Source organism: Anser cygnoides, chromosome 10 (assembly GCF_040182565.1).
Source record: "Anser cygnoides isolate HZ-2024a breed goose chromosome 10, Taihu_goose_T2T_genome, whole genome shotgun sequence".
Taxonomy (NCBI): domain Eukaryota; kingdom Metazoa; phylum Chordata; class Aves; order Anseriformes; family Anatidae; genus Anser; species Anser cygnoides.
The window spans coordinates 22,702,341-22,922,681 of record NC_089882.1 but is presented as its reverse complement, the minus strand read 5'-3'; the positions used below and the strand labels follow the sequence as shown (position 1 = coordinate 22,922,681).

At 42.3% G+C, this 220,341-nt stretch overlaps 3 protein-coding genes across 21 annotated transcripts; 2 read left to right on the top strand and 1 right to left on the bottom strand.

Moving 5' to 3' along the window:
• Positions 1–5,652: 5,652 nt before the first annotated feature.
• On the top strand, positions 5,653–31,131 carry CARD19 (caspase recruitment domain family member 19). Of its 9 annotated transcripts, none has more exons than XM_013187700.3 (7): positions 5,665–5,816; positions 14,125–14,205; positions 15,506–15,648; positions 17,406–17,559; positions 22,189–22,248; positions 24,440–24,511; positions 26,165–31,131. In XM_013187700.3, the coding sequence occupies exons 2-7, from the start codon at positions 14,184–14,186 to the stop codon at positions 26,275–26,277; spliced, it is 564 nt and encodes a 187-aa protein (XP_013043154.1). In that variant the 5' UTR covers positions 5,665–5,816; positions 14,125–14,183; the 3' UTR covers positions 26,278–31,131. The 9 variants fall into 9 exon arrangements, with proteins under 9 accessions (XP_047917363.1, XP_013043156.1, XP_047917364.1 ...); XM_048061408.2 differs by lacking the exon at positions 5,665–5,816 and adding an exon at positions 9,451–9,548; XM_013187697.3 differs by lacking the exon at positions 5,665–5,816 and adding an exon at positions 10,484–10,631.
• Positions 31,132–38,425: 7,294 nt separating this feature from the next.
• NINJ1 (ninjurin 1) lies at positions 38,426–55,531 on the bottom strand. Its single transcript, XM_013187705.3, has 4 exons — positions 55,084–55,531; positions 46,206–46,440; positions 42,798–42,959; positions 38,426–41,507 (listed from the first exon to the last, which is right to left on the bottom strand). Exons 1-3 carry the CDS (start codon positions 55,150–55,152, stop codon positions 42,805–42,807), a joined length of 459 nt encoding a protein of 152 aa, XP_013043159.1. The 5' UTR covers positions 55,153–55,531; the 3' UTR covers positions 38,426–41,507; positions 42,798–42,804.
• A 46,657-nt stretch (positions 55,532–102,188) lies between these two features.
• On the top strand, positions 102,189–220,122 carry WNK2 (WNK lysine deficient protein kinase 2). Of its 11 annotated transcripts, XM_067003263.1 has the most exons (30): positions 102,190–102,568; positions 102,853–103,558; positions 143,450–143,622; positions 144,600–144,820; positions 148,618–148,775; positions 158,150–158,238; positions 159,022–159,241; positions 161,996–162,284; positions 165,382–165,578; positions 168,273–168,425; positions 171,797–171,985; positions 172,974–173,513; positions 176,046–176,360; positions 179,474–179,523; positions 182,108–182,273; positions 182,354–182,470; positions 182,631–182,798; positions 183,026–183,071; positions 184,265–184,381; positions 185,555–186,645; positions 188,492–188,564; positions 190,252–190,292; positions 190,370–191,052; positions 192,257–192,471; positions 194,525–194,740; positions 195,662–195,760; positions 200,965–201,009; positions 202,557–202,810; positions 211,052–211,163; positions 218,929–220,122. In XM_067003263.1, exons 2-30 carry the CDS (start codon positions 102,941–102,943, stop codon positions 218,955–218,957), a joined length of 6,684 nt encoding a protein of 2,227 aa, XP_066859364.1. In that variant the 5' UTR covers positions 102,190–102,568; positions 102,853–102,940; the 3' UTR covers positions 218,958–220,122. The 11 variants fall into 11 exon arrangements, with proteins under 11 accessions (XP_066859360.1, XP_066859364.1, XP_066859361.1 ...); XM_067003259.1 differs by lacking the exon at positions 218,929–220,122 and having other exon boundaries at positions 102,189–102,568; positions 176,049–176,360; positions 211,052–213,239; XM_067003260.1 differs by lacking the exon at positions 218,929–220,122 and having other exon boundaries at positions 188,492–188,543; positions 211,052–213,239.
• Positions 220,123–220,341: the final 219 nt, after the last annotated feature.

The following is a 220,341-nucleotide window of genomic DNA, read 5'->3' as shown; positions in this document are numbered from 1 at the left end:
TTATTATGACTCAGGCATCCCCTTAGGACTTTCAGTTCTGAGGTTTCAGTTTTGAAATTCAAATTATTGTAGCTGCTGGCAGGCCTAGCAATGCCCCATCCCATCCTGGCCATACTCAGCGAGGGTCAGAAACATGTGCTTACCCTCAGCTGTGTGGAAGTTGCAGCGAAGGAGCCTTGGTTTTGTTCATAGTAAGCTCAGTTCTGTACATTAATCATGCAATGCACTTCTTCATGCATGCTGCAGAAAGGATACGGGACGCACTTCTCGGTGCCTGGGAGGAAGCCGCGAGGTCTGGAAGCCTTGGGATGTGCCACGGCAAGTCTGGGTGCGAGGCAGTTGCTGGTGGGGATGGCTGGGGACCCTCGCAGGGTGCCCTCCGGTGGAAAATGAGATGTGAGGAGGTGAGGTACATCCATGTCCTGTGCTCTGCTCAGCCTTGCTGCTGGTGTGGGGCTTTCAGGGGTTGTGAGAGGCTGGACCCCAGCCGTAGGGAAACACTCCTGGGCCCTCCTTGAGCATGAAGGCTGGGTGGGATCAGCCCACAGGAGGAGGAGAACAAAAACAAAACACGGGAAAGGAATGCAGAGAGGAACTTCTTCTTCTGGGAAAACCAGCCAAACATGAGATGCTCCTATACAAAGGGCAGGTACCTTAGAATTAAATGCAAAGCAGGTAAAGACTTTCCATCTAACAAAAGGTGCGACTTAGTGGAGTTACAAGTGCTTGTGGGACAAACAATAGGACTAGGATCTTGTTAGAGTAAATGATAGCTTGTCCAAGCTGGGATGTGGTAGAACAAAAAGGTCGACGTGTTGGCTGAAGTTCAGAACGAGGTGAGAGGCTCGTTAATGGAAGTCTTCATTTGGAGAGCAAAGGAGCGGGGCTGCTGGGCACTACTGCAGCTAGGAGGAGGTGGCAGAAGGGAGGTTACAGAACCATCCCGATCAGCAGGTGACCTTATTTGTCTCATTCTCTGCTGGAGAAGTGTACAACCGCCAGGATTTAACATGTGTCTCGGTGACCGTTTTATTTCAGAACGTGGTGGGAAGGAGGGCGGCAGGGGAAAATGTGTTAAAAATCAAAAATGACATTTGGCTGAATGTGAAAATAAGTGCTATCATGTTTTTAAGGGAAAGAAGGAGGAAGAACAGCTGCATAAGGAAAATGGACTTCAAAAAGGGAAATTTCAGCATACTTAAATAACAAGTGTAGAGGATCTATGCAGGTTGGATGGATGGAGAACAGGAGATCTGGCAGGCACTAGCAGGGACATGCTAAAGGGACATGCCAAACAAACCCAGTGCAGAGGACAGCAAAAACCTGATACATCTGCCTGAGGAACTCTGAGGACATGAAAATGAGAGAGGAAAAACTACAGAAGAAAATGGAAATGTGGCAAATGACTGAGGAGTAGCATAAAGTGAGGTGAGCAAAGTGTCAAATCAGAAAGGTAGGAGGTAACAGGAGTAACAGCGAGCAGGGGAAATAAAAGGCAAGAAGTAAAAAACACCCTGGCAGGAACAGAGTAAAACTACAGGTAAGTTATTTCAAGTGAAAAGCAGAAATGGACCCAGAGGTGACAACCACTTAATGTCTGCTTTGGTTCAGGCCTCACTGAAAAGCCTGACTTTAACAGGGGAGAGCAGAGAACCTTCATCAGTACTAGAAGGAAGGTGCCTCTCTCATACCCCGATACAGCATAGGACAAATGTTTGAAGAATCGATTGGCAAAGAAGGCAAATCTCAACCTAGGTTTAAACAGAGCTGTGGGTGTGGGAGGGAAATGTTCTGGTCTGCTGGTAACATGCCTAATTTTCTGCACCATCATGATGGAAGATAAACAAACAAATAGTATCCAGGAGAAACCAACAACAATAAAAGGCTTAGGAAGCAGGGCTTCTGAGGAGAGTCTAGAGGAACCCTGTGTGTGTAATACAGGAACAAGAAGACCAAGGTGGGATGTGGTATTTCCAGCACATTAAAAAAAAACCTTCTTATAAAGAGGATGGAGATAATTTGTTCTGTGTATGCATTGTGGGTGAGATAGTAAAAAAAAATTCCCCTGCAATTTGCAACAAAGCAAACCTTTGAACTGAGGGAGGGTGATGAGGTAGATGACCCAGGAAGGCTGGAGGGTCATAAGGAGGTGAGGTTTTAAAAGCAGGTAAGGTACACATGTGAAGGTGCTGCCTCCCTGCAGGTATTTTGAATTTCCTCCCTATTCTACATCTCTGTGATTATGTTAATTGGATTTCAACAATAAGGGGATTAAAGAGGATTTAGCTCCCCATTGTTTTAATGTTACCATATGACTTTAAACACTACAATATGATTGCAAGCTGCTGGGTGAAATAAACTGCCCTGGGATGTCTGGGTGAACACGCTGCGTAAGAAGGGAGCCCAGTTATCCTGCCCTACAGACAGGGCCAATCTGAGCAATGTGTAATGGGGGAAAGTAAAACATTGAGATTATGGGGACATGGATGGCCGTGGGAAACAACGACACAGGTGGGTAAATTTACTGTCTCTGTGCTGGAGCATTGGATCACTGTCATTTATTAAGGCCTCTAATACAAGAGGCAGCAAAGTTGCAACAAGATACGGAAACAACACCCATGCTGTTTTTGTAAAATTTGTGGCTCTGTTCCCTCTGGGACTGTGCTTAGTTTATGACAGTTGCACCCCCTGGAGTTGGCTTTATTGCTCATGTAAACATTATTTATTGTCAGGAGGAAAATGAGTGCTGTGCAGGAAGGAAATGAAAGTCGCTGGGAATCTAAAATAGACACTTAAAAACTCACATTTATTAAGTTAACCCTTAAATGTTTGCTACCAGTGATTTCAAAAGAATTCAGGTTCCCATTTCTGCTACAGAGGATGTGTATTTCTTTGTGCATGTTATGGAACCGGTGGCTTGCAGTTAAGGACCAAGTTAAACGCTGCAAGCTGCATAAACAAGCACAAGGCAGCCCCCTTCCTGCATAGGTGCTTTTAAGTTAATTGATGTACATTAGCATATGATAGGATAATTCTTCACAGATTAAAAAAATGCCAACAGTGTTTACCAGAGCAGTCACTCATTTGCATTCCCTCACCCTGTGTTTTAAAGGAGCTTTCCCAGAGCAGGCAGCTCCGCTGAGGCTGTTGCGCTGGTCTCTTGTTAAGCTCTGACTGCTTGCAGGAAACCAAAAGACAATTTTTAAGATCTTATGCTAAATACTAAACAGGGAATGTTTTTTAAGCCAGCTGACATGATATTTGCTATAGGAAAGTATCTGATCCTTACTGCCTTTTAAATGAAAATTCAGACTTTGAAAGAAATGAAAGAGAATGCATTTGCCATGCTCGAATCACGAAGGGCCTGAGCCTCAATGTACCAGCTGCTCCACGAGGGAAAGCAGCACCTCCAGCCCCGGCAGAAACACCTCCCCGGGGGGCACCTGCTTCATCTGTGGGATAGCACAGGACACAGCGTTGCTGGATCCTGTGATTTTTGTCACAAGTCTCATGATATTTTCTTAAGCTACAAGTATAAGTTGGGTGAATATGTGAAAATCACAGCTTCCATTTATAAATAAGTGGGTGTCTCACCCTTGTACTTGAAGGGAGACGTTTCAGACCTGAAGTGTCAAACAGCAGAAGTAAACCACAAGACTCTTGCTTTTCTCTGATGATAATGACATGACTTGGAGGTGGCCTGACTCCTGATTGATGAGCACCTGGAGCTGTCAAATGTGTGCGTGACCTTGAAATGTCCAATATGTCTGAAAAAGGGGGAAGAATACATTTTGATGTGGCCAGAGCAAGGAAGCTTGGGATGGATATCGGAGTGCCTACTGCAGAATGAACATTGCTTTCATGGAGCTTTCCACAAGGATTTTTGGAGAGGCCAGCTTTCACTTGGGCACCTGCCCCTTGGGAAGTATTTAAGGTGCTGTTTTCCTCTGCATGCTCTGCTGCCATGAATCTAGTTTTTTGTTATGGCCTAGTATTGTTCAAAGTTTCCATGCACCTGAGAAGTCCTGGATCTGGAGAAGAGACAGGACTGTGACACTGCTGGGGCATGAAGCCTGCAGGAGGTGGCCGACACCGCAGAGCGGGGCTGGCAGGGCTGGCGGGCTGCCCTCTGGCCGCAGCACACCCTGCAGTAAGGGCAGGACAGAGGTGGCTGATGGCCCAGATCTCCAACCATCTGCTTCCCAAACCTCCCAGTCAGCAGTGATGCCCGAGTAACTAAATGAATCAGCTATAACTTATTGTCAGATTTAAATGGCTTGTGCAACTATTTTAGTTTTTACATTTTGGTTTTAAATGTCATGCAGCACAACTTCTTAATAACTAATTGAATGGTAGATGTAATTGAATCTTCTGCGTGGAAGGACCAAGCAGAAAACCTGTCACCATGCCAGCTGGTAGCTTCTGAGATGACTCTGTGCAAATTCTCACCAAATCATGTTCCCCTAAAAGCGATACAAGGAGCCTCGTTTGTTTCTTCCTTCAGTAACAGGAGGAGGGGATCTTTTTTACTGTTTATTTTTTTTAAGGACTGTTATGAAGAAGGCTGATTTACAGCGTTGGTATTGAAAGGCTCTTGTATAACCATTCCACAACAACTAGCCATGTCTATTGTCACTGCAACCAGAAGATATTAACTGATGGAAACGCTGTACAGTTTCCAGCTCTCTGCACGACAAGACATTTCAAAAGCCAGTCTCCATTCCTGGTAGCTGGTGCTAATGCAAATGCAATGATGGAAATGTGAAACTCCTCTGGCAGAGCAGCAAGCAAGGGAATGAAACTTCATCTGGTGTAAAGTAGAATTGAAGCAGCTTGTTCCCTGGATTCCTGGTGCTATACTTAAGCACGCGTGTGTTCAGACTGTCCGTGTGTTTCAAGGTCAGGGTTGTATGGAAATGCTAACAGTAGTGTTTCCCACAGGAGGTATGTTGCATCTATGAGCTGGAGTCTGCAATAGCTTCAAATCCACACCCAGATGCTGGCCTTGAATTCATAAAGCCCGTGGGCTGCGCGCTGGCTGCACAACGTCCTTTTTGTCCTTCCTGGACAGTGGCGGTCAGGTGAGGCACTGGGGCTAGCAGGGTGGTCATTTCCCTGTGAGGATGCTACACATACGGTGGCTTTGTTCTCTCCTGGAGCTGGGCTGAATCTCAGCTTACCAGCTCTGCCAACTGTTTATTTATGCACCTATGTTAAGGGGAGGATGCTCAGTTGGCTTTATTTGCTTCCTGCCTTCACAGAATTTCAATGTTTAGGGGTTTTCAGAAAAACAAACAAACAAAAAACACATAATGGGTCGAGTATTTTACTCCTTTATATAATTTTTTTTTTTTTTAAAAGGGATCAGATATCGAGCCGCGTGGTTTTGAACACGTATGTGAAGCTCTTTGTCACCCCACGTACAACCCCACAGCACCGTCTGTAGTGCTTCCGACGTGAGTTACGGCCGATATATGAGGGCTTATTCTACATGCCGACCTCTACGGTGTGCCAGGAGCAAGGGGTGCTCCGTTTTTGTGCTGTCTGCACAACCTTTGCGTTCTGCCAACGCTGCCAACATTCCCAAGGACACAGTGGGTGGCTCCCTGCTGTCACAGCCGCCAGAAGCGAAACCTGCCCGGCCCCCCCCCCCCCCCCCCCCCGAGGCTGGGCCACTGGGGAGCGAAGCTCTGTGGTGGAGCTTCCGCCCTGGCGTCTGGAGCCTGGAGGAAAAAAAAAAAAAAAAAAGAAAAAAACCACCACCACAAGCGGGGGGAGCAGCCCCACCGCCGCCCGGACCATGCTCTACAGGACATGTAAGTGAGGGGGGCTCAGGCAGTCCCAGCACGTCTCCTCCTCGAACGCAGGGTGAGACTAGGTTGAGACCCGGGTTTCGTTCGTCCCTGGAGGGCTCTGGTCCTGTTCAGCTGGGGGAAAGTGGGGAGTCACGTTGTGATTTAACAGTTAACGGATAGAATGAGGAAGCGCGGCATGCTGACGCCGCCATGGCAAGGGAAAGGCTTAGTAAATGAAGTAACTTGATAAATAAAGAAATCAGGCGGTGTGCAGGGGGAAGCAGCAATTGCGTTGGAGATCAGCTACCCAGGAAATGCATCTGCTGCCCTTGTACGAGCTGGGAAATGAAACTCGGTCAGGTTGCTTCAGCTGGCTGCTAGGCTGGGGGGGAAAGCCTGAGAGAAATCCCAGAGGTTGAGAAGCCAGACCAGCCCCGCGGTCCAGCTTGGCCGGCAGCAGGGAGAGAGGGCCTGGCCCAGGGCTGCTCTGCCTGTGAACATTTTGAAAATAAAGCACAATTTGCCTCACAGAGCACAAGGGTTTCATTTAGCCCTTTGTGCCCAGCTTGTCCCAGCTGCTGGTCCTGAAAGCTGTGCTCCATTTCTGGCTGTGCTCTTTGAATGTCATGGGCCTGGCTGTGGGAGGGGACTCGGTGGCTGGATCCTGCCAAGGCCAGGCCCCAGCACGGGTTGTGTGTGTGTGGGGGACATGGCCGTGTCCCCCTCCAGCACCTGTGTCCCCCACCAGCACCCTGCTGGCTGCCTCCCGTACCTGCCTTCGCGAAGCAACCTTCGTGGCAGTAAAGTTACAGAAGGCAGACGTGCCACGGGCATGAGGAGAAGCTTTTTTTAACCCTTGATGCTTGCATCATTATCTGAGCCTGCGGGACAAAAATATCTTCAGGCAATGTGTCAGTGTATGCTGCGGCACTCCTGAGCGGTTGCTTTGCACTTCCATTCCACAGCGCTCAGAAACACTGTCTGCTAAATATCATTTGTGTCAGAGGTTTCAGTCTGTGTCACAGTAAGGCTACCAGGTTTTCAGGTCTGTGGTTTAGTTGCTGGTAGTGACTCCAGGGTCATTTTTGAGAAGAGCACAAACTGCAGTGAACTCACAGCTGTATAACACAGTCATAAAAGCAAACTTTCAGCATGCCATATGCCACTGCTTCTCAGTGCTCAGCAACATCTATTGCTGTAATATTCTAATATACAGATGAAATTCTCTTAAAAATACGATGAGAGGAGCTATAAAAATGACAATTTCCTTTCCACAAGGTGCCTGTTTCTATTACTACAACAGGTTGCCACAAATGACTTTGATATGGGTATGATCAAGGTCTCTGTGTGCAATAATAATAAGTTAAAAACCTGTTTTCATGCTGTTCAGAAAATCTGGATTTCTGAGGGTGAACGGAATAAACTCAGGATGCTTATACTCTATTCATCTTCCCAAGGGCAGGCACCATAACCGTGTCACATTATTTTGTAATACTAAAACTATTCCAAGGAGGTGTTTTTTATTTTTATTTTTATTTTATTTTTATTTTTATTTTTTTTCTCCTATATTATTACATTTTTTATAGATAAGGAAGCTGCTTCAATTTGCAGTATGGAGATATAGACCAAGACATTTTCAGGAGTACATGTGGGGTCTTGGGTATCTCATTTGTTAATTAAGGTGGTTATAACAGGCTGGCTTGCAAAAGCTCAGGGTTGCTGGGCTGGGGGATGTCCTGTGTTAGCCTCACGGAGACGAGGCTCGGAGGGTGCAGGTGTTGGATATGATGCTAGGTGAGACAAGGCTCAGAGGTGCGGGTGTTGGATGTAATGCTGGGTGAGACGAGGCTCAGGGGTGTGGGTGTTGGATGTAATGCTGGGTGAGACGAGGCTCAGGGGTGTGGGTGTTGGATGTAATGCTGGGTGAGACGAGGCTCAGGGGTGTGGGTGTTGGATGTGACGCCCGGTGGGAGCCTCTCCCCCGGAGTGCTCCACCAGGGTGGAAATGCCAACCTGGCAGGGAAGGCCAGGCGCTGAGAGCAAAGGCGAGAATACTGCAGAGCTCAGAGGTCTGGAGGAAGACTTGAGGACTGTGTCTGACCCTGCTGGGAACAGCCCGGTATCCATCCCCACGCAGCTTCTCAGGGCTGGTGCCGGGTATGGCCCTTCCTCCCGGACACCGCCAAGTGGCAGCACTCGCAAACTTCCAGCAAAGGCTCGGGTTTACTCCACCTCTGCCCCTCCATGGCCAGGCCTAGGCTTAGCTGAGCTGTCTCATGCAGGGATGTGCAGCCGGCTGTGAGGAAAGTCCTCCCCGGTTCCTTTCGCAGCCCCTGCCTGCCCTGTAGGTCTGTGCAGGCCTGGCGTCAGGCTTCAGCGCTGCAAGCTCGGTGGCAGAGCTGGGCCAAAACCTCACTGAAGGAGCTGCGATCTGAACCCACAGAGGTCTCCAACGGGAAGAACCCAGCACTGTTACGGGCTCAGGGCTGACCCCTGCTCGCAGCCAGCACCGTGTGAGTGCAGCTCTCCTGACCCTGCCGCGGTCGCAGCTGGGATCTGCAGGCCCATGCACTGCACTGGCCTCGTTTTTATACTTCACCCAGCAAGTTAAAAGCTGCTGGTGACACACGCACCAAATACAGCTTCCAGTCAGTCTGGGAGTCATGTAAAACTATGTATACGTATATAAACCCAGACTTTCCGTAGAGCATGCAGCCAAGCACTTCTGGAAGAGGCAAGGGACCAGCAGGCTGTGGACGAGCAATGCAGGAAAGATCTGGATTCTTCCTGGGTCCCATCTAAATGTTCAGATGTCTGCTCCCAAGACACTGCATCACCAAAAGCAAGGGCTGTATGTTTTATCATCTGTCTTCTAACTAATCCCAGTACACTGGTATAACTTCCTCACCCATTAGGCACGGACACACAACTTCTTATGGGCTAACCCTTCAGCTATTTTTGTTGTCTCTGTGGCCATCCACGCAAAGGTTTTGTTTCCAGTGCAAGGGTATGCTGTTGTGCTTGGGAACTTGCTGTGTAACAGAACCAAGTTGTTTTAGTGAAAAGTGTCTCCTTAAGTCGGTTCCTGAAGATGCCCGGGGCTGTGCGGGGCAGCAGTGTGTTAGCTGGGTGCCATGTTTTCAATGTGAGTCATAATTATAAATCATGCTGTATCTTTGCCATAGGAGACAACAAATTTTTCCGTTACAAAAATACCAGATTTCACAGTTAAAAAACAAAACAAAACAAAACAAAAAACAGTAGTAATATATTCCTTAATCACAATTCACAAACCTAAGGTTCAGCCTTGCTTCTCCGCAGCATTTATATCTGGGAATATCATTTTGCCTCCATACCTGCTGGGTAATTAAACGTTTATGAAATTTTATGCTGATGGGAGCTTTTAAAGTACACAGAGTTCCTTGCACTTCCTTCCTCGGAAGCAAACACATCCGAACTAATCAGATGCTTCGCTGCGAGTTTCTCTGCCACCGAGGGGAGCCGAGGGTCTCCTGGGACGGGGATAAGGGCCCCCGGGCTGGGCTCACCCCTCGCGGCTGCACCGCAGGAAGGCGGGCTGTCCTTGCACACGACTGTCACACGGCTGGTACACGGCTGTCACACACACACACAGAGGGCTGTCAGGGCCGCCCGGGGGCGGAACGGGGCGGGCGGCGCTGCCCGGCCCCGGGGCGGCCCCGCCGCGCTCGGCAGCAGCAGGAAGGGCCGGGCCGGGCCGGGCCGCTATGGCCGGTGAGGAACGGGAGGGAAGGGAAGGGGCTGGGGCTTCGGCCGGGCGGTGCACGGGGTGGGGGGCGCCGCCGTTCGTAGTGCAGCCCCGGGCCGGGCTGTACTGGGTCATACTGGGCTGTACTAGGCGCCCTGCGGCGGCACCCCGTTTTTCCCCTATATCTTTCCGTGCCGCCGTGCTTCTGGGGTGCGCGTTTGTTTACCTGCCGCCGCGCGTTCGTTCCCCGGCGCTGTCGGGTCCTAAAAACTTGAGATCCCAACACCGAGCCGTCCCCGGATTTAATTTAATTCCGTGAGCCATAACCAGCTCGTGAGTCACCAGGACGTGTACGGCTGCTAGGCAAGGGGCGGTCTGTGAGTGGCTGCGCTGCACAGGCTCGAGGCCTCGGGAAGTGTTCGCTGAACGCCGCCTAGCCTGAACGATGCTGCCTGTTGTCCGAGCTCCATTTTAAGGTTTTGCTCCAGCACTTAGAGGAGGGAGCTTGCACTCCAGTGCTTGCATGCATTCTGCAGGTTTTACTGAGGGATGCATGAGTTGTGCTGAGGGTTAGAGTCAGCAAATGCGATCAGGCGTGTATGTGGAGTTAAGCATATGTGTTTCTCCACCAAAAGCAGCGGGGCTGTAATGTATGTGGGCAAAAGAATTCCTCGGGGCAGGGTCACTTCCATACCAGATTTCACACTTGAGCAGGCCAGCTGCGCAGTGTGATGGCTGAAAGAAATCTGTCACTTACACCTGGTCCCAGTCTTCTGTTCAGTAAGACTGTGCCTCTGCACCTATAGGACAAGCTCTCCTGGTTACTTAAGAGCCCAATTACTTGATTTTTTATATGAAGGTTGAAGGAACACATAAAATAATGTCATGTTCAAGTATCAAGAGCGTTTTAACACTTCTTTGTTTTGTTTTATTTTCTATTTTTAAAGACGTTCAGATAAAGATAAGTTGTTGAAGTTGCTGTCAAAGGCACTTACCTTGTAGCAGTGGTGGCCTTGTGTAAGTGAAGCTTGGGAGAGAGGCAAGCTGTCTTCCACCTCAATATCACCGCTTCCAGACCAGAGGAGCAGACTAGTCCCTCCTCATCACGGGTACATTTGGTAACCAGTGTGATTTAATAATCTGGGTCCACTTCTCTGCAGCCAGATTCCCTCTTAAATCCTCAGCATGCCTTTCTTAGGCTCTTGAAAGGGGAAAGCCAACAACTAAATTAGAGTAAAAACTAACATTTTGTTGAGAGAGATTTTTTCAGCTCTTTGCTGAGATGCTTTAACAGGGAGTTTGCACAGATATATGCAAATGATTGGACCCACGCCTTGAGGTTTTAATTGTCAGATTGCCTTTGTGAGGTTCATGAAAATGATTAAGTTTTACAGGAAGTTGCAACTCGTGTTTACATTACCTAGCAGATACCATTAAGTTTCTAGAACTGATGTTCACAAATTATGTGTTGTTATGAAGAACAGGAGAGATGTATTGGGGTTTTGCGTCTGTTGTATTTAAATCTTTCTGCTTTATCTTGTCTGTTTGCTTGGTAAATTGAAGGAGGCTTTAAATGGGAAACCAAACAGAAGACAGTACCATAATAAAGATATAGTGGTGTAAGAGACAGTATCGTGAGTCCTTATGTAAATATTGATGGAGGTGTTCATTAGAAATGCCTACCTGCCTGGCTTCAGGCAGCTGGCAGTGTTCAGTCTCCCTGGGCCCAGGCATGGATTAGAGCACAGTTAAGTGGCACATTGCCGTGAGGAATGACTGACCACTGGCATACAAATTTGGAATTCAGCTGTGGGTTTTTTGTTGTTCTTTTTTTGTTGTTGTTGTTTCTTTTTTTTTTTTTTTATGGTGTTAAACATAGGTGGCAATCCAAAATGCAAGTGGCATGGCCACTGGGCCATGTGGTTTTTATCTGAAAGGGCAGCAAATGTAGGTCATGAAAGAGAGTACACAAGAGGGATGGCAACAAAAATCCAGTTTGCTCCGTCCCATTTGTTGTTCCTTATGTAGAAAACAATGTGGAGTCTTCTAAGGAAAGAATAATTAAGCAGAATGAAAATTACAAAGCAGTTTTTGACAGTCACTACAACCTGATAGCAACATGTTTGTGTTGTCAGTGCCAGCAGCTAGCGACCCCATTTGGGGGGGGGGGGGGGGGGGGGGGGGGGGGTTAAAATGTCTGTCCATGCCGTGGCATTATAGCTGTGGTCGAGTCCCCTGGTCTCACAGTTTTGCTGCTTTGGGCTTCTAGGCAAGCACCAGCCAATAATGAGATGGTCCTTGCAATGTTGGGGTGGCTTCTGCTTAAAAACAAAGTCACCTTAGCATAGAGATTTAAGCTTTTCTTTCCAATAGCTGTTGCCTCTTTGAGGCAGCGAGATAAAGGGTGGGTATGTGAAATGTCTCAGACCACCAGCTCCTAGATTCACAGAGCCTGAAAATGTGTTGGTAGTTTCACTGCAGGTGTGAAGCTAGCTGCTTTGGGCTTCTTTTATTTAAAAATGTAAGTGAAGGGTGCGTTCAGTACTGACAAGTGTTGGTGAGGCAGCTGTAGAGCATTGACATGTTGGGGCAGAAAATGGCGGGTCACTGGGCCTCTGCTCTACAGCCCCAGGCAGGCCCCAGCAGGGCCCAGCGGCCTGGGGACATCCTGCCACTGGTGTCTGCTGGTGGCACTGTTGGGGACAGGAGGTGGCTGGGACAGGAGGTGGCTGGGACAGGCCTGGGCACACTGGGCCACGGAGCAGCACGTGGGGTTTGGAATGCGTGTGTGCTTTCCAGATACCCTTATCACCTCAGGGCAGGGTGCTGCGTCCCAGCCACTAGCATCGGTGGGGTTTTGGTGGTGTGGAATTTATTATTGTATTTAACTTAGCAGCTGGAGCACAGTTCTGCACTGGTGGGTGGCCTCCATGGGCATTTTCTCTTTCCTGGTCTACCAGGAGCATGAACACTGCCATTGCTCCTGTGGGCTGAGCAGAGAATTCTTGGGGTCCCAGGAAAGCTGGGGGGCTTCAGAAGAAGCAAGGGAGATGCTGGAGGTTACTTCTTGGTGTTGAACTGGTGGTGAGCTCGATAACATCTCTCCAAAACATTTTAAACCTTGCACCCAGTCCTACATCCTGAAGTGAGGTGGTTTGGAGGAGATGATGGTACAGGTGGGTGAAGCATCTTTGTGGGGCAAGAAGCAGGCCACTTCAGAGGTAACTCTTGAAAATTGAGCAGCCCATGGGACTGGAAAAACATCCTGCAGACACCTGAGCCAGACCTAGGGTTTGTCCTTGGCAGGCACAGATAGCAATGTCTGCTAAGAGGGTTGTCTCGCTCTTTCCTCGAGCGTTTTGTCTTAGACTGGAGGAAAATGGAGCCACTCCTGAAATCTCAGTGAGGCTTACGCTGTGTAATGTAATCTGCGGTGCACAAGTGTGCAGGTTTCAGATGGCAGCAAAAAGCCTTTGATAAGACTGATGATGGTTCAGTGAGTATGTATAAATGAAAAGCACTGTGAAGACATGGAGTGCACCTGAATGCTCAGAAAATGATCTCAGCTTAAATGTGATCATCAGCTGGTCACAATTAACTTCACTGGTGTAATTGCTTCTGATAGACTTCCTTGTGCTGCCTGCATGGTAATCGGTGATGATGAGGCAGCAATGGAGCATGTGGAAACCAGAGGAGATGACACTTCAGTGCTGCTTTTATTTTACTAACTAATATACATCCTGTTTGTTGGATCTTTGCCTTGCTTTTAGCACTTGTTGTCATTTGTTATTGAATGTCAAGGTGTTATTTGAAGTTTAATTGCTCTGCTAGCTTGTAAGCTGCTGGTTCAAAATGTGGTTTTGTAATCGTGCAGAATGTACAGAGTTGTTTGTGACACTCAGAGTCACTTCAGATCATGTAACTGAGGCAGAGGAAGGAGGAGGAATCTGTCCCCACTGGGTGGCAGGGAGGAAGCAGGTGACATGGCACCTTGTTCCCCAAAACCTATTGACACGGACAGACAACTTGACGGTACCCTGCTGCCCTGGTTTGTGTTATCTCCCAGTCCTCCCTGAGCCTGTCGCGCATCCAGATGAGTGGATTTGAAGAGAAGTTTGATTTCAGTCCTTTTGTTGAACTTAGTGCAACAAAACAGATTTGCTCAGCAAATATGTCAGTGCACCGTGTTTCTAACAGCACACTGTAAGGCTGCCATGAAAGAGAGAAGTGGGAAGGCTAGGAATTAGAAACATATGAAAATAATGTGTTTGTAATAAAAAGTAAGAATGTAACTCCAGTTGTGTTTTGCCTGTGGAATGCCGCTCTGTGCAGTATCAATAGCTGTGTTTTTGTTTGAGCAGGAGTGGCGCTGGCAGCAGAGAAGTTGTTACTGCACAGTGATCACACTGGGAGGTTTTCCTGAGCTCTTTCCTGCAAATGCTGTTAGTACTATACAAACACAGGAAAAGGACAGTGTAATTAAAAAAAAAAAAAAAAGACAACTTCTATGGAAGAGCAAGGGCTGTGCATAGGCACAGTGCATCATGCATTAGTTTTCTGGCTTTCTCCTTAATTTTTCTGTTTGTCTTCTCTAAATCACAGGGCACAGAGAAGTGATGGTGGTGTGTTTTCTGGTAGCCAAAATACCATAAAACCTGTGCATGTGCTTTAAGCAGGGGGAAGGTACTGTGCTTTTTTTTCCTTTTCTTTCCTTTTTTTTTTCTTCCTGTGCTGCTCGGGTGTGATGTGCTCAACTTTAGCGGTTTACATTGACCAGTGGACTTGGTAGAGCACACTTGTTTAGGTCAGACATGTTAACACTTCAAACATTGTCACGGATGTTCTGTTTCTAAATCTGATAAGGGCGCAGTAACCTGTGGAACCTGCCTGAACCTGTGTTTGTATTTTAGTAGGGGCAATACACACTAATAGCTATAGGGAAAGCTATGCTCTAAGAGGGAAACTCCTGCAAAATCCATTGGTGTCAAATTGGAAAAGGTGCCTAAAACAACAGCAAGTGTGGATTTGTGTATTTGCAGAGGTCTGGATTAATATAAAAAGGTGTTTTATTGGAATGAGTATTCGAGTGTACTGTCACAGTAAAAAAATAAAATAAAGTTACTGCTTTTTGAATTCTCTTTCTCCCCTCTCCTGGGTGAGGTGGAATGCAAGGATTCCTTCTTTAAAAAAATTCATGGCCCTTTAACAGAGATTTGCTCCTAATGTTCCAGTTTTGTTTCAGTCTGGGCAGTTTATGCTGGGCACATGGCTGGATTCTCCTGTTAGACAAAAGGCAGCACTAAACTCTTGGCGGGTTGGGTGACATTGGTGCCAAGTCATCTCAGCCCTGTTGTGACTGGCTGGGCGAGCTTCCCTGCTTCCCGTCCTGTACCGCCAGCCGCTGTCATCATCAGGTCTTAAGCAGCAGGCAAAGACCAGCACTGCTCTATGTATTGTTATCAGCTGCGTACGTCCTTTGAAGCCTATTTGGGCTGTCCTTTTACTGTGCTATGTAAGAGAGAACATCTATGAAACACATTTACGTAAAAGTTCTTTTAAGATGTTATTTTTAAACTCTGCAATCTGACTCTGTATTTATAAATGGCAGAAAATGTTCAGTGATTTAACAATATTAGGACTGGATGAATGCTCTCAATTTGATTAGATATCCGTCAGTGCTTGACATCCAAATAATTCAGAGCCTTCTCCCTTTGGAAAGAGAGGTCAGTACCAGTGAGCAGCCAGGGGGTCAGGCTTGTGTGATTTTAATGGACAGGTCTTTGAAAGCATGTGGCTGTGTTACATATCCCTAATAGACAGTTTGGCTTTCAAAAATTATGTGATGGTAATAATTCTATTTTACGCATTTAACCACTGTTAGGAAAGTGAAATGTACAGGACTTAAAAACAGTTTGCTTACTGTGATTTTGCTTACTGTGATATTACTTACTGTGTCTTGTTCTTTGTGTTATTTTATTCTTAGATCAGTCGTATTGTCAGCGGCTGCAACATGACATGTATTTTCTTACAAGCAATAGCCGACTGAATGAGCAAGTGGTTGATAAAATTATCCTTCAGCTTAACAGAGTCTACCCCCAAATTCTCACCAATACAGAAGCAGAAAAGGTAACTTAATGAATTTTACTATATCTCTGAATGTTGTATTGTTTTTCTGAGTGCTGTCTAGTGAGCCTTTCACACTAAAAAGCCCGCATTCTTCAGTATCTGCCTAGGCATTCTTTCTCATCTTAATTTGCACTCATATTAGCAGTTCTTTCTGTAGTATTTCAGCACTTCAGGGATTAGCAAATGTATCTTCACACAGTGAAGAGTTAAGAAAATTTCTGTGTTAAGAAAATTCTATCCCTATTTTTCTCAATATAATACCCTCTGTTTTCTGTTGATAGCAGCTCAAAGACTAGGTCTGGTACATGTGAGCTGAGTTGCTTCTTCACCTCATTGCTGTTTTCTCCCACCTATAATTGTGAGGGCTGAGAAATGGATGGAGTTAGTAACATCTTCAGGAGGTGTAGCTGTACGTGGAGGAAGGCCTCCTTCAGCTTTCCAAAACGGGTAGCTGTTTTTAGGGAGAAAGATCTTTTAAACCTGTGTAGACTGAAAGGCAGTTAAAAGCTGCCCAGATCCTCATTGTAACAGCTTGTACTTGCCCTCTACTGATTGCATTGTCTGCACAAAGCTCAGAGTTTTGGCACATGAGTAGTTCTGCATTAAGAAAGCATAGATCTAATTCTTTCTCAGTCAAACTCTATGGGGATAAATAGTGATTTGGTGGTGGAGAACAGCGCTACGTCATCAGCTGAGCCAATCCAACCACCAAGTTACGACAATCAGTGTCATGTGCACAATTAAAGATGGTCTCATTTCCTCAAGATCTTCAGAATAAATGCAAAAGGAATTTATGAAATGTTTTTTTGTTGATTTCTACACTTAGCAAATAATAACGAGCTACTTTCATATAGGTCCAGGCAAGTTTCTGTCAACTCTGAGTGTTTAGGAAGCTTACCATTCCTGATGTATCTATTTGACCTTGTGGAAATTTTGCCAGAATAAGGAGTGTTATATCAGATGCATTGTATTCCCGTCCCCCTAGAGAATGAATTGATCCTAACTACATGTACTGCAAATATTATCTACTGTACTGGTATGAAATCTAATGCTTTGCTGAGAGTGGCTTTGGACACTTTCCAAATAAGCTGAGATCAGTCTGATGTGTGTAAGGTACACATTTTCATTTTTCTTTGTAAGGTCTTCTAATATTCATCACATTTTAGAGTACAGAAAAAAGAGCTTTCTTCTGCAGCTGCTTGCCATTGTGCCTGAGTAATGAGAATTCATAAATGCTGCACAGGGTATGCAGCAGTTCTGGAAGCAATGAGATGTGTAATCTTGGGATGATGAACACTCCAATATTGGGACTAATATAAGTAGTATAAAATACCTTTTTGGGTAATCACTGCTAGGTATCTAAGGGAAAACCTGAAAACATAAAAATTTCTTATGGCATTTGTTGGTATTTCCTATTTGCTGTCAGAATCCAATTGTGGAGTGGCAAGTACATTAGTTTGAATACAGAGGAAACATCAAATGTGAAGTAGCTGTCACTTTACTGAGACGGGAAAAAAAAAGAGGGAAGGCAGAGGCAATATGCTCTCCAACAAGCAGTGCTGTCCAGATGGAGCTCAGTGCCTTGAAGAGTCCCGAGCAATGCACATCCTTTTTAGGTTCCCATAATTTTCTGGCCCATTGTTTTATCAAATGTAACATGAGTTCAATATCTTTATTTCCTGGCATATTGTAAAGTGATATAAGATTGTTCTCTAGCTGTTGTAGTCTCTCCTCTGATGACTGCTTTTCTCTTACAGTTCAGGAATCCAAAGGCATCACTCCATACCAGGCTCTCGTATCTGATAAAGCACCTTCAAAAGAAAGGAGACAGACACTGTCAAGAATTTTACAGAGCTCTACAGATCAATGCTGAACAGCTGTATAATGACCTGCCAAGCAGGAAAATCTTGAGTAAGTTGATTTGTAGGTTGAATGAGTTGTGGATTTCCTTATCAATGTATTATGAAATCTCATTTCAGATGATCTGTTCAGATTATTTACATGTGTATATATATATATATATATATATTAACGTAAGGATTCCGTCTGACTGGAATTTCAAAAAGCAGTAAGGGATTTTGACTGCATAGCTCTTCTTGTTGATGAGTTTGGGGTGTCAAAAAATAATTGATAGCCTTGAAATATGAGTGCGTGTGTTTGAAACATTTTAAGTGCTACATGTAAGACAGCAATATAACTCATATGAGGGACAATTTCTCTCTTTGTAACATTGGCTCTTCATGGCTTTTTTATTTCATCAGTGTTTACTCTTCTTTGCAACAAGTCAGAGTATTAGAATAAAAAAAACCTTCAATTTGTTAAGCTAAAAAACCCAGTGGCTAAGAAACTTGCATTTCCCTCAATCTGTAAATCACCCAGTTGTGTCTACTTCAAGATGAAGCAAACACTTTAAATCATGTTTCATCCATGTACCTTTGCAATGCTGAACTACGATATTAGTCACTTAGGGCTCATTTTATGCATCTGGCATGCCTGACTGATGTCCATAAAACTGCCTACCAAAAATACCTATATGTATACATGTACATACTCCAGAAGGACTGAAGCCCAAACTTCAGATTTGACTCTACACTGCAAAGAAGCTAAGTTCTTTAAGGAAAAGTATCAAGCCTGAATTACTGTATGTTGATTTTTCTTTTTTTCCCTGCCTAGTGAACTGGAGAAAAGAACAATATTCAAAATGGATGGGAAATATGTTTAGGCCTCCAGCATGCTGAAATGACTTGAGCAGCTTGAGGGAAAGCTCCTGCATATAGGTTAGTGAAGGTGCAAAGGGACTGCAGTTTAAGAGTTCCTTAAGAAATATCTAACAGTACTAATGCTTCACCAGTCAGTTGATTCCAGTTATAAAAACTCCACAGTTATCTGCCAGAGGAAGTTTTAGTAACGTGGGTCAAACACCATTTAGATTCAAACTGTTTCATCAAAAGTTCGTAGGTCTAAAGAAACAAAACACCAACAAATAAATCCACTCTTTCTCTTATTTCTGGAGTATGGCATGCAACTGGCAGAAAAAAAGCTTGCAAAGTTGTAATTACCTTTTAAGATACAGCATTGTCTAGCTTTGTTCAGCCTTCCTTTTTTGAAGGAAAAGGTTTGTGTCTGCCCAGCACAAATAGACAACGTCTGGAAGACTGCGCCACTTCACTGCCTGCACAGGAAGGCTGCAAAGTTCCCCCAACTCTCCAAATCCTACACCCAAACCCCCTTGAACAGGCCCATCCCTGCCTCAGAATCTCAGCTGAACATGAATCTCTACTGATTCAGCCTTGCAGCAGATCTAAGGCAGTGCTTTTGATCTGCTATTCACCGTGCAGCTGCCATGCCCTTTCAGAGAACAGGCTCTTGAATCAAATAGTCTTGGATCTATCACTTTTATCTGAGGTAGAGGTGAAGGGCGACAGGTTTTCCTGCCAGGCTGACTAGAAGGCAGCAGACAGCCTTTAGTAATTAAGAGCAACTTAAGAAGTCTTAGTGTAGTCACTAAGAATATAATTTCAAGCATGTATTGATGTTTTAAGAATTTAAACTGTTAGCGTTCAATAGCTCTTATTTCTACAAGCCCTTTCTGAACATGGCTCTTACCTTATCTGTACACGTTAGCTGAGGTCTGACTACATCCCCTATAGATGGTCTCAATTCAGCTAGGTACTAGAAATTGCACAGCTGTGCACAGGTTCATCGGTACCCATAAAACTCACATCGGTAGGTGTGCAGATGTTGAGCAGACGGCCCCTCACACTGTGTTGTGCTGTTGTCACACCTGGACAGACTAGCAGAGAGGAAACTTGCATGGGGCCTCTGAGCAACTTTTTGACTGTTAGCTAGAGCATGAACATGCTCATCCCTGTCCCTTGGTTAATTCAGAGAGCTTTATTCGAGGAGCGATGCGAGTAGGCAGGGTGAGGGCCTTCTCATGTTCAGACAGCACATAATAAGTACATGTGCTAGGGCTGCCTCAAAGCAAAAATAGATGTTCATGGTTCTCCCAAGCTGTTTATCTGCAGTTGCGTTATGTAGAGGGGCTCCCAGTAACAGTCGTAAGTCATTAATACTCTGTGTCTTGGTACAATCTTATGTCACCAGCCTCAGAGCGATGATAACAATTCAAATAACTGAGTTAAAACAGTACTACATGGTGAGATTGTGCAATTTCCTTGTATTGACCCAAGGAGGAAGTAAGGTGATGAGAGTGTTTGCATTAATGTGTTTGCTGCTTCTTACGAGTTCTGTAACTAAAACAAATGTCTGCATTCTGGATTGAATGGCTGATAAACATTTGTGCAGTATATTGAGCTAAAGCCACAAATGATTTAATTCTTCATAAAAAGCTACTTTTTCAGTATAAGCTATTATTTCTCATTTCTGTGAACGTGAATCATTTTGAATATTACAGGCATTATCCTTCAGACCTCCAACATGTACAACTTTTATGTTACTCATAGGAGTAGTCAGAAACATATTCTACAAAGGAGAACCTTTCAAAGATTTCTCTTTCATTGCAAAAGCAACTTCAGTATTTGTGCTAGAACAAGATTCCTTTTCTTTGCCTCAAGTATAATATTGCAAATGAAATGTGTAGCAATGTCTCCTAATTCCCACTAGAGGGTGGAGAAGGCACACAACATGGACAAAGCTGTTGAAGCCAAACAGGATTTCCATGTGAATCAGAAAATGGTTTTATTTCTCTCAAAGCTGACATGGATTAGAAAGATAAAGGATCAGCTCAGTTCTATGCAATGATAGCTTGGCAAAAGTTCAGGGTTGGCTGTGCTCTCCTGTGAAGTGCGGGGATTTCTTTACTAGAGTATCTAGAGAGGATATCCCTCAAAACAGGCAGGCTACGTAAGAGTGTCATCGATGCAGAGCGCACCATGGAGGCTCTGCAGCAATCCTTTCTCCCTCGGTGTGACTCAAGCTCTGCAGCAAAGTGGTTCAGATGTTTCTGTTCTGCTTGAGTACCGTGCTGTCACCCACCCGAGAGGGATGTTTGTAACGTGGGTTATGGGCATTTGCTGTCTGACTGAGGGCAGGTGTACAGGGCAGCTTTCCAGGACACCTCACATAGCACCAAATTGTTGTGCAGAACATCAGCTTAAACCATTCTCAAATTCTGTCCTATCGACCATCAAATTTGAAACTCTGACTTTGTGCTTTTTTTAAAATAAAACAAAACAAAACAAAAACCCTCTCTTGTCTACCAAGAAGTTTAGATGAAAAACTTGTTTTGAAGATTCATGAAGTATTAAAGGAAAGTCCCTCCTCTGCCACTTAAGGTGACAGCAGCATTCCCTTGTGATGCCCACACCTTCAGTGGGCAGTGCTATCTCCACATCCATATGGTGAAGGTGCCTCTAAAGAAACATCCCCCCCCCCAAAAAAAAAGCAGCTGCAGATCTCTCTGCCCAAAACAGAGGTGGAGGCTCTACTTCACCTCGTCTGTGTGCATGAACATGCAAGAAATGGGAAGAGAATCAGTCTGGACCTGTTCTAGTGAAACAAAGGTGCTGCTTAGATATTTTACTCCACAGCTGCTTTCTTAGTGTCCTCTCACCCATCCTGTTATGCTTTCAGACCATGTTTTTAGGAGAGCCTAAATGCCTATTCTTTCTCAAGCCCTTCCAAAAGCTGTTCTGTGGTTATCCCTGTATCTTATATGTGCAGAGAGCTAACTTGGAGTAAACCTGCATGGGATGTCTCTAAATAAAGGAAAAAAATAACAACACCACAACTTTCTTGTATTGCAGAAAAATAGTTTTATAGCTGCTAACTCTTGAAAATCTTGTGTTAAGGTCAACGTCCTTTTCTACTTGATTTTGCAAAAAAAATGCTACCTAGAGGCAAAAATTATTTGTGCCAGATGTTAGCTCATAGCACCTACAGATTTCAAAAGAAGCTGTACAAATATTTAGCTGAAAGCAGAATTTGGATAAATAATCTGTGCCAAGCAGTTTGTTCTGAGTGATTCATCTGCCAGATATAATCAAGCATGGAGATTTAGTCAAGAACAGAACAGAAAGGATAGTACTACATTAAATCAGAAGGTTGTTTTCAGATTAGCACATACGTTGGCTCACAAATATTTTGTATTTAGCACAATGAAAGTTTCTGGCATTATGGAAGGATTAGCTCTGGCTTTTCTCACTTGCGAAACAATTTGAGTGCTCTAAAGTACTCGTGTGCCAGTGGTTGTCGGTAGTTGTCCCTCATGTCTGAATGCCAGCACTGCTATGTGTGATGTTACTTATGTGGTTAGAGCCTAACCAGATCAGAGGTGTTGCTGCAACCATTTATAGCTATTTATAGTGCATTCAAATGATGGTGTGACTCTGTCTTTTGATCAAAATATATCCAGGTTTAACAGTAACAACGATTTATTTTGGGAGGAGCTAATATTTCATGTCAAAAATTGATATTTTTCTGAAATGTGGTATTTCGCAGAATTTTGCATGTGCTGATTATGTTTGTGTGTTTGCTTGAGCTGAGTACTAACTTGTGATGTGTTGCTTTTATTTCTAGAAACCACAGATTCCACAGAGATAGACACTGACATGGAGAAATGTATGCTAAATGACAGGGGTAAATAAACGCATACAGTGTCACTTTATGGAATGGCTTTTCAGATTATGATGCAATTTATTTTATCATGTAACTTGCATTTCATGTAACAAATTGTTTGTTTTATGATACCTTTACTGTCACCGTTTAAGTGGAATTAATGGAGGAAAGCATACTGAGCTGCTGTTGAGGAAACCAGTGCCAGGAAATTCAAGAGACTGTAGAGTTTAATCAATATTCACAATGGTATTTTACTTGCTTTGTTTTAGCTAAACTCTTCATTTCCTATGATTTGTTCAGGGCTTGAATAGGAAGGGCTATTCAGCTGCTGCTGCTGTGACTTTGCGCAAGGCCATCAATTTTTCTGTATAGCTTTCAAATTTTTTGATTTTTTAAAGCTTTCAATTTAAGTGCAAATCATTTAACAACAAAGACAGGAAAATAAGCAAGGATGAACTTAAATATATTTTCCTTAGGGAAACATGTTTTTTTTTTCCTCTTGCTTTTTTTAATGTCCAGATTACAGAGAGGCATATATTTTTTATTCACTGAAAAATATTTTGAAAATAAATTGAAGAGCTGAAGAAACTAAAAGAAAGATGAAGAATGTTTTGAAATTCGTAATGAACTCATATCATTTAAGTTTTAGTTGATGTTTTATATAGAAATTTGCATTCAATTATGGGATACTAAAAGCACCTTATATGAAATGTGCTTTTTTGGCATTTTCCCTCCTAAGAGAAGACTGAAACGAAGGGCAGAAACACAGTGTAGCTCAACGTATATTTTTGTGTCACTTCTTTGAATATTTAACCAAGTTGCCGTTCAGGTTTTTGTTCACACTGCTATTGCTGATTGCAGCATAACAGGAAGATCAGACAAGGTTCTCAGAAATAAGAAAATGAAATAATTTGTTCTTTCTCATGCTGATGAAAGAGCCACCATCGGACTGGAGGTTGTTCAGCTGCTAGTGACCCTCTTAGGGAGGTTACATCTGAAAGAGCAACCAAGTTGTTGCTCCGCTGCTGTTTCTTTAATGTCCACATCCATGTGATTGGCTCCACTGATTTGTTAGTCTGGCGTACGTTTTTCCTTAAACTGACAGGTGCAGTTTAATTCATAGTGAAGTCATAAATATAAATAGAATATTAGATGCTAAAGAAGCTGATATAAATCTTTGTGAGGCTTTTGTATATGGATAAGTATGAATTAGAAAGGTTTTATTGAACATCAGCATTAAGCTGCATGTAATTCCAGGCAGGCGCATTAAAGCAGTGTTTCCAGTGAGGGGTTTGAGGTATGCGTGTGGCTCTGCATTTCAGAATTGTAAACAGGAACAAGAATATTTGCTTTTGTTATGAAAGCATAATTTGTGAACACCTGTATATGTAATTATATGCAGTCCCTTCCTGCTCCATTTTATATGAATGTGTGCATAGATGCTATTAAAATAAGTGAGACATATAGCTACAGGAATAAAGTAAGTCCTGTGTACTAGTTGCAATCAAGGAAACTGAACTGATGGCTGGCACTGAATGGGCTTCTGGCATTGGTTCTGTTTTCCTTCTTTGGCATTAGTTATTTTTATGGGGCCTGATCCTGCATGCTTTTTACAAAAAGATGACTTTGCGTGATTGAAGCCAGTGGAACTTGAGCATGCTGCCTCCACAGCAGGATTCAGGGACAGTAGCAATTTCCTTAGGGAAAAAGGAGATAGGCACAAGGCAAAAAAGGGGATAAAGCAAAACCCTAAAGCCCTGCTTGTGAGGGACTGCAGTCTCATGTGATGTATTTTCTCAGTACTCTTACCCCATGGGCAGTACATTGACCCAATGGAGTAAAAAACCTACATTATGTGGGTGAGGTCCCAGTAATCTGGTTAGCATTGTGTTGTAGTGTTTAAAGGTGTTTTTGCTCAAAGTTTCATACTAAGAAAACATCTAAGGAAGCTCTCGCTTCAGTTTAGTAGAATACAGTTAGGTGAACATAAGCGAACAGTGAATGGTGTCAAAGCAACTAGAAGAAATTAATTATGGTGTAGTAGATGTACTTCATAGTATGTTAGGTACAGCACATACATAATGGTGAATGTGCTAGCTTCATTTGAATACACTTAGTTATGCATATTAAAAGCAACTGATGATTTAGGAACTGAGATAAACTTCCACTGCTCTGCTCTGTCCTAATGGGTTCCCTATTTCGTTTTCTCTAGGTCCGGTGTTTTTCCTCGCTTGTTTTAGTGTGGCTGCAGGATTTGCATTGTTCTGGTATTGCTCTCACTCAGGTAATGTACCCTGGTGTTTTTTCTCTCTTTTGCCTTACTTCAGCGTGTGACTAGGGAGAGCGGTGTGCTTCTTGATCTAACATGGCTTACTTAATAGAGCGGGTCAAGGTGTCATCATTCATTAATGAGGTTAGGATACAAATTGCACTTCAGACATGCCGAGGTATAAATAATGGATAGTTTGCCTACAGAAGATGCCACAAATAGGGGCTCTTTTTAAAGGCAGTAGCCATGTGAGCTCCTGTTGCTATAGCAATGGGTCATGATTCCCAGCAGCCATGAGGCAGAGGCAGGAAAGCATCCCCAAACCTCCTGGCTCCCACACCTTCTGGAGCTGTTGAAGCACAAGCGGTTCCAGGGCTGCGGGTCTCAGCTCAATTGCTGGGCCTGAACAGCTACAGCATTACCTCTGTTGCTGGCAGTGCAGGGCAGGTACCTGCTCGGCTTCCCAGCCCTGCCTCTGCTCTCCCAGCGGAGAGGGTGCTGTGAGGGTGGCGACCCGTAGCAGGAAGGGCACTGGCGTGTCCCCGTGGGTCAGCTGCAGGGAACCAGTGAGTCAGCACCAGCAGGAGTGGGCAGCTGGCTCAGCAAGATCGCTTCCTCTTGGCCTTCACGCGCTGCGGGAAGTGCCATCTCTACAGGGTAGGTGGGGAGCAGAGCCCAAACTTCATTTTGGATTAGTGCCTTCTGGTCCTTATACCCTGGTCACAGCAGTCATATTTGGGCATTGTCATTTTCCCTTTTTTTTTTTTTTTTTCTGGAGCTGTGGGCTGCTGTCCCTGATCTGTAGCACAGGCTCTTGGATGTTTTGGGTGCTGTCTGGGCTGTTACACTTCGCTCCCAGATCAGTCCCTTGGGTGGGCTTTCCACAGAGTCGGGGTTTAAGATTGACAGGGAACCATTAGACCTTTGAGGTTAACTCTTGTGCTTCCTTAGCTGCCATCACCTTCCTTCATCGGGTTCAGTCACCAGCATTTAACAGATGCATTTTCAGAAAAGCATTCATGGACCAGTCAAAAAAACCCAAACAGGATCCATCACGTCCCTTGATCCCAGTTAATTGTCCATAGTATTAGAAGTGTATATCTTACAAACTTGTTTTCAGCTCCAGCTAAAAATGTATTATGCCTTTCTCTACCAGATTAGAGCCCTTAATCCCATGTTTCTGTGCCAATTGACACTTCATGTTGTCTCCCTGTGGAGGTGCTGGTGCCTCGATGACTTGAGTGAGTCTGTAAAATAAGCAGCTCAAGCTCTCCAAGTCTTCTGTTCCAAGGCTCTTTTATCCAGTTTTTGTTACTCTTTTGTGTATCTGTGCAGTGTCTCAATGCCCCCTGTGTAACTGGACCACCAGACCTGGATGTGACATTCCACGCTCACACCACTCTCACATCCAAGGCCATGCTCAAGTGCAAAACTGCCTCCTTACCTAGCTCAGTAACCTCCTGTTTGTGTGTCTGGGACTGCAGCAGTCCTCACATTCGTCATTATCCTGTCTTGGCTGTTGAGGCATACAGTATTGAAGGAAACAGGCTTTCCTCTAGGGTAATTTTCGTATTGATTTTTATTTTTCCTAGATGCTGCTCACTAGCTAGAATGAAATTTAACCGTGTTCATGTTCTCTCTTTCCTCCCATCTTCATTTCTGTTTTAGATACGAAAGTCATAGGAAGAGCCAGGAGGATCTTGGGCTTTTCTCCTATTATCATAGGAAGACATGTTAGAAATATTTGTATGTTGTATTTGGAAGACATATCAAGAAATTAAGGAAAAGCTGCCTCTTCACTTAGACATCTGTACAGTGTATCTGCCAAGGGAAGACAACGGTGCATGAATATTAATGTACTATACTCTCATACCAAAGATTTTATTAACTAGCTTCATCAATAATTGTGTTGCCTCAAGATGTATTCAGAATTTCAGCTATATATGTCCTTCCTTATGGGAATGGACCATTTATTTTTGTAAATGCTTATTTTAAAGTATTTATCATTTGGATAAAAGTATTTTTAATACAAGCTATAAAATTATATCCTAACTGATCATGGGTCTTAAGCCATGTTTTGCATATATGTATTTTGTACTGGAATGAAGGAACATAACTGTTTAAGGAATGCTAGACTGTCTTTTATGATAATTAATTTAAGAAAAGCACTTAAAAACACACCACACACACTCAAAGCCTTACTAAGAAATGGATTTCCATCTCCAGATTGTCTGTTTTGTCTAGATCCTTTATCCTTACTACCTGAGCTCAGGTGGGCACTGGTACCTACAGAGCTTTTCAGTGCCAGTTACCTGTGTGTATGCCTAGTCCTTGCCATGTTTTCTAATCCTCTTTGTGCCTCACCACACCTGCCTTGTTTGTGCTCATGTTGAGCTGTTCGTCATGGTTTGAATGCACTGGAACTCCTGCAGGCTAGTGCCCAGCCCGTGGAGGGTCCTGGGGATTTGAATGTCTGATCTGAAGCACTTGAAACTACCAAGAAGATTTTTTAGAGTTAGCTTTGTCTTTACCAGTGAGGTGTTTTGGGGACTGTACATCCAAGAAACTGGAGTAATCCACAGTATTTTGCAGGGAGTTAGTATTGTGACTTTTTTAATGGCCAAAAATATGTATATGTACTTGAAGAGCCTGAGATTGTTCATAATGTTATTTGATGATATGTTTTTCATCTAGAAGTTGAAACCTGAAAAACCTGCAGAAACCATTTTCAACATACAAACAGAGTAAAACGAAAATTCTTGAGGGAGGTTCAGGGAGTCAGGGCTGCAAATGAAGTATCTGGGTTTTCTTAGCTTTGGGAACCTAACCAAGCTCCTGCCTAGCTCAGTACAAATGGTTGTGGGAAGTGACATTATCAGTGGGTAGTTCTTCAATGGCCTGTTCAAGAACGAGGAACCTGGGGTGACTGTTTCCCTGTACTTGGTGAGAAAGATGTTTTGTGGCTCCTCTTTCACTGGAATGCAACTTGCAAATCAAATTGAAAGCCATTAGAATTTCGCATGGGGATCCTTCAGTGCATGGTAACTTGTGATGTTGCTGCAACTTATTCAGGTGACTGAGCTTTTGGAGAAATGAAGTCATTTGAAGTGGATTTCTCAAAACATCCAGACCAAAGATTGTCTTCCAGCTTTAAACTTTATGCTATAAAAATGCCATCATTTTCTCCAGAGCAAATTATCTTGCAGTAACTGTATTTCTTTCCAGCACAACACTCACTAGATATTGTAGCAGGGGTGTACTCCAGAGGAGGAATTGGGTACAGGGCCAAATTTCTAAATAAAAGACCCATGGAGTATTTTCAGGAAGTGTGAAAGAGTGATGAAAAAGGGCTCAAAGCCTCCCAGTTTTTACTGTTGTGACAGAATGTTTTAACCTACTGCTTTGCAGTGACTGAGGCAAGAGCCAACCTCAAGTAAAAGTAGCCACAGTCTGCAGCAGGCAAAATCTTGACAGTGCATCCTGACAGTCATCACTGCCATGACTGCAGCTCACCTGAAACACCCAAGTGAAATGAAATGAGCTGCAGCCTGGTTGTGGTACTGCTGGAAGCACGCTGTAAGTCAGCACCAGCTACCTGGCTAAGCATTCCTTCTGACCCTCTGGGGACAGGTGAGCCAAGCTGAGCTCTTGGCTGCGGGGTTTCTGCTGCTGCTGGCACCTGAAGCAGCTGCTCTTGAGCTGGCCTGGCTATTTTTACACAGCTGCAGCCACTCCTTTGCAGAGCTGGCGTTTCAGTAACAGCTCCCCTGGGGTAACTGTGCGGCTCTCAGCAGAGCAGTGGTTTGTGTAGACAGACATACCCTGAGATCAGCAGCGGGCCACGGGATATTATAAACACTTAATAGCCTGATTGGTGCAGTGTAAAATCTGAAATGATACAAATACTAGGCAAACAAAATAACACCCAGCAGAGCAGTTTATTTAGACTTCTTTTCCCCTGCCTCCATCCCACCATCTCTTGTGTCTGCTCAATCTAATCTCCATGGGGAATCTTATCAGGGAGAGAACTGTGACAGAGCTGAGAGCGTTTCCTATAGCGTTGCTGAACAGCTTTGCTTTGGGCACGCCGCGAGGCTCTGCTGCCCGTGTTGCACCACAAGCTGCTGCTGTGCTGCCTTCCATCTTGGGAAAGGCTTTATTAAGTTCTGTTGTTTTCACTGTGCCTTGGCTTTTGTTAAAAGTGACAACAGGTGGATTTTCTCCAGCAAACTATCTCTGGTTTATAGCACTTGGAATGAATTGTTACTCTCCCCACTCCTGCTTAAATCCTATATCAACCCCTTTTTAAGGGACTAGAAAAAATACTTCTGACCTCCAAGGAGGTTTTAAATCCTTGCCTTGAAGCCAACTTTGAAACCTCATTAGAAGAGTATTCCATTTTACATGAAAAACGTTATTCAAAATAATGTCAACAGTCACACCTCATTTTAAAGCAAAACTAGAGGTCTCATTGCTGCTAGGCAGATTCCTTCTGCTTAGGTCATTCACCACGTTACCCTTTGAATAAGAGGTTGTAAATTGTTGTGAGCTGTTACTGAAACGTGCAGAAGCTGTCAGTGCCTTGCTTAACCTGAAGGTGAGACCCTGTTGTACTTGCTGGTTCGAGGATGCCCAGCAGTGCCAGGAGCCATCCCAAATCCACACTGCCCCAGGAGCACAGCAGCTGCGCAGCAGCACATGGTCCTCCCAGTTAATTATACCAAGGGGCTTTCTTGAGCCTCTAAAACCATAGGGAGTAGGAAGGCTTACTGAAGGCTCTGGCTGTATTTCTTTCCGAGGTTGCTTGAGATGAAGATGCCTCTCAGGAAAAAAATTCCAGGACAAGCTATCCCCAGGGCTAGGGCTGGGAGGAGGGAGGAAAAACAAGCTCAGATTCATCCCATTGTTGTTGGTGACAGGACCTGACAGCAAAGAATGGAAAATAATCTGTTCCTTTATCAGCGCTAGTTTTGAATTTAAAAAGTGAGGGTAGCTATAAAGCTGTCGTGTGCAGAGGTTTGTGCAATATGCAGTCTCCAGAGAAAGCAATGACTCCTTTCCTTCCCTTTCCCTGCACTGTCATAGTCCTTAAAAAGGCTTAAAGATGTCGGGCAGAACTTCAGTGGGTGTTTTGTATTCTCTGGGGTAGAACAGAGCATTGCAGGCGAGCCTGTTGGGAGACATTCTTTTTCTCTGAAAATTTTTCTTTCAGGAACAAATGCCAAGGTTTAACACACTTCTCCACAAATGTGTCTGTGCAGCAAATGCAGACAGATGAAGTGATAATTCTGTATTTGGTTCCTGGAGGAAGCACGTATATACCTGCTTGGGAGTCAGGTCCTTCTAGGCAGGCAGTGTTATTTACTTCAAAATAAATTCGGTAGGGTTCTGGATGAGCCTGCCAGCTGCAAATTTTCAGCTTCCCTGTCAAGTTGAGAACAGCTTGGCGTTTATGGCTGAAGATGCGCTGGTGTTGAGGAACACACCTAGCTGCCTGTGCAGGGAACTTGTCCTGGCTGTGTGCAATTCAGTAGGTGGCTGCGCGTGCAGAGGCTGGAGGCCATTCTTGTCAACACCGTGATAAACATACACTAGACATAGAGGAGCTAATAAAAAGCAGCCATATTTTTCACTTACCCTGTCTCACCTTGTGCTACTCTGGTTGGAGCAGAAAAATGTTTGCATTAGCAGCATCAAGGGCTAAGGAGCCAAGCAGCTATGAAGTCAGCGATCCTCATCTGGAGGGCTGAACATAGCACTCAGGAAAGCGATGGTCAAGGCAAACTGTGGCCACCGATGTGTGGGAGCATGCAGGATATCAAGCAGCACCAGCACATGCTCTGCTGTGCGGCCCTGCCTCCTGCAAGGCTGATACCTAGCCAAAAGTCATCATCCTTCCCTGCTTTTTCACATGAAGGGGCTTTCTGATTAAGTAAGTAAAAGTAAAGCTGAACTCTGATTGTCCTGTATATAGTGCCTGGGGTCCCTAGGTTCCAGCAGGAGAGCTAGGCGGTGTTGCAGCCCCCGAGCAGCGAGCAGACTGCTGGCCCCAGCCCCCTGAATGGCTGCAGCAGGCTGGCTGGGCCGCCTGCTTCCGAAGGGCTGGGAAGCAAAGTGACAGATCATACTGTGAATTTGCACAACTCCATTTAAAGACAGCCTGCTATTTAAAGTACTTCAGTGGAGGATGGTGTGCCTGCAAGTGAGAGCTATAATGAAGTGATGATTCACTCCGGGGCATGCAGGGCTACTTGATAGCTGCTGCCTGCAGTGTTCAAAGCTGCTGAGGCAAAGTTACCTTTCTTCCTTCTTTCATTTGTGATTTTTTTTTCTCATACTGTAATAAATTAAAAACATTAAAACATTTGGTCAATGACTGCCGTTGTGGATGCTTTTCACTGCTGTTCTGCATACACAAACGTTAGCCCAGAAAAATGCCTTGCCTTAACTGTGTAATCAGTGTTGCTGTTACACAAAGTAATGAAAACAGTTTGCTGCACTTCACAGGGTCTGTCTTTGTAATCATTTATCCTCACATATGTCTTCTTTAATTCTATACAAAATAATGGCATTTTTTTGTAATGGGATGAAGCTGGTACTTAAATTGTAATAAAATCTGTACTGAGAGAAAAGTGCTGCTGTGTATGGTGTGTGATACTCTTTGCTCCCCTCTCAGAAGTGCTCCTTGACACCTTGCCCTCATGGCAGCTGTCTGCCGAATCCTGCTCTCTGATGGCTAATATTTGCTCTTGGCCATTTGCGGCAAGATTTTTAATATTACCAGCTGGTTTCAAAGTTCTTTGTCTAACCTGCTGTGCGATCTGAAATCAAACTCGATACATGTCCAAAACCTGGTGTCTCTTGGTGAGGACCTGGCTTGGTGTCATTTGGACAGCCCCATGAATCCTCCTCACCCGCAGGGGCCTGTGTGGGGCCTACAGCCGCTCTGCAGAAAGTGACTCAGACACACACTGAATGTGAGGGTTGTCTTCACCCCACAAAAAGGGACTTGAGGTGGCATGAACATGCACACTGATATGTTACTGGCCTGTTCTGTTGTGTGAGCTTTAAAGAGGATCTTGGTCAAGGTAAGCGATGATGGGCCAGAGTGATCCAGTTGAGCATTTTCCCTCCCTTGGAAAGGTCTCCTCCCCCCATTCAACATGAAGCTCTTCTGTGTAAGAGGAAGAGGAGCAGCTTTGTGGCCAGAGGGCGTCCTTGTGGTTGTGCTGAGCAGGCACGTGGTGTCCAGACCCCTACAAGGGAGGCCTTGTGCCCAGCATGAGGAGAAGGGAGCGTCACCAAGCTTTTCTCATGGGCATCACCATGGCTTGGATGTGTGTGAGAAACCATCATGGCCACCTGCTGCAGGGGGCGGCCCACTGCACCGGGGTCTGCAGCTCTGCAGCAGCTGTGGTGCTGAAGGAGCCAGCAGCATTTGCACTGTGGGCTGGTGTGATTTTATGGGAGGGAAGGACAGAACGGGGCCCTGCCTCGCTGCGTGTGCAGAAGAGCATTTCAGTTGAGTCCTGAGCTGCCCTTTCTACTTCAGAGCACAGGCCGTGTTAGGCTGTGGTTGCAAGAAAAAGCTTTCTTACATTTTGGTGCTGATAAATGTTTAATACCATCGTGCCCAGTAAAGCAAAAACCTCTCAGTGCTGGGCTGCGCCTCGCCAGCTGCTGATGAGGGAGGCAGCTGTGAGCTGCTGCAGGCATGGCACCCCAGCGGCCTCCAGCCCCTGGGCACAGCATGGCTGTGCGTGTGCACGCGGGTTGGGCATACCAAGTGTGAGTCTTCACATTCATCTTCAGCAGGAAAATATCCTGACACTCTCGGATGTCGTTTATCTTTAAACACCAGGTCCCACAGCCTGTGGCCCCAGCTCCAGCTGTCCTGTTCCTTCCCTGCAGCCACTGGTGGCCCAACTCTCACTGACAGAAGGGGAGAGCCCTAAGATGAGTCTTTCCGCTGTCTGTGCTGAGATAATTCACTTAAAGGTCTTTTAGCAGAGGTCGAAAACATGATGCCTGAACTGCTCAGCTACTCGTGACGAGTGATGGGTGCAGACAGCTGGGTCATGCTGCTCCTCTCTGTGGAGGAAAAAATAAAATCCCACTGGGGCTGAGATCTGCAAGCCCACTAGGAGCTGAGCAGCACGCTGTCCGGGGAGCTTTGAAAGGCGCCTGCGCTCCCACGGCTGCCGGGGGTCCAAGCCCTGTGGCGCCGCTCACCCTCCTGTCCTGCAGCTGCTCCCCGGGTGCAGGGGGTGTTTCTGCCTCCACTTCTCTTCTCTTGGTCGCCTGTTGCTGCCCAGTGCTGCCACCCCAGCCCTCTGCTGCCCACAGGGCTGCAAGCTGTCCCACTGCGGCATGAAGCAAGCATCTTTCCTGGTGCAGGTGTCTCACAGCTAACAGAGATCTGTTAAGAAGGTTCCCAACGTCAAAGTGGGCTCTGGATGCTTTCAGGGAGGGAGTGGAGGCAAAACTCTGCTACAGGGAACAGTGATCCATGTCCTGTACCAGTGCCCAGGCTGCTGGCACAGGAAACGGGGGCACAAGCGAGGCTGGGGCTGCAACGAGCAGCAGGGACGAGGGCCAGTGCTGCTCTCACACTTATTCCTGCACACACAGAAAGGAAAACCTGGCATCCACTGGCCACCAAACACTTTAGTTTGAGGTTGTTCTGTGGGTAAGCAGTGAGGTGCAGTTGCAGCCTCTGGAGGCTGGGAGAGGCTCATCTTCACTTGTAGGCGCCAGCTGTGTCCTGGAGCTGGCTTGGGCTCACTCCAGTCTATCATGATCTCATCCTGCCAAGAAGCAGGAAGGGACAAAGATGCTTTATGGCAGCTAGGATCCAAATTCAAAGTCCAGTCATAACAGGCAAACTGACTGGCTAAAGCATTTTAAAGATCACCGTTGTTTCACAGGAAAGACTTGCAAACCCATGTCTCACTGTGTCCCCAGGCTGAAAGGCAGGGAGCTCTGTGGGGCACACATGAAGCCTGTCTGGACTAGCACACAGTTGTTACAAGAAGCAGACAAGTAGGAAGGAAGTTTCTCATATGGAGCTGAGAGACATTCCACCCTTGGACGAGCATAGACCAGTCCTGATCCTGAAACAGCAACAAGACTTGCTCTTCCATTGCACCCTGCATCTGGAAACAAATGGCATGTACACATCAGGCAAAACAGTGACACCAGGCGTAAAGCTGCCAGCATCTTGATTCGATAACCACGGTCCTGACGACCAGTGATGTTCTCCAGAGACGGTGTGTGATGAGACCTGCTGCTGGGCTCTCCTACCTGATCTGTATCAGCATGGGAAAAAAAAAGAGTTTTTACAGAGCATGAAGACACCTGGTAAAGCAGACTATGGAACAACACAGGCCTGTCATAGCTTGCTCTCACACTGATCCATGTAGTGCATTTGACACAACTTGATTTTGTTACAGTCACATTCCCAGAGTTTGACTCTCCAAGACTGGCAGAGGCCAGTGACTAAACACAGCCTCCTGGCTCACACGCCCTGACATGGGAAAATCCATAAATCCTGCTCCAGGGTAAGGGTGAGCTGCTTTCACAGTTCCGGCACAAATCTGAAACTTAAGTCCTTTCCAACAGTTTAAATTATTTTCATCCTTGATGCCAAACAATTGGGGTAATAGTGGCTAGCGATGAAACCAATTTACTCTCACATATTTTTGGCATCAGGGCAAATGGCTGGCAATGTTTCAGGAGTTCTGGTTGGGCTCTTTGCTTCATGGCCTCAGAGTTACAACTCTTCTCCTAAATAATTAAAACTCTGCTTGCTGATAAAGCCCAGCTTGCCTTTTGCGGGCTGTGCAGCACCCATACCCACTGGGTAGCTGTGCTGCAGCATGCTGCTCTGGTGCCAGTGCCGAGCCTCTGCCAGCACCGGGGCGTTTCAGGGCGCTGGGCCCAGCTGGCAGCAGTGGCATCGGCAGGGCTGGAAGTCGCCCTGCTTGTTTGGGTGCTGCGCTGCTCCTGTGGAGCTGTGAGAGCAGCCAGGCTGCTGCACAGTGTGCATTACGAAGTAATGCCCGGGGAGAAATAGCCACGGAAACAGATCTTTACTTCAGTGGTCTGTGGAGAAGGAAGAAAGTGAGTTCGGATGAATCTGCTGCATCCCACAGCAGGGAAGGTAATTTTTTTTGTCATTCCCACACAGCACCGTGTGAGGAGGTTGGACCATAACTTGTTAAGTATTCCTCTTTAAAAGGTTGTGTTCCATGTCAGCCACTGTTTACCACAGCGCTTGCCGCAGTGACTTGTGGCTCCCCCTCCTGACACACATGTGATAGCCAGGAGCCATTAGAAATGGCAGCTTGAGGCTGTGTGTGTGTTTTTGGCACAGAACAAAGACTCCAAGCAGCCGGAAAACATGAATTCCCCCAGGAAGAGCAGCCTTTCAACACCACACGCACCATTCCCGCCCCGGGGACCCAGCTCTGGCACCTGCTCTCTGCCCGTGACAGGGAGCAACCTGAGGGTGGAACCGGGGACACAGTGACACACCACCCAGCCTCGGCCAAAAGCCTTCTCTGAGATTCTGCTGTGCCCATGCCACAATTTATCTCCACCTCAAGCACTTTTTGTTATTTGTATTAAACTATTTCTGGCCCTCATAGTTTCTTTTCTGAGCTGTGGCCTCTGAGCCTGGCCCTTTGATCACCTATGAGCACCAAGGGGCACAGCAGGGCCCTCTCATAAAGCCACGGCGGGGGCTTCCCCTGAAGGTGCTGGGATTGGCTCCCCCCTGCCCTGCTCGTTATATAGCGCAGCTGCCGGGCAGGGCTCTCTTCTTTCTCACCTGAGGTGATGTGTCGTGTGGGCCCCCTGGGGGATGGCTGGAGGGCAAAAGCCAAGGGCAGGGGAGATGGGAGGTAGGCAACAGTGGAAGGAAGCAGCTGGGGGGAAGAAAAAGGACGCTGGAGTCTCTTGTTGGAGAAAGATCTGACTGTGCTTTTCCCCCTTGAGGTGGGGGATGAAGTTCTGGTTTGAGTTTGGATGCCCTGCAAGAAGCGAAGCTGCGACCAGATGCTGCTAATGGGAGCACGCAGAGGATGCGCCAGAAGCCCACAGGTGAGTCCCGCAGGGGGGTGATGTGCTTCTGCGCTCAGTGTGGTAACCAGTGGGTGAGGTGCCAGGCCCTGGGGTGGGCTGCTGAGCCATGCTGCCCATGGTCCCTGGCCCAGCAGCACGGAGTGTGTGCCCCCTGACACCAGTGCTGCTCCCAGCCTGTGCATCCCATGCCATGCAGCCCATAGGCTGGGCAGGCACCTGTCTTCATCATTGTTCTTCCTTGGCACGCGGGACCTAGCTGTGTGCGTGGAAAGTGGCGTGTAAAGATGGTATGGGTGGCACTGTCTCTGCTGGGGGTGTCACTTGGCTGGGCTGGGCCATCCTGCCTTGCTGCTGGCCCTGGGCCTTCCCTCCCTGTCTGTGCCTGCAGGGACATGACACTCAAAGTCCGAGTGCTTTGGGACACAGGGAGCTTTTCTACCTTTTTTGGGCTTCAAAGTGGTTATTTAGCTCATTAGTAGCCCTGAGATGGGAGTGTTTGTTGAGACTTTTGGCCGTGGTGCTTAGCAGTGTTGTGTGTGAAAACTGGAATTGAAATGAAGTGCTGAGATGTTATTTCATAAATGAGGACTTATTCTTGTTTTCCATCACTGAATAAGCTGTCTGTCAGAATACACACACTGTCCTCTGGGGTAGCTCCTTGAGGCAATATCTGCGCCTGGGCACATGGCTGTTTTGCTCTTTGCAACGCGTGGGCTTCCACGGCAGCAAGGAGAAGGCCAGATAATGTCTGGAGGGTTGGAAGCTGTAATAAACACAGTCCTGACTGAGAGCGCTTTGTGGTTGCAGGGTTATAGTTTTAGAAATTGTATGGGAAATGCTGAGCATGCGTTGACAGCACTCCTCCAGGCCTGCACTCATAACATTTTGTGTGGATTTCAGAGACAGACACTGCTCAGCATCAGGCAGGGGCTGAGGGGAGAATGCCACGTGTGAGCACCCCTGTTGTCCATGCACCGCGTGGCTGGGAGGGTGCCTTGGTGCCGGGTATTTCAAGGCACAGCTGCAGCAGTGAAGGAAGGTCAATACATTTGTGTGTATTCAAGTGATGCAAGTCACAACTATTTCTACTAAAGAAGAATAACTCATAAATAATTACCATCTGCTGGTATCCGGGGTACCAGTTGTTTCCCGATGTTGTTCAGTAGGAAATGCACTATCTATGCTATTTTTCCTCTCCTGGATGCTGGTTTAATAGTGATAATACTCGTGTCTGAAGAACTAGACAGTGCTGTGTCTGCTCTGCTAGACAACTTCTCTGTAGACAGTGCAGCAGCACTGCTGGGAGTGTTCCAAAGCTCGTGGTTTATTATTGATTTCTAACTTCTTTATGGAAGTGTAAGATTTGTGGTCTTGGCTTTGCAAAGATGGGAGACTCCACCATTCACGTTTTGATAGTATGTTTACCTGTGTAACCTGCAAATAGCTTACTTAAAAGCAAAACGGTGTCATTTAGCAGTAGAGTGGTTTTCCCTGTATGCAACCAACGAGGGCGGAAGGTGGGGAGACAAAGCTCCTTTTAGTCTCGGTGCTCCTGATATGCCCTACTCTGCCTCTAACCTGATGGGAGTCCTGACATCTTATTTTCAAGGAGTGGTGCTTTTATGTGTGCAGATTATCAGAGATGAGCTGTATGTATCAAAATGTACCCTCCGTTTTCTTCTTGCCACTGGCCTGCAGTGAGGAAGTGCGCTTCCAGAGGAGCCTGCTCTCCTGCAGTTTGACAGAATTATACTCTAGGAGGAGCTTTCCACACTGGATTTTTTCTTTTTTTTGGAAACATGTTGTAAAACACTGCATAAATTGGTACCACATGTAGCACTTGCTGAAGCAGATAAAATTTGCAGTAGCAATACCTTTTGTAAGCTAGTAAATAAGGAAAACTTGCATAGCTTTGGGATTCTGCTACTCCTTGCTGATAACTCTGTTGTAAATATTTGAATGATTGTGATTGTTTTTTTAGAGCTGTTAACAACAAAAGAGCATCCAAGCTTTTACTGTAATGTGTAGTAAGTGTGCCCTGGCCCACGGTGAGTGCAGAACAATGACCACCACTGTCAGAGGGCTGTGCATCCTGTTTGGCAGGACTCAGTATGGCTTGCAGGAAGACATGGCAGAAACAGGATAAAAACACTTAGAAGGGTTTGGCCACTCCTTATAATTTCATATGAATGATGATTGAGGGGAAAACAGTAACCAGGACTATACTTTATTGTTCAGCCCATTTTACCTACTGTTCATCTGCAGAATAAGCTTCAGCTGCTGACCTGTTTCAGAAGACAAATACTTACAGGTCACTTCCAGTAAATAATTGTTGTCAACCCTGTTAGTAAATAACACTACATTTAAAATTTCAGCATTGTCAGGCTTTGATGCTGAAGGAACTAATGAAAACAACTAGAGCAGCATGTGTAATTCTTACTCTGCCCAGCAGCTTATGAAACAGAAGTAAATGGATGACCTGGTATGAACTGCTTCCTGAGAGAGCCAGTGAAAATTCATCTTGTTTCATTATTGATGACCTCTTTTTAAGTGAAATGCTTGCCTACAACCAAGAACTCCAGAGAAGCATGGCAAACCCAAGACCCATTTAAACTGATGTATTTGTTTGCCACCCCTAGAAAATACTCACTAGGATTTTAAATAAGCACCTGATTTAAAAGAATAATTATCATGTGATTAAATTATTTATACTTGAAATCAACTTGCAGATGCTTTTGTCTGATAAAAAATACATGACCTCTGAAGGCTTCAGACTTAAAACACAGATTGCATGTCTGAAGACATTTTGCAAATATTGCTTGATCACAACAAAACACACAGTAATAAACCAGCATATTTTTTATTAAAAAAAAAGACATTCAGTTGCAAGTAGAATACTGTTGATGTCCAGCACAGGCTCATAGTCAGATGGATGGCTTTACGAACAGGTTTTCATGTGTCTAGAACCAGAATAAGAGACCAGGCCTTCTGAAGTTGCAGACATCCCTGTTGTGATGCTGCAGTCATGCTTCCAGCAGCTCAGGAGGATGCAAGGCTTTTGTGTTGTTCTAAGGCTGGCTCCGGCAGATGCCAAGTGAGCAGACTTCTACCACCTTAATGCAGGTCTGTGTGTTCAGCCCCGGGCACTCAACAATGTTTTCAAGCTTGAGCATTTTTCTTTCCCTCCTGTATGGCCCAAAATTTGTCTTGCAGAGTCCATTGGAATCAGTAGTCGACACATCCATCACCTGGTGAATGCTTCACACTCCAGCGCTACATCTATAGTTATTTTTTCTCTGCTATGGTATAAGCAGCTGGGAGATGGGGTATACAAGCCTTGCTAGTTTCTGTTGGACGGCAGCTTAGTTGTGAGATGCTATAAGAACAGCTACTACTTTTTTCAGGGGAAACCTATTGTAATGGCTTCATTACTTGAATGACCTGAAATATTACAGACCAATAATGAGGGGAATAAAGTGGGGAAAGGAGCTGAGAGAGGATCTACAAAGCACTGAAACAAATGGAGGAGACGTGAAACAAATTCTAAATCTGGAGTTAATGAAAATCAGAGCTATGTGGGCAGTAGGGAGGTGAGTCTTGTCTTCCTGGTACATCTGTGCTGCAGCCCCATCTGACTGCTTTCAGGTGCTTCAGTGCTTATGAGAGAGGGCTGTGGCAACAAGTAGCACAGGTATAGAAAGCTACATTCAAAACTGGGCCAAATCATTACCAAATATAAATAGGGTAAGCAACAACAGAGCCTTTGTCTGCTTGTATCTGCCTTTAGGGTAGTAAGGACAAGTCAAAAATCAGGATTAACTAAGTGCCAGTAAAACATTTCTTCCTATTTTTCTCTTGCTTAAAAAATCCACATAAACAACAACAACAAAAAAACACATGAAGATACAGATCTGGCAACAAAAAATATCTGATTCATACCTAAATTAAAAGCAGAGCACGTCAGAAATTATCCTTTTGGAGGGGCTATGTTATACCATGAAAGGGGTTGCGTTACAACACAAAGCAATGACTTCAGACATCCAACTGAAGTACAAAATTTCCTGTACAGTAAGACAGGTTGATGCCTCCGAAGAGCCAATCCAGACTGAATCAGGTGCACAGACTGGCAAACACCCCAATGAATAAAAAGGTGGAAAGTAACAGGAATACATTCAAGGATCCTACTGAAATTACTGCCCAGTGTTGAACCATACACAAATTTCATGCTTGGAAGGGCTCTGCCTACAGTCACGTATTTTCAAAAAGGAAATGTTTTTAAGGTTTTCTGCACCACTGTTTGGCCAGTCAGTTCACTACAATAGAGCACCGACACTGCTGTAACACAAGGATGTATGAACAGTCCTGCAACAGTTTGCTGGTTTGTAAAAATAAATAAGGAAAATTGTCCTGAGTACCTCTTTCAGTACTTGTTCTGAGCTATGTTTAAATTTGTACAATACACACAATTAAAACCATTGTTTGCCAGATATTGATTAAATACATGTTAAGTTAGAAATAAAGCAACCAAAAAATCAAAAAGAATGTCTATTCTCTTACTAATTGACAAGCTTCTGATTTGTTTTCTGTCAATAATTCCTATAGAACGTGTAAATAAAGATATGGTACATCAATTGCCCTTGAGATATAACTAAAGAGAAATGCTACCAATAAAAATTGTAAAGGAGATGAGATGCTTACACAGAAGTCAAACTTCTATAATTATGTGCAAGGAAGCATTTAAAAATTCATAGTAAGAAAAAGCATTAGTACAAATCTGCATCCACAAGTAAGCATGCTCTAGAAAACTAGGACTTTCCTGATTGCAGATGTAATACTTTGAAAATTTTAAAAAAGACTGAAAAGTTTTTGTTGTAGAAATTCTTATAACATACACCATTACTAGCAATGGTGTATTTAGAAAAAGTATCAGTCCCTGAGCCAGCAGGTAAGAACCTAAAAGATATTTTTATATATATATATATATATAAAAAGTGATTTTAGCCATAAACTCATAAGAGTGACATAACTGCAGCAATGCATATCTTGCAAAGAGGAAAAGTAAGGGTTAAACATCTTTCAACTTACTCCTAGAATTGCTGACAGGCTCTCAGTACCAGTTTAGCAGGTGAAGATCACCTGTATCCTCTAGTCTTCCAGCTGGGCATAGAAAAGGTATCTGTTTTATCAGACTTTGCAGAAATATGTATAATGCACAGAATATGGAGTATCATGGTTAATAACAAAAAACGGAGCACTGAGGTTATCTGTGTATCTGTACACAGAGAAGGAAGCTTGAACGGTGGTCCACAGAAACATGACACATGACTATCTGTGAGAACAAAAACTGGCCAAAAGATAGTCAGCCATTTCTAGTTGTCTTATCATTGCTGTAGTTAAATAAAGGAACTGGGATGAGGGGGAGAAAACAAGACACAGCTACCTTTGAACACTGCAAGGGAAAAGCACTGTGCTATGGAAAACCATAGGTCTGGTGCAAAGTGAGTGAAATGAAGGACGATGGGGCCATGCTAGAACTGAAGGCCTGCAGTTTATCACTGTGAAAATGTCAACTTGCTGCGAAAGCAAAAGGCATGGAAAATGGGAAGTTCTGGAACCAGTGAAGTTCCACCAGTTGATATTACCTGTTTGAGTTTATGCCACTTTTCTGATTAACAATTAATCTACAAATTGAAATGACAATATCCAGAGAAGCAATGTCCTTGGGTCAAAATCATCCATTCCTTAGATGCCAAAAAATATAAATATTAACATATTGGAAAATTCTAGGTACACAGATGTGTTGCTTGTTGGAAACCTGAGAAAGCTGCCTCTGTAGGTCGTCATCCTCAGATATTTTTTTCTTGTGTCCAAGTATAACTGGCTCAAGTGCAAATGGCATCTATGGAAGAATGAATGCTTCATATCTCTGAAATGAGAAATGGATATTGGGATGTTAGTAATGCAGGAATTACAGTAAATGGCAACCCCCATCCATTCTGTTTAGAGTCCTGACAGATTTTTCTCTGGTTCCCATTCTTGTTAACTTTTTCTGTGTCATTCCTCTTCAGACTAGGAGTTTAAATGCCTTGTATTTTTTTTTTTCTGTGGAGTAAATTTATATAAAAATCAAATTGCCCTAAATTTCTAGCAGTGCTAATATAAGCAGAATGGGGTTTGAAAGTCTCTCAGTGTAAGGCCTTGAGTTAGTTCTTCCTAACAGGCAGTTTTCTGAGAGGACTTCATCTGGAAGTTCACTCAAACAGATGTTACAGGAATGGGTTGTGTGGTAGCCAGGGTACTGTGTCTTGCCAGGAAAATCAAGTAACTCCTTCAGTAGGTCTTATGAAGGTGATTTGAGATTTGGAAGATAAAAAGCCAGAGTAATGCTGGCCCACACAGACTTAGCACTGCTATTTTCAAGGCAGGCGTTGTTGGCCATAGTGCATCTTAGGTTGCAAGCCTGCAATTTAGGTTTTTCTTCTTAAATTGCTCATTATAGTTGACATTTATTTTGATTCTCACAATTTCTATATTTGTTTCTGTACAATCAGGTAATTTTTAAAATGCAGGTGGAAATAAACTTGTTCTAAATGACCATGTGTATCAAATAGTGATAGCGTATCAAACAGCGTTAGCACATGTCTTTGTGGGTTTAATGTCCCATAAAGTGAAAACCCTGCAACTTGGGAGGACAAAAAACACACTATCTGCACAGGAACTAAAGGGCTCCAATGATGTGTGGTGTGACATGTTGTTGGACTCGTTAGCTCTAGCAGTTCCCTGGCTAAAGATTTAAAAAATCAGTGGTAATAACAGACTGGATACAGTATGTTGCAGACCTTTCTTACAAAAACAAGACATTTAGAGGAAGCAGAGCATTATTTCCCTTCTTGGCTTCATCAGCAATGAGAAGGATTGGCTAAGCCAGAAGGAAGATCTTTACACTTCCTGTTTGTCAGGGACCCCTTGCATGTGTCACAAGGTAAGGTGCTGCCATCAACTTTCGAACTCCGTGTTTACAAATACACTGGAACAACATTAATAGTTCCTAGTAGCTTCAGCTTTTGCAAGTCTGAAGTAAACTTATTTATCTGTAAAGCCTAGAACTGTATAGAGAAGCTCACTTAGAGATAAGCTGTTTTTCAAGTTACACAACAGTGGGCACTGTTCTTTTGCACTATCTCCCCCTGTCTTACGGTGCAGAGCCCACACTCACCTTGCAGTTACTGCTTCGACGCCAACTCCACCATTGGCTTCTGCACTCCAAAGGCAGTGATAAAAATATTCACAACTACTATAATGAATACTAGTCCAGTTGTAAGGTTGTTGAGGAAATCCAGCTTATCATGTTTTGCAGGGTTGTTCAGGTCATATTTTACTTCAAAGAGAAAGGGGAAAAAAGTTTTAAGCATATGAATATTTCAAAATCCAGAATAAGTCTTCATTATTCATGTGGTTCAAGAATTTCTTCCACTGAGCTATTTGTACCAGTCATACTTAAAAGGGAAGTACAATTTTGCACCCTCAGTAAAAGTGCTGAGGAGAAGATCTTTAATCACAAGGTGCCTAACAGCCTCCCGTCATTAGCATCTAATCTCTGTGGATGCACAAAGGGAAGTAACGGTACACAGCATTACTGGGAACCTTCTGAGTTCTTGATCTCTTGAAATCTAGTTTTGTTGCAGACTTTAAGCATTTAAAAATAATTTCAGGCATGAATACATGAAGCCTGAAGTCCTTACAGGATGGAACGAAATTAAAGTTCCTACAGTGAAAATGCCACAGCCCTATATTTGGGTATGGTGCCCTTCCCTAGCTGTACAGTTTTTTCCCGATAGGTACAGCTTTTGCACCAATTCTGTTTTCAGAAAACAAGGGCATTATCTGTTAAACAAAGGAAGGTTTCAAAGCAGTGTAGCTGCAGTTCTTTTTACAGACAGCATCAGCTGTGTAAACATGTTCTTCTATTTCTTGCAGTTCTTTGATTAAACTGCTAATAGGAGTTAGGGAGGACCACACAAGGGAGATACTGTCTACTTTAAACTTTGATTCCAGGCTTTGTGAAAACCTTTGAGTTACATTGGACTGATAATAGACTTGATGATAGACTCAAACAAGTGCTTGTATAGGGCAGTAAGAAAGGGGGGGTGTGTGCTTGGCTGTCAATGTGGAAAAATTATGTGGAAAAACAGGATTTTTCTCTGCTGTTTTCCGGCAGTTAACAGTGTTGCAGCTCAGAGCCTCTGCTAAATTGCTTTGCTGGTCGGATGAATGCTGATGAATTTTGGAGCATGGTCTGAGATTGATTTCTGCGTATTTTTTTTAAGATGCTTAATTCTTAGGTGCATATAGTTCACTGGAACTTGTGAGTGCATGTGCAAGAAATGAGGGGGGAAAGTTTATACCTGACAAGTTTTCAGTAACATAAATAAAACTTTGAGCTCCTTCTGAAAGGCACATACGTAGACATGTAGGTTCTGGCTCTGCTGCAGGAGGTAAACTTTGTTTTTAACATAAAGCCCCTGTCAGCACTGCAGAATTTAATCACAGAACCAAGGCTTGCTGGCTCTTGGAATCAGTTAAGTAAAGGGGTGGCAAACATGTTCGTGATGCTGAAGTACTAAAAGCCAGGTACAGTTGGTGTTCTAATTAGGAAGTCTAATGCTGTTTTGGTTTCTGGGAAATCTGGGTGCCTGTTCAAGTCCTGTTTGCTGAAGCAGTGCAATCAAACATCACAGGGCAGTCAGAGCACTGAGGAGCAGTGTGGGGGAACTACCTGAACAGCTTAAGCTACTGCACACCTGTGTTGACACGAAATAACTTAAGCTCAGCAGTGCTTATCCCTGAAAATGAGTTGACACGTGTCTGTAAGGCATGTGGAGGCTAGCATTGTATCAGTACTAGGAAGGACTCCAGTACTTTCACCTGAATGAGGCAGAATAAATGAAATGCAACATTAATCCTTCAGTATGTAAGAAAAGCATTTCAGACAGCTGGCTGGTTTTAAAACAAAACCAAAGGGCAATAATGGCCTAACGTGTTTTGTGAGTTACGAAGAAATCATGCTGGAAGGAGAATTGACACTTTGAGAGCTGTCACTTTGACCACATAAAGATTAGAGGAAAAAATGTACTGCTCGTCAGTTTAGGTGGGGCTCTAAATTTTGAAGTAGAACTGCAGTAATCCTATCTTTGTTACTACAGTACTTCAAGTGACACTTTGTGGACATGTTCTTAAATTATTCTCTAAGTATTATAGTAGGATTAGATTACTACAGTTTCATGCTAACTGAACTATTTCAACACATTCTTTACTTCCAAAAGGTTAGGACTACCAAATGACTTTCAAGGACAAGTTTGCTGAACACTTCTCAAAATACTTGATTTTCGGAAAACCGCTTACGCTTTTTTTTTTTAAACTACCTATTCTGAATGTGTGATTATGGCAGGACAGGGCAGTACTTCAGGTGAGTTAAAGCCTCAACGCTGCTTTACTCCAAGAGGAAACACCTTCCCCAATATCATCAACTTGCTTTTTCCAATTCTCTTCTGGAATCTCTTCTGTGTCAGGACCTGGATTTTTGCCCTTGTGCCAACTTTACCAAATGCAGACACAGCTGTATTCAATCTCTTTCGTAAGAAAGAAAAAAAAAAGCTATGTCAGCTGTTTATCAGTATTACAAGCCAGATGCATCCTTGTTTCCTGGGAACTTCCTTCTTGAATGCAAGGCTGCTGTTTTCAGTTGTGCTAAAAACTGGAACACAGAGCAAAAGAAAGCCAAAGGTGGTACCTATAATTTCACAAAAGCCATCTGTGAACGCTGGCTATCACCTTGTAGCATTGGTAGGCCCAGGAAGCTGCTCAGAGTGTTTTTTGATATTGTATGTCACTTCATATTTTTGACTAAAGCTATGGTATGTTCTTAGGGTGAAATTTTGCTCCAGCTAGCCTTTCTTTCTTTGTAGCTTTAATTTCAGTTTAACATCGGTTTGAAAAATGAGCAATAAGTATATTCCTATCATTCAGTGCCTATAGATTTAGGATGCTTTGAATAATTTCCTAAATTTAAAACTAAGATTTTTAACTGGTGCTAAATCAAACCTTTGATTTGATTGCAGATGCACAAACTAAAGACAATATGCAACACCAACATGAAGATGCACAATTCTGTCTTCACTTTTTTCCAAAGTTTCATGTTCACAATATCATAAGTGATATAAGAATATGACTGATACAGAAAAAATATATTTTGGTCATAAGATTAAGTAACAAGTCTTGCCAGAAACAGTATTATGCAACTAGGCAAAGTGCATGATCACGTCTGACCTACTAATGTTTCTTTTATGATATTTCATCACATTCCTTCCTCCTTCAGGCCTTCTGAAAAAAATATTCATGCTCTTGACAAATGAATATGAGGAAGCTGATCAAAACTGAAGATTCCATGTAAAGCTGCCTCTACTGGTTTTGTTGCAATATTTCTATGGCCTTAAAGGAAAATTTAATCAATTCTGAGGTAAAGACTTTCAAATACAATGGTCTATTTTTACCAATAGGGAATCTATATACACAGGTTGCATCCTATTAAAGAAATACCTCTGTGGTTCTTGCTGTTGCTACATACCAAGGAATATCAGAAGTATTCCCACCATAACTTGCAGTGTGAGTGACAGGCTGATGAGAACAATAAGCGGGATGTAGAATGAGAAAGAAGGTCCTTGCTCCATCACAGCTTTCAGCTGGGATGCATTGGCCATCAGCAGGGCAACATCCAGCATGCTCTCTGCAGCACTCTTCTTGTTTGCGTAGTGGTTGATATTCATAGGTCTATTTCTCTGGAACCACTGTGATGGTCTGTGCTAAAATTGGGAGAGGAAGAAAGGTTATTCACATCTACTTTAATTGGCGTAGCGCGTCAGAGACGGCTTAGCCCATCAACTGATTTCTGTAGTGATACTGATAGAGTAACAACAGAGTAACAACACCGAGAATGTCGGTGCTTCTTTCACTGTTACCACTGACCTCCATCTGATAACAACCCAGTAAACTGTGCTTGTGCTAGGCTTCGGTAGCTACACTTTCTCCAGCTTGCTTCTAAATAGTCCCTGTTTCTACCCTGAGAAAAGGAAAGTCTGGAAAATCTGAGAAGTTTGCACTGAGAAAAGTTGGGAGGAAAAAACCCAACAAATTGCTGTAAATAACTTACTTCCAAAGGCATACTCAAAACTACAAATACTTATTAAATTCACTCTCTGCAGACATCATCATCCATTTACATAATTCTTTAATTACTCATGAGTCCTATTTTGAGGATTTATGTGGGAGTTGGCCTCTCTAAGAGCTTTGGTTGACCTCTTTTCCTTGAGCTTCTTATTCTGCCACACTACCTTCCAGGTCCATACACAGAGAACTGTTTTTCTGTTGAAATATCATACGACTGGTGGTTACCAAGCACTACCCAACTAACAGGGTAGCTTTTCTTTCCATTTTCTCATCAGCAGACTTATTCTGAATTCCCCAGCAAACAAACAGGGAAAGAAACACCTACTGCAGGGCAAAACCAGAGCTGCTAAGCCTGGAGGGATGGATAAAATGAGCGCTTCTTGATGATGATTCAGGTGACCTAACCTGGAATTCAACAGCATGTCTCCAGGGGATCCTACTTCTCTACAGGTTAGATGCAGCTTTGAGTACCTAGGCTAGACCTGGATGCATAACTCTTCGATGAAGGAAAATGAGGTGTGATGCCCTTCTGAAGTCTCTGAGCAGGTTAGGGACATCCTTCTTACTGATCTTGCTCCTAGACTTTATTTGTATATTAGTTTTAAAAATATAAGAGTACTCTTATTCTAGCTGACTTCTTCAAACCTGCTTCTTAGAGATTTTGTTACTGCACAAATATGTTCACACTTGCCAGAAAATACTGTGGAGAAAGTCTCTCTTAAAGGAGAAATGCAGAAAACACCCTCTAATAGCTTTCTTCAGCAGCTCTAATTACCATCAAATTTCCAACTTCAAAGCCAGGCTTGCCGCTGTCCAGACCTAAAAGCATTCTTTGGAATAGGACACACATTGATGCATAGAGCAAACATTCCCAGTTTTCCAGGGCATTCAAATGCCCTGCTTGACCTGTTTTCACCAGACACTCTGTAACCAACCTCAGTCTAAATATTTCACTGAGAGAAAAATACCATGGGGCAGCAGCAGGATTTTTCTGCAAGGGGAATGAAACCACGTAACTGTAGCTTCGTGCAGACAGCTTGTTTACTCAGACCTTGCTCAGGGAAGAGAATGGCTCTGAAACAGATAACAGCTTCGGGAAGGAAGAACTAGACACGCGTTTGGTTTTGTCTGTATCCCACAACCTAAAAATGAAATTTGCCTGGCTCAGGGGTCTGTCCCCACTTTGTCACCATTCCTCTCCCCAAGGAGTCTCCTGTTCCCACCCCCGGCTCCATTAAACTGCTCTAACGTTTGGATACTTACGAACAAATACTGTAATTCCAGTATAGCATCCACCACAAGCACCACAACAGCTGTGGGTGCTTTCTTCCTCACAAAGAGCAGCATGAAATATGCTGGTAGTAGTCAGGAGAAAAATCTAGGCTCAGATTTCTTTACTGTTTATCATATAGTTTAAAAAAAAAAAAAAACGCACTTTACTCTTGCCTACACAATATGTAAAAGGGTAGGGAATTGCATGTAACAGTAGAACTTAATTTCTGGGCATGAATTTAAAAAACTCTTCTTGGTAGACTGCAGAAGTAATATGATCTACTCTGTTGTACGTTCCTGTTAGAGGACGGATTTTTCCTATGCCTAGTAGCTACTTACTTACTGCCTGCCAAAAATAGTGACTCTAAGATATCCAAGTTTACTGGGGTGCAATATGTATGTAACACAGGCAAGCACTGCACAGGTAGCTGTGGCTCTGGCCTTAATCCCAAGGGAAGGGGACTACAGTGAAGACCCGATGACCGTTTTCACTCAATGCAGAAATGTGATGGTAAGGTTGACTTGGCTCTCTTCGTTTGGTGATATAGAAGAGCAAGCAGTCTGAGCTGCATCTTCCTTTGTTACATCTCTGGCTGCAACATAAGACTGTGTAAACAACAGAACACAATCGCTTCTGGGGCAGATACACTGCTGCATAGTCAGGACCTTGCTGTTTGCTAATCCTCAGTTTCTGCATGGCTGGGTTGCGCACAGTAGCCCACAGCGTTTGAACTGTTGTGGAAGCAAAAGTTGAGTCACTTCTGAACTCTGATAAAATGAGAAGGCTTCCATGCTAAGGCAAAACTTCTTATTCCAGCACCACAACGCAGTTATTTACTAGGCTTAGATTCCCAAACCCGGCATTTTACTCTGCTAGGAGGCTTTCAACCAGTGCTCCTGACAGCAGAGCAGTTCTCAGTCGGAACGGGGTGCACAGAGGACTGAGACCTCGGTTCTACTGCACAGAGGGTTTTCTCAGCCTCCTGCCAGGAAAAAGGATGTGCAATCATGGAAGCCCCAGAAATGATCATTTCCTGTTTCTTAAGAAATGGAGCCTCCTGTCTCGCGATGGAAAACCATAAAACCCAACAAAATGCAAATTAGCATTGACTTCTGGAAGAACTTGAAGGCAACTGCCCCAAGTACTAGAACACATACAGTCAGTACTCTGCCAGCAGCTCTTAACAACAGACTACATGTTGGACAGCAAAATATAGACAGGCAATGAAAGGAGAGCTGTTGCCTTAACCCCAGGTTAATGACAGTTCTGTACAACAGAAATTACATGGGGACTTTGTTACGTGGCGTTATGGTTTCAGGGAGATCCCAGGCGTGCGGCCACACGTGCAGTCTGCAGTACCGAGCTGTGCTATTATCACCCAGGGGGATGCAGGCAGGGGGCGTGAAGCTTCTGGAGACTTCCTGTGGTGCATGCAAGGTACAGCTTTCCTGCAGGCGCCACTTGGCAAGAGATCAGCATGTGTGCCATGCAAAGGGAGCCCTGCGACCTGCCTCAGTCGTGATGCAATCACAGCACCTGACCTGGCTCTCAGCAGTCAAGACTGCCTGCTACAGACCGAGCTGATCCCTGCAGCTGGTGTTACCAAGGGAGGCTGAGGAAAACCAGCATGTGTTCATAGGTGCCAGCACCTGAGCTGTATGTGGCTGGAGCTGCTGTATCCTGCTACTGTCAGCAACAGCCTGATCTCGGGTCCTGTCCCCCTGGAGTACAGCAATCTTGGAAGAGCTTGATCTCACGCAGCTCAGCACCTCTAAGGCAGCAGGCTCCGTCTGCTTGCCTGGCACACTGCAGTTTGCAAGGGTGAAGCTAGGATGCTGCATCAGAAGTTGGCATGTTTTTGCTTCTAAAAGATCAAACCTGATGTTTCTTCCTTCATGCCAGCATTGAGTGTTACTGGACAGGTAGTCCTAGTGACAACCGCTTTGGTCCAGGCTTTGCCTCTGCTTTGCTTTACTACTTGTCTTAACAGTACACCCGGAATAACTGAGTCCCTACAGAACACAGAAAGGATTTATTCATTACTTTTATTTAAAAATAAATAAAAAGGGCATGAGGTAGATGTCCTTAGATGCTGAGTTTGATGAATCACTTCTAAGGTGCACCTGATGATTCAACAGGAAGGGAACAGTGCTGAAAATGGAAACATCTGAAAACAAATAATGAAGTATCTTTGCTAAATACAGTGGCTTGTTATAGTAAGGATTTCTGCTTCTATTACAGCAGTAAATCATTACTAGTGACAAAATTTATATGGCTGTTTGCTGAACAGGATATTTATCAAACACTAGTGACTGCTGAAGTAGTCAAATTAAGGTGTTGGGAGTCTGACAAAAAAGGAAACTCAGACAAACAATTTGTTTTCTTGTTCAACTTGAATTCTGAGTTCCCCAAAATGGTACCAGTTAGTCTGCCAGGAGCAGACACGTGGAGTTTTTTACATGCCAGTCATCTGGAATTCACAGAGGAAAAAAAGCAGTAATGAAAATGAAGACTATTTTGCACTTGTATTTTAAAACTTTTAAACTGCAAATTTTTAGGATTCATTCCTCTTCTGGGATGTTCCTAGGTACTCCACTGAGCTTCTTGATTTTTTTCTAATATATATATTTTTTTCTAAATGTACTACTTTAAGTGTCAAAAAAATAATAATCTGAGACAAATATTGCCTGAGCTAATAGGACCTTGAAGTTTCCAAGTTAAGAGCCAGATCAGTTATGAACGCTGAACTGAGTGTGACTGCTCTTGTGAATGGAATTACCAGGTATCTGCAGTAGCGCAGGATTGTTTACTGTTTTCTAAATGAATCACCTAGAATAATGGTATTTTGCAGTTAGCAATGTCCAACTTCCCAAAATTATACCTAGAATGAGAAACTGCAAGGCATACATCAGAAGTATACCCTGACTTCCTTGAATCTTGATTTGCCATTGTCATTGCAGCTACTTAGTATCCGTTGGGACTGCAGGACCCAGAGCTCAACTGTTTTGCATGTCAGGTCTGGCAGGTCATATCTGGGTTCCTAAAATATACAAATACTTATTTTAATATACAGATACAGGTGTTTGCACTAAATATTTTCATGGTATTCTAATTTTAAAATATTTTGTAGTAGAATGCCTTTATTAAACACAGGAGACCCACAGTTTTGTATGGGATGATCGGGAAAACAATCCTAATTAATTATTGTTTATGCATTCAGGACAAGGTTTCCAAGACCTGTGCTTCTGATTAATGACACCTGCCTTACACTGTCAGAAGGTTCCTCACCTTCAAGTATACCTACTCTGAAATAGTCTTAAATCTTTGCCTTGCTCTAATTCTGCATTCTGTTTTCTTTCTAGTTAAGGTTAGTGACTGCTGCAATTGTAGAGCAGTTTTTAGGCACTTAGTAGTCAAACAGGCTTGATTCAAAGTGAGATGGGATGATCTTTTGGTCTGGTTATTGATTGGTATAACCTCTGGGTTTGTAATGGCACTGAGCACTGAGCACCTTAAACCCTTGCATTTAGGGACAATCCTAATTTTAAAATAATGGAAACATGCTAAGTAACAACAAGTGCAAATATAAGGCTGTGTCACGCTGACCTCAGTGAACTGTTCTTTGTGTTTTGCAAGTCTTCCTCATTAAAGATACTAAAAACCTCTCGCCTAAAAATTATTTTTTTTAATTTTTTTTTAAGTATTCATCTTTAAGAAAACACTGTTTGGCAAACTTTTCCAGACCTTTTCCAGCACAAAATTCCAGTAATGTCATGAAAAGGATCAGGCACAAAAGAAATTATGCAGAACTAAAATGGAACACAATTTCAGAACTTTTATTTTTTCTAAGGTTAACCCTAAACTTGTAGAATTGAACTACTAACTTCATATAGTTATTTACTAATAACGACAGACGTAGAATTTGTCTACATCTCCATCACCTGTGTAGTAGAAATGTAATGGGTCAATATGTAGCCACTGAAGTCAGACTTCCCCTGTTTCGGAGAATTTTATTATCCAGAAAATTTGAGAAAATATTCTACAAAGAAATGAAATGTTCTTCCAAGAAAAATATTTGAAGCTATACCAGTTGTACACTGGATGATTAGATACTTTGTACCCCTACTTGGAAAGATGTGAATTCTTCTCCCAGTAAAACTTTAGAGCACTTGTTCAACTGAGCACTGACTCATAAAAAAAATCCCTAAATCTGGCACTGAATCATCAGTTACATTTCCTGTAGGAATTCCATCCGGGGGAGGGAGGGATATCTGTCCATTCAAGTACTAACCTAGCATAACACTACCTAGCTTGTGAGACTGCTGGAAGCACATGTTGACACGGTGTGTTTGCAGGTAATGGAAAAACACAAACCCACCTCAGCCTGTGTTCATAGACAGCATTGATCGTCTAGCATCTTTAAAAGCCTGCACTTAAGAAGAACCATGCTGTATATGGAAAAACAGAAAATGCAAGTATGACTTAAAAAAGTGGTAGCCGTGCTGATTGCTAAACACCTAGTATGAAAAAGAGAAAAGTACAGTCATGTTAGCTCAGGGCAGAGCACTGTTTTCCTAAAGCTATACACGTTCCAGGACCAAGTCAGAATATTTTACTCATTTAATGACTTGAATAATCAGCACACCTGATGACTTTATGAAATGAAGTTATAAACTAAACTCATCTGTACGGCTATTTAAATAGAAGATGTCTTTAGTACTAATTTGTGTTGCATTACTACTGCTTATTCCAGTGATTGGGTCTTATAACACCGCTGCCTGTCTTGTGCTGCTAAATCACTGTTTGTCCTAGCTACTTAAATACAAATAATTATCATTGATACGGGAGTTTAAATTTGTAATACACACTGCTTTGGCACAGGCAATTTCATTCTATATGCAGTAGAACTAGGTTACTACAAATCTCAAGTTTGTTCCTTGCACTATAATGCCAAGAAACTGCCATGTCCCAAAATTACTTATGAATTAACATATAATCTTGAATACATTTTTAGCAACAACTTGATAATACAAGCCAAATACTTCACAGATATTCTCTTCTACTACCCAATTCTTGTTCACCTTTTTCATAGTTCTTGAACTATTTCAGCTGGCATTTGTCACTATCATGGAAACACTAAACTAGCTTTCACAGCATGGCAGCTCTAGACTGTTTCAATATGGAGCATGAATAAAGAAAGCAAACACAGGAACATGAAAAAACTGTTACTATCTGCATTTGTATGAACAGACCCTTTGCACAAAAGGCCAAGCACTTCTGCCAACTGTAATTATTCCCATTACACAACAAGATGTGCCAGGCCGAGCCAGTACTAGAAGCCGTGAGTTTCTTGCTCCTAAAAGTGTGACAGCTGGTGAGAAAAAATTATCTGAATTAATGACTGAGTTAAAATAAACCACATCTAGAATGTGTGACAACTCATTCAGAATAACAGTGGGCTCAACTTATTTTTTCCTAAAATTCACGCGCTTCTACAATGTTTTGAAGGTAAGACAGCCATACCTGCATCTTGTATCAGTTAGCCTAAAAGGTATTCAGCAAGAGAATGATGCTCAAGAGAATGTATTTAGCAGAGAAGACAGATGCTAGGAAGGGCAGTGAGCACTCCAGGCCTGCCAAAGATACGCTGCAGCATTCCTAAGAGCAGGCACCTATGCTCGTTTGACTCCAGTAACTGCAGGTTGAGGACCCATGGCTTTGTAGCCTCCCCAGGATCAGCTGGCTACAGAGTTGGGGCATTCTTTTCTTTGTGTGAATTGCAGACTTGATCAGATCTACTATTCAAAACGTGTTTTTCAAGAATTCCGTCCCTGTTTGTTTCACCTTGTATATCCTCCTTTGAATGTCTTTTAGAACATGAAAAAAGTGTCATTGCAATATGGGAATGTCTCCCTGCTTAGTCTTTACGTGATACTTCCAGTTTTTATTGGAAAGATATAATGATGGTTGCTTGCAACTGGAGATGAAGCAAGACAGGAAAGTCACAAAAATTCTTAGAGCAGACCAAGACAAAAAAAAAAGTCCCTATTACTTGTATTTGTGATGCAATCACAACTGTTTAAAAATTAATTGCTAGGAATTCAGGGGCTTGAAGGAAATCTCTTCAGCCTGTCAGTTTCACATTCATGTCCCAGCACTGATTCTCTTTAGGTACTTTCCAGGATTCATTAAAACCAGATATTTTTTTCTGGTCTGGCATTCGTGGCTGCAGGGGGTTGTGGGGAAGGGAAGGAAGGACAGAGCTGCTGCACAGTCCCTGCTGTCTGCCTCTAACCAGAAAGTTTTACTAGTGACATAGATGGTGGTTTCGTGTAACTGCTTCTATGTGGCAGTCCTAGGCTGGAATAAAAGCTGCTTTTTAGAGTTTAGTCCCTTCCAAAACAACATGAAAGATGCTCTTTTACCAGTTTGGCTTTTCAAAAAAGTGGCATACTTGGAAAACATCCTCTGTGTGTAAACAGAATATGGGATAAAATGCTTTCCAGTGAACATCTCTAGGCATGTTTTGACTACATGGAGTAGTAAAAAGCTGTGCTCTTCTCTTGGTTTTATTTGGGTTTTGTTTGGATATATGGAAACACCAGCACGCAGCCCCTGCCCTGAGGCAGTTCCTCCCGTATCTCCTGTGTGGACATCTCTGATCTTCTCCATCCCCTCCCACATCACCTGTATGAAAAAACCCTCCCCAGGAAGAAATCCGTCTCCATACAGGGATTTTGTGCGGGGAGGCCGCCTGACAATTTAGGAACGAAGCAGTCACCGGGGCTCAAAAGGATTCGCTCAGTCTTTTGCTAGCCTGTCTTTGAATCAAAACAAAATGGGAGGCTGGCAGCGGCACCCCCACTCCGAGAAGGGGCCGAGCTGGAGGAGAAGGGTTAAAGAAACGTGAAGGGCGCCCTTTATGCCTTGCTGACGGCACCGAGCCCCCCGCAAGCCCCTGCGCGCTCCCCCCGGACCCCTCCCCGGCCCCGCTGCCCGGCCCTACCCGCTCGGCCGCCGGCTCCGCGCCCTCCGCCTGCCCGTTGAGCTCGACGGTCTCGCCGCCGGAGTCCATCGCGGCTCCCCCGAGCGGCCCAGGGGAGGCCGCTGCCGCCCGCTGAGGGAGCCCCTTTTGTCCCGGCCGCCCAGGGGAAAGTTTCCACTGAGGGAGGGAGGGAAGGAGCAGGCGCGGCGGCCGCCGCCCCTCACACACAACACACCGCCCCGGGGCCGGGTTTCCAGGCCGCTGCCGGCCCGCCCGGGGCAGCGAAGGCAGCCAGGCGGGCTGAAAACTCGCTAAATCCGATCTGTAGGCTGCTCCGAGTGAGGCTGGAGGAAGCAGTGAGGAGCCCCCGAGGCCCTCCTGCCGAGTGAGGGACCTGGCGGCACCGGGCCGCGGCTGCCCCTCACGGACAGCCTGGTCTTACACCAGCACCTCGGCCTTACCAGCGGTGTTGGCCACGAACCCTAGCGCATGTTACTCTGGGGACGATTGCAGATAAAACGTATTTTAGAAAGCTCTTAACTAATATTATTGACAAAATTAAAAGCTAGGTGTTTTTGTTACGTTTTCTTGGGTTTGGTTTTGTTGGTTGGTTTTGGAGAGTTCTGTCATCATCAGTGTGTTCAGGTTTTCAATCTCACTGCACTGTTTTTTCTCTCTAGACTCATCTCCCACCTGTACCGCTGCAAAGAGTGCACGCGAAAACAATTAACGTGCAGATCTGAGGTAGAGGGACATGCACAGAAAACAACATAACCAACAATTACTGCAGTCCAGTAAAGTAAGCCTAAAGTAAGAAACAAAGAAAAACAATATAAATTACATTTTAAAATGTTATTTTTATAAGCAACCCTTTTTGCTATTTAAATTTAACAGTGTCCAGTATATAGACAGTGTAGAATATAAACACACACAGAATACAAAGCATAAAGGTCTTTTGCCAGACCTTACTCATGTAAAGAGGTGATGCAGAAGCATTGGTACCTATCCCTTTATCACCTAGATTGGTAGGATTTTTGCATAAGCAAGCCCTGTGAAGGGAAAGCTGCAGTTGTGTTGCTTAGTGCAATAAATGCAAAGCTGTTGGACCTATGCTTGTGAACAGATTGCAGTTGTGAAAGCAGGTCTAGACACTTTGCTGTTCTCGCTTTACAGCAGGTGTGCTTGGGAATTTGGCCTTAGTCTAAGTCTCACAAATGAGGACCAAAACCATGCCCTATCTGCAAGGAGGGAAGGAAAATCAGTTGTGCAGGAAGGATGTGCAGTTCACTTCAAGAGGTACTCTAGATGGATTTGGGCAGAAGATATATATGAGGTCTTGGACTGCAGAATGGGTCTGTCTGAAAATGTAGACTTAGACTTTAAGTACTTTGACACATCAAATAAAATTCGCTATCGTATACCATATCACTGCAGCTTTTTTTCATGCAGTGGATGTTAAAAGGTTACTGAGTGGATATAAGAGTGGAACTGTGGTGATCATTGTAAAAATGTATGAATCTTTGTGATTTTTTTAAAGTCCTTTGAACAGTCTTCAGTGGAATTTGGTGAAAATTCATACTGTTCTCAGCATTAATCTGCACTGACTCTTCATTGATAACTTTTGGTTTTGAGTTCACAATTATTTTATTTTTTATTAAAGCAGACATAATTGGTGACTGAATCCATTTTTAGTTTCCATGGAAAAGCATATGGACAACCAGATGTGGGTAGTCACAAATTAAGCACAAGTTAGGCTTCCAGTCTTAATGCTAAAGGTCACTGAATTTTGCATTTGACTGTACTTAGGAACATATTGAATTGATAATTAACTTTTGTCTTATGAAATCCCGTTGACACTGTGTACGCTTTCAAGTTAATTGTCTTGACACACCACACACCAAACATTTAATTGGACTTTATAGGAATTCCTCGTCCATCTTGTTTCCTAGTCGCCTTCTCTGCCTCATTTTAGAGTGGTGGGCTGGAAAACACTTTGAGAGAAAAATAAAGTTTTGTTATTATAGTCCTTGGAAAATGGAAGAAACGATGTATTATGAGAGCAAAGATATATTTGTATCTCTTCTTACCCTGAGGAGAATCTACAACAAAAGCAGAAGAATGAACATAAACTGAAAAAACATTCCTTGAATCTTTTTTTGAATGTTGAAACCTTACCTGCAGTGTTTCTAGTGGATGGGCATACCACAGTAATTGTTCAGGGGGTGTTACAGCATGCCAGGGTAGGCACAATTATTTTGTCCAAGTATAAGCGTGGTTAAGAGGTGACACTGGGGCAACTTTGAAGCAAAGCTATAAATATACCATGTTGTCAGTTCCTAGCAAGTCCAAGGCTTGAAAAAGCATTTTACTTTCCTTAGTTGTAGGGTTTGTAGTAGCTGAATTTGGGTAATGTACTCAACTAGGCTATCATTTATCAGACATGTTAGCAGTTAATTTTACAGTAATTAAATATGCTTGCCCATAATTGCTGTTGTATTATTGACAAGAAAAGCTGGTTGGAATCCTCTCCAGCCCCAACTGTCTAGTGACATTTTCAGAGATACTGAATAATTTTAACTGCCCCTTTTTAATCTTCTGTAGCTCTTAAGCCTAAAAATTAGAGATCTGCTCTCTGTAGGTGACACTTAGAAGTGGGAGTGTTGAGTTATTCCTTCTCTATACTATCTCACTTTTGTATTGCACAGTCATGTACCAAAGAGATTTATGAAAAATAGAACCTGTTGTTATTAGTCTTATGGGAAATGGGTGTAATCTCACCGGAACCGAGAAACAGCTTAATCTGAGTCTGTGAAATTACCTGTGAAGCAGTATTCACATATGGTCTGAAGCAGTCAATTCTGCACTGCATCTTTATATTGCAGTGCTCCTCAACTCAGTGGCAATTTTTGACATTTTTTTTCTGTTATCGAACCCTTGAGAACCTAGTTCTGCTGGTTAAATAATAATAATAAAGATTATATTTTGCTGCATACAAAAAGGACTCTGTGCTCCCCATAGAAAAATAGTTGAGGTCTCAAGGTGGTGGCTAAAGAAGTAAGAGACTGGTGATGTGATCAGTCTGCAGCCATGTAAATGAAGCAGCAAGACAATACTGTGTGGGAGGTCATTCTTGTTTGTGTGTGAATTTGAGCATAGTCATTATAAAATGAGAACTCTGCAAATGTTATCACATGAGGATGAGTCAGGATTTTTCGTGAGCATCATGCAGAGCAGATTCTGGAGGGTGCAGAATGTGTCCTCGGGACCGCTGTCAGAATGGCTGTTGAAACCTGGATGGCAATTTTCAAGAGAAAAGATGTAATGCTCTTAATCCTTGTACCTTGGCCATGAAATTAATTAGTAGTCTGTATTAGACTCCAGACCTTGGTCATGGTTAAATGTTTTTATTTTTTTAATTATTTTTTCAAAATTACTGTGACGACTGTGACAGGCACAGAATGACACTAGAACACTAATGAAACCTAACTGGAATAATAGAATGGCTATGATTCATATGTTTCTCATAATAGCTAGAAAGGATATGTATTTCCATTAAAATTCCATTATTTTTTTCTTTTTGTAACTAGGATTCATGTCCTCTGAGTGCTATTAACACAGAATCATAAAGGTTGGAAAAGACCTCCAAGATCGTCTGTTCCAACCATCCCCCTACCACCAATGTCACCCACTAAACCATGTCCCTAAGCATCACGTCCAACCTTTCCTTGAACATCCCCAGGGACGGTGATGCCAACACCCCTGAGCAACCCGTCCCAATGCCTGACTGCTCTTTTTGAGGAGAAATGTCTCCTCATTTCCAACCTGAGCCTCCCCTGGTGCAACTTGAGGCCATTCCCTCTTGTTCTTTCACTAGTTATCTGCGAGAAGAGGCCGACCCCCAGCTCTTCACACCCTCCTTTCAGGTAGCTGTAGAGAGCAATAGGGTGTCCCTTGAACCTTCTCTTCTCCAGTCTTCTCCAGACTAAACAACCCCAGATCCCTCAGCCGCTCTTCATAAGACTTGTGTTCCAGGCCAAAGAGACAATCTGAAGAAGCCCAAAATAAAAAGTACATGGTACTACCTGATATTTGTGGTCACTATAAAAACAAGTCTTTATGCAAAGTGGTACTTTTGAACTAGAACACAAGTTTAAGTAAACAAAGTGGCATTTGGTATAATCTCTCTATGGGAGAAACAGACTAGTAATTCAAAAATGTAAAATCAGGGAAGGGTCTGAGAAGAAGGGTGCTGGTAATGAAAAAATGAGACTGCTTGAGCTATTTGACATGAATATAGAGGTTGCAATTTCAAAAATGGTGTTTGATATCAGTTACAACTGCATCACCCTCTATATTCTCCCACCTCCCTCAGCACTCCCTACTTTATTTTACTGGCTTGTAAATTTATTATGTTCACGAAATTTTATTTCCTTGTTGTGGTAGCTATCCTTAGCAAAAAAAAAAAAAAAAAAAAAAAAAAAAGCCTTTCTCTACACTGGAAATCCTGTAGTTTGTTTATTTCTTTTGGGAATGGGTGAATGTGTGTTCTACCATTGCAATCACCACTTGGGATGAAAGCACTGCACATTAGTTTGTGCTTTTTCTTCCTTTTTTGGTTTCCTGTTATTCTTCCAAGGCTTGCATTATACCCTCCAAAAACTGTGGTGTTTTAGAAATAATTTCAAAAATAAATACTTAATCCAAGCAGTTCTTGCTACAAATGCCTGACCTTTTGTGAGCTGAAAATGACAGTACAAAAATCGCTAGTTACTCATAGTATTTTATCTCTTAGTTCATGACTCCTGGTAGGTGTGAAGTCTGGGAAACAAACTAATTTTTTTAATTATTATTTTCACCTGAATTATTCATTTAGTTGTTTTCTTGTGGTCTCCTGTTCTACCTCCCTGCCTGATCCTTGCTCTTTGTGCTTATGTGAGCTACCTAGGAGTTGGGAGAAGATAGACAAAATGGAGTTTCCATGTTGCTGTCTGTAAATGACAAGATGTAGTAGAGATACTCTCTGCCTAAGGGCAAAGATCTCTCCCACTTTCCATTTTCACAGAATAAATGAAGTTGGATGGATTTAAAAACAAAACAAAACAATTTAACTTGAAGACAAAGCAAAGGACGGTTGCAGGGCCTGTCAAATACCTAGTCTTGCAGCAGAACTGCAAAATTCCCTGCATATTCCATTCATCTCTCAGAAATCAGTCTCTGCTTCTTGTGCTTCTGTCTGCTAGTTCCCAGCAAGGCAATCTTTAAGTTTAAAATAACTTTAAAATGTATTTGAAAATGGTGCTTTTTTCCATTCTGAATGGTGCCTTTATGGAATTATTTCTCTGCAGTTGGATGTATCCAGTGATGTAACAGACACTGCAAGCTAATATTCTGTAGTCTATTTTGTGTCCAGGGGTCATGATACATAATTTAGATCTGACCTGTTGCATACCCTTTCTCTTTAATAGATCTATATTTAAATGAACTATTAATTCTGTCAAACCATAAGGTGTTTTGCAGTATTTGTGTTACAAGACATAAAAACTGTACCTTACTCTGGAGCAACATTGGGCAGATGGAATGTCTGGTGTGATTATGGCTATTAAGCAGATACAGACTGCAAAAAAAAGTTTAAATTAATGGTCTGGTCAAGGCTCCATATTGGAGAGAAAGAGGAAGAAGCCGACTTAGAACTAGTTTGGGTCATGGCTACAGCCACCTCTAATATTAGAGACAGCTGTGGATGCTGGAGTTGGTCAGACACATGTGAAAACATTTAGATAAGCTGAAAATTGTCAAAGAAATTTTTTGATTTGAGATTTCAGTTGTAGCAATACAGCTACTGTGGCTATGCAGTCAGAGAAGCAGGCTATTAGAAGATTTTAAGGGTCCATAAAAATGACCGGGGAAGATGGGGATACATTTGTGGGTGTCTAACACTGGCATGCCAGAAAAGCTTTCTGTATTGTAGGCAGATAACTAATTCTTTGCCACTTAAAAACAAACAAACAAATACATCCCCCAGAAAAACCCAACAACAAAATGACCACAACATCAAAACAAACAAAACCAAAACCGAATCAACCAAAAAAAGCCAAACAAACAAACAAAAAAAACAACTAGTGGTCAATGACCTTTACATAAAACAGTGGTAAGGAGGTTTATTGAATCCTTTTCTCTCAGGTCTGCTAAATAACAGGCTACTTAGATGGCAAGTTGCTGAAAGTGCTCCCAAGTAGTTTAAATTTTAGAATTCTGCCTGGCTGTCCCCAGGAACCAGGATACATGGATAGTTATGAAAATGTCAAGGTTTTGAAAGTGACCTGGGTATTTTGAATTACTAAGAGATTTCATGAAAAGCCAATGATCAAGGCATGTGATACTAGGTGGCATCCTTCACTTGTAGTCAGCAGGTTCTGGAATGACTTCAGGCTTTTTTGCTTATCGCATAGAATTGGTTGTGGGCTTAATGCATGAATCCCCAGGGAAATCTCTGGCCATTGTTATTCAGAAGGTCAGATTTGGCAATTACCGTTGTTCATTTTGGATTTAAAATCTGTGAAACTAATGATGAAAAATATTTTTTCACTTAAGATCTGCTGGCTTGCTTGGCACGCACATACTTGAAAAAGGCTTTTTGGGAAAGAGAAGGTTTCAAGCAGCGCTGGACTCATGCCAAGAGGAAATGAGTAAGCTCCTACCTAGAAATATACAGAAGAATCTACGCAATTGCTTTAGCATGAAAATATAGATGTCTGGAGTTTGTGAAAATGTTCTGACCCAGGATATGCAAGTCAACAATACTCTTTTGGACTCCTTTTTGATACATTTAGAAATGTAAGGCAGTGCAGTCTCCCAGTGAAGAGCAAATGCCATCCCTTATGTAATCAGCTCTTCCATACTGTAGTGCATACTTCCTTCAAGTGCTGGCACATTTCTGAGCAGGGCATTGTATTCACAGCACACATAAAATTAGCTGTACACTCAAATAAATCTTAACTGCTCCATTCTGCTTTGTGCAAACAGATGTGCACGTAGTATAAAATGCTCTGTGTTGTTTGTTTAAGCAGCTGTTGCAGATGTCCTCCAGATGTTAGCGAGGCTGTGCCTGACGGGATTGGTGTTAGAAGGAGTGGCAGGGGAGTGGCTGTGGTACGGAGCTGCACTGATGGGGGGTCCCATCCGAACACAGAGTCCCAAGCGGTGGCACTGTCACACATCATCTGGGACTGGAAGAAACCTGTATGTGGTTAATGTTGCATTATTAATTACAAACCCTGTGTGGTTGCCCAGCCTGACCAGTGGAGCAAAAATCTGTGCTTTATAAAAATTATTGACATTCTTCCCTGGAGAGTCTGTTGATTTTTTTTTTTTTTTAAATTTTTGGATGACTACAGTCACCTAGGTTTTTGGGGGCAGTGGTTCTGGTGCACGCTTCCTGAGGAGGTCTGGCAGTACTGGCCTAAGCCTTCCATTAACTCCATCCTGTGAGCACTGCTTCAATGTGTGTCTACATCTGGCTTTACTATAAGGTGATGGTACTCACTCTTCAAGAAGTGTTACCATACAACACTATCTGAGAAATTAGTTTCAGACCTTTATTCCTATTTTGTATTTTAATTAGGAAATAAAGGTTGAATCTGGATAGAAGAGTAACGAGGAGGAAGTAAAGCTCCAAATTTTTACCCTCAGTCGTAACACCTTCATAATTTCTATGTTTTCAGGCTGAAATATCTTATCTTGGTCTATTGCTATATCTTAATTTCGTCTTTTTAAAGTTCCATTAAATCACTGCACCTTTTTTAACCCCGATATGTGTTTGTGTGTATACACAGTTCTATGATTAGAAAACACATCTTTTTGCAAAATTTGGCACAAAAAAATTTACAGCTAAAATGAGATGAGATGTGAAGTTGCAGCTGTGGCATTGTGAGGCTACTCCAAGAGTTCTGATGAGCTTGTACACTGTCTTTATGAAAACTGCTTGTGAAAATGTACTGCAATGTGCATTAATGCTTTAGTGTGGCTGGGAAAGTACCTAGCTAAGAAAAGCACACGTGTGAAGCTATGAGGATTACCTGCCTGCTGCAAAGTACACAAATAATGTGACTTGAGGTGGCACTGTGATTTTAGAAGCATAAACACGTAATTAACCTAAGAGCTGCTGAATCTATATCTAGGTAAGGAATGTGAGAGATCGAGAATCCGTTACATCTAAATTTTCAAGCTGTTGTCATAGTTTTATCCTGGCCAACAGAATCTTCTTATCATGAAATTCTTTTTATATATCTTATTATATTAAATAGATGGAGAATTATTTAAAAACCTTGACGTGCAAACTCTGGGAATGTTTATTTTTTAAAGGCTGATTTTAATTTTTTTCATCAAAATATGTTCAGTGATGGGTCAGAGATGACACACTATCAGTAATACATTATAGAACAATGAGTTTCAAGAAGGAAGCCTGCTGTATTTTCCAGATGTTGTCAGCAGAGGTGCTGCAGTGCTCTAAAAGAGAGGGTGGCAGGAGGTTATCTGTAAATGTGAGTAGAGAATGCATCTCTCTGCAATGCCAGCTCTTTGTACAGGTATGAATCTGAATGTCTTTACTGGGGCAGGTATGCTCTACTCCTGCACTGGACATAAGTCTTGCTCAGGCTTACCAGCCACAGTAGGCCTCGATGTGACTGTTCCTTGGTCATGACCACGAACAAAGGAGGGGGCTGCCTTAAAGCAGGTACCCACTGAAATCCCTTATGGGGAAATGATGGATCACCTCGGAGGCCAGGGACTGGATTACTGGTAGGGACTGGACTGCGTGGTAGGGAGTCTGAATTTGACTACGAGTCAATCACTTTGTCTTAAAAATACAGCAGCCAGAGAAACGTGAGGTAGCTTTTCCCCCAGCTCAGCTGTGGTTCAGGACCACAACTGCAGTTACATCAGTCCTCCATTATCAATGGGCAGCAGGCGTAATGGGGGAGTACGAACAGCACTCCCTGGTGGTCTCTCAGACCCTGCAGCCGAGGCTCTGGGTACTGTACTTTCTGGGAGGTACCAGAATGATAGGCCTGGTGGAAAATACTGCCTTGTCTGACCCGTAACCAGGATGGAAATGTGCTAACAGTCAATCCTCTCATGGTCCTATAGACAGCAGTCCTATAAACAGCAGAACCCTGCAGTAAGTTTCGGGTGAACCTTGCCATTCCTGAACCTTTAACGAAGTTGCTGTTTCTACTGTAGCAAATCCTGTTGAAATTGTTGTGTTAAATTGGTTGATGATCGAATGCTGATTAAGTGCTGTTAAAAATCATACAATCTAACCTTGCTATTTATCATAAAGGTATAAAGTAAATCCTGAATTGCTGCTACATTAAAGTTTTGTAAAAGCAATTCCATAACACTTACATAGCCTGTCAACCATAGGGTAAACAAGAGAAGAATCAGACCCCAAAACTGCTTCTGATAAAGTATGAATCAATGAAAGGAATAATCTGGTTAAATGAAAAGGTCTCTTTATTTTGAGTCACTCCAAAATGTAATTCATAGAACAATGTACACTATTGAAATGTATTTAAAAAAAAAAAAAAAGGAAAACAAAAAGAGCTGTTCAAAGGGCTGTTTTGTATCATGGACTCATGGTTTTAGGAGTAGTTTCCAGCTCACAGATTTACAGGGAGGGGAGGGACAGGAAAAAGGAAAGATTTCCTCCCACAGTCGAGCAGCTCTAGGGCTGCTATAGCAGTGGTGAGGTTCCTGAGGTCTTGAGGCACCTGTTGTGCAATGGGCGAGAGGAAAGAAGTGAGGATCAGAAAAATAGACTCTATCATTGAAGTCCATCCAGAATGTATTTTACTAATTTTACTGTCTTTAAAAAAAAAAAAAAGTGAGCCTTGCTAAATGTCACAGTCCTACAGCCGTCAGCTTCAGCCTTCGAGCTCTTTGTTGCAGTAGGGCTGTGACTATAAGCAGGGCTGTGCAGGGTGTAAGGACTGAACCTGTGTTTTTGCTTGGACTGTCCCAAGACTGGCTTCATGTTCCACTGTGTGCAATGGGATGTTTGTGCATTCACATGTGAACATAAATACTGCAAAATAAGCTTCTTAGTGTGACTGCTGTATGCAATAAGGGAGACCACGCTCCTTTAGTGTGCAAACGGTGACACTGTTTTCTTTGTTGAATGAAAATGGGTAATTATGGTTGGTTTTCCCAGTATTTCTGGAAGTCATATGTTTCTAGATTCATAGGATAATACAGGTCGAGAGGGACCTCAGGAGGTCATCTAGTCTAATCTCTTGCTCAAAGTGGGATCAGCTGTAAGGTCAGACCACATTACTTAGGGCCTTACCCAGCCTCATTTTAGAAACCTCTGCAGTTGGAGACCTTCTGGGCGACCTGTTCCATTGCTTGTCTGCTCCCGTGGTGAAACAGTTACTGCTGCTGTCTAGTCTGAATCTTTCTCATTTCCACTATTGTCTATTGTTTCTTGTCCTCCCACGGCGCACCACAGTGAAGTGCCTGGCTCTGTCTTCTTGGTGAGCTCTTTGTAGGCACCGGGAGGCCACTCCGAGGTTCTCTCCAAGCCTTCATGTTGAACAAGCCCGGTTTGCTCGGCGTTCCTCTCACAGGGCAAGTGCTTCGGTCCCCTGACCATCCTGGTGGCACTATGTTGGACTCACTCAGGTTTACCGTTATCTGTGAACTGGGAACCCAAACCTGGGTGCAAGTTGTTAAAGATGTGCTAATGAGTGCTGAGTGCTCGGGGGATAATCACTTCCCACCATCTCTGGCCATGCTCCTGTTAATACAGGCCAGGATGTTGCTGGCCTTCTTTGCTGCCACAGCACACTGCTGGCTCCTGCTCATCAACATTTAGTACTTTTCATAGTTTCTTTGTAATGACGATATTCCAACATACAAATTTACAAATATTAATTTACATCCCTTTCACATTGTCTTTCTGCCAGGTTCGTAGACAGAAGTTTTTTGGTAAGCTGGGAATTGACAGTATAATAATGATTTATTTATTTTTTTGGTTGGAGGAAGCTGAGAAATCTTTCTGTCTGTATCACTTAATAAGATATCTGCATTGCTCTTCTTGTGCCTTTATCACTGAGACACAGTTTAAGGTAGCAGCCGGAAATCCCATCTCAAATGTACATTTCAAGGCAAGAATTCACTACGGAGGTCATTTTGCTTGACTTTCACTCAGCACCACTTAGTTTGCCCAGTAGCTTGTGTCTGAACCAAAGCATATATATAAGAAAAACTGTTTGTTTTGTTTAAGTCCTTGGCATTGCTTTTAAAACTGGCAATGAAGATACTCAACAGCTTTGGGAAGTCATAAACAATCAGCCTATAGCCTAGACTGGACTGCAGCTATAAAATATGATACATAAGGAATTTTTTTAATCTACTTGGACCTGAAAGTGCTGATTGCCTTCTGCAGAACCTGTAGATGCTTTCCCTCCACTGGTGATCTTCAATCACTCATTCCCCTCTGCAGTTACACTGAGTGTTATTGGCTGTCTGTAGAAACCGATTTATGTTGGTGTTTTACTGGCAGCCTATCAGAAATACATTACAAATGTTTCTTTTCTTTTGGTTCCTATTTCCAATAATATATGTACATGTAAACCATTTGCCCTTCAGCGACCTGTTGCCTAAAGAAAGCAGCGCCATCTGGCTTTTTGTTTCTTCTACTGACTGAGTATTTGATGCAATAGATCAAAAAAATTCTAATATAGCCAGTTTACTAGTTCTGTTTTCACTTCATTAGGTGTTTGTGTTTGCAATTATTTCTCGCTGTTGGCTTTTCTTGTTTTATTTGCTGACTGACTTTTATATTCATCTTAAATCTTGATGGTTGCACAAGATGTGAGTAATCTTCCATGATTTAGAATATAATAATCAGGGAATTAAACCATAAGTCATTAACAGGTCATAAAATGAAGAAAAAAAATATCAAGAATATCATAATGTCAGTTACATAGCCCACGGATATAAAAACTTATTTGAGTTTACAAGGAATTTGTCATAATTCGTTCATATTTGCTTTTCCTGTAAGCTTTGCGAGGCGCATAGGGAATGTGTCTTTAGGGTAACTGCCCTATTAAGATGCATATTCTAATTTTAAAGCCTGAGTCACCTGGGACTCTTGAAAATTTTGTCTGCTTTTTTTTTTCTGTGTGTGTGTGTCAGTTTCTGCCATCTGCTCAGTTGCACTGTGAGCATCTCAGTTTAATGCTTGCATTACTCCCATGAAGGAGCTAAGTATCAGTCCAGTGTTGCAAACTGAAATACTGGTGTGCGGAGGGAGTGAACCAGAACTGATCAATAATGTTTTAAGTGCAGCAAAACATTTTAAATCCAAACCTGTGAATTTTAAAGGCTGTCAGCTGGAGATTAAAATCACTAGTTGAGCTTCTACCTAAAGTCAAGAACTGCTCATGCTGTGCAGCTTGATGCAGAAGCCTGCCTGATATCTAAGGGCTGGTTAATTCATCTCCCTGAAGGCTCAGGGGCTGGAACCCTGTTCACCATGCACCCAGCTGCATGTGCAGCTTGCACTGGCATGACTGGGGTCCACTTCACTTCAGAACGTGGTCCTTAGAGGAGGTAAGGTGGCAGTTCTAGAGCTAAATTTGGAGTTATTCTGAGAACTGGGAGAAACAAGGTCTAAGCCCAGCAAGGAGCTGTTCACCGGGTGCTTTGGCAAGTATAGGGAAACCCAACCCAAATCCCGTTTTCTCTGATCCAGCAAATTCTTCCGGGAGTGGTGGCATGGCTTTATCATGAGAGGTGCTGAGCACCCCGACTAGCACAGTGTGAAACCCGTCATTGCAGTCTGTGGGGCACAGGTTTGAACACAGCTAAGTATGCTAACAACTGCACTGCTGCAACGTGGGAGAGGAACACCTTTGCTTCTTTATTTTATAATGAAGCATTTCAGTCATCTCTGTGAAAGAAAAGAGTCGCTCTGGTGTCTAGGTAATGGATCTTAAATAAAATGGAGTGAATTCTTGCTCCATCTGAGAGTGGAAGGAGAAAATGTGCTAGTTCAAAACATGTGCAAGTCGGGCATACTGATGGAAGTGGGTCCCAAAACGAAGCCTAGCATGCTGGCTACTTAGGTTGTCATTTTGATAGAGGAGCTGGGTACCAAGCACAGACTCCCCAGATTTGCTTTGGGATCAGGTGGTTCAGGATGAAGTGTTTCAGTATGTAACAGAGTGAATTGCATCTGGTTCCTAGGGGACCTTCATGTGACTCTAAGCACAGCCTACATCCACACTGGGAACAGAATCCAGGTGTCCTCATTTACAGGCCTGTGCCAATCTCTGTGGTGCAAGGAGAGCTGCTTTAAGGGCATGGATGCAGGCACATTTTAATCCTTTGGACTAGAACTGTCTCTTGTAGGACTGGATGTGAATCCGGTCTGCGGTGCAGCTGGTTGCCAGGAGGTTTATCTGTGAAGCCCTAAATCTACCAGTCAGCGTGATGGATTGTAAAAGGGTTACAATAAAAGGGGAAGTTATTAGTCCCTTCTGAGGATTTCATTCTTGAGTACCACCAAATCATTTTTTCCGGCTTCCTAAGCAGGCAGAAGGGGTGAGATATGAATTTATCTTTCTCTCTGGCACTCCTTTTCTGCAGGATTGATACACAAACAAGAAGTAATCGATGACTGAGAGACAGGAAACATCCTAATGCTGGGGCCAGGGCAACCGTGGCTCAGATATTGCTGCGTGCTGCACTTCTAGAGACTTGGTTTTTATTTCAGAAGAGAAACTCTAATGGTAGTGTGTAAGAATAGTGGATGCTTGCACCAACACGCTGGGCGATCTCAGAACCTTTTCAAAGGCATGGCTGCTAGAGACTCAATGAACAGAACAGCAATTGGAAATGGTTAAAAAGAAATGTTTGACCAAGTAGGGGTTTCTGGATGAAGGCAAAAATAACCACCTTCACATTTTTAGGAAAATAAAACCTACAGTTTCAGCCTAGCTTAAAAACACTGCATTGTTTCATATCTGTGGTTTGTAATGATGAATTAGGGTGGTGAGTAGGAAAGCTCTGTTCTGGACTCTCAGTCTGCCTATACTGTGTACTAGTCTCTGTGTTCTACAGCCCCAGTTTGTAGTATTGTCTAAATATTTAAGCGGTTGTCAGCAATTAGGGTTAATCACTTTCTTGGTGTGTAACATTGTAAGGTTGTTCAGCAAATGCTTCTGCAGTGGTGCTGGCTATATGGAAGTGAAACATTTATTACTCTGAATATACAGCTTCTTAAACAGCTGCTATCAGGATAAATAAAAATATGAAAAATTAAAACTGCTCTGAAGTACTTAATTGCTGCTGATCTGTCAGCTACCTGCCTAAAAAACACATTATGCTAAAACCTAGCAAACCTAGCATGAGGATAAAATACGAGTGTTTAAAACAGGTGCTGTTTTCCAAACCAAGCAGCTCAAGTTATTGTATGGAAACCAAGGATTCAAATTTACCTCCATTTGAGGTACATTTCTTTGTTTTGGTGGTGAAGGCTTAAAAGGGACTATATAATTGGGTAAAATGTAAGAGAGATGTGTATGAGTTAGCTTCTAAAGAGGCGGAAGAACAACAGGGTTGTTAGCAAACCGAGCTCTTGACGTCCATTCGCACTGAGAGGTGGGAGCGGTGTGCTGTCAAAGTGGCCTTCCAGGAACTGGTCATTCTCTGGTAACCGTAGGGCAAGCCTGGAGCTGAATTCACAATTCTAGTCCTTAAAACACTCTCCACACTGCTGCCTGTTGATATTTAATCCATCTCATAAGAAAAGCGATGCAGAATAGAAATTACCACTAGTGCATCTGATGAGTTATTGGAAACCAGCTTTGAGGATTTTATTGTCATTATTGAAAATGCTCTATTTCGTTAAATGAAATTTAATCCAGTAATTATATACAAAGCTTGCCTTTTGTTTTACCTGACTATCTATCCCACAATGTTTCTCTGTTTTTTATCTTTCTTTCCTTATAAACCTGTCATAAGCAGAAATGAAAGGGCGTCTTTGGTCGTTGGTCTGAGTAAGTTTGTCCTGATGCTGTTCAGGATAGAAAATACATATTTACATTACCTTGCTGTAGTAACAAACCCAAGAAATAACTTCCTTTACTTTTAAGTGGCATACCTGACTGTAGATATTATGACTTTCCATTCAGGAAATTAATTGAATTTATAATTAAGGATAGTTACACAAGGCTTGCAAAAATATAACCCAACGGAGCCCAAATAACACAACTTAACCCAGAGTGTGTTGCAGTTCTTTGGCCTGTTTTGATTCTTCGAAAGGATTTGGGAATGGCTGATAAAGGTGATTTGTTTGTTTAACTCTCACTTTCCACAAAGCTTTGAAAAAAGATGCCTCTCGAGTAGTTGGAGGAAGCAGTAGGATTGTGTTGTGAGTTAAACCCTGGCTAAGTAGCTGGAAACAAAGGAAGCCATAAAACTGTTTCTACAAGTAATACTGCGTCAGCGCTGAGGTCCAGGGTACGGGCAGTTTAGGGGAGGGCATGGAGGAAGCTGCTGCCTTGCTGCCAGCAGAGCTGCCCCAGGAGCACGGGTGCAGCAGGGTGTGCAAGGCTTGTCCTGCTGCAGCACCAGCTGTGCCATCACGTCAGGTGGGCTGTGGATAGCAAGCACAATGCACTGTTTGTATGCGGGGGCCATCTGATACCCTGATATTCCTGCCCTTGCTGGTGTCTGCACCGAAACAGGGACGCTCTGAGTTCCCAGTGTGAGTTAAGAGCCAGAAATCAAGAGTATGTTGAAACCTGCCTTCAAAAATTATTCAAAGGGTTCAAAAGGCTTCTTATTAAAGGTAAATTGGGGCTGTAGACAGTGCATTTAAGGATGCTTTGGGTTAGTCTCTCGAAGTATGAATATGGCACACAATTGTAGGCTTTAGAACAGGTTTTCTCGTGCAGCTGCAGAGACAGCAACTGAATTCAAAAAAGGAGAGTAAGATTAAAAAAGTCTTCTATCTGTATATATGTTCAGGTTAAGAGATGGTCTTTGTTTTAGAAGTTTCATGGTATCTAGAGCCATTCTGTTCAAATAAAATTCAGAATAAAGTTGCTGTGGAAAGCAACTAGCCATTAGTGAAAAGTCCAACAGCCAGGCTATGGAAAAAGCTCTGAGTAAGTGCAGACATGCCTAACTCTGCTAACGCTGCTTCCCACTTTGCTATACAGTTTTATGGTGCCAGTGACTTAAGAAGCAGCCAGGCACATGACTGTGTCTTATCCCACTGGTATTTATACCAAGGCTTACCAAGGAGAGAGACAAATTGTCTCTCCCACCCAATATTTATATTCTAGTTAGGTAATACTGTAATATAGAAAATGGTTGTGTGTCTGGCTGCCAGACAATATTCCTGGACCTGCTAATGCAATCCCACTGAAGCGGAGCGATCATTCCGATGCATCTTTAAAGAGACTTCTGATTTTTAAAGTGAAATAGCTCATGGGGATGGAGCTGCTTCCAACATGACTTCCAAGCAGTAGATGTATGGGTGAGCATCTTGCTTATATTGCCTATGTACTGTGCATCTTTTATGATATGGGGAAGAGCACCTGTATTTTCATGAGCTGATCCAAACCTTGCTGAACTTGAACAAAATCCTGCAGTGAGCTTTTGCTGAATGCATTCAACATGAACCAAGACAGCAGTAAAGGCTATAAAATGATTTTTGACTGTTTTAAAAAGGACATTTGTTACCTGCTGCATAATTTGCCTGTTTTATCTCTTTTGCCAGACCTCTTAATAGGCTTTAGGTTCTTAGGTTCCTTCTTCAGGTTTTCTGGGTGTCACTGTTTTAGTTTATGTAGTCTGGGTTTCTCTTCTTAGCTAGTAGTCCTTTGTAGAAATAAAAATACACTAGCAGGAAGGAGAACCTGGCCGTTTCCAGAAGAAAAATATACTGCCTATGTCATACATCCCATCCACCTTCACGGCCTGAAAAAAAAAAAGTCTGTATTGATTTATTTTTTTTAAGGCTGATAGTACTTAAGTAAAATATGTGTCTTGATATCTGCATCTTCCTCCTTGCCACTCACTGCTTTTCTGCTCTGTCTTCCTGTGATCTCTTTTCTATCCCCAGTGTTTTAACTACTCTTTAATCCTCTGGAGCATATTCAGCAGTTTCTTTATGTGCATAGAGTGAACAATTCCTTTTTGTAGGCTCCGTGCAAATGTTTCCACCACAGCTTTTTGAGCACGTGGTAGCTCACCATGGAGGGCAGAATTCTGTATTCCTTACAAAGTATTTGCTGTGTTAAGATGAGAGAGCTGCAGATTAAAGTAGCAAATCTATGCTTCCGTGACATACAGTGACTGTGGCATAGCCCTGCATGAGGGCTTGGTTATTTTTGGCCCATCTGAATTCCAGAGTAATGATTTTATAACTTTATCACATGGCCTATTTCATAGCAGCACCAGTGATGACTTTTTTTTTAATCAACAGCCCTGTGAAAAAAAGATTCATTGTATTGAAATAGGGTGTAAAGATGCTTACTGTGGGAAAAGCTCAAATGCTGCAGCCAGCATGTGTATCATATTCTCTCTGCAGTTTTTAATATAAGCTTATTTTAATATTCAGATGAAAAATGGAAGTGCATAAGCACAACCTGAAGTTACATTATAACTCTCTGCAATCTTCCTTATTTATTTACAGCATTTATCATGTAAACAACTGTGTTGTCATAATTTCCTATGCTAGCGTTTGTACAAATTAAATTTTAATTACCCAAGTATATCCTGAAATAGGAATGCACTGTGGAAGACATGCATACTGTGGGTGGCGGGTGAAAAATGAATACTCCGTCTTCAGTTCTGAAACAGCGCTTGCAGTCTGTGGCTGGATCCGTGCTGACACGGATATATTTACCCACTTAGTCGCCAGAGTGCATTCTAAGATCATAATGGCCTCTTCTGTTAACTGTTTGTGGGTTTTGTCTGACAACGTGTTTAGTATTGGTGTGTGGAGATAGTGCTTCGAGGTGGAAATGCGCAGTCCTAGGCAACGTCCTGAGGGTCACACGGACAGCTGTGGAAGTGGTGGAGTTTGTGGAGATAGAGCTGAGCAAACACCGACAGGGCCAAAGGCCTGGTGTGTGCCCTCCTCTGCAGGCTCCTTCCCCCCTTTGGTGGGGGATGCCCCATAGGTTCCAGCCCCAGCAGCACAAGTGACAGCCAGTTCTAGTGGTGGGGCCCTTTCGGCTGACACTTGGGCTGGAAGGGTAAAGTCCTCCCCTTGCAGAGCTTTCCAAAACCTGGCTGCTGGAGGACGAGCTTCATGACCAGTGAGGGATTGATTCTCTGTGTTCAGACTGGAGCTGTAGGAAGCATTGGTGCAAGAGCTCGGTGGGTTCCTGGGAACCCTGCCCATGGGGAATGAACACCATCCACCTCAGGTATTCTGTTCCATCATATAAAAATGATTTTGCCTTTGATTCAGGCAAAGGTTAGGTGTGTTCTTCATCGTTGTAGAACTGGGGTTTGAATTGAGCTTGGCAAAAATCCTAGTGCTCATGTGAGTGCTTCTCATCTCTGGGTGAGTACAGGCAAGGTCCAGGGGACAAGACCGTGCAAGTCCTTGGAAGAGATGAGGGCATATCTCTTGGGGATAGATTCAGGTTGTCAATTAAAATTTAATGATAGCCTTTGGCAATATGAGAGCAAGGGTTGGATCTAAAGCTTTTGTTCGGTTCTATAAATAAATTAAAGCCAGAAGGCGCATTGGTCATCATCTGAAAGACAGCTTTTGCAAGTAAACATAGTCACACCGTATATTAGATTATGGAATTATGAACACTGCTGTACAATGACAGAAAATTAAAACCTGGCTTTCAGTGCAGGTTTCATGTGGCTAATCTGCATAGCAGCTGAATGAACCCGAGTGAGAAGGCTGAACGTAATCGGCAGGAGCTGACTACCTGCGCTGCCACTGTTCTGCGTGGCAGGGGGTGAGGTGAGAGACGGCGCAGGGCTCTTTCCGGATCTCGGTAAGAAAGGCCTGACAACAAATAGCTTAATAAGCTAACTCCTTTAATAAGGCAGAATAAGAAGAGGAGTATAGGAAGCTAATAAGTCTAAGGTCCCCTGAGATGCCAGGCACCCTGCGTTCGTGCAGCACTGGACAGAGCCCAGATGGATTTTCCCCCAGCACACCATGCAGAGCAGTGCAGCCCCTGCCTGTGGAGAGAAGCTCTCTTGGGCATTCTAGCCAGTATATGATTTCTGTACAATAAAACAGCTCTATTCCTACAGGATGTTCTCATGAGAACTTCTTGTAGCACTTTTAGGTGAGGGCGAGGCCAGACAAGTGTGTAATTAGCAGCAGCATGTGGCAGCAGCTGGCAGGCTCCTCTGCTACGAAGAGTGGGGCTGAGTTTATCCCGAATCCAAGGGATTTGTGCAGCACAGCACTGCCTGCACCCACTCAGGTTAAACCCATGTACATCACTAACTCCTGAACCTGCAATGGTCTCTCGGTCAGGATCAATGCTTTACACCCCTTGATCCACTCACAGTTTATCTTTCCCAAAGCTATGGTAAATTACAGATTACATTAACTGCATATAGGCTTCTCAAGCTCAAAGTATGAGGCCCAGCAGAGCAAACTCGGCCTGTTCAAGATCGTTGACTCCTCCATACAATGTCTTTCTTCTGAAAGGCTCCAATACAGTTACAGTGTGACACTGCAAGTGAAAAATCCATCTTAACATCTTTCGCTTAACGTCAGCTGCACAGAGCTCCATAGCCTACCTGCCTTACTCATCATTTCACACAGAACAAGCATGGAGAAATCCTGCAATAGGGCTGCCCCCCATCTGCTGCCCCCCCAACTCAACGAAACCAAACAAACACACACACACACAAAAACAATAAAATGTAAAGATGTGGTATGGCTTGGTAATCAGAGTGCCACTCCTGAGAGTATCCAGCACCAGCAGGCTTGTTGCTAGGCAAAAGCACAAAGGACTGCTGTAATAACGCTCCGAAGAGGAGCCTGTAGATTCAATTTTAAGAAAGCAGTTGAATTTCAGTAGAGACATTTACATATTTTGTTTGTAGGGCTGCTGTTTGATATTAATTTTGAAAGAGATCTATAATTTGCCTTGCCTGACTCTGGTGTTTTAACTATTGCCTGGCATTACATTTTTCCCCACAGCAATTAACATACATAACATTTCCCGTTTCTTTGGATTTTATGAAGATGATTGCTTTCAATATGATTACTGTGCCGTGTTTTTTCACAGTGAATATGTTCATCATCTTACAGAGTTAAACATGTGTTATTAAAATGTAATAACAGTAACATCATGGAGTTATAATTACATTATAAAACCATTATCTGCACAAAATAATGGTACTTGAGGGACATGGTGAAGTGTACAGGTTTTTGCATCTTGAGGTTGTTTTACCACCACAACTGTGTCTTTCTTTCTAGGAATGTCATGAGAGTTTTGCAGTGCTTAAATAGTGATGTGTAATAATAAGAAATCTTGAAAGGTAGAACCTTATTAAACTCTGAGTGACTTAATTTGAGCAATTTGACCACCTTTTCTCAGTTATTGCTGGTGGCTGGAACCTCTTAACTGTTGAAGGAGTTAACCAGTAAATGAATCTATGTTTGTACCCTGTACATGCATGCATATATAGACAACATGTATGTATATGTGGGTGTAAATCCACCTGCAATACAGCCCTGTTAAGTGACTGGATGTCACCAGATTTTTTTGTTTCATTTTTCTCAGTGAGAGAGACACATGGTAAAATCCTAATGCTGTCCCCTTACTAGCTGACCTTACTAGAGCTGGAATTTCAAACCAGGGATTTTAGCCCCCAGGCCAAAAGAAATATATTTTTTTAAATAAATAAATAAAAATCCCAACATTAGAAATTTAAGTAAGAATATATTTTTAAGATTGTTTATATATATTTTATATATATATATGTTTATATGTTTATATTGTTTATATATATTTTTAAGATTATTTTTAAGTGTGTGTGTGTGTGTTCAAAGTCTGTCTAGCTGAGTTGTACAAAAGTTGTATAGCAAGAAGAGGATAAAACTTTGATATTCTTTGTTGAAATTTGTCTCTTTTTTATAGAAGATCTGAAATGTGGATGATGTGCTGGCACATGCTGCATGCTCTACAGACACCGAGCAGTGTCTTATTTCCTTGGTAGTGGCTGGTCCATTACTTGCCGTAGTACATCCTGATATCCCATATAAATAGGCAGAATGAAAGGTATTTCATTTACATAGAGAATTAACGGCAGTAATTAGGAAATCAATGTATAAACTTCTTTATGTGAAAAGAAAAAAGTAACTGAAGACAAAATTAACTGCACATAATAGCATGAGTCAGATATCTCTAGGCAATTCCATAAGGATGGCTTCAGCATTTATATCACTTACCTCTGTGATGTCTCAGCCAGTTCTGGCATGCAGCTGAGGAAAGAATAGATTATTTTGCAACAAAATGAAGTTATTTGAAGAAATGTGGTCATTTAGTCATCTTTTTGTGTAGAGCTGGCTCAAAACTGATCTCAGCTGCTAGGCAAAGCTGGGCCTCAGGGAAGCTTCTGACAAAGGGGCTTGGGAGCGAGTCTGTGCCTTGCAATGGCCTGGGGACTGGGAATGCTGGGGCTGCTGCTGCTTTTCCTGCTTTACGAGCCTTCCTTGAGGGTGTCTGAAGACTTGATTAGCATCTCAGTCTGCTCTTCCCACAGCTCTTCCTCTGCAGCTGCTTCCCCTTCACATCCATATCCTTCATGCACCAGGCTAGCCTTAGGTGTGGGCAAACCCCTCAAAGGGAACGAAGGCTGCGCCGCTTTGTAGTGCGGTGCCTCAGTAACTGCCTTCACTTAGAGCTGAGGCCGCTCCAACGCCTGAGTATTTATACAAAAATGTACGTTTGTGGCCTATTATCTTCACCATACTTAGACAGGAGTTGCCCACAGCCATTGGTACCATGGAGCCTTGCTGCAAGGCTTGTAGGATAGCTTTCAGGCCATGATGCAAGTTTGCAACAGATTGCATCAGCCAGCATTACACATCGATATAACCCCGGCAGAAGCCATCAGCAGAGAGAAGGAAGCAATCTGGCAGCAACTGAGTTAGCACGGAGTGAAACGTGGGTATCAGGCCAACTTGGAGGGCTGGAGTAACACACTGACATAACATGAGTTCATCTCTTCTGCAGTTTGTAAGGAAAGGAGAGAAAAAATGGTGGCCAAAGTATCCAGAGAGGCAAAAGCAAATGAGGAAAGACCAGTTTCTGCCATTCAACATGATGTCAGTGGTACTGCCTTGCAGAAAATCCTGTGTAAGACTTGAACAAACTGGGTGCACGTGAACATCCCAAATCTTTTAACTGCTTTGCAATGTACAGCATTCAAAGTCACCGCTGCACCGAGTAGTTGTAAGGCAAAATGTCTTCCTTTTTGTTACGAGCAGTGTCTTTCAGAAGAACAAACTCTTGCTCCTTGTCACACGAAGTGTTTGTAGGCTTGTCGTGTTTCTTCTTGCCTGTGGCTTTGAGCTGTGACGCAGCAACGTACGGCACAAGGCAGGAGTGCTGCACTGGGGTTTCGCTCAATAGCTAGCAGCATATAAATTACTTGTGCAAAAGTGTTGATGCAGGCAGTTTTTTCAGACATCTATTTACTTTAGCCTCAAGCTTTCTGACCTTACTTCCACCTTCCAACACATAATATCATTTTTTGTTCATTCTTTCCCATTGGTAGGAGCTGGGCAAAAAAATCTAAACTATGCCACTGTTCTGTGTGTGTACTATTTCTTGCATGTCTGAAAGAATACTCCTTGCAATCTTCACAAAATCTAACTGATATCTGAGGCTAAAACCACTCCCGTTGTTGAAAATATGATGTATTATGACATACAGAGCTTACGATGATCTCATCTAGGCACAGACAAGTGTACTGTGCTTAAAAATGGCCTCTTATTCGGTGGGAAGCACCAGAAGGTGACTGCTGCTGAAGGTGAACACCCACCAGACATGGCCGGGCTGTGAGGCTGTCCGCGGGCCCAGCTCAGTGCGCCAGGTGCCCCGCTCCCATGCGAGCCTCGTGCCCGGTGCACTCGCCTTCGCACCGCTTGGTCTGCTGCTCTGTGCCCTCAGGGCTCTGTGCTCCCTGCAGGCATGGCAGCAGGCTCACAGCCGGTGCGAGGCGGCACGCTCTGCTGCACTGCTTGAGGATGTGGCCTTGTATTTGTATTTCTGATTTAGAAATTGGAGGTGTTTGAGGAGGCCAGCCCCAGACTGTTTGGGCTTGTTTTTTTTTTTTCCTTACAGTTATTATCAGCTGAACGTATGCAAGTTTAAAGCATTTTTTTCTTCTCCAGTGACTCACACTCTGTGAAACATGGTCTGTAATTATGTTCTCCCTTGGTTTTCACAGTGTCTAAGCATTCCTATTACATTTGTCTAATGCTTGTACTATTTCTTCCGCCTCTTTTTAATTTTTATTTTAAGCCTATGACTAAGGGAAACAATTTAAAAACCCATTACAGTGTTGTCCTTGATGATGTGTTCATCAGAGAACGGCTCATAATGCTCTCCTAGGACTGAAATTATTGGGTATCTTCAAAGCTCAGCTGACAGAAACCAACCAAGCGAGGGAATTAGCCTGATCTATGAGATAGAACAAATTCCTTTCTGCATTTGCCAAAACATAATAGAAAGGACCATTGTTAGTGTGAGGGAATCATCTTCTGCTAAGGCCCTGGCCATTGGCCTGCATTGTGAAACGTGGATTATCCACCACCGGAGGTCTTTTAAGAACAGGCTGGAACAACGTGTAACTTGGCAGGAGCATGATATGCCTTGAGGAGCCTGCCTCAGAGCACCGGGCTGGAGAGATGACCTCCCTTAAAGTGCTTTTTTTCCCTACCACTCCAATATAGTTGTCTTTTTTTTCGTACTTGACAGGCAATACAGATGTGAATGTCTGGGTAGCTAAGCAACATGTCTTCAACTACACCTCAAGGTTTGCCTCCAAAAGTCACTTTTTCCATTTTTGTCTCAGAAAACATAGAACTTGAGGCTGGCTCAGAACCTGGAGGAATGCTGCAGAATGGGCAAGGACTGCGCAGTTCCTATGGGAGTGTGGAGGAAAATGAAGAGCATGTGCTGTTCTCATGAAGGTATACTCCTGAGGCCCCCAAATCCCTGTTTCAAAGCTTAGTCACAGACACCAGTTGAGCAGGTCAGTCAGGAGGCCTTGGCTTGCAGAGAACACAAAGGGAGCACAGAGCGATCTAGCTAGGTTCCAGGTGGATGCTCTGGCATCCATTTCAATTTCTTTTGAATCTGTGGTTTACAAACCTTGAAAGAGTTGGTCCAGATCAAGAAAATTAATCTGAATTCAGGTTTCTAGTAAAACCTGGTGCAATTCTTCAAATCTATTACATGCCTCCATAATCTTTTGAGTTCACACTAAAAATGGAATGTATTTGCTTTGAAAAAAATTAGGAGAAACTTTTATTAAAATCTGTTCTAATTCAATTTAAAGCCTTTTAGATTCTTAAAATAACATATTGACCTAAAGTTGGATGGGGCCTCATTTTGCTTGGGAATTGCAACATCTGAAGTGGTTGATGTTGTGCTGTTACTGTAGTGCTTTGCTTGAATACGTTCTGTCTGACACGGACAAACCCTACTAAGCTGTGATGCATCAGAAGTTATGATGCAAAAGCTTTCTCTTTTCTTTTTTTTTGCATTGTTAATCACAGTCCAAACAAGCATAGCTATCAAATCCCTCTTCGTTTTGTTTCTCTTTTTGTTTGGGAAGCAAGAATCTGTCAGCAGCAAAGTGATATAATTGATACTAACACAAAGGAATGCTCAGCCATGAAGCTTCACTTGTGCTCTCTGTGTGGCCTCTCGAGGGTCAGAGATTTAGCATGAAAGGAGAGCCCAGTCTCTAAAAACAGGAATTGCTGGTCAGGGTATAGGTGTCTAACCAAAGAATATCTAGAGCAGCATCAGGCATTGCCGGGCTCATAGTGTGTTAACTTAGAGTAAATATGGCTTTTTATCTGTTTCTTCTTCTGTTATCTTTTAGTGCAGATGGCCAGTCTGTAACCCTTGCTCTGTAGCATGCCTGAGCAGAACAGCTAGGACAGAGGGGTTCCCCTGCCACTTAGCCCAAATGCATGAGATCTTCCTTCCCTTTCAAGGCAAAACCCAAAGGGTTTTTCTCTTAAGCAATTTGTAGTTAGTAGTTGCACAAAGCTGTTTTATCCAGAAGTGATTACATTCTTTGATTTCTTGAATCATTTGGAGTACTCTAGAAATGTCATAGCATTCAGTGAAAACTGCTGACAGCCCTTCATATCCTTAATGGGGTATCCCATTGTTGTTAAAAATGTATTCAGGGTAAAATAATGAAATGAAAATAGGCAGAATGTCTCTCTAGTCTAAATGTAACCAAAAATCCTTGCATATTTTTAAATCAAAACAGCTTTGCTGTCTTGTGTATACTAATACAATCTTAATAACAATAAATAAGAGAGCATTCTTAAAATTCAATTTATCAGCAGTTATTTGGTTACTTGGCTTGATATGATTGATAATGGTTGTGATGAAAGAAATCTTAAAGTTTCCAGCCCAAAAGTAACAGAACTGGGCAGTCAGTGCCATTAGACTTTTCTTCCTCCATGTTTGTATGAAGATATTTTTATCCTATCATGGTTTTGAATAACATTTTTCAGGTCTATCTGAAATCCTGTATGAGTAGTGCAGCTCCCAGAAAAGGCAATGGACCAGGTTAAGCACTGATGTCATTTCACACATACAGCAACCTCATCGAACTGGCACATATGTTATTCAGCTATTTTATAAATTGAATTCAGAAAATGTTGAAGGGAGTATCCAGGCAGAGGAAGCCTAGCTAACAAATTCCCTCAAACAAAACTTACCTCACAACTCAGCTGTAATATATGATGGAGATTGCTCTCTGATAATCTTATCTGTTAAGTCTTGCCATTGGGTTGCAATGTGAAATGAAGGAAGAATCTCTTACTGCAGAAAAAAGGTGTGAAGAATGTTAATATGAGTTATGAATAAAGCTGCACACCATTATAAGCCACAATGAAAATATACAACGAAGTGGAAACTGGCTGAAAGCAGAACAGTGTTAAAAACTGGTGCCTTGTATACTTAATTTATATTATTTACATCCTAATGTGTTTTTTGAACAGTGTGAATTGTTCTCCAGCTCTAGCAGAAAACAACAGCTGTCTGTGCTAGCACTCGGACTGTCTATTAGCTAAGGTACATCCTTTTTGCTAGTGGAAATAGTGTCCCAGTGTAAAGCTTGAGCAAAGGTTTTATTGCTCCACATGTGTTTCCCTGCTGGATTTCCTTATTTTACTGGATCTGAAGCTGTTCTTTCCTGCCATTATGTTCATTAACTTCACTTCCAGAACAAGTAGCTGGAACCATGTTTCCCTATAAAATGACAATACTTGGCAAAAAGGTTGCAAGACCATGCTGTATCTTCCTTTAGCTGTTGGCTCACGGTTATTTTACATGATAGTGAAGAACAGCCAGCCAACTAATGATCTAAAATCAATGCATGCTTTAAACGGGCCACATCCTATGCTCTGGTGTAATAAGTATAGATCAGTGAAGAATAAACCCATTGCATGAGTGACAGAAGTCTGTATAACATTCTCTTTCTGTTGTTTCATGATAGGCAGCTTTGCAAATGATTTCAGAAGTGCAGAGATATGACAGTGTTTGTTGTCATGCTCGATTTTATTATAGATATTAAGGTCTTGGATGCCTTGAAATATTATGTGCTTTAGCAAGGAAAATGCCTCTGCTATGCTGCTGAAAGCTTGCTCTGTGCAATATGTTTCCACCAGAGAAGATGTTTGAACCACCCAAGTGGAACAAGTGAAGAAAAAAAGAAAAAAACTCTAACAGAAAGAGCAGGTGCCTTTGCAGAGTTTAGGCTGGCAGCCTGGATTGTAGGATGTGGGCAGGAGGGAATCCTGGGCCCAGCCTAGGAGGGTCTGTCCCAGGGCGAGTGTGAGGTGGTGTCTGCCCTTCTCTCTGCCCCAAAGAGACCACTCAGCTCTGCTACCCTGTGGGGTGCCCAGTCTGTGCGATATGTGAAGGGATGCGTGCCTGCTGCACCACATTTACTCATTAGGGCCGTTCGTGGTGGGGCATTCCTTACAGACTCGGGTCCCAGGAGGTTCTGCAACCGGGAGCCAGTTCCTGTAGGTTATTTGCCAGGTGGCAGCCTTATGCAGGAATCGACCAGGCCCTGCATCTGAAACCGGCTGTGCGATTTGGAGTCACAGGAGTCAACTAGGCTAGAGGAGATGAACTGCTAAGCCTCTCCCAGAGCTAGCATCCGAAATGTGTGTAATAGGACTTCCAGAGACTAGTTAGTTACAAATGATGCCTGCTTCCAATTTTCCTCCAGTGAGCACATGCTTCTCAGAGTGCTCAATTAATTTTCATCACAGCAATCCATTGGCTTTGGGAGGCTGGATTACATCCATATAGAGATTAACTTTAGGCTGCTGTATTTGTTTTAACCAATTTTCCTAATGAAACTGCAAGCTCACTGATGTTCATTTATGTTGTAATTAGTAACAGCTAAATATTAGATACATAGAAAAGCTCTGCTCAAATTCCAGGCATGATAACTTGCAGAAGTCTCCCCAAAACAGAGCCTGCACTATCTGGAGCAAGTCCTTGGCATTTAATCAGTTTAAAGAAGGTGGTTTGTGCAGTTGTTGTTAATTATTTCTGCTTCTCTTGGGGGTCAAAATCTGATAGAATGCAGAACTTCCAAAATGAATGAGAAGGAGAGAATTCACTTCTTGAATATCGAAGTATATCTTTGACCTTTTTTTTGTAGGAACTTTCAGTTGTTAATTTCTTCAAACCAATTCACCCATCTCCATCTGTCTTAAAATGCCTTCAGAAGAATGGGCATATTCATTTTAGCAACAATAGTAGTTTCCAAATTTATAAAATCTCTTAAGAATGGTTGCTAATGATCATTGTCTGGAATAGTAGAAATTATAGAAGCCACTAAAACACTGAGGGCAAGGAAATAAAAGTTGAATATCTCACATTTAAGAGTTTTTAAGAAGAAATTTAGTTTAAAAGATAAGGATCCTACCTGCAGATTTAGAAAGACTGAAAACCCAAGTATTTCAGATAATGCTAAACAACCTAGGCACCTTGTTGATGTGATTTAGGGGTGTTAAAAATAAGCAACAGTGGAAAAGAAACTTGAAGTACCTATAGACATTGCCAGGATGAAAGTTAGAGAAGCTGATCAGAAGGTGGTGGTAGCCATCTCATAAAGTGTTAGAGCATGGCTACTGATCTAGATAAATAACACCGCAAATGTAAGCATGTGATGTTTGAAATCAACATCACACCCTCAACTGAAGCACAACATTCAGTTCTGGTGGCAAAAGGATTTTAGAAATGAAAATCACTGAGAAAAGTATTGAAGAGATGAGTCAGAAGAATGATAGGCATGGAGAATATGAGTAAGAGAGGATGTAATAAATATGCTTAGGTAAATAATGAGAAATCTTGCACCTCTATGTACTTTTATTGCAAGAGCAAGCATTTTAAATCAAAAGGCGTAAAATCTGATGTATTGGGCAATGTTTCACTGAGGAGCCACTTGTCTTGGGACTCTGCTTATTTTCTGGGTAAATGTATTGAGCACTAGAAAAAAGGGAAAAAGTCCTCTAAAATTTGTTTGCGCTGGCGTGAATGATTGTCATCCTCAGGAATTTATTTCTTAAATCTGGAGCAGGCCCTGGGGAACTGCAAATATCTGAAAGGTTTTCTAGGCACCATATGGTGGTTATGAAAGGATCCAACACAGGCCTAGTTTTGAGTCAGAAGAATGGAAATGAGGAGGGCTAGATCTTGGAAGGCAGCATGTTCCTGATTATGAAACCAAATGTGGTAGACAGACTTAAGCCCTCTACACTTCAGCAACACTTGCCCTATGTCTATTTATAATTCATTTTGCTAGAGGGACGTTATTTGAGTGAGAAAATACTCTTCCGCTCCAGCTTGGGAGTGAAGAAACTGTTATGACAAAAGAAAAGCAAACAGGACTATTTCAGGTGTCTGTAAGAGGCCCTGAATACAGCCGTATACTTGCAAGAGATCCTTGCCTTGGCTGTTTTGTTCCCCGTGCTCTGAGAGTGGTGTCTGTTACCCAGCTTCTTCCCAAACAGGCAGCTCTGCAAAGCTTGCATTGTGTTGTTCCTTGATAAAACAAAGCTTGATAGTGTGTGAACACCTACGCAAATGCAGGTAAAGCATTTTAGAGGTTGTTGTTTAAAGCAGAGCAAGTTCTTTTTGGACATCTGCCTTGCGCTGGAGGATTAATTTCTCCGTGATCTCCTCCCACCCTGTGTTGGAGAGACGCTGCAATAATGTTTTGCTTGTCCTGGCAGGGTCCCTCTCATGGCATTCCCAGCACCTCATTTCCCTTTGTTGCTGTTCCAGCTCTAGGAGTCCCCCTAGTCAGTGCTGTTGTGTTTGGGAAGGATCTGTTTTAACTGTCCACATCCCTCATCGCAGGTCAGAACCTGCTGGGGCTTTTGTTTTATGATAACAATAGAAGTGCTGCAAAGCATCAGTTGTTTGTCCGTGACATTCCTCCGATAAGCTTGTGCCCTCTCCCCTGTCAAGCAAAACAGGAATATGAGGGAGTGAGAGCCGTAATCTCAGCTGTGCCTGCACAGCCAGGGGTCCTGGAGAGCCCCCCAGCCCCTTGCTCCCAGCAGCAGCCTGGCTCCACTGAGGTTGCTGACGACCTCCTTGGGCACCTTGCAGCACAAAGGTTTCATCCTGCTCTTCACAGGGACCAAAGCTTCCTCCTGAGTACCGCTGGTGGCTCCTGGCTCTTTGTAATGTCCTCCAACCGTGTAGAGCAAGAGCAAGGCCTGCAGCTCTGGGAATTCTTTGTACAAAAGCAAACGTCCAGGAATGTTTTCAGGTTGGCTTTGCCTCCTTTGCACCAGCAGCAGGCTTCAAAGAGGACCCCAGGAAGAGGCTCTTCCAGGAAAGTGGCGTACAGCACACCGCTGTGGGCTGGCAAGTGGTGAGCATGTGGCTCCGCGAGCTCAGCCTGCTTCTTTCAGGCTACCGGTGCCTGTGTGAGGGAGCCAAGGGGAGGGAGGAAGAGTGCTCATTCATTCTCAGTGTTGTTTAGCAAAAAAAAAATACTTGTCTGGCACATTGGGAAAATGCATGTCCAAGCAGAGGTGATTTTCTTGCTGCGAGAGAGTCCCTGATGTCTATTGCATTAACTCATTTATTTCCTTGGTACAAATAATCTTCAGGGCAACCAGGTATATTTAAATAGATATCACTGGAATCATTTATTTTTCCAGTGATCCTATTTAGTAATTAATCCAAATGGATCTGTACCCGATAGCAGGATTTGGTACAGAATAGCTAATCCCACTGGAAAAACTGGGAAATCAGCAGGAAGAGGTGACTTGAACTGCCAGGATTTCAGTGCAGGGAACAGAGGTGTGTTTTTGTTCCCCTGTGGTGCAGATCAGGGATGTCCATTCACTGAGCACAGATACTGTTTCAATTACTTATTGAAGTTGGACTCCATTGCTAGAACTAGAATAACATTTTAGAAAATATAAATGCTTAAACAAAAGAGCTTGAAGAATTCCCTGCTGAGGTATTACTTTACTGCCTTCTATAGAGCAATTCTGCCTCATGAAATGAAATCACAAAGATCCAGCAGTAGCTGGAGAGCATGCAAAAGGGAAGAATGAGGATTTTGCTTTAAAATTAAAAAAAAAAAAAAGGACAAAACCCCCTATATTTTTGTAACTGGTTTTCATTAGATTTTTTAGCAAATAATATTTGGAAGTCTGAAAATAACTTTGATGTAAATTGAATTAATTTATATAACAACATAAGTGAAAAGTTGTACAAAGTATTTTATTTTTCAAGTTTGTTCAAACTTGTAAAAAATGCACTAAAGATCTCCATGTTCAGTTGTCCAAAGCTGCCAAAAATTAACTGCAGGGCCCCTCTGATCCACTGATGTGTAGTCAGAAAGTCTTATGTTTTAGCTACTTTTCCAGCTTATAATATGGACTTTGGTTTTGTTGCACCATGCCCTTGTTTACAGCAGCATGTAAAAAACCAAAAATGGTATTAAAATACTATATTTGAAAATGAAGCAGATCGTTTTTAAAGTGGAAGTAAGTTATTGAAAAGCCATTTGCACACAGGAATAGCAGAAGCATGAATTCTCCTGCCCGCTGTAAATGTCAGGCAGTAATGCCTCCTGAAGGCCCTGTCAGGAAGGAGGGAAGGCCAGCTGAAAACCAGGCGTCCTCGTGCAGCCCCACTGCTGCTTCCCGTGGTGGTTTCCACCATTCAACACGATGCCAGGCTTTAACTTATGCCCTTTGGAAGTTAACACTCCTGGCAGTTTAGGCTGTATGTTCTAAATTTCCTGAGCTGGTTGTCCAAGAGGGTATTTCACCCGTAGGAGAGAGCAGGACTAGTGGCTTGGGTGGAAGCTGGAGCGAAACGCGGGCTCGGTTCAGCCGAGTGCTGAGCCACCTTCAGCTCCGGTTTGTCACAGAGCTGCTTGTTTGCTCTGTAGAAATTACCGCCCCGTTTACTGTTATTACATATCAATGCAATGAAAATCAGAGATTAACCTTTTTAGTATGCGCAGAAATACACCAGCCTCCCATTAATTTCCAGGGACATGCTAGCAGTTTCCTGAACCTTAAAAACCTGCTGCTAGGGCATTTCATCAAGAGAGCTACACACTACTTATTTTCCCTGTCTAATACAAATAAGCTTTGCCCAGTAAAAAAGGTGATTTTCAGGTGATGTCGATTGCTATAGCTAAGGACTGTGTTTGCAGTGTGTTGTCAGGCGGTACTGTCGGAAAACGCGACGCTCACTTTGGTCTCCACTAGCAACATGGATTTCTCCCTATCTAGTCATATTCTGACAGAAGCCCTAAAAGGTTATATATTGTCTTAGATGAAAATCTGGTAAGGACAACAATACTTACAGTTATGGAAGTAGCATAGATGCTGAAGTCTTTGAAGACCTGGCATCCTTTTCAGGAGGGTAATGAAGAAATTAACAAGACTGCCTTAAAGGCAGCCATTCTTGTGCTCAGGACAGAACATGCAATGCACACCACTTGAAATAATCAGTGACTCAGCAGCTGGGCTTGCCTGTCCCAGGGTGGTGGACTCACAAGCCATTGATCTACCATCATTCATCTACCTCCCTCTTCCTCTGTCCCTGGGGTTGCACCCAAGATGAATATGTCCTGGTATACACTGGTTCTGTATGTACTAGCTCTGTACCACTGTGGAGATTTGCCCTACACATATTTCTATACGTGTGGGGGATACGTGTTATTTACCAAGTTTCTCAGAGCTTGGATGTTAGCCTCTAAGGGAAAGCATCTTTCACAGGGAATGGACACGGAGGGTCCAGGTGAGGACCAACTGAATCCTGCTGAGGCTTTTCCTAACTCGGCTTCATTCTCAGGTAATGGAATGTCATTAAGCCCTCCAGTGAAAGGATGGTAATGGTCATGTAATTTAGCCTGTATCAGGAAAAGAATTTAGGGTGTTGGAAAAAAACGTATTTAAAACTGTTCTAATTTCCAAATCCACTGATTCTTGAATTAAACATTCTGTGCTATTTTTTTTTCATGTTGATATTATCTTGTAGTTGGGAAGCTATTATTGGAATTCCACTCTAATCTGTCCATTCAATTATTTTGGCTTTGTGTACTCCTTATGACCTTTTTAATATTCTGTCATTTGACTGACTGCCTATTCTCATTCTTTTTACTATTTACGGTTTTACAGCCCCATGGGGAAGGAATAACTACACTGACTATTAATGAAAATGTAGAATGCTGAAATGAGCAGAATGATGTCTCAAAATGCTACAGTGCAGTACGTTCATGAAGCCTACCAAGAACAGTAGCCTTGTTGCGATGGTAGCCCTCAGCCCTCCTCCCACTGAAGTTGCTGGGTGTTTTACCCTTGTCTCATGAATCTGCAGAGAGCAGAGGCAGCATTGAAGAGCTGTTCCAACAAAAAATCTAACATGATCATGTCAAATTGTTAAAAAAAAAAAAAAGGGGGGGGGGGAAATTATGAATCTGTGTTGCTGATTTTTTTTTTCCTTCAAGTTCACAGGTTTTTTAGAGCAACACAGAGTGCAAGCAATAAGAAATGGAGAGTTAAGGTGTGAAAGTAAGTAAGAACAAGAATCTCTGCAAAAAACAGGATCAGGGAACTAAGTGTATGTGCCTGGTCAGCAACACTGAGCTCAAAAGATACACTTGGACTTTCAGTGTGATTTTTGTATTATGGCAGAGCAGTATCAAGTATAGGGCACAGTAGGAAGGAAAAGTGGCAGAGCCCTTTGGCCTGTCTCTCACAGGCTCACAATAGCATTAAGGCTGTAAGTTGTATAGGGCTGAAGCAGCCCACGGGCTGCTGAGGATAAAATAGTCCGTCAGGAACAGCTACAGGGACTCCATGGTACTGAAAGACTGCAAAGTGCCAGAGACACCTCGCCCAGCTCCTGTGGGCTGGCTGGTGGAGCTTCAAGTTCTGTCCTATTTTGAATAGTTTATTTTAGAAGAGCCAAATGTTACCAGAATTTGGAAGAAGACATGTAATGGCAATGTTGTATACGTAATGGTAATGTAATGGTAATGTTGTATACACAGCCGAAATCCAGGTGATGGATTTAAAGCAGAGAATTAATAGTATGTATGATAGCAGACAATTGTGAATTTATGAAGCTAAGGTTTATGAAGAATGTCCTTTAAGCCTGTCTGAATGAAATAGGGCAGATACTTGCATACTTAAGGAAGCAGAGAATGAACTTGAGCTTATAGTAGAGCGTGATTTTTTTTTTTCTAGCTGTTGCATTACAGTAGCTTTGATAAGATGCGCAGGGCTATTTTTCATTTGATTGTTTTGCATGTGGCAAAGAATAGAAGCTATAACACGCATAGTTAACATCTGAAAAGCATGTACAGAGGAACCAAATACTGGAGAAAATGTGGGCTTCAGCCAAAGGGAGAAACTGATCTTATACCATGAGCTATCTCCATTGTTTTTAGACTCTGATTTTCTCACACGTGCACTTGCATAGTGTACCTTGTTAAGTATATGTTTGAAGGTTACTTTTGCACACTTGCGTGCTTCGTATCCTGGTAAAGATAGTATGGTAGGCAACAGGATGAACCATGTAAAATCACAGGCCAGAATTAAAACAGGGTCCTCCAGTGCTTAGTGCTGTTGTTGTATTGTGTGCCATGGAGCAAGCGACTACTGGGCATGACGTAGCACGAGATGAAAAAGGCATGCTTTTGATTGACTTTGTAAAGAGTATGGGAAGCAGTGCTGAAAGAAGGCCTCTACGCTTGTAATGGGAAATTTGTGATCAGAAATGGCATGGTTTATATCCTTCTTCTGTATTTCTAATTGTATTGTTGTCTGATCTAATTGAAAGCCTAAAGGCTTCTTGCTGGGTGAAAATTGCATGGGGAAATAGAATCTAGATAAGATGCCTGTCATCTTAATATCAAAGCACTTGAGTCCGGGGTAAAAATGGCAGATTTTTGTTTTAGGAGAAGAAAGACCTTTTCCTTCTGCTGGATTCCGTGAACAACGTGATTCAAAATATCCTGTATCATTGGACTGCAGAGAATCAGAGTCAATTAGGTTTCAAAAACATGGCCATCGTGAGGTGTAACTATTTAACTGACTGAGACAAATCCCATATCTCAGCAATATAAATCTGCCCACCATTTCTTACTGTTTTCATCCCACAAAGGAAAAGCATGAAGTAACTGCAAGCATTGTTCTCCAGCACCTTTTTTGTATTTACCTGGAGTTCACGGAGACAGTTGGAAATAACTGGTTCCAGGTATTTCTGCCACAACTCTTGACTTTCTGGCAAAGCTGCTGGATAATCGGCACGAAACTGAAAGTGCCTTGTTGCAAAGATTTTTGATTGAGAAGTATCATATTTTAAATTTGTTTTACCCAAATTAATTAACACCATATATCAGAGCATTTTAAATGGTAACAAGTAAAGTCACTGGGACCTCTTAATTGGACAGGCGAAGTGGAAGTCTAATGCAGCACATAGCCATGGGTAAAATGTTTAGACTACAAACCTCTCTGATTAATCTTTAGATTCAAGGCAAAAATAAATGTGTTTAGTAGCAGTCATCTTGGGATTGTCTTTGTGGATCACTGGAAAGAGAAGTGTGATGATAGATAGGTGAAATATATGACCAATGAAGTTAAGTGACAGATAGCAGTACAGAAGCCTGGTTAGGGCTGAAGCTCCTGAAGTATGAGGAAAGGCAGATATCTATAAATAAAGTACATAAGATGTGGAAGCTGATAAGGAGAGAGGACAGCGTGAAAAAATAAGCTCTGTAAGCCGAATGAAAACATATGGCTTAAGCTTTGGTTGTGTTCACTGCAGTCATCACTGTGAAAGTTATCTGAATATTTTCTTTGCCTAGCAAGAAGCAAAAATATCACTTTTATCCCCAAATTAACAGAATCGAGAAAACCACAGAATCTGCAGGAGTCCTTCTACAGCCCATTCCCCTGGGAGAGAAAGGGAGAGGGTGAGACACCCCTGACATTCAGCAAAGGAATCCAAGTTATGCCTGCTGTGTGCCAAGTCCAAATCTGTCTTGTGAGAATGTTACTGGATTGGTAACATTGAGCACCAAGGAATTTATGCTCTGAGAGCCACTGCCTCCCAAATGGTGGTGCCTGAGGGCAGATTGCAGGGGTCAGAGGGAAATGCATAGCCTCTCTCTCCTCCACCAGCCCCCAGAGCACAAGGACGACCCTTTTGCAAAGTTATTTGTGCTTTAAATGTCCCAATCAAAGAAAAAGAACTTGCGTCTTTATTAGCCAGTGGAACGAATCCCTTTTCTTCTGTAGGTGCTTGAATTCTCAAAGCAGTTGGATTGGGTTCACGTATCTTCTCACAGTGTGTGCTGGATTTTTTCTAAGCAATTTTCACTCCCACACAATGAGATAACATGAATGAGTCTGACTGCGGTGGTTGCTGATGAAGTCAGGTTAGTGTATGGAGTATATTCCCTCCTTCTGCAGCTCCTCCAGCATTGAGACCCCTTGGTTAGCAGACAGACCCAGACAAATTTTCCTATCTGTCAAGCACCTGTATTAGGGTGACTCCAGATCCTATCTAGACTCCTGCGGAGAGCTCTGTGCTGGGGGGTGATCCACCGCTGGTCTTACATTGCTCAGAGCAGCACCTGACAGACTCCAGAGTGCAGTTAACGTTAGGCACGTTCATTTAAAGGAGTGGGCTACTTTTTCTGTTGAAGTAAAGCAATTAAGAGGTATTCTGTGATATTACAGATTTATTTCTCAACACAGGAAGTTAAAAAAAATATGTGTAATGTTCTTTAGAGCATCTATAACTCAGTCTTGTGGCCTTCTGCTGAGGGATGTATTAAAGCAAATACCATATTTCAAAAATACTGACACTGTATTGTGTCAGCTGCGTAAGCTGTGCTTTTGCAGAGCTTTGTGGTTTTGCTTCACTAGTATGTTTTTACAGTAAATAAGTCAGACGGGCATCCCGAAAGAGCTCAGGTCTTACTCCCATACACTGCTCTGTGGAGTGTTTCCTAGCAATTTGCCTCCTGGTTAAGCCTGGCTAGAGGTTTCCTATAGCTATTAAATGGGATTAAAACCAAGCAAAGAGCAAATTGCACATTTTCTTCCCATAAAAGTGACTGCTATAAAAGATTGGTTTGGCAAGAAGCTGTCCCGAATCACACTGCCCTCATGTTCCACAAAGGCCACACATTAATGCATCCCAAGTGCCTGGAACAAGTTGATTTCCCTTTGTGATCTCCAGTGCTTGGCCTTGCATGTTCTAGAGAGCCGAGTGCCCCACGTCCTTGCGTGGCCTGGGAGGACTGAACATCCCTTTGAAGCTCCACAAGTCCCCTGCTCCCTAAGGATCAGCCGTATCAGGCCGTGAGGCACAGTGCCCTGTTAGGAGGCTGTGTGATTTCTCCTTTTGATCCCTAAGCATCAATTTCTGCTCTCCTGTCACAGTGGAGGATCAGTTTGTGCTGCTTTTCTTCCGGGTGCCTTTCCTGGTTGCCAAGGAGACAGTGGCCTGCCTTTGCCTTACCAGCCAGGCTCTTGGGCCTGATTCTTCAAAGCAGCAGCCGGGGGATGTGTTTTCTCTCGAGCATGAAGTAATTCTCCAGGAGCAGGCCTCTCTACTTGCGCTGCCCTCTGACATTTCCCTCAGCATTAGAAAGCCCTGCCTGTGAGAGGGGGAATGGCCTGGGACAGAGACTGTGATGGCCCACATCTGGCCCTTCCTGGGGGAAGGAATCATTTGTCACCAGCTCCTGTCCATGCACCCATCAGCCCAAAGATTTTTTGCCAAGACTCAGTGACCTAGCACAACCTTTTCTATTACATTTTCCTTGGAAAAGAGATAAAGGAAAATATGGAAGGACGTGGCACAATAAACAAGATAGCATTGCATCTTCACTCTGACACAGAGTGGAGAAAGAGTGACAGATGGATGTGTGGCTGATACCTTTCTGCTTTTTGTGTCGTCCTTGGCCATCATCAAGTTCTCTGTCATTTCGTGGTCATGACGAAATTGTGTTCTAGGAAATTCTGCCCATCCCATCTTCCTTTCCTTCCTGCTTCCCCAAGCATATAAAAATCTGCTTTGATGAAAGTTTCTCTGTGTTTATTTCTGTGTGCAAGATGCAGTTCCTATTGTAGAAGGTGCTCTTGCTTGTTTGTACTGCTAGCCAGAGAAATGGTGGTGCTGTCCATAGCCCTACAAACACAGATGAAATAGCTCCATAGTTTGGAGAGTTTACACCTAAATGACATGAGATCCAGAAATGTTCAGGAGACAGATAATCTCCACAACAGTGAGCAAAAAGGAGATGCTTCTGCAGAGTTATGGAAGAACGCAGAGAATACGTATTACTAGACAAGGGTGGGTAGGTATTTTCGTATGTGAGACCAAAGTGGGAGACAGAAGCTGAACCTGGGAAAAGAAGATTGCTTTCTGTGCTACAATGGGTTGTGAAGGCAAGGGTGAAAACAGAGCTCAGCGACTAGTTTCAACAGAGAAACAGATACAATGCTGAAAGCATCACCACTTTTGGAATACATCCTAGACTAAGGACACATGTTGCTAGGAAACTTTTATATTAAAAGACATTCATCTTTAAACCTTGGGAACACAGTAACAGCTTTTCCTCTGTGCTAGGGAAGTTCTTTTAATGTCAGTCCTGACGTTACTTAGACAAGTAGTATGCAAAAGGAAGAAAAATACTGTGAATTGTCTTGGGCAAAGATTAAAAACTAAGATTATTTTTAGATAGCTTGCAGGGTTTAACTGAGCCTTAGTCATTCTGGTCTGACTAAAAAGAGACTGATAAACAGACATGATTGTGCTTTGTTTGATAAGATGTTTTATGGAATGAGAATCAAAATATGTGTGGAAAAAGTTTGTTAGCCCAACCCAAGTTGGTTTTGGTTAGCCCAACCCAGAAGATAACTTGGCTTGTGGCAAGATTTGATGGGCTACCATCTGGAGAGGAGGAGAGCTAACAAAATTCCTTCAGGTTATGGCATTCTCATCCACAGGCTTTCTGGCATTGCTTCCTCACTTCATAAAGGTTCTGTATACAAGTCTTGATAGCTTGTGTAAACTCTTTTAAAAAATCCCCAAGCAACAAATCTCTTGAGGCCAGTTTCTAATAATTTTGCTGATGTTAAAAACCTGCTTCCTGAGCAGAGAAATCCTGAGAACAGAGTGGAGCTATTTGTGGGGCTCTCTGCTGGAATGAGACATTCAAGTCTGGTTCTAGCAGTTCTTAGCCCTGATACTTTAAGGTTACCTATTTTTCTCATGTACTTTACCTGACATTTTATTCACTCTTTTTTCCCCACCTTTTTTTTTTAAAATCAGTTTTTCCTTCTCCCCTAGCCTGAGGAAGCTACCTCCGAGCACCGTGTGACTGATCCGATTACAAGCCAGCATCCTGAGATGCCTGATGGTTGCAGTGGCAACTTCAGCACCTCCCTCCCCCTGCTGCCATGCTCTCCGTTGTGCGGGCTCAGCTGCCTGGGGAATTGCATGGTAAACAAAAGTTACTGCTTTTGTTCTCATACTGTACTCTCTACTCTCTCCCTCTATGCCCTGATCACACTGAAGGTCTGACCTGTTTGCCATACCAAGGTCAGAGTTTAAAACATAAGTTATAAAACATATAATGGTTCACTTAAAAAAAATAAAATAAAAATCACTACTGATAAGAATATTAGGAGTAGTTTTAATAGGCTTTTCTTAGTAGTATCCCTATGTGACTTGCCCTAGTGTGTCAGGAGCTTTTCCATAGTATGTTCATCCTCAAGTTCTTCATGTGTGTTAATGGCAACAGAGTGCTCTTCCCTTCTGCCTGGCACCTCCAGAAGGCACAAGTATTGTTCTGGGAGAATCCTGCAATTCTGAATGGATTCACTGAGAGGGGAAAATGATCTCTGGGGACTGATGTTAAACATGTTTTCAAGTGAACCTAAAAGTAACATCCTTTGTGTCTTCATGAGGGAGAAAAGAGTTCTGTGCAATGAAGTTTGCGTTCTGGGTAGAGATGCTAGCCTTTAGCACATCAGCTGTCACACCTGGAAAAAGCAGACAAGCTTTAGGGCTCAACCTATTCATAACTTAAGACTTGCCTACTAAACCAGAGTAGAAAAGTAAATTTGAGCTGTTGGAACAGAGGAGTGCTTCTGAAGGTGTTAAGTAGCTCTCCCTTGAGGAAGAGGACCAAAGAGTGAGTTGGTGCCTGTGGAATTCCCTTGGCTCTGTTAGCGTGTGTCACACACAGTCTACTTTTTCTAATGTTTTCGTTCTGGGGTATGGATTGATTTAACAGTTGGAAACCTTTCAAGGCAGGAGCCATCTTTGTTTTCTGTGCTGGTAACACCATTCATTTTGTGCCTGATGCTATTTAGGCACTGATGGAATATAAATGAGTAACAGCAGATGTTTGTGTCCCTAGCATGTATGTTCATACAGGCAGTACTTCTGCAACCGCTCCTGCAAAACACACAGGAGTGTGACACTTGGGCAATTAACCTCGTAACCAGTGGGGTGGATGGGGAAACCTGTACTGCAGCATCATGAGCTGAGTGTTATATAAATAATAATTATATTGCAGGGAGTCTTTCTGCCAGTGCCCTATTCATCTTCCTTGTAGGAGTTAGAAAACAAAAGTAGCTGAATACTTAATTATGGCAGGCTAAGTGGTTTCAAAGGCTAATCACCTTTGAAACGGTTCCAAAGCACAGACTTCCATCTTTATGGTAACACGTTCTCCGTTGTGCCACTTGGTGGAGCTTAGTGATTTTGCCTATCACATACATTGTTTTGCAAACTCACTCTTTGATTACACAATCAATTGACAGTGTACCCTGAGAACTGAGAAAATCCCTACTGAGGAAGTAGAAGCAGAAGTTTACCAAAGTCCTAAAGAAGAAGATACTGATTCCTAGCTGCTGCTGAAATTGGTCTTCATCCTTTCTCATCTAGAAATCAGTAATATAAACAGTGCTTGATTTTTTTAAATAAAAAGTTAAAATGCAAGCTTAAGAGTTTGGTATTTCTGATATACAGGAGGAGAGGTGCGTAGAATTATGTCATGTTTGGTATATTTTTAAGATTTAAATTAACGTTAGGATATTTTCCTTTTAAATTTAAACTTTATAGAATTTTGTGCAATAAGGGCAAAGGGTGCATGCACCTGTGTGAAAGAGGTCAATTGTGTTTGAATGGGTGCTTTTCCCCAGCAAACATGTGAACTGTGAGCAGATCAATGGTTAAACAGGGAAATGATTATATCACATGCTGAGTCTGCCTTCATTTAAACCAAGAGCTACTCAGTTCAATAAGAACAGAACAGGGACGTGGGCTAAACATGTGCTCAGCTAAAACACTTGTGCTCAGAGCCTATCTGGAAATCAAGGATATTATACCAATTTGACTCTGTCTGAACTATCTGTTGTTACATATAAACTAATTACTCTACAAATCTCACTAAGTCCCCATTTTTAATGTTTACCTAATACTTTATTCTACATTAAAAGACTTCAGACCTTGGAATGGGGTTCCCAATGTGAGATCTGTCACTTTTATTTTTGCACGTATGCTGTAACTCCCAGGCCTTGATGATTCTTCCCAAATCCTTCCTAATGCTGGATGCCTACTGTCTACTAAGCAGTCTTGAGAAATACAGGTTTCATGTGCAGTCTCTTTGCTGTTGTCAGGGATGAAAAGGTAAAAGAGAAACAAAGAAGAGAGAACCCAGCTCTGAAATGTGTTGTCTGTGGTCTTAGGTGCCTTCCTATGTAGACGGCTCAGGACTGTTGGTGGTTTTTCTGGCTTCCTCATAGGAACTGGAAGCAGTAAGTGTAGATTCTTTTTAATGTAGTATTTTCCAGATACTTTTTTTGTTGTGTTGTACTGACAGGTGAGAAGGAACTGTTAACATAGCAATGTACCATTTGGATTTATTAAATGCTGAAAACTGACAGTATGTCGATGCTCTTCTGGTGTGGCATTTGACAAGGGATGAGCAGATTTTGTTAGGAGCTCTAAAAGCAGTCCAGAGCTGGTTGTAATTATCTCCAACACATATGCACCATTGGCTAATGTTTGGTGTCTAGCCATTAGTACTTCTTACACAAAAAAAGAGCAGTGCAAGTAATTCTGCCCAGAAGGAGGACAGAGCTTAAAGTGACTTTTTCAGGCGTTTGCAGGGGATCTTGCAGAGAGAAGAGCAAGATTATACCAAGCAACCGCATATGACTGTGTGTGACAAGACTCGTCGTGCACATGGCATTTTCTTGTATAGTCAATACTCCTCATCCACACCTTCTTGCACCGATGGATCTCTTTTGTCCAGGTCATTGTCTGTTTTCTAATGGTCTACAAGCACAGCAGTAGGCCAGTCCATGCTGAAAGGCCACAAGTCACGTACCGCAGTCACCTCAGGAATGCAGAAAGCTCCTTGGCCTTCTTGCGAATCCTCTCAGGACATTAATGGCATACTCTACTTGCTGTAATTCCTTACCATAAAAGTGAAGTGCCAGCGTGCTAATTGTACGAGACTTGTAATGAAGAGGGTGGAGCGTGAGGCTGTTTGCAGCCTAGGTGTTGACTCTTATTTGTTTTGTTTTCATCCATGTGTGCCATGGTCTCTGCGTTACTTATGTTGTTTACCTTGTGTATATTGTTTGTAGTTCAACTTACTGCCACAGCAGAAGTACTTCAGGATTTTAACTTTATCGTAGCAGTGTGTTGAGAGTCACTGCAGCCAGCCAGATGAATGGGTGCATTCCTCCCACCACACTGCTGGTTCTTACTCTTCTTTGGGAAACGAAACCATTCACTGGGATGTGTGTTGCATGAAGGGGAGTTCTTTGTGTGGTCAGGTTATACGCTCTCATCGTTTCTTCAATTTGTAAGAAAAAACAGGATCAAAGACATAAGTACAGCAAGCAGCATTGCACAGAGACAAGATGAACAGGTGTTCTTATTAAACTTAGAAGAACTTACGCCTCATCCTTTACGTTATAAGGAATACTGGCATTGTCATTCTGTCTTTAAACATGTGTATTTTGCAACACACAATGTGTTTGATGTGCTGTTTGATAAAATACAGCTCCATACAGCTAAAAAAAATATAATCAGAAGTAAAGGCTATTCACTTTCTCAACATGCACATTTTTTGGAGTCCTGTGTCATGTAGTGCCACATTGGACTCATTGATTCAGCCTATTTTGCTCTACTCCTTAAGTTTATCTAGTCCTTATTTAGCTCTATCCATCTATTTTATTTTTATGATAAAGGTACTGCAGGGATCATGACACAAAATGGCACAAGAAGAGGGAGAGAGGTTTTAAGAAATACCAGTGTGCTATTTGAACTCTTGCAATCCTCGTGGCCACACAGAAGCATTTGGAAATTAATTGGGTAGTTCATTTGAGTTTACTGCAGGCTCAAAGCCATCATTTCCTGGCAAATAAAAGCAGATAAATAATTAAATACAAACTTTTGAATCACACAGGAATCCTTAAACTATTAATCATCACTGGTCAGTTTTGGGGTGGGAAAGGTGATAGCCTGCCTGTCTGAAAAACAAACTTCACCTTCATGCATTGGTACGGAGAGATAACGCTCCATGGAGATCACACAGAAATGAAGGATACCTGTGTTACATAATAATGATATATCACAATGTAATGTATAATATTAATAATATATAATTAATAATAATAGTATATAATATATAATTATAATATATATATAATAATACATATATATATACATATATAATGTATAATAAGGTTACACCTTCCAGAGGCCAGAGCACAGCTCCTGGGACAGGGATCAGGGAATACATATCAGCGACACCACGAGGCAGTGCAGATGCTCTCAGTGCATTTCTTTGCAGCACCACTAAGTTTTTAAGATTTTTAAGATTTTAAGGAATCCAAGAGGGACAGTTGTGGCATCTTGTTAAAGGGTGTATAAAATACTACTAAAATCTGTAGGAATTAAAACCAAAACTTCTTTGGAGTTGAAGTTGTCACACATGCTGGAGTGATAAATTGTACCAGTGTCACACGTGAGAGCAAAGACAAATGGCATTTATCCACTTGTGATTGGGGTGATGCATGCTTTCCTCGCTTGTTGCTGCCAGCCTGCTCTACCTGCCCGGTGAGTTTGCCGGCAGCATCCATGATTTTGCTGTGCAGAGATTCTTCTTTACACGTTTGCAATAAAAGTTTATATTAACTCGACGACTTGAACTATTGTATCTATAAACAAATGGCTAGAACAGAACACAGATGACCTAACTGAGGCTATATTGTGAGACCAGGATTTTCAGTTATTCTTATTCTTTTAAAGAAAACACAATTATTATATAACCCTGCAGTAGGGCCAGTAGCAGATGTGCAGTTGTAAGAGCACACCCGCCGTGCAACTGAAAGCAGCTCCCAACAAGTATGTGACCCATTTTTAATCAAGCTATAGATTATATAAAAAACAAGTTAATAGAAAACTGAAGGCCAATATAAATGTTTCTCCAGTCCACAGCAAACATTTATTTTAAACAAATAAAAATTTTCTGAGTATCTGAGAACCTGAAAGTCAAGTTGTTCATACGGGGAACTGGACTTCGCTTTCTCCCTTCAAACTAACAAATACAGAAAGAAAATACTGTCTGTTATGAGGTGAAAAAGGCTATTTTTCTCCTTTTTAAGAGTAACACCAGCCATTAACTTTCTCTCTGGCAGAGGCTGACTGTTCCTTACATTGGTCAGTGGAGCATCCTTGGATGTTTGGCGTTATATGCTTTTCTAGTGGAAATGTCCACGTGTGCTTGGGGGGATGTGTGGCTGTTTGCATGGAGAGCAAATTCGGGCTTTCAGCTGTACAAAGAACAGGTCTTGAACGCAAAGGCTTGGTTAAGGTCGCTGTGCCGGAGGTAGCATATTCACTACCTTATTGTTGGGAAGCACTGCAATCTCCGATGCCACCTGCATGCCAGCTGGCTCCAGTGGTGCATCTATTTCAAGCTTGCTCTTAGGTTGCTCTAAGAATCAGGAAAACCGTAGATGTTGACCTTTTTCTATGCTCTTTGGTAATAAAGCATACCCTTATCTACCTGTCTGTCTACTCTCACAGGGCTGAAGTCAGGATAGCAGAAGAATCAGCAGCTTTTCCTTCTGGGTGAGTGAAGGCAGGCAGAGCAAACCCATTGAAGCAGCTGGTGGAGGTGTAGCTGGTGGGACCCTGTTCCCATGAGCTAGGCAGTCCTTGATTAGGTTGTGGAAAGGCTGTGTCAGTCTTTACCTGTAGGTTTCCTTCAAGAGTCCACCCTATGCATCTGTCAAGCTCTCCTTGACAATGAGGGATCTGTGTTTGAATGGCAGGGCTTTGGGGAGACTGCTGGAAACAAGAGCCCAGGTGACTGCATGGCTGAGTGCTGAATGTGTCTCCAGGTGCTGCATCTGTTCTGGCTGTTAACACCCAGGAAGGTCTGGATGGGCACTTCCTGAAGGCCACTATTAAAAATCATCCACGTAAACAGATTCTGAGCATTTGATAGTGGGTCGCTATTGAGTTTGTGATGTGCAAATTGTGTTAATTTTTCAGGCGCCAAAGGGACACCAGAAGAGCAGTGGGCACATGTGCCCTCACGACGCTGGACACCACAGCAAGCACCAGTGGATGCTCAGCAGTGAGAGAGCTGGGATGAGGACGGCTCCTGCTTCACTTAACCGAGCACTGGGTCTGGTAAGGAGCTCACCTGCAGCTCAGCAGGGTTTGTGTTCTTGGCCTGTGTCTTAGGAGGCTGCGGCTGTGCTCGTAGGCTGATTCCTACAGGTCGGAAGGAACAGAGTTGTTTTCCTTTGTTAACACATGTTGGTTTGGTTAATAGTGTTTCTACACTGAGGAAACAGCCTGGTAAGAGCCCTGGGAGGGGGGGAATCCTTTCAAATTTGGATGACCTAATGCTGTAATAGGGAGACAACATTCAATCCTCCATAATTGCAGGGCATTTTGCAGTTTTCCCCCAGGTTAAAGAGTAATTCCAAGGGATAATGATATCCTTTCCTTTGTTTCCTGGTTTTTGATGTAGTTCTCATCTGAATGCATAGGTATGTCTTCCTCCAAGAAGGCCTGGCAGTGAAAGACAAATGGGTGCATCGAGTCTTTCTTCCCCTCCATATTTTTCTTGATTGTGGATTTGTGGTTTTGATATTTGTTCAGCTCTAGAATACTCCCCTTTTTCTTTTGTCTAACTGCCGAGTGAAATGTTGGCTGCTACTTTTAGTTTCATTAGCCTGAATCTTGTCCTTTCATCTACATGGTGGTGGGAATTTCTCTAGCTGGGATGAGAGTTCAAGGTCAAGTTTATCAAATAACTGGGAGGTGTCAGGGCTCTTAACCTTCCCTGCTTTTCTCTTGGTAATATTACGCTGCTTTCTGTTAATTAAATATCTTGTCCATGGAGTAAGAAGAGCCCAAGGTACAGAACTAGCAGTAGGTTGTTCTGTAGTTTCATGCATCTTGCAAACCTGTGTTCTAGGCCACAGATGCAAGTCCTAGAACTAATAATTGTATTATGCTGTATTCAAACACTTCAAAACGCAAACCACTGAAAGATCAAATGTTTCCAAACCCTGAATTACTAGTCATCAACTGCAATTTTAAAATAAAAACTGGAGCTTCTATAACAAAAAATAAAAAATACAAAGATGGGCAGCAGTATTCTTATTTTAAAAGGTTTTACAATCCCATATGAAAATGAATAATGAAAAACTGATGGTGGTTGCTTAGCAGTCAAGAAACCTCAGGAATTCTGAATTCAGGTAACAACTACTGGTAAATCTGGAGGGTTTGGGTTTTCTTTTTCAGACGTATTGATTTAGTTAAATCCTCGTTACCCAAAGGCGCGTGTTCGTCGGAACGCGACGCCCCAGAGGGCGGCAGCGCCCCCGCTGCCGGCAGGTAGGGCCCTTGGGCAGGGCCAGCCCCGCGGCTCGGAGCCGGCCGGGGGAAGGGGCTCGCTGCGGGGGGCTCCGGGCACAGCGCCCCTCGGCTGCCGCCCCGCGGGGCCCGGACAAAGGAGAAATCGCTCGCCCGCCGCGCTCAGCTCCGGAGGCACCGAGGAGGAGACCCGAGGGGGGGCTCCGGGGACGCCCCCGCGGCACCTGGGGGGGCCCGGCCATTGTCTCCGGCGGCCGGGGGCGGCGCGGGCTGGCCGGGGTGCCGCCCCCCCCGCCCCATGGGCGGCCCGGCAGCGGCGGGGCGTTAAATGGGGCGGGCGGCGGGGGGCGCTTCCCATTGACAAAAGCGGGGCGGGGGCGGAGGAGCGGAGGGAAGGGAAGGAAAGGGGGGGGCCGGGAGGGAGGGGGGCGGCCGCCGCTGCTGCTGCTGTCGTCGTCGCCCATCCTCGCGTCGCCCATGGGGGCGCGGCGGGGGCTGCCGCAGGGCTGGCCGCGGGCAGGGGCGCACCCCGCGCCCTGAGCCCCGCCGGGAGCCGAGCGGAGGGAGCCGGGGGGGGGGCCGGGCACTGCGGGCAGGGCGTGCTGCAGGGGCGGGCCGAGGGGCTCCCTGCACACCCCCCGCACGCACACGCACACACACACACACACACACACCCGCATCCACACTCGCGCACACACACGGCGGCACCCGCCCCGCCTCCCCGCCGCCCTTCTCATCCCCGTCCATGGCGCTGGGCACGGCAGCCCCCCGCTCCGCACGTAAGTAAAAGGGGCCCCCGCCCACCCCCGCTTTGTGCTCGGAGCTCCCTATGGGAGGAGATAAGGGGGCACGGGGGGGGGGGCTAAGGGGGTGCGGCTGGGCCCCGCAGCCCGGCTGGCAGCCGCTGCAAGCCCCCCCATGGCTCGGTGCGGGGGGCGCGGCTGCGGGGAGGGGGGGGACCGGGGAAAAGGGGGGACCGGGGAAGGGCGGGGGGGGGGTAGGGAAGGGGGGACCGGGTCCGAGCGGCGCATCAGGGCTGTGCGCTCTGCGTTGCCCCTGGCAGGTGGCGGAGGGGCGGCCCGGAGCGGGCCCGCGGCGCGGTGACTCCCCCCCGGCCCGGGGGCGGCGGCGGCGGCAGGAGCTGAGAGCCGATGGAAAGCGGGGGCGATGGCCGAGCGGCCCCCCGGCGGGGAGGAGGCGGCCGCGGGCGGCTTCCAGCCGCTGCCGAGCCCGGCATGAACGTGGATGGGGCCGCCGCTGCCCCGCCGCTCCGCCCGCACGGCTCCAGGGACCCCAAGCTGGTCCACCAGAGGTTCCTGCGCAGGAGCGTGGTGGACTCGGACCAGGAGGAGCCCGCTTTCGACCTTCCCGAGTCGGAGCATCAGCGGAAAATTATCCTGCTCCCGAAAACCCGGAGGATAATCGCGGAGAGGGCGAAGGCGGGGCAGGGGCAGGAGAAGGGGTGCCTGGGGACAGAGCCCCCCGGGCAGCTGAAGCCGGGGCCAGCCCCCGGCGGTGCCCCGGGGGCGGAGGAGCAGAAGGAAGCCGGCAAGGATGCGGAGAGGAAGGAGGCGGCGGATGCTTCCAAGGACCACGGCAAGGCAAAGAAAGAGGAGCCGGAGGAGGAGGCTGACATGAAAGCCGTTGCCACCTCGCTGGACGGCAGGTTCCTCAAGTTTGATATTGAACTCGGGAGGGGATCCTTCAAAACGGTCTACAAGGGGCTGGACACAGAGACGTGGGTGGAAGTTGCTTGGTGTGAACTTCAGGTAAGCCCGGCTGATCCACCTGTGTTTTATTTCTGCTTTGTAAGCCTAGGAGCTAAGGGCAAGGTGCCGGTGGCATCCACAGAAGCTCAGCTTTGAGCAGCCTTTATAGTCACCATTGCTTAGTATCCAGTGTCTAACTATAGCGCAATATCCTCATTGGCTCCGCATCTACCACCTTATGTACACTCCTCCCAGGCTTAACCCTCACAGCTCTGCACCCGGCTGCCGAGCTAGCTGTGGTAATATAGGAGCTGTCATATTGCATAAAAAGGTCACGAGTCGCTCTCTGAATGCGCAGAGCATGCTGAAGAGAGCTCAGCACAGCTCCTCTTCCCCTCCCTACCCCCCAGCCACTTCAGACTGACACTTCACAAGCAGTAGCTGGATTTAGCAGGAGCCGAGCGGCAGGTCTAGGTTAAAGAAACACACGCAGCGTATAAATTAACGTAAATGCGTTTCCAGGAGCGCGCTTCCCTTCTCCCACAAATATAGATGCGCTGTGCTTTTTATACAGACTGGAACGTGCGCTGTCGCTTACCTTGCCTCTTCTGAAATTGTGCCTGTCACCAGCTTCTGAATTGAACCTCAGAAAGCACTTGAGTGCTTTCCGTTTTTTAATGCTTTGTGCACTAGAGCTTCAGTCAGGTCAAAGACCTGTGTATCCAAATACCTTTGAACAGTGAGGTTTGAAATGATGGGCCTGTTTTAGCTTCTAGATCTTTAGACTGAAGTCACCCAGTAATGCCCAAAGAGAGAAGATACAGATACTGTCATTTTGCTGTTGTGGGACATGGTTATTGCCTTTATTTATTTATTTTACAGTGCATATAATCTCATTTGGAGATCATATGCTTCTGTATGTATGCATATATTCCTGCTCTTGTAAAAATGTCAGTAGAATGTTTCATTTTTTTCTTTGTGAAGCTTTTAGTATCTATTATGTACATCCCTTCTGTTAACATCTATCCTAATAAGACCTGATTTGAAAGGAGAAACCTAAGACAGATTTATTTATTTTTTCCCTTGAGCTGTTGTTCAGTCTGAGTTTGCTCCGTGATTTCAGTGGGAACTAACGATGCAGCTCTTGGTTCCAGTCCCAGGTCCCTAAACTCCCCCTGGATGATCGAGCCTCATGGACTGTGAGGGTGTGAGAACAGCACGGAAATATTGTGCTGCACGAAGCTCGAGTTATTTATTTATTTACCCTTGGCATGAACTGCTTGTGAATTACTCCCGGCCTGGTGGGGTAGGCAGGGATGGATGTGCAGCCGCATCTTTATTCCCCGGCGGTTTCGTTGCACAATAGGGTTGCAATTCACCGCAGCGCTACTTCCCTCATAAGAGGTACGGGCAGCGCTCCCCGGCCCTCACCGTCTCTCGCCTCAGCGGTTTCCATGAGGCAGAGCTGCGAAATGTGCAGGCCGGGCACGTTGAGGCTGCGCAGCTGAGGGCAGGGTGTGCTGGCGCAGGAGGAGGCTCAGCCCCAGCTCGTGCCCTACAGCCATGGGGCTGGGGGGGCTCCGGCTCTGGCCTCTGGGGGTTCTGGGGGGCAGTGGTGGGGGCTGCCGGGGGGCTCTGAAGGAGAGCTCAGCCCCGCGGCGGTGCCGGGAGCAGAGCACACCAGGCAGGCCTCGTCGCTGTTTGGCGGCTGCTGGAAACCGAATCGTGAACCTGTAAAGGCTCATACTGCAGTCTCCTGAAATTCATTTAGGGCAGTAATTCAGGTCCCCTCTGAGGGAACGTGTGTGTATGGGCACGGGCTGGGGTGGTTTAGCTGTCTGACAGAGCTCGTGTGCACCGGCCAGAATGCAACAGAGCAATCACAGGGAGCAGGAATTCATTTTGTTGCCAAATTTTTGCAGTATGCTCTAGCAGGGGACTGGGAAAATATCTGTTTTCAAGATATTTTCTGTAACAGAATAGCTTTAGCTACAAAAGACTGCCAGATGTATTGGAGAATCCATTCTATTGGTATTCCAGTGTTTGGGTCATTTAAATTGAAGAAGGAGATTGGGAAGGGAAGTTTGCAGTATAAAGTTTAACTGGTGATTGCTTTTCTTATTCCATATACTTGTTTAGGAATTCCTGAACTGACTGTTTGTAAAGAAATAATCTGTAGTAATTCCATAATTCCCACTGGTTTCTGTTGTCAGCTGTATGTGCTTCAATTTAAATCAGGTCTTGCTGCTAGATGTTTTAAATGCAATATATGCAAATTGGTTTAGGCCTCTAACTGTAGCAAGAGTGCTTGTTATTAAGCTACTTTAGCAAAAATGATGTAAATCCACAAAAGTGTTTATGGCTGCTGTTTCTCTTTAAACATTGATGTCCCTTAGCCGTGCGGATGTCAAGGTAATGCCAGAATGAGAGTGTATGGGAATTTTGAGAGACAGTGCTTGGGCCTGGAGTGAGAAAGTAGAGCTGAATGGCACAGGTCTCCAACGCCACATGAGGTCTTTGCTTTTAGGATTAGTTTGCAAGAAAGAAGCAATGGAAAGTGCAAGTAGCTGCGTACTGTCTTGTGCTTTTTGACTTGGGCAGGACTTTCGTGCTTCAGCAAGGGATTTTCATTATGAAAACAAGTCAGAGTGCTGTGAAGGAATCACTTTATTCACAATATTTTGGAAACTCTTATGTGTGCTCTGCCATTTGGGTACGCTCCTTTTTGTAGAAATGTAATGTTCAGATACACATAGCAATGGCTGAGGGGAAGCCATGACTGCCATGCTGCTGAAGACAAAATGCCTTCCTTTGCAATCTCACACCATCAAAAACAATGGGAGAGCCTTTTTGCAGGAAAATGGCAACGCGTTGTACTTTGTCTCTCTTCTAGAGATGCGCTTGGCTTGTTACTTTTAGAGTCTGAGAGCTAAAAGCTAACAGTGTTGAGGTTCCACACAGGCATTAATCCCCTCTCCTTGCTCAGCAGTTTTCTCAGCCCAGTTGTACTGTTGCCTGGGTGTCTGTCTCTTTCTGTTCATCTATACAAAGACCCTGCAAGCCAGTCTTATTCAGTGCTTTTATTTCATTGAAAAGATGGCTTTAGGGTTCAGAACCAAAATCATGGGTAGGATTAGAGTAGGACCCAAATGGTAACCAAGCTAGATGTGGGCTTTAGACCCCTCTGTGAAGACATTAAAGCTTTAGTCAAATTCTCTCTAGAAAATAAGTTTATTGTTCCTTCCTGAAACTGAAGTGTTGGAATGGGATTAGTGTGCCCTTGCAGTTTGGAAGGGTTTGCATTCTAAGGTTTTCAACAGCTATAATTAATTTTAATTGCTGGCATACAATTGCTGTGTGGTGAGGCTTCAGTAACAGTATTTCAAGCATTGTGCTCGTAAGTAAAATGTTAGGTCATGAATAAGGAATATAGGCTTTTGCCAACCTGCTGGCAAGCCAAATAATGTTTTTAGTTGGATGAATAGTTTCCAAAATCCCCATCCTGTTCTCCTTAGGGAACGCGTAGGGAAACTGCAGAAGAGCCTAACACTGTACTGTCTCAAACGCAAAGACCTCACTGTACCTCTTGGTTCTTGCTTTGATGCCGAATACTACAGTTTCTGTTCAGTTGTAATTCATTTGGGTTTTATTTGCTGAAAACGTGGAAAAGATACGCTGTCTCCTGCTGTTGCTGTACCTATAGTGGAGAGGTGAGAAACGTGTTGGTGAACGCTGCAGGGCAGCTGTGCCTTTTCCACCAGTTGCACAAGACTTGCTCTGTGCTTATAGGTGGACATGACCTCCAGGTGCTCTGTGTGAACACTTAGTTCATGTGTTGGATGCTAGAGGTGTCTGGGGAGCTATGGAAGAGCAAGGGATGGACAGAGGTAAATTTACCCCCTTCCCCATTTGAAACAAGAAATCAAGAGTGCTGAAATAGCTCTGACTGCATTTTCCAAATAGCTACCAAATAAAGAACGCTGTAAAGGACTCCAGTGGTCAAACAAACAAACAGAAATGGCACAGTAGGGTGGCAAGAAATTACCCCTTTGTCCCCCTGCAGCTTTTTTGTCGAGCTTCTGGTAGTATAGTTCTGTAGGGAGAGACTTCATCATCTTTACAAGGTGAGTGTCGTGCTTGGTACTTTCATAGCACTTTTTCTTTTGCTATGACACGAAAGGTCCGTGGCGTGGATGTTTTTGTGTAAGCAGGAATGTTTGCATTGTTAGAAGTGGGCGCCCATAAAATGGGCAGTGTTAAAGCAAGTTCACTTGACACCGACTAACAAGCAGCTTCTGGCAGTGGAAGGAAGATGTCCTGAGCTCCTGTGTGAATTCAGGTGGTTTCTTTATGGAAAAGTCAAAATTTCAGGATTTTCACTGGTGCTGTAGTTTGGCTTTTATGGTGTCCTTGTTGGTGACAGCATTCATCTGATGTCAAAAGAGCAGATTGTTACTATCTGTGTTGTTAATTTATTGGCTTGGTAAACTTTGTAGTGTAAATGAACAGAATAATTTAGCAAATTCCTTTGGAAGAAGAAAGGAGGGAAAATGTATCTGAAAGCTTGAATCTGATATTGCTATGTGCTTATATTAAATTAACTCCCAGAGACTAATTCTGTCTGTTTCATGTCAATTTTTGAGATAGTGATTTCTGTTTCAGTTTAAGCAGTTGGTTTAGCTCTGCTCTACAGTGTCAATATGAAGACACGTGCCTGTATCGCTGGTGTTTGTTAGGAGCGCTGTCTCCATGACACGGAGAAACGGGATAGGAATATGGTAGTGAACTATTAATAGACTGCTTCTCAAATTCAGTAAATGAAATACAGCTGGGTCAGACTTCACATTGTTCCTTTGAATCAAACGAGACTCCTTTCTTTTGCTTTTGAGTATGTTTCCGTAAAGGTCGATTGTACACCTTTGGTTCTAGTTGAGCTGTTCCCTGTTACACACGTGTGGTCCTGTTGCAGTAAAAGGAAGTGACTGAAAATAAAATCAGATCTCGATGTAAAGGATATTCCTGGTCCCTTTGGTCATCTCTTGTCTGCAGCTGATGGGGGCGGGTGGGGAAGGGGCGTTGATTTTTGGAACTGTCATCTTAATAATGTTTGCACTTGGCACGCTGTCTGGCTGGTGTGTGTGTAACATGCTTACATTTTGGTCTGATTGCTGCCTTGTTTTGTGGCCAGGGTGTAACAGAGCTCTGAAGAAAACCCAGGGGTGCTGGTAATCATGTGCTAAAAGAAGGATGGCAACAGCAGTTCAGCTACTGGAGGTGTCAGGATTTTTGCATGCCCAGAGATACTAGAGGTGCTGCAGAGATCAGGAAGAGCGATGCTGGGCTGGGCGGGTGGAGGGTAGAGCGCCTGCTGTAAGGGCCAGGTAGGAAGGGACTGTTGAGGAGGTATTGACGCATCTCCTGCATTTTGGGAGCCCAGCTGTACTGGCAGGTTTGGGTGTGAGCGTTGAGAAGAGCTTGGTACAGCTGTCTGATCAGAGGAAGGGCGGGTTTTAGACTTGCCACTTCATAGCCATTCACTGCCAGCAGCAAGGCACTTACTGCATCTTTGGGAGGTTCTCTGGGAGGTTTGGCCTGCAAACACAAGTGTAAGCTAAGCACTGATGTGTGGTACCCAGAGAGCCTGTAAGAAAAGGGCAGCCAAACACATGTCATGGGAGTGCATGATGCTTGGCACCGTTGTTGGAAGAGAGATCTTTGTTTCTCTGAAATACGAGTGATTTATGCAAGTAATGTTTGGAGGAGATCTGAAATAGTCATGCAGCAGCAGAACTGGCTTTCCAATTGATTGAGTTCGTGTATGTGAAATTCAGGTTACATCTAGAAATGCATTATTTCCCTGAAGTGATTCTGGCATATTAGAAAATATGGATGCTATCTTAATGAGACTTGATTTCAATGTGCCTGAAGCCTGGCTTAGTGAGGGAGGGGGAAGTAGTGTTGGTTTTGTTTTTTCCCATGAAGCCGAGAAATCTGACAGCTAGAAACAACCTTCATCTGATGTCACGCTATTTCTCTGTAGCCTGAAATGGAGGAACCAAGCCCCTTCTTTTCTGCAGCTCTTCTGCCTGCTCTAAAGTGAGAAACCTGCCTTACTGCCAGACGCCGGCTTGACAGTGAGGCTTTTGCAGGGTCTTAATGAATGTCTGGAGCCTCTGCTGTGGCAGAGGTGGGAGCCTGGACCAGCTGCTAAAACTGCAGGGTGACAGATGCAGGTCTGTCCTGCACCCCGTTGGTGGGTGGGTGTGTACCTAGACATGGATGTGTGGAAGTGGCACAGGTGATCACGGGACGTCACTGAGCCGTGGGAGGTGTGTCGGAAGGAAGTGGGGTCTGTCCTTTTTGGAAGGCATGTTTCTCCCATTTGTTAATCCTGGAAGCCATATGGCAGGGAAGCCTCTCAGTTGCCAGCCAGGCCTCTACAGGGTTTGATCAATTTAGATTGAGTTCTAAATCAGCTGCTGCTAAGTTTCTACCAAAAACTTTCTAGAGTGACTGTTTTGTTTGTTAGCACTGACTTGACTTTCTCTGAATGTGTACAACTGGGAGGTCGGTGCATGTTGGCATCCATCCTGCTCAGTCCCTGAAAGAACAAATAAGTGAACACATGCAATTGTACTTGCCTCAAGTTTCTTTTGGAAGATGCTCCGTTTTACGCTCGAATGGACTTACCTGGGTTTTCAGTTCACCAACCTCCCAACAGTTCTTTCTGAAAAAACAGTTATTCACCTCTACCAAACGTGCCAAGTCCTGCATGCCCCTGTCATGGCTGTAGCATTGTCACAAATAAGCAGATGTATGGAGCTGGTGGATCTTGTTCCCCCTTACTCCAGAATCTTCCTCATAAGTGCATATACATTTTAATTCATACCAAGTGTTAGTGTACACGATCTGACCATAGTAAGTGATTTACTGGAACATAACTTTGCTGCATTGTGTGAATTCAACGTAACTAATAAGTAATGTGGTGGTTAAGCACACAATGGGAGTATGGGTGAACTGAAATGCTATAGTATGGGAACGTACATGTCGATTAAGCACCGAGGAAAGAGTAACATAAGACCTAGTGCCATCTGTTCTTCAGTTGTTTGCTCCAGAGGGATACAAAACGCTTATTCATGAACTCTCAGGAAAACAGATAGGAGAATACAGGCTCAAGTAACATTTGCATTTTTTTTCCTTTGGCCTTTTCTGTAAATTCAATTTGATCTTCATTCCAAACTTCTTAAAGGAAAATTAAATGTACTTTTAGTAGTATTTGATCCTATTAGGAATCTCTGCAGCACTTTACCAAAGTTAGTTTGAATTTTAATGCAATTTTTGGTTAGGCAAGTAAACTTAAACCAGCATTGATTACTAGCTTATAAGGAAATGATTAGGTAACACCCCAAATGGATGTTTTTCTGTTGCATTCAAGTCTTTTTCTAATGCCTTTTTAGTGGAAAAGCTGTAATGTAGTTAGTTACTAAAGCTACCAGTTCTTTCAGAGGTTCCAAAAGCCCTGCTGCAGTCCAGCTCTCCAGAAAACTACTTAAAAGGCTTTTTGTTTCATCATAATCCAGAGAAGTTATATTTGAATCGATATGGATGGTGGCTGCCTTTTAGAGTTATTGGGTAACTGTCTTGCTAGAAAGTGAATGAAAAAAGCAAAATATGGGCCTTAATAAACGGTGGCTCTGTACAGAGCACAGTAACGTTGTAGTCCCTGCAGGTATTAGCTGAACTTGTCCAAATACCATGGTCAGTTTGTTTCGAGTGTTTAAAACTTTTTAAAACCTAGCAAGACCGAACAGATGGAGGAAGGTTTTTTTTTTCTTTAGGAAAATAATAAAAAGTTGTCTATACATTGTGAAATGCATTTTTTATTAAAAGAATAAATAGCATTTGGCTGCTTGCTACATTGACAACTGAATTGTTATTTTACAAAATAAATATAAAGTAGGTATTGCCTAAGTCTGCTTCTGAAATGGATGTTTCTCTGGTGCATAGTTTGGGGATTAAATTTATGGTGTTTGTTCCAGGTTTTTGTACAATAAGCAGCTTTTTAACATTGCTCTCCTGATGCTGTCTGGGTTTTTTAAGTTGGAGCAACGTTTAGGGTGACGCGTTGTACTCGCTGGAGCTGATACAGCTGTGCTGGTTGGCTGCGCAGAATCAACTCTGGCTGTTAAAACAGAGTAGTGCAGGAGGGGGGGTCACATTTCCAGATGTATCTCATTGCTGCGGGCCTGCACTGCTCTTTGCAGACACGTTTGATACCTAGATCCTGTACAACTGATTCCAAATCTGTCAGCTTTGTTCTAGGTTTTACTGATTATTTAAGGGAACTTGCTAGGGTCATGTGCATTGGGACTTGTTTTCTGCCTGTTCTGCACCAGTGCTTACTTTGAAAATTGTTGTTGATAATAAAGCAAGCGGTGCACCAAAAGACCTGCTTTTCTGTCAGCTGCAGTAAAAACTCGCTTTCAGTTACTTATGGAGGATGAGAGCATCTTGTCCTTTGGCAAACAGTGCAATCATGATGAAAATAGGTTGCTTTGGATGAACATGGTGTTGTTGGTCCGTATATACGATTAGTAGCAGAAGTAAACACACAGCCACTTACATGAAGTGACAGGGTATTATGTAAAATGAGTTAAGAATGAGCTACAACGAGTGCTTGTAGCCCATCTGTGATCCTGTCTGGTCAAGGTTTCTGAGTTTTTTGTGCACGTTGTGATAACTTCTGTAACATTTTCCATTTACTTCAATGAATTTAAGAAGTCCCTGTGGCAGGTCAGCCTAACCAAAGCCTGTAAGGTCCAGGAGCTTTCAGCATGGGGAAGTGTGGGGGGAATAACATCAGGCTGTAATTCAGAGTTACTTTTATTGTTAACTTGAAGTGCTTGTGGCACTGTTCCAGGTGACAAATAGGGACTTTCTGTAACTTTCCCCTAAAAAAAAATAAAAGTGAGAGCAAGGCTTCTACTGTTAATCTGCTGGTCCTCAGATGCACAGCAGACTCGTGAACTTGACTAACGTTATCTGAAGCAAGTTGGAGCTATAAATTCTCCTAGCTGCCGAGCCCATGGGTGTCAAGTAGCCGAGATCATTCCGTCTTTAAATAGAAAGCTTGCTTTGGAGCCTTCATGTCGGGCCTTGAGGACCGCCTGCTTTGGTTGCTTTCAGCCCCACGTCAGGCGGTGGGTGGCATACTGGCAGCTCGGGCTGCTCCTTGAGGGACCAAACACAACCCCGACCCGTTTTTGGGCAGGCTGCCGGCAGCACAGGGCAGCTGGCGGGGGGGGAAGTCTGTGTCCCACAGCTTGTGTCCCCTTCATCTTCAGACCAGGACCCCCAGCAGGGGGAGAGGGAAGGGGACATGACCTGCCTGCTCTGCTGAGGGGCCTCCTGCCTGGGGGCTGTGATGCTTTGTGCTCAGATCTGTGTCTTGGCTGAGGATGGAGGAATCTCTGCTCCTGGAGGAGTGAGGATGCAGCTGGGCTCCTTGCCCTTCCCTTAGCTGCAAGCTTTGGTAAAGCCTCCAATGACTATTGCAGGTGGAATTTGAAATTAATCATCCCCATTAGCGTTAGTCTTGGGGTCTAAGTATTGCTGCATTGGGAGGGGATGCAGGGAATGCCTCTGCTGGCTGGCATGTAGGAGGAAAGTCAGTGTTGTCACAGGGAAGAGTCCTGCTTGTCCATGGAGTGGGAGGTGTGCTCCACAGGTGGCTTCTCCTGGCTTCAGCTACCTGAGGAATGGATGACGGTTCCTCTCTGGATCCCAGCTGTGTTTATACACAAGGGGGATGCTGAATGGCCTGGTCAGGCTGAGGCCATATGTGACACATGCAAAATACCTTTGCTTCACAGGCACCTCATCTTAAGAAAAAACACATTGTCTTCAGCTCCCTGGCAGCTGCAGGATGGGGTGGCAGAGCAGCAAGTGATTGCAGAAGAGCCTACTTGGACTCGGGTCAATTTTATGCCTTATTTTTATAGTCTCATGTCAAATTAAGCCAACTGGATAGGTTCCTACCTGACACAAGATACTCCTATGAAGGCACCCTGCGGTTTCCTCTAGGCAAAAGACAACTCTGTGAATCCTTGTGCGTGGAAGAGGATTAAGCTTTCTTTTCAAAGTATTGAGAAATAGAGGAAAGAAACCTGTAGCAGTATCTGTGCTTGTATGTGTGGGGCGGAAGGAAGCACCCCGCACTAAGAAGCGCTCTTTAACTCTGTGGAATAAATTATGGATACTTTGGGGATTTTTTTCCACTGCTTTACTACTTGAGTTCCCCTCTCCTTGCCCCCCAGTCTGAAGCCCTCTGCCAAAGCCCCTACACCTACCGAGAAACACACAACCAAGACCCCTGGAGAGTTAATGTGGAAGGCTCGCTGTACAGGCAGAGAAAAGCAGCTGTGCTCACTGATTGCAGAAGTGACTCCAGCACCACATACCATGAGAAACAGCTAATACTTAAAATGTGTGTGATCTGAGATGTATGCCTGTTTACTTTGATGGAACAGGATTGCACATTTCTAACCACCGAGGCAACAAAAGCATGGGAAACGGGCTATTCTGCCCCTAAGTGACATCAAAGTATGAAATACAAAACCTCATTTATTAACTTAAGTGTGTAGGTGTTGGAGCTATCTCTCAGGTGGTTTGAAGGGAGGGAAAGAACGGGCCATTGCTCACTCACAGGTGGGCTTCAAAGAACATTTTTCCTCTAAATAGCTTTGGTTTTGGACTGCAATATCTTGCGTCCAAAATGAGACACTTGAGAAACAATGGAGTGTACACGGATTCAGAAATAACTGCTGCCAGAATTGGGACTGTGGATGTTTATCAACTTCTGCCACACAAATGCTTTTCTGTCTTTGTTTTTCTTCCTTTGTTTTTGTGCTGTTTCTGAACATCACAGCTCAATTTATTAAAATATAAATATATGTATTGCTCCGCAGAGCAGTCCATGTTGGGAAAGAGTCTTTCAGCATGAAGGGGGTGATGTGGAATTACTAAAACTGCAGGGCTGCGCTTGGGGAAATGCCCTTTGCATGAAGAGGGCACAACAGAAAACACACAGCTCAGTAACCTGGGACCTAAAAATGAAATGGGTGTGGCTGCTAAGTCTGAAGTAATCAGTGTGAGGTGTGACTGATGCCGATCTGGTTTTGTTACAGGTGAGGGAAGGATTACAGGTGACTCATCAGCCAGTCCTGGCATTCCTTTGTGCCCTGGTAGGGAGGATTCATTAAAAATGGATGGTACTTCACAAAAACTTTACAGTGGGCTTTTGAAAAAGCTTACTTTCTTCCTTGCTTTCATTTCTCCCCTTTGTTGTACCCCTGCCCACACTTCCAAAACAAAAGTTAGTGACAGGACCCTGGTCTGTAGCACCTTCTGCCCTGTGAGGTGCATGCAGATGGACTTGGTTTTTCCTCATGGCCTTTCCTTTTCTTTAGAAGGTTCTTTTCCCAATCAGGTGAAATTATCTTCCTGATTAACCTTACAAGATATTACTCATAACCAGCGATCCTCCCAGGTGTTTTCCTGGGCAGCTTCTTTGTGCAGCAATGAGACTGAAGCAGTGACAGCTTGGTGCCCTGTGATGCTTTCGTCAATTAAGAGCGCTCCTGAGCCGAGGGCCGGGTAATTGGCTCGGTGTCCGTAACGCAGCCTGCAGAGCTGGGTTTTGCAAGGTTGCAAACTATTCCGGTTGGCACTCGCAAACTACCAGTTTTCAAGTCTGTGATGTGATAGTTAGCCTGAGAGTAAAATCAGAATTTGTAGAGAAATGAAGGAAAATGAAGTGGAATCTAGGGTGAAGGATGAAAAGGCGTTTCGTAACCTAACCTCTTGTGCACTGGTGGTTAGCTTCTGATCAGCAACGGCTGATGCTTGCTGTCTTTCTGACTGCCCTGGTGGTTGATGCTTAGGTCCCCTGATTCTGATGTTGCAATTAACAATTTAATGGTATGTGTGATGTGTTTTGAATAATAATAATAATAAAAAAGCTTTCATAAGTGTGTATTTTATGTATGCTGGAGTCTCCACTATCTGAGTTGCATTACCTGTATTTTTTTCAAAGCTGAAACTGTGATTTTTGAGATACCTGTTAAAGAAAGGAAAAAAGCCGTTAGAACATTTCCAATAAGCTAATTTGTGTATAGAAAGAGAGGACTCTATGCCTTCTAATGAATGCTGACCTTTGTACCTTAAAAGATACACAGCATATATTTCAAGATGGATTTCTGTGAGCCAAGTAACTAACAAAGTCATCTTGTAGCTGGAGCCCTTGGTACCTAATAAGATGTGAGCTGCCCATGAAGCTGCTTCTCACAGTTCGGTTATTTATAAACGTGCTTTCCTGTGGGTTTTACAGCTACTGGGGTCATGATTTTTCTGCAGGTTTTCCTTCAGTGGAAGAAACGAGTGTTTTTTTCCCTTTTCTATCAGTTTTTCTGAAAACTGAAAGCTGTCTGGTTTCCCCGAGTCACTCTGCCGATTCCCTCGCTGCTTTTGTCGTGGGCAGCAGGAGGTGTGTGCACACGCTCGTGTGCTCGTGCAGGTGGCATCGTTGTGGTCTTATTTCCTGAGGGCTCAAGAGCACCTTTTTTCCTCTGAAAGTAGAAGTTCTTAGTGCTGTCCTGCTACGTTTATGGAGCTGCAGTGAGAGCTGTGGGCTGTGCCAGGGCGTGCATCCTGCGTGGTGCTGCTCTCCTTGGGGTGGCCACAGGAGGATGAGGGTGGGGGCTGGAGGAGGCAGGGGGTGCTGGGACTCCTGGGGTGCTGCTGCTGCCAGGCTGGGTGATGGAGGGGATGCATGGTTCTGCACAGCAGCCAGTCACTTTGCTGTGCACCGAAGGTCTCTATGTAGCTCTATAGAGCTCTGGGTTGTTTGTAGGGCTTGTGTGGTGTTGTGGATAACATCTTCGTACGGTAATGGATGGATTATTATGCAGCCCACATGGGGGATTCAGTGGAATGCTTTGTCTGTTCAACAGTAACTACCTGGCATAGGTGAATTAAGTATAAAATGCTCGTTAATATTTGCTGTTCAGAACTTATGCAATGATAAAATTTCTCCATCAGCTTAGTACTGCTGTGTATGCAGTTATGTAGAAGATATACGTGTGAAGGCCAGAAAGAACCGTGATCTGTAGTAAAGCAGGGTCTGTTGCATTGCGTGGATGGAAAAATGGAAGCACTGATTGAACTAGAAGATGTTAAACAAACGGAAATGCTAATTACTCTTAGGTCTAAGATAGTAAGATGAAAAATTGCTAATGAAGCCTGTGCACCTGTTTTAATGCACTCTTTAAAAAAGAAAAAAGCTGTATACTATCTTAAAATGCTCATATACCAACCAAATGAGTACCAAAGTTTTAAAATTGCAGAGTCACAGCTTGTGCGTGTTGCGATAAGCATTATACTCGCTCTGTTTTGACAATGCTATGTGTTTTGAAATTTAATAGCATTTCCAGAGCAATAGCTTTATTCTTAGGCCTACCCAAAATTGCCATGCAAACTTACCTGATTTTAAAATAATTCTCTGTACTGATAATGGTGCAATGATAGCAGGTCTTTGGAATATTATTTCTCTTGCAAGATTAAAATACCTGCAGGAGTGAACAAACTAGGATTTTATCAGAGAGATAATGAAGGTGATGAGGCACAATACACAGCAGCAGTATGGAAGCCTGTAGCAGAACTCTGATCTACACAAAGGAAAGCACAATGCAAAAGCAGAGTTCTTGTAAATATATTTGTATTTATATGTTTAAACAGACCTAGAGAGTAGGAGGTTCAGCTGATTGACTTCCCCTTAATCCTAGATCTACAGGTGAAACTATGCGCTCAAATGCTTACATTGCTTTTCAGAGAAAAATCCAGTAATTCTACCTTTCTTTAAGAAAATGCTTTACAGAACATCATACTTATGACCTGACTTCATTTTGTAGCGTTAAGCCTTGTTAAATAGGTGCCGTGATATATCTGGTAACAATGCTACAAGTGGAGTGGAGAGGTCATTCAATAACAGCTGTTTTGATTTAAATTACTTTTCTTTTACCTGTTGAGCTGCTGTTTACTTTGATATTCTTAGCAACACTTCACTGCTTGCTCGCTTGATCTTTGCTTATTGCATAGCTGAGATGGATGTGAGAGTCGCTTTTAAAAACGTGCAATAGTATTAATAAGGAGAACAAAGTGTTTGCACAGGTGAGAAATAGAAGCTTCTAAAGTTTTCAATGTCCTCTTAAATTTAGTGACTATTAAATAAGATTCTCTCATAACGAGTATATTTTGTTGTTGTTGTTGTTAAAAGACCCTTTAAAGTGTGCAGTTTTTTAAAATCAAGGGCAGTGTGTGGAACTGATAATTGCTGTGTTGCAGAATATATAATGCACTTCTGGCAGGCAAAGCATGCCTGAATGACTTGTAGAAAAATCTTTAGGTTGGGAATTCTCAAGCACTTGCTTTAAAAAGGACCTGGAATGGTTTGGGTGGGCTGCAGACCTGCTAGATAGGAGTTTTACATAGGAGTGCCAGAAGTCTTGATTTTACAAATATTTTAACTCTTACATTGCAGCTGATATATCAAATTTTTCTTGAATACTGCGTATAAGATTGTGCTGATCACGTGTTATAATATCATAAGGTGTTAGAAAGTAGATCTTTAAAATGAAATTGTGACTCCAAGGAAGTCTGTGCTAAAACATTTATTTCATTGGAGTCAATAAAATGTTCTGATGATTTCTCATTTTGAAAACTTCTGAAAAATAAAATTTAGAATATTTTAATTACCTTATAACTCATAAGGAGCTTTTCAATTTCAAAAATGCAGGTTTTTTTTCATATTGGATGCTAATTCTTATTTAGATTCTGATCTTTATTCTGTTACTTCTATTTCTGATATTTTAACTGTTCTTTGTGAACATTGGCAATTGGGTGAGTCTACTGGTAAGACTAACTCAGCTTCTTCCTGCAAGAAGTCCTTTGTTGAATACTTCTTAGCAACCTCTTTTGGGATATCTAGAATTTAACTGCAGTTACTTGGAACCTCTTAGAGCTCCAACTTTTACATTTGTAAAATGTTTTTTTTTAAAAAAAAAAAAACACCACTATTTGCAGTAAATCAGGTTATATTGGTTTCAAGAGTATTAGTAGAAAATGATTGTTTTTTGAAAATTTTCTCAGCTTGATAAAAACCAAGCTTTTGTCAAAAAAGCCACTGCTTTCTTGCATTGCAGCAGAGAACTGTCCTGCTTTGCAAGGGACAGTAATACATCGCTACTTCCCTTGAGTGAGGTTAAACAATCCAGAAAGACAGGATGCAACGAGAGCTGCTCTTGTGTCTTTTGGTTCATTTGCAGTGGAGAGAGACTGTGCTGCTACTTGCACACGGTTGTGGTTGTTTGCCTTTGTGCCTTGCCACCACCGAGGGTTTGGCAAGTTCAAGATGCAGCAAACCGAGAGCATGCACACCCTTCGGTTCTGAAGGTGCCCAGCATAGACAAGCTGTGTGCAGAAATAAAGCTCACAGGGACTGAGGAAAGGTAAAACCAATTGTTAAGAGGCCACTTTTCTGTAATCACATTAATTGAAGGAGCAGAAGGGGGTAAAGAGAAATTTTCTGATTTCATCTAATAGTGAGGTGCAAGAGTAGAGAGGGCTGCTCTGGTGGTCCTGGGCAGGAAATGCACGCTGCGTGTTGGGGCAGCAGGTAGCTTGCAGCCTGTGATGCATACTGACAGCTAGCTCCTGAAACACTGTCTTAATAACGCACATTTCATAAGTGTCTTGTTAGAGGGGGAATTAACTTTTTTTTCCCCATGGAAATTTCTTGGAGAAAGGGATGTGCTGATAAGTTATTCAGCCAGTCTTCTCAGCTGTCACTCAGTACTTTCACTTGAATTTCTCCTGCTCTAGAAGAGGCTATGTAAATTTAAGAGCAATTAAGAAATCACCCTAGCTTTTTTTCATTTTCCCCATAGGTAAGGGCATTTAATTTCCTACAGTTATATTTCCTGGCTCCTTTCAGAAGAGCCAGATTACAGCTAGTCTTTTCACATGGCGTGCCCAGGTAGCTGAAAGTAGGAAATACGAAATCCTATTAAGGGCTGAGCCTGTGGCAGTTTTAGAAAATATTGGTTTTGTGTGTTTAATGAGTTGCAAAATCTTATCTCTATGTGAACCTTCTTAATATTATGTTACGTGGGCTTACTGTTTCTTTCTTTTTGCTGGCTTACTGTCTTACTTGCTGGTGCCGAGAGCTCTGCCGGTAGGGATTGCCACTGTGCCCAGCACCAAGGGCTCCCCTTTGGCATTTCTAGGGTGGAAATCTGTGAGATTTGGGTTTGTGAATTGAATTTGTGGGCAGACCTCTTTTGACATAGGTGTGCCCTATTCTATCTTTGTCTCTTACATTTTAAACCACTTTTTTCAGGATATAGTTCTGGAGAACCAAAACCTTCTTTTTAAAAACAAACGAACAAAACCCTACTACGGGGAATGAAAGGTCATCACAGAGCTTTTAATTTGGACTCCAACCAGACGTGGTATTTAATAGATCTTTCCCTGGAACAGCAGCCAACATATAAAAGCTATAATAAGACAATGATTAGTTATGTCCTCTAAACTAATACATACAGGCCGGTGGTGATTTTTTTTTTTTTAAAGGTGGTTTTGCTTTTGCTGGAGAACAGTAAGTTACCAGTGCCAGCTTTCAGGTCATGATAGCAATAGTCCAACACCTGTCAGCAGTCAAACCCCTGATTCTGGCTTGTAGCTCCCCTTTGTTTCTTTCTCTCATCAGTGTTTCAGACCCTGTGCCATGGGTGCTGTCCCTTCTGTGCTGCAAATTCGAGTAGTGCTGCTGTTTGAGAAACAATCATCTGGCTGCTGTATTTCAAAGCCTCGATAGTTCAGTGATTCTCTATTGAATCTAAGCTGTGGAAGCAATTTCTAGGTAGCTGCATTTGAGCTCTAAATGATACCTGCAATAGGATCTCTTTAGATTTTGAGCAAATAATGAGAGGCTGTCCTGGCTTAACTAGCTGTGCTTTGTCCATTTTTTTCCAGCTAGGAGTTCCTAAATCCGTTCTTCCAGCTGGGTGTCTGCTGTAAAGCACAACTCGCTACTGTCACAGAATGCTGACATCTGTTATCTCAATTCTGAAAAGGCATAGTCCTATAATTTCTTTCAAGTCCCATTTCAAACTAGTTAATTCAAATTTCTCAACAGCTTAAGAGATGGTTTTTTTCTGGATTTAGGTTTGTGACTGTATTTTTGAGATCACATCTTCTCTACATCAGTTTTTCATATCTTTTTTAGGTTGAAACATTTCAGAATTTCTTTCTCGATCGCCTGCAAATTTCATTGTGTGACGAAACTCTTTCCTCACTTTACCCATAATAAATAAGTTATTCTGTCTTGAATCAAACTTCTATAATGAAGAAGGCAACACATGTAATAGCACTTGGCTGTGCTGTATAATGCTCTCTAGCTAATGAGATATATTCAGTGTGAAGTTAAAATATGAAAATTAAGGAGATTTTTTCTATGATAAAAGAACCATATTTCTCAGTTGGTGCAGTCAGAGATCAGCTCAGAAGGAATTTATTCAGGTAAAATACAGTCTGAGCATACCAGGCACGTATGGCCTTGGTTTGTGTAAGTGAGCACAAAACCCCACCACATTACAAGGAATATTCTTGCCATGTAGTGGAACCTGGGATAAGATAGTAATCCAAATAATCACAGGTTTTCAAAACAATCGTGAGGGTGGAGTTTCAGCATGTGCTGTGCTGGTGCCGGCGTCTCCAAGAAGCGAAGCTCTCTGACAGCAGAAGCACATGAGCTCCCACTTGATCTTACAGAAGTATTTTGAAAATTGCTGAGTGGGATCTGACAGAGATGTGTTTCTGTACGTACCTTTGTTATGTTGACTGGGATGTGAAACACTGACATCTTAGTGTATTTCATAACACTGCTGCTTTTTTCTGTGAGGGAGAGGGGTAAGTGAGGGTGGATGTTGTAAGGAACTGAAGCTGAAAACATGGCAGAAAGGGGAGTTTGCAATGGTTTGTGCTACATTAACTACAATTCAGAAACAAACTTCAAAACTAGATCTGCACGAGTGCTTTTACCCTCTGAAAGCAGTTAACAAAGCCTGGTTAGGGGAAGCAGCCTGGCTTCTTCCATCCAGGACAGATAATAAACTGAGTGGGGTGCTGGAGTACCAGGAGCCAGTCAATGCCATTGACCGCTGGATCTGTTCACAGATCAGATTGCCATTAGGACTTCTTTTCCTTCTGCATGGCTGTTTCTTCAGAGGCTCTCTGGTGGGCAGGCTGACAGCACGGTCACATGTGGCACTGAGGCAAGATGATGATTCACAAGAGTGAGTTCCTAATGTTCCTTCCTCTCGGAATTGCTGCGAACGTACATTGGAAAACGTGGTTAGCACTGGTATTGGAGAAATCTGGCCACACGCAGAGGTACAGTTACATAATGTGGATATAGAGGACAACGACTTCTGCTGCCTGCTTGCGAGCTGTGGCACAGCTCAAATGCAGCCGGTTGGAAAAGGCAGGCTGAGCACTGAACGCCAACTACAGAGCAAGGGGAATGAGATTATTTCAGATGGTTTGGTTGTTTGATCCCCAAATGTCTCCATAATATTCACTGCTCTTTAAGTACTGCGGCGGGAAAACACTGTCTAGAAGAAGAGTTAACATCTTTCTATGCGTGAGCAGCGTAAAATGGCATTCCCTGTGGGTCGGACACACAGGGCAGAGAGCCCTCTGCCAGCAGGTCATCCAGAGGGATATACAGAGCCTCACCTGCTACGCACCCGGCTGGTGCTGGCTTGAATTTGGCCAATCAGAAACCTGTGAGAATCAAAACATGTTGTGCCAATCAGGTTTTTTTGTTTTTTTTTTTTCCTTCAGGGAGTTAGGGAAGGAATAATGTGATCTCAGCACAGCAGAAAATTGCCAAGGCAGGGGTCTTCCAAGAGAAGATAAGGTGGAAGCTCACAGAGGGGTGACCTGGGGACTCTGCAGGGCACGGATGCTGAGGGGAGCGGGGATGGGTCCCTGTGCGGTGGGAGAGGCCATGGGGACCCAGCCGAGCCCTGGGGCTGGGAACTGGGTGCCCTCAGTGGGGAGCTGCAAGCAGGCGCATCAGGTACAGAGCAGTGGTGCTGGGGGGGCGAGGGAGTGAGCGAGCTTGTCCTGGTGGCACGTTTGTGAGTGCTGTCACTGGGAAGGAAAATGCCCTGATGAGAGTGAGCAGCACAGTCCCTTCCGAGGTGTTTCAGGAGGGCGTCTGGTTGGGATATATGAGCTTCTTCAAACCCTCCTGAAAAACTGCTGCTGTTTTAAAGATTAATACCCCAAGTACTGCTACGCCTGTAGGCTTGTCTGGATCTTTCCTTTAATTGGGGTGTCCTGTCGCGTGGTTCGGAGGCAGAGCAGTGCACTGAGATACTCTCAGGTTTTTTCTAGAAAATGGACTGGAGCAGTATTGCATTCCAGATCCCACGGGTAAACTAAATTAATAGCTCGATGCTTGAAAAGTCATATTAACCTCAAGGGGCTGCTGACCATTGAAATGCTATCTGTTTTTCAGGTTGAACATTAACCAAGTATCTGTGCAACACCTATTGGGTCTCAGCTGTCTCCAAAAGAGGGAATGTGTATCAGCTGTGGAGCTGTGAACCATCAGCTCTGGTTCCAGCTGATGTTCCCCTGTTTCCCAGTCTTCATGTACAAAATGCAGGATGACTCTGTCAGATAACTAACTGCTTGCTGTCTGGTGCAAACCACTTCATGCATCTCACTTCAGGGAAGATAGGGACTAATCGGTCGGAGTGCAGCGTGTGGGTACGCAGCAGGCTGAGAGCTGGACCATGGGCTGGTTGTGAGATGGAGTTAGGTTTATCCACTCTGGGAGGGGGGGACTGACACAAAGTTATCTGAATAACAGTTTCTCAAGAAAAACCCCAACGCCTGCATTTGGGAGGTGGTAAATAAATGATTTTTCATGCCTGCTACGTTGAGGCAAATAAATAATGGGCTTAAATTGAAACTAGGGAGATGTAGGCTATAGATGAAAGAGAACTTTCCAACTTTCAGAGCACTTCAGTATTGACAAATACTGCCTAGGGAGGTTCACTGGAGCTGGTGTAAGGTCTGTCAGGAATATTTTGTAAATCATTGAGTCTGTCTTAAGGCAGGGAGGTGGACTAATGATGTTTCTAGGTCACTTCCAGACCCACTTGCTGTGATTCTTTTATTCTATACTGTGGCATTGGTCACATATTCAAGGTTTTAAGATTTGCATCTGTATTGGTTTGCTGAGACCTGTGAGCACTTATTTCAATCAGCGCGTGCTGGATGTAAGTTTGGGAAGGAGCCAGTCTAAACTGAACAGTCATAAGTCATCTTCAGATTGAGCTGTTGGCAAATTATATTTGCATTAATTTAATTAAGAGTGTGTTGAACTGGTTTCAGACAGTTCACGGGTTATGGTGCAACTTCAGCTAATAGCCAAGCCAACAAAAACTGTGCCTATTTCACATCCAGAGCCATAAAGCACCCAAGAGAAGCAGAGACTTGTCTGGGTGCAGTGACCATTGTGGTTGTGGTCAGTGTCTTCAAGAAGGACAAATGTGTGGCGAAGGGCTACTGGAGGAGGAACACCCTGTTTATTACGGGAGGATAGACCTTAGCTTGGTTAGCCTGGCAAGCTGAAAACCAAGGGGGGCTGCAGTAGCTCTGGAGAAAAAGGGCGAAAAACTCAATAGAAGGAAGACTAAAGGATGAAATTGGCTCAGGAAGCAGTGTATCTGAACTGGCTGTGAATAAACTGAACACAGAGGGGGAACACCGTTTTAGCCCAGCTTTGCTTTAGGAAAGGCATGACAAGAATTCTGATTGTTTTAAGATGAATGTTGCTGAATTTTTGAACAAGATTATATGACATGTCCTGCAATTGACCTCGCAAGTTCCTGTGTACGATGTCTCCAGAAGCAACTCTTCCTGTTAACAGCCCGAGTTATTGCATGTATCTTTTTCTGAAAAACAGAAGCCTTATTGTCAAAGTTTTCAGGTGTCATCCAACATCTACAACATGCTAGCTTAAAGTAGAAAATTTAGGTAGAGGAACATGAAAATGAGATTTTAACTTGAAATCCCCCCCCCCTTTTTTTTTGTACCTGCTTATGTAGCTGGTCAAATGCTGAGCTTTTTAAAGGTCTGTTTTTAACACTGTAGTTAGGTCAGGTTTGTAGCTGCATTAATCAGTGTGTTTTGAATGTACCTGTAAAAATGTGGAGGTTTTTGTTTTCCTGTCAGTACTTCCTATTAAAAAAAATAAGGAAAGGAAAGCTCTCATTCTGTTCATGAACCATGATGCCTCTCAGCTTATGCATTTACATTTTTGCTTATAAATTTGATTTTGGTGGTATTTTTGGCAGTAGCTGGAGGCTGAGAGTCAGAAAACTAACCCCAATGATGCCAGCAAACCTTGAACTTGAGAACTTAGAGAAATTGATGCAATCCGATGGCTGCTTATCCTGCACAAAGCATGTCAACTCGATCTTTAAGCAAGACAGTGTTCTGTGCAAGCAGCCTGTCGGACTTCGGCAGCCTGCGGCGGTGATGGGAGTTCCTCAGCAGCTGAGCCCCCGAAACCTCTGAGTGGCTGCTCTTGGAGCAGGGAGCCGGCAGCAGTGCTGTGCTGCCACTGGTTTTGTGCAAGTGCTGGTAAGGTCTTCTCTGCTGCCTTCCTGGGTTTTGTTTTAAGTAGACTACTTGTATTTAATTTACAGGACTGGGGAAAAAAGGTTTTCTGTCCAACTTTGAAAGGATAACTCTGCATCTTTTGGCAAGCCTGCAGAATAAATGAGCATCATCTCAATAGCTTCTTGCCATGCTGCTGGGGAGCCCTTGCCAAGGTCGCTGTTTGTAAGGCCCCAGCCTTTCTGAGGGTGGAGTACCAAGTGGCCTGCTGGAGTCTGCTCAGTGTAACCTGAAAATGCACAGCTGGTGTCTCTACTTTCAGAATATACTCAATGAATTTTGGTAGTGGTGGAGAAAAATGCATGCTTGATGTCAAAAGAAGTGAAGCATTAATGTGTTGTTTTGGCTGATGCTAGAACACTGAAGTTAATGCTGGGTTTTCCACAGAACCTCGTCTCTGCAAGTAGGTCTGTTACTGCCGGGGTGCATATGTCGTGAAGCAACCCAGTAAATAGACAAGAAGAAATCATTGGTTATTAACTTAAGATTGGTTGTGAGAGGCAGTAGTAATAACCAGAGACAGGAATTTGATTTGTGGCAAATCAGCTCTTGATTGGTTACAGAGATATCTTTATGGTGAAGTATCTTTTTTTTTTTAATACCACTTTATGGGAAAGATTACTGCTGTTTGACTAGGTGTTACTTTAATTCACAAAGTTCGTTCTATGAGAATAGCCAATGCACACTCATTCTGTGTCCTCTCTTCCAGTCTTTTGGTCTAAGTTGTACAATCATTCTTCTTTCTTGTAAAGGCTTGACACCATGCAGGAATTCAATGGAAATGGTGTTCCTGTTATGGCAAAGGGTTACGTTTGTGGGCCATCTCATAAATCACACCTGCTTTCCTTCCAAATGTGTCCTGTGGCAAGAACATCTGTTTGGGAAAATACCACCAATCCCTATGGGATGATTTTCCATATGCTCCCATTTCAGGGTAAAATTAAACCAATGGACCTTGACAGTGTTTTCTTAATCAAAAATGGGTCTTTGTGCCTCTGTTAACAGGACATGCATAGTATTATTTAATAAAGGCATGAATAACTTCCACTAGTGCTGTTCTGGAGAGCAATTCAGCATCTATGTGACTGGAACTGTTCTTTTGCACATAAAGGCAGATGGTGTTAAACAAATCAGATAAGCGTATGTCCAATCTGGTGCTGCTTGGCATACTAACAGGATAATGATTTATAGGATTGAGAGCTTTGACTTATGGTTGCCACCAGAAGGAAGAAAAAAGAGCTCCTGTATTCTTTCTTGCAGGGTAGTGCTGTCGAGTGTCTGAACTTCCTTGGGTGTGCCCCTTTTTGTGTCTGTAAGCTTTGTCTGGTCAGACAGAGGGCTCGGCTGCACAGTGTCCAGAGAGCTGAGGCAGGTGGCCAGGCTGTGTTCAGACCAACCTTGGGTGCGCGTGTGTGCCCGTCTGTATGGGCACAGTAAATCCAACGTGTCCTGGATGACCAGGCTTACTGGGAGGCCTCTGTCCAGCTCTACTGCGTGTCTGTGCATAGTCCTGTACGGATATCATGTGTGGAAGGACAGCCTGAATGAGTTTGGGCCTGCTGTGACTTCTGAAACACCTCTGTGTTCCCACTGCATCTGACTTGTCCTGGCAAATTGTAGTCTATCTGGCACAATTAGCATCTTTAAAACACTTTGTGGTCCTTGAGTGGCTGAGAAATGAGCACTAATGCACTGCCTGGGATTTACAACAAAGCTTCATTTAGAAACTAGTATAAAGGTTCAAAAATACTTTACAGCTTTCAGCAACAGAGATCTGCTTGCGTGCGAATATAAACAAAGTAAATGTTCAGTTGCACAGTGATTTTTTTTAGTATTTTTTTTCATGATTCCTGTAATGTCTTCCTGAACTTTCCATTGTAACTTTCACCCTAGCATGCATATTAGAGTGAGCTGAAAATAAACAGGCAAGCTGCTGTTTCAGACTTGAGCTGTTTGGGCTGAAACTGCAGCATATGCTTTGGGCTTGGGTATGGTCAACTGTGAATAAGTGCGTGGCCTTGCACTTTAATGTAACGACGAGTTTTAAAGACAGCCCTGCCCTCTTATATAAGCCTTCACAGTATTTTCATGCCTTGTTTGTGCTATTTATCATGGTATCTTACCTGAATTTACTATGCAATTATTCATCTCGGTGACTGATTTAAAAAGGAAGCAGTGCCCAAGGGAAATGATTCGGTTTAAGTGAGACTGATTTATCGAAGGAGGCATGACTCTCAATACCTAATACATTTCCAGAATTCCAAATACAGGCAAAACCACTGCTCCAGACTGCAGGGAGAGCAGCAGACAGAGGTAATATGATGGCCGGGTGGGTGTTAGCAGAGAGTTGACTTCTAATTCGTGGAGCTGGAAAATGGTCTCTCTGTCCTCCGTCCTCTCTCCCTCCTCTTATTTTAACTTTGTTTTAGGATCTGTTTACTGTATGATGGTGGAAAAGCAGTGCGTGGTAACTGTTTTGGTGATCTGGGGGTATTTCTGCCTGACCACTTGCCACTAGTCAGAGGAGGAGCCGTGCAGGCTGGCAGCTAGCTCAGGATTTGCCCTCTTTGGCACCAGGTTGGCAGCGACAGAAGAGCGAGGAGTGGAACCACTGAGAAAAGGTGGGGTGTGATGAAAAGGATGTTTTGGGAAGGTTTAGGAAGATGATCTGCCCCCTTCCCCAAAGCAGACAGGTGGCATGGCTGCTCTGGATCATTTTGCACTGGGGAAGCTGTGCAATGAATTCCCCTCCTCAGGCAGAGCTGCCTCTTTCTAGCAAGTTTGCAATAAATGATCCATGCCTGTAGCATAATTCAGAGGGGAGAACCTAAAAACAGAACCCAAATTCGATTAGCTTGGATGGTTAAAGAGCAGGTGTGTCCTTTTGCTATTTGGCACGTCCTGCTCCTTGCAGGTGTTCTGCTGGGCCACCTGCAGGTGAAGGACCTGGCAGAGGGGTTCCCTGAGTGACAGGCACGTGGGCTGCTGACAGCAGGTCTGTGCCAGAGTGAAACTGGTCAGCTGGGAGGCAAGAGTGGTGACAAGACCTTTCTGATCACCCTACTGATTACTTGAATTAGACCTATGGACCTAAATTCAGTTTTCCTGTTGCAGTATTTTTGTGCCTTGCATGAGTCTAGCTTTTGCTGAAATGTCTGTAGGAAATGCATAAAGAGATAAACTATAAAAATCAATTCAAACATAAAGCTGGATTTTTAATACCTCATTTAAAAGGGTGAAGATATTAAAACTGGAAATCATGAATGCCCATGCAGAGGCTCTAAAACCTATTGTTACTGCTGTTTTACAGGGGAGAGGCAATTTCAGTTCAGAAATCCTAGATGTGAGTATTTTACGCAAACCATGTACCTACCAGTTTCTCTGGTTTCCTGAGGAAACTTTTAAGAATGATTGTTAGTGATGATCTACCATTGTTGGACTTAAGCCTCTTGTGATTGCATCCGTAACCATTCACGAGCTGCTCTTGCACGGGAGCGCGGCAGCCTCGTGGCTGAGCCCTGCGGCGCAATGCTGCGCTGGTGGGGTGATGCTGAGCGCTGGGGAAGCCAGAGCTGAGCAGCTGTTACACAGGTGGTGCCGCACAGAACCATGATCTGATTGACACAGAAATAGAAGGCAAAGAATAATTTGAAGGTGTCAGTTTTGCTTTTAATTTCAGTAGGTCTTGAACTCTCCTGTGAGGCTATATCCCATGACACGTCGTTGTGCCAGGGCAGTTGCTGGTACATCCTCTGATGTGTGGTTAAATGCTGCATTTTTCTGTCTTTGTTCTTTTCTGTCTATTCTGCAGACATCTGTGCTTTCATTTTTCTCCGAGTACCATTTTCCCCATGACTGAAAAATAACTTGTTGACCGATAAAGCCCTTCTATGTACTCACCTGTCACTAATCTTGGTGACTGTGGGAAACATATTTACAGGATTTGCATTCTTTACAGTGAGCGTCCATTACCGCTGGTGATCAAAAAAAGTCTTACTTGAATTTCTGGTTCTCCATCACTAGTAATTAAGCTGTTGTTTCGTACTAGGAAAAAGCTTTCATGCTGTGCAAGCCACAGGGACTTCAGAGAAAACAGCATTTGTAGTCTTAAAAGGGCATATTGATTGGTCTTTATTAATAGGAAAATCTCTAAGGAGAGATGAAATAGTTGAATTTTAGAAAGTTTAAAGAATATGTATAATGAATTTGAAAACTGCATTATAGGCAGAGCTCCCAGGTAATTTATCTTAGCTGCTAGTAAACTTTGTTACTGTTCTTTATTTTTATAGGAGATTAACTTGTACTGAGTAGAGAGATCTATCTTTGGAGGGAGTAATGTTGTCTTAATTAAAAAAAAAAAGTCAATCCAGGTGGTGTTATTCAAATTAATGTAACATTGTCTTTTTTTTTCTTTGGTTGTTTCATTATAAGAGATTTTCATCTCTTTATTTACTGAAATTAATAGAGGAGAGCAAGCGCTTCCATTGGGTTAGTTCTTAGAGCAGGGGGGTGTCAGTTCTGTAGCACCTTGTTAGTGCATTTGAAATCAAACACCGGCTAAACTGAAAGGAGTTTTGTTTGCTTTGCATAAGTACACGTCACTATGGAGTGTGCCAGATAGCCAAGGATAATGGCATCTTTATACATTTTCTTTGTAAGGGACTTCATAGTCTGCTTTGGATTTTTTCTTTCCTGTTTGCAGAGCATTTTGGGGAAGGGGAGAAGGGAGAGAGAATAAAGGAAAGAAAGTTTTTGTGTTGTTCTTATTATATTTCAGATGAAGATGAGAATCCAGGGAGCTCACCTTCAGGCTGCTTAGGGATATTTTTGTTGTTGTTGTTTTCTCTTTTCTTCAAATGTAGCTTTTTGATGTCTTTGAAACAAACTAATCTCTAAGGCAGGTAGCACTGCTATCTTGGTATAAGTCAATAGAAGCGTGCTGTACGATGTACCAATAGTTAACTTCAGCAACTACTATGCAATCATTTGGGGTCTAAAATATCTCTTTTTTTATGAGAAAAAATATTCTACTAAATACCAATATTTAATAGCGTGATCAAGCATCTTACCTGTTGTGTTATATATATATATGTGTGTGTATATATATATATATATATCATTGAATGCATATTGATTGGTTTGGATATTTTGACTTTCCAGTTTTGTTCAGTATTGGGTTTTAGCAACGTAGGAAATAATATGTAATTAAATATATTTAAGCTCTTTATTTTGACAGACAATGTTTCTATATTGACAATATCTTCTCTTTGCCATGCTCATGAAACCTGAGCTGGAAGTGCAAACTGCCAGGCCATTCCTTTCCATAACTTCCTTTTTCCCATTTAAAGTATTTGAAGTATGTATGCTGTATGTACTCTTGAAGTATCTTATAAAATGTTGTCCTCAGTTTTCTGATTGATACTGCTTTCTGCAGAGTCTCTGAATGTCTGATGCCATTTGTTAAATCCAGTATGTGAAACATTCTTTGCATCCCATTCTAAAATCCATATGTATGTGGTCTTAAGATTTTAGCTAACTAAACAGCTGCCATCAAGGGATCTGAGCACACTGACTTGGAAAAAAACCTGTCTATGCCTACCAGTTCTGAATATGCTGGTGCAGGATATGTCTGAAAAAATCTTTGATTTTTTTTTGATGTTTTGGGTTCTTTTGCTTATCTAGTTTTCAAACTATTGCCATGATTGGCTGCAGGATCTCCTATCACTTAGCACAGCTCAAATTTGTTTAGACTTGGTGCTGCTGACTTCATGCTTTTTTTTGGTCCTGTCTAGCCAAGATTTGAACGCTCTTGATTGCATTTGATAACTAGCATTCAAATTAGTATTCCAGGGCCTTGGCCAAGAGCACGCTGCTTATAGCATAGTTTCACAGATTTCAAGACGGAAAGTAGCACCGTGATCATCCCATCAGATCTCCTGAACACCTTTGTTCATAGGAGTTCCTTGGAGGAATCTCTGATTCATGGCCAGGCCTGCTGACTGAAGTGAAGCGTGTTGGTTAGGAAAACACCCAGCCTTGAGGTTACAGGCAGCAGCAATGGAGGCTGCTGGCTACCTCACAGTGCTTCGTAGTGCTTTAAGGAAAAGAGAAGTGTTTTATCGCTGATGGGAATCTGTTGAACTGCAGCTTGTAGAATAGCTATGCGTTTGATAAAAAGAGTTTTCCCATGATGAACTTTGTTTTGATGTCCTTTGTTTTGCTTTGAAGTACTTACAGACTGTCATCAAATAATCCCTTTCCCTCTCTGAGATGTGTAGATTGAGCTCCTTGAGTCACGGCCAGGATGCCCCAACTCTTCGGTGATGTTCATTGCCCATCCTTAACTGGTCTTGAGGTGCATACTGAAAAGTGTGCTCTGCAGTGGGAAATGCATTTTTGCAACACAGAAGATCGTTCTTGTTTCCTGCTCCCCCTTGGGCCTCTCGTTACAGCTGCCCTGCAGGGAGAGCTGGCTGGCAGTGCCCCTCGTGTCTCTGCCTCTGTGGCTCGATAAGGCTGGCTGCCAGCCCGCAGCCGCCTCCTCCCTCCGGCCCAACTTACACAACCCAGTGTGGGTGAAGCACTGTTAGAGTGCTTGTGCCCAGCTTACGCAAGCACCTGGATCTCTTTGTGGCCTCTAATCTTTATGCTTCAACACTCCCCTAATTCTTTTCAAGGTGTAAAATGTATTAGTGACTGTGCTTTTTTCGCGGTTTGTTGTAAGAATGCAAATCGCTTCATTAGAACAAGAGCGAAGCCCTGCAGAACCTCTTGATTATCACCAAGGATGTGCAATTTTTATATGTAAAACTTACACTTCGACTGATTACTTAATTTTAAACAACTTTTCTAAATGGGTATTTTCTTTTCTGTATCATTCTTTTTTTCCTTAATGTGAAGCAAATGCTTTAGAGAAATCTGGGTTCATTATGTCAATGCTATTATCTTTATTAACCCAAACATATAATCTCATTGGAAAGTAGCCAGGAGCTGTTTCTTATAAAACTGTGTTGATGTTACCCTTTCATGCTTTGCTGTTGAAGGGAAAGGAAGTTATATATTTAGCTGTTACTATGTTTTAGCTGACAGGCTAGTATTATTCTTTTGGGCAAGGCTGCAGAATGTCAAGCTTTGCAGAAGGGTCTATAAAAAAAAAAGTTACAAATGTGATTCTCTCAGCTTAGTTAGCTTAGTTCTTAACCATTGTGGGAGACTTTGATTAATATATCCCGGTCAGGGGTGCAGTATTTGCCTTTGAGTGTTTTCTAACAGGTTGTCAAATGGTGTTAGGAATGCAAGAAATGTGACAGCTCTCTCTTTAGCGTTTAAAACTTCTCTCAAGATGTTTCCAAACTCCAGATAAATTATTGTGTGAACGTTCAGGAGCAGGGATACCCCAGTTTGCAAAGTGCTTTTGTCGTGCTGAAAGTTCACTGTCCCTATTTTCCAAGTTTTGCAGTTATGCTACAGGGAAAGCTTGTTTCCAGTCTCTATATTATTTCAACACAAAAGATTTTCTGTTGGCTTTTCCCTTCAACCCTGCTTTATATCCTTCCCATATATCTGTTTCCAGTGGCAGCAAGCAGCTGGTACACAGTGTGCTCTGGTGCTTCCTTGGGCACCCCAAGGAAAAAAGCAAGGTGGGAGAAAGATGAGCTGCCCATACTGCAGGTCATGGTGCTGTGTATCCGCAGATCTGCAGGGCGTACTAAGGAGCTCCTTCTCAGTTTTGTATCGCATAGGTGAGAAACCTGGGCACACAGGTGTGAGGTGCCTGGGTGTGGATGACTTAGCGGGCCGAAGAGTGGGTCACAAATAAAGAAGTTTCTCCAGAATGCATTAAGCCCTTATTAGAGTTTTAGTTAAGAGGTGCGCAGAGACCTGTCACTTTTGTCTAGCCATTTTACATTCCTTTCCCTCAATATAACTAAATTCAGCATGTGATAGAATGTGTGCTTGTTCATTCTTAGTCTTTATGTGAAAACAAATACGTGAGAAGTTTTGAGATGCTTAACTTAAACTTAAACTTGCTTATGCAGCCCTCATTATTTCTTGCCCACCTCTCCCTTTCTCTGGGAAGAACAGGATATACATGCAGGTAAACAAAGGCTGCAGTTATTAGAGGGTGATGAAGGAGACAGAAGTTCTAAGATTGCCTCTGTGTTATTTTTTTTCTGCATATAGTGGAAAAGACACAGAGCTAACTGGCGTTTGGTGTGGATGAAGTAGGCCTCCCAGAGCGCAGGCAGCAGAGGTTGGCCTGGATGCTGTGGCTGGTGCAGCCCTGTCACCGCTGCCATTTTGTGCCATCCTCAGTGGCACAAAACCCTTCCTGTGCCTGGGCACAGCCAGGCTGCCCTGCTCCCAGCCCCAACACGGGGACGTGGAGTCACCTCCTGCCTCTAGCTGTGTGAGGAGAAGGCCTTGAGCGGCCGGTCAGCTCTGGGGAGCCCCGGGGCCCCCTGCGGCCATCTGCTCTGTGCCTGGCTTTGCTGTGGGGTCTTCAAGTATCCCATTGTACTGTGTAGATGGCAACTAAGGAGAAATGGCTCTTAACTGTGTTTATGTAATGGGAGGAAGCTTTTCTGAGAAGAATTTAAGGTGTGTTCATCACTGTGTAGGGATAAAGGTTTAAAGAACTCTACAAATGCTTCTCCGGCCTGCTGCAGCCAGGGCTGTTAAATGGCTTTCAGCCCAGCTGTCTGCTTCGGTGGGGAGTTTTGGGGTGTTTTCTCTTTTTCTGCTAATTTGAAATTTTTTGAGTTAGTTTCCTAAAATAAATATATTTGGTCTGCAATTAAAGACCAAGCCTGAAGGCTTCTTCGGTCGATGCCTTCTAAGATTGATAAGGTGGCCTAAGCCTGCGACTAATGAATACAGCACAGTTCAAAGGCTTAATTTTGGAAGGAGAAAATGCATGTTCTGATTTTAATAGTACTCCATACTAAACATGATAACGTATTTACTGCATTTGTGGTTAGACGTCAGTTCTGAAGGCAACGGTTTATCTTAAGTGACTTTTCTAGATTAGTGTATTTCGTGAACAATAAAAACTAATAAGTAGTGAAAATATACAAGTCAGTATGCAAATGTCATGTGTTCCTCCTGTCCCCAGGTGTCAATAGGTAAGAACCAGTTAAAAAACATTTGTATCTACCTTTGCTACTACTGCAAAGAAAATTTAAATCACTTACAACTTATTTTAATGAAACTTTAAACCCATGCAAACATTTGTGTTCATATCAGATGTTCATGTGAAACCACTTGACAAAAGGTAATGTTACTATTCAAAACAGCTCTGACACTGGAAGGTCTGTGCTAGGCAGCTGCATTTGCATTACTGAGGGAACAGCTCCGTTCTTTCTGAATGCTTGTGGCTGTAAATGAGCGTCCTCTTCTTCACCTAGGGTTATCAGGGGTTGTAATTAATTCACGGGTAAGGACATCTCACTTTATCAATGTACTTTACAAACTAAAGGACCAAATTGGTAGGTTATAGCAAGATGGGAAACGGTAGCAATAATGGGATGAAATTGAAAGGAAAATGAAATTTGCTGTTGGAAAGGCAGGACTGCATGCAACACAAGAAGCAGTCAAATTAAATTTGCTAGGGCAAATCTAAATAAAACTTGCCTTATTCTGCTAATTTTTTTGTGCTGGTTAATTTTGCTGTCAAAGCTAATTGGTCAAATGAGCATTACCATTTACATGCTGAATATTAACATGGGATAAATAACATTTTTGCTTCATGTTGGAAGGCTGGGAGCAGCGGCGCTGCTCAGGCTGGGCCTCTTGGGTGCCAGGAGTGGCACCTTGTCCTTTGGGGAGAGAGCTGGCCTCAGAGAATAGTAAAGCACGGAGTTGTGTGCAGTAAAGTGATGGGGGTTTCATGCCCATAAAATAAGCTAATTAGAAAATTGTCTTGAAGGAGAGAAGCTTAAAGAAAAAACATCTGTGGCTTCTGTATGCTTGCAAGTGGCTGCCCTGCTGCTGTCCTGGTCTGTAGATGATGTTCATCTGCCATGGGCTGCCCAGCTTCTCTTCCTCTCACCAGGTTTGGGAGACACCAGCCTTCCGAGGGTGGTGGCATCTCCTCGCTCTTCCCTTTCACACGCTTTCAGTCACCTGCAGATGGTTACAGGGCAGTGGCAGCTGCCAGACTTCTCTTTCCATTCCTGCTGTGGCAGCCCAGGCCAGGATGGCTGCAACCGCTGGCACTGGCACAAGGGTACTTCAAAACCACAGCTATTAAATTATCCAGACATCAGCCCTTGTACCTTTAGGTATTTGCATGGTCTTCCTGGGTATCCAGCCTGCAGCAGGTACTCTTTAAAATTCATAGAAATGAAAGCAGAAGTCAGGATGATGATTTCTGTACCCTGCCCACTGCAGGTGGGACACAAGAACAGGATTACAAGCACGTGGGAATTCAGCTTCAGCTCTTTGGGATGTTGTCTCATAGCACTAGACATTGTATGCGTCCAAATACTGTGTTTATGGATGACATGAAGTAAGTGAAGCAAAAGGCTTTTTAAAAGCAGCATGAACTGTTGTGTAAACTTTAATGAACACTAGTTCAGAAGTGAATTCCGGAAAATATCAAATCTCATGACAAACATGAAATTTCATTTTCTTTTTCCTGTGGTGTTTTTTTGTTATTATTTTTAATTATTATTTCTGTGTTCATTGAGAAGCAGAAGCTGTGTTTTGGTGATCTGATGTCATGGGTTTTGTCTGTTTTCTTAACACATTTATTTCAGTTTCATTTGAAATAGTCATTTTGTGAGACATGCCTGGACTGTTTCTGGTATTTCATCTAGATTTATAGGCTTATGTGGGACCTGTGAAGCACCGGTAATTAAGAGAGTTAATGGGGTGCTACCTGCATTTAATTCAATTGCTTGTGACATGAACTTCTTTTTAACCATAGGTTATCATAGCATAGTTGAGTTTCAGGGTTTTGATCCGTAAAGCAGTCTCTGCCCAAGGTGTTGGGTCTCTTATGTATTTTCATGATCCTTGCATACAGCTTTGATTTGAGATGTTGATTCACCTTTCTCCTGCACCTTGCAGGACAAGTTTTTTAAGTTCTGACGTTCAGAGGTGAATTTCATTGTTACTCAGCCTCTTCTCTTAAGCAATTTAAAAAGTTGCAAGCTGTACCTGCATCCAGCAGGAAAGAAAGCTCAGGCTTTTTTACAGTGCCAGATGTAGCCATAAAAATTTGAATTTGGCTCCAGATTTTCTGTAAATTTTTCTAGCAAGAACTCAGGCAAATAAGTGTAATTTATCCCAGTCTTTTCTGCAGGTCCTGCTCACTGAATTATGAGTGTCCTTTTGGGCAAGGACTGATTTTTCTGCATTTGGAAAATGAGCTACCACTGGGAAACCTCACTAATACAGCTAACAAATAGTAGGCTGTGATTTCACAGAGGGTGACTTAGTGAAGAAAAATGTTTTCTGAAAGCGGATGTGTAATGAAGCTGTAAAAATTTTTCCTCATTCGCAAGTTGTCTAATGGCATCTGTTGTTTGTTCGCAGAAAGGGGGTTTTCTGCATTAGGACTTCTTTAAATGACACATACTTGTTGAATATATGGGGAGTGGGAATAAAAGGTTCTAAATGTCTTGAAAAATTCACAGCATAGACATAATAATAATAATAAAGGCATAAACCTGGTACATGAGTGTAACTGCTTCAGTAACATCTTGAGCCCTTTACAGTCCAAAATGCTGTGTCTGAGCCTGCTTGTGCTCCCAGTTGTCTTCGGGAGTTCCTCTGATAGTGGATGAAACAAGTCTGAAATGCAAAAAGTGATTGTACTATGTGAGTGAAGTTTTCATTTTAAATAAAAATTGCAGTTAGTTTTCTTCTAAAATTTTTTATTGTTCATCTTTATTTCTAAAGGCCTGTGAAATTGCTGTAGTTTTCTGAATTACAGTATCGAAAGGTTAGGTAAGCCATAATTATTCCTGTTGAAATCAGTGGCTACTTCTTGTAGAAGAAGGTACAAAAAATTACGAACATGGGTGAGATCAGATTTTATAGTTCTCTATATTATATCTTGTTCAGTTGCCAATCATTGATATTTCTACCAGAATTTTTCAATTAATATTGAATAAGCTGTTCTTGGATTAACTTAAAAAAAAAAAATCAGCTGTTTGAAAACTTTCTTTTGGCAAATTTTCTCTAGCATGTGAAGGTTTTGAAATTGTATTCCGTAGAAGAAATTGGAGAATCAGATTCTAGAAATGTGAAATACTGATGGGGAAAGGGGAGACCCATCAACGACGATGTGGTATCTGGTACCATGCATTTCTCTGCCAAACACAGGACAATTCTGAAACCAGCATCTTGCATGTTTTATAAATGACATAATATCCTTTGGATTGTACATTGTCTTCAGCCCTGACTTGGAGTGAGAATCTGGTCATCCTCCATAACACTAAACAGTCCCCACAGCAGCTGCCCTGCACAGGTGTGAGCTCTATTACTCGTAGATCCTATTATTTTACTAGTTACTTTTGAAACTTTTTCCAAAATCATGGTGTTTCCCTGAAAAAGACAGTACCGATAATACAGAATTTAAGGGGTTAATGGTGATATGCAGGTACCAGGTAATGTGTCCCAGGTTCACAGCAGGAACAAATCAAGCTCCTCCCTTACCTGACAGGGTCTGGTGCGTGCTGTGCGCTCCCTCGATGCTGGGTGTCCCACTCTCAAACTTGTGACAGTAGGGCAGACCAGAACTGTGCTTTTGTTCATAAATCTACAGTAAAATTATGTATAGCAACATAGGAGAAAGCTATCAATGGATCCCACTGCTGATGTATGTCTCAAGGTGATGTCCGATTAGAACAGCAGCTGCAGTGCATGAGCAAATGTACAGATTTGGCATATGGTTGTAGAAATCAGCATGAATAGGTGTTCATTCTGCTGATTTAGATACCTGATTTCCCCTCTTGGGAGTGCCTCTTCAGTTCCCTTTTCATCACTATTGTGGGTGAAAGATGACAGCAGCCCTTGATGGGACTGTAGCTGACATAGCATGTACGTGACAGAGGTGAGTCCTTCCCTCATTTGCTGGCCTAGTGCTTCTGCTTGCCTCTGTCTTCACCGACTGACCAAAATAGGTTCTGAATTGAGGACTTTGTCCTTTTACGCAAAATCAAATAACTATCTGTAAGTATAACTCTGCAACTTCAAGCATTTTTAGGTATTTCTATGTAAAAAAAAAAAAAAAAAATCTTGTGATCTTATTTTTATTTTTTTTCCATTTTTGTCTCCTTTACAGGGTGGTAATGTAGTTTATTCCCAAATCTATTAGCCCCTCACAACTAAGTAGGGAAGGAACTTGTCCTCAGTGGTTAATCTTTCTTAGAAATCTTCTATAACTCAGGTGAAAGCCAGTCTCATGCTTGTGTAACTTACCAAGACTTAGTCAGAGCCCATATGTTACAACCTGGAGGAAATGATGCTTGGGGATGACTAACAGAACATGTTCCTGCTGTTAATTTGGGTGTCATTCCAGAAATTTAATTCGTAAGCCTTCCCTTTGATTTTATTAACACATTTACTTACTAATTCCAATCTTTGCTATTGTTCCCCGCCAAGGAACTTAATGAAGGGATAAATTTTATGTTAACGAAGGGAGAGCTTTGGTAGCTCTGCCTGGGAAGAGCGGGGAGAAGCAGAGAGCGTGTGTGATAGAATGGTGTTTGGTTAGCAGAATTATGATTTACAAGTAGGAAATTCAGTTTAATGTGTCTTCCTGCTAAAAAACATCATTTTACTCAAGTCTCTATGAATCAGTATGTAATTTACCAACAGCGATTATATGAAGTACTAATGGGGAATTATTTTTCCTTCCAAAAAGAAGTGAATAGCTTTCAGCGTTTTGATGCTTAAAATGGATCACATAGGTATCATCTGGTTTGCAGCAGGGAGAGTTAGAAGGCAAAGAGAATTAACGAAGAGAAGGTAGCTTTCACAATTTGTACCTCTTCTCACCACTTACTATCTGTCTGTTACAGACTGCCTTTCATAGTGAAGTATACATTGAGCAACCCTAAACCAATTAATGCTCATTTATTTACATGAAAGGTTAAATTATGGAGTCATAAATCACCCAGGCTGCATGTGTGACTGGGCAGTGCCTGTACCCCTGCTGATATTGTGCCTGCGATGCACCATTAATGCACGCTGTTGTGGCTTATTCCTGCAGAAGCACTCGGTAAATATGTAACCGCAGGAGGCCAGAGTAGCTGTGATAATAAAATGGGAAATTCTGAACGCTGGGTAAGGTAGCTGACCACGGGTCGGTGTGGCTGCACTTGGGAATGAGGCTTCAACCTGTTCTGCTCTGTAGCCTGTGTGGCAGTGGATGCAATCTCTTATCTGCTTAAAAGAGTGAATTTCCTCTTGTGATTTGTATAGCTTAGTACTTTCCGTGCTGCTAGGCGTTATTCTAGTTATGTCACTGCAGTAAATAACAGGCTGAATCTGAGTTTGCATTGTGCAGGTATGTGCAAAATTAATACGTTGACGGTGTGAGAAAGCTGCTGCTTGTTGTATCTGGTCTCGCTGTGGCTTTTGTTCCGACTGTGCTGCAGACAAATTATTTACTGAATCCTTTTAAGCTGACTATTCCTCACAGATTATTAAAATGGAAGAACAAGGTAAATTTACAGATTCCTTCTTAGCAGTAAGACATGCTGAGCAGCTGTCTCACTTCTTGGTTCTGTTTAAATTCAGCTAGTCTGGAAAAGTTGAACCAGCTCGGTGTGATTGCTATGAGCTTTTGAAGGTTGAAGTTTATTTTGGAAGCCTAGGTGCTATGTAGAAGACTTAAGAAGCTTTCAGTTATTGTAAATGGAAGTACAATGCAGCCCCCCGGGCCAAGACTGCATCCCTGTGAGGAGGGAAAGAGCCGAGCACCATGGGTGCCTTAAAAGGAGACGAAACATGGAGATATCTGCAGGTTGATACTGGTATTTCTCTGATCACCCTGCAAATATTTTCCAGCTTCTTTTCAAGTCTTGTACCTTGAGGAAGCTCAGAGTAGAAGTGGTGCCATTAAAGCAGTGAGGCAGACCAACCATGGGCCCGTTCGGCAGCTCGGTGCGATGCTGTGGTTGCACTTGTTCAGCTCTGGAGCAACGCTGTGTGTAGCAGCAGCCCTGGGAGCCTCCCCGTGCAGCTGGATGGTGTCGCAAACGTCTCCCATGCAGACAGCGCGATGGTTGGTGACTCAGTGGGTGAATCTGGAAACTCACTTTACTCCCCCAAATTTTCATAAATTTCATTTGAATTTGGATTATGCAAAGTGATGCCTTAGATCAAGCTAAGTGGGTCAGCTTTCTTTGGCATGGCCATTCCCAAGAATCCTGTTCCTCATCTTAAAATTTGATATCCTAAGGTTGTTTCAGACTTATATCCTTGTGTCCAGCACAGAAACTTTCCACCTTGGGGGGATTGTATGATAGGGAGTAAGTGTCTGTGACCCCAGTGAAGGTTTTTTGGGTTCGGAATAAATGCCGAGTGAGTCACACAGTTAAACAGAGGTGGTTTTGCTGCTCCAGAGTAGAAAACAGTTCAACTGTTAAGTCCTTTCAGAAACAGTTTATGTTTTGGCAGATGACTCGTGTCAGGTTCAGCCTTGTGGAATTTAAAAAGCTTGGTTTGTACCCTCTGAGCCGGAGACCCCTCTGGTGGGTGTGAGCTCAGTCTGCCAGGGCAGCAGCTTTGTCCAAAGCCTCATCCTCTGCTGCTTCATGTTAGTAATGGGCCCGGGCTGTCTCCTGGGAAATGATAGCTCAGCTATTGTTTTGATTGGGGGGAAAAAATCCAGATTCTTCCCTGTAGTTATATATGAAATATGTATTTGTCTTCCAAAATCATCGTTGCTGTTGCTCAGCTTGCCGTCTTAATACTTTGAAGTCAGTTGTCAATCCAAATGCTCATAATACGTAGAATATATGGAACACGATAGTCTGCTATGTCTGAATGGTCTTTTAAATGTTACCCGTAAAGTAGCAGTGGAAAATTTCTCACAATGCTCAGAAATCTGGAAATGAGAGTCAAGGGGTTCAGTATTACTTTTTTTAATTAGGAGGTTTTTCAGAAATTGCTGGATCTGCATTGCCTTCTTTTCCTTTCTCTGCTAGCCCACACTATGCTCTTCCTGCCTCACGCAAGGACTTGCTCCTTTTCCTCCTTAATAGCAGTGTGTCTGATTTATTCTACAGGGTTTAAATTAAGAGGAAACTCAGCAGTAGGGGAAGTAGTGATGGATTTGAAAGCAATTCTCAGGCTCTCTTGTGCTGGCTCATTAGACAGCCTGCTTTTTTTTTTTTTTTTTAACTTACAGAAAACGCAGTAAGTCCAGAGCAGCAGCAGCAATACCGCCTTGCTCCTGGCAGTAGGAGCCTGGTGTGTGGCTGCCCGCCTGCTCCAGCAGCTCTGCCAGGGCACGGGGTGCTCCCAGCCACCCCTTGGGATGGGGGCGCAGGTCCCCATGGCCACCCCTGTGCCAGCCCAGAGAGCGCTACTGCTGGGAAGAGGTTCTCCTCCCCCGTGCTGCTGGAGAAGCAGGCTTTCTGTCTTCCAAGAAGAGCTAAAATGTCACCATTTCAACACGGGTTTTATTCTTGTGAAAGCTCTGTACAAAGCTGGCGTGTTTGCAGCCCCCGAAGTTCTCCTTGCTGTGCCCAGTTCGTTGCAACCACAGGCGAGGGCAGACCGTATCAAAACGCAGTGACCTTGCTGCTCCGGATCTCGGTTACAAGTAAGCCGGCTGCCAGTTGAATTCATGTTGTGAACATACCTGAGTTAACTGAGAAAAGGAGAATGTCCGAGGTTAATATGTGAACTAATTAATTTTAGTGATTCACGAGCCTGCCTTCCTGTAAGTAAGAACAGTTACACAATTGTGCCTTTTAGGGAATGAACACGCTTCATTTCTAGGGCAGCGGGCTGGAGCGCTCCCAGCCCCACCGGCTGGCCGTGGGAGATGAGCTAGACCGTGGCTATGTGGTCTTCAGTGATACGCCTCTAAAGAGGCCAGAGCATGAAGCTGAGCTTCCTGCTGTAAGGTTTCAATGGTGTTAGTTTGACCCAGGCAGTTAGACCCTGTGTGCGTCCCCCTGCAGCCAGGACATGGGCTCTGCCTCGTGGGCTGGGGGGCTCCCGGCTGGAGCCCACCTGTCTGTGAGCCTGCAGGAGGTGGCAGCTGATGTGGAAGCACAAAAAAGCCATTTGGGAGGACTTGGTTGATTTATGGCTCTGAATTGCATATGTTCATTTCTGGCAGTAGGAGCTCTTGGGGAGTTTAAAAAAAAAAAAAAGCCTTTCTCGGGCTTTACATGCATTTTAAACTCTTACTTTACAGCCTGGACTAAATGCTCCCAAATTTCTTTAGGAATATTGCAGTAGTAGAATGTAACATTACTCACGTTTCTAATCTAAAATAATAAATATTGCCCTGTAGCCTAAAGAAAGTGCTGAAGAGCAGTTTTGAATTAATTTTTGCCAATTTTCAAGAAAAGTCTGTAAAATTAAGCACAACTGCAAGTGAATAGAGAGATGTGTTTGTTCTTGAGGTGGTATTGTCTTAATTTGTCCCTAGAGAAATGGAAAGATCCGGACTGCCCAGCGTGGTTACTCAGGGGACCTCACCTGGTAGTCCCTGCCATAAATTCCCAGGTGCAGTCATTTACTGTGCTGAGTATTCACAGCTGTAAAAGGAATCAGAGGCTTTGCTATGGCTGTGTTGCACACCTGGAAATGAAAATGTTTTTATTAATCTGACAGATAATGATCCTTACGAAAGCAAGAAGTAAATAGTCATATGTTGATACATCAAGACGCTGGTATGTTTGTGTTGCCTGAAATATTAATGCTGTCATGTGGCATAGCACAGACATCTCTTTGTTCCGAGGCAAGTCTTTGTCTTCTTGACGCTGGATTTAAGGCGAGTGCCCTAGTTCATACACATGGCTCATCTGTTACGTAAAAGATTTTATAAGTGTACTTGATACAGGCATAAAACAAATCTAGAATTCTGAATATTGTATCAGCACAGTGGCTTTATTTTTTGTCCATTTAATACTAATAACGTCTTATTTTGGGTTATAGGACAGAAAATTAACAAAAGTAGAGAGACAGAGATTTAAAGAGGAAGCAGAAATGTTGAAAGGTCTACAGCACCCAAACATTGTAAGATTTTATGACTTCTGGGAATCCTGTGTAAAAGGAAAAAGATGCATCGTACTGGTTACCGAACTGATGACCTCTGGAACACTAAAGACGTAAGTACTGTGCTCCTGGTGAGCAGTCTAAGAATAGCTATGGAAATTTTTAGAAAAATCCTACTTTCACATTCTGAAAAAAAGTATCTCAAGATAAAAGGAAAAAATGGAGCTGTTCTCTGGTGTCTGTCGTGTGTCCCTATGTTTGAACTGCATTGACTTGACAGGAAGAATTTTGGCCTCCATCTGCCTTTCCCCGTTCTTCTGTTTCAGTTATGTAACTGGAAGCAGTTCTCTGGTTTGTTTCATCTGCATGTGAAGTTTCGATTTGTCAGGGTGTGATTTTTGTGGTCGCTTTTGTGCTTGTATTTGCATGTTTTGTTACAAAATTCAGACAGAATAGCACTTGAATGGTAGAATCTCTTTTTGAAGCAAGAGGTGCTCTAGGTTATCTGCTAAACAATATTATTTAATAGCTTTTGATACTGACAATCTGGTTAAGGTTGATACAAAGCACTTGGCATGAATTCGGGAACAGATTTTCAGCCCCAATGGGAGCAATGCTCATCACTGCATATATCCAGTGTGCTACTCTGCTGGTGCATTAGCCGATTGGACATTTTTCCAAAATGTACCCTCCTCATCAGTGTTTTAGGTGAATAGAAAAAATGCAGGTGCGTGATACAGAGGTCAAAGTCTTGTGGTTAAAATTAAACTTCAGTATTATTCTGTTCTGAATATGTGAAACATATTTTCTAAAACTGTTCTCTGCATGAAGTGAATTGCTTTTCTATTAGTCCTGCAAATATTTGATTGTATTTGCACCAAAAATGCTTATTATCTTCTTCCCTAAAAATGAATGTTCTAAATTCCTTTTCTAAAAAGATCTTTCTTTCAATTTGGAGATATTTCTGAGTTGCTATTATGGCATCTAATAAGAGGCTTTTATCCAAAATGAATTTCAGTTGTTAAAGCCCCTAGAATCTATAATAACACTTCATTTTCTTTATAACCACTTCTGTGTGTTTGTACTGCAGGTATCTGAAGAGATTTAAAGTGATGAAACCAAAAGTTCTGCGTAGCTGGTGCCGGCAAATCCTGAAGGGTCTTCTTTTCTTGCACACAAGAACTCCACCAATAATTCACAGAGACTTGAAATGTGACAATATTTTTATTACTGGACCAACTGGATCTGTGAAAATAGGAGACTTAGGACTGGCAACCCTCAAGAGAGCTTCATTTGCCAAAAGTGTAATAGGTAATCATTCTATTCTCTTTGGCTTCCTTCTGTTGGTATAGTGATTGTCTTTTTAAGTTGTCTGTCTTTGACACTTCATGTTAGTGTTTTTTTCACTTGTAGGCTGGTAGCAGAGACTTAAGTGGTTTTAGCGGCTGTTCCCTTTATGCCATCATAAAAATCTCAATCTGTAGGGCCTATCTTGGAAACGGTACCCTGATCTTATCTTCCTTCTGTATCACAATGTTAAATTTTTAATCGAAATATTAGTTTCCATCCACAAATCCTTCTCCTCTCTCCTCCAAAAGAAGCAGCAACAGTTCCCAACAGGTTGTGTGTACCATCCCCCTGAGAACGGGCTCAGTGCCTGTCGGGGAGAGAGGAGAAAAGGGGCGGAGGAGGAAAGGCAGATGATGGCCTGCTCTTCACAAACCAGGTGGCACTGTGAAAGGCTCTGGGAAGCCCTTGGGAAGACTTCTGCTGCCAGCAGTGCTGGGATAACAGTTACTTTTGCTGAAGGGAGAGGCAGCCTGGTCTGTGGGTAGTGCCCTGCAGAGCCAGGCTTCTCTCCTCTGCAGGGAGGTCACAAGAGAGCTGGTCCTGCTGGAACAGCTTATCCCCGTTTACTGGGGCATCAGCAAAATAAGTTGCTTCTGCAGGCAACTGCAGAGCTTGTCTGTGCCTCAGTGTAGTCCTGGCAGAGTCCTACTTAACATCTGCAATTTATTAAAACTCAGTAGCTACAAAATTAAAAGAAATTTCCACTAGGATATACAATAGCTGATGTACTTAAATGGTACCCATGCAAGGAGCATTATAACTTGGCTTTGCTTGAACTGGAAGGAGACATTTTCTGAATGATTGTTTGAAGGATGTCGTTCCCTTGCAAAAGTTAAATTAAATGCCTTCTGTGTGAGAAATATGTCTGGGATATCCTTCTCCCGAATTCTCAAACATTTTTTATTTTTTACCCTAAGCTTTCTTAGCAAATCTTCCTTGTTCAGATATGTATGCGATAGTTCTTGGAATATGTAAATTCCTGAGAAAGGATGCTGAAAGTGAGGGAAGTTATCATGCATATATTTGTATTTCAGCTCGCTATATAAATGGAAATTAGGCTTGAGATGATTAGAATTAGCAAACTGCCAGTGACAACCACTATTCCATAACTATAAAGAAAATAGCATGCTATCTTTAAAGCAGTAGTTTCTAAAATAACTGTTATAGCATCTCAAGTTTTCTTCAGTTATATTTCATAACTACTTATACAAAAGTTTCACCCTTCCTACATGGGGAGCCCAGTACTGTTGAAGTGAAATTGGGATTGAAATGTTGGGTGTGTGCTTGGCTACTGTGGGTCTGCTTAACCTTGTTGATTTCAGTGAAATCATGTTGATTTACATTTGTTAAGTTTCTCTAGTTCTTACCTTCTAATGGCTTTTTTTGGGGGGAGGGGGGATCAGCATTTCTTCCCCTAATTTTCTCCTTTTTTGCAGTATAGCAGTTACCTGTGGACTAGCAATAATATCAGAAATACCAGTATAGATTTTTGCAAAATGAGTTTTACAACAATGCTGTCAAGCCATGGCCGTGTCTAACAGAAATTGAATAATGAAAAGGGCTGCAGGTTGCTGGCAAGCTGTCTATATTCATTTTGGCAGTATAACGGAACCCACCTTTTTCATGAGTAGTGCTGCTCCGAGGAAAGAATTAGGGGGACTTGGAAGCACTGGTGGTATGACTGGTTCTGCTCCTGATGCTGGGCCAGCTCCCACCTTCACAGCAGAGTAGAAAAATGCATTTTTCCCCCCAAGTGGGAAGCTAAGACTTGAAAGTGTAGGCAAGGAGGTGGGAGGACTGAAAAGGTGAAGGTGGGCTTTCTGCAGGGGCAGGGTGGGAAGGGTGTCCTGTGGACACCAGTCCTAGGCTCTGGCTTTTCCCTCCTGCTGCGTGTCCCAGACTGGCTTTCCAGGGCTGCGTGCACCCTGCTGTCCTCACCGCTCACCTTATCTTTGCCTACAGCAAGCCCTCTCCCTAGCTGTAGTAGCTTTAAATGAATATTAGTAGCTGCAATTCCACATCATTTTTAACAGTGAAGTCAGCATGGCCGAGGTCCAATTTCTCCCTCTCTGTGTTTGTGCCTCCACTGATGCTCGCCTGACCTTGTGGTGTGTCTCTTCAGGGAGCCCAGCCAGGGCACAACTCGTGCTGCAGAGAGGAGCTGAACAGCTGCTGAGCAGCTTTGCATTTTAGGTGGTCTGTTTTGTTAGCAATACTTGTATATATTCCTTCCCACCCCCAAGGGATGGGTGGAAAATGTCATTTTCATGGTGTTTTGGAATGGTGTCAAGAATATCATTTGCTACTTAGTCTATTGCTATCACTTTTTTTCAGATTTGCAAGAAACTTACTTGAAATGCTCCATAATTCATGAGGTTCACTTCTGTGTCTGAGTCTTGTTCATTCTCAAGTGATGTAGCAGCTCTGGAAAAGACTCTGAGAGTCTTGCAGTTGTGCTTGTGCTGATGGGAAAGATGTCATAGCTGAAAATCAGATGCTGCTAGCAACCTGCCATACCGACAGCGGGCTCTGGGGAGGGGGATGTGGGTGCTGGGATGGATTTTACCACACTGAAGGCGAGGTTACATGGTCCAGGATCCCTCATGTTTCTGTTGTTAACCCGTTGCTCACTGCTGGACAGTTGTCCTCTCCCACAGCAGATGACTGTTTATCTCTCTTCCTTCATCTTTTCTATATGCAAAAAGAAAGGTCAGTCTTGACTCCCAAGCATACAATATTTTAGGAGATACAGTTCTTGAGATAAACTACCTAAATGTTAATTTTCTGTTTTGCTCTATAAGTACTTAGGGATGTGGTTTAGTGGGTGATAGTGGTGGTAGGGGGATGGTTGGACCAGATGATCTCAGTGATCTCAGAGGTCTTTTCCAACCGTAAGGATTCTGTGATTTTATGATAAGACCACACCTTCCCGAGTACTTTGCTGTGCAGAGGTTCTTTGTCAAAGGCCGAGCAACACTTGTAACAGAACTTGCCAGTCTGTGTGAAGTGTAGGAGTTACTCTGCAGTTGTTGATGACATATCGTGTGTTCGTTTTTGCTTTTCTGTATAAAAGATAACTTTTGCAGGCATTGTAATTAGCCACTTGTCACAAAGCTGCACCTTCCCATTATGAAGCAGTAAGTACAACGTTTCCCTTAATATTTATTCAGTTATATCCGATTTTTGACACCCTAATCCCTGTGGAGTAGGACCTTATTCTGCAAGTAGTCTCACTGATTTGTACCACTGAACCAGTGACAGAACCATGTTTAATGTTTTGTGCACGACTTTGTAGATGAATTTGTGATACCGCTTGCTTTCAAAGTGCTGTCTGTCTGCTGGGTAGTTGCTGTGTATCTCCCTGGAGGAAAAAATGCAAACTTGCCTTGTCAAAAGCAAGACCAAAGCTTCTTATTTCTTGTCCTTTTCACCACTACGAACCGCGTCCCTCCCTTCATCCAGAGAAGGAAACCATTTTGTAACTTCCAGTGTATTCAGGCATTGTTCTGTATCTCATTTCAGTACTCTCTTTTGAAGTTTTGATATGTATCCCCTCCCCTTGTATATTACCAGCGAGCTGTGGGTGTATTGACTTTGGGTTTCTTCCCTGGAGGATGTTTGAGCTTCTTCTAGTTGCTTCCCTGTTTTGAAATAATCTTGCATGCACCCTTGCACAGCTGTGATTGCACAGCAAAAAGATTGTGATTAAAGCCATTCAGACTTTATGAATAACTTACAATCTTTTCATCTATGTGTAGGTACACCAGAATTTATGGCCCCAGAAATGTATGAGGAACACTATGATGAATCTGTTGATGTCTATGCTTTTGGAATGTGCATGTTGGAAATGGCTACCTCAGAATACCCTTACTCAGAATGCCAGAATGCTGCTCAAATTTACCGGAAAGTAACCTGTGTGAGTAAACTTCCTTAATTTTAGTTAACATCTGTACCTTGGTATTTTGTAATCTGAAGGTTTAAAAACATAGTTCAGTGAGATGTCAGTACTGTCTTGTGTGTGTGTGTGGTTTGTTGTAGGAACTGAGGTATCTTAGCTCTGGGTTGCAGAGAACTGCTGCAGGTCTCTTTGGAATGCTTCCAGTTCTACGGTTGGATTGGGTTTGTGTATACTGCAGCTACAGATAATATTTTCAGTAATATTTGTTGCTGTTTTATCTCCATCAGCTAAAGGTGCATGAAACTTGGGAATAATGAGCAGGGAAAAATCTCTGCTGTAGTCTTACCTCCGAAAGAGGGACTATTCAGAGCTGGTCAAGTTTCCCACAAAGCCAAAAAGACTAACTTTTAGTTTGCAGCCTAAATATTTATGTGGCGCATGATGTTTGATTCAGATTTCTAGCATGGGTTCTTTCAGCTTGTGTGTGTAACAAATTGTAAGAAGGTATAAAAGGGAAAGCATACCCATGTCTAGTTTTGGAGTGAGCCTGAGGAGTTTTACATCTGCATTTAGGAACTCTGTATGGTTTGTTAATTGCCAGACTGGAACCATGGAAATGGGTTGCTGCATTTTCAGGTTAACTTAAGCTGGAGGAGAAGCCAATCTAAAATTATTTCTATACTAAAAAAAATTATCCTTCCCAACACCCTCACCCCCAGGTGATAAATATATTTGTCTATGTGAGCTGCACTGCGAATGCCTGAAAGAACTTATGAGTTTGTAAGACTGCAAATTGGTGAAAGAATCACTGACTGCAGAGAAATGGGACGTGCCAAATGCTTTGGCAGAGGTGGTTATATTCTGCTCTGCTTGGATAAATAAAACCAAGAGTATAGGATTTGTATTTTTTTTTTTTTCAGGGTAGATAATGCTAAAAAGAATAGCTTGTCAAAGATTTTCCCAGCTGCTACTTTCCATCTGGTTGCTGCAAAAGGAGCTACTGAGCTGTACGGGTTGACCCTTGTATATCCCCATCACCAAAAGATGCAGTCTACACACTCAGGATGTGACGAGAGTAGTCCTCTGAAGTAGCCTGCACTAAAATTTGCAAAAATAGCTACAGATAAGGTTGCTTTTATTTTATTTTTACCTATAAGGTAAAAAGAGTTGTTAGGCTTACATTATAGATGTATTGAGAAAAAACATCTCAGCTTTCAAAAGCGTGGTCCCAAAATTAGTTAGTATTCCTCTTGTCCTACTGCTTGCGATGAATAAAAATCTTCACAAATGATATTTAGTAATAACTTCCCAATTTTGAAATGTACTTGAGATCACTCTTCTCCAAAAGGTTTTGTGAATCACGCTAGTACAAATATGGTCCTGTAAAGTACTGCAGTCAGCTAACGCTGCTCAAAATTGCATTTTCTGACTTGGTGAATAGTAGTCTCTCATGCAGGGTAATAGAGATGCTTTAGTCAGATACCCACACACTTGCATGTACAATTTGATGTGCACTTCATTCTTCATAAGTATATTTTATGTTGTCTAATATCTGTCTTTCCTCATAACTGAAGACCAGGCTGCAAAGAGGTTAGTGCTCTTGTAGATTGCTGTGCTAGCCAGCTGCGATGATGCTAACCTGACAGGAGAGGGAGGATACAATGATTCAGGAGTCTGTTTAAAAGTTGAAGTCAGTATCACAAGAAACAGGAGGGTGTCCCTGCTGGAAATGAAAGAGATGTCATGACTTGCTGAAAGCAGGAGGTTGCATCTGAAGAGGGTAACAGCTTTATCTCATTTCTGTGTAAATGGTTGCAAGCTGACATTTGTAGCTTGGCAAAAATGAATCTTTCCCGACGGACTGCAGCCCTGAGTTTGGGTAGTTTAACTCTCCTTGGAGTGCTGCCTTCAACCCATTGCTACTCGGGGGGGCGGGGGGGGGGAGGCATCAGAAGCTGCTCTGCAGCGCAGTTAGCTTTGTTGCTAGCTGATGCACTAACAGCTGGGCCTGCTCTGTAGGGTGTTGTAGTGTGAAGTGTGTGCAGAGATGGGACATCTGGTTTGCTGACTACAAGCTATTCTGCTGTGCAGCATGGGCTGGCTGCAAATACACACTGCATCTTTTCAAAGAAGTGAAATACAGTTGATGGCTCGGTGAAGTTGCTTGCCTGAATCCTTACGAGGATAGCTGCTTGGTTCACATTGCTATTCTGCTCACTCCTCCCGTACAAGGAAAAGTTTATTTCGTTTGGCACAATGGCTTGTTGGCCTCGTTTAGGTATGTAGTCCTTAGGATCTGCTCTAAATGCCATCTTTGTATGTATCTTAAGAAAGATCTCCTTATGCTCTAACACTTCACGTGGTGACAGTAGAAGACTACTCTGATGTTAGGCTATGAGGTCTCATCTCCTAAATGTGATACTAGGTCCCCTTTTGGTCCCCTTTTGGTCTGGTTATCCTAGGCATTTAGTAATGGCTTTGAGGGGTGTTTGTTGTGTTGTCTCCTGCACTGGGCAGAAGTTTGTGTGAGCAGTATGCTGAATTTCTTTGTGGAGCTGCCGTCGTGTTTAGCTAACGTTAAGCTGACCTGTAGTACGTGTGTGTATGGATTCAGAGCCACAAATAATATAGATTTCTCCCGTTGCTCCACGTTCTTAGAAAAACTTTGTGTACAGCTCTTTGCCATCTGGAATATTGGTGATTAAGACTTCATAAGACTCAATAGCCTCATTTATCAAAGCAATATCCAAGACAGCAAAGAATAAAGATTAATCAGAGGGTTCCTAATTAGGTGCTATATTTCAATTTGCAGACATAAGTAGTCATTTTTTAAACACTGTTGAAAGTCTGAGCCAACTATGTTTTGTGACAATAACCTTTACGCAGCTGAGGATTATATGGTAAATTATTATAACTTTGTAAGAGTGGTCTTATACTTGCAACTCCAGAGAGATGGAAAATAAAGATTATTGTGAAGAACAAGTAACAGTGAGGAAGCTGTTAGAAGGTCAATTTATTACTTGTAAGTGGTATTTTTAATACGGACCTGTCTGGTAGGGGAAGCTGAAGCAGGATGCGTCAGGTACAGACACAAAGGTACTGCTTTTTTTCTGCTGATCTTAAGGCAATAGCAGCCGGGGCAAAGACACCAGGATTCCTTTGATGGAAAAACTGGCATTACTGTCCTCATGAGGAAGGGGTTAACCAAGCCTCTGTGGAGAGGAAAAATGCCCTGTCGCATGCCATGAGCTGCATGAACTGTCAGACATGGAGGAGGAGCAGGGGGAGGACCTCCAGGGCAAGTGTGTGAGGGGAGCAGCAGGAGCCCTGGAGAAGATCCGTGTTCCCAGAGGGAACGACTCTCGGGGGCTCTGCAGCTTCTGTAGAGAAGCTGTGTCCACAGAAGAGCTGGCGGCTGCAGAGGACCCCGCATGGATCCACGTGAGTCACCCCGGCAAGGCGCTGCTGGGGCTGAGGGGGGCTGTTGCTATGGGTCGGGGGTCGGAATACAGGGCCTGGGGACCCTACGCCTTCTCCATGCCGTGTGCCATCAAGGAGGGTTGGCTCTGACCACCTAGCTGGGCTGGGGACCACTCCCAGAGGAAGAGATTTAAAATGGCTCTTCACGAAGAGTCAGGGTTGCAGTCATCATATAGCAGCTGTTACTGGCGTTGGTTTTTTACTAGGCTGAATGTGGCATAGAAGTAGACTGCAGATGAAAACCGAGAGGTTGAATTGCACTGTTTTATTCCTAGGTTTAGTTGAGGACTATTATGTGTCTACAGGGTACTGTAGCAATCGTTTCCCAAAGTGTTTCCCAAATGCACAGAGAGGCTTGTTGTTTTGCCAGGTTAGATATCTCTGTTAGGAGGTTTCTCTCTGCCCTGTCATCTAGAACTCTGGAGTGTAAATCAACACATTTTTCTTCACTCCTTTCTTCTGGTCCTCTCCTAATGATTTCTTATGCTTTTTGTCACACCGTAAAGAACAACTAAAGGAGATGAAGAATGTTTCTGACTGAGTCTGCAAAGAGAAACTGGAATTGCTATGGAAGATCATGGACTCCTCATTAGGGCCTACTGCAACGGTGCACCCAACAATGTACATGAGGGGGAAAAGATAAAATACAAAACTTTTTTTGGCTCATTTTAAGCATATGTGATAATATAAGAGAACATAAGTAACCTGTTTTTTCAAGCAACAGGTCAAAGCCACATTTACTGCAGTTAACTTTGGAGTGATTTCCTTGTCAGCATATTTGCAGTCATCTTCATTCTGATGCCATAATCTCATTTTTCATGCATAACTTGATGTTTTTTCTTACTCAGTTTTTTTTTGTGTTTAATCATTCTGCCAAGAGATTTTAATGTAGACAATAGGCATATTTAGTGATGAACCATCGGAGTCTGTGGCCTTCCCATGCAACTCCAGACCAATGTTTTCTTAACGATGCACTGTAGAATTCACTGCAGACCAACTGTGCCCACAGGGGGTTCATGGCTACCTTGTTGGCTTTAGTTGCACAAACTCATGCTTTAAAACAACCCATGTGTCTATAGAGTTCTGCTTAGCATGTTAAATTTTCATGTTGTTTATCATGTTAGATTTTTCATATAAATTTTCATATAACTGCATTTGCAGGTTATATATTGTTTGTATAGATAGGATAAATTGTATAGCTGTAGCACAGCCACAGCAGACAAAGTGTTATCAATGTCATTGCATTGACTGGTGTATTTCAGATATCGTCTTAGATCTGCAGATAATCTTCTTAGATGAGCATTAGGATTGAGTAACGTTCTGGAGTGAAGTAGAGATGAGTTTATAATTGCAAACAGTGATCTCGCTGGTGAATGTCCTGGAACAAAATCCTGACAGAACTGAGAACTTTATTTTCACCTTACTGACTTCGGAGGAGTGTGGTAGAGTGGAATTTCAGTTGAAAACGTGGTTTCAGCTTTTTCGGAGGAAATGTTTTTTTGCCTTCCAGGAACTACATGATTCTAGGTAGCACACTGTACTGTATGCTCAAGCAGAAGGTGGATCCGGAGTTCAAAGAAGAATGTATCTAGTCTAGGAGGACACCTTCTGGGTGCAAGGAAAGCCCTTAGAAAAGTTACTGCCTGACGTGGGTCAGACTTACCATTGACTCGTCTGGCATAAGTTGTGCGTTTCATAAAGCATCATGACTTACTGTTTCAAAAGAGCGCTCTGCTGATGGAAAAGTGACAAGCAGGTATTCTCAGAACTCTGAAAAATGAGTTTCATGTTTTTTCCCCCTAACGCAGAGGTGAAAACTTTAACGTCTTACGTGTACCTGTCTGCAGACTCAACTATCTTATACCAGAGTGTAGTGTATTGCCTTTCAAATCTAATCCTTTTTAGAACGAAGGTGAGGAGATTCTTGAAGGAGTGGTGGGGATTTGTTCTTGGACTGAGGTGTTCTTTCGTTATTTAATACAGGGTTTCATGTGTTTTTTGTTATTGGTGGTGTTTGATTTTTTTTCATAAAGAATTTGTATGAAATTATCCCTGTACATCTCCTGTCAACTAATTAACCCTCTATTTTGGATGTAGTGGTGTTAAATTTACTTCTATTTGAGAGAGTTGTACAGTTTTCATACTGCCGTGGATAATTCCTTAGCCAATATACTTTGAATTTTGTTGCCATGTTTCCTTGGGAATGCTCAGGAAAGACAGATGGCTTTTGAATAAATGAATGAGATGGATCCTTTGATTCCAAATAGAAACCTGTGTTTCACATAAACCCCCTCCATTGTCAGGAGGCTTGTAAGCATCAGGGCACAGTGCTGTAGGGAGGATTTGCGGCATTACAATGAGGTGGCCTTGGAGATTTTAATGAAGAGTAAGAAGCTAAAGCATTCTGTAGCATCTGGGCATTGAGAAAACACTTTGGGAAAGCAGTTCTGTTTGGTACTTCACAAGGATATATGCTATCCTTGTTTGTTTTGGTGATCTATTCATAGCCTAGGTGTTTAGTAGATTAATACAATAGATGTTCGGATGTGGAAAGTAAAATGGTGTTTGTAGGAGATGCTATTTTTATGAAAGGGATTTGCACTGTCAAAAATCAGGGTCAGTCATCAGGGATCTGTCAAAAGAAACATTTTGAGGCAAACCTAATTCCTTGGTGCCCAAGGTGTCCTGCCCTGCTCCATCCCAGCCGTGTCAGAGTTCATCAGACCACTTAAACGAAGGATATTTATGAATTCTGAAAAGAAAATTAAATCAAGAGGTATAGTGATATACCTTAAGCTGTTTCTACTTCATATGCTCAGTTTATGTCAAAATACTCGTGAGGCACTCTGCAATTATAAGAAGAAATTGGCAGGTTTATGTGAGCACACAGATATTGGAGCAGTATGTTCCTCTAGGAAGGTGAAAGCTCCTCAAGTAGTGGGGGGTGGAAGCTGCCTCAAGGGTTATGTTTTAAGGTTTTCTTAGAATTCCATAATTTTCTATAGCAAAGTGAAGTGTCTGAAAATATATTTAAATATGTCCTATTGTTTTTTATTGTGAATTTGCAAAGATTTCTTTAAACTCCTCCCCATCTGAGAACAAGACACCCTCCTGTAGCTTTATCTACCTATTCAGTCTGAGGGCCCCAAATATTTGGTGCTTAGCATGGAAACAGTGATATACATTTCCTAAAACTATAGAGAAAGAATCGTGATACCAATCTGACCTGAAACACTGGGAGACAGCATTGCAGATCTGAAAAGCATATCCCTTGTCAGCGTGGCATTGTTTCCTCAAAGGCTGTTATTCTGAGGTGAGATTGTAATGACCCTGTGATATACAAGGGAAGAAAACCAGTTCAAGGATGATGATTTCATAGTCATTTTACATTGACTTATTTTTTTCCCAAGGTTATTGTCATAAGGGGAGCTAGAAATGTGCTGCTTTCAAAATAAAAGATCGTGTTGGCTTTAGTAAAGAATTTTAGAGATTAGTGCTAAAAATGTCTTCTGGTACTTTGTTTTCATTCATTTCTAGTCACGTACAGGAGCCCTTTTATGAAACAATTTTCGTACACTGTGGTGTGCTTTTGCTTATTTTAGACAAGTCTGGGCTTTGGTCGACTAGACTTCCCCTATTGTTTTGACACAATTTACTAATGTACAGTAACTGAACCCTTGTTTTGTAAGCAAGATTTAGTTTTGCTTATTCAAATAATTATTTTTAGCTGGTTGCAGTGAGCCCATCACATGTATGGACTATTCTGTTTTGTTCTGAATGTTTTTTGATCTCAGTAGCTCTGTGCCTAGGCCAAAGTATGAAGCTGAGTTTGTGTGACTCATCCGTGGTTTTCTTTCAAAACCTATGAATTACATATTTTACTCTTTTGAATCTTAGGTTGATCACTCCATGTCTTGAAATTAAAATAAGTAAATCCAAGCTTAAAGTCAAATCTAAGGCCTAAATGGCAACAGAATATTGTTAAAAAGGTAAAAGTATGATGTCATTTGGAATACTCAGAAATTCTCAGGGAGATGCCAGCCCTCATTGAATTTCATCCATGAAATTTATTCAAGACCAAATTCAGTGAGGGATAGTTCTTTTTAATAAAAGACAGCGTTAGGTGAGCCAAAAGTCCACTTTTCAGGACCTCAGGCATCCTTATCTGCCACTGTATGATTATTACTACTGTTCTTTCAGAATGAAACTTTTAAAAGGGTTTGACTGGAGTTAAATGGCTAACTCCCATTCAATTATGTGCTTAATCAGATTCTGTTTTGTTGTTGTTGTTTTGTTACTATTATAAGATAAAGGAAATCATGTTTCCTTTTTTTGTTCTGCTTATTGATTTTATTGTAAGTATTAGTTTCCTTAAATAACAGAGTCTAACTGCAAAACCTATTTAAAAATACATGTCTCTGAATTTTTGTCCATACACACCTTGTTTTAGTAGGTATATGTATTTTTTCAAGGATGACTTTTTGTTCCTAAATTAAGCTGAACATCACAAAAGGGAAAACTTCCTGTGTTAATACTGTTATCTATAGCTGAATATGTACATGAAAAGCATTCACAGGAAACCTTGTGCTGAACTGAATGGAAGTAAGTCAACAGCATTACCGATGGTGGCTGTCTGTTAGTTCCTCCTGCCTCAGCTGACAAGGAGCATGGTGGGGTGGCCTCACTGGGAATGGCTGCTTTTGCCAAATCCAGAGTGAACCTCCCTCTTTTGCTCTCTGCAACCTCACAAAAGGAAAACTTGTCAGTCTTGGCAGCTAGACATGTCTGCTAACTTCCCAGATCTTCCTGGTAATTATTGTTATAGTACATTTTGATTACATGTACAGAGATATGAGATATAAACTGTTATTTAGTTTGAGTACTTGCATACTACTTCTTCTACAGTCTCTCTTTATGTTGGTAAGGTGTGTATGTGTTTGTTCGTTTGTTTAATTAAGGGTCTCTATACCTTGAGGAGGATCATGTTAAGATATTCACCCTGAAATACTAGAGAGTAGGGAGAGGTGAACTTTGACTACCCTAGAAGTGTGTGTGTTTATTCTAATCCACTCCATCTTCTTAAAACAACCCTTCTTAACCTGAGAGAAATTTCAAATTGTTCCTGTTGCATCTGTGTAGAGCCAGAACATGGGGAATGAGATTCTGCTTCTGTAAGTTTTATTCTGCGGTCAACAGTAGTTGGCTTTTGTCCTTGGAAGACCGTGTTCATGGGTTAGATGTTCCACGTCTAGAAGTGACCAGCATTTCCAGGGGGAAAAAAGTTAACTTCATGTCAGTTTATAGGTTACGCCTGCCCTTTCACTCATTCCCAATAAGATTCTAGCAATGTGCTTGGGGAATGCAAGAGCAACACAGAGCTGTTGGGCACATTCTTTCTCTGCCCTACTTGGTTTTGGGTTGGTTTGAAGTGGGGAGGGGGAGCTCTTGAGAGTACTGGGGAGCATAGAAAAGCAAAAGATTTGTGGGAAACAGGAATCTGGAATAGTTGGTGGGTCGTCGAAGGTATATTTGACCCATTCCTGCAACTGGCTATCTGAAGAAAAACACAATTATTTTTATTTGTTTTAGTGTTTTGAGAGTTAAGGCTGTTTCTTGAATAAGGACTTCAGAGTCCACAGGATGCAAAAGAAAGGTTTGCAAGTGTTAGTAAAGAAAAAGGAGATTTGCATAGTGTATGACTGAGTTCATGTACAAACTAATGAGCCTAAACTGCAACAGTACTTAGAAATATGATAGCTCTAAATCTTCAATTTAGTTTTAAATGTAGACAATCAACTTTATTAGTTATTCCAAGAGTTGAATTGACTGCACAGTGTAATAAAAACATCCTTACTGAAGAGCTAAAATGTCATTCTTTTTCAGACTAACTTGTTTTTTTCCTACCCTTTTAGGGTATAAAGCCAGCAAGCTTTGAGAAAGTTACTGATCCTGAAATTAAGGAGATAATTGGGGAGTGCATTTGCAAAAATAAGGAAGAAAGGTTTGTTTCAAATAAGCAAGTTTTGTATTAAATAATGTGTATGCAGAAATTTCGAGACTGTGGATTTCTGTTCTAGCCTCTGGGTTTCCTCTGTGCAGGAAAAATACAGAATGGAAATAAAAATATAAACGATTGCCTACTTTGCTGTCGGGATAATAGAATAAACTTCATTGCTGTGTCTCTCTGACTTTTAAAGAGTAATGTTAAAAAACATAATTGTGGATGAGTGGCATAGCTAGCCATAGGATCTCAGTCAGGAGGTTCTGACTGGAGCATCAAGTGTGGTGCAGGTTGGTTCTGACTGAATGCGGTAGAGGATTGACTAACATCCCTTTAGATCAATCTGTATATGAAGATAAATTGCGGCCTGTTTCCAGCTTAGGTTTTAAAAACCTAATCTTCTTATACTGGTCTCTATATATATCTTAACTCTAAGAAATACAGGCCCTAGGAACCTTAGATGACTATCTAGAGAGAACCTCATTTTAGAACTCACTAAGGTCAGATACTTGAGGAAAGTTGAACAAGGCTATAATCTCAATTTCTGAGTATGTTTATGGTGTATGAATATTGCTGAAGCTTTGTGAAATAGGCAATGCCATTTTTTCAGCAATCCTCAGTAACACCAGAAATACTACCTCTTTATGCTAGTAACACAAGTTGTTTTGGATAAGCACCAAAAGACTGTAAATGTTTTTGCCTCTAATACAAATTTCTTGTCACAAAGTTCTTTGAAAGTGCTTAATACTTGAAGTATTTGAATATTCTTTATATCCATTGCAGATATGAAATTAAAGATTTATTAAGCCATGCCTTTTTTGCTGAAGATACTGGGGTAAGAGTGGAACTTGCAGAAGAAGACCATGGTAGGAAATCCTCTATTGCCTTAAGACTCTGGGTAGAAGATCCTAAGAAACTGAAAGGAAAACCCAAAGATAATGGAGCCATTGAGTTTACTTTTGATCTGGAGAAGGAAACTCCTGATGATGTTGCACAAGAAATGGTAAAATAAACTTCTCCTGACAAAAATATATATGTAATTAGTGCATAAATCTCAAAGGACAGCAGGAGCAAGTCTGGTAAAGTAACTTCCATTTAAACCATTCTAGATATTGTTTAAGCAGTTTGCATTGCTTTTTTAGAGTGAATGCTAGAAGAAAGGGTAAATGGGGAAGAACTAATAACTGAAAAAGACGTTTACTGAATATGGAATCAGATACATAAAATGGCATTTCAAAATAGCAAGTCACTTAGGGACCAAGGAGGTATCTTCTGTTCTTGAATTTTGAAAAGTCTTCTGCTAATTTCTGTTAGCTGTTGCATGTCTTTAAATTTGTTTGGAATCTGATTAATTTCAGACAGCAGCTTGAAATAAATTAGAAGAGTTCAAAAGATCAATCAAAAATATTCTGCACGGAATTTTTCAAAGCACTTTGTTTTTTCTATCAGTGTTACTTAGGAGGAATATAGATGAGGAGGAATCTGCTCAGTCACTCTATCACTAAACATAAATAGGGAGCTAGATTCAAGCCAACTGCAAAGAGTTAGGAGTACACTTTGGATATTTTTTAACAAAAAGTTTAATTGTATCTTCATGACTTGTGTTTTTTTGTTAGAAAAAACTATTTTGTGTTCAAGTTTCAATGCATAATCCTTGAATTCATATTTTAAAGATGTCTTTACTGTAGTTGTTTAAGTTTTCTAAAATCGTGGAAACAGAACCAGTAAGCCCTTAGTCAAGGGTCTGAATGTTCTTGTGCATGCAAATATGTTTCTATTATTATACCCTAAATCTCAAGGGATCCTATTTAATGATGTTGTCATCACCATTCCTGTTCTGCTTAGGAGGCAGTCATTTTGGTAATGTTACCTTACTATGCTTGGGCTTATCACCATGTATCCAAAAATCAATGAGAAAATCAGGCTTCTCTGTCATCTTGTCACTAGTTTGCAATAGATCCAATATTTTTCCAGTAGTTTATTGTTACAGAACTTAATTTTGAAGTTGCTCTAGTCCAGTGAATTATTGTTATATCTTACATTTATATTTAAATATTTATGGAAACATTTGGAGATTCGAAGTTCTGTAGTGTACCAGGCTTATAGTTGTGATATTTATTTTTAATCGGGAAGTACTTCTCGTATAAAGTATATTTCAAAGATCACTCCCAAACTACTGTGATACAGTACCCTTTCCCAAATTTAAAGCCTGCATTTTACGATTACATTAACAATTACCCGGGTGCATGTAAAATACTTACAAACTTGAGGTTGTTGGGTGGCCAATCATTCCTAAATGTCATTTTCTAGCCCTAATGATTTATGAAACACCACAGCCATGTGTTTTCATCAGTTTGTGTTGATTTATATGCTGTGGAAGAGAATAACACAGGAGATCTTTTGAGTACAGGAAATTATTTATCATTATCGATGGGGTTTTCAGTTGTCAGGCATTCTAAACTGTCCAAATGGCATGGGCAAAAAGAACTTGAAATGTTCTGCTGGGTTTGCAACCTGTTTCACAGCCAGTTGTACGGTAAAATAGCATGTCTTCATTAAATGTTAACCGTTCTCTGAGTAGAGATGTAGGCATAAGAATTGTTTAGAAACTTGCTAATACGCCAGGTTTTTAGTGCCTTCCCATTAGGCTTTGCAAAGAAGAATCTGCTGGCAACCTCGGTTAATACCATACAAGGTTCTCTGGACCTGTGTGGTTCATCTCTATAGTAACTTGCTCCCGTTGTTAGCGTTTGCTGGATCAGCAGTTCAGGAATGTCAGTAAGGTCTGAGGGCATTGGCACTGGAAAATACCAGCATCCATTTGCAGCTGTATTTTAAGCTCCTTTGTAACTACTTTATTTGAAACATCAAAAAATCCAAGCTGTAAAACTGTCTTGTGTTTGGGCAAGAGCAAAGAAGGACAACCTCTAAATTTCCTCCAGGTAGATAAATGCTTCCAAATCTGTAGAATATGCATCCTTCAGAAGATGCAGATCTTAACATACAATCCTCTGGCAGCTCATTATTGATTTAACGTTTGTGCTCCTATTTGTAGGAGTGTGACAAGGAGATTCATGGAAACAAAGAGCAAAAGACAGATTTTCCGCTTTATCTGCTGAGCAAATGAATTCTGAGAAATCTTGCTCCCCTTTTCAGTCAGATGTGAACAGTCTGTATTTGACTCAATGATAAGCAAAAGCTTTTATAAAAAGTCAGTCAATACTCCCTGACTTCACCTTTTAAGAGAAGTTAATTTGAGGCTAAACTCTGTTAACATGTTTTCTTTCATGACTTGCTGTGAAATCAAGCACAGCACTTGGGGGAACTGTGTATGCTAGAAAGGTTAAGGCAATAAATTCTGATTAAGGGTAATAAGATTTACTGCAGTTCAAAGGATGTATTTCAAAAGCGCTTTTTTTCCTTTGACTATTTTGTTAATCTTTGGAGGAAAAAAAAAGAAAAAGAAAACCACCCATCTGTGTTAAGCTTGTTCTCATCATTGTATATTAACTGGTCAATTAAACAGATCTATATTCAGGTCTTAGAAACTAAATATTGCTGTTTTAAAATGCACTAGGGACAGAAGTTTAATTCATAAAACCATCGAGCTCTTGAATTCCTAGTGAGGAGTGAAATTGTATGTGTTTTTTTCAAAGTGATATTTTCTGTTAGAAAGAGATTCCAGTAATACGTGTGTACTTGTATGTGTGCACCTCTACGTGCACATGATCTTGCTAAGTTTGTTCCTCCTCTGTAGATTGAATCTGGATTTTTCCATGAAAACGATCTCAAGATAGTTGCAAAGTCAATACGTGACAGAGTAGCATTAATACTATGGAGAAGAGAGAGAATTTGGCCTAGAATACAGTCAGAGGAACGTCGAGATTCTGAATGCTTGGAGAAGCTGAAGACCCCACATGCACAACAGGTTCAAGTCACATACCTTTCTCACACCGGTCACCATATCCTGTCCGAGTCGGAGGAGCCCGAGGCAGACCAGCACCCCTTTCAGCAAAACCTGCCCACCAGCGTCACGTCTGTTGCATGTAAGTCTCACGTTAGTTTTGTGTGTGCAGGATGATGAATGTCCTACAGTAAAAATCAAGAGTAACGTGAGCTCAGCAGTGAGACATTAGGCATGTTTTTGCACATTAGCTCAGAGACCACAAGTGCCTTGAACCCTTTTGAAAGGAAAAAAAAGTTTCAAGAAAAAACATTGTATAGAGATAGCTCCTGCTTCAGTAGAAATAAATGCAAAAAACAAATGTACACTAATATATTTGTAAATAGAACAGCAAGGATACCTACTGCTAGACATGAAAAAAAAAGTCCTGTAATTTCTTGCATTTTGCAAGTTACTCTTGATAGTTTGTGTGATGTTTTTGTGAAACTGTGCAAAGATCTACAGCAGAAAAAAAAGCTACCTCTGAATGGTACATGGTATAACTCCAAGATTTCCTATTTTTTTGTGAGAAATAACTATGGTTTGGTCACACTTGTTAGAAACATCAAACCTTGTGGGCTGACAATTATTTTGTGGGTTCTTAAGTCATGATGTAGGTGCTTTGTCTGTTCCTCCAGGCTATTTATTTCATTTTGAGCTCATGGATCTGAAGCAAGGAAGTAGTTGGATCTGCACTGGGGGGCAGTGGGAGCCAGAGTAGGTAGTTGCTTCCATTCCTCCAGGCCCTGATGGCCACAAGCCAGTGATCTGCCAACTCATTACATTCAGATGGTGGTTGATTCACGAATAATGACTAATCACTGGGTTATTTCAAGACAAGTGCATTTCCATCTCCTGTTTTAAATTCAAACACTGATTGTGGTCTATCTCTGAAAAAGAACTACCTTGCCTTGCTTGCAGAGCTTGTTGTTTCTTCATTTTACTTCTCAGCATCAGACTTATCTCCAGCAAACAGCAAGGCATGAGGAAGTAGTGGTTTTAGCTAGCTAAAAAAACTTGACGCCGTGTCTGTCCCCTTTTTTAGCAAGTCAAGCTCTGCTATTAAAATCTTAATGTATTTGTAGTTTTTAACATCTTGAAGGCAGTGTTGCTGGATAGTTTTAGCTTGGAAGGTTTGAAATTTTGTAAGATTTTTTTCTAGCCAGTTTTTCAGATAAAATCTGATGTACTTATTCTGCTACTAAGCTATTATCATGATATTTTTGTTCTACTGTTCTGGACTTTTATGCAAGTGTATTTAAATTAAAGACACATTATCTTTAGCAAAGAGACAGCTGCTACTTTAATTCAGGTATTGTATAAATTGCTATACAGAGGTCTGCTCTGAATACTAAAATAACCAAGCACGCCTCTACAAGAAAACAAACCTTCAAAAGATAGGAGAAATGCCATATTTGCATAAATCTAAGAATGTTGCAGTATTTACAAAGCTTTTTTTCTGAAGCTAAATTGTTGTCATTTCATTTTCTTAGATCATGTATTTATTTTATGGTAATTTCTTTGAGAAACACTAATTATAATTCTTTGTTTCCAATGGTACAATGACACTGCTCATGCTTCCCGTGGTTCTGTTGGTCACGAGTTGGCAGAATTTGATGCAAAATAGGACACCCCTGGTTTATTTCCTGCTCCTCAACTCTTAATCAATATTTGATATTACTTGACAACTTGCTATCGGATGTCTTTCAACATTTTCTTTCATGCTCTTGTTTTGTTCCTTTGAGGTTCTGAATAATTGTTTGTAATAAAATGAAAGTGTGTATGGTGCAGAAATCTCTGCCTTCTTATAGTAGGGCCATGCTGACTCTTTTTGTAAACGAGCTAAATAGAGAGGTGAGTTTAATTTTGCGAAAAATAGTAGGGAGATGAGTTTATGAATACAGAGAAGAAATTTTATCACTGACACTATTAAAGCTATTTGTTATTTAAAATCTAAATAAGTAAAAACCTACTCAGAATATGGAAAAATAGAAGATGCAAAGTGTCGGGGAAAAAAAGGATGTAAACTTTTTGGTAACAGTTCTCTTTCAGTTTGGGTTTTAAATTTCTGTTACAATCCATTTGCCTTTTGGTTACTTATAGCTACAGTCTTGGTTGTCTCTTGCCATTTCTCAAATGAAAAAGCAGTAGGAAAAAAACAAGAGAAACTGGATAGATATGGCTTCAAAAGCCATGAAAAGACATCTTAAAAATAGTAATACTCAGTTGCACAGTTATAAGATTTATTTTTGTTCAACAAAAGATACTACACTTGCCCAATACCACAGTTATGCAATTCTGCACATTAGTTGGGCTTAGCATGAGAAACACTGACAGAGCTCTGAGTTGTCCTCTTCAATTGCCACAAAGCTGGACTGAGGTAGCTGTTTTATTTCATTATGTGATTTTGATTTAAATACAGGTAGCTTAAAGCTTTCCACTTACAAATAACAAAATTAGGATGCATTTCAGTTGTAATTCCTGTAGGATCTGTTCTTGTACCACTGCTTAGTCTGTTTATAGCCAGTGCAGCCCTAACCCTGCAGCTTTGTGATGCAGGACCTCTTTTTGCAGACTTGCTTAAATGATGCTGCTTTACTTTGTGTCACACACATCAATCAAAAAATCCATAATACATTTTTCTGTGATTTCTTCATTGTATGTTTTCCCCTAATCCAATTGAATTATTTTGCTATCCATTCATCATCTTGAGGTATTGCTCAAGTTGGTTATTATTTGAACTAATACAAAACATATAGTTTGAAGAATTTTGTGATTTTTCAATACTACTAATTCACAAAGACATTAAAATTAGTGCATCCCTAGAAGAACTAACTCCAGGACTCCATGACCTGCTATGAACATTATGATTGGGGTTTCCTGTCTTTTCATTGTACAAAATCCATAAACATCTGCAATTCTTAATGTCAACCTTGCGCCCTTTAAAGGAAATATCGATGTGCCTAAGATATCGTTGTAGACAGAAATCCATGGGGATTACTCTTGATTTTTGGCTTAGAAGGAGCAGCGTTTGCCTTTTGTAGAAAATAACATTTGTGTTGTATAATTTATTTATATAACGGAAAGGGCTAGGTTAGTAAAGTGTAAATTATACAAACCAATGTTGACCTTGCTCTGAAATCATTATGTGAACACTTGGAGTTGCTGAACCTGTAATACAAAAACTATTCTTCTTTCAGCTGACAGCACATTTGACAGTGGTCAGGGGTCCACTGTTTATTCAGATTCCCAGAGCAGCCAGCAAAGCGTCATCTACTCATCTCTGCCCGATTCAGTACCTCCGGCTATTCAACGGGTGTATAGCCCACCACTAAGTGAGAGCCAGGCCTTGCCCCATAGCCTTCAGCAGCTGGGGCACTACCAGCAGCCCTCAGGGGTAAGTCTAAAGCTTTTCAGAACTGTTCTGTAGCCTAGATTATATTTAAGGACTCAATTTATACACTGCTGTCAGTAGGAATGAATTCCAGGGCTTGCTTTATATAGTCCTCACTTGTTTCTACCAATGGTGACTTGCTTAGTCTGTGTTTTTACTTGATCTAAACCATGCATTAAGTAGATCATGTACTTGTAGTTCATTTCGCCATTCTTAAGACATGCTTCACTGGCAGCTGTCATTTTTTTTTTTCAGTTAAAGAGCTTCTCATCAATCTGTTTTCACTGAGCTACAGTAACAGCTTTGGAAATACTAGTTTTAAAGTCATGCCTAGATTTGAGAACTGTTTTGTTTGGTTTTGTTTACTGTCAATATAGCCACACGTTGTTTTCTCACTTGTTCAAGAGCTTCTTGGGTATGAGTTTCTCCCCATTGTGACAATGGTCAAACATCCATTCACTGCTGTTGTGGCTCTGGGTTTGGATTTAATATTGCAGAGAGATGGCAAACTACTTCCATTATTGAGGCTCCAAAATCAAGGACTGGAAGCCCAGTCAGACATTCACACTTGTTCCCACTTTCATACTGTTATGACCTTGACCAAAAGCAGCTAATGGAACTACTGGTGCAAGAACAAACACATGTGAGTGAACATAAATCTTGAGGTGATTCCAGCGAGAGGCGCGCCATAAGTGTGGTATGTCCTTCAGAAACTGCAGCAACACCATGTTCCTGTCGCAGCCTGCACCTGTTGCACGTGACAGGCAATGCTCCGTGTGCTTCTCGTCGCCACAGTGATTCGGTCATGGGTTTGACTCCAGATGCGATGTCCCTTCCCCAAGAATTCAGAGAGGGGAACACAGCCCTGCAGACTAGAGAAGGGGAAGCAGGCACATCACCCCCAATGGCACATCACCCCCAATGGCAATGGGGTTCTCAGTAAACCCTGCTGAGGTAGGGTTCTTTAAGCAGTCTTGTCAGGCATGCCTAGCTTACTTATTTCAGCCTGGCAAAGACCAAAATATGTCAAAAGTTCTAATGCCTGCTGAATGTGCTCACTCCCTGTGCAGCCAACTTCCAGACAACTCAGTGTCACAACCTCTTCCCCAAATAAGCAGGCCGTGTGGCAGGAGTTTAGACCTGCCTTTGTTACGTGAATCTTTACAGTACATAATTAGCCAGAAGACCAGTTCTCCCATGAGATCTGCAAGAGTTGCGGAAAGTACTCTGCCTTGTGAATCCTCTGATTGTGGAGAAGTCAACATGCCTGGACTGTTCCAGCCCTGTTGTGAAGTTTGCTCTGGCAAAACACCACTGGCAGAGAACAATGGGGTGATTGCAGCTACCTGGAGCGGTGGAAGCAGCCTGCCTAGTAAAAATGACAGTAATGATGTGGTAGGTTAACTTTTTGTTTCGTGCTATTTGATTTAACAGAAGAAAAATGAAATCCAGGACCAATGGTTTTCCTGCTTGATCCAGATTTACCCAACGTATTTTGGAAGTGCTTCACTTTCCCTGGTTTTACCTTATATTTTCCAAAATGCCTGCAAGAAATTGTGAACTGTATTTTGTGAATGCACTGAAACATGGCTCCATTTACCTGAAGGAAAAACCTGTAGCCAGCGCCCTCCACTGTGGAAACCACCATTCCTCTGTGCATACTTCTGCAGGGATGCATTCTTCCTCATTTCTTGTTTGCATGAAGAACTAATTTAATGTAGCACTCAAAAGGCACATCTTAAAATATTTTTTATTAAATTGAGCTGTGCAGAATGCTGTTTTAGAGCAGACTCATTGTTTCCATTGATATATCTCTGATTTGAACCTTAAATGCATTACTTTTTCTTGATTAAGGTTTTGAAAGGATAATAACTTTATTCATGAGCGAAATAGCTCTTTGGTTTTTAGTGAGTTTTCCATATATTTTTTTCTTTCTGCAGTATCATAGATAAAATGTTCCAGAGTTTGTCTTCTGTGTTTCTTGGGAATTTCAAGTCTGACTCAAATTCTTCCATTTTCCAAGAAAGAATAAGTATCAGTGTATTTTTCTAGGAGGTTATTTACCAAGATAACGTATCGGCACATAGCTGGAGCTGTAGTTGTTTTTTTGTTTTAGACTTTTAAATATCAGTCTGACATACTGTTTATTTTCAACATATTTACCTACTTGGAGTTGAAGTTTTAGAGAACTGCTGTTTTACAAGCCTTATCTGCATTTCTTTGTTGTTGTTGTTTTTACTTCCACTGGTTGTTTTATTTTTTTCACTTCTCTGTTCATTTTCTTGGCCTTAATTTCAAGTAAATTAACTCGTAATTTCGAAGATCAAGATTCTTTATGAAATTACAAAAGTCTTTGTGAGGATATTGTTGTACCTACTTAGTGGCTTGTTGTTGTTATGTTCTCCATCACCGTGTATGTGCTGTCAGTGGTTTTACTAGCTTGCATGCTTGCTTCCAGAAAGAAATGCAATGCAGTGTGGTTGTCTCATTGGCCTTTGGAATGACAGCTTTTTTCCATGTTTTTAGATTAACAAACTTTCTGTTCCTTGCATAACACCTTCACATTATGTCTTTTTCCTCTGTTTTGAACCAAGTATTGAGTAGACTATTTGCCGGCGTGTGTATCCCTAACAGTTGCAGAGACTTTTAGCATGAGGGCTGTTCTTTTCCCTAACGCTGTGCTCTCCTTGCTTGCAGCCTGCCCTGCCTGTGGTTCAGGCTCCACCTGCGGTCGTGCCCCAGCGACCCCAGCACTACCAGGAGCCAGCGATGACGTTCCCTGTGGTACAGCCGACCACCGTTGCTTCCTTGCAGCTGGGGCAGTCGCAGCCGGTGCTTGCCAGCCAGCAGGTGAGAGGCTGACTGCTGCCCCACAGCACCTTTCTCACCCCAGTCCTTAGCCATGCTCTGCTCAAGCTGACACCTACGATAAGTTTGAGTTACTTGAAACTATGAAACCATCACTTTAGAGCCTCAGGTAGGATCGGGGATGGGCTTTGGGTTTAAGGGACAGAAGAGTAATGGGTATGAGCACAATCAGTGTTTGATACCTTGAAATAGGATTTGTATTAATTTCACTTTATCATTTGGCACCTCCAGCTCAAAGTATTTTTAAAAGGTCATAAAGCAAGCCTGGTGCTGGTGTCAGTTGTCTTCAAACACTCAGTGACACTGCCTTTGGATTTGTGCATGCATGTTAAATGTAGCTCATTATAAACATCCAGCAGATCCCTTTATCTTCAAAAAGAATCTGTCTCCCTCTGAGCTGTCTCCAAATAGTAATTCTGTGCATTTTGGATTATCAAATTCCCCAACAAGTTCTGTTGCTATAGTGTTTACAGAACACCTCTTTCAAGCTGGGACAGCTGCGAAGGTTACAATTGCTTCCTTGTATACAGGTGGTATCAGCTTGAAAGAAGTGTAGCCACAGACCTATATAATGTGTTAATTTGTGGCTCATTTTTGTGATCCTACCGAAACATTGGCTTCCTTGGGTAGAAACTGTTGACAAGGCTGAGAAATGCCTGCATACTTTGTGTCTGACACATAACATATCTCTTCATACCTTTCCAGTTATCAGTATTTATCGGTGTTACATGTTATTATTTTTTTTAATATGCCCTACTCTTCTGAAAGCATCAGTATAGGAACAATGTAATTTGGTCTCTCTGAAAAACGCACACTTATGTGAAATTTTATGATGTATTAGATATTTTTTTTTTCTTTTTATTCTAACGGCCAGGGATGATATGGTTCTTTCAGCCAAAAGTTTTGTTCTTTCTCAAACACATTTAGGACCTCTCCCCTTGTGGAGATCTCTGTAGTGGCCTCTGGAGCTTTACCGTGACAGTGTAACACTTGTTGGTTTGGGCGTTTATGTAGGAATTCCTAAATGTTTGTGTCATTCTTAGTTGGTTGCCTTTAGGAAGACCTACTTTGAAGACAGTGATAAGTTATAGGAATGGTAACTGGTTTTGCAGTTAGCACAGAACATATTCCTTAAGGCCAAATCCGGTAGAGCACTAGATAATGTGTCTTCGTGCATGACACTATGAGCAGTAGAAAACTGCGATCTTTTTGTAAACAGATGGTAGGGCATGTCAGCAAAAGAATGGGAAATCAGGGTGATAAAACTTGTCTGTTTAAAAGAATGAAATATATTGATCTTTTATGAATATACACTGACTCAGACATACGTGATCAATATTGCATCTCAATTTTTTTCTTTTCAATTTGTGTGTCTGTTCACTTATAACGTTAAGGCTATAATGAGGCAAAATTAGTGCAGTTCATTTGGATTTTTTTCACTCCCTGTGCTTGATCCACTTCACAAGCATTTTGTGAAATATAAGTTGAATTGAAAATGGAGGCCTTAGTTAGCTACCTTAGCTCCATTCAGGCAGTTTTTCTGCTTTTAACAATGTCCTCTCGCGCGGAAGGTAGGTTGAACAGCCAGTGTCAGCGTGCCCAATTCCCAGTTATCTGTTGGCCGCCTGTCTGAGCTGCAGATTAACCCAGCACAGATGCTGAGATACCTGAGCTGGCTTTGTGTGCTGGCCAGGTTTATCAGCCCAAGCGCAGCACCATGCGCAGGCGCCCCTTCTGCTCCTGGAAGGAGGGTCCCTGCTGCAGAGCTGAGCAGCCCGGGTAGCAGAGCCCGTGCTGTGGGAGCTCCTTGTGCTCCCCACCAAGGCTCAATGCCTCAGCTGGGCTCTATCTCAGCTGTCTCCTCCTTGCTCATCGCCAGTGTCAGGCCAGCTCTGGCCATGCTGTGTGCTTGCACCTGCACCGCTGCTCCCTGGAGTTTGGGATTTCACCTGGCTAAATGCCCCTGCTCTCCTAAACCTGGAATGGCAGGAACTGCAATGCAGAGACAGTTCTTTGTTTTTCTTTAATGTGGCAAGATGAATACTCAGCCGAGACTAAGTAAATGCTGCGGGAGATGAACGGGTGTTGTGCAGTTATTCAACACCTGTACAGTGCCTTCTAGCGTATCTTACACTGCTTGTGGCATTCAATGCATTCAGACCCAAACAGTAGGCACCAGTAGCCAAATGTTCCTTGGTTCACTTATCCTTGTATTGGAAACTTACCAACTGTGGTGGAATTTTAACAGTTTAAGGGGGGGTGGCAGCTGGCTTCCTTGATGCACATCATACAGTTTTATTGCATTAATATACCTAAAAATTCTGGTTGAATAATCTCACCACTGAAAAAGCATATAGCAAAATTTTATAATACTGGTTTATGGTGGAAGTGGCAAAGATGAAAGATTGTGCTGCTTGGCTATTCGTTTGAAAGTCACCTTTTGAACATCAGGCATGGTATGAGATTTTATGTGCTGCAGAGCCTGGGCTAATCAATTAATCCCGTGGTCCCAAGTAGGTCAGGCCAGAGTCAGCTTGGTGCCTCAGTGCCATGCTTCTGAAACAGAAGATTATTTTTTTTAAACTACTTTTAGCATTAATTAATTGTGCTAAAGAGGGAGATATCAGTACCATGAAATATGAAACTTACTGGTTATTTTCAGCTTTAATACAGCTTTTTATTTCTGTTCTACTGTATAGAATTTGGCTGGCCAGTGGAACACTGGTCCCATGAAATGGTAAAGCTGCCTCTTTGGTTGGCCCACTGTTACTCCCGCACTTCACAATTAACTGGGATCCAGCTAGAACTTTTGCTATCACAGAATCATCTAGGTTGGAAAAGACCTCAAGATCACAGAGTCCAACCTCTGACCTAACACTAACAAGTCCTCCACTATAATTATTGTGTTTTATTCACATCTCAGATAATATGTTGTATATTTCAATGCCTGCTGCATTACACAGTTGGCTTTTAAATGCCAAGATTAGCTGGGTATAATCTGCGTAGTGGGAATCTTTGAAGTCAGTAGGTGGGGATTTTACTGGGCCAACTAGAACGATCTCTGGGATTTAACGACTGAGTCATTACAAATAACCTTTCCGAGACAGTTAGAACTTGTCTTTTCAGGTAATGTATCTTGCATTTAAACATGTTGTAAACATTGGCTCTTGTATAGCATTTAAATTAAGAGCACCCTTTTCTTCTAGAGAGCAGTTTTACTCTGAGTGGCTGTTCTGTTCTAACTGTGCAGCATTAACTAGAAAGAGAAAGCTGTGGTTGTGTCCAATAAACTGATTCTTTCATAATACACGTGCTATAACCCATTTTTGTTCTCTTTTTCTCTTTCCTGGCAGCAACCCATATCACAGCAAACTCCTCTGCAGCAGGTGCTTGCCAGTCAGCCAGTCTGTCCAATCCAGCCTGCAACCCATCTATTGCCCCAGTATCAACCCCAGACCTCTCAGGTGGCAGCTAGCAGTACACCACTAAAACCACTTCAGATTTCAACTGTGCCACAACTTCCACCTGTTGCCCCTTCCCAGGTAATACCTTTGAAAACTGCGTATGAATACATCCATTTGAGTGAAGCTTTCCAGCTAATAATTAATATGATTTGCAGTTTTTGTATGGCTATTTTGAATGCATGCCCATTTAGTCCATAAGAATACACTTTTTTCTTACTATTTGTTTTTGTTTGGAGAATCAAAAATATACTTTGTGAAAAATCCTGTGTCATGCCTGAATAATCCCATTAGTTTATTATTTATTTTTTTTTTGCATCTTCCCCTGTGGTGTACTCTTTTCCCATCCCAGGCGTTAGAGCATGAGAAGTTGCCCGTTTTTTGTGTTTGAGCTCTTGACTTCACCACTTTCCCTAAACCTCTCCCAGCTCTCAGACCTGCTTCCATGTTCAGTAGCAGGGATGGACCCTTTCTGTGGCCTGGAACGGTTTGTTGGAGCTATTGTGCTTTCTAGTGACAGCCTTTGTGATGTGAAGCAGCTTACCCACAAAGGAAGAAGCAAGCTGCTTCGATGATAACAGTGCAGTTATCATGGTCTGCTATGTCACTGGGACGTTTTGATTTTAAAAACCGTTTTACAGAATTTCCTGTGCTGCCTGGGATGCAACCAACCTTTTTAAAGACAAGAGTTTTATATTGTCACATTGAATTTTGCATGAAAGAGTGTAGCATTTTGTCTGCTCTGATTCCTTTTAATTTCTGTTAAAACGAAAGCAACTTTTTAAGTTACGATGTTGCTTGAAGGCTTCGAACTGGCTTGAGATAGTTTTAAGCTCCCAAGGTATAAAAATGTCCCCCCCCAAACTGAAATTCTTGCTCTTTTTCTAATGATTAAAGAACAATTAAGTTTTTATTACTGTTTATAAACATCAGGAAATGAAGTGATTAACAAACAGACATAATTATCATCATGACACAGGTGATCTTTACATACTTGTATGGCAAATGAAACTACTTTGTACCATCAATGAAAGCACTTGCAATTTATGTGATATTATATTTTTTTCAGATTCCTCAGTTTCCTGTCATTCCTGCAATTACTCCTCTGGCAGGACTTGACAACCTTCCTCCAAACCTCTCTGATATACCTGCTGCAAATGTGCCCCCCATACCTGCTCCTTCTCAATATTTTGCTCCAGCTGTGATTTTACCGAGCCTCCCCATGAACCCCACTCTGCCTATGGCACCAAACTCCCCAGCCCTCCCCATGCAGGCAGTGAATCTTCCTCATACAACTGTGGCTTCTCTGGTCTTGCCCTGCCAAACAATAGTGCCAAATATGTCAGCTGCTACAATACCATTGCTTGCTGTGGCTCCGCCGGGAGTGTCAGCGTTGCCGCCACATCACGCAGTGTCCCAGCTCTCCCAGCAGCAGATGTACCAGACCACCTTCCAGCAGATAATTCAGAGCGAAGCGCCCTCTCCCCATCACACACAGAGCACGCAAGCAGTTTCCCAGCCGCAGCAACCTCCACCTCCTCAGTCACTTCAGCCAAGCATAATTCATCCTTCAGAACAGACGTTGCCCGCGGCTGGGGCTGGTAACCAGGTAATCCGTTCGCCGTTGGGCTGTGTCGCTGCTAGACCCTAGGGTGGTTATTGAACGCAGGCATTCCTGGGGCTCATTCCATTGTAAACGTGCAATTGGGAGATTTGTTTCTTGCCCTTAAGATGTTTTGTTAACTCCTTGTCCTTGATTCTGACTGCAGTTCAGCTAGAGCTGGACTCAGGTGGAGCACTGAGGTCTTAAACCAGAGACAGGTGAATATTGTGGATATAAGGAGTGATCTAATGGGCTTTGAAAAGCAGGCAGAGATGTGCACTTTCTGAATTCCCTCTTCTTTCTCCTATCTGAGCTAGAAAGGAGTGGCAAGGAAGCATGAGCTGTCATTCTCCTGAGAACAGGAGAGGTGACTAAGCCGTGACAGCAGCTACCCAGCACTGCTGATGCTGAGGTTTTGCTGCCAGTACATTCAGGATGCATAGACTTCATATACAGATAGCAAAATATGGATGAGCTGGCAGAAGCGAGTGAAATGATAGAAATGTTTTGATGTATACCTGCTTTAGAACAGCGCGCTTTGTAAAGCCAAGGGAAATGACCATCTGATGATAACTTCAGAAATCTGCATGGCAGCGGTCTATCAGACAAGAATGAACACTAGCTGCAGACCCTTTTTCCCCCTTAAAAGAAATGAAGCGTAAAATGAAGCTTCCAACATTAGCACTGTTTACAAACGAACTGATTCAGGACCCGTTGACAGAGTCTGTAAACACTTGTATTGCCACATCTGTGATATGACAACATGAAATGCAGTCTGACCCAAGCAGGAGAGAGCACTAAATCTGTTAATAATAGCGTTCTTGAAAATCTCTGTTCTACTACATCACTTTGCTGTAATGTACCAATTAAAATTCATAACATGTCATTTCAACCTGCCATATCATGGCATCTTCCAAGTAGTACATCATTTTTAAATTTGTCTTCGTCCATATATTTGGTACAGAAATATTGTTTGTGGAAGTGTAGGCAATGCAGACCCTGAGACTGTTACCACTGAGCTAATTAGCCATAGCTTTTTCCAATGGCTGTAGAAAGAATTGAACCAGGTGTGGCAAACACCAAACCTAAAGAACTGATATTTGCAAACAGTGCAGACAGTCATTATTTACCAAATACACACAGAAGACTTCCATTGTATTTTTTAGGATTAATGAAATAGCTAATACAAACAAAATGGACAAGCACATAGGATTATTCAAAAATAGATTGTTCATCTTTTAAAGTGCTCCTAATGGGAAGGTATTTCTGTAAATAAAGGCATTCCAATGCAGGGCTATTTCTGCAATTGATGTCCAGCACCTTTATGTCCAGTCTTGCCCAGGTAAATTATAAATTGAAACATTTTGTGGATTATTTTAGTTACATAAGATGAAAAAAGCATTTCACTATTCTTCTGCACTGTACACCACAGTTACTACTCTAACAACCTCCACTTAGGTAGTCTTGTAACCATTGTGTTGCAAGGCACGCTGCATCTTTATATTTATCCACTTAAAACCTGGAATAGTAATGTTGGCTCATATCCAGAATCTGCACAGAGCATGCAGTAATGAAATTGTGTGCCCTAGTTCTCATCTGAGTCTTGATTTTTATTTTTTTTAATTGTCCAAATATTTTAAATCTCTAGGTGATGACAGGTACTTCAAAAATAATTTAAAACTATGCAGTTGTACCTAGTACTAAAAAGCCTTCTTTTTGTATTTTCTTTTCTCCCTTTTTCCTTCTTCCTACAAGCTCAGTCCCCTTGGAAAAATACACAATGTACCTAAAAGGCGAATATTCTGTTCTTAAGTGTACAACTCAAAGAACTGTTATGCAGAATAACAACCTAGTCTCTAAGGTAGTTGACATCTAATCGTATCGGTCCAGTTCCCACAAAGCACTTACGCACACAAGTTATTTTAATGCATTGAAGAAATCCACTGAGATAAATGAAACTTCCTCTGTGTGTTACACAAGGAAGCGCTTGCGGGATTGAGGCCTTAGTGTTTAGTATGCCAAGAGAAGTTGTATCTGAAATGTTTAAACTAAATGGAAAACAATGTGTTCTGTAAGGCATTGGCATATATTCAGTCTCAAAAGAGTTAATCATGTTTATATTAGCTAATGGTGCATATGCAACATTAAAAAAAAATCTAAATTATGGATAGAGTATACTTTTCTCTGCATGGATGGTGTGGTATGCTCACTGAAGACAGAACAAACTATTCAGGACAAGGAATTCATAATCTAAGATTTTAATTTCTTAGCAAAACATGGTTTTCTTTCTACAAAGAAAATAGTGCTTGTGGAATACACACTGTCACAACTATATAGGAAGAACCCTTTGTTATTTGGTCATTTTAAAGCAAATCCAAACTCTTTAGTTGCCCTTCCAATCAGAAACCACATGGATATATTCTCAATGCAGAATTGTAATCCTTTTTCCATGAACTGCAGTGACTTTAGTACTTTGTCATATAAGTCACAAGCACTATAAGTAGAGATTTGTTTTAATAGGTGTCTATTGTGTTACAGCAGATTACTGGACATACTCAGTATGCTTTGGAAACTGGAGCCCAGGTGCCGGTACTCCCAGTGCAACCTTCGATAGTCATGTCACCGCCTTTGCAGTTGCAGCCAGAACTATTGCCGCCCCGCGTCGCTCCAGAAAGTATTTCACAGATCCATGGCAGCCTTGCTACAGCTAGCCCACCAGTGCCCATAGATCACTGTCTGCCTCTTCAGCCTTCTGGTCTTCTGCAGCTTCAGCCAGATCTTTCCCAGCCTCTGGGTCAGCAGCTCCAAGCTCCCAGCTCAGCTGTCCAGGCAGTTACAGAGACATCGCAAGAGGTAGTGCTGTCTCCCCCTTAACCTTCCTTATGGGCACGGGCTTATTTCACAAGGGAGATGATCCACTCTCACCACATAGAGCTGCTTCTCCTAGATGCTAGTAACTCCGAGTAGGCAAATAATTGGCTATTTCCAATGAAGCTGGAAACGGCATGTTTTACCTTCTGCTACTTGTGAAATGTCTCCTTGAAGTAATCAGGCAGCAGGACAAGTCAGCCACAGAGCACATCTTTGTCAGTAGTCCAGCACAAATACAGGCAGAAATTACCTTCTTTAAGTGCTGTGGGTCAGTAAGAAACTGTTCTATAAAGTTCCATCTGTGTTTTGTCCAGTCTCATTTTAAATGTCTCAAGCCATTGTGCAACCAATCACCATTTGCCTTAAGAAACTATTTCATAATCTGATTCTTCACTATGTAAAAGCTCTTCATGTTCTTCAATTTGAGCCTTGTTTGCATTTCATCAGCGTTTTACCCTCCTGTATTGCCTGAATTCTACTCTAGCCCTGGGATTTTTGTTTCTTCAAGTACTCATAGGCATTGCCAATTCTCAGTGGCCATATAAGCAAGATAGGTTTTATTGTTTTTCCTTATAAAACTGTAAGCTTGTCTTCTGTCTGCTATTTTGACTTTTCTTTCTACTCCCATAGTTGTTTAAACCTCAGTCTTGACAGAATGTCTTCTCTTCAATTCTTTAATAGATACCTATAAGCAAATCAAAATAAAGGTTTTGGCATTTGTACCGGATTTTTGTAATTAAGTTGAATTTGTTCTCTGCTTCTAAGTGGGAATGTCCCTCATCAATTCTGCTTTCATGTTTCTGCTTCCTCTTGTGTTTCTCTGTTCTGAATTATCTTTTCTCCCAAAGTAACCCTTTCCATCTTTTCGAATTAATCTCCTCTTTTAACCTATACATCCATACACTTGTTGCATCCCTTTCCTACACAACACACCCTGTGAATTTCATTAGAGGTACCACTTAACTTCTCTTCCAGAAGATGTTAAGTAAGAATGGTACAAACACTGAAACTAGATTCTAGTTCCACATTTTGTCAGTCCTTCTATCCAGTGGCAGTCTAGTTCTTGTCAGGAATTATTTGCGCTGTGGTGTAGGGTATTTTCTGGTGAATTCCTTTATCCTATAGGTTAGATGTAGGTAGCAGAAATAGAACTAGACTGTAGTATTCATGTGCGGAGTCCCCATGTAAAGAATGGCTGTATCAGACACATCCCTTACTCGAGTTATTTTTCTCCAGCCTTCCTTTTTTCTCTGTGCACAGCTCATGTTAGAATCAATGCTGATGTCAAAGCTACAGCCTTCAATGCAGGGTCCATCCTGTTACAGTATCCAGAAACAATAGTGTTTCTGGAAATATGAACAAACTTAATTGCTATAGTGGAGGGTGAGATGGGGGATGCACGTTGTCCCACATTACCTGAGAAATCAGTGCCCACTGAGGCACATGTCTGACTTGTCATTTCATCATATACCTAGGAACATGTAACGGCTGTTTTGCTAACTTCATTCTTGTACTTCACCTGTAAATTAAGTCCACTCTCTCATGCAGTTTAAGAAATCAATCCAATGTCATACTTTTGTCGTCTTTTTCTAGAGAAATGTAGAACAGGCTTCTCGAGTTGGAGAAGCTGAATTTCTGAGTGACAATATGGTCCTCTTCTCTCCCTTCTCTCTCTCTCACACCTGCAAAATCTCCAGTTAGAACCCAGCCCCGCAGAGTGCAGGTGCTGCCTCTGTTGCCCTTTGTTACGGGAGACACTGGAATCTCGGAGCTGTAATGAGCCGTAAGCATTGATCATTGCAGCTGGCTTCTGTGCAAAGTGCATGGGCATCAAACTTTCTGTGTAAAGGTCAAACTGATCCAAGTGCTTCCCGTGCTGATTTTATGACATATATTGCTAAGGTTTTCTTGGGTGTAAGAGGAGTTTCATATCTGTAAATATTCAAATCACCATTTTGTTGCTGCTCTGCCATGACGCTTTTATCTCTGTCTCTTGTTTAAATGTGTGGCAGTACTCATATCCAAACCAATTTGAATTGATCAGGCAAATGAGATTTTGTAAGACACTTGATGAAGTGCATTACTAAAATCTAGATACATTATGTCTGTGTTCTCACTGTTCATTAATTTTGCAGCTTTATAGAAACTGCGGTCAAGTTTGGCATGGCAAGTGTGTGGCATTATAAGCAATGAGGGGTGTGGACTGGTTAACCTCTATGCTTTTAACTATGGTCTACAAACTGCCCTGGTATGAATATGTGGTGATGACAGTCCAGGGGCTTCTTTGTGACAGTGTGTCTATAGAAGGATTTTCTATATATGTCTATAAATGTATGTTTACATAAGTATATATATGATTATATATATTTATTAATACATTTGGTGTGTGTATATACCTATACTGCTATATACAAACCAAGGTGTGTGTGTCTGTGTATGTTACCTACATACGTGGTAAGATTGTACTAGTAGGGCCAGTAACAGCATCATCACAAATTCCATGAAAACAGCTCTGTAGGCTGTTGATGCCTATGCTAGCATTGCAACCAGTGAAGAGGGAAGATTTTAGGGAAAATTTCTATTATGTAAAGAGCAAGAGGAGACATGGTATGAGGGCTATGTTTTTAAACAATGAATTTTTGTCTTTTATTTGCAAGTTCATCAGAAATTTTCACAATAAGCCAGACACAGTGAAAATACCTAGCATATTTCAGGAAACTATAGAGAACAATAAAGCAAATTAAGGTATAATTTACATCCATTAAAAAAAAAATAAAGAAAGGCAGGTGCTGATGTGGATTTGTCCTGCATTGAAGTTTTTCCATTGTGGTAAGGAACATTTTGTTTCTTTCACTGCTTCTTCTGCCTAAGAGACAGCAGGAGGGAACTGGCATTTTAGTGGCTCTGTCTTAAGAGTGTGCACAGGTATTGATGCTGTGGTCAGGAGTAATGATGGGAGGGTCAAATGGGGCATTTTCAAGTTCCAAGAAGAGGTTAAACAATGTTTTAGGATTACTGATGTCTCAACAAAACTTACTTAAATTTCATACAGCAATATAATGCATTTACTTAAACAACTTTTTCTTGCATTTTAGGAGCAGGCAATACAGGAGAAACTTCAAACTCTGTCACAGAGCTGTGAAAGGTATCATTATAATCTTTTTGGCATAAGAAATATTTTCTTTCTGGAGGCTGTTTTCCCCTTCTATCTTTACAAGGCTGAATCAAATGCCTGTTTTTTGGCTTGGGTCAGAGGAGAAGGAGCAGCAGACGCTGCGCGGAAGAAAGATGCAAGGGTGCAAGCATAGGGAAAAAGTCACAACTATTTTGTATGCAGAGTCTGTTTTGGTTCTTCCAACACTTCTCATGCTTTAATTTGGATATTGCATCCTAGCCGTGATGTATGTACAACAGCTTTCACTTCACCATGTAATTTATTTTTGTTAAAATAACTGAAGTGGTATGATCACTGATTCTGATGCTGTTGAATCTATATAAAGATATTTTATACTAGTTGGGTCTGTAGCTTATTCCCTCTTTGGAGTGGGTAATCCTGTCTTACCTTCTGTAACGATCTTTCCCCAGGTATGCTACGGGGGATGGAGTATTGGTGAGAACTGTGTATTGAGCCATTCACAAACATATCATTATAATAGGAGTTGGAACATGCAGCCAGAGCCCGTTCTGTGGCTTTGCAGTGCACAAGTTCAAACTTAAGCCTAGTAATGCATTAATTGCAGAAGTAATGGTAAATAATAACTCATACAGCCAGCTCAGCACTCCTCAGAAACATAAGCAAACCTTAATTTTTGCCAGCCCTTGACTGTCCATTCCTGTACTCAAAAGCAGAAGGGGAAGCAGCAAGGTTTAGAAGATGTAGTGAGGAAGAGCCCAGGAGAGGAAGGCTTGCTGCTGTGGCTGCTTGACTGGAGAGAGAGCTGAATGGGGGCAGTGGCTGCTGTTTCTGGGGCAGTCATGCTGCTATTCCCATCCCACAACTCCTGCTTTGTGGCAGCAGTAACAGAGTTTTCAGTGCAAGGGTATGGATAAGGTAGATATGAACAGCGTGTATCTGTAAGCAGCTGAGTCCTTTGCCAATTGCAGGAGCTAGCACCAGGTTTGTCTTCAGTGATTATAAAGCTGCAGGCCTCTGTGCTTTGGGTTAGGATTTTATTGACCTTTTTCTGTTTTCCTAAAGAGACAAGGTGAGTTAAATTTATGAACTTGAAGACCTCTTACCGTTTTCTATCTGCCCTACCAAAAAAAAATGTCAGTCTGACACAAGACCGTGCAACCCCGCAGCCCTAAAATTGAACTTTTTTTCCCCTCAAGAATTTGCTGCTTTTAAACACTGCATAGAAAGTCAAATCTAATTTTTCTTAACTATAGGTTAGTTCTGACTATAAATAAGTTAGACAAAATGAGTTCACTTTGCTATCTAATGTGTTGTAGAAAGGTATGTCAAATTTTTTGTCATCTTCTAATTTGCCTCTTCCAGAACTGTGTGTGAAAAGCTGACTATCATGACTGCAGTAACATGAGAAGCCTGTGTCAGAACACGTCTCGTAGTTGTAGACAGGTCTCTCTGTTTTCCATGTACACGTGGAACTCAGTGTTGAAGTTGGGCTGTATTTTTGTAGAGTGGAGGTTAACAGTGCACGAATAAAAAGGCTGGCAGTTGCAGCAAAGGTATGATCCAGGGTATATCCTACGTGCAGAATGTGTTCTCTTTCCTGACATAAGACTTGCACATACAAGATACCCATGAAGGGGGTAGTACTAAGCAGTTCAGTTCAACTTCTGCAGTTAGAACAGGAAGTAAAGGCCTTAAATTTAAGTAGGAATCTGTAGGTTAGTCTTAAGTTCTTTTATTCCTGTACAGATAAATAAATACAGGAATAAATTGTCCAGGAAGGTTATGAAATCTCATGGGAGGTTTTTAAGATAAATTTTACACAAGTGTATGTGAGTACTGGCATAGACAGAGCTGATCATACCTTAGGGTAATAAATGGGCCAGATGACCTTGCAAGACTCCTTCCTGACTCATTTTCTATGAATCTTTGTAAATTTCTGGCAGCTTCACAAACTGCGTGTTGACATTTTCCAATACGCATTATTTTACGATAAGGTTGTTAGCGGCTACTGTTTTGGTTGCTAAAAATAGTGGACTGGTACTAGCTGGGACACTTGTCATCTGGGATATTGTGGCACAATACCCTCTTTTCAGTTCTTGAGAACTGTGGAGATGGGAGACACTGTCCTTGAGGGGTGCTGTACCAAGTTTTTTCTTTTCCTTCATCTCTGACAAACAACTTGACCAAGTTCAGACTTTCTGCTGTGAGTTTGAACAAACTGGAATTGAGAAAGCTGAAGCTTAGAAAAATAAGAACGTGTGCAGTTTGGACAGGGACCCCAAGGATCCCTAAAGAAAATGGATTAGGGGATGTAGTGATGTATTAAGAGTGATGGGACTTCCCTATGGTATTGAGAGCAACCTTGATAGGTCACTTCTTGTTAAGTGTGATAGCAAGAGTACATTCCTGACTTGGAGTAGCTCTGTCGACTTACTGAGTATCTCTCCATAGCTGGCTCAATTTGGTCTAGAAGTGCAGACATTCACTTTTTTTTTTTTGTAGCCTCTGTTTTTCCTCTATTTTGCCTGTGCATAACTCCATCATCTGTGATGGCAGTTTCATCCTGGGGGGTTTCTTCCTTTCTCTTGCAAAGCTACATGAGTCCAGATGTTGCTTCAGGTAAAGAGATGAGTGACAGCTTCGAAGGAGCAATAGGAAGTGGAAAACAAGAAGGAAAGTCTTCAAAGAAACATAAGAAATCTACACGTGCTCGTTCACGCCAGGAGAAGTCCAGCAGACCCAAACTGACCATATTAAATGCAAGTACACTCTCTCTGAGGATAAATTCAGGATTAGTTTGGTTGTGCCAGAAATAATCATTGTTAATCTTTGTCTGCAGGTTTGTAACACAGGCGATAAGATGGTGGAGTGCCAGCTCGAAACACACAATCACAAAATGGTGACTTTTAAGTTTGATTTGGATGGTGATGCGCCAGAGGAAATTGCTACATACATGGTAAGACTTGATGGTGCAGCTGCCCACAGTCTCTACTATAACAAGTTGCTTCAGCCAATTTATTCTTAAGTTGGCTTGTTACAAGCTTTCTGGTAGCTGTGGAATGAGACATTAACCAAAATGTTATTCTTTTGCTCTTTATTTTGATGTGACCTTATAGGTAGAGAATGAATTCATATTGCAGAGTGAAAAAGAGACATTTATTGAACAAATGAAAGATATTATTGATAAAGCAGAAGATATGCTTAGTGAAGATACAGAAGGAGAACGAAGTTCTGATCAGGGAACAAGTCCCCAGCAGGATACTGATAGACTGGAAATGAATGAGGTAAGAAACATTAAAAACTTCTAGTTTGATTCCTTTTTCTTGACATCCCCTTACTGTAAATTAGTTTTATATCCCATGCTAAAACAAGGTTTCTTAGCTATAAGAATAATTCTTCTACTCAGTTAAGGCTTACAATATACATATTCCTTGGAATAATGCTGCTCTATTGATACCAAGACAGCTAGTTCCTCTGTTTTGTTTTTGTTCCTTTTTTTTTTTTTTAATAGGAGAAGCGGCAATCTCAGGTGAAGACACCCGTGTATCAACAGAATGGTAAAAGTACCTTTGAATACAAACTTAATCTCTAGCTTTAAGTCAGTGATTAGCTTATGCAGAAGTTTGCTAATTCAGGAAGACATCCACTGGCTACTGGTGGCTGGTAATATATCTAGAAATAAGGGTGTAACAGTGGTCTCTGCTGTTAGTAGCCTTGAAGATCGCAGGGCTGAGCTGGATTAGTCTAATATCTGGGGACGTTTAGGGAAGCCCTGAATTACACAAGCTGATAATGAGTCTAGGAAAAGTCAAGAAGGTACAGGCAAGCATACTCTTCATAACAATTAATATATTTGCAAGAAAAAGCTAAAAGATTGTGTTTGCATTGGTAATTTATTTGAAATTTCTAACCTGTAAGTTTTTAGCTACCTCAGTATTACTGAGAGGAATCTTGGCCTTCTGAACATCATTATGTCTTACAGATTTTACAGCCAAGTGTGGAAGGGAAAAGAATAGGTCCTTTAGTCTCTTTGTAAGTGGATGTTGGTGGAAAAATTTAAACCTCTGCTGGAAGAAGCATTGTTCCCAAAATTCTTCTTACTGGGGGTAGTACTGTGTATTTGCTTCATTCTTACAGGGAAAGAAGGATAATTTAAAACTTGACAGGTACAGGAATTAGATAATCTTCCAAACTAGATTTTCTGCTGAAAAGATAGGGTTTATTTTTGCCTATAGAAGTCATATAACTTTTTAGCACAGCTTTTTTAACATAACGTTTATATTTATGCTGGTGGAAGGTGCAAAGTGTGTACAGTTCTGGTTTGCCATTTTCATATGCCACACCTTGAGATAAGACTTGAAAGTGAGTATTAGCTGTAACTCTCCGTCCTTAGTTAAAATAGATAAACTTCACAAAATTAAGAACTTTTTCCATAGTGAGAACTGTTTGCAGTACCGTTAATAAAATTGTGTATGAAACTATTACCCTTCCAAGGCTAATAAACACTTGCAAATACATTTTCCAATAACTTACTGTAAGTACGTGGTGGAATCGGGAGGTACTGCTGTCTCCCTTCCAGATCGTGGCTTCTGTGGGATAGGAATCAAATTGGAGCCATTGTTTTAATCTTGGCTAGTACTACAAATATTCTGTCTTTCTATCTAAATATAGAAGTTAAGACTAGTTTATGATGGGTGGTCTGGAATGGACAGAAACTATTGTTTACTTCCTATTTTATTTTCATCTCTAGTTTTGCATACTGGAAAAAGGTGGTTTATTATATGTCCTGTTGTGGAAAACGCTACTACTGATGCACCAGAGTTTTCTCCACCGGTTCCTCAGAGTACACAGCAGTCTGAAGGTCCAGGTATTTAAAGACTTCAAAGTTTTCAGAAAAAATTTTCTTCTCAGAAGTTGCTATGTCATCTCTCTCCTAGTCTTGCATAATTTAGCTGGGATAGTTGCATTTAGTCAGAGGAAGAAAATGATGGATATTTTTTAGTGGTGGTATTCAATAAGTTACCTAATAATGACAGGCAAACGTGTATATAATGGCACTTCAACGTTAGTTTGATCCCAGAGGGCTGCAATCTACCGCTCTGGTGCTGTGGTAGTTTATTACTATGATCTGATACTGCTTAATACTGTTACCTAATATTACTTAGTAGTTAAAAGACTTGGGTGTTGTGTGGCAAAACATACTGCAAGTGACCTTTCTGTTCTAAAAAACTTTGTAATTATAAGATGGCTGCTTAATAAACTGTGTGGGAGAAAAAAAGGTCCCTTGGCTTTGATCTTCACTCCTGCCAATCCCTTAGAAAGTTGTTGTGGCCTGGGGAAGACAGGAGAGGAGAGGAACAAACCCCGGAATATGTCTGCCTTGGCTTAGAGCTGCACTCATCAGTCATTAGTTTCAAGATGTTGAGGATAAACTCCTGAGATCTAGAAAAGCTCTTCTTCCTTATCTTATCAGTGGTGTGCCTTATGAAGTCTAGGACTACTTGTCTTCATTTAACAGTTTAAATTGAAGACAATTTTACATCCCCAAGACTTCACATAGTCTGAAGAACCCAGGCCTTCGTGTCCTCATTCCAGTGTTGAGATGAAATACTTCAGAGTAAAATTTCTATTGATTAGGAAATGGTTATCATGCAAAACGAGTGTGTCTTTTATGTCAACTATGAAGAACCTTCCTTAAATCATGCATTTTCAGTGTGTTTATGCTACTGAACCAAATTAGGAATATTTATCTGAGTTTCAGGAAAGTCCCAGTGCTTTAAAACTCTGCCTTATAGTATAAGGTAGTCAAAGTTCTAGTCACTGCTAATTTAATAATCAATGTCTTTTCAGTGAAATATTTTTGCATAATTTGCAATTTTCAGTTCTAGTTTGACTTCTGTGACAATTATTTTCTGAGAGGAAGCGGTTATCAGTTCAGGCTAGGTGTAGTTACCACTGCAGCCAACAGGGAAGCTGTGCTGTGGCTGTTTCACTCTGTACAGCTCATCAGAAGTTGAACTGATGTTTGTATTCTTTCTAGACCTGGAGCAGTCAGATGATCAGCAAGCGAGCTCTGCGGTGATGGATGTGCCTGGTGTCTTAGCTTGTCAGCAGCTTCCTCTACAAGCAAGTGTATGTGACAGCCCTGTTGGAGCCTCTCCATCTTTGGCACAAATTCCTGCTGCAGCATCTTCAGCCGGCTTACAGAGCCAGGCAGAGTTTTCAGCTCCAGCACCACCGGGATCTGCTCCAAATATCCTGGAGCAGACGGCTGCTAACGGAGGTCAGCTGGAATATTCTCCACTAAAGGCAGCAATGCCTGCTCAACCTGGCACTCCTGCCCCCCATGCTGCCTTGCTGGAGGAGCCTACCGATGCTCACCTTACTCCTCAGCCCATTCAGCATGTGCAGCAGCCGGCAGACGAGGGCATGTGTATCCCTGATGTGGAGATAGCATGTTGCAGTGTTGGGCCACCCAAATCAGTCCCTCCAGTTCCTGCAAATGCGGCAGAGCTCTGCCCGCTCCCTGTGCTCTCAGATGCTGTCGTTTTGGAACGGCAGCCTGCGGCTCAGATCCCTCACTTGCCAGAGGCCAGCCAGCCTGGCATGGTGCAGCACTCCTTTGTGAACCAAGTGTTTCCTGCAGCTGTTGCATCTGATTCTCTCAGTCTGGCAGGGTCTCAACTTCAGAGTCCTACTCAGGTGTCAGTGGCTGCGTCCCAGCAACACGTGATGCTGCCCCAGCCGCAGCCCATAACCTGCACCGGCGTGGGGATCAGCCTGCTGCAGCAGCAGCCATGCACCGTGGAGTCAGATGGAGAGGGGCCGCCCAGGGTGGACTTTGTTGACAACACAATAAAAAGCCTTGACGAGAAACTGCGCAATTTGCTTTACCAGGAATATGTCCCTACTTCTTCTGCATCAGCAGGAACTCCAGACACTTTTGTGCCGTTGGAACAGGCAGACAGTGAATTTAACTTGCCACAGTTTACTGAGGATCAAGTTCCCAAGTTGGTGTTGGATTTAAGAGAACCAGGCTGTAATGTTGCAGACACTGGCCAGGAAGTGAAAGCTGCTGAGGCCCAAGTTGTGTCGCATGTACCACCTGAGATCTCACCTTACCCAGTACTGGTTAGTCCATTAATTACTTTGCCCTTTATACCCCTAAATCCAGCTGGCATGAACAGCTCCAAAGCAGAGGTCGGAACAAGGGTGTCCATGGCAGGATATGCATGGGTTTCTGGCTTCTCTGGTATATCATCTTTTGTCTGCTGACTGCTTTCCACTGTGAAAGTTCTCTCAAGTCCTTACTGTGCCAGATGCATTCTGACTCATTTTCCATAAACGCTCATTAGTGAAAGCCAGATTTTTTCCTTTGGGTTTTAAAGTGGCATTATATCTTAATGCATTCTCTTCCCTTTGTATTCTGTTTCTAAAGCAGGCAGAAATGTGATAATTTTTTTGTAGTTTAAGAAGGTAAAAGACATCGGGGTGTAGTCATTAAGTTCTGATGAAGAAGGTAGTGTTTGGTCATCTGGCTCTGACATAGCATCATCTGTTCCTTGTTCCTGTGTGTAGTTATTAGATGGAGATATCCTTCTTCACCTTGCCTCACACCACAGCAAATGCAAATAGCAGCAGGCAAGTTGCAGAGAGTGTCATGTTTATATGTGAGGTGGAATTAGAGTAGTTACACAGAACTCCTCTAAAGACTGATGATAGTTTATAAATAGAGTTGTGCTTTGTATCATTATCATGAAGTTGGTGATAATAAATGTCTAATTTGCATATTATGCATTTATGACCAATTTTAGAATACATAGTAGGTTGCTGAAGTAGTTTAGACACCAAATATAGCCTATATTGCTGTCACGTTGAAAGTGAGGTACAGTAGCACTGAACGTGAAATATTTATACTGCTATAGGAAGCTTTTAAATATTAATTAATGGCAGTGTGATTATAATACCTGCCTTCTAAGTCAGTCTGAATAAAATAAATGCTTCAGGACCCTTTGTTTTGTTCAAGTGCTGCAGCTGATGCATGACATGATAGGTAGGAGATTGCTCTGCTTCCAGGAATGATTTTTCTCTTCCTCTGAACTTAGCAGAGCAAGATTTCACTGGGGGGCATCCGAGGAAAAGTGAGCTTTTTGAGCGGGTTTGATTTGTTGTGGTTTTTGTTTTGTTTTTAATTTTGTTTACTGGAGTAGGCAGTCTTGGTAATTATTCACTCAGTGTCTTAACTGTGGACATGCGTTGCACTCTCTCAGATAAAATGTTGAGTTGATGATATTCAAAAGATTTGCAGCACTTTCTGGTAGAAGATCGATGTATGCCTTATTTGAAAAGAAGTACTTTTGGAGATAATTACATCACCACTACCAAGGATGAGTCTGTTCCATGTAGAGTCAGCTGGATGAACTGTCTAAGCTGTTTGAAAGATGCTGTATTTTACCAAAAAGATGGCTGCACTTGAGTCTCCAGTTATAATGTTGTTTTTAATGATAAATGACCACCTACAGCAGTTAAAATTCTCTATGAAAGATGTTGTGTGTTTCCAGTAATTTGAACTTGTCTTTTTAAAATCTGTGCCAATAAGAAAAGAGAGGCATAGAATTTCTGAAGAGAGACTTCTGAAAGAAAAAAAAAAGATGAAGAGTGTACAGTTTGGCTGGAGAAGCAAAACAGAACAAAACCAAAATTCATATATATAATTCAGTGCCTGCTTTTAGTAACTTAGGCTGCAGTCCCCTCTGTGACACTGCCACCTCTTTTTTTCTTCCAAGGGAGAAAAGAAAATGGAGGAGTTGAAAGAAAAGCTAGGAGGCCACTCCACAAAAGAGTATAAAGTAGTCTCATACTCCACAGTAGTGTGAGTATAGAGAAGGGTGTGGGGGCAGAGAGAGAATGTGAATGTATTGGCTTCCTGCTTTGTGCCTGAGACTGAAATTCTTTTCTTTTTTCTTTTTACTAAAAGTCTGAAAAGTCTGAGGTCCCTGGTGTCGGTTCTGATTCTGCAGAAGCAAGAGGTGGGTCAGCAAGTAGAAAAGGTAATGCTCCTTTCAGCAATGAACTGCAGTGATGGATCTGCTGCCTGGTCCTCTTCTGCTGTGTCCCCTTGCTGCCAGCTCTTCTGCTTAACTGCAGAGCTGTGCCCAGCCCCGTGCATTTCTGATCCTTCAGTAATATAACAAATATTAAATAGCTCATTTCTGCTAAGCCTTCTAGAAATAAATAGATAATATATGCCCATGGTGTAGGTGTTTATGTGGAAGGCTACATTCCCAACAGTAAATTTCTGGTGCCATTAAAACGTCTATCAGAACATCTCTTGGATTTCTGGGGCTACATAAAAAGGCATTCACAAAAATAATGTGGTTGAGGGTAGCATCTCTGGGAGGAGGATGCTTGTTAGGTTTTTAAGAGAGTCCCACAGAGAACTAGGAAAAAGAGTTCCTTTCTTTAAGTACTTGTAAATATAATGGCAACTTCCATAATAACACAGCAGGAGACCCACAGTAAGAAACTGGGCAGTTATAACACTCTATTTACCTGTCTTGTAAGTTACAGGAAGTTTTAAGTGTTGAGGAACCTGAAACTGCTGCTGCCATAGGTCAGGAAGGGGTTGTAATTTCTTTTTCGAGATTGTCGTGGCAAAGCTGGGTCCCAGGTTTGTGCGATGATGGAGATCACTCCTAACTGATGTACCTGCAACTGCTTGCGACATCTCTGGCTGACCCAGCAGAGCTGGAGCTAACACACTGCCTCTCCCAAACTGCACGGTAGTGCAGTTCTAGAATAAATAAGGGGCCTTAAATAGTGTCAAGTGCCAAAAACGCTCATGGATCGTTGGAGTCCACCACCACTTAAGTCAGTGTGAGAGGAAGACTCTGGGTTGCTTACATTAATTTGGCAGACTGAAGCCAGAGAAGAGCATATGCAAGTGGAATGCAGCACTGTGTAGTAAAATTAATGTATCCTAGATACCATAAAGCAAGAATGTATTTCACCATTTCAGGAATATGAAGTGACAGATTTCTGCCTTATGTTCACTCGGTGCAATGTGCCATAAGAAAGCAGCTTTCTGAAAAGCTTACATGTATTGCTTTGACTTCAAAAACAGTGTTCACATTGTGAAATAATGCTGTCTTGATTATTACAAATAATACTTTGCTTCTTACGTGCTTCTGTGGTCCATATGGTCATCTTTTGAGCTTGTAATTTGCACTCTCAGCAATGTGGTGTTTAACTTCTTTTCAGGCACTTTAAATTGTTGGTGTAGGTATCTGTCAAATGAAAGGTGTGAAGTAATGGGCTATGTATGGTCAACTGCAGCATTTTGTGTGCATGAATATCTGACATTAATTATTTTTTCAAGACATTAAGAATACTTCGGTAGTGCAGTGCAGGCCCAATGTAGATTTCATTCTTCTGTTTTTCTCTAAAATTATCCAATTGGCTAATGAAATTCCATACTCCTATTATTATTTGAATTCCCCAAATGAATAGACTGAAGAGAGTATTTACCTGCAGATATGTTATATTGTTATCATTATTGTCTACTGCATTTAACAAATAAAAATCCTAGCTCCTGCATTACAAGGAATTGATATTTACATTGTTCTTCAGTGCTACACCATTAGACTTCAGTTTATGATCATAAACTTGTAGGCTTTTTCTATGCTAAGGTATTCTAGACATTGATTTTTTTATTTCTTTTCCCAACTAATAAAACAGGATCGGCTGCAAGCATCGCTCCAGCAAAAGGCCTCCTTCAGGTAAGCAGAAACTATGGACAGTTTTATGTTTGGTTGTTGCAGTTACTTTCAAAATTCATCTCCGTTATTTTCTCCAGGTTGCACCTACATCACCAAGCATAGCTAAACAGATGGAAACTTCTAAAAGGAACGAGAACGCAAAGACTACAACTTCATCTACACACACAGATAATGTAATGCAGATATCTACAGCAGATGGGGTGATAAATAACCTTCAAAGGGATGACTCTCTAGACTCCGGTTCCTATGGAAAACAGGCTGAAACTCATGATAGTGGTACACCAGCCAAAACTATTGGCAGGTTTTCAGTAATCAGCACGCAAGATGAATTAACTTTAGCAGCGCCGCATTGCTTAAGGTTCTCTGCACCCCCAGACGTCTATCTGGATGAGCTACCTTCCAGCCCTGATCTGAAGACAGCTGTCCGACGGGTGCAGACAGCCTCTTCTGTTGATGTCCTTTGTGACCAGGGTTCGAGTGATTCTGCCGATGAGCCTTTCCATCGGCAGGCTGCTGCTGCTCAACTATCCCCACCGAGCAGTAGTGCGGCCACCGACTTAATTAAAAAAGCAGCTGCTTTTCTGCAAAGATCTGGAAAAGCTAGCTCACAAGGCCTCGATTCACCTAGTGGGCAAGGAACAAAAATTCCTACCATCAACATAACATCTTTCCACTCGCAGTCGTCATACATGAGCAGTGACAATGACTCAGAATTTGAAGATGCAGATATGAAGAAAGAATTGCAGAACCTGAGAGAAAAGTACGTCGGGTTTGCAAACGGTGCTAGGGTAGATTGTGTTAAGATACCTGGGCAGCATCTCTGCATATGCTAAGCAAATGTGTGTTTTGCATAGCTGTAATGAGTAAACAGGTCCTGAGCAAATTAGGCGTCACTGGGACTTTCCCCTGAATGTCATACTGCACCATTTTATGTCAATTTATTTGTCAATTCCATTTAGAAGTAGAACAATTCCATAGTAACTTTTTCAAAACAGCAAAGAATTTCTGCCATGATGTCCGGTTTCCCTACTGAAAAGCTGCATTTTTTTGGTAGCAAGCAATAGCATTTGCAACATGTTTGTGTGTAGTGTTACGTTCCAATGTGGATGCCAGTTAAGGCTGCATAAAAGTAATCTGGATGTCTGCATAGACAGCTGAAATGGAGTTATCTTCACATCCTTCTCTGAGAGGGTAGTTTGGACTAGCAGATCCACAGACCCATCACTGTTCCTGAACTCAGTTTTACAGTAGCTCTCGTAATGTAATCTATGCAGTAATCTATCCAATCTCAGGGGTAGGCTGGCTGAGCCTGTATGGAGTCTGTCTGTGCTGCCAGTTCCCAGAACCAACTTTTTAAAATTTGAATCTTTCTTTCTTTCCTGGCATGTGATGGCTAAAAACTAGCATTAGCTGGTAGCGTAACCAAAATGTTTAGCTTAAGATATGATAGTTTTACTGAACATGGTTCTTGTTTTAAACAGAACTACAGTAATACAAAAACCTTAAACTCACTTTATGGCATCATTAAATCTGCATTAATAAGGTAATTATTCATGTGCTCCCATTTTTTGGGAAACACTTTTGTTTTTCTTTACATCGAACTATTTCAAACTGACATACTTTCCTCAAGAGGTAACTTTGTTGAAGCCACTGGTTTGAAAAGAGAAGTTCTGGAATAGTTTTGAGTTCATGTTAGATCTCATGTTGAATTTGATTGTTTTTACTTAGCATGTTGAACATCTTTTTAGCTGTCTAGGATTCTGTCTCATAAATGAACATATGAGAAGTCAGCCACCACATGTGCTAGGTAGATAGTTCTAACTTCGTACGTACTGTTGGCTAGGCAGTGGATTGTCTTATAACTGAAGACTGTTCTGTTTCATCTTTTAACTAACTGTGCTGTCAAGATGTGGTGCTTTATCAAATACGTTGCTAACAGTTTTGAATCTATTTTTTATGTTTAGGCATATGAAAGAAATTGCTGAACTTCAGACTCAGCAAAAGAATGAGATAGAGGCGCTGTACATTCGGTTGGGGAAACCCCTTCCTCCCAACATGGGGTTCCTTCACTCTGCCCCACCAAGCAGCCGTCGCCGAAGAACCAGCAAAAATAAATTGAAAGGTGGAAAACTATTAAATCCTCTGGTTCAACAGCTCAGGAGTGGAACATCAAGCACAAGTAGGTACACTAGGTTACTTTCCATTTCCCTGTTGTTTGTTGCTGTTGTGGTTCTGCTGTGTAATTGCACAGACTGCAGAAAACATCCTGAATGTTTGAATCTTTTTATTTCGTTTTTCCTTAATACAGTGACTCAAGTTTGCATACTGTGAACTGTTTTTGAAGTGGTCCTTCTTTGAGAACATCTTATTACAGCTGCCTAGCACTGAGCCATACCTTCTCTGCATCACTGACAATGTTTGGCAGCGAAACAATATCCCACTTTAATTTGGAATACGGCCTGGTTACATTTTCTCATCTTTTCTCCAAATACAGTTTATTGATGTTTGTATTCACTTCTTAGGAACTGTTACCCTCTATTGATTGTGTGCTGTATCATGTTGTTTATTTTTTCCTATGACATGCCATATAAATAAGATTGGATTGCATTTGCTTCCCCAAGGATGTGAAGTAAAAAACAGTTATAAAAGCTGTGATGGATGCTTTGACCATTTGAAGAACTTTGAGATTTTTCAAATGCTCTCAAACAGTGTGACAGTCTTGAGTCATTGTCTCTTTGGAAAGTATGAAGATAACATTCACGTGGGAAATATTGATACACCCCATGCCTATTTCTTCAGCAGGATGTAGAACAGAATAAAAATATTTTCCTTCAACTTGGTTCATGCTGTTATGTAGAAGAGTAGCAGCACTTTCAGTATTACCCCTGTATTTTGAATTTGGTAGGTCTTGTTTTCAAAGTCAATGTATTATAGAATTTAATTGCATCAGTCTTAACAGACTTTTTTTTTTAGAGGGTTTTGCTTTTAATTTAGAATTTCAGTTAAGACAGGAATAGCAAAGATATTCAGAGGCAAGACATTCTGTGATCCATCTTGAATCTCTATTTCTGCACAGGAACTGAAGCAATGTTCAGCCTTTTATAAGTTTTTAGCTGCTGCTTGGTTAACTTGCATACGTTTTACTTCCTTTCCTTGTGGTGAGATGCTGCGAACGTCTGTGATCATTTGTCCATCCATTTTCCCACTTGTTCTTGGGTTGTCTGTAGCCTTTCTCTATTTACACATGAAACCCATATTTTTGCCTCCGCTCATGGATCTTGGCTCATATCAGTGCATTACCTTAGTTCAAAGAATTTAAGCCTATTTCTACATTACAATGTCTTCCTTTCCATCCTTTTCATTGTCACTTTAAGTTAGAGAACTGCAGTCTGCTCAGTCTGGGTGCTTCTTCAGTGCATGCTTCCTTCATGCATTTCTTCAGTGTTACTTTTCACTTTTTTGAGGCATTGTGTAAAGTTTATGATATCTTTGAGAACCTGCATTCACTGCCTGAGTTTTCTCATCCTTGACTAGTTACATTCCTCATTTCTGGGCCTCCCTCTAGGTTGTCTCTCAGTGATCAAGGACAGGCAGTCTGTAATGCAGTTAGTTACTGACATACGCTAATTAGCATTGCCACTGTTAGTTGCTTTTGCTGATAAATCCATGTCACAAATGATTACAAAGTTACTCAGGTGTTAAAGCCTCTTTGCCTTGATATATCTATATAGGTGGATATATAGATGCAGATTATATTTCGTCACGCGTGTATCTATAGATAGCCATAAATAAAAAATTCCTCATGTCTTTTCAGCAACTTTATTTCTCTCCATTTGTTTGCTTTCACCTTTCATGTTTGAGTGGAAACCTACTTATTCTGCTCTGTCATTTTGTGACTCCATCCTCCTAGTCAGGCACTTCTGCAACTCGCTTTGTTTAAACAGTGCTCTTTGAGTTCCTGACTCCAGTCTTTCTAAAAATGTGGAAAAGAAACGCTGTAAAAATCAAACTTACTCCAAGAGCTTCTTGGAGAATCTGGATCAGTAATAGCATATGAGGTTATTCTGTGCCACAGAATAATCTATAAAGTCTATGCTTAATACAGTACTTCAGAATTGTAGACTACTATTCTTCTTGGTAGCAAATTAACAATTATTTTTAGACACTTTTTTTTTCTTCAGTAGTTTCCTAGCATTTGCCATTACTTGTATTTTGTTTGTTTGCTCTTTCAGGTAATCTTTCAGACTCTAAAGACTCACCCCACAAAGAAACAACTAAAGCTCAATCTGGATCTCCAGAAACAACGGCAGTAACTTCTTCTGCATCAGCCACATTTGGGAAGTCTGTTCAGACACAGCAGCCATGCTCTGTCAAAGCCTCTTTGTCTTCTGACATCTGCTCCGGCTTAGGCCCCGAAGGAGGTGATGTGAATGCAAGCTCTGGCCAAGGTGATTTTTTCATACCAGCTGTTCAGCATATCTTCCAGCACATGCTAAAATTAATTTGCTTCCCTTATGCTTGAACTTTTAGGAGTGGATTTCACTTTTAGAGATATAAGAACATGAACCTTTGGCAATCCAAATTACTGGCTTATCTTTTAAAATGCCACTACAGTATTGTCAGAAGAACAAAAATAAAGTATCTTACAAAGTATTAAGAATCAACGCTCAAGAAGGCACACTAGTTTTTTTAGAAAGTAACTACCTTTTACTTTTGCCAGCAGTGGCTTTATACTGACACCTTTTCTGGAGTCTGTCTTATGGATTTCTGAGAAAAATAAAGGGAAGGGGAAAAAAAAAAGATGAAGGATAGGAGATTGTTTCCCTTTTTTCATTTTGAGCTTTTTCTAGGCCCTTGATACTGGTAGACCCAGATTTCCTCATTATAAAGTAGCAATCCATTTCAGATGTGGAAAAAAAAAAAAAAGAAAAAAAAGAACCAAGTTATGCTTCCATTATCTAAGGGGTTAACTTTGTGCATGCTTTTGGAGTCCCAGCTAAGTGACTGTAGAGTGGTAGATTTGGCTGTTTCCCCAGTCCTGACTTCCGATACTTCTGTGTAGTACACACCTCTGTAGGCTTTGACTGATCTTATTGCCATGCATATTGGAAGTTATAATGATGATTAAGATACCTTCCTCGCATTGCACATCCTGCCAAACTAATCTACAAAATATCTATCTGTTCTCTTCTGCTGTTATTGCATCCTTTGTGTATGGTCAATTAACTTAATCCTCTTTGGCAAAGTTAAAATGGAGATGTGGATGTTTAACTAACAAAGCTGATTTGACTGATGGTATAGGACATCTGATCACAGCTACTTGTACTTTATAAGTGTCTTTGTTTTCTTCCCTTTATATTCATTTGCAGGCTGGACGGTTTTCCACCAAACGTCTGAGAGAGTGACCTATAAATCTAGTAGCAAACCTCGTACCAGATTCCTCAGTGGACCTGTGTCTTTGTCCATCTGTTTGTATTTGTTCTTTTGTATTTTATCACAGTCCATCTTTCTTTTACCCCCTTTTTCCAATTTCATGTTTTATATCTCTGATATGTTTGGCAGGATGCCCCTTTTTCTGAACCATCTTTTCTTTCTTTTTATCTTTCTTTTAAGTAATCATCATGAACACACCTTATTTATATTAATTTTTCATATGAAAGCTTTTTTTGCACTGCTTTTGGCTCATGCCTGGGCACCAAAAGCATGTGTGGAAGATCTCATCATTTATTGTATAGCCTTATGGTAAATTTTACCCTGGACTTATCAAAGCTTTTGTACTTTATGTGATTTATGTTGAAGTAATTTTTTATTTGCAATGTGGCAAATATACATGTCTGCTGTCCCGGTTCCAGCGACAACAAAAAGAAATCCATCCTTCTGTAGACGAATGGTCTCTTTCACACATGTTTGGACTATGAAGACATGCATGTAGCAAGCTGATACAATACTAGAAGGTCACTGAAGGGTATAACTTCCATACAAGGGCTGTATTAACACAATATACAGTACTGTTTATATCCACTCTATTTTCTTTAATTTTTTCCCCCCGCTCTTTGCATGTGGAAATGCTGAGACGATAGTGCTCCAGCTAGTTCTTTCAAAATGTCTTTTCTAGGTGGGCTTTTCCCCATGCATTCACTTTAAGTAGTGTAATTGAGCAATTTTTTATATACTCATAAGTATTGGGAAGATCTGGTTACTCCAAGGTAGAGTACCATCAAACATTTTTGTGTAAGCTGATCTGGCTGAAGCACTTCACTCAGTTGATTTTCTTATGACCTTATGTGACCTCAGAGATGAAGTCAATTAGCAGTTCATCAAAGCAGAAACAAATAAAAAGCAGTATCAGATTTTTATATGATACTTTGAAACGGATTGCTAGGATCCAGAACTTCTGAATTCAGATAATTGCGCACCTACTATTTATACCTTATTTGTATGACATCTAAAGTAATTGGCAATTCAACCAAATGATATCAAGCTTTCTAATTAAAAAATGCAAACCTTTTTACCAAGCAGTATATGCTGCCTTTTAGGCAAACAGATTTTGCTTGTACAATAAAGATATGTTGGGCTGACCAGGTACTATAGGCCACTTACATATAACGCTAGGAAGGATAATAACTTTCTGGAGAAAACGTTTGGTTAACTGACTGTTTGTTTGCATTGATAGCAGATCTCCTACCGGAGTTCTGTGTTGCTCATAATTATTCAAGCAGTATACATCAAAGGCACAAGAGCACTCAAAAACACTCCTCCTAATTTTATGAATAAACAATATTTTTAAAAATAATCTTGATTTTTGTTTGAGGCCCATAAAATTCAATCATTCAGGTTCTTGAAAACTGATGTTTACTGCTTAGCATACTGCATTTATTTTCATGCAAGTTTTTAACAAGTTTTGAGACAATTTTGCATTCAGGGATTTCTCTGAGAACCTGAGGGAAATTCTCAGTTCACGAATTGTTCCATTTGGTGTTATAATAGACATAATAGTTTCTTCTTCTGCACATATCATTCTCAGAAGTGGTTTCATTAATCTTTCACAAAGTTACTATTCGGGAGGATGCAAAAAGACTGGGAGATGGCAATTAAAAAACAGCATATTAAAGATGTTTGGGTGCATCGATATTGTGAATGAAACCAAGGGAATATGTAAATTCTTCAAATCACAAAGTTTCCCAATACTTAAATAATTCAGCAGCACAACTAATTGGTTTCTGTTCTCGGCCCATATGCTCGCTTCTCCGTTTCTTTTGGGCAAAGTGTTCAGAGATTGGCACTCCCCCATTTCTGAGTCATATGAGAACACGGACCTGATTTCAGGCGCTTCACCCTGACACATCCATCCCAAGCTTGAAATACTGCCAGTCACTTCAGTTGCTAGACAGCTCTCCACAGCTGAATTCCTGGTAGCTTTTGATGGGGATGGAAAGTTGTTTCGGCCTGTTTTCCTAGTGAGCCCACCCGGCTGGTTGTGTGCGTGGGAAGGGACCTGTGAAGAAGATGGGGCTGTGTGCGTCCCACCTGGCCCAGGGCTGGGGCTGCTGCAGCCATAGCCAAAAGCTGGACAGACGTGTGTCTAGTGGTTCCATCTAGTGGTGTCCAGGGCAGCCGTGACCACGAGCCTCAGAAAAAATAGTGTCAAATGATGGTGATGACAGTGGGAATGCCGCTAGCTCGCGCCCCTTCACCTCTGGAAGGGAGGTAGTTTGACCCAGCATGAAGGAGACCCGAGCGTTTGGAGCAGGCGCCAGAAGCGCGGTGTGTTGGCATCTTTGCTGCAGGCTTGAGCAAAGAGCATGAGCGTTTGAGACGCGGTGAGCAAGTGCACGTGGAACTGGGGTACAACCTTCAAACACAGGTAGTTCTTTGTGTCTTGGCAATTCAGGTGCCTGGGTCCTTTCCACAAGTCAAGGTTTCCTAGGGATTTTTTTAGTTCGAGAGCTGCTGGGAGAAGTTGTGCTGGGTTTTCAGAAATGCTCTGAATCTATACACTTGATGGAGGAATAACAATGCTTTGGGGAGCCTGGGTGTTTCAAAGTGAGGCACGTATTGTATTAGTAGAGAAATCAGCAGCACGTTTCTAAAAATAAATGTTCAGACAGTTTTACCCAGTACTTTTCCCTAGTTACAAAGCCCATCAAACTTAAATGCTTTCACAGTGTTCTCCCAGGGCTGCTTTTGGTATCTGTCCCCTTTGTCCAGGATTGACTTTTCCATGTACTTTTTGTGGAATAAAATATTTTTGATGGTCTCCAGCATAATTTTAGCCTTAGCTTCTTTTACGGGTTAAATTCCAAGGGCATCTTAGGGAGGAGTTTGCGCTGATTGTGAGTGGGATTTTCAAAAGCTCCATTTCGCTTAGACTTGTGATCTCATGTAAAGCTCTTTTTGTCAGGTCTATAGTCATTAATATATTGTACATGAATACGTGATTATGGAAATGGTCTAACAATTTATTGCCATTTCAATTTTATTTTAGCTTTCAAGTTTTTTGGCAGCTGTTACAGTACAAGTATGGGACTGCATTTTTTTCTGTCCTGTACGATACAATAGCTGCTTAATTTTTCAGATATTATCTCTGGAATTGGAGGTAAAACACTTTGCTTAACTTTTACAGTCTGAGATTAAATCTTAATTAAGATTCATCTCCTTTGCTTTTCAGCTATTAAACACCCATATTGTAGAAGTAAAACTAATTCACCAGATTAATTGTATTACCAAGTGCACTTTTAATTGAAATTGAATTTTAAATGAATTTTAGGTGGTGATCAGCAGTCCCTGTTTCAGGCAATATCACTATTTAGATAATGTTTCTCAACTCCCAAGCAATGTGCTGGAGTGATACAGCTTGGAAGAAACAGCACTTTTTGGTGACTGACTCTTTCGTAGCATTTTTCTTAAAGTAGGCTCCCTTCATGTGGATATTTTGTGCATATGTCTAGTATCGTTGTTCTGTTACTTTCCCATGTGATTCGGGGCCCCAGGTTTGATTTGGCATCCAAGGTGCACATTAGCTTGTGACTTGGTGTTCAGGAAGTAGAGGGTTTGTTGATTAAACGTTTTTACATGCTTTTGAGCACGTACTGTAGTCAGCTGCCTGCTCGTATTTTTTGCAGGCAGTTGCTTTTCATTTACATACATATTGTGCCAAACGCTACCCATTGCTGCCTGCAAAATGCTGCAGGATAGTTAAGAAAATAGCATTCCGATATCACTACCGCTGTTTTTATAATGGCAGTTGCTAGCTAACTTTAAGAGATAAGTAAGGTAAAGTACATTTGAGCAAAAAGAGAAAAAAATTACCAACAAATAAAAAATGCAACACAATGTTCAGTTGTGAATGTGACTTGTACTTTTCCTCTAGGCTTTGAGCTGAGAAACTAAACGTTTGGTCATGCTTGCATAAGACATTACTGTAGTCATGTCCTTCTGATTTCCCTGGAATAGAAACTTCATTAAACTTCATTAAACTATAGCAAATAACAAGAAAATCTTTCAAAACAATCTTTCTGTTCCTCCTCATGCCACCCATATCAGAACACAAGCATTTCTTCTCCCTTTTTTTTCCTCCCTCTTTTCTTTATTTTCTCTTTTCCAGTCTCTGAGTGATGTCTCTCCTTTCTCCTTTGAAGACTCATTCAGAGCCTCTGTCAACCTGGACCTGCAATCTCTGAGTTTAAAGCTGCATTTCTGGCACAGTAACATAAACCGATGGCACCAGTTCACCATGCAGGAAAAGCACACACATTCTGTATCTTGCCTTTTGCCCAGCCTCCTGATTTTGCTCATGTGTTCAAGTGCTTCTTCACAATAAACTTGCCATGCCCCATACCAGATCTTCATCTCCTGCCATACCATGACGATATTCTTCTTATCAAGTCCAAAATACCTTTCAGGAAATTTGGCACTCAAATAGAAATGGTGCTCATGTCTGGCAAGATCTGACTGTCAAATAGGGTTCTCTGTACACTTCTGGCACTGTAGATAACTGTCCAACAGAATATGTAAAATAACAATGAAGGATCTAACAAGATAACAAAAAAACACCTAGTTTGGTTAAATGAGAACTCTGCTGGATTATTTTTCTGCACTTGGACAAGACATAAGGGAAACTCATTCACAGTTGCTTTAATTGAAGTTCAGAATCTCACATTTAGACACAAATCATACTAATAAATATTTGAGAAAATTGGCCTCAGACCTGCAGAACAATGTATCTTTTTGGACTTGTAAAACAGGACTTTTAGGGTTGTTTTGCAGTTTCTCTTTGCAGCCAGACTAGTTTTACTTGTTCCTGAAAGCATTTTTGGCCTCCTATCACAAACTGAATTGACATCATTTCCTGCATAAAATAGGAATCCAAATCTCCTAGTAGGAAGCCAAGGCAATTTGAAACAAACAAACAAAAATGCATCTTTAAGTCATGGGACCTTGCTTTTGGCATGCTATTGTACCTTTCAAAGCTTCTGAATGGCTGCACATTAATAAAGGTTTGAGCTGTCCAGTTATTTAGACTTTCTTTACTCACCTGAACTGCTGACTTTGTCTGTCCTTTCTTGCATAATAACTACTTTCTGATTGCTTAAAAGTACAGAAGCTTGTCCGTCAGATTTGTTGTGTTTAGTCTTACCTAATTCTGTATGTCTTGTATTGTTTTACCTTGTAGGGTCCACCTTGAAACGACTATGTCTAGGCAAAGATCACAGTAGTAGTAACTATCCCATTTTTGTTTCTCAGTATTTCCTTCATGGCATGGGATTATTTTTGGTTTTGTTTTTTAATTTTTACTAAAAGCTACTTGTTTAATGAATAGAGCTGATGCACTTATACTGGTATGAAATTAGACTGTATAAATCGTGATACTTTCATGATAATGCATGTGCTGTGATGTTTGGGGAACCACGCATGCTGCAAGACAGTTGTGGTATTCTTTGTGTGTGAGACTGTGCACGCATGCAGTCAGAAAACTGGATTATGTGTATATGTTTTTCTAAAATACACGTCTTTATATGACTGCAGTTTTCTGCTAGAGGAATTTATAGCTTAAAACTATCTTGTTCCTGTTGAGATGCATGAAATATTAAACACTAATTGAAGAGCTTTTCAGTCAAAATACTTATTTTCTCACTGGTCCCTTTCCCTCCCCCCCAAAAAAAAAGGAAAAGGAAATGAGCAGTGTTGACTTAAATGTTATGTTGCAGGTTGAATGCATGATCATTTAAAGGTTATTAACATTTTATATAACCGTAAGAGTAATTAGTTTACTCAGTTTCATTGGCTGGTAACTGATTAACAGAAAAAAAAAAAAAAAGACAATGTTTGTGTTTCCTTATATAATAATTTTACTACAGTTCTCTGAACTTTTTGCTTGGAGAGATGGTCTTTATTTAAAATACGTAGATGCATCAAAACTGTTTGCAGAAAGTTACTTTATAGTTTCTGTTCGGGTCAAATTCAGGCACCTTTGGTTGCTGTTCACTGCTGATCTTGCTGTGTCAGACTTGTAGTTGCCAACAGATAAATAGGATGTTATTTCTGTAAAAAATAGAAAAAAAAATGTGAGCCTATAAAATTAAATCTCTGTCAATACTCTTCCTGTCTGCTCTCACCTATCCCAGAAGTTCTGTATCTATATCTTTGTTTCAGAAACTCAAACACCCACTTACGTCCTCCTCTCTCCTCTTTCTTCTGTGCACTCATGGTCCTGATGTTTTTTTCCAAAACGTGAAGACGACAGCAAAAATGGTCCTAGCGCAGAGAGGCTGCGGGTTCCCAGAGCCTCTGAGGCAGAGTAGCCAGCTGTACTCGTAACCTGTATGGTAATTGAGTTTTTCCAGGAGGACAGTAAACTTATCAAAGTAAAATAGATGGTAAATTCATTTTTAAAATGCACGCAGCTTTAGCAAGTAACACGCTGCCTCGCACTCTTGTGGTAGTCTTCCATGAAGACACTTTGCAAGCCTTAGGAGGTCAGTGTTACTGGGAATGAGTTGTTTCTTCTCTCTTGGTCGTTAATTTCAGCTAGAGAGAAGTTTTGCGTACTACAGCTAGTGGCTCAGGTAAGGTCATGTAATTGCAAATATGAATGCATTGGACCTGGACCATTTCTTTAAGCAAAGGTGTTCTGTAGAAAGGAGGGGGAAGGCTAAGTCAGAAATGCCACCATTTGATTAATCGCAGTATGTGAGAAACTGTTTGAGCAGCAAAGTGGTGAGACGGAGATGCCATTGTCAACTTTCTTTGTGTGTGATTTTCCAGGATCCTCCACAAACAGTCTTGTAACGTGTCCTGAGCCCCTCCCGCAATCAACTCTGCAGGTTCAGGCCAACAACAGTAACAACAAGAAGGGAACCTTCACAGATGATCTGCACAAGCTGGTTGACCAGTGGACAAGCAAAACTGTTGGAGCTGCACAGGCAAAACCTTCTTTAAACCAACTGAAGCAGAACCAAAAAAGGCAGGACATGGAGCCAAAGCCTAATCCCATGCAAACACAGAATGAGACATGTGGAGTAAGTGGCACTCCTTGAAGAAAATACCTTTTGCTATGTGTCTGAAAGCCTTTGCAGAACTCAGATTTGGAGGAGGACATAAACTAAATTACATCAAATAGATGCTTCGTATAAATGTCCAACTCTTTTCATTAAGTTCTAAAATAGATTTTTAAAAATTTGGAATAATATTGGGAGATACATGGGCTGCAATATGTATATAAATATATTTTTTTTAATTGCAAACTACTCATTAACAGAAATATACAGCAATACTCGTACCATCAACCATATGTTCTTTGAGTTAAGTTTTTACTATTGCTAAAATTTTCTTTTTCTTGATATTTAACACGAATCTTCCTTAGGCAGAACAGTGGCTGGGCTAGTGGCTTGGTGGCAGCAAGCTTTTGTTTTAGCAGAAGCGGTGTGGATGCCGTGCTGAGATTATGGGACAGACAGATTTTGTTCTTACCCTTGCTTGTTGTGCTGCACTGTGCAGTGCTAAACTTGTGCATCTCTAAGGCTCTCTGCCTCATGAAAACAGAAATTCTGTGAAAGTAAACTACAATAAAATGGGAATTAAAAGTGCCCCCATTCATCCACTCTCATTTTCAGTAGCAGGAAAACAACGTTGTGACGTGTGTTTGTGTCTGTGTTTAGCTCTTGTTTTTATGACTGTGTGATGATATAGAGGCAGGCACAAAAGCAAATGAATCCCAATTTACAGTCCTCTCCCACCCTGGTCCGGTTTTCCAGACTCCTTCCTCCTCCTCACAGATGGGTGGTTTGTTGACTAATCACTTTTGCTGGATTCATCTTTTGAAAGAGTGGAAATTGAGCCAAAGTAGAGGAAAATAATTTTAAAGGCAAACAAACAGTGAAAACAAAACTAATGAGAGACTGCTTGAATATAATACCTGATAATAATAACTGAAAAACAAGATAACTGGACCTGAGCAGAAATCCATTGCCTATTCAGCGTGTAGAAGGGAAAAAGCATTTGTATGCAGCAGGGCAGCTGTGTAGCTGTTCAGGAGGTGAAACTTGCTGAAGCAGGGACTTGCTGCTGTGTCTGCCTTGCTACCTGCTGGTTTCTGAGTTGGTAGATCACTGACTTCACAGGAAAAAAAAACATTTCTGTAAGTTTATTAAGCAATTTTACATCAATTCCTAGTGACCATAAACGAACAAAAAACAGAGAGAAAATAACCCTGCTATGTAGTGATGGTTTGAACAGCATAAAAGTGTTCGGTGTAGTAGGAACAGCAACTTAAGACCCTATTAGTACTCACAAAACAGGTCAAAGAGGATGTTAGTAAATACAAATTAAAGGTTTCTGGAGGTGCTTTAGAAAGTGATGGTGAGGGCACAGGATTTTGATCCCTTTAAGTCACTTCTTATTCTTTTCAGTGTGCTTTTTTGCACCTTGATTTCTTTTCCCTGAGACTAGTGTGATAGATTGAAGTATTTGGTGGGGGTGTTTCACCTATTTTCAACTCTGGAAAAGCGAGTGGTTATTTTTCTTATCTAAATGGGCTGTTAACATCAATTTAGGGTTAATTTTCCCTTCTGCTATGTGCTGTTTCAAGCCTGTGGAAAAGGCAGAATGTCTCTTTGAGAGAACAGGAACATCCTTGTCTTGACACGCTGGTTTTAGAAGGTTTGTGCTTTTCTAGAATATGCCTGTTGTTCCAAGGAATGAACGAGGCTGAAGTAACTCAGATTGTTTACAAAGAACTTAGAAATAGAAAGGTTGGGATTCCCTGCTCTTCAGTTCACGTTGCCACTTGCTGCTTGGAAAGCTTTCAGGCAGACTACAAGCACTGCGCCAGCTTGCCCTGGATCATTTTATGCACCAAGGCCTACTATGGGAGTGGGGCTGCAGAAGAGGTAGACAGCAAATCTGCCTAGTGTGCTTAAGGTTATTGCTGGGGTGTTTTGGCCGCGAGGATGGCAGAGCGTGCCACAGATGATTTTGGACCTTCCGATACAGACGAGCCCCTCTGAATTGCACCGTCCTGTGCAGGGAGCAGGAGCTGCCGCTGTGCTGCATCCATCCTCCCTCTCAGGGAGGAGAAAGCAGAAAACAGGGCCATGGATGTGATTTAAAAGACTTTTAGGACAGTACAAAGGCTGTTCTGGAAGTTGAGCATCATTCTGCTGTTTGTGCCTTTTCAAATTCACCCTAGAGGAGATCTTGAAGCGAAGGCAGGAGAATGCTTCACAGTGTTAGGAGAAGAATAGCCCAAAGAGCAGGGGGGAAACTGTGAGGAAGGACACTTAGCCTGGCCAGCCAGACAAGTGACCCAAAAATGCCAGTTCTTGGAGTAATGAGTTATATAGGGAGATGTTATACTTGCACTAAATCAGTGTTGAGTCCATGTTTTAAAAAGGTATTAGGCAAAAAGAACTCAGGAAGTCACATAAAGGAAGGAAAAAATAGTTTCCTGACAGGGAGAATATAAAGCTCAGGCTGTTCTTCTTCAGTCCATCTGTTAACACCATCTTTTTGTTTTCCTTTTGGTTAAATACAAGAATACCTTTGCAATAAAAGAATTGAGGAGCACTAAACAGATTTCCAGCCCACCAGAGAAAGTTATAAAAAAAAAAAAAGCTTTATGTTGGAAATAAAGGCTAGATAAATTGGAAATGTGGTGTTACTTAGCTCTTTATTTTTATTTTTTTTTGGCAGTGCCAATGGCTAAACATTTGAACAAATAAGCAGCAAAGCAGGAGAGCAGGTTGCCTCCTACCTTCAAACTGGGTATTTTGTTGTGGGAGAAGCTAATGCTGGTCCAGTGTCACACTTGGCAATGAGGGCCAGGAGGCAGTGTTAATGCCTTTGTTTTGAAATATCCTCTGGAATTTATTGGAAAGAAAGATGTCCAAGCTTGAAGAGCTTTTAAACAGGAGTAGAAGCAACGTGAATTATCCCATAGTGCTCTGTTGGCTCTAGGGAAAGCCCCGGGACTCAGCACCATGCAGAGCTCCTCCATGTAGCTGATGGGCATCTTCCTGGGGTGCAGGTTTGGGACTTGTGTTACACAAAGTATGACCAAGAAGGCATCGGACCAGATGGCCCCTTTCTTCTGTGTTCGTTTTCCCAATCTCTAGGCTAAAGTAAAACGGCAACAAAACATCCATAGGGGTACATTTGCTGGTTGTTTTTCTCCTGCTGTCCAACCACTGCTATCAATACATAAGGTAGTTTGGCTGTTTTCAGGTCTTTCACTGTGGAAACAGAGAACTAACTTTCCTGATAACATACTGATTACAACTTTCCTGAGGTGTTCTGGTTTTTGGATTTGTCCCTCTCCCCCTCCTCCTCCCTCCCCCGAAGATGCTTCTAATGAACAGCAGCAAATTGTTTGCTGTGTGAATACTATATGTTATTGGTATCTTTTTTTTTTTAACTAAGGCTACTTTTTAAGGTGGAAATTGGCTCAGAAGAGAAATTAATGGAGTGTTTAATAAGCTGCCTCAAGAGTTAGTGGTTTTATTTTCTTCCTCTTTGTTGTCAGAGTATAGAAAGCAATAAAATAATTGGGATGCAAGAGTAGACTTGAAATTCTGCTTTATTTCTCTGGAAGTGACAATTCCATCAGCAAAAAATTGCCTGTCAGTTTGGCTGCAAATCTTGATACATAGAAGCTTGTGGGGGAACCTTCAGGCTTCCAATTCTATTACAAGAGCACTGAGATGTTCCTCTTCAGAGGTTTTATGTGAGCATGGAAACATGAATGGATTCTCATTTTCAGTAATTTGAAAGGTAGTAGGAGATACTAGGAAAAATTAAAGTCAAACTGCCTGAAAATAGCTATTTCTTGCATGCTCATCCATGTCGAAGGCATGATGAAATAATTCTTTCTTCCAGGTAATCGTGGTTACCGCCATCTAGGAACGTGAGCTGCTTTGCATGTAAAGAGTACTGGATATTGTGTGCTTAAAGGTATTATCTGAGGATGCCTGGGAGTAAAAGGTGTAGCAAAAATGTTTTCTTCCCTCATACTGTGACATGGCTACGTGGGTTTTAAAGAAAAACCTATTACCAAAAAAAAGCTGTAAACGTGCTCTGAGTCAATAACGCGGCTGTTTCTGTGAAGCATGCGGGTCTGTGTCAGTCAGTGACGTGTGCTGTGGTTTAGGCACTGTCAGTAATAGCTGCACATCTGTTTGCATTTAGTACATCTTGGTTTTAATGAGCTGGCTGCCTGGGAAGCAGGTGCTCTGGAGATAGCTACAGATGTGAAAACAGAGCAGAAGGACTATTAACACCTTTTACTGTGTCTTCCATGTCCATTGGATTGAAAGAATAATAAAAATATGATGAATCTGTGCTTGGAGCTGTTCAGAGCTGCTTTCTCGCTCTGAATGTCAGAATAGCTTTCCAGGAGCCTGGAAGGATACAAACACAAATCTTTAGTAACACCTCGTAACTTTGGGTTTTCAGTAAACTGGAAAAGGGTGATAAACAAGTATTAGCATCCTTGCCCTGCTCGTGCTGGCAGCCAGCACTAACCTGTTCTGTTATTCGGTTTCATTTCAGTGGTAGTTGGGCTGTGCAGAAGTACAACAGTAATGCTAATACATAGCCGTCAACATGCAGCTGAAAGAAAAAATATTTAAATCCTTCTTTTTTAGAATGTGTTGTGATAGTTATGGTTTCACAGCAGAATTAGCTGGTTTCATCTGTTCTAATGTAAAAACAAATATTTATAAATTTATAGGTAATACATAACTATTAGCTATATACATTCACAGTAGTGTAGCTATGAATATTGCTAAAGGGGAAATTTAGAGCTTGGTGACACATGATGACAAGGCAGAGAATTGAAAAAATGAGTCCAAAGAACAGATATTTTTTTCTGTACTACCATAGCTTTTGTCCAGTTGGGGTGTGTTTTGTTTTCACATATGTTTCTTGTGTATGTTCTTGTTCATGTGTATATTATTCTTATTCTCCAAATGAACATGTATGGTTTGGGGACCAGGAGCAAATGGCAGCAAAGTGAAGACTGGCAGTAAGAAGCAGACATCTGGGGAGCAGGAGCACGAAGGTGTTCGTAGCTGGCAGGGATGTGTGTGAGCCCTTGGGGCAGGGTTTGATGCAGGGGGGCGGCGAGCGAGCAGGTGGAAGGCAGTGGGCAGAGATGCAGCCCTAGGTGCCCGTGTCTGTGTGGGTCCCCTTTCAAGGCTTTCCCCTTAGATAGTGAAGTGGTTAAGCGCTCTTCGTGTGGTGATGTATGTTCATTAAGTATATTGCTTCTGTAGAAAGGGCTAATTCAGATGCAGAGGGAAAGAGGGAGAACAAAACCTCCCTTCCTGTTCAACATAGAATACATTTTAGGATATCAACCTCTTCTTCCTTCCAAAAAAAAAATAATAATAATTTTAAAATCCCTGTTAAGTATCTCTAGCAGACACTTACTTTATGTGGTGATGACAGGTGTAAATTTTGCACTGCTTGTGCAAATTCATCAAGTTTGAAAGTGTCTGTCAATTCAGCATGCTTATGGCCAGGTCAGCTGATGTTACAGAGCTCTAGACAGGCAGCAGAACAAACAGAAGTAATTAATATTGTAATATTACAAATGAAGTAATGCCATCCATAGTTAGCTAAGTCCTATAATCTCATTCTGCATTGCTAGTGTTTCATCATCTAAAGTTGAATTAGAAAGGAAAAACACCACTTTTACTTCACCTTCCTGCAGGAAAATTAGGATTAATAATAATAAAAAAAAAAGTATGAATGCGGGCTATTGTTAGAACAATCTGTTTTCAGTGACCTCTAAACATGGGCTGCTTGAGCTGTTGCAGGATTCTGATATTGTACCTCTTGCTTTCAATTCCCAAGATAGCTTCAGTATGAAGTAACTGATCTGCACCCAGCTTCAAGCTGCAGGTAGAGCACCAAAGCCCAGAAGATGCTGTGGAAACTGAAGCCTTGTTGTCACTAGGACGTAGTGTGTCATAGTGCTTAGTAACCGCTGCACATTTTGGAATCAGCTGCTGATACCAGAACTTGCACTTTTTGAGCAATCTTGCAAAAATGACGGGATGATAGCTACCAAGAGAGGACACCCAAGCAAGTGGGGAGCTTTGAATTTTGTCAGCAAGGTGACTGCAGTCTCCATGGCTTTCCTAAAGCTAGGGAACATAACTCCTTGTGTGTTTTGAGGACCATACCGGTGCTTGCTGATCTTGATGTTCCGGTCAGTATTGGCATGCTGGAGGAAGCGTTGTTTCAGCCTCCATCGGTATCGATTCATTACAGATGGTCCAACAGTCACGGTTTAAAAATGGTTTTGACGAAGGGGCTTCTGCACAGGGGAAGACGCAGGAGCTAGGTGTCGTGTTGCCTCTCATGGTGTGTGATTTGCTTGTCTGAAGCACGCGAAGGTAGAGGAAGCAACCTTAAATCGTGAATATGCATTTGTCACGACACAAACAGATTTTAATGTGTATGTGTAATGTTTGGGTTTGCAGCGTGATGACACTTTATTCGTGGCTGCACATAGATAGTCTTAAATATAGCTGCTGCTTCACTGAGGAATGTAGCTGAGAAAGAAAGGATAAAGAATTGGGTAGAAGTAGATTTCTCAGCATTTGAAAATATCTGAGAAAAAGCTTTTGCCGGTTATAATGTTTAAACAGGACCTAAAATGTCCTGTAAATGATTTAAAATGCCACCTTACGTTTTCAGTGCTACATTATAAATCTATGGGTTCTATAAGAAATTGCATATTTTGGTTAGGTACCTTTACAGCTATCCTTTGTCAACTACTCAAAGCTGTCTAGTTTGGTGGAAACCATCATTTTGAGGATGTTAAAGCATGGTTATAATAATAGCTTAAAGATGTCATCGCATCTTATAAATTTATATGTACCTAGTTCCTCTGTTTATTGTTCTTTGGATTCTGCTGTTAGTTTTGGTGGATTTTTATACATTAGTGATTTAGCATTCACTATACCAAAGTAGCATTTTCTCTTAGTTTGATGCTCACCATCAGATTCAAATTTCAGATTAGAACTGGAGGTAGTGAAGCAATGAAGGGTATTGGATATTTTTGGGGTTTTCTAAAATTCACTCTAGATCACAGGTTAATGCCCCATATCAGTAAATCAGAGTATCGTTGCCATTTTGATTTTTAATTGAGATGAGAGACTAAAACCAGAAACTTAGAGTAAGCATTCCACGCAGTCTTACACATATATTCATGTCTCCTCTGAAATTTAACCTTCATGCCAATTTTATTAGTTTAATGTGAAATATTTTGGTATTAATGGGATACTCCCAAACTGAAAGAGTATTGTTTATGTCATGAATAGGTGCTGGCTTGGTGGGAACCATGGCAGGGAGTTGTGAATTATGTGGAATTTAAAATGCGAGGAAACATTGTAAATCCCATCCAGAGAGAGACCGGGCAGCATTTTGTATAATTATTGTTTCTGTGGCATTGTGCATTACGAAGCATATAATTCGGGAAGCCCTGCCATCCCCATGTTTAGGAGGAAAGCTCTTTCCTTGAGCCTAGCATGCAAAAGCAGAATATTTGAAGTGAATGCTAATAGAATCTTAGCAAAATAGTGGGACTGACTCCAGCAGCCCCTGGGGCAGGATCAGCTCCTGCTGGGTCCTTGCTCATTTACCTGACCTGATCGCAGCCACCACCAGCACTGGATGTTGCATGGATATTTAACCTCCGTGGAAAATCTCTTTCCATTCTTGCCACCCTTAGTTCAGCGAGCACAAATACCCTTCTACAGAAATACTTGCTGGATTTTTGAAAACCTGCTTTGGGAAGGGATATAAGTTCAGTATGAGATTTGGTTTAATATTTTGCATTTGGCTTGCTTCATTTACTTCTGTGGATGATATCCAGTAGTAAGGAGGGATAACAGGGCTACTATGGACAGTGGAGGTTTTTCACAGATTTTGTGGCATTATGTTCTCACCTGTTCAGTGATATCTCCTGGCTCCTTCAATAGTACACCCTTCCCCTCCTCCCTATATCAACCTTTGCTGTTAATTTTCAAAAAACAAAAGTAAAAAATCACCACCACCAGTGTGTGCAGACAGCAAGAGGCCCTGCGGGCTGGGGCTGGATCGTGCTGCTGGAGGGAGCAGCGCAGGCGTGGGAGCTACTTGCTGCTGCCAGCGGGCCAGAAACGAGCCGTCCTCTCCGTGCATGACAGCGCTGCGTCCTGCAGTTAGGAAAATAGAAGCTTAATAGCCATGCTTTTTTATTTTTCTTTTTGTAGGTTAATTCAGTAAGAACAGGATTGGGGAAAAGGTGCATTGTTCCAGTGTCTTGCCCCATGTCAGCTGCACTAACTCCTGGAGTTTCACCATCCCTGCCAGTGCCTATGCCAGGTACTACCCTTTCTGGCCCAGTAACGCCCTATGTGATGCCTCTTTGTCAATACGGAGGAGTGTTCCCTACGCCGCTTTACGGAGTGCAGTGGTCAGGGGCGGCAGCGCGGCCGGGGCTGGTAGGAGGGCAGAGCCTTGCTCGCTTCTCGGCTCTCGGCAAAACTTGCTTGCAGATGTACCCCGTGCCGCTGCAGCAGCCCGCGGCCGACCCGCCGGGCCCACACATGAGAACGACATAGCTCTGTTGCCTGTTGATAGGTAACAACGATTTCGACGTTGTAACGTGGAGTGTTTGATCTGTAGCTGCCATACGTGTCGGAAGAGGTGTGGGTCTGCTGCTGGCCCCAGGCCAGACCTGCTAGCATACACAGCCATACACCGCATCAAGCAATCACTGTGAAGGGTTTTCACAAAAGATCGGTTGTTGTTATGGCAATATTTGCATATATTTCATTGCTAAAGACACTTTATTATGTTGTGTTCTGATGTTTTACACTTGCAATCCTTAAAGTTGATGTACTTGAATTGATGACTAGCAAATTGTACTAACCCTGCAGGAGTACAGTGCCTTGAATATAAGCTTTTCAGTTCCAGCTGGAAAGAGATATACAAATATTTGAAAGGTGTATTTTATTTACAATTTGCTTGTGAGTTAAAGTTCTTTTTATTTGCAATGATATCGAAGGTTTACAGTTGAAGTTCTTCATCAGTTTCATTCTGCTGTAAATGCTTCACTTTTAATTCATGGGTTGAATTTTCATTGCTGAGGCTTTCAAAAAAAATTGTGAGGTGAGATTTGTTTGAGATACTGATCGAAATTTATTTGTGTTTGTACGAGGAGTAGTCAAATGCACATTTTAAAGTAGGAGCATTTACAGGATGATCCCAGTCAGTTGTATATAAGAACAGGTAATAGCTTCCTTCGGGCAGTGCAATTCATTCCCTTACGCAGTCTCTGGTGAAGTTGCTGTAGACGGCAACTTACTTCATAACAGGCAGGCAAATACTGTTTTCTTCCAGATCAGCACCGAATCGGACTATGTTTTCTTTCCCCTACTGGGCTTTTATAATTTAGTTAAATTACAAAGCCATGCATGTTTCCTAAGTGAAAATTCTAACTGAAACCTCGATCACAGGAGCACGTCCCCAGGTCCCTGTAAGAGCCGTGTAAGTACAGCACGTGCGTGCGCTCTGCCTTCAGTTCAGCAGCCGAGGTTAAGAATGGGGTTTTGTCACTGAAGTGCTAACCATGTTCACATCGAAGTGGAATAAAAATGTGAAACTTTTATTTTTCTTTTTTCCTATATGACCAATGAATGCTTCAGTTTTGGAGTCTCACCACCTTTTGATTTTTTTTTTTTTAATTAAGTTTGTACTGTAGGTGGCATGGACACCTCTCTCCTGTTTGCAAGTTGCTTTTTGCCCATTTTACTGTGCATAGAGTCTACATCTGCACCTCTCAGTCTAAAGGCACAAGATAACCGGTAAAACTGATTTGCTGATGGTAAGTTTCATTTTAATAGAAAGCACTAAGGGCCATCATTACAGGCACAGGTAACAAAACATGCAGTCAAATTTGGAGGCGCGTTGCTCTGTATCTCTACTGCAATGACATTCTATACTGTCTGCTGACGGGCAGAGATGTCTTGTGCTGCCAAGCTGTGAATTGTATAGTTCTATTGTACTTTGAGCATTATATCTGTCTAAATTATTTTGTTTGTACCCTTTGAATATATTATTCCATCAATTCAGTTAGAATTGAATTTTATAGACAATTACGCAGAGTCTTCTGCCTGGGCAAAATACTTACTGTAGTAAGAGATTTCTGTTCTCTGTAACATGTATCTTTTAATTTGTTTGGGTTTTTTAGATTCATGTCTGTATGCTTCATGAGCAAACACGGAAAATATGTTCTCACACCAGTTTTCCTTCAGCTTGCACTGAATCTTACAGTTTATGTCGCTATTGCCTGTTGTATAGTCCATCCCTTGTATACTGACAAAGTCAGTGGCACTAAAAGGCCCAAGAAATTGTATAGATTAAAAAGAAGAAAAATAAACATTTTGTGCTTGAAAACTGTGTGAAAACCCCAGTGTTTTTCTGAAACGTAGAAGCGTATTAATTCCCAGCTCTCCCGGGTAACTCTGCGTTTGTTTTCCAGACTGCTATCCTTTGTCTTGTGCGTAAAGAGCAGATGCAATGCCTTTGCTGTTCCTCAGCCTGTGCCCAGAGCTGCCATGTCCCACCTCCTGCAGCTGTAGACGTGAAAGTGTGCACCAGAAGTGGCGTAGTGCCAACTCGCAGGCTGCGTTGCTTGAGACCTCCCTGCTGCTGCGGTATTTCTGGTGTTCTGCTGCTGCAGAGCAGGCCAGACCAGAACAGTAAATGGGTTATTTTAAGCAGCTGGTATCTTCAGATGGTACAAATGAGGATGCTAGAGTTTGGTAGGTGGTGAATGAGGTGTTTGGACTGGGTACATCCTACACTGAAAAGTACCAGGGAAGCCCCATTAACTTGATCTTGGCATAATTTAAAAGTGAGGGAGGGCAGATATGAAACTTGGCCCTGGTACAAGTCTGCCACATGCATGCTCCTGGCAGTTGCTGCCATCGGTGTGGGCTGCAGTAGAAGTTAGGAAGGGACGTGCAGGCAGGGGTTCAGTACTTCTGCTTCTGTGTTCCTGCGCATCCAACCCACACGGCTTTGCTGTGCATGCTGCGCACGTTTCCAAGCACCAGGCCTGCACTGCAGTTTGCTAGGAGCATCCCTCCCCTACCTTCTCCTCTTCTCTCCTCCCCTCCCCTTTCCTCTCCCAGGCAGACGGCTGCGTTGCATGTGCCGAGCACCCGCGTAGAGCCAGTGATGCGGTGTGCACCCAGCGTGCAGCCTACGTGACCAACAGGGCCTCCCGGTGCCAGTTTTGATTTGGAGACAGACGTGTTGGTTTGCTCTTCTAAAATGAAACTTTCAACCTTCTAGTCTCTGCGTTCCTAACTAGGGCGTCTTTAGCTAGTGTTGGGGCCAGAGGTCGATGCTTTCATTTCAATATTCGTGATTTTAATTTTCTGATAGCCATCTTGGCTTCAGTTCTTCCGACCATTAAGTTCCAGCTACATTGCATTATCCTTGATCGTGCTGAAGGGCGCCTTGACCCTCGGTGGCAATTAAGCAAATGGGGACAACTTCTTGAGTAAAATGTGAGCAAAGGTGCTGGCCATAGCACTTTGCCTGCATCCTTGAAAGGGGGGGGGGGAGGGACTTGCTCCAAACTACTGTTTGTCATTGGATGTCTTCCTCGTGCTTTAAGAAACAATTTTTGTTTCTTACAAAACTGTTTATTGGAAGTCCGCTTAAATACAGTCCACTTAAATAGGACCAGTGAGCGAGTACTTTATTTTTAGCTACATGCATGTGTTTTGCGTAAAGTTTTTGGAAAGGAAAGGGTGTAGGCACTGCAGGTACCAGTACTTGCTCGGGCAGCAGGGCTGCCTGGCACGCCGCAGCGCGTGAGCCAGCCGTCAGCAGCCTGCTTGTTGTGCCAGACTGTGAGACTACTTGGGCCGAGACCTTTCCTTTCACTCAGCTCTGACCTGGAGCAGGAGGCACCCGAGGGGTCAGTGCTGCAGTGCTGGAGGGTGGCACAAAATATTGAAGGAGTACTTCGAGCTGCCAAGTCACGCACCCAGTAGTTAGGAGATGCCAAATTAAGTTTGCCCATATTCCCTTAATTAGGCTTTCCAATTGCCTTGCATCGTGGTGGAGTATCTGGCTGCGGAATCACATCCTGTTTTACCGCAGCATCCCTGGCCTGGGAGCAGGCTGGGGGAACCTGCATGCTTCAGGGCTCTTCTGCCACAGGTCCTGGTTCAGCCTCCCTGGCGCTGCATCTGTTCAAAGGAATGATGCAAAAACTGTCTTTTTTTTTTTTCTCACGCGTAAACTCTGGTCTTCGTTCTACAACTTTAAGAGTAAATATTATTTAGCTATTGCTTGACACCTATCTGCAAAGCTCTCCTTTTTTCCTCTTTCATCACTGTCCGATGTAGCTTTTAGTTTTTTTCAGAGATATTTGACATGGACTGTTATCAAAGACGAGATGATGAATTGAACGGCCAGTTGGCTGGCCAAGTGTAGCAGTCTGTGTGCTCCCGTGGAGAGATTTGTATTCAGGAATAGGTGCCTAACATTAAATGCCAATATTTCTGGAGATGAACTTCTTAATCAAATTGGAAGTTTTGCCATTTGATATTTGTGGAAGGAAATCACTAATACCTTTGAGTCAGTTAGAGTTTAACTTGACTTTTTCAATAGTTGCTTTTTCCATTAAGGCATTTTTGTGGCCCCAGTATTTTCAATTCAGAGAACATTCAGAATTTTTCTAAGCAAGCTCCATAGGCTTTGCGTTCAGCGTGTTTGTGTTGGTACTGTTCAATTAGCATGAGTTTTTTACAGGCATTGTTGGAGTGGGGAAAAACATCTGTACTACATTCTTTGGAGTCAGCTTTGGAGAGTTTTAATCGGAAGTCTCCGTTCTGAAATTACTTGACCTCATTACATGGCTTTCCTCCTCCTGCTTCAAAATAGGCAAAGATTTCAAGTCTTTTTGAGCAAGATGGGTATCTCAGAAGTTAGCTACTACGACAAAAAACTGCCTAGTTTTCTGGTTTGCTGCTGAGGGCTCCCCAGCTGAGTTTCCATAATGTTTTTGAAAGTGTTGGCTTGGGGACAGAAGTTACAAATGCAGTAGTTTGGGACTGTGCTTAATACCTTAGTGAGGTTTCTTGCATTCTCCTGGTTCCTCATCTGTCCTTCCCAGTCACAGATTTCTGGTGATGTTTGTGGAAAAGGATGGCTGTGCTGGAGAAGGATGTGTTTGCTGAACAGGGGCAAAATCTCTGCAGAGTCCACAAGCAAATAGGGGAGGTTTAGGTTGGATATCGGGAAAAATGTTTTCACTGAAAGAGTTGTGAGGCATCGGAACAGGCTGCCCAGGGAAGCGGTTGAGTCACCATCCCTGGTGTATTCAAAAGACGTGTAGATGTGGTGCTCAGGGACGTGGTTTAGTAGTAAACCTGGCAGTGCTAGGTTAATAGCTGGACTTGATGATCTTGGAGGTCTTTTCCAACCTAAGGGATTCTGTGGATGACTATCTTGCTAATTGAATTTATAAAACAGCAAAAATATGATCACATGAAATTTCTTGCGATGGTTATTTATTATTTATTGAATCCTTCAGCATGAGTTTTTGTTTGTTTGTTTTGTGGTGTTGGGCTCTCGTTGGCTTGTGCTTACGCCAGTGCAGATCTGAGCTGAGCTTCAGCTGAGTATTCATGCAGGCTGACTGCTGGGCTGATCCTTGTGTTGTTTCTCCTGAATGAACCTGGTAAATACCATTATTTTCCAGTCTATATTGCTGAAACTAACCATCGAGCAGAGGTGAGTTGTGCTGTGACTTACGCGTGCCAGTGGTTTTTGACTGGAGCAGTACTTGTGTTTTCACAAAGGTCTCAGTGGAGCCATCCCTGCGGATGCAGCAGGAAGGGGGTGTTCAAGCCCTGGCTGTGTTTGTTCTTTTATTAATGCAGATAAGCTGCAGAAGTGCAACATAATGAAATGGATTTTAGGAGCTGTCAGGTTACAAATTCTGCATTATGAAAGAATTTGTTGCTCAGAGGGATTTGGATGTACCGTGGTGCTGACGTTGGCTGTGTCAGTAAATAGATTACTTGTAACTGATTCATCTGGAAGTCAGGCTTGTAGCAGTAGGCAGTAACTTTTGTGAATTATGTGGTCCTTTCTGCTTTTTTTTTCCTCCCGTGTGATACTTGTGGTGTAATATCAAGACTGCTGCTATATGTGCTTGGATCTATATTTGACTATAAAACTTCTCACTTGAAATAACTTCCACAGGAGAAGTCTAGAGGCTGCATAATTCAAGCCTTCACTCTTACATGCACAGCCTCATTAAACTTTAGATTTTCCTTGATAAGTGTGGAGAAGCTATGCATAGAAGACGACCTAGTCTGATTAAGGATCTGTTGTAACAGTGGAATTCTTGTGACAAGCTCATGTTTTTTTGAAGTCTGAGGAAGGAAAACTCGCATTAATTTCTTTTGATGTAGTGCCACTGTATGGATTTGCAGCATATATTTAGCATGTTGTTGTAGTTGCCTGTTATTTTTTTTTCTCTTGGAAAGGAGCAGATCCACAGACTCTGCCTTTCCTTGTTAAGGCTCCTCCAAGCGTCTGGCCCAGCCTGCCCCACTGAGTGCGCCCATGGCACTGCTGCGCTCTCGGAGCTATGGGATATGTGATGGATGTGGCCAGAGACCCCTGAGCTGCTGTGCTGGGGGGTCTGGAGTCTGTCGAGGTTTTCCAGAGATATCCAGGAGTTCTGACATCTCCTAAAAACTTAGGGAATTTAAAAAGAAATAACTGGCTCCCTGTCCTTCTCAAGTGGATGTTATTTAGGTTATTGGCATAAAATAACCCAAAAGAGTATTTACTTGTGTGTTGTTGTTTGTTTGCTTTCAGTTACTTTGTAAATAATGTAGAAACTTCTTCAGCATTCAGATTTTGTTTATTAGATTAGAAAAACTATACCTAACATATTTCTTAGTGCTCATTTCCTTCTCTCTAGTCAGCAGCTACAAGATGCTAGGTGCAATTTTTTCTGTGGTTCTTCTTAGCACAAAAAATTAAGTATAGCTAAATTCACTGATCTGTTCAGTGCTGTTGATGTTGCTCTTTCAGGTTTTGGTCAAAAACCAGGCTGCCTTCAGAATTAGAATTGGAGAGGTTGTCTCTGGGGATGTGGGCTAAGTATCTGTGAGGATTCCTAACAAGTGCCAGGCACCTGGAGAGCTCTCGCTGGTTTTGGCTTTATGGCTGACCTGCTGTGTAGGCTGGAGTAAGTCCCATTGCAGTCTTTAGGATTTTCCCTGTTACCTGGAGATCATTAATTTTGTCTTACTTCATTTTTCTGGATGAACTTCTGTGCCAGGACTGGTTATTAATAGCGGGCAGCTGTTGAGAACAGTGGTGGATTCAGGTGGATCTGCAGAACTGCTGTTGAGCAGAACCTTGCGGAAGAATGATGACCAAGACATAATTTTACTTCCTTTAAAAGCAATTCTTCCTATGAACAGGCAGAGCAAGAAAGATGGGAGGGAGGAAACTGGGACTGAATCTAATGATAGCAAAGCCTTAAACAAGGAACCCACCTCAGGAACTAGGCCAAACAGTCTGTTTGCATAATGTGCTTCTCCCCTATGCATCTTGCATTCCCTTCTGCCCTGAAAGACTCACCGTGTCTTTTCTGGAAGAATCTAGCAAGCTGTATGCCATATACAAAGCATACATGCCTGCAGATCCCACAACCAGCATGCATGTTGCCGTGACATGGAGTGCAGGACATCAGCATGCGTCCCCAGCGCAGTAGGTGTGCACTGGTGGAGTGCGTGCCACCGAGCGTGGGGCATGCAACGGCTCCCAGGGCGGCTGCTGCTGCTGCTTCAGCCTTGTGCTCATTGTGCTTCCTTCTGGTTCTTCTGCTGTGGGCCCTGGGCATCAGTGTGGCCTCTCATGTCCGAATGGGGACCTTGCTCTGAAGAACTCGGCGAGGTGCTTTAGGAGCGTTTGTGCTGCCGCGTTCTCAGTGTGAGGATTTCGGGTTCTGTTCTCGTGCGGTGCCTGACGTGGCTCTCGTGGAAGTGCCTTTGGCACGCTGCGGTCTGTGATCTCACGTGGCCGTTTTGTTTTTTAGATTCTGAAAATGCGATCGCCAGCGACTGACACATGGCCCCCGCAGCTACGGTGCCAAGCGCCAGGTCCCGCTGCAGCTAAGGAGGAGGAAGAGGAAGATGGGAAATGATTTGTCGTGTGTGAGAAATTCTGTGCCATTCTGGTCCATTCTACACAATTTTGTAACTTCTTTCTAATCATTTTTTATTTATAGTTGGAAATACAAAAATGTTATGCAAAAATAAAGGAAAATTATTTTGGGGGAAAAGGATTTTGTTCCAAATCGTTCCCTTCTGTTGTAAGCCAGGTTCCTGTGAGCAGCTTCTGGAGAAGAGGGAGGAGGAGTCATTCTTTCCAATACTTTTTGTTTTACTCCGTTAATTGTAATTTAAGTCATTTTCAAAAAATAAGCTAGGCACATGTATTCAGGTTGTAGTTAAAAGAAGATAAATTCCAAGTCCAAGTGAATTTCTCACAGTCAGAGCTGTTATTCTGTAAAGAGAATGCTCTATTTTAAATCTAGTTAAAGCAAGTAAAGAAACCTACAGAGACTTCACTGTAGAGTAACTTTGTACTGTCACTTCCTTTCTCCCCCCACCTTTCTTTTTCTTCTAGACCAGCCATATTTTCTTGCCAGAGATGAATACAGTTCTCAAGTCGCTTCTAATTTTAAATGTAAGCCTAAAATCCTTCTGCAGACGAGTCAGTAATTGGAGCAATTTTTAAAAGATTTTAAAGTGCCTTCAACAAGCTAAAATTATGTGGTGGGACATTTCTTTTTCTTGATTTGCTGATGATAGGCTTCACCTGTCTCCTGGGCTGAGGTGGTGTACAGACCTGTTTGTAGCAATAATCTCATGAGTAATCATTTATTATAAAGGACTACTCAACTGTTTTTTTCTTTAGAAAGGTGGCTTTTAGCGCTGTTCCTGAGGAGCAGGAGAGAGTGCTGCTTTTGCTGTTATGTTTTGGCCCCAAACTCTTCCAACCTGCTGCTGAGCACCCAAAAACTTCAGTGGCTCCCCCCTTAGGCAGTGTCAGACTGCGATGTTCTGTTCGCTCAGTTTTTGGTACCACAGAAATAAGAATTTCTAGTTGCCCGCAAGCCTTTCCTTATCATCCCTTCTCGTAGCTGGAGCCTGGCGTTTTGTTTCGTTGTTATCTGCCATGTCTGTCTCTTCCAACTCTGAGTTCTAAATAATAAATCTTATTTTGATGCTGCTGTTCACTATTTCCTTACCACCTCAGCTCTGACCTGCTAGCTTCCCCTGCTCCTGAGCTCGGCTGAGAGCATGGGTGGATTTAGGTCTATTGCTGGCACCTCGGAGCTCAAGAGCCCTGAAGGAGGAAACCATTAAAACACCTCGTAAATTCAGAGCTGAAGCCTCAGGGCCAAAATAGATGTTTGTGCTTTGTGCTTCTGTGTTGCCTCCTG

Bases quoted from the DNA above. Each gene is read 5' to 3' on its own strand.
- CARD19 (XM_013187700.3), top strand. From the start codon at position 14,184: ATGTGCTTTAAGCAGGGGGAAG. The intron at 14,206-15,505 runs GTACTGTGCTTT...TTTTATTCTTAG, and splicing joins GTGCTTTAAGCAGGGGGAAG to ATCAGTCGTATTGTCAGCGG. The intron at 17,560-22,188 runs GTAAGTTGATTT...TTTTATTTCTAG, and splicing joins GCCAAGCAGGAAAATCTTGA to AAACCACAGATTCCACAGAG.
- NINJ1 (XM_013187705.3), bottom strand. From the start codon at position 55,152: ATGGACTCCGGCGGCGAGACCGTCGAGCTCAACGGGCAGGCGGAGGGC. The intron at 46,441-55,083 runs GTAGGGCCGGGC...TCCCAATTTTAG, and splicing joins CGGAGCCGGCGGCCGAGCGG to CACAGACCATCACAGTGGTT. The intron at 42,960-46,205 runs GTATGTAGCAAC...TTCTCTTTGAAG, and splicing joins AATACTTCTGATATTCCTTG to TAAAATATGACCTGAACAAC.
- WNK2 (XM_067003258.1), top strand. From the start codon at position 102,941: ATGGAAAGCGGGGGCGATGGCCGAGCGGCCCCCCGGCGGGGAGGAGGC. The intron at 182,471-182,630 runs GTAAGACTTGAT...GTGACCTTATAG, and splicing joins AGGAAATTGCTACATACATG to GTAGAGAATGAATTCATATT. The intron at 202,811-211,051 runs GTAAGTGGCACT...TTCTTTTTGTAG, and splicing joins CACAGAATGAGACATGTGGA to GTTAATTCAGTAAGAACAGG.